Source organism: Suillus plorans (assembly GCF_016647745.1).
Source record: "Suillus plorans strain S12 chromosome Unknown HD556scaffold_57, whole genome shotgun sequence".
Lineage (NCBI taxonomy): Eukaryota > Fungi > Basidiomycota > Agaricomycetes > Boletales > Suillaceae > Suillus > Suillus plorans.
In genome coordinates, this window is record NW_024537441.1 from 113,109 (window position 1) to 317,117 (window position 204,009).

General features: G+C 47.9%; 64 protein-coding genes and 1 non-coding gene across 65 annotated transcripts; 26 read left to right on the forward strand and 39 right to left on the reverse strand.

Annotated features, from left to right (window-relative positions):
- Positions 1-5,723: 5,723 nt before the first annotated feature.
- On the reverse strand, positions 5,724-7,031 carry HD556DRAFT_1446826 (uncharacterized protein; the record flags this gene model as incomplete). The annotated part of the gene is made up of 7 exons (XM_041307159.1): positions 5,724-5,761; positions 5,817-5,940; positions 5,990-6,134; positions 6,179-6,396; positions 6,449-6,581; positions 6,636-6,842; positions 6,892-7,031. 7 exons carry the CDS (start codon positions 7,029-7,031, stop codon positions 5,724-5,726), a joined length of 1,005 nt encoding a protein of 334 aa, XP_041156647.1.
- Positions 7,032-15,114: 8,083 nt separating this feature from the next.
- HD556DRAFT_769376 (kinase-like domain-containing protein) lies at positions 15,115-16,727 on the reverse strand. The gene is made up of 6 exons (XM_041311569.1): positions 16,695-16,727; positions 16,319-16,644; positions 16,233-16,263; positions 16,141-16,178; positions 15,865-16,089; positions 15,115-15,806 (listed from the first exon to the last, which is right to left on the reverse strand). Exons 2-6 carry the CDS (start codon positions 16,541-16,543, stop codon positions 15,588-15,590), a joined length of 738 nt encoding a protein of 245 aa, XP_041156648.1. The 5' UTR covers positions 16,544-16,644; positions 16,695-16,727; the 3' UTR covers positions 15,115-15,587.
- On the reverse strand, positions 16,381-17,616 carry HD556DRAFT_769428 (uncharacterized protein). Its single transcript, XM_041311570.1, has 5 exons — positions 17,270-17,616; positions 17,148-17,221; positions 16,896-17,086; positions 16,567-16,842; positions 16,381-16,513 (listed from the first exon to the last, which is right to left on the reverse strand). The coding sequence occupies exons 1-4, from the start codon at positions 17,304-17,306 to the stop codon at positions 16,581-16,583; spliced, it is 564 nt and encodes a 187-aa protein (XP_041156649.1). The 5' UTR covers positions 17,307-17,616; the 3' UTR covers positions 16,381-16,513; positions 16,567-16,580.
- Positions 17,617-19,176: 1,560 nt separating this feature from the next.
- Positions 19,177-20,444, forward strand: HD556DRAFT_769443 (kinase-like domain-containing protein). The gene is made up of 7 exons (XM_041311571.1): positions 19,177-19,264; positions 19,319-19,367; positions 19,431-19,610; positions 19,673-19,703; positions 19,757-19,794; positions 19,841-20,062; positions 20,117-20,444. The coding sequence occupies exons 2-7, from the start codon at positions 19,353-19,355 to the stop codon at positions 20,342-20,344; spliced, it is 714 nt and encodes a 237-aa protein (XP_041156650.1). The 5' UTR covers positions 19,177-19,264; positions 19,319-19,352; the 3' UTR covers positions 20,345-20,444.
- Positions 20,445-21,750: 1,306 nt separating this feature from the next.
- HD556DRAFT_769537 (uncharacterized protein) lies at positions 21,751-22,577 on the forward strand. Its single transcript, XM_041311572.1, has 4 exons — positions 21,751-21,850; positions 21,910-22,071; positions 22,128-22,329; positions 22,426-22,577. Exons 1-4 carry the CDS (start codon positions 21,796-21,798, stop codon positions 22,508-22,510), a joined length of 504 nt encoding a protein of 167 aa, XP_041156651.1. The 5' UTR covers positions 21,751-21,795; the 3' UTR covers positions 22,511-22,577.
- A 2,594-nt stretch (positions 22,578-25,171) lies between these two features.
- HD556DRAFT_1446830 (uncharacterized protein) lies at positions 25,172-26,456 on the reverse strand (the record flags this gene model as incomplete). Its single annotated transcript, XM_041307160.1, has 5 exons — positions 25,172-25,238; positions 25,508-25,724; positions 25,781-25,948; positions 26,006-26,328; positions 26,398-26,456. The coding sequence occupies 5 exons, from the start codon at positions 26,454-26,456 to the stop codon at positions 25,172-25,174; spliced, it is 834 nt and encodes a 277-aa protein (XP_041156652.1).
- A 1,448-nt stretch (positions 26,457-27,904) lies between these two features.
- HD556DRAFT_1446831 (uncharacterized protein) lies at positions 27,905-28,766 on the forward strand (the record flags this gene model as incomplete). Its single annotated transcript, XM_041307161.1, has 2 exons — positions 27,905-27,992; positions 28,048-28,766. The coding sequence occupies 2 exons, from the start codon at positions 27,905-27,907 to the stop codon at positions 28,764-28,766; spliced, it is 807 nt and encodes a 268-aa protein (XP_041156653.1).
- A 1,467-nt stretch (positions 28,767-30,233) lies between these two features.
- On the forward strand, positions 30,234-31,209 carry HD556DRAFT_769637 (uncharacterized protein). The gene is made up of 5 exons (XM_041311573.1): positions 30,234-30,379; positions 30,464-30,591; positions 30,676-30,753; positions 30,831-30,993; positions 31,061-31,209. The coding sequence occupies exons 2-5, from the start codon at positions 30,473-30,475 to the stop codon at positions 31,097-31,099; spliced, it is 399 nt and encodes a 132-aa protein (XP_041156654.1). The 5' UTR covers positions 30,234-30,379; positions 30,464-30,472; the 3' UTR covers positions 31,100-31,209.
- Positions 31,210-31,826: 617 nt separating this feature from the next.
- Positions 31,827-33,156, reverse strand: HD556DRAFT_1296659 (uncharacterized protein; the record flags this gene model as incomplete). The annotated part of the gene is made up of 1 exon (XM_041299435.1): positions 31,827-33,156. A coding segment is annotated over exon 1 (1,287 nt), but the record flags the coding sequence as incomplete, so codon positions are not given.
- A 1,815-nt stretch (positions 33,157-34,971) lies between these two features.
- HD556DRAFT_769847 (uncharacterized protein) lies at positions 34,972-36,002 on the forward strand. Its single transcript, XM_041311574.1, has 2 exons — positions 34,972-35,093; positions 35,149-36,002. The coding sequence occupies exons 1-2, from the start codon at positions 35,006-35,008 to the stop codon at positions 35,610-35,612; spliced, it is 552 nt and encodes a 183-aa protein (XP_041156656.1). The 5' UTR covers positions 34,972-35,005; the 3' UTR covers positions 35,613-36,002.
- Positions 36,003-36,308: 306 nt separating this feature from the next.
- HD556DRAFT_1446834 (uncharacterized protein) lies at positions 36,309-40,437 on the reverse strand (the record flags this gene model as incomplete). Its single annotated transcript, XM_041307162.1, has 15 exons — positions 36,309-36,637; positions 36,688-37,134; positions 37,189-37,256; positions 37,315-37,724; positions 37,776-37,837; positions 37,891-38,047; positions 38,107-38,294; positions 38,344-38,478; positions 38,526-38,937; positions 38,990-39,016; positions 39,071-39,627; positions 39,680-39,822; positions 39,884-39,998; positions 40,054-40,248; positions 40,314-40,437. 15 exons carry the CDS (start codon positions 40,435-40,437, stop codon positions 36,309-36,311), a joined length of 3,369 nt encoding a protein of 1,122 aa, XP_041156657.1.
- Positions 40,438-41,489: 1,052 nt separating this feature from the next.
- On the reverse strand, positions 41,490-45,379 carry HD556DRAFT_1396559 (uncharacterized protein; the record flags this gene model as incomplete). The annotated part of the gene is made up of 14 exons (XM_041303704.1): positions 45,122-45,379; positions 44,862-45,056; positions 44,692-44,806; positions 44,494-44,636; positions 43,885-44,441; positions 43,804-43,830; positions 43,343-43,754; positions 43,161-43,295; positions 42,924-43,111; positions 42,710-42,866; positions 42,599-42,660; positions 42,151-42,545; positions 42,032-42,099; positions 41,490-41,977 (listed from the first exon to the last, which is right to left on the reverse strand). The coding sequence occupies exons 1-14, from the start codon at positions 45,243-45,245 to the stop codon at positions 41,490-41,492; spliced, it is 3,066 nt and encodes a 1,021-aa protein (XP_041156658.1). The 5' UTR covers positions 45,246-45,379.
- Positions 45,380-47,551: 2,172 nt separating this feature from the next.
- On the reverse strand, positions 47,552-48,839 carry HD556DRAFT_1446836 (uncharacterized protein; the record flags this gene model as incomplete). The annotated part of the gene is made up of 3 exons (XM_041307163.1): positions 47,552-48,328; positions 48,379-48,696; positions 48,768-48,839. The coding sequence occupies 3 exons, from the start codon at positions 48,837-48,839 to the stop codon at positions 47,552-47,554; spliced, it is 1,167 nt and encodes a 388-aa protein (XP_041156659.1).
- Positions 48,840-52,466: 3,627 nt separating this feature from the next.
- Positions 52,467-53,190, reverse strand: HD556DRAFT_1396589 (uncharacterized protein). Its single transcript, XM_041303705.1, has one exon. The coding sequence runs from the start codon at positions 53,148-53,150 to the stop codon at positions 52,704-52,706; it is 447 nt and encodes a 148-aa protein (XP_041156660.1). The 5' UTR covers positions 53,151-53,190; the 3' UTR covers positions 52,467-52,703.
- Positions 53,191-53,314: 124 nt separating this feature from the next.
- On the reverse strand, positions 53,315-54,179 carry HD556DRAFT_1396590 (uncharacterized protein; the record flags this gene model as incomplete). The annotated part of the gene is made up of 3 exons (XM_041303706.1): positions 53,823-54,179; positions 53,587-53,767; positions 53,315-53,533 (listed from the first exon to the last, which is right to left on the reverse strand). Coding segments are annotated over exons 1-2 (476 nt in total), but the record flags the coding sequence as incomplete, so codon positions are not given.
- Positions 54,180-54,572: 393 nt separating this feature from the next.
- Positions 54,573-55,492, reverse strand: HD556DRAFT_770781 (uncharacterized protein). The gene is made up of 6 exons (XM_041311575.1): positions 55,460-55,492; positions 55,342-55,401; positions 55,198-55,289; positions 54,981-55,143; positions 54,732-54,924; positions 54,573-54,679 (listed from the first exon to the last, which is right to left on the reverse strand). Exons 4-5 carry the CDS (start codon positions 55,069-55,071, stop codon positions 54,788-54,790), a joined length of 228 nt encoding a protein of 75 aa, XP_041156662.1. The 5' UTR covers positions 55,072-55,143; positions 55,198-55,289; positions 55,342-55,401; positions 55,460-55,492; the 3' UTR covers positions 54,573-54,679; positions 54,732-54,787.
- Positions 55,493-56,371: 879 nt separating this feature from the next.
- Positions 56,372-56,946, forward strand: HD556DRAFT_1205476 (uncharacterized protein; the record flags this gene model as incomplete). The annotated part of the gene is made up of 2 exons (XM_041296461.1): positions 56,372-56,702; positions 56,756-56,946. Coding segments are annotated over 2 exons (522 nt in total), but the record flags the coding sequence as incomplete, so codon positions are not given.
- An 8,234-nt stretch (positions 56,947-65,180) lies between these two features.
- Positions 65,181-65,477, reverse strand: HD556DRAFT_1243488 (uncharacterized protein; the record flags this gene model as incomplete). The annotated part of the gene is made up of 1 exon (XM_041298382.1): positions 65,181-65,477. A coding segment is annotated over one exon (297 nt), but the record flags the coding sequence as incomplete, so codon positions are not given.
- Positions 65,478-66,986: 1,509 nt separating this feature from the next.
- Positions 66,987-69,878, reverse strand: HD556DRAFT_1396608 (uncharacterized protein). The gene is made up of 9 exons (XM_041303707.1): positions 69,632-69,878; positions 69,373-69,574; positions 69,093-69,321; positions 68,911-69,040; positions 68,731-68,851; positions 68,530-68,579; positions 68,026-68,479; positions 67,772-67,975; positions 66,987-67,719 (listed from the first exon to the last, which is right to left on the reverse strand). Exons 1-9 carry the CDS (start codon positions 69,806-69,808, stop codon positions 67,055-67,057), a joined length of 2,232 nt encoding a protein of 743 aa, XP_041156665.1. The 5' UTR covers positions 69,809-69,878; the 3' UTR covers positions 66,987-67,054.
- A 1,098-nt stretch (positions 69,879-70,976) lies between these two features.
- HD556DRAFT_1446844 (uncharacterized protein) lies at positions 70,977-73,612 on the forward strand (the record flags this gene model as incomplete). Its single annotated transcript, XM_041307164.1, has 7 exons — positions 70,977-71,298; positions 71,360-71,564; positions 71,648-71,987; positions 72,041-72,433; positions 72,483-72,839; positions 72,897-73,214; positions 73,262-73,612. The coding sequence occupies 7 exons, from the start codon at positions 70,977-70,979 to the stop codon at positions 73,610-73,612; spliced, it is 2,286 nt and encodes a 761-aa protein (XP_041156666.1).
- A 517-nt stretch (positions 73,613-74,129) lies between these two features.
- HD556DRAFT_1311209 (uncharacterized protein) lies at positions 74,130-74,810 on the reverse strand (the record flags this gene model as incomplete). The annotated part of the gene is made up of 1 exon (XM_041300516.1): positions 74,130-74,810. The coding sequence occupies one exon, from the start codon at positions 74,808-74,810 to the stop codon at positions 74,130-74,132; it is 681 nt and encodes a 226-aa protein (XP_041156667.1).
- A 102-nt stretch (positions 74,811-74,912) lies between these two features.
- Positions 74,913-75,860, reverse strand: HD556DRAFT_770911 (uncharacterized protein). The gene is made up of 2 exons (XM_041311576.1): positions 75,623-75,860; positions 74,913-75,567 (listed from the first exon to the last, which is right to left on the reverse strand). Exon 2 carries the CDS (start codon positions 75,549-75,551, stop codon positions 75,015-75,017), a length of 537 nt encoding a protein of 178 aa, XP_041156668.1. The 5' UTR covers positions 75,552-75,567; positions 75,623-75,860; the 3' UTR covers positions 74,913-75,014.
- A 762-nt stretch (positions 75,861-76,622) lies between these two features.
- Positions 76,623-77,949, reverse strand: HD556DRAFT_770917 (uncharacterized protein). Its single transcript, XM_041311577.1, has one exon. The coding sequence runs from the start codon at positions 77,781-77,783 to the stop codon at positions 76,746-76,748; it is 1,038 nt and encodes a 345-aa protein (XP_041156669.1). The 5' UTR covers positions 77,784-77,949; the 3' UTR covers positions 76,623-76,745.
- Positions 77,950-79,050: 1,101 nt separating this feature from the next.
- HD556DRAFT_1396615 (uncharacterized protein) lies at positions 79,051-81,560 on the reverse strand. Its single transcript, XM_041303708.1, has 8 exons — positions 81,338-81,560; positions 81,172-81,284; positions 80,997-81,114; positions 80,866-80,940; positions 80,444-80,817; positions 79,868-80,396; positions 79,457-79,814; positions 79,051-79,380 (listed from the first exon to the last, which is right to left on the reverse strand). Exons 1-7 carry the CDS (start codon positions 81,369-81,371, stop codon positions 79,462-79,464), a joined length of 1,596 nt encoding a protein of 531 aa, XP_041156670.1. The 5' UTR covers positions 81,372-81,560; the 3' UTR covers positions 79,051-79,380; positions 79,457-79,461.
- Positions 81,561-82,126: 566 nt separating this feature from the next.
- HD556DRAFT_770988 (protein-tyrosine phosphatase-like protein) lies at positions 82,127-83,962 on the forward strand. The gene is made up of 6 exons (XM_041311578.1): positions 82,127-82,293; positions 82,344-82,597; positions 82,665-82,718; positions 82,774-82,966; positions 83,025-83,404; positions 83,464-83,962. Exons 1-6 carry the CDS (start codon positions 82,229-82,231, stop codon positions 83,763-83,765), a joined length of 1,248 nt encoding a protein of 415 aa, XP_041156671.1. The 5' UTR covers positions 82,127-82,228; the 3' UTR covers positions 83,766-83,962.
- A 417-nt stretch (positions 83,963-84,379) lies between these two features.
- HD556DRAFT_1538151 (uncharacterized protein) lies at positions 84,380-87,903 on the reverse strand (the record flags this gene model as incomplete). The annotated part of the gene is made up of 11 exons (XM_041309682.1): positions 84,380-84,414; positions 84,526-84,723; positions 84,846-85,518; positions 85,563-85,576; positions 86,099-86,171; positions 86,271-86,547; positions 86,636-86,770; positions 86,958-87,218; positions 87,279-87,525; positions 87,579-87,647; positions 87,882-87,903. The coding sequence occupies 11 exons, from the start codon at positions 87,901-87,903 to the stop codon at positions 84,380-84,382; spliced, it is 2,004 nt and encodes a 667-aa protein (XP_041156672.1).
- A 311-nt stretch (positions 87,904-88,214) lies between these two features.
- Positions 88,215-89,153, reverse strand: HD556DRAFT_771164 (uncharacterized protein). The gene is made up of 2 exons (XM_041311579.1): positions 88,447-89,153; positions 88,215-88,369 (listed from the first exon to the last, which is right to left on the reverse strand). The coding sequence occupies exons 1-2, from the start codon at positions 88,788-88,790 to the stop codon at positions 88,258-88,260; spliced, it is 456 nt and encodes a 151-aa protein (XP_041156673.1). The 5' UTR covers positions 88,791-89,153; the 3' UTR covers positions 88,215-88,257.
- A 17-nt stretch (positions 89,154-89,170) lies between these two features.
- Positions 89,171-90,670, reverse strand: HD556DRAFT_1243540 (Metallo-dependent phosphatase-like protein; the record flags this gene model as incomplete). The annotated part of the gene is made up of 8 exons (XM_041298388.1): positions 89,171-89,221; positions 89,321-89,399; positions 89,468-89,657; positions 89,736-89,811; positions 89,873-90,159; positions 90,223-90,313; positions 90,374-90,497; positions 90,651-90,670. The coding sequence occupies 8 exons, from the start codon at positions 90,668-90,670 to the stop codon at positions 89,171-89,173; spliced, it is 918 nt and encodes a 305-aa protein (XP_041156674.1).
- A 122-nt stretch (positions 90,671-90,792) lies between these two features.
- HD556DRAFT_1396675 (uncharacterized protein) lies at positions 90,793-92,972 on the reverse strand. Its single transcript, XM_041303709.1, has 2 exons — positions 92,383-92,972; positions 90,793-92,210 (listed from the first exon to the last, which is right to left on the reverse strand). The coding sequence occupies exons 1-2, from the start codon at positions 92,712-92,714 to the stop codon at positions 91,052-91,054; spliced, it is 1,491 nt and encodes a 496-aa protein (XP_041156675.1). The 5' UTR covers positions 92,715-92,972; the 3' UTR covers positions 90,793-91,051.
- A 2,858-nt stretch (positions 92,973-95,830) lies between these two features.
- HD556DRAFT_1311216 (60S ribosomal protein L10A) lies at positions 95,831-96,740 on the reverse strand (the record flags this gene model as incomplete). The annotated part of the gene is made up of 6 exons (XM_041300517.1): positions 95,831-95,928; positions 95,979-96,143; positions 96,201-96,316; positions 96,368-96,481; positions 96,531-96,686; positions 96,733-96,740. The coding sequence occupies 6 exons, from the start codon at positions 96,738-96,740 to the stop codon at positions 95,831-95,833; spliced, it is 657 nt and encodes a 218-aa protein (XP_041156676.1).
- A 514-nt stretch (positions 96,741-97,254) lies between these two features.
- HD556DRAFT_771348 (histidine phosphatase superfamily) lies at positions 97,255-99,712 on the forward strand. Its single transcript, XM_041311580.1, has 10 exons — positions 97,255-97,509; positions 97,562-97,964; positions 98,015-98,103; positions 98,165-98,183; positions 98,239-98,518; positions 98,567-98,642; positions 98,696-98,701; positions 98,767-98,973; positions 99,024-99,097; positions 99,151-99,712. The coding sequence occupies exons 1-10, from the start codon at positions 97,338-97,340 to the stop codon at positions 99,439-99,441; spliced, it is 1,617 nt and encodes a 538-aa protein (XP_041156677.1). The 5' UTR covers positions 97,255-97,337; the 3' UTR covers positions 99,442-99,712.
- Positions 99,713-100,196: 484 nt separating this feature from the next.
- HD556DRAFT_1396699 (uncharacterized protein) lies at positions 100,197-103,469 on the forward strand. The gene is made up of 5 exons (XM_041303710.1): positions 100,197-100,349; positions 100,409-100,448; positions 100,499-102,074; positions 102,125-102,352; positions 102,404-103,469. Exons 2-5 carry the CDS (start codon positions 100,411-100,413, stop codon positions 103,091-103,093), a joined length of 2,532 nt encoding a protein of 843 aa, XP_041156678.1. The 5' UTR covers positions 100,197-100,349; positions 100,409-100,410; the 3' UTR covers positions 103,094-103,469.
- A 697-nt stretch (positions 103,470-104,166) lies between these two features.
- Positions 104,167-104,688, forward strand: HD556DRAFT_1243494 (uncharacterized protein; the record flags this gene model as incomplete). Its single annotated transcript, XM_041298383.1, has 1 exon — positions 104,167-104,688. A coding segment is annotated over one exon (522 nt), but the record flags the coding sequence as incomplete, so codon positions are not given.
- A 3,396-nt stretch (positions 104,689-108,084) lies between these two features.
- Positions 108,085-108,627, forward strand: HD556DRAFT_1243509 (uncharacterized protein; the record flags this gene model as incomplete). Its single annotated transcript, XM_041298385.1, has 1 exon — positions 108,085-108,627. A coding segment is annotated over one exon (543 nt), but the record flags the coding sequence as incomplete, so codon positions are not given.
- A 1,123-nt stretch (positions 108,628-109,750) lies between these two features.
- On the reverse strand, positions 109,751-110,891 carry HD556DRAFT_771587 (uncharacterized protein). Its single transcript, XM_041311581.1, has 5 exons — positions 110,774-110,891; positions 110,541-110,710; positions 110,397-110,486; positions 109,879-110,341; positions 109,751-109,814 (listed from the first exon to the last, which is right to left on the reverse strand). Exons 3-4 carry the CDS (start codon positions 110,482-110,484, stop codon positions 109,923-109,925), a joined length of 507 nt encoding a protein of 168 aa, XP_041156681.1. The 5' UTR covers positions 110,485-110,486; positions 110,541-110,710; positions 110,774-110,891; the 3' UTR covers positions 109,751-109,814; positions 109,879-109,922.
- Positions 110,892-111,770: 879 nt separating this feature from the next.
- Positions 111,771-113,046, reverse strand: HD556DRAFT_1311223 (uncharacterized protein; the record flags this gene model as incomplete). Its single annotated transcript, XM_041300518.1, has 5 exons — positions 111,771-111,837; positions 111,940-112,014; positions 112,111-112,315; positions 112,368-112,535; positions 112,596-113,046. The coding sequence occupies 5 exons, from the start codon at positions 113,044-113,046 to the stop codon at positions 111,771-111,773; spliced, it is 966 nt and encodes a 321-aa protein (XP_041156682.1).
- Positions 113,047-121,286: 8,240 nt separating this feature from the next.
- Positions 121,287-122,639, forward strand: HD556DRAFT_1446858 (uncharacterized protein; the record flags this gene model as incomplete). The annotated part of the gene is made up of 3 exons (XM_041307165.1): positions 121,287-121,338; positions 121,397-121,775; positions 121,832-122,639. The coding sequence occupies 3 exons, from the start codon at positions 121,287-121,289 to the stop codon at positions 122,637-122,639; spliced, it is 1,239 nt and encodes a 412-aa protein (XP_041156683.1).
- Positions 122,640-124,255: 1,616 nt separating this feature from the next.
- Positions 124,256-126,676, reverse strand: HD556DRAFT_1243549 (amino acid permease-domain-containing protein; the record flags this gene model as incomplete). The annotated part of the gene is made up of 12 exons (XM_041298389.1): positions 124,256-124,516; positions 124,569-124,863; positions 124,925-125,147; positions 125,203-125,464; positions 125,518-125,624; positions 125,678-125,768; positions 125,832-125,862; positions 126,023-126,044; positions 126,102-126,190; positions 126,244-126,326; positions 126,388-126,434; positions 126,502-126,676. 12 exons carry the CDS (start codon positions 126,674-126,676, stop codon positions 124,256-124,258), a joined length of 1,686 nt encoding a protein of 561 aa, XP_041156684.1.
- A 1,023-nt stretch (positions 126,677-127,699) lies between these two features.
- HD556DRAFT_771853 (cytochrome P450) lies at positions 127,700-130,156 on the reverse strand. The gene is made up of 8 exons (XM_041311582.1): positions 129,703-130,156; positions 129,636-129,653; positions 129,458-129,581; positions 129,223-129,405; positions 129,080-129,175; positions 128,859-129,019; positions 128,620-128,801; positions 127,700-128,567 (listed from the first exon to the last, which is right to left on the reverse strand). The coding sequence occupies exons 1-8, from the start codon at positions 130,059-130,061 to the stop codon at positions 128,125-128,127; spliced, it is 1,566 nt and encodes a 521-aa protein (XP_041156685.1). The 5' UTR covers positions 130,062-130,156; the 3' UTR covers positions 127,700-128,124.
- A 1,410-nt stretch (positions 130,157-131,566) lies between these two features.
- On the reverse strand, positions 131,567-133,660 carry HD556DRAFT_1446861 (lysophospholipase; the record flags this gene model as incomplete). The annotated part of the gene is made up of 6 exons (XM_041307166.1): positions 131,567-132,019; positions 132,069-132,110; positions 132,162-132,407; positions 132,461-132,612; positions 132,666-132,799; positions 132,849-133,660. The coding sequence occupies 6 exons, from the start codon at positions 133,658-133,660 to the stop codon at positions 131,567-131,569; spliced, it is 1,839 nt and encodes a 612-aa protein (XP_041156686.1).
- A 2,571-nt stretch (positions 133,661-136,231) lies between these two features.
- On the forward strand, positions 136,232-137,220 carry HD556DRAFT_1396744 (uncharacterized protein). Its single transcript, XM_041303711.1, has 3 exons — positions 136,232-136,509; positions 136,560-136,616; positions 136,665-137,220. Exons 1-3 carry the CDS (start codon positions 136,305-136,307, stop codon positions 136,775-136,777), a joined length of 375 nt encoding a protein of 124 aa, XP_041156687.1. The 5' UTR covers positions 136,232-136,304; the 3' UTR covers positions 136,778-137,220.
- On the forward strand, positions 137,210-140,746 carry HD556DRAFT_772125 (uncharacterized protein). The gene is made up of 14 exons (XM_041311583.1): positions 137,210-137,444; positions 137,502-137,771; positions 137,829-137,975; positions 138,030-138,109; positions 138,171-138,509; positions 138,560-138,857; positions 138,923-138,997; positions 139,048-139,349; positions 139,409-139,481; positions 139,535-139,678; positions 139,734-139,995; positions 140,057-140,152; positions 140,204-140,493; positions 140,554-140,746. The coding sequence occupies exons 1-14, from the start codon at positions 137,307-137,309 to the stop codon at positions 140,608-140,610; spliced, it is 2,571 nt and encodes an 856-aa protein (XP_041156688.1). The 5' UTR covers positions 137,210-137,306; the 3' UTR covers positions 140,611-140,746.
- On the reverse strand, positions 140,471-142,694 carry HD556DRAFT_1538165 (uncharacterized protein). The gene is made up of 4 exons (XM_041309683.1): positions 142,467-142,694; positions 141,933-142,384; positions 141,669-141,879; positions 140,471-141,619 (listed from the first exon to the last, which is right to left on the reverse strand). Exons 1-4 carry the CDS (start codon positions 142,548-142,550, stop codon positions 140,882-140,884), a joined length of 1,485 nt encoding a protein of 494 aa, XP_041156689.1. The 5' UTR covers positions 142,551-142,694; the 3' UTR covers positions 140,471-140,881.
- Positions 142,695-143,155: 461 nt separating this feature from the next.
- HD556DRAFT_1311230 (uncharacterized protein) lies at positions 143,156-145,751 on the forward strand (the record flags this gene model as incomplete). Its single annotated transcript, XM_041300519.1, has 4 exons — positions 143,156-143,242; positions 143,310-143,378; positions 143,433-143,493; positions 144,211-145,751. The coding sequence occupies 4 exons, from the start codon at positions 143,156-143,158 to the stop codon at positions 145,749-145,751; spliced, it is 1,758 nt and encodes a 585-aa protein (XP_041156690.1).
- Positions 145,752-149,328: 3,577 nt separating this feature from the next.
- Positions 149,329-150,738, reverse strand: HD556DRAFT_1538167 (uncharacterized protein; the record flags this gene model as incomplete). The annotated part of the gene is made up of 6 exons (XM_041309684.1): positions 149,329-149,612; positions 149,702-149,831; positions 149,971-150,219; positions 150,410-150,437; positions 150,594-150,682; positions 150,709-150,738. 6 exons carry the CDS (start codon positions 150,736-150,738, stop codon positions 149,329-149,331), a joined length of 810 nt encoding a protein of 269 aa, XP_041156691.1.
- Positions 150,739-151,224: 486 nt separating this feature from the next.
- Positions 151,225-151,616, forward strand: HD556DRAFT_1311232 (uncharacterized protein; the record flags this gene model as incomplete). The annotated part of the gene is made up of 2 exons (XM_041300520.1): positions 151,225-151,488; positions 151,530-151,616. The coding sequence occupies 2 exons, from the start codon at positions 151,225-151,227 to the stop codon at positions 151,614-151,616; spliced, it is 351 nt and encodes a 116-aa protein (XP_041156692.1).
- Positions 151,617-153,706: 2,090 nt separating this feature from the next.
- Positions 153,707-154,548, forward strand: HD556DRAFT_1243483 (uncharacterized protein; the record flags this gene model as incomplete). The annotated part of the gene is made up of 2 exons (XM_041298381.1): positions 153,707-154,024; positions 154,141-154,548. 2 exons carry the CDS (start codon positions 153,707-153,709, stop codon positions 154,546-154,548), a joined length of 726 nt encoding a protein of 241 aa, XP_041156693.1.
- Positions 154,549-154,714: 166 nt separating this feature from the next.
- Positions 154,715-155,299, reverse strand: HD556DRAFT_1311234 (uncharacterized protein; the record flags this gene model as incomplete). The annotated part of the gene is made up of 3 exons (XM_041300521.1): positions 154,715-154,901; positions 154,950-155,113; positions 155,165-155,299. The coding sequence occupies 3 exons, from the start codon at positions 155,297-155,299 to the stop codon at positions 154,715-154,717; spliced, it is 486 nt and encodes a 161-aa protein (XP_041156694.1).
- A 187-nt stretch (positions 155,300-155,486) lies between these two features.
- On the forward strand, positions 155,487-157,320 carry HD556DRAFT_1446869 (uncharacterized protein; the record flags this gene model as incomplete). The annotated part of the gene is made up of 6 exons (XM_041307167.1): positions 155,487-155,651; positions 155,697-155,791; positions 155,839-156,464; positions 156,515-156,899; positions 156,948-157,148; positions 157,194-157,320. 6 exons carry the CDS (start codon positions 155,487-155,489, stop codon positions 157,318-157,320), a joined length of 1,599 nt encoding a protein of 532 aa, XP_041156695.1.
- A 1,262-nt stretch (positions 157,321-158,582) lies between these two features.
- Positions 158,583-160,416, reverse strand: HD556DRAFT_1446870 (uncharacterized protein; the record flags this gene model as incomplete). The annotated part of the gene is made up of 6 exons (XM_041307168.1): positions 158,583-158,709; positions 158,755-158,955; positions 159,004-159,388; positions 159,439-160,064; positions 160,112-160,206; positions 160,252-160,416. 6 exons carry the CDS (start codon positions 160,414-160,416, stop codon positions 158,583-158,585), a joined length of 1,599 nt encoding a protein of 532 aa, XP_041156696.1.
- A 187-nt stretch (positions 160,417-160,603) lies between these two features.
- On the forward strand, positions 160,604-161,188 carry HD556DRAFT_1311237 (uncharacterized protein; the record flags this gene model as incomplete). The annotated part of the gene is made up of 3 exons (XM_041300522.1): positions 160,604-160,738; positions 160,790-160,953; positions 161,002-161,188. The coding sequence occupies 3 exons, from the start codon at positions 160,604-160,606 to the stop codon at positions 161,186-161,188; spliced, it is 486 nt and encodes a 161-aa protein (XP_041156697.1).
- Positions 161,189-161,354: 166 nt separating this feature from the next.
- HD556DRAFT_1243522 (uncharacterized protein) lies at positions 161,355-162,196 on the reverse strand (the record flags this gene model as incomplete). Its single annotated transcript, XM_041298387.1, has 2 exons — positions 161,355-161,762; positions 161,879-162,196. 2 exons carry the CDS (start codon positions 162,194-162,196, stop codon positions 161,355-161,357), a joined length of 726 nt encoding a protein of 241 aa, XP_041156698.1.
- A 2,090-nt stretch (positions 162,197-164,286) lies between these two features.
- HD556DRAFT_1311239 (uncharacterized protein) lies at positions 164,287-164,678 on the reverse strand (the record flags this gene model as incomplete). The annotated part of the gene is made up of 2 exons (XM_041300523.1): positions 164,287-164,373; positions 164,415-164,678. The coding sequence occupies 2 exons, from the start codon at positions 164,676-164,678 to the stop codon at positions 164,287-164,289; spliced, it is 351 nt and encodes a 116-aa protein (XP_041156699.1).
- Positions 164,679-172,587: 7,909 nt separating this feature from the next.
- Positions 172,588-174,105, forward strand: HD556DRAFT_1396789 (uncharacterized protein). The gene is made up of 6 exons (XM_041303712.1): positions 172,588-172,638; positions 172,690-172,922; positions 172,978-173,036; positions 173,087-173,317; positions 173,369-173,542; positions 173,593-174,105. The coding sequence occupies exons 1-6, from the start codon at positions 172,609-172,611 to the stop codon at positions 173,847-173,849; spliced, it is 984 nt and encodes a 327-aa protein (XP_041156700.1). The 5' UTR covers positions 172,588-172,608; the 3' UTR covers positions 173,850-174,105.
- A 3,766-nt stretch (positions 174,106-177,871) lies between these two features.
- Positions 177,872-179,083, forward strand: HD556DRAFT_772595 (uncharacterized protein). Its single transcript, XM_041311584.1, has 4 exons — positions 177,872-178,088; positions 178,141-178,291; positions 178,350-178,528; positions 178,580-179,083. Exons 1-4 carry the CDS (start codon positions 177,927-177,929, stop codon positions 178,805-178,807), a joined length of 720 nt encoding a protein of 239 aa, XP_041156701.1. The 5' UTR covers positions 177,872-177,926; the 3' UTR covers positions 178,808-179,083.
- Positions 179,084-179,122: 39 nt separating this feature from the next.
- On the reverse strand, positions 179,123-181,718 carry HD556DRAFT_1396808 (P-loop containing nucleoside triphosphate hydrolase protein). The gene is made up of 8 exons (XM_041303713.1): positions 181,481-181,718; positions 181,275-181,434; positions 180,569-181,224; positions 180,278-180,520; positions 179,910-180,227; positions 179,813-179,862; positions 179,545-179,757; positions 179,123-179,496 (listed from the first exon to the last, which is right to left on the reverse strand). The coding sequence occupies exons 1-8, from the start codon at positions 181,681-181,683 to the stop codon at positions 179,435-179,437; spliced, it is 1,905 nt and encodes a 634-aa protein (XP_041156702.1). The 5' UTR covers positions 181,684-181,718; the 3' UTR covers positions 179,123-179,434.
- Positions 181,719-181,879: 161 nt separating this feature from the next.
- HD556DRAFT_1243564 (translation initiation factor SUI1) lies at positions 181,880-182,679 on the forward strand (the record flags this gene model as incomplete). Its single annotated transcript, XM_041298390.1, has 5 exons — positions 181,880-181,943; positions 181,999-182,106; positions 182,158-182,279; positions 182,331-182,409; positions 182,462-182,679. 5 exons carry the CDS (start codon positions 181,880-181,882, stop codon positions 182,677-182,679), a joined length of 591 nt encoding a protein of 196 aa, XP_041156703.1.
- Positions 182,680-182,736: 57 nt separating this feature from the next.
- Positions 182,737-184,009, forward strand: HD556DRAFT_1396818 (uncharacterized protein). The gene is made up of 4 exons (XM_041303714.1): positions 182,737-182,989; positions 183,043-183,574; positions 183,629-183,748; positions 183,801-184,009. The coding sequence occupies exons 2-4, from the start codon at positions 183,215-183,217 to the stop codon at positions 183,945-183,947; spliced, it is 627 nt and encodes a 208-aa protein (XP_041156704.1). The 5' UTR covers positions 182,737-182,989; positions 183,043-183,214; the 3' UTR covers positions 183,948-184,009.
- A 1,351-nt stretch (positions 184,010-185,360) lies between these two features.
- HD556DRAFT_1243473 (PLC-like phosphodiesterase) lies at positions 185,361-188,448 on the forward strand (the record flags this gene model as incomplete). Its single annotated transcript, XM_041298380.1, has 10 exons — positions 185,361-185,457; positions 185,514-185,899; positions 185,947-186,121; positions 186,359-186,646; positions 186,693-186,985; positions 187,043-187,205; positions 187,257-187,703; positions 187,753-187,886; positions 187,939-188,317; positions 188,366-188,448. 10 exons carry the CDS (start codon positions 185,361-185,363, stop codon positions 188,446-188,448), a joined length of 2,445 nt encoding a protein of 814 aa, XP_041156705.1.
- A 125-nt stretch (positions 188,449-188,573) lies between these two features.
- Positions 188,574-189,866, reverse strand: HD556DRAFT_1396831 (uncharacterized protein). The gene is made up of 6 exons (XM_041303715.1): positions 189,487-189,866; positions 189,330-189,425; positions 189,198-189,273; positions 188,943-189,147; positions 188,800-188,883; positions 188,574-188,733 (listed from the first exon to the last, which is right to left on the reverse strand). The coding sequence occupies exons 1-6, from the start codon at positions 189,537-189,539 to the stop codon at positions 188,708-188,710; spliced, it is 540 nt and encodes a 179-aa protein (XP_041156706.1). The 5' UTR covers positions 189,540-189,866; the 3' UTR covers positions 188,574-188,707.
- Positions 189,867-192,559: 2,693 nt separating this feature from the next.
- Positions 192,560-193,252, forward strand: HD556DRAFT_1446882 (uncharacterized protein; the record flags this gene model as incomplete). The annotated part of the gene is made up of 2 exons (XM_041307169.1): positions 192,560-192,625; positions 192,680-193,252. 2 exons carry the CDS (start codon positions 192,560-192,562, stop codon positions 193,250-193,252), a joined length of 639 nt encoding a protein of 212 aa, XP_041156707.1.
- On the reverse strand, positions 193,250-195,073 carry HD556DRAFT_773289 (uncharacterized protein). Its single transcript, XM_041311586.1, has 9 exons — positions 194,992-195,073; positions 194,775-194,930; positions 194,619-194,726; positions 194,419-194,559; positions 194,202-194,364; positions 194,097-194,149; positions 193,982-194,050; positions 193,686-193,931; positions 193,250-193,629 (listed from the first exon to the last, which is right to left on the reverse strand). Exons 2-9 carry the CDS (start codon positions 194,823-194,825, stop codon positions 193,471-193,473), a joined length of 990 nt encoding a protein of 329 aa, XP_041156708.1. The 5' UTR covers positions 194,826-194,930; positions 194,992-195,073; the 3' UTR covers positions 193,250-193,470.
- Positions 195,074-195,631: 558 nt separating this feature from the next.
- HD556DRAFT_772765 (uncharacterized protein) lies at positions 195,632-197,324 on the reverse strand. Its single transcript, XM_041311585.1, has 4 exons — positions 196,744-197,324; positions 196,618-196,693; positions 196,411-196,565; positions 195,632-196,355 (listed from the first exon to the last, which is right to left on the reverse strand). Exons 1-4 carry the CDS (start codon positions 197,089-197,091, stop codon positions 195,690-195,692), a joined length of 1,245 nt encoding a protein of 414 aa, XP_041156709.1. The 5' UTR covers positions 197,092-197,324; the 3' UTR covers positions 195,632-195,689.
- A 2,667-nt stretch (positions 197,325-199,991) lies between these two features.
- HD556DRAFT_t93 lies at positions 199,992-200,065 on the reverse strand. Its single transcript has one exon. It is a non-coding gene; the product is annotated as a tRNA-Gln (tRNA).
- A 1,032-nt stretch (positions 200,066-201,097) lies between these two features.
- HD556DRAFT_1243502 (uncharacterized protein) lies at positions 201,098-203,799 on the reverse strand (the record flags this gene model as incomplete). The annotated part of the gene is made up of 2 exons (XM_041298384.1): positions 201,098-202,441; positions 202,513-203,799. Coding segments are annotated over 2 exons (2,631 nt in total), but the record flags the coding sequence as incomplete, so codon positions are not given.
- Positions 203,800-204,009: the final 210 nt, after the last annotated feature.

Consider the following 204,009-nt stretch of genomic DNA (forward strand, 5'->3'; position numbering starts at 1 on the left):
ATTGTTTTCTATCTCCTTGAATCTGAGTTCAAGGGCGGAGGTGGCGCGTATAACGTGAATCTGGGATAATATGGGGGCGGCAACAAATGCGGGTTCTTTGGCGAGTTGTTTCTCTAGTTCAATTGCGTGGGGAAGGGACAACAAGGTTGTTTCGACGATGGCGTCGTCGTCTAGGTCAACGATATTTTTCTTGTATGTGGAGTTTTCGAGGGAGTAGGCGGATGAGGATGATCCAGTAATGGAAGGTGTCAATGGGGGAGTCATGTTACTTGGGATGTTTGTTCTGAGGGGAATGGTTCGTTCAGTTCAACTTGTGTCTCCTTTTATACGTTGTTAAGAGTTCTTTCGAACTCCGCAAATTCTCCTCGGGTATCCATTCGTTGCTTCCGGAAGAGTAGCCTATCCAAGATACGAGATAGCGTCTTCGTTTACCCGTGCCCTTATGGCTAAGAATAGCTTCTATTTCGTATTCTTCTTCGCCATTGATAACGTCAGGTGGAGGTTCGGCGTAGTTCGGTCCGTGTATCTCTGTTTCGCGATAGGAGGATAGTTCAGAAGCATGGAACGTGGGGTGAACTTTCCATTGATCTGGGAGTTTCAGGGTGAACGTGATGGGAGATAAGACTGCGGTGATAACGAATGGACCGTATCGCTTGGGCGCAAGTTTCCTAGATGGTAAAGATGTCAGGAGATTGGTGGCCGTGAGCCATACCTTATCTCCTGTCTTCCATGGTCGGTACTTTCCATGGCGAGATCTTTCTGCCATTCGCTGCATAGCAATGTTATGGCAGGCGAGTGCTTCTTCTCGTATCTTCTGGAGGTTCCTAAGTCTTTCTTCTGCTGCTGGCGTGTCTGATACCGGTAAGATGTGGGGAATTCCCCGTGGTTCGTAGCCCATCATGAGGAAGAATGGGGACGTGTTTCTGGCGTCATTTTTTCGATGGTTGTGGACAAATTCGGCGATAGGAAGGTGGTTGGACCATTCTAACGGGTTACTTCTACAGTAGATCCGTAGGTAGGTTTCGAGTTCTTGGTTGAGACGTTCCGTCTGCCCGTCTGTCTGGGGGTGGTAGGCAGTTGATGCAGCAATCTGATATCCAAGAAGTCGGGCGAGTTCTCGAGAGAATTTTGAAATGAACTGTGGTCCTCTATCAGAGATTACTTTTTCGTGGAGGCCGAATCTCTTGAATACGTTCTTGAGGAATAGTTTAGCCACTCCTTCTGAGGTGATGTTTTTGTTACATGGTGAAATAATTACCCCCTTCGTAAGCCCATGGTCTACCATGATCATAATAGAGTCAAAACCACCTGACACAGGTAGATCGGTGATAAGGTCGACAGATACTTGGGAAAAGGGGCGCGTGGCAACGGAGGGAATCGGGCGTAAAGGTGGGGTAGTAGGATGCGTGTCGGCTTTCATCTGCTGACATAAAGCGCATCCGTCGACGTATTTGCGAATATAGGTTCCCATGGCGGGCCACCAAAAATCCCGCTTCACTAGCTCTTCCGTTTTGAACCGGCCGGGGTGTCCCGCTGTAGGGTGATCATGATGTTTAAATAACACATCATGCCGTTGGGCCACTGGTACGTAAGCTCGGTGTTTATAAAAAAGGACGTTATTGGTGCATGTCCAATCGGAGAGGGCGGATTTCATAGGGGGAAGGCACACGCCGTCCAATGCTTGTAAGGCTTTCTGATATACTGGATCCTCGGCAGAGTTACGTGCAATGCTTTCTGATAGGTCATTATCAATCAGTCGTACGAACATGGTATCAGGGAGGAGAATGCGATTTTCATTATCATCCTTTCCGAGTGAATGGTCTGGTCGTCGCGAGAGTGCGTCAGGGGCAGCTAATTTGGTTCCCGCAACGTGGTGTAATTCCAGCTGAAAGTTGGACAAGATGAGCTGCCAACGCGCTTGCCTTCTTGTTAACTTCTGAGCGGAGCGGAAGTACAAGAGATTCATATGATCCGTGAATACTATCACGGTATGGGGGCTTCCTTCCAGGTAGTGGCGCCATTCAGAGAGTGCTCTGATGACCGCCAATAATTCTCTATCAAAGATTTCGTAGTTTTGTTCTGCGGGGTTGAACGATTGAGACAAGTAACCGCATGGGTGGTACATCCCATTTTCATCAGTCTGCAACAGTACTGCTCCAGTCGCTGCAAGCGATGCGTCGGTAGCGATTGCAAATTGTCGAGTTGGGTCAGGGTTCCGTAGTACTGGTTGCGATAAGAAGGCGTTTTTGAGGCAGTCGAAGGCGTTCTGGCAGTCATCTGTCCACAGGAATGGGTGATCTTTCTTTGTAAGGTCAATAAGAGGTCGAGTGATGTCTGAGTAATGAGCGACGAATGCTCGGTAGAAATTGCAGAACCCCAGGAACGATCGTGTGTCTTTTAGATTTTCCGGGGTTGGCCAATGCTTAATTCCATCTACTTTGGCAGGTTCCATCCCTACTTCTCCGGGTCGGATTATTATTCCAAGATACTCCACTTCCTGAGCGTCAAAAGTGCACTTTTCTGGTTTGACAAACAGCTTTTCTTTTCGGAGGATGTTGAGGATTTCAATGGTTCGTTCCTGATGTTGTTGAAGATTTTTTGAGAAGATTAAAAGATCGTCCATGTATATGACTAACCACCCCTCGTTTATCTGTTGTTGACAGAGGTTTGCCATGAACGCCTGGAATGTTGCGGGGGAGTTTGTCAGTCCGAAGAACATGACCGTTGGTTCGAATAGTCCTTCTTGCGTAGTGAACGCTGCTTTCCATCGATCTTCAGGGTGGATTCTAACGTTGTTGTACCCCGATCTTATGTCGATCTTCGTGAAGTACTTGGCGTCATAAAGTCGTTCGATGAGGGATTTAGGCAAAGGGAGAGGGTATTGGTTTCGTATGGTCCAGTCGTTAAGATACCGATAATCTTGACAGGGACGTAATTCCCCGCTTTTCTTTCCTACGAAAAAGAATCCGCTAGCTTGGGGGGATTTAGACGGAACAATGAAGCCTTTTCTGGTGTTTTCTTCAATAAAAGTTTTGACGGCTTCTCGTTCCTTTCCTGATAATGGATAGACTTTTGACGTCTTGGGTACGAATCCTGGTTTGAGATCAATATGATGATCTACCCCGGGCCTTTCAGGCGGAAGTTTGTTAAGGCTGTCTTTGGCGAAAACATCTTGGTACTGGTGTAAAAAGGGGGGAACGAGTTCTTCGAAAGTTTTCTTCTGTTTTTCTATTTCTCCTGCGACTGCGAATTCTTGGGCTTTATTGCTTGTCTTTCCGAAGTTTTGTTCCTTTTTTGATGTTCCATCTCGAACGAGCGGGGTATCGAAAGTTAGATCTTCGATGATGCGCACAGTTGATCCGTCAGTGGCGTATTCAACGAGTATCTCGTCGTTGGCTAGTTGATAGGCTAGTGGGTCGAGGACTGGAGATCTAAAATTTTCTGACCAAACATCTTCTTTAGTGTCATAGTTGGGGACTTCTTCGTCCATTACTTCTTCTACAGAAGCGGTATAGGGGGAGGTGGTTTCATTAGTTGCCACCTTCACCTGTACTGGCTTCCGTAGTTTAGAGTTTACCCAATCTCGGGACGTTTCCTTCTTGACGGTTTTCTCCTGTTTGAAGAGTGGAGGAAGGGATCTTCTTCGTCGTCTCCTATCGATGTTCTTTTCTATAGCCAACGATCTTTTTGTTGATGGAAGTGACACTGTTTTGGTTTCCCAATCGATCTGGGGTTTCAGTGCAGAGAGCCAAGGGAATCCCAGGAGGATTTTGTCTTGTCTGGCTAGTTTTGCTACATTGAATTTTCCGATCATAGTTCGCTGATCGATTTTGACCGTGAGTACGCAATAGCGGGAAATGAGTCCTCCTAGAGCGTCTGATCCGTCTGCAGTGATGACAGGGAAAGGTCGAGAGAGTTTATGGGTTTTTATCTTATGCCTTTTGCAAAAGGCATCGCTAATAAAGGTTCCGGATGCTCCGGAATCGATGATCATGGATGTTTCGACGGTTTGTACGCGTTTATCGGAAAAAATGGATGCAGGGATTCTTAATTCATTTCTGGTTCCGATAGAACATATTAGTCGTACATGAGTGGGATTTACTGACGTCGAGGCAGTGTCCCTTTCTAAAAATCCATCTCCACGAAGCGGCGTTCTACTTCAGTGAAGTCGCTGTCTTCTTCTTCTTCGACTTCTTTCGCTTTCTCTTTCATCGTTTTCCTTCAGATCAGTGTTTTCCTTTTCGGGGTTTCTTCTTCGTTCTTCTCCTTCTTTCTTCTGAGAGGAGTTTTGGAGGAGGAGGCGCGACTTTCGACTTCGTCGTCGCTGCTACTTTCTTCCTCTTTGTTTCTCCGGATCTGGTCCCTTTCTCTAGGGTGGAAGGAGGTGTCGTTGGCGCGATGTCCTACTTGGTGACATTTGAAGCATCTTCCTTCTTTGAGATGTTTCTTCAACTCTGCGTCTGACAGACGGCTTATGCGATCGACTTCCATATCGTCGCTCCTTCTGGGAATATAATGCTTGTTCCCGAAGTTCTTCTTCTTCTGCTGGTTGGGTCTTTCCTTTCTTTTGATAGCTTTCAACCTTTGAAAAGCGTTATCGAGGTTGATGCAGGTGTTGACTACGGTGTCAAAGTCGTCGAGACTTTCACCGGTACGGTGCATGCTGTCTTGGAGCCCGTAATCTAGACCTTGTCTAAAGAATTCGATAAGGGGGGCTTGTTCGGTCATCCCTGCCCTGTGTGCGAGGAGTTTGTAGTTGGAGATGTAGGTATGGAGGTCTCCTCTCATTTCTAATCCTCGGATTTTCATCATGGCGGTTCCGGCGGGGTCCATGGGTTTAAAGGCTTCGTCGAAGTCCTTTTTGAAGGTGGCCCAAGTTCCATAACCAATTATTTGACCAGAGGTGTCTTTCCTCGTAGGGTCTAGGGCTGCTTCCATGAAGTCTTCTGCCCATATCGCCGTGTTTCCTTTTGTCATATAAGACAATACTAGGATGATCTTCTTTTTGTCCTCGTTGTATACTTGATCGTTGATATCAAGGTACGTGTGACATTTCATCATGAATCTCTTAGATTCTTCTCGGTCTCCATCGAATTCAGGAGGGGAGCCGATCTTGAGTTCTATATCTTTGGCTTTGGTCGTCATGGTGTTCAAAGGAGGGATATTTGGTAAGGCTCCTAGGTTCAAGGCTCCGATCAAGGGAGTTAACGAAGTCATGGTGTCGGTTTCGTTGCAGATGGCAACGGTTCAGTTGATAAGACTTTAATCTTTTGTTATGACTGGGATGAGTCGAGCTATCCTTGTCTGAGTAGACAATCGGTAAGATACCGGATAGACGTGAGTCTGCTCTTGAATGAGAGATCAAAGGTTCTGGCTAAGGCGAGTGTCGCTGACTCCCTTAGAATAGTAGTTCTTAGACAGTAAGGTTGGAGACCTTACTGAAGGACAATGTTCCAGGTAAAACCCAGTAGATTAAAGTAAAGAATACAACCGTAGGTAGCTAGGTTTATATACAAGTGTTCAAGCGGAGCTTGTAAATGTGTTATCAGAATAGAAGCGTGATAAGAGAAAGATAAGGCGGACAGCCCGCTTGGCGAAGATAGCGAAGATAAGAGATAAGCATGGTACGGACGGCCCGTTTCGTAAGTGAGATAAAAGAAATGAGTATAGGGGTTTAAATGTTACTGTAACAGAAGTCACGATAATTAAAATCACCGTCCTCCTCAGTCCAGGTATTTCTGGAGCTGATTCCAAATCGGACCTGGGAGATGTCAATGTGAGCTATGAGTGACAGCAGTGACGATGAACCTGTACACAGCCATAAGCAATGTGTGGAGGTTCCACAGTAGTCATAGCGTGCAAAGTAGTGTTAGATGGACGTGTCCCTTGTGATTGCGCACCATACGCAGTAGAAGGGCCTGTGAATATGTGTCTCATGGTCTAGAAATAATGTGAGAAGCGTGAAAAAGGGAAAGATAGCAATACCCACACGCTCAAGGACGAAGCCATCAAGAAAACCATCCATCATATTGTCCGGGTCATAGTTGACCCCGGGAAGATCACCATTCCAAAGAAAAGCCGGTAAGGTGTCTGCCTCCATGCGAATCTTGCCACCTTGCAGCCGTTCAATTGTACTGAAGTAAAGTTAGCAGCGCATTTACAAATTAATGAACCTTACGTTGTTGGGTCCTCATTGAAACTCTCGATCTCACCGATTGGGCAGAGAAAGCGGGCTAAGACTGGGTGATTCATACCCAAATGTGTGCGTCGACCACTGCCATCATGGAGAGGGGGAACCACAGCTTTGACTGCTGGATTTGGAGCCACATAGTCGCAAATCGGTATTTTCAAACGTGTTGAGTCATCTGAGCGAGTGCCTGAAATGGCAGATTCCATCTAAAACACAGGTTAGAAAGCACTGATGGTGCATATATGCGCATATACTCACCTTTTGGACGATCTTCCTGAGTTCCGAGGCTGTCTTCGGGTCCTTCGAGCCGGCTATGAGAGGCTTCAAGCCCGGTGCGAGCTCCAGTAAGCGCTTGTAGTTCTGTTGGTACCTGTCCCATGTTTTCTGAGAGCTATACAAGGGAAAAATAGTCTATCAGCGTCAGTAACATACTTTTTGGACATACAGTTTTGACAACCGCTTCTCTCGATGAGAAGCGTCATCTTCATCCTCGGATAAGTCACCGGAATTGGCAAGTTTGCACTGCTTCAGTAGCGTGCCGATGTTGATGACCTTGTCGATCTTGCAGAACATGTCGACACATTGGGTGATGCAGCACGCAGCTGCAAGATACTCCTCATGCAGATCTGATTTCGCCTCTTTCTTCTCCGGCCTATCAACAATGAGAAGTAAGGGCTCGAGATGAATAGGTAAGCACTTACTTTTGTTTCTCGTCATCAGACTTTGATGACCGTTGTTTCTTCTTGGTCGAACACTTGTGGGCAGGTTGAGAATCTTCTGAGTCGCTTGAGGAGGAGCTCAATGGTTTTGATGGGCTTGGAGAATGCTTGCGACGTGCCATGGTGGTTGAAGGTACTAAAGGATGATACAGGGTTAAGGGGAAGATCAGTAGGGAATGTCATTTGTGGCAAGTCATGTGATCGTGACTTGGTACAACAGTGATTATATGCGCAACAAGAAATACAACATTAATTCTACATCTACAACTTGAGTGATTCCGGAAAATGCCGACTGACTTTGAAAGTCACGTGACTTTTGAAATGGGAAGTCCGAACTTGTTTTGTACCATTGACTTATGCACTCATATCCTCATCGCCGTCATCACACATCCTCCTCATCCTCCTCATCCTCCTAACTGAACTCTTGGTGGCGCCTCTCCACATCCAGTTGTTGACAAACTATGACTATATACACCATATATGCACACAAACTCTGGTGAGTTTTTTACTTTATTTTTATTTGCACTTCACTTCCTGGTCCAACACGCTTCTAGGAAGCGACTTGGACCAGAGGCTGTCAGGCTGCGAGGACACACCTCTAGGAGGCAACTCTGAGCACTTAAGCCTGACAGCTTCTAACTTTTATTCCTACTACTTACTATGTGTACTGACCCCATCACAGAGCGTCCCATCTTCACCTGCCCTCACATCTTCACCTTACGATGTCAAGCAGCGTAGCCCCACACTCATTCTCACAGCCGGCATTGGTGTCATCGTTGCATTCCCTTTACATGTTGTCCCACATTGTTTTGCCTCCCACATTTATGGGGGAGCATACACGCCGGTCATCGACAAACTCTGCACGACATCAGACATTCTCACCCGCCCTCGCATTCTCACCCAACCTCATGTTCACCCGCCCTCGCATCTTTACTCGAGAACCTGCAGAGCAACGTTCTTAACCGCAATGTCAAGATACCAATACTATCGTCCGTGCTATTGGACCTGCTTTGATCCTTATTTACCCTCACATCACCACGACCATCTTGGCTGAGACGGCTGGTATCATTGACACTGGCACCACCCTCATCCTCCTTGCCAGCAGTACGTATCTCAAGTGCAGTCTCACAACCGCTGTCCTTCTCTCATCGAGGCACACCGCAATGACATTTGGCTCTATTCTGAACGGTCCTGATATGGGAGGACTATAGTGGCACGCCAATGGAGTCATGGAGGCAAGTCTGGCTTTTGGAGTGCGTTTTGGGAGGTATTTTCTTTTCCTGGGTCTGGGCTTAATGCTGGATCGCCCTGTTTGCATGTGACTTAGTGTATGGATTGCAAGATATATTAAATTTGCTTCACCCCGCATCATGCACCTCCAAGTGATTCTCTTACTGATCCACAGTGCAATAGAAATGGATATAATGTCTTGCACGTCTCTGATGACTCCCTCATCCACCTTCTGATGGACGACGACCTCACCTGTCTAGGCTGCGATAAGGCATTTTCGACTCAGAAACATCTGAGTAGTCACGAGGCTCAGTGTCCTAAACTGTGTGCATTGAAGACAAGAGTGAGCAAGCCGCAACGACACCTGAACAAGAAGAGAAGGATTCAAGATGACCAGATACATGACGACACTCAGATAATGACTGATGAACCGACAGATGTTAATATTAGAGATGACATGCCAGTTCACAACATGCAGGTAAGTCTCTGGCACTGTGTATTCAGGTCTTACTGACACGAATCTTCAAGGTTGACGACTACAACGTCGCTGGACCATCTGGTGCATCACCCCATCATTCTCCCCCCTTGCCAGAACCATTCCCTCCCAGCCCTGCTCCTGTTATACGTTCTGGTCGTTCTGGTCGCAGGATACGAATGCCAAATCGCTATGTTGACTACCTTCCGGGCTCTGCGACCCATCTTGAGCACATGCCTCAGGCTAGTGAGCCCATTGAAGAGCCCGAGGTTCTGCAATTCAACAATGATGATGTCCAGCAGCACCCGCCGCTCGTCCCATTCCAGACACCTCCTGATTCAATGGGGCTCTATCGCATCTATCCCACACCTCCCACCTTAATTCCCCAGGGTGGTGCTCTTGACAGCGTCTGTGACGTTCCCACCCTGGATGCTGCAGGCAATGCAGCCGAACAGACCTCGCAAAACTTAACTGGAGTTCCCTTACCACCGCCCAAAATCACGCGCGAAAATCTATATGATGCCTTCAGCAGCCCAACAGCAGGTCTTCTCATGTGTTGGCAGTACTCGGGCTCGACTACCAAGTCAGCTGCAGAAACACACCGTCTCACAACATTCCTTGACGATGACGAGTATAAAAGAGAGGACACACATATATTCAACATTCCACATGAGAAGAAGCTCATCGAAGATTACCTTATGGATACTTCAAATCCATTCCGTGCGGACAACGGCTGGCGGATGTCGTCAGTTAAAATACATCTGCCGAAGGAGAAGACTAAATGGCCCTCCGAAGTAGATGCACCCGAGCTCGAAATTGAGGGAGTGCACCATCGATCATTAACTAACATCATTACATCAGTTTTCGAAGACAGTGTTTCGTCGACCTTCCATATGACCCCCTTTCAGCAAATGTGGGAAACCTCTGATGGACGCAACATAGAAATATTTTCCAAGGCCTATTCGTCCGTTTCAATGCGAGAAGCTTACGCCGAGGTTAATTCACTTCCTCGCACAGCTGATGACAACCTTGAGTGTGTCGTCGCTTCACTAATGATGTGGTCTGATGCAACCCACCTTGCTAGTTTTGGTGACACGTCACTCTGGCCATTCTACCTTTTCTTTGGAAACCAATCGAAGTACACCCATGGCAAGCCGACTGCCTCTGCATGTCACCATGTAGCTTATATTCCGACTGTGCGTCATGTCCCATTAATCTTACTAGTGCGCTAATCAATCACACAGCTTCCAGACGATTTTCAAGATAAGTACAGGAAGGTCTTCAGTGATACCTCAACAGCGGATGTACATACCCATTGCAAGCACGAACTAATGCACGCTATATGGGAGCTTCTTCTTGACGAGGAGTTCATGCGTGCATATGAACACAGTATCGTCATTTGTTGCGGTGATGGAGTCACATGCAGGATCTTTCCGTGTTTTTTCAGCTATTCTGCTGATTATCCAGAGAAGTAGGTTGCTTATTTATTGTTTAACACTACCTCACATTTTCTACCAGGATTCTGCTCGCAAATATCAAGTTCATTGGCCAGTATCCTTGTCCTCGATGTCTTGTTCAGAAGGTCGATGTTCTGAAGATGGGAACAAAGTCAGACATGAAGCAGCGTGAGGCAACTGCACGTGTTGATGATGAAGCTCGCCATCAGAAAATTGAAAAAGCCCGAAAGCTCGTCTTTCGGAAGGGTGCAAGAATCGAAGGCAAGCATGTCAAAGATATTTTAGGTGAACAATCACTTGTTCCGACTCGAGTAAGTGTTTCCCTATCCCACATTGCATACTTAGCTCATATTACCCTCAGAATGCATTTTCAGAGCACCTTTTCCGGTTTCTATTCAACTTTTTCACACTCTTTGTCATGGACTTACTGCACGAGTTTGAACTCGGTGTCTGGAAAGCCATATTTGCCCATCTGATGAGGATCTTATTCACCACAGGAGGATCAGCAATCCAGAGTCTCAACTGGAGGTAAGTTCGAGTCCATACTTCAGCTGTTGACAGTACTAATCTACATCACAGGTACCGGAATGTACCCACGTTTGGAAGAGGAGCAATTCGATGTTTTCACAATAATGCATCAGCAATGAAGCGACTCGCTGCCCGCAACTTTGAAGACCTTCTACAGGTATGTTATCTGAGTCTGTCTTGTGCGGTTCTTAACATTTTCTTAGTGTGCAATACCTGTATTTGAAGGTCTGCTTCAAAAGGACAGTGGTGATGACAATGACGACGACGAAGGCAAATACTTCAACAAGATCATACTGGATCTGTTATTCGATTTGGCAACTTGGCATGCTTATGCAAAGCTCCGCTTGCACACTGACGACACACTATCGTTCTTTGACTCAGCAACTGTTGTGCTAGGCAAAACAGTTCGCAATTTCTCTTGTACAGTGTGCGCTCATTACCATACTACTGAACTCCTCCATGAACATGCAGCTCGTGGCCGACACCAGGCTGCACTCACTGCTAAGCACCCTCACCCTCAGACTGCTCAAGGAAGGTCTACCGGAGCAAAACGAAAGCTACTCAACCTTCAGACATACAAGTATCATGCCCTTGGTGATTATCCGAATACAATTTGGTGCATGGGAACCACAGACAGTTATAGCACCCAACCAGTGTTACAAGTAACATCGGTCACGTGGCCCCCCTATCATTTTCCCTTCATCCTCGCCCTCACCATCTACCGGCTTGTCCTCCTCTACCGGATATCCGTTGACCGGATCCTCGGGACCATTCCCATCCCTCGTCTCCACCCCATCATCCACCTTATCTCTGATAATGCACCAACATGCGCACGTACCTTGGCACTATGACTCGTCCAGACTCGTGCCACCAATGTGGCTTTCCCTTCTCGTCTCTCTTGACTCGCACCTGCCATGCATTGTAACTCTACCATTGGCCCTGTCCAATGTTCATCAGTCTCATTCCGCATTTGACCTCTCATCACTAATCAGGCTGTGTTGCCAACGTACCTATACCCTTTCTGTTTCCCCTTTACCCTTACCTACAGTACGGTAACCCAGCCCTCAACCCTTTCCACTTAGTATAAGTAGTCGGTCATCTTGTATTAGATTCCCTAACTTGAATCTACTCAATCTTCCCTCGAAACTACTTCCTTCAAGAGCCTCTCAGCTCTTGTCTCTAGTATGACTTTCTTAGGTGCTCGTTGCATCTAAGTCTACCTCAATTGATGGTCATCATTATGACAAGACTGTCCTTCCTTTGACTTCAGTGACTTCACAGACAGCCGTCTTAGAAGTCATGTGACACACGCGTCTGTGATATCTGCCAACTCAACGTCGCCAGTCTCACTCGCTACACCGGACCCTTCCGGTTACGTCACGAACGTTAGCGGACGACACCCCTCTTAGGGCTCCGCATAACAGATCTATTTGAGTGTGTAACAACCAGTGAGTATTTTTTTCGTCGAAACAAGTCTAACTAACACATTTGAACTTACCAGGGTGAACTGCAACACCGATGCTCAAAACGACGGTACCCACGGACCCCAAAGACTAAGAAGACAACAACTGCGAGCATTGCATCACAGGAAGCCCTCGAGCGCTTTTGTGAGAAGGTCATTGCTGCTCGTGAGCATTTTGCAAGTGAAAACCCGATCCAGTCACAGTATCGGCGTGAATGTACCTCACCATCTGACCATTACTACATTGCAAAACATTCAAGGGCAAGTCATGATCTCACATCTTGGCTAGGTGAACTAGGAGATGATCCTGCAGCCGAGGTACTAAGTCATTCCTGCTTGATATCACTGCAACTCCCTCATATTTTGTTTAGAATTTTATACCTCGACTCAAGGACCATTTACTCGCCCGTCTTCGTAATATTGCATACGATGGTGATGAACACGACTTCTCCGATGAAGATCGCCGCTCAGTCCTAATTACGGACAACAAGATGTTCAAACACAACATTCTACGCATCAACTATACTACATACGACCTGCGACGTGAGCAAGATACCATCAATCCTCGTACCCGTGCCGATATCATGGTGCTCGCTCATGAATAGGGATGGACGGGGGTAAACCCCAGGGTACCATGAGCCTAACCCACACCCCTACCCCTGGAGGGTCTTACCCCTCAGCCAAGGGTCAGGGGTAACCCAGGGGTATTATAAGGGTACAAAGGTATCACAAGGGGTACAGGGGTATTATCACCATCAAGGCTAGAAGACATAGTAGGCTGACTTTATTTTACTTATATCTTACTCAAATAATAGCTAACTCACAATATAAGATCACAATAAGCCCAATAGCCATTATACTGTAACACTGTTGACAACTTCAAAATTTTATACTTATCAATCACTCCTATGGTAATCAATTTGGGGATATATTATGCCTAGGCCCAGGGGTACTACCAATTGTCCAGGGGTACAGGGGTCCTGAGATCCCTACCCACACCCCTACCCCTTGGTACCCCTACCCCTGACCCTCAGGGGTCACCCATACCCCTGTCCATCCCTACTCATGAAGATGAACGCACGCACCCATATTGGTATGCACGTGTTGTTCAGATTTTCCACGTGAATGTGGAGTATCGCGAGCATTCTGCAGCATTACGAACTCCCCCGACTCGTCTCGATGTCCTGTTTGTTCATTGGTTCCGTCGTGACAGCTCACCTGCAGGCTGGGCTGCAAAATGTTTGCAGCGCCTCGAATTTTTCGATCACAATAGCCTTCCTGATGCATTCGGATTCTTGGACCCTGACTCAGTTATTCGTGGTGTTCATTTAATTCCTGCATTTGATTTTGGTACTACTGACGAGTTACTGGGGCCAACATTTGCACAGCGGAAGGGTGACTCATGTGGGGATGACTCAGACTGGTGCTTTTATTACTTAAACGTGTAGGTGCTTTGAAACTCACAATTGGACTGTTATCTAACTTTACATATGTACAGGTTTGTAGATAGGGACATGTTCATGCGGTTTCGTGGTGGCGGAATAGGCCACAAGGCCACACACGATTGGGACGAATTTCTCCAGCTTGAGGGACACGGACATGACGAAGCTGGAAGCGATGATTCAGACTTGGAAGAAGATATGGAAGACGACTCAGATTTGGAGGTCGATAATATTAGGCTTGAGGAGGGACAAGATGGCAAACGTGACGAGGAGGACAAAGAGGAGGAAGCGGACAATGACAAGGACAAGGACAGAGTAATTGCTGATGATGGTGAGGAGCTTGATGGCGATGTACTTGCAGTGGAAGGTTATGGGGCACTATGATCACAAGTAGCACTGAATGTATTGCATATAATCTACTACAATACATCTTATTATCTAGCGGATGTCTGACAAGTACACTACAGATAGAGTGGTATCTATCTGACAGCGAGTTGGACAGACGGATGTCTGACAAGTACACTACAGATAGGGTGGTATCTGTCTGACAGCGAGTTTGACAGACGGATGTCGTGCTGACACGTCAACAACGCTGGTGTATCTTATAATAGCTCACGCGTATCACACACGTGTGAAAATTTGCCACATATCACGTGGTATCTGATTTCGGCAATTTTGGTGATGATGTACCAAATATAACTCTTTGGTGACCCGGGTAGATTCACAGAATTCCTTTATACTCCTCTCATGCTGTTCTATCGCATAACCCAATGATCAGCACTAGCTCGCTTGAGCCGGCTACCATCACTTCAAATTTTCGACTGCCCACGCTCAGTATGGTATCGGCCCGAGTGACGAGTCGCAGTAATTATATAAACGACTACCACCGCCGACAAGCTGAACTGGAAACAGGCCGTCTGGGTTCATCAGCGGGTTGGATTGTGCTACGGAGTGCTACAGAGCGCTCTGTAGCACTCTGTAGTGAATTACGATTACCTGATGTTGATCTTCTAGGTTCTTTGCCACTCAGTGACGCGTTCAACTTACTGCGGTGCATTCCATATCTCTTCTTCAAGTTTGTCTTTCCTCTAGCGCTCCTCACAGTACCCGGCACCGACCACTTCCTGTGCGATGAATGAACTCTAAAGCATGCGTGTTTGATACTATCATGAACACCGGTCTGCTTACCCTTATGAGACTATATGGTGATTATCGACTAAGGTCAGCGAGGCACTAGATATCGGGTAAACGCGAGAACACGGAAAGGAGCGGGTAGCGCAGTGCTCGGCCGATAGCGACATATGTCGAGTAGGCTGCGCATCCTACAGGTAAGTTAGTTTGTCACATTATTAATATTGTCTCCCCGATACACGGAGAAAATTGCTGATAGGACGTTTAATCGGTTTTGGGCACCGTAAGTCCAAGCATGGGAATGGGTGCTCGTCATTATTGTCCTTGTCTTCCTCAACTGATTCACGTTAGAGCTTACGGTGCGTAATTGTTGAGTATGTGTGCTAACGCTGAACTGCAACAGGACAGTCTGAGCACTACTTTACTCTCGTCAAGGTCCTTCTGATCATCGTTTTCATCTTTCCGGATTCATCTACGACTGGGGCGGAGTAAAAGCTGGACCCGTTTATTGTTTCGGCGGTGTTAACTTACTGGAGGCAGTTGCTGCGGGAGAGTCTGTTCGACCGCATTAAACTATCCCTCGGGTTATCAAGGCTACTTTCCTCCGGATAGTCTTTTTCTAAATTTTGACCATCCCAACAACCGCACTTGGCATTAGCTACTATCAGACTCAGATGACAGCATCTCCACTGACTGTGGTGTTTGAGTGTACTGGGTTGTAGATATGGCTAGGACCGGGACTCAGACTCAAGTCTTTGCTGAAAACAGAACCGAATGTCATTATGAAATTGCTATCAACAACTTGAATATCGCGGCGTTCTAAGTTATAGTCAGGAGCTGGATGTGGGTAGCACTGTATCGTGACGGAATAAATATAACATGTGTTACGACTGCAAGGACACGAGAAAATGTGGTGTTCGAGATCAACTCGTTTGTATCACTAGCAGGAACAGCTAACTCTGTCTCTCGTGCTCTGCCTTTATATAGTACAGAACTTCATCAACCGAAGGCCGCATCCCGATCTGCGTCGACCAACATTGTTCAATATAGCACCAGTGATCATCGGCAATTGCAGGCGATGCAGGTCGTGTTGGCAGAATGCCTTTAGATTTGGCCACAATGACAAGAGGCTCTTTCTCCATATCAAAGTACGGGGGGCGGCCAGATAGCACCTAATAAAATATTTGGAATCATTCATTCGCTGAAGATAAGAGGGGGTTTCGGCGTTACCTGCATCATGATGCAACCAAATGAATAGACGTCACTCGCTTTATTCGGCTTGCTAACACATTCGTCGGGCTTTTCGGTATCAAGTGGTATAATTTCTGGAGCAGCCCAACGAGTTGCGCCTGAGCTGTGAGATGCGAAGAAAGATGTCTCATGATCCGCGAGTAGGCACGACAGACCAAAATCCGCAAGTAGAGCATCCCCGTTCTCATCGATCAGAACATTAGGCTGAAATTTTATGAGCAACGCGGACTGACTGGTGAAAAAATTGTGACATACAGGCATAAGGTCTCCGTGTACAATATCTTTAGAATGCACTGATTTATCGTGCATCGTCAAAATGAGGTCACATAGCAACTAAATTCACTCACGATACTGCAGGCCTAATACGATTTGGAGGAGCTGTATTTCAACTGATCTGAGGGTGCGTTTATAGACATAGATAAGAAATACTCACAAGAAGAAAGAGACGACGCATTTCAGGTGGCGACTGCTCACGCCGCATTGTACCCAAGTATTGATGGAGAGAACCGTTTTTCATCCATGGACACACCAGCGCTGGGATAATTTCATATTTTTCCGTAGTGCCATACAAAGGCACTATGTGCGAATGTTCCAGCTGTCTCCAGACAAAGACTTCCTGACGTAATTTCTGTATAGAAAGTGATGTTAAATGCCACATACATCGACTACACGAGAGCTAACCTTGATCAATTTATTTAGGTCTTCTGGTTTCCTTGACGGCACTCTGAAAGCCTTGACTGCGACTTTTTGTGGGAGTATCTATTAGGATTGAGCCAATCTGTTGGGAGGAAATCAATTAATAAACGAACTTTGGTACCGTTTCGGAGGAAGGAACTTGTTAATTTGCATTTCCAGACGTTGCCGAATCCGCCAAAATTGCGGGGGAAATCATCGATGCGTGAAATATAAGCCGTAAGATCCTCAGGTTCATCGTGGTATTTTTTGAAGTCAACATATCTGGAAATGTCATAGCTCAAAGCACTGTCTGTTGTGAAAAGAAGTATACATACGGTTTTAGGAAAGTTTGCGTCAGTGGTGAACGAAGATCCCCCTCGTGGTGAGGGTCATCATATGCAACCAGGGGTCCAAGGTCCTCGAAACTGGAAAATGATCCAGAAGGCGAGACAATACAGGGCGATTCAGAGTCAGTGCTACTCGTTGTAAGACTTGGGACAATTTTTGATTCATCAGAATCATTGCCCTATTGGTACACAGAATTCGGTCAATGTCTTCTGGGCGCCCATTGATAGCTAAGTACTTACTGAAGTGGCACTCCCGCTGGTGAAGCGTGAGATAGTCTGCGAGCAAATAATGCGCAGTTTCTTCCAGTCAGTTCCTAATCATTCGTCATCAGCATTGATCCATCAGGTAGAACACTACTTACCATTTGATTTTGAATTCTCCGCAACCGGATGTGACATGATGCTGGGGCAGCAACGAAGAGAAGACTGGATAAATCTTTCGAGAATAGGAGGAGTTACAGCAAGTGGAGAGCGAACTCACATTTATTGGACTGGAAGCATCCTTGCAAGTTTCACAGAAGTAAACAACTTGCCATCACATATCAGCATGAGCACTCATTTGCGAGTCTTCTGACCTGCCAGACCCTGCGTTCTTGGCCATGATTTCTCCAAAACATCAGGTGGATGATCACCATATTCACGGCGGCTGAGCCCAGATTAATGAATTCACCGTGGCAGGTAACCGTAGGTTTGAGGTAGGTGACAGACCCTTGTAATATGATCAAAGTGCTTTAACCGCAATCACGTGTTGACGCGAGCACTCACAACGCTGTTGACTCGATAAGAAGGGTGATGGTTTCTCATATAACAAGAACAGCTCAGACGAACCTTTCGGGAGTACAACTCGGTGCTGTGTATCGGCCGACCAGTGCTTCTCCGCGAACAACGGTAGCGTAGTACCTACTGGATGTGAATACTTGTCATGTACGCAGCAAACAGGCTTGAATGCCCTTCTATGCTGTGAAGTCCAAGTCAGTGCTCGCGAATTTAAGTCTGGTAGTTGTGACATACCCTCAGGCTGGCCATACTAGTACACAATAGCCTATCGTTCAAGATATTCGGATGTTCGCGGGACAAGTGCTGGTAGCCGCTGAATTTTACTCTGCAGATTGAGTTTCGTGTACCCTTCGATTATTCCTGCCACTGATCACCGCAGGTTCTAAGAATGGCATTCGAAATCGAATACTCCGATAGAGCGGATAGTAGTACTAGCAAGGCATCATGATTGCTGGCGGCTTCTTTTCAAAGTCCGCACCTCGCGGCGGTGAACGTGTACTTCGGCATTTTCGCAGGTGACCGATGACCGATTAACCCCATGTCAGCCTCGATGTGAGTTGCACAGCTTGTCGATGGTGGTTGGCTCGGGTGAGTCTTTTAATGCCGTCATGAATACTGATCATAGACCTCGAGGCCCGAGCTTTCCGCGCAAGAATTACCACATGAACTTTAGAACAAAGTTTTCCATACATACCAATGCCCGAATCGATTGGCCACCAATTGAGCCAATTTAAAACGTCAGTGGATCACCTAACGCCCACTGCCCTGGGAATTCTACAAGCTGTATGAGGTGTGATAGTATGGATGTACTTGCCATCAAACTGCCTCGTCTATCGCAGCCGGGCTGGCTTTTGGGGATGGTAAAAAGTTTTACAGGCCATACTTAGCATGGTTCGCACAGGTGGGTCTTCGGCTTGATGCATGTCACGATGGTTCGAAGAACTGTGACTTTGTGAACTAGGAAACATAATTAAAACAGCATTCGTATTGCATTTATAGCATGCCGTCGAAGGTATGAATATCGCCTGCATTCAGCGTCTAGCATCCACATCTCGTGCTTACCTCAATAACCAGAGGTCATGTCCAACAAAACGCTGGACCACGCCCCTCAACAGGGCTCTGGCGTATCTGACCTGCTTTCATATTTCGGGCTAGTGGTGAAGTTACCTTTGACGTTCATTCGATGGTCATACCGAGAAATGGCACCCAAAACTCTCCATTCGTTTGCTGAAGGCTTGTGCCCAAATCCGCAAGGCGCCGTTCCGAATCCAATCATCTCAGACTCTTGGACCGTGCTGAGAAAAGGTCATAATATTGATATTCCTGAGTACACACGTTGCTTCTCTCAGTGTTTATTGGCTGAATTCTAGAATAGCTTGATGAATCCATCATCAGATTCTTCCAGGTGGACACCAACCACTCCAGCCAATTCGCAGGGGCATCCTGCGGGAGAGTCTCAGTGCGGCTCTGCCCTCGATCTCACCAGGCAAATTGTTCGGCGCGAAATATACCCAACTCTGTCGGGTACGTACAGTGACGTTTGGCGATCAACGTGGTGCCATGACAAGCAAAAGCGTGATGTGAGTGAATTTTACATATTAGAATCCTCAAAATCCAAATTGAACCTTGTTAAGGTTGCGGTCAAGTCAGTGAAAATTCCATTTTTGAATGAGGATGAGAAAAGTAATAATCGTCAAGTTCGCTCTTTCGTTTGTGTGCAAGAAAACCCGCTTACGCATGACTTAGAAACTAATGGTTAAAGTATCATCTTGGGCGCATTTACTTCACAGGAACGTTTTGCCACTATATGGAATTGCGCACGGTTTTGGGCACTTTCCGTCACTGGTGACGCCTTGGGTGAACGAGGGGTCGTTGAATGACTTTATCGCTGATCATCATTTGTCACTGGGAGGCAAGTTGGATCTCGTAAGACTTTAACCATTTCGGTGGAAGTGTGTGTTTCTTACTCTTGCACTCGCGTGGCCTAGGCCAAACAGGTAGTAGCTGGCCTTGGCTATCGTAAGTTTTCTTGCATTCGTCATTGCAATGATTTTCGTTGATTTCAAATGTAGTACACGCTCATTCTATTGTACACGGAGATATCTCTGGAGTAAGATCACTGTCCCTGGAAGTATGGTTCGCTAATACTTGTCTAGTTCAATATCCTGGTGGACCATGAGGGTAGAGCACAGTTATGCGACTTCGGAGTCATGTCGTTGCTCGCAGAAATCCCATCTTTGGCACAGCCATCTGGAGGTATCCGCTCTGCAGTACGATGGACCGATCCTCAGTTATTCGATGTCCAAAAAGGCGTAATCAATCCATGCATCCCAACGGAGCAGACTGATATCTATTCAATAGGCAGTGTTCTCCTGCAGGTATGATACATCATGCCCTCGTGGCATCACCCGCTTACCATATTGCGACCCTAGTTGCTCACAGGATCAATACCTTACTACGATATCAAGGATAACATCCGTGTCCTTATATTATCTTCGAGAGGCGTAAAACCCAAATGTCCTCCAGAAACGAACGTCACTAGTGCACAGTGGAGTTGTATTCAAAGATGTTGGTCTCCTTGCGGACTTGCCAGTCGTCCAACTATCGAGGAAATAGATGAGTTTCTCGAGTCTGAGCTACGGATGGCAGGTATGCATTAGCGCACTTGAATTCCAGTACGTACATCCACACGTTTCATAACGCACTCCCAGACAGAATATTTCATGCAGACTGTATTTTGCTGTACTGCTAGCTTTTTTCGGTGTTTATCTTACCAGTGGTCGTCCTACGTGCCTGATTGTGACCGCGGAACCTTACATCCCTGTTCCATTTGATCTTTTGGTTGTTGGTTGTGTGCGAATGAAATCGCCTGCGATTGAATGGAATAGCCACGAGATTGATAATAGTCCGTGGGCCCCGCTTATGGTACGAGGATACAACCGTGCAACGATGTTTCATGAATTAATAGATTTTATATTGTCCAGCAGGCATCACGGCTCATAAACGCCGACTCAGGGGGCGCTTGTATGCGAGTAGCCATCCAGAATACGTCACGCACCTACTGCAGCTCAGACGATCACTCCACGTTCAAAGGTAGGGGTTCTGCGCATCGTAGAGGCCATTCAAGTTGCCTTACAAATGAAAAATCAAAATCAATTGACGTCTTTAGCATTGTGTTTCTCCCAGAGAGGGAAGTGAAGGTGTCGACGGAAGGAGTAGGGCTTGTATCATATCAAATCAGCATGACGCGATCCGGACGCAAGCGCAAGCTAACACAACTTTATCGGTTATTTGTAAGTACTACGTACTCTACGGGAAAGCAACATGTAGATCGAGCTGCGGTGAAAATATCAAAGGAAATTGTGGCTGTGACAGGAAGGGAGAGCACAAAGGGGCAGGCATTTAAGCGCGGAGAAGAAGAATCCAAGATCAAACAGTATGTTCAAGATATCGACATATACATAAAAAACATGCCAAGGGTCGTATGCATACCAGGAAACCTTAGGCAGGCCAAGGTTTGTATGCATACACAGAAGCATCGCAGGTATGCATAGCTACTTTTCTATGATACTAGCCAGGGTACCGGGTTGTGTCGAAGCTTAATTGCTGCCAGGGCGCCGTGTGGCGCTTCAGACGCGCATTTTCAGAAGGTGGGCGGGTAGGGGCCAGTCTAGGGAGGGTCTTGCCTGGGCCTCGAGGTGTTCATATACTTTGCATGTACTTATACTACCTAGCGCATGTAGTGTAGTAGCACCTAACGCAAAATACTACCTCTATTGCCTTCGGTAGGATTTCAGTTCCTGTTCCAATGTCTACCCCGAAATTTAAATGCAGACAACCATCCATATTTTCCTTTCTATCCGCCAAGCAGAGGCGTGCCACTGCTCTAACCAAAATTCGTACACTTGTCTTTGTTACAGCTGGTAACACCGGTCCTTCCCCCGTTGAATGGGATATCACAACTGCAGAGCTCTCCAACCTCCTGCAAACGCGTAATTTCGAGGGTCACACGGCGCTATATTGGGCTATTGTGAATCACGCGCCATTTGTTAAATTCATTGACCGATTCAAATTTTCGCCCGAATGCTCTTCCGACCTACGTCTTGCATGCATGCGAACTAGCAACCATGCATTATTCTCAGACCTGAAGTTGCAAAATACCAATGGTAAGTTCCTCTTAATACCCACCCGAGAGCGTTTGCATTGATGTATGACAACTCATCAGCCAAGAACGAGTCTTTAAGACTGTCTCTGGGCTGTCAACCAGATAAGGTTACGGTGGATGATGGGGGAGACAACTACCAGTTCGTTGCTTCCTTCATCATCGAGAAGTTCCAGAAACGCCTGCGCACTACTCAAGAATTAAATTATGAGTTTGTTGCACGTGGTATAGGTTAATGTCTTTCGGGTTGTTCCTTACGCTCATACAATCATGCCCTGCAGGACGTATATGGCGATTCTCCTTTAATGTGGGGCCTAAGGAGAAATGGGTCGCTAGCTGTGGTCTCTCTTTGCCCAGTCTTTCAGCTTATGCACGTTCTTCACTCCGGCTAGAAACTCATACAAAGACAGGGGAACCTGGCCGTGAAACACCCAGAAAGGTACACGAGGATACAAAATCCATGGAAATGCGAGCGGCGAAGGGGTAAGTTTAAATCTGCCTTGACACATTCAAAGTTGAGGTACTGACGAATTTATGATTTGTATGCGACTATTTTTTGTTTCCCTGTTGGCTATGCAGAAAGATGGGCAATGTAGATGGAAAAGTCAAGCCTACCGTCTATTGGGACTCGGAGTTGAGCGATCAGTGGGTAATATACGAGTAAGTCTTTTGCTTCCTCAACCTTATCTTGTAATGGTGATTGCTGCGAGCAACATATATTGCCCCTCTTCTCCTCTGACGATTTCAACTGACTGTGTTGTTGTAGCAATCCCAATGATCTGGCCTGCGATGACACCCTACATGCAACGCTGAAGATCGCACTCGAAAATCCTCCGCCCGTTATGACAGGTTCGCCTTAGCGCATTTGAATTCCAGTACGTACATCTGCACGTTCATAACACACTCACAGACTGAACATTTCATACAGGTTGTGTTTTGCTGTACCGCTAGCTTCATTCGGTATTTTGTGTTGCTCCATGTCTTGTCTTACTGGTTGTCGTCCTACATACTTGATTGTGACCGGAACATTGTATCCCTGTTCTATTTGATCTTTTGGTTCTGTGTGAACGAAATCACCTGCGGTTCAACGGAATACCAGTGAGTGTCACGAGATTTATAATAGCTCGCGGGCCCTGCCTATGGTGCGAGGATAAATGTGCAAAAAAATTTCATGGATTAATACATTTAACATTGTCCAGCAGGCATCACGGCTAGTAAACACCGACTAGGAAAGTGTTTGCATGCGAGCAGCCATCCAAAATACGTCATGCCGCACCTACAGCGGTTAAGACGATGAACCCTGGGCCCGAGGCGAAAACTGAGTGACGAGGGGAGGGGGGATATCATATCAAATCAGCATCACGCCATCCAGACGCAAGCGCAAGAATCAACGCGACTATACTTATTTCCCTTATCTCGTACACTTCTCCACAAGACAGCTCGTAGAGCACCGCGGCTTAACCTTATAACAGTTCCGCGGTATATGGTGAGCTGCTTAGTCAGCGCCAAGTTGCCCAGCTGCTTAGCCAAATATAACTCTTTCACCCAAACCACAGAATTACTTTTTGCTTTTCTCATGCTGTTCTATCGCGTAACCCAATGATGAGCGCCGAACGTTAGTTCGCTTGAGCCGGCTACAGCTGGCATCACGATTTTTGACTGCCCATGCTCAGAAGTACTCCGGGATGGTGTCGGCCCGAGTTGCAGTAATTATATCAACAACTACCACCGCCGACAAGCTGAACTGGAAGCAGGCCGTCTGCTGTGTTGATCTTCTAGGTTCTTTGCCGCTCAATGACGCGTTCAACTTACTGCGGTGCATTCCACATCTCTTCTCAAGTTTGTCTTCCGTGGAGAAGCCTCTAGCGCTCCTCACAGCACCCGGCACCGACCACTCAGTCCTGTGTAATGAATGCACTCTAAAGCACGTGCGTTTGATACTATCATGGACATCAACTTGAACAGTCTGCTTATTCTTATGAGACTGTATGGAATGGCTATCGACTAAGGCCAACGAGGCACTAGATATCGGATAACCGCGAGAACGGGAAGAAAATGGGAAGAAGCGAGTAGCGAAGTACTCAGCCGATGGTGACATATGTCGAATAGGCTACGATCATCCTACAGGTGAGTCAGTTTGTCACATTATTAATATTGTGTCCCCGATACACGGAGAAAATTGCTGATAGGACGTTTAATCGGGTTTGGGCACCGTAAGTCCAAGCCTGGGAATGGACGTTCGTCATCATTGTCCCCGTTTTCTTACTTCAACTGATTCACGTTCGAGCTTACGGTGCGTAATCGTTGAGTATGTGTGCTAACGTTGGACTACAACAGGACAGTCTGAGTACTAGTCTGCTCTCGTTAAGGTTAAGGTCCTTCGATCATAGCTTTCATCTTTGCCAGGCTCATCTACGACTGGGGCGGAGTAAAATGTCATCCTAGACCCGTAAGCAATGCATAGTGTTCGTCAGCAGTACAGGAAGGGGCTGTCGAATTCTCAGAATGGTCAAGCTTTCATCGGTGGCTTTCAAATTTTCAGCCAGACTTTCATCAACGCCTTTTACTCTTTCGGCGGTGTTGAACTGGTGGCGGTTGCCGCGGGAGAGTCCGTTCGACCGCATCAAACTATCCCTCGGGCTATCAGGGCTCCTTTCATCCGGATAGTCCTTTGACCATCCTAACAATTGGACTCAGTAGGAGCGGAATTGACTGCTCATCTCTTCGACCTACTATCAGACTCGGATGTGACAGTATCTACACTGACTGGTGTTCCAGCGTGCTAGGTTTGGCACCACTGCACACGTCGTGAATGCCATCCTCTTGACAGCGGTTCTGGTCAGGCCTCTCGCGTCTTTGTGGATAAGCAGTCGAGGCATTTTTGTGCCTGCGCTCGTGTGAGTCCGTGCTATCGCCTTATGCTCATAGAATGCAACACTGACAATACAGTTTTTGATGTAGCATGGCGTATCATTTGCGACGTTCATCTCATCGAGACAGAAATGGCCTACATTGAAAAATGTATGGTGCAATCAGAGAGGCACGGACGGTGGTACTTCATACCCAAAAAACAATGAGGTAGATATGTGTAGATGCAGATGTCTAAGTACAGGTAGATACAAATCTTAGAAATTCAAGATGGCAAGATTTCGTAACACAAAGAATCTTCGTAACGATCAAAAAATAAGACTTCGATTGCATAGTCACAAAGCAACGCTATTGACCGTGCGAATGTAAAGATTCACTCTGTAGTCCCAAATGCATCATAAATGATGTATCCTGGTCAATCGTCGCCATTCCATGAGCCAATAAGTGCCATAACGAGCTATTTTTCGAGTGTCACCTCTAGCTTTGCATGTAGGATGTTACCGCCGTCTACATCTGTGGGATTGCTACGACAAAACAGTCAGTTGAATTCGTCAAAGGAGAACAGTAGCAATATGTCGCTCGCCACAATCACGATTCCAAGACAAGGATCGAGTTGAGGCAGCAAAGGACTTACACCAACTGATCGCCTAACTTCCAATTGCTCCAAACGGACTTTTCGCCGTCTACATCGCCGATGTATCTGCATAGCCAATGGGGGAGGAAAGGATCGCATAGGAATCATAGATAAATCAGTACCTCAGCTTCGGATGTGTCAAGGCAGATTTAAACTTACCCCATCGGTATGTGTGTTTCGAGTTCACCTTTCCTGCTCGCACCCTCAAACACCCTTTTAGGCGGCGTTTCACGGCCAGATTCCCCTTTCGTTGTACGAGTTTCTAACAGAAGTGAATAACATTCTAGAGAAACTGGAAGACTAGGCGAAGAGAGGCCAAAGCCAACGATCCATTTCCCCTTATTCCCCATTTCAAAGCGGAACGACCATATACGTCCTGCAGCATATGGCATAATTATGAGCGTAAGGAACAGCCTGGAAGATAAGATATACCTCGCGCAACAAAATCATAATTCAACCTTCGTGTAGTGCACAGACGTTTCTGGAACATCCTGATACGGAAGGAAACAACAAACTGGTTGTCGTCCAGTTCTGCCACATTATGCACCTCAATCTCATCTTGTGGACAGCCAAGAAATTGTCTTAAAGACTCGTCTTGGGCTAATCAATACGTCATACATCAATGCAAACGCTCTCGGATGGGCATTAAGGACTCACCATCAGTATTCTGAAAATTCAGTTTGCAGAATAATGCATGGTTGCTAGTTCGCATGCATGCAAGACGTAGGTCGGAAGAACATTTGGACGAAAATTTGGAGATGAATAACTTGAACGTCCAGAATACCTCTTGCCGGTGATTCACAATTGCCCAATATAGCGCCGTGTGACCCTCGATATTGGGTGTTTGCAGAAGGTCGGAGAGCTCTGCAGCTGTGAGATCATGAGCACATGCATCGGCAATCGATTCAATGGAGGAAGGGGAGACATCTGTAGGGGAGACAAGATCACGAATGCGAGATAGAACGGTGGCACGTCTCTCCCTGACTGATAGAAAGGAGAATATGGATGGTTGTCTTCATTTGACTCGGATGTTAGAAATTGTGTCGTACGATGGAGGCGAGCTAGCAATGGACTTGCTATCATCGATGACTTCGGATTTTGTAGCCATGATGGCGGGGTGAGTGATGCGAAAGGGGTCTTTCGTTGAGGTGATACAATAGAATAGGGCGTTGTGCCAAGCATCCTACGCGATCCCATAGGGTAAGCAGACTGTTGGTTGTCCATGATAGTATGCGCGTGCTTCAGAGTATATTCATTGCACAAGACTGAGCGGTTCGTGTCGAGTACTGTGAAGAGCGCTAGAGACCTCCCGACGATAGACAAACTTGAAGGAGAAAGATTAAATGCATCATAGCAAGTTGTCACGGTGCGACAAACGGGATCAACCCAGACGGCTTGCTTCTAGTAGGTAGCAAAAAAATCCCTGAATTTAGGCAAGAGTGAATGCAAGTATTAGTAAGCGCTAGTCTACGCTGTTTCGGTTCAATCACAGTCGGAGTGTGAAAACTCTGTGTCGTTGGAATCCGAATTCAAGACGCCTACTTACTACGACTCGGAAAAATCATCCACTAATTTATCAGAATACTATACTACTTGACGATATCATTCGTCTATATCGAACCCAAAATACGCGAAAGTTACGGCGCTGTCTTACTTCTGTTCTACCAATTTTCTAGGAATCTTGAAACTTGTACATCACCGCATGCCAGCAGTGCACCTGAACTTCTTCGTCTCTCTGTATCTTTGATTGTCAAAGTCGCAGAGACAGCTGACGACTATGTAACAGATTCGATCACAATTAGCCAGTATTGTGCCTTCTCTGAATCACTCCGTCAAGTCTGCGTTGTTGGCACATTCATGACTACCATGGGCACGGGGCACCATGGAACGTATACTGTCACTTGTTACGTTCTGAAACCGTACTCACAAAACACATCCTTGGCAGACTCGTCAAAGTGATTATGAAACATGCCCTTCTCCAACGCTTTTAACGCATGTGCATCTTCGTATCGTAATGATAGAGCACCCCTAACGTGATTTGCGAACTCATCTTTTCTTCTTGCAACTTCAGCTAAACGAAGTTACTCACCTTCGAGTTCGAACCTTACGAGAATGCATGACAGATCCTAACGTTGAACTTTTTCATCGAGTACCGTCTTCAACAAGACCTGGAAGTTCCGCAACTTGAAGTTCGTGCTATGCCTATTCATGACCTCACTCAACTTTATAACGCAGTGCTAGGGATGCCTTACGAACCCATGATGAGGCGCGACAATCCTTCATGCCGCTGCAGTCTACTTGCTGGTTCGCTGTCATGATATCTAATTAGGACCTAGTTGAAGCAATTGTTACAGCAAGAGAAGGAACTCGAAGTTCATACAAACCATTGGACACCTAATCGAAATTATAGCAGAAGAAAGCCTTCTGACTGCTCGGAACCATGATTACCGCCTCAATATTCCGATCTAGGCTCTTATGACACGTCCGTATGTGATTGAAGGTATAAAAACTTCGCGACTCTCTGACATCTGGTAATCATTCCTCTCGATCACAGTCATGCAGCTCTCACTTGTTTTCAAGACGCTCCTTTCCTTTATCGCCATTGCAGCAGCATATCCCACACCATCGGTGATGAAACTTTCTTGTGAGGAATTATACGTTACTCTAGTTGATGGGTGTGCAGCTGATATACAATGCAGCTATGGCTAAGCGTTCGGGGGGGCTTGGCTCTAACCTCGTTGGTTATTTGGACACTAGGTTCCCCAACGACCTTAGTCAACCTAGCGTACCCAGCGGACCTCTCAATAGTGACGTCAACTACGTGAATACTCGGGCCCCCAACGACCTCAGTCAACCTAGCGGACCCAGCGGACCCCTCAATAGTGACGTCAACTACGTGAATACTCGGGCCCCCAACGACCTTAGTCAACCTAGCGGACCCAGCGGACCCCTCAATAGTGACGTCAACTACTTGAACACTCGGGCCCCCGACAATAGTCACTCCAGCAATCCTTCCACCACTCCTTCCACCACTCCTTCCACCATTCCCTCCACCAGTTCTAACGACAAAAGTCACTCCAGCAACTCTGCTAATAGCGACGCTGAATACTTAAACACTCGGGCTCCCGGTGACGATGATAGTCACTCCAGCAATTCTGCCAATGATGACGCTAAGCACTTGAGCGTCCGGGTCCCGGACGATAACACTAGTCATTCTAGCAACTCTGCCAGTGATGACGCCAAGTACTTGAGCGTTCGGAACCCCGACGATACCACTAGTCATGACAGCAATTCTGCCAACGACAACGCTGAGTACTTGAGCGTCCGGGCCCCCGACGTCAGTAACGTCAGCAGTACTTCTAATACTGCTAACTCTTCCAATGGCAATGGCGATCAGAGCGATGGCGATGAAGATTAAATCGTGAATCGCGAGGAGTAAACGTGTATCCAAGAGAGGTACTGTCTGCCTTTTTTTTCTATTACTGTTCCAATAGTGACTCATTCAGGACAAAAGAGGGCTCATGACTCCCGAGGAATGATACAACGTGGTCGACATCACGATCCGTCTGTCCTATATATATATTATATCCACAATACCCGTTTCTGCTCACCTCATTCTACCTCTCGACCTGTTCTAATAGACCTCCCAGTACGATACCATTTCCACTCGGTCTTTCAAACTAAGACTGAGTGAGCATACTTACTACCACGTCTGTATATACCTACCCGACAATACGGGGTCCCCTTTTTTCTGCTTATAGCGGTTGAAATAGTCTAGCCTGTCCAGATGTTAGACGACGTGCATTACTCTTTGCATTGGTTGTATGTTAATATGATGAGCGTCACGCATATGGTAGTTGAGCGGGTACAGCAGCACGTCGAGCTCGCACGGACGTATAGCAATTCGGTACTGATCAATATACTAAGTAGTAGTACAAGGTTACTGAGACAGCGAAAGGACGTATAGCAATTCGGTACTGATCGATATATAGTAGTACATGGTTAGTGAGACAGCGAAAAACAAATACAACATCACCAGCATACCCTGCAAAATAGTCTCTCCTAGATGAAGGAGGATAGTTACAGAAGATTATCGGTATGCAAATTTGATCGGCTGCTAGTGCTTGGGACTTCGTACAACTCACTAAACTTTTGCGTCAGAGTGAGTCCTTCGGGGTCATAGGCCCTATGTCGTCATTTGCATCCTTTCCTTTGTACATATGCGGTTGATGTGGTGCCGTTGGATTTGGATACTTACTCCAAGCGCCATCTGGCAGGATGGCGCAAGTAAGTATAAAAAGAAAACTGCGATGGGAGGTTAGTAAATGAAGATTAGATCAATTGAACTTGCGAGTATTTTTCTAATTGCGGTGATTTAGCCAAGTTTTTCACGAGCCGGGTTACTCATTTCTACTGGTCCTTCCATGGTACTGACAGTGTCGCATCAAGTGCGGCTCTCCGGAGTGAGGACATTGCATGTGATCATTTGGGTGATAGGGAATAGTATAGGAACACACCTAAGTTCTACCAAGTCTACCCTGGAAGACCACAGGTAAGGGGATGAGCATAGTCGTTCTTTCTTCGCTACATGTGACATGTCTTCTGCAAGGTACATCGCTGTATCGATAGACAGCCGCAGACTCTGCGAGGTTCCCAAAAGAACAAGAACTGGATAGCAGGCCCATCGGTTGAAATCTGTGCGCAGTGGTTGGAGGTGCGGAGTGAATATAATGGACCATCAGTTCAGAGGAAGGAAAACGAATGGTACATCAGCGTAAATGTACGTTGATGTGTGCTTGCTTATAGCCGTATTATGACTCTTGTACGGCGCAAAGCAAGATAAGTATTAAGCATCTTTATTTAACACTGTGTGGTGCCGAGAAACTCCGACGGGCTACGTCTCGGCACCCGGCTTTCCGAGTCGTGCATCGAGCACGAGGGCCAAATTGGAAATTTAAGCTCAAGCGGCAGGCTGCGACTCCGAGTGTTCTCATGTTGTTCCTACAATAGCGAAGCAAACTCTACTGTCAGGTAAGTTGCCAGTCTGGGTAGGGCGCGCGTGGTTCTCGTTCTCATTGCCTTACTGGTTATTAATATTGCTGACACGATTAGCAGTGGGTGTCGATGAGTTCCCCGGTGTGCAACGGTATGTTTTGGGATTCAAATGCGAACATTGCCGAGAATTTCCTTCAACGCGAGCATGTCGAATCAAGTCGAGTCTCCACCTTCGCATTGGCATCCAGGTCAGTTCCAACACTCCTCAACATTAATTGCGCTCTTCGCATTACCATTTCAACTATACTGACTAGCTTTATATACACATACAGTTGTTTCTCCTCGAGCTCGACCCTCATCCCAAATATTCTCGTCCATCCTTCACATTCTACGCTACCACACTCAGGCTGGTGTGTTTCCTCCCCCCTTCCGAGATTGTGTCACTCACCCGGAACTACTCCCGTCTACCCATTACCCACATTCGCAGTCACAACATCTTTGGCGGCTGCGAGATGAATCTCATCAGGCCGTGCAGCTTCCCTATCAACAAACTAACTACAAATACCACGACCATGACTGTGGGCTACTATGGCGGGCTGTACCATTCACAGAGCTCTGAAGAGTTGTTCATGTGCGCATCTGGTCTCAAGGTCTGTCCTGCCCCGTTATATTACTGACTTCCTAACGAGAACTCCAAACTCACAAATGCACCACTAGATTATCATCTCACGAAATTCGATACCAAGTCTTCATTAAGACGTTCGTGCTCACACTCCTGACGTCCACGAGTCTTCAGTTTGAATTAGGAACGTGATACCCTACCAACGATCCTAAGCTTAGCATGACCTCGGACACTACTTATACAACTCTAAATATCGTAAATTCCTGCATTTTGAACCAGTTCTCGCAATACAGAACCTCGCACGAGCCTGACAGCCTATTTTCCCGCAGGAACGACTATCCCCACCTTTGCGCATGCCCAAATACGGATCTCGTAGTTCGCACCGGACCACGCAATCACGCCATCGTTGGATGGGTAAGGTAGGCCTTCAATTGCGCGAATTCACTTCCCTTGGACCATTCATTGATCCAACCATCAGCTCAAGCACCTGCTCTCAAATGATGCACTGCGAAACCAAGGTCGATCTCTGCATTCTCGCGCGCCTGGCCAAGGACTCAGATATACTAGATGGATACGCCGTGTTGATGTCAAGGTATACTATGTATTTTGAACAGTTGCTTTCAAAACGACAGTATCCTAGGTTAAACCATGAAAACGATTCGTGGACCGCTGATGATCATCGAGTCATCATTCACTGTGAATTTCTCCTACTGCTAGTACTAGTACACTTCTCCTTTTCGGACAGTCCTGATTTGAACACGGATTTCTCTTTATACCGAAACTGGATCCCCTGAACACCATTACTCTTCGCTCTTTGGTTCCACAAACATGCCAGCGCCGTAATACCTTGCCTCGCCACCGATCTGTGCCTCATTACCAAGGTGTGCCCCGTGTGGCAACGAAAGCTGCAGAATTGCAGAAACCCGTGGAAGATAGAACGAAGCGTTCTCAAACACTCTGCCCCACTGCCTCTTAGCACGAGAAGGCTCTTCATTCTCCTCAGACGATTGATACTTGTGTGCAAAGAACTCTTCCAGACAGTCGCAATCATCACCATCTTCGACAGCGCGGATAAGAACAGGATGGAGGACAACATTGAAATGATTCTCGAGAGCATCGAAAAGTGCTGAGTCGGTTCCCTTGAGGTATTTCTTCTTCACGCTTGCCTTGCGGTAGAGATGAGTGAGCGGGAAAGCGACGACAGTAGTGCCTCCGTCATGCAATTCTCTGATTTCATCAACGACAGCCTGCACCAACTTCTGGTCCAAGTTAGGATAAGTGTTGATGTGGGATGCAATGTGCTGGTGACGAAGAAAAGCCTGTTGCATGGGAGTGTAACTAGGTGGTTTAACCCAATATCGAGATGATTGCTCGACGACTTCGACGTCATACTGGAGCACCAGACGTGTGCCCTTGGTCACGGGCATGACTTTGTGCTCTGTGTCTGTGTAGAATGCGACAACGACTGGCTGGAGCTCTTCGCCGGACTTTCTCGAATGCTTTGTTGGATGCATGTTGACAATTGTCTCAACGCCTTGATGCCTCAACATAAGCTCTCCCCCCTCCCATTCCATGTTAAGTGCGACGAGCACCGTTCCATGGTGAGCATCGCTATGCGTCGAGTCACGATGCCAGTCGAAATGGCCTCCTTCGCCGTATATGGCGAGCTTGTATAACTTGAGGGAAACGTTTCTCCCGACAAACATGCTGGTCTGAAGTTCATCCTCGACTTTGCTCACAAACTGTTCATATTGTGATTTCTTATCCCCCCGTAAACTGAAAGCGAGCTCGTCCGCTTTGAGCTCTGTTCCGTTCCTGTAAGTTGGGTCCAAGACAGTCTCTGCTCCCCTGCCGAACGGCGAAGGGGTGGCGTGCTTTTGTAATACGCCGACGTCAGGGTTCATCCACGTCCCCGCGTCTTCTCCCTTGACGAGCAGCTTAAATGTGGCTGTCCCTGCCCGACTCTTGAAGGATACGAATGGACTGCAGGCAAGATTGTCGAGCGCACGTGTGAGCTTAGTCTCTCTTTGCACTTTATACGCTACATCAGAGCTGGAAAAAGAATCGATATGTTCTCCGATGCGCTTGAGGACGGAGAGCTCATGCTCTGGCTCTGAGTTCGAGGAAACTGATGAGGTGTCCGAGTCCATTTTCGCTGATGTGGTTATCGATGGAAGAGCCTCGGTGGCAAATGGTTTAAATCGCGAGCCCCTATGCCTGATTATTACATAAAATGATCATACCCCCTGTGGCAAGAGAAACTTGTCCGCTGGAACTCAGTACTCAGGTGGACCGGTGGGCGTCGTCTACGCATGATGCGTAGCATCTTAAATGCTTCTTTTATCGTGGCCGGCATGAATTGGACAGGCAGGCCTGGCCCTGATTAACACTGGCTGTTCGCGGGCAAATACTAGAACTGAATCCAAATACTATCGAGTCGACACTTCGAGCCGAGCGCCTACGTTTAGGGGTATACGAACCATTGCAAGAAATCAACTGCCAGTAATAAACAATAATAAATATCAATAAACGTTCAATGTGGCTGTATGTCATGACTGATCCAGTTTAAAGTTTTTGAACCATGTCGCTCAATTCTGCCCTGGATAAATGAAAGAGATCATAGCTGCAGTAGGTGACGACAACTTGAATAGAGCTGAAAAACGCCAGTGCAGTGACTTAGTGGCTACCGTGCAAGATTCGACGGACACCCATTTGCCGATCATATCAGCAGCGAACAACAAGGCAGACGTCGTGTTCGCAATTCGAAAACGCGCTAAATCAGCTCACTGTCGATGAAATCGTCTCCTCAGAATTTGTGTTGCCAACTTGCTAGTTGAGTGTTGGAATGTCTTTGTAGGCCTGGGTTCAGTCGTTGCATAGATGGATGGCTGCTGGTGTGTCCGCTCGCTATTACATTTGTTTTATCATCAATAAACTCTTGTCCAAGTCTGTCATATACAAGACGATGCCTTCAAGTTGCGCGACCCTGCTCAATGTATCATGTATGCAAAAGTACTTGCAGTCAGTCCTCTCAACGGTGCCAGGTGTTTGTAATCTGAAGCTTAGATGTTTGAGTAAACCGTCATGTCTGATAACTGGTCTGGTTGGTTTCTCTTCGTCACACCGGCTTTCATCAACTAAAATGCAGCACACGCTCATTTTGCTATATACAGAGATGTGGCTGGAGTTCAACGGAGCAGAATGATATGAGCCTGCAGTATGCAGCTGCCACAGGTATGACGTGCCATATTGATCAAGGTGTCTCCCGCTTACCTTATTGCAACTCTACACTATCAGGGATATCATTCAAGTTTGTGCCCTGTTGTATTCGGGAGGCATAGAGCCCAGGTGCACTCAAGAATGGTTTGTTGCCAATGTGTATTAGCGTTTTATTCAATGATATCGGTACAGCGTCACTTTCCCGGCTTCGCATTCATCCGCACTGATTGATCTATACTAATACAAGCCTACAAGGTCACCGAGACAATGTTTGCCTCGTATAAAGCACCGCTAACGTTATTTGTGAACGAAGCTACTAATAAGTGCCGCTCACCTTCCAGTTCGAACATTACGAGAGCGTATGACAGATTCTGATATGGGGCCTTTTCATCGAGTACTATCTTCAACAAGAGCGTCTGGAAGTTTCAGAACTTGACTCAGTTCGTACCACGCCTATCTGTGACCTCACCCAACTTTATAACACAGTACCAGAGACGCCTCACGAGCTCATGATGAGGCGTGACAAACCTTCATACCGCTGCAGTCTACTGGTTCGCCGTCATGGTATCCGATCAGGCTATTGTATCGCCCCGTTAGGACCTAGTCGAAGCAACTGTTACAGCAAGAGAAGGAACTTGAAGTTCATACCAGCCGCTGGAGACCGAACCGAAATGATAGCATAGAAGAACTTCTGACTATTCGGAACCACATTATCGTCCCAATACTTGATTTGGGCCCTTACGATACGTCCGTATGTGGTCAAAGGTATAAGAACTTCGCGAGTTTCTGACATCTGATGACCATTCCTCCCGATTACAGTCATGCAGTTCTCATTTGTCTTCAACACACTCCTTTCCTTTATCGCTATTGCAGCAGCATATCCCACACCATCAGGGATGAAACTTTCTTGTGAGGACATATGCATCACTCTTGTTGATGGGCGTGGAATTGATATGCAATACAGCTTTGGCTAAGCGTGAGGGGCTTGGCTCTAACCTTATTGGTGATTTGGACACTAGGTTCCCTAACGATGTTAGTCAACCTAGCGTGCCTAGCGGCCCTCCAAATAGCAACATTGACTACTTGGACACTCGGGCCTCCAACGATGTCAGTCAGCCCAGCATGCCCAGCGGCCCTCCCAATAGCGACATTGACTACTTGAACACTCGGGCCCCCGACAATAGTCACACCAGCAATCCTTCCAACACTTCTTCCAACACTCCTTCCAGCACTTCTAGTAATTCTAACGACACTAGTCACTCCAGTCACTCCAGCAATTCTGCCAGTAGCGACGCTGAGTACTTGAGCGTCCGGGTCCCTGGCGACGACACTAGTCACCCCAGCGACACTTCCAACACTTCTAACCCTGCCAACACTGCCAATGGCAATGGCGATGAGAGCGATGGCGACGAGGATGTTAAAATGTGAATCGTGGGGAGTAACCGGACGAAGAGGGTTGGTGACTCCAGGGCTGAAAGATGATAAAACGTGATCAGCATCACGATCCATCCGTGCTATATATCTATTTTATATCCACAATCATTCTTGATACCCCCGCCCACGTCATTCTACCTCTCAACCTGTTCCAATAAACTTCCAAGTACGATATTGTTTCCCCTCAGTCTTGTGAACCAAGACTGAGGTCAGCATACTAAGTACTTACTGCCACATCCGGTGCATATATTTACCTGACAATACAGGGTCCTCTCTTTTTATGTTTATATCATAGCTGTAGTAGTTTAGAGACGATGTGCATTGCTCTATGTATTGGCTGCATGCCTCTGTTTTTATGATGCCGATATGATGAGCGTCACGAACGTATATGTTGGTTGAGCTTTTGTACAGCGCCTGCCTTGCTTTCCGTAAAAGCAAATGAACATCTGTTCCTTTATCTTCGTATAAAAAGGACCAGATGTCAAATGGCACCGCTGCCTACACAAGAACTCCTAGACGACGTCACTTTCCCAGTTTCATACTCTTCCGCACAAAGAAGGCCAAGAAACATGTTTATTTCATGTGTGCGAAGGACGTATAACACTTTGGTACTGATCGATCTATACTAGTAGTACAAGGTCCCTGAGACAGCAAGAATCAAATACAACAATCTGTCAAATTATGAGCCAATCAAACAGTGACGGACTCAGAGGGAAATTTTCCCGTCAACGCAGCTATGCTATGCACGAGCTGTTCAACCTGTGTCACAAGTGCACTAAGTCGGAGATCCTGTTCTACGAAGCGAGATTCCACCATCGCAGCCAACTTATCGTCTCGTAAGGAAAACGAAGTAGTCTCGTTGACGTTAGCCAAAGGTTCGTCTGATACTCCGATGCCTGTATCTTGAACCCGGTCTTTAATCTTGATCAGCCAGTGTTTGTAAGGGTGGTGATTCGTGACCACGTTGAACACATCGTGAAATGTACAATCACTGCATAGGGCAATGGGGGATTTGCGTTCTGTGATAATTGTTAAGCTTTGTGCCCCGTCAGAGATATGGAAATCTGACCTGCGCAGGTAATGCATACATAAAAAATGCCGTTCATCTTAACGCCGCATTCAGCACAAGAATAGGCATCCTCGTTCGTGGCTGAGGTTCCAGGTATCCTCTCGAATGCTACTCCTGTGTTCCCATTGAGCTTTTCATCACCTTCCCGCAAATCGACACAGGTGGGAAAATCATTTGCTTGAGTGGCTTCTGTCGGATGCGCAAGTTCAGGCTCATCTGATTGCGTTTGAGATTCGTCTTCTCGCACAGTCAATGGTGCTTCTAGTGGTGCTGGAGCGGGCACGTAAGTGGATAAGGAATTCCTGGCACGCCATCGGATTCTGCTGTAGCGACCATCAGGTACCGACATGCGGAAGACAAGCATGTTGTGAGTTGACTTGTGGTCGGATGGATATTTATGATCTGAGACCGGCTGAGATTCGCAATCCGCACACAAATCATAGTCATCTGTGTAAAAACATTAGTTGTCTTGCACGAAAGAAATGTCTCTGTGACCCTCACCGCACTCGCAGTCTATACAAAGGTGAAGGACATCGCCGATAAGGTAATCGCATGCATCGCACTGACAGCTGAAAATCGCAAAGGCAGATGTTTAGAGAATGATAAATAGACAGAAGATGGGCTCACTCGAATATTCGTCTACGTATCTGAAGCTCAGCAAATGAATCCCAGCGCTCGACGTCTGTAGGTGGTTGCTCCTGGGACAAGACATCGAACCTCTCTTTGTCTGTCAACGATATGTAAGGCGGGACACCGTGAGGGCAGTCCCACATATTGATCATGTTCGACAGGACATTCATGCACCGCAAACGGATGTATTCATGCATGGTGCCTTCAGGCTGCTGAACAGGACTGAATGCGACGAGCTTGACAGGCCTTCCTATCCCTTCACTGTCCTCTGCCAGATTGAAAGGACCCAGCTTCAATGCTGATGAATCGATCTCGATCTCCAGCTTGTTGTCATCAAGTCCAAAGTTATGGTTTCCCCAGTATTCGGCGTCATCTGTGGCCAATTCTGGACTGTACCAAAAGTTGTACTATTATGAGATATTAGACCGAATTGATACAAAGTTGCTGTCTACACATACCAAGCCATGCGCATACCATGTGAATCTTGCTTTTGGATCATTACCCTGCTGACGAAACGATTCTGTGATGGTGGAAGGAGATAGCTCATCATGACATACTAGCTTAGAAACGCACCTGCCAGTTGGTCCACGCGCAGAGATACCCCATCCAAGATATTTTCTATCGTTTGAGTTGCAGATTCAAGCTCTCTCTCGACTAGAATCACTGTGGTAGCAAGTTTCATGATCTGTAAATGCCTCCTGATTACGAGGTAAAGCAAAGGCAGCAAGAACTGAACAAGCACAATGACGTGTGTGAGCATTCAGCGCAATCACTGAGTCAATAACCCACATTCTCGATGCGACCAGATCCGAAAAGTTTGATGGAATCTCTGGAGTCGATTTCATACTTGACGATGTTGAGCTTGTCCATCAATGTCGCCTCTTGAGCCTCGCGACGCCGAGCAGTCAATTGCGCGAGATCCAAGTCCGAATCCTCCGATCCAAGCTCTGCAATAGAACGGACGAGCCTTTTGATATCTGGCTGCTGTGTAAATATCCTCGTCAAAAGATGGGCAGAGCGACGCACCATCGATGACATATGAGTTCAAGTATGTGACAATACACCCCCTGTTTTCTGGAAGTACATCTGCTTGTGCATAAACCATGCTGTTCAAGACCTGTTCAATTCGTGCATGATAGTATTGGCTATCCACCCTCCAGCCTTCACTGACGTAAGCACTGGCTCAACCTGACGATGAAACTTCTTACCTGCAGCCCAGTATGCAAGTGCTTGCGGCAGAGTCCAGCCCAAAGGCATTGCAGATGTAAAAGCATTCACTTCCCTTATACTGACCAAGCCATTCGCATCGCCGTCGAAGCCTTCGGATAAACCTGGAATGTAGAAGACGGACAGATATTTCAAGCACCATTTGTCTGCAGGGTCGACATTAGGAAGTTTTTGGTACGAAGGATCGGCTGCTGCAAACTCGCGGTCTTCTCCTTCTGAATCGGACATGACAGAGACAGAGGGAGTTGGAGACGGGACTCGCAGTACCAATGACGAAATATCCGATGGTGCTTCTGGGAGTGGAGCATCGTGACGGAGGCGGGAGAAACGGTTCACGTAATAATCATGGAGTTCCGCAATGAAGTACAATGTCTTGACGCTTGTTGTCCATTTCTCGGTGATGATAAGTATTCGCTTCGATCATCATGCCTGCACAAAGACATACCATCTCTTTCCAGATATATCGGAGGTGCTGATGAAATTGAACGAATTAATGATGCATAAGGTTGAGTTTTTCAATCCTTACTGGATCCTTGACCCGTCGAAATCTGCTGTTAAAGGCCCACATAATGCGCGTTTCGGAATCTTTGATGGCATCTTTGATGTCGGATGTCTGTGCATCAAGCTTGAACATGAAGAGCGCGCGATTCTCATCGAGTAGGTTGCGCAACGGAGTATGCAGTTCATGAAGCAGTGATGCATCAAGGTGGGACTGCTTGCCGACCGATCCGTTCGCAGAAGCGGTCTTTGAAGTAGGCTTGTTGACATCTTTGGTAGGAACATCGGCGCGTGCTTTGTTCTGTGGACGCCCTTCCTGTTGCTCGGCGATTTTCAGTAGCTCCGCCATTTTGTCTTCGCTTTCCAAACATTTCTCTCTTCCACCGCGCATCTGCACTTCTTTCTCGAATCTTGCTTCGCGATCGGTTTGCGTCCGGATCAGCTTGTCTAGTTTATCAATGGCAATATCAACCCTCAACGTTGTTCTGATATTTAAGGCGAGCTGGAGGTCCTGCGTACGCTGGGAAAAGCTGGTGCAAACTCTCAGGAATTCGCTCGCCCAATGGGAGGATCTGAATAATTTCACTAGAAATGTGGTTCTCTATACGAAGCACCCATGAATATGAAGAAAACTAACCCATGAACTTTGACTTGTAGTATTTGTCAATGGCGTTTCCGCAATCTTGGATATCTTGCTTGATACCATCCAGGACACGATCCAATCGCCCCCGAATGTTGCCGTGAGGTCCCACGATGGCAGGATCTCTGGTGTCCTTAAGTCTATCATAGACATAGAATAGAGTCAGTAAGAATCGTTCAAAGCTAGCGTCGGATCACGAACTGGAGGAGCATGGTCATCATGTCAGATGCTTGAGATAACATCAGTCCAACTCTACGATCGTTTTCTCTTCTTGTTAGCTCAAGATTCACGATGGCCTTGAAAGCGAGTATAGCCACTGAAATTCATCCAAACATTACCTGAGGCAGAAACATCGACAAGTGATAACACACCACCGACAAACGGGTGAACCTGTTGCAGAACATCCAGGGCCTCCATCACCTTCTTCGCCTCTCCAAGAAAGTCGCCCATATTCTTCTTTGATATGTCCGCAACCATCGCATCAGATGCAGAGTTGATGGTTGCATTCTGAGTACAGAAATCGTACACCGATCCAACTTCTTGAGCAGTCTGGACGACGCAGTCCTCTGAAGAAGAGCATAGTAATCTAAATAGCACCCTGGCTTACTGGGATGGATTGTGAATGACGAACCTGCCTGATCCCACTTGTCGAGCTTTCTAGCGAAGGTCGAGTTTAAACTCGAGGTGGCATCATCCAATGCCTTCTGCGTCCGTTCAATAGTAATGTCAGATATGAATTTTTCTGTGTGAGCCATGGAGACTGCGCAGCACTCGTGAAGAACTCAAGGGAAGAGACTGAGGTGATAATTCTGTCAGAACGAGCTGATTAACGAGATGGCTTACCAGTCGATCGTGATTTATCCCCATAGGGCTTGCGACTTGTCAGTGACAGTAAAGTTGCCGGGGTGCGGACCGTGCGGTGCTGAACTGCCCGAACGGTTTGAGATAGTTTCGGATGCAGGTTCGGGGTAGTCAAACGAGTTCGAACCCCTGCTGAATCCGGCGGGAACTGAGTACTGTAGTACCCACCTACACTCCTCGTCACTGACGTTATAAGTCATACCAGCCAGTATCACTGAAAAGAGAATTGAGTTCCGCTTATTTCATGGACGCGACATAGTCTTGGTAGACTACGAGATCGATCAGATTCAAACTCACCTGCTGCTGCTGTATGACCTGGCCCGGGTACTATGACTTCAATATATCACAATATCAAAATAAAAGTGAATCCATCCGAAACCTCATATGATCTGTTCAAAGTCTCCCGCCAAATGATCATGTTGAGGACGAGGGCAAGATGCAACACACACGAGGAGAGAGATATACTCTTCCGCACTTGAATGAAAGCCAATTACAGACATGTTTATTTCACATGTACGAAGGACGCGCGTATACATATAACACTTTGGTATAGATCGATCTATACTAGAAATACAACAGTCTGCCAATTTATGAACCAATCAATCAGTGACGGATTCAGAGGGAAGCTCTGCTTTTCCTGTCGATGCAGCCATACTATGCACAAGGTATTCAACCTGTGTGACAAGTGTACTAAGCCGGAGATCCAGTTCTACGAAACGAGATTCCACCATTGCAGCCAGCTTATCGACTCGTAAGGAAAGCGAAGTAGATTCGTCCACGTTGGCCAAAGGTTCGTCTGATGTTTCGATGCTTATATCTTGAACCCGGTCTTTAATCTTGACCAGCCAGTGTTTGTAAGGGTGATGATTCGTGGTCACGTTGAACACATCACGAAATGCACAATCACCGCATAGGGCAATGGCGGAATAGAGTTCTGTGATAATTGTTAAGCTATGTGCCCCGTTAGAGATATGGAAATCTGACCTGCGCAGGTAAGGCATACATAAAAAATGCCCTTGATCTTGACACCGCATTCAGTACAAGTATGTAGATCCCCATTCGCGGTTGAGGGTTTAGGTATTTCCCCCTGAGATACTACTCCCGGGTTCCCGTTCAGCTTCTCATCACCTTCCTGCAAATCAACAGAGGTGGAAGAATCGTCTGCTCGAGTAGCTTCTATCGGATGCGCAAGTTCAGGCTCATCTGATTGCGTCTGAGATTCGTCTTCTCGCACAGCAAATGGTGCTTCTAGTGGTGCTACAGCGGGCACGCAAGTGGATAAGAAATTCCTGGCATACCACCGGATTCTGCTGTAGCGACCATGAGGTATCGACATGCGGAAGACAAGCATGTTGTGTGTCGATTTGTGGTCGGACGGGTATTTGTGATCTGAGACCGGCTGAGATTCGCAATCTGCACACACATCATAGTCATCTATGTAAAAAGATTAGCCCCCTTACACGAAAGGGTTATCTCCGTAATACTCACTGGACTCGCAATCTATACAACGGTGAAGGATATCACTAACAAGGTAATGACATGCGTCGCACTGACACCTGAAATACAAATATTTAAAGAATGATAAAATAGACAGAAGACGGACTCACTGGAACAACTGTCTACGCATCTGAAGTTCAGCGAATGAATCCCAGCGTTCGACATCTGTGGGCGGTAACTCTTGGGACAGAATATCGAGCCTTTCTTTGTCGACCAACGATAAGTAAGGCGGAATATCGTAAGGGTAGCCCCACGTATTGGACAAGTCATTCATGCACCGCAAACGGATATATTCGTCCATGGTAGCTTCAGGCTGCTGAACGGGACTAAATGCGACGAGCTTGACAAGTCTTCCTATCCCCTCATTGTCCTCTTTCAGACTGAAAGGACCGAGCTTCAATGCTGTTGAATCGATCTCAAGCTTACTGACATCAAGCCCAAAATCGTGAGTTTCCCAGTATTCGGTGTCATCTGTGGTTAATTCTGGACTATGCCAAGAGTTGTACTATTATGAGGTATCAGACCGGAAACCAATATAAAGTTGCTGTTTCTACGTACCAAACCATGCGCATACCACGTGAATCTCGCTTTTGGATCATTACCTTGTTGACGAAATGATTCTGTGATGGTGGAAGAGATAGCACACCATGATATAGCTTAGAAACGCACCTGCCAGTTGGTCCACGCGCAGAGACACCCCTTCCAAAATATTTTCTATCGTTTGAGTTGAAGATTCAAGCTCTCTCTCGACTAGAATCACTGTGGCAGCAAGTTTCATGATCTGTAAATGCCTCCTGATTACGAGGTAAAGCAAAGGCAGCAAGAACTGAACAAGCAGTGACTCGTGTAAGCATTCAGTACAACCACCGAGTCAGCAACCCACATTTTCGATGCGACCAGATCCAAAAAGCTTGATAGAATCTTTGGAATCGATTTCGTACTTAACAATCTTGAGCTTATCCGCTAATGTCTCTTCTTGAGCCTCGCGACGCCGAGCAGTCAATTGCGCGAGATCCAAGTCCGAATCCTCCAATCCAAGCTCTGCAATAGAACGGACGAGCCTTTTGATATCTGTCTGCTGTGTAAATGTCCTCGTCAAAAGATGGGCAGAGCGACGCACCATCGATGACATATGAGTTCAAGTATGTGGCAATGCACCTCCTGTTTTCTGGAAGTACATCTGCTTGCGCGTAAACCATGCTGTTCAAGACCTCCTCGATTCGTGCATGATAGTACTGGCTGTCCACTCTCCAACCTCCACCGACATAAGCACTGGCTCGAACTGACGATAAAACTTCTTACCTGCAGCCCAGTATGCAAGTGCTTGCGGCAGAGTCCAACCCAAAGGCATTGCGGACGTAAAAGCATTCACTTCCCTTATACTAACCAAGCCATTCGCATCGCCGTCGAAGCCTTCGGATAAACTTGGAACGTAGAAGACGGACAAATATTTCAAGCACCATTTGTCTGCAGGATCGACAGTAGGAAGTTCTTGGTATGAAGGATCGGCTGCTGGAAGCTCGCGGTCTTCTCCTTCTGAATCGGACATGACGGAGACAGTGGGAGTTGGAGATGGCACTCGCAGCACCAACGATGAAGCCTCTGAATCTGCTTCTGGGGGTGGAGTATTATGACGGAGACGGGAAAAACGGTTCACGTAATAATCATAGAGTTCTGCAATGAAGTATAGTGTCTTGACACTTGTTGTCCATTTCTTGACGATGATAAGTATGCGCTTCGATCACGCCTGCACAAAAACATACCATCTCTTTCCAAATATATCGTAGGTGCTAATGAAATTGACCAAGTCAGTGATGCATAAAGTCGAATTCCTTAATCCTTACCGGATCCTTGATCCGTCGAAATCTACTGTTGAAGGCCCACATAATGCGCGTTTCAGAATCCTTGATAGCATCTTTGATGTCAGATGTCTGTGCATCAAGCTTAAACATGAAGAGCGTGCGATTCTCGTCAAGTAAGTTGCGTAACGGAGCACGTAGTTCATGAAGCAGCGATGCATCAAGGCGGGACTGCTCGCCAACCGATCCGTTCGCAGAAGCGGTCTTTGAAGTAGGCTTGTTGACATCTTTGGTAGGCGCATCAGCATACGCTTTATTCTGTGGACGCCCTTCCCGTGGATCGGCGATTTTCAGTAGCTCTGCTAGTTTATCTTCGCTTTCCAAACATTTCTCTCTTCCACCACGCATTTGCACCTCTTTCTCGAATCTTGCTTCGCGTTCGGTTTGCGTCCGGATCAGCTTGTCTAGCTTATCAATGGCAATATCAACTCTCAACGTAATTCTGATATTTAAGGCGAGCTGGAGGTCCTGCGTACGTTGGGAAAAGCTGCTGCAAACTCTGAGGAATTCGCTTGCCCAATGGGAGGATCTGAAGAATTTCACTGGGAATGTGATTCTCTATATGAAACGCCTAAGGATATGAGGAAAACTAACCCATGAATTTTGACTTGTAGTATTTGTCGATGGCATTTCCGCAATCTTCGATGTCTTGCTTGATGCCATCCAGGACACGATCCAATCGCCCCCGAATGTTGCCATGAGACCCCACTATGGCAGGATCTCTGGTGTCCTTAAGTCTATCATAGAATCGTGTCAGTAAAAATAGCTCAAAGCTAGTGTCGGATCACGAACTGGAGGAGCATGGTCATCATGTCAGATGCTTGAGCTAACATCAGTCCAACTCTACGATCGTTTTCTCTTCTTGTTAGTTCGAGATTCACGACAGCCTTGAAAGCAAGTATAGCCACTGAAATTTATTCAAATATTAGCTGAGGCAGACACATCGACAAGTGATAACATACCACCGACAAACGGGTGAACCTGTTGCAGAACATCCAGGGCCTCCATCACCTTCTTTGCCTCTCCCAGAAAGTCGCCCATATTCTTCTTTGATAGGTCCGCGACCATCGCATCAGATGCAGAGTTGATGGTTGCATTCTGAGTATAGAAATCGTACACCGATCCAACTTCTTGAGCGGTCTGGATGACGCAGTTCTCTGAAAAATAGCATAGTAATCTGAATAATACCCTCGCTTACTGGGATAGATTATGAATGACGAACCTGCCTGATCCCACTTGTCGAGCTTTCTAGCGAAAGTCGAGTTTAAATTTGAGGTGGCATCATCCAATGTCTTCTGCGTTCGTTCAATCGTAATGTCAGATATGACTTGTTCTGTGTGAGTCATGGAGGCTGCGCAGCAGGGAAAGCGCTCGTGAAGAACTCAAGGGAAGAGACTGAGGTGATAATTATGTCAGAACGAGCTGATTTAATGAGATGGCTCACCAGTCCACCTATCCCCATAGGGCTTGCAACTTGTCAATAGCAAGTGACTGCCCGGACCGGTTTGAGATAGGTTCGGGTGCAGATTCGGGTAGTCAAACGAGTTCAAACCCCTGCTGAATCCGGCGGGAACTGAGTCGGATTGTACAATAGTACCCACCCACGCTCCTCGTCACTGACGTCTAGGGCGGTTATAAGTCATAGTATCACTGAAAAGAGAATTGAGTTCCGCTCATTGCATGGACGTGACATAGTCATGGTAGACTACGAGACCGATCAAACTCACCTGCCGCTGTATGACCTGGTATGACTTCAATATATCAAACATTGATTGCAGATATCAAAATAAAACTGAACCCATCCGAAACCTCATATAATATGTTCAAAGTCTCCTGCCAAATGATCATGATGAGAACGAGGGCAAGATACAACGCAAACGAGGAGAGAGATCGAACAAGACCGTGACAAGCACACGACAAGAGTGAAATTGAGAACCAATTGGAGAGTGTGTGTCTATATATTTATATACTGCAATAAACAGCGGAAAATGTTGAGACGCGAGCTGTCCTAGGTAATAGTAGTGTACGGGATAAAGGTATGATGTGAATAGCCGATAAAGTCTGTTTTGAAGTGTTGATGTTTCGATGTACCCTCCACAACTTCAAGTTGTACTACCTCCGTCATCGATCATCCCGCCTCCGACAAGTGCTCGTCATTCAATATTCAATATTCAACCTGCCCCCTACCCTTTGCCGTCTTCTTCCTTCTCCCACTCACTGGACGTCCTCTTCTCCATTACCCTACTATTCTCCCTTCAATGTCTTGAATCTTCCTCATCATTTCTGTCTTCCCTTCTTGAACGCATCGCACTATCCCAAAAATCTAACCATTGCCATCATAATGGTCTGTTTCTCCGTACCTTTGATTTTGCTGGGTTCGAGGCGGCGAGATACTTCGCACAAATGAATACGTCGACGGGTGAATAGAGGAATTGATTGACAACATACTCAAGTGCGTGACCACTGACCAACTCGCTGCCCCCAGCGGCTCTCGCAATAACCCACCTTCTTAAATTATGTAGACTATATCTTCATGAAAAGCATGTTCATAGATAATCTTGACGTGAATTATATCATACATACTGAGACAGCCCGGCTGATATCTGTCACGTCGTTCAACTCGCTACCAACCAATACTAAATAACTGACTTTTCAGTGTCATTTCCAGTGTCGCAGTCTACAGACGGAATTGCTACAGCAACAGGTTTGTCAAAGGAGAAGAGTCGAAGATATGTTGAGTTCTCCTATCACTGCTCAAAACACATCCGGATTGCAACACGGATCAAGTTGAGGAAATGAAAGACTTACTCGTGCATCAACCAATCATCCAACAACCACCGTACCAGGTCTGTGTGACCAGCCTGATGATAGTATGGGAATCATAAATCCATCAATGCCTTTGGCTTCAAATGAATCGAAACATCAGCCATCTGACACCGTGGAGCGTCTCTGGCTTTCGGATCCGAAAAGTGCGGTCCCCCAATTTCCTTTTCATTGCAGCTTTTGGTCAAGCTGGAGAACGAGGCGAAGAACGGCCAGATGCGATTATCCATTTCTACTCGAGCCCATAGAAAAACGCAGCCACCATATACGTCCTTCAGTGTCATGAGATGAGCGTCAGGAGCAAACCGAGAGGGAGGGAAAACGCACCCCGCAACAAACTCAGAGGTTAGTTTTTGTGTGCTGTACAGGCGTCTCTAAAACATCTTGATCCAGAAGGAAACAACACAGGCCATGTACACAGTCTGTACAACTCAGGTATCGAAACACTGATAGCTCGATGTAAGAAGAACCGAGGGCCGAGGGGTCTCAAGGTCGCGTCACGTGTGATTTTCGATCCAGCAAGTAAGTTCAGCGCACGACTTGCGAGATGAATACCATCTACGTCCAGTCCGCACAACAAGTACTAGTATGCAGCTAAATTCAATCTGCATACCACGAATACCGTGCACAGGTTGCAGCATAATCCACGACTGGGTTCACAACGAGCACAAGGGGGCAAAGGTACAATGCGACGGAAAAGAGCAGCAGAACAACGAGTATGAGATAACAATGAAATAGATAATCAGATAGTAGAAAGAAAGAGAGAAATGAACAACGCACACTACACCACCATTCTGATAATACGACATACTCACCCTCAAAACAAGCATCACCTACGGTATGCCACACTCACCCGTCTCCAACTCCCTTCACTACCACTGTCGGAACCCTCCTCGTCAAAATCACTAAACGGATTATGCAAATGCGCACTTCCGCTTCGTAAAGCCGAGATTTCCACCCCATTCGGATCTAATGCCTCGCCAAACACTATGAACTCGTGCTCACTCATCAAGGGAGATAGTGCGCTCGCAGCACCTGAGAGGGATGCAGACGGGGGGAGGTGCACCTCACTAATACGAACAGGCGGGGAGGTTAAGTCAAGTGGAGAGCCGGGGCGGCTATAGCTCCCAAGGCTCAGTATGTCTGTGTTTGGGGAGGAGAAGGTAGTGTGCGATGAAGGTGGGGAGAGCATGACAGGGGGAGTGGGCGGAGCAGGATAACGTTCTGATAGTGACTCCATGATGCTAGTATTTGTGCTCATATCCTCGTGCATCCTCGCATTGATGCCGCTGTTGCTGTTAAAGTTAACATGCTCGCCATCAGCGTCAATGTCCACACGCCTGCCCTGCACATCCACGCTGATGTGCGAGCTTGAGCTCGAGTGCTGCAGAGACGACCTGCTCGATGGTACGTGAGAACGCATGGGAGTGCGCACAACCGGAGAAATTGGGCGGGTAGAGTAGGGAGAATTTGTACGGGGAGTGGAACCGGAGTGGGAGCAGCTGGGCGTGCAGGTGGAAACAGAGGGAGCTTCTGCGAATGGGGAGGAGACATTGGAAATGAAATAGGTGGGTGTGAGCGGAGTGTGCGTGAGTGACGAGAAAGACTGTTTATATTTGATCAAAGGGTAAGATGGAAGATGGAAGACAGACATACCTCATCCATTGTGCTAGATATACTCCCTTCGTCTGTGTCAGGAATTACTCCGACTCTCCGCCTCATACCGGTGCCTGGGGTAGTGCGATGGACCTGGTTCCGCCATTCATCGAGGTCGAACCCTTGTAGTTCGACAGAATCTTCTTCTCCCGCAGGGGTCCTTCTCCTCAGATCAGCACAACTAGGCCCTGGGTCTCCATGCCCAGATCCTCGGGTTGATTGCAAAGGAACAGGATCTCTGCGCCGAGCACGACGGTTGGCGAGGAAGTTCTCTGCCCAACGCTCAATGGCAGGGGCAATGTGGGGTTCAAAGACGAACTGGAGAGTAGATTAGAGGGTTGGAAACGGGTGAAGTCAGAACGGGGAGTTTTTAATAGATATAAAATCACCTCATGGAAAGCAATGACAGCAGCAACACCTGCAATAGCTGCAACAACGCACACCGCTACTGGCGCTGGCATTATGGTTGATTCGATCAGTAACTGACTGCTTCAGTTGAGACTTGGTGCTCTGCTGATATAATTCTAGTTGGATGGATGTGCGGGATGCCTTGGTCGGTAGCGTAGAGGATAAGGAGGGGAAACGAGCTGTCACTCGCCTCGCGGATTTATCCTCACACTCTTGGACTCAGCCTCCCCTGCCAGGCTGCCATCCATAACCCTCTTCTCGGTCACCTTGCTGTTGTACACGTTATGATTGAAAACAGCTGAAAAAAGATACCTGCGACGTAATACTCCTGGGGTTCTTTCATATACCGCATCTTTGTGATTCAGGTCTACGTCAGCGTTCAGCCGCCGGAGATTAGAACTCGTGCAGTACTATCGTAAACAAACAGCACGTCGGTAAAATGATACGCACGTGACGCTGCATCAACTCCGATTTAGCTTGAACTTTGATTCGAAGCGGTACTACTGCAGTGTGTGGCACTACATAGTGGTGTGGTGTGGACTACGTGCAGTGTGAGTATGGCGACTGAACACAGACGTTGCAAACATGTATTCTCACTGCTGGCGTGAACCTTGTGTAGAACTGCACCTACGCTCCTTTTCAGATTAATCATGCCCACCGGCGTACGATCATACTATGCGATATTTTTGGTGAGTTCGAGTCGTCTCTCCGGTTTCAAGTGCGCTTACGTCATTAACAAGGTTGCGCAGTTTTGTTGGTTTGACGTTCCGTCTACGTCGGCTTGATCTATTGCTGTGGTGGACCAAATTTCAAAGCCTCGCTATGGATGCAGAATAAGTTTTAGATTCTAGCTGGTAACTTCCAAACCGTGCGCATAACCCGCTTTGTCGACAGGTCGAGCTGTCTTCCCCCGATAACGTACAAGTGAGTAGTGCTTGATCTATTTCTTTGCAAGGTAATTGATCAATCAATGGTCGTGATACGGGCCATACACTTCAAGTTACTTTTTTTTCGTCGGAAAGATATTTTGATATAACTATCGCTTCCTTCATGGAATATCATTCATATTTTTGAAACACCCTTGGAAGGTGAGCATAAGCATGTCGCCACATACCACCATAAAATTTATAGCACTGCTTATTGCGGGCTGTTCATCTTCCATTGGTTTGCGGCTTCCACTGTCGTCTCCATTCCTCCATTGCTAAAGGGTTCGGGGCAGTAGGATGGCTGCTAGGTGGCGTCATGGCTAGCATCGGCACCTAGTTGCTAACGCTTACAAAAATCTCAGTGACATTAATTACACTGACAGGCTGACTGGTCTTTTCCACATCAGTACCACTGTCGCGATTATGTGCTTTGAGGTCTCACATGCCGTGCTACCAGTCTTTCCTCCAAGCAGCATAAAGTTCAGGTATGCGCAGTCGGTTTTCTTTGACGTATTGTGTCTTTGACCGCCACCCAAGGACCTACAGTCAGTTTGTTGCATTTCGTGCCGCAGCCCACGTCACTCATGCTGTTTTGCCGGCTACGATTTTGACCGCTACTAAATTTCGGCGACCCCATGGAGGTATACATGTCTTCACATTTCGGCACCTCTCCCAAGCGATCACCTTTTATCGGGTTATTTATCCAGCGAGTATGGGTGTCGTCCTAGGCCGCCACCGAGAGCATCCAAGGTATAAATCCAGCGCGATGGTGAGTAGTCCCCTCACTTCACAAAGCATTACACTAAGCCATCCCCCATCCTTTTCCTTTTCATCCCAAAAATCTCATCTTACAAATATCGCAATGTGTCTCACAAAAAAGTGTCTCGAACATTGCACGAGGTGTGGATGGGACAGGCAGACAGGATTTCACCAGACCGAGGTGTGCAATGCACGGCAGCTTTGCAACATCGCGAACAATAGCCACTCGGAGCACAATCTCATTCGACGTTCGCGCAATGATATTGCAGCATACAACAGGACCTGTCTCGACAGAAGTGGCACAGTAGATTTCGTTTGGAGAAATGTGAGATCTTGTAGTCATTGCCTGCGGTGAGGACTGCGTCGATTTCAAATATCGGAACAAGAAGCAGCCTCTTGTTGACAGTTAACATTTTGTACTTTCATTTGATGCGAATTGATTAGGATGTCTGCATGATTTCATTCATCGGGAGAGCTCGATTTGAATCATTCTCTACATGTTCAACTCTTAAATCCAATAAAGCCTTTTTATCTCAACAGTCGTCCGGCACGACAGAGTGGAATAAACTCGTCCTCGATTCAAAGTCCACGCGGATGATGGAATTTTTGAAATAAGCAATATTGACTCTAACGCGATCACGTGAAGATCTCACTGAGTCCGTGGGTTCTTTTAGTACGTCTAAGGCCGCGCCAAGTGCTCCAAGAGTCGGCTCACCTTGCTTGTCTCTTCCACTATCTCAGCAGCTGTCCTCCTGTGCGATGCACATACTATTTGTTCAACTCACTCACCACTTCATCTTCTTTGAAAATTGAGTCAGTGTTGTTTTCAATCTGAACTTTTCAAGCCCGAGGTTCTCTGCATGCTGGCCCATGCTCAGAAGGTGTGTTTCTTCGTCGGTCACAGTCTCTGGTTTTTATCTACACTAATATCTCCTCAGGATCGCGCGACATTCTTTAGCTGGTCTCTCTTGCGTTCACCGATTCTCCAGAGATACAGCTTTGGATGTGCTCCAGTGGGTCGAGCTGGAGAATATGGAACCGCTTTCCATTGCCTTCCGCAAGATATATGGTTCAAGGGTGCGATCGTCGACACTGCTTTCATCATGTTAATGTTAGTTTATACGGCGGCCTATTACGGAATCATCTTGGTGAGTTTTCGAGCGTTACGCATCCCGGTGCAAGTCTGGGACATGGGCTTGGAAGCAAGCATGTGGAGTTCATCCATGCCATGTCTGACTTTTCTTCATGGTCGTTGTCAGTGCCAATCCTTCGAGTCCTTTGCTGCCAAGAATGTCCTCGGGATCTCAAATCGTGTACGTGTTACCTCCTGGGTCTCAACCTCATCTGTCTCCGCCTAGCTTCACCCAAGCCAGATCTTTGGACGAACACCATGTGTTTTCAGGTCTCAGGAGGCATTCACCACGACCGGATGTTCTCGAACTACATGCGACGTTTCCTGAAGTCGCTGGGCTTGAAGGCTCTTTGTGAGCTTCATCTGCAAAGCGTATGGCGGGCCTGTTCGCGAATTGTATATCACGGTCCCTACACCATGTGAAGGCAGCAACCTTCGATTTAGTAGCTCGTCCCTTAACAAAGTCATAATCCACTCTGGCCTCAGTCTATCAGAAATGTTGGGGAAGGCTGTCCGGTCGAACAACTACTGTGCGTTGCGCTTGTACTTTCCCAGATCTTACTGTGCTTGGTAAAACTCGAGGCTGAGCCGTGGACCTGGGTGCCAACCAGGACTAGGAGACACGAAGGACCAAAGCGGAACAAGGTGTCAGGCTGTATTGGAGCTTATACCTTGATCGAACAGCCGGGTCTATGTGCTTAACGTTTAGTGTCCATAGTACTGTACAAAATATTTCAAGTGTCTTGTCAAGCGTTGTCCTAGGTAACCACTTTCTTGAGCAACACGCACTATCTTTGGCTGCATCCTTCTTAAGGGACCTTGAACGTACTATCGAAGGTAGTGTCTGTATGAGTGACCATCTGTTCCGGGTTGGTAAAGGCGAGGATGAATGACAATGAATGCCCAGGAAGACACTCGACTGCAGATAAAAACATAGTATTCGTACAACAACTACCCTAGCACTTCATAATAAATACATGTTACACGCCTATCATGAATCATCGAAGCTGTGATATATCCTACAAGTCGATCAAAAACTACAAGAAGAACAAAAAACTAAAGAACGACCTGACAATGATACCTTGATGACGAATGTATGCTCAGGGACTTCGTTCTGGTTTACGCCCTCCCTTCGATTGACCCTCTGGACCCTCCCCAGGATCACTAATCTCAGGACCTAGTTTCTCGGTGCCACCGTACCGCAGGTTGCTCTCTTTTGCTTGCCCAGTAGGCACGTCATACGGCTTGTCTTTGCTAACATGTTCATAGTACTCGTTGGTCCTGACCCCCGCCTGACTCCACTGCCCTGAAGGTGGCTCGTAAGGACGTTGTACTGCCTCTGATGCGGCGTCGACGCGGTGAATGGTAGGGTCTTGTGGAGCTGTTTCGTCCACGTCTTTGAAGTAACTGTCTGCACTATGGGGCTTAGGTGCGTCTGATGAAGAATACAAAAGACGGGTAGATGTGTGAAGAGAATGATGCAAGGACAAGGGGTAGCGAGAAATCGTTCTGAGGCGCAGATATTGCATTGTTCTGAGCACCGACATGTTGACGATTTCCGTTGTGTTGGCGTTGCGGTCAGTATACTGCGGTCCAGTCTTTTGAATGAATTGACATCACTTATCTTTCACGTGGTAGTCACATGATGTAAAACCGTTTGCTACCGCTGTTGCACTTCATTCTTCTATCGTTTCTGATACAATTGTCCGACGGGGAGACCAAGTTTACCAACTATTCGCAGAGAACACGCCTAGTATTGTTGCAAGTTTCAGGCTGATATTGAATATGACCGATTGACCAGTGACATTATCCGATTCAAAGTGCCAAGCTTGATCGAAAGTTCAAGATACAAAGCGAAGCGCAAAGAAAGTATTCTACAAACAGAACCTGTAGTTAGTGACTGACGCCTCATAGCACCCTCACAGTCCACCTTTATTAAAAAGCAATGAGCCACGTATCAGAAGTAGAAAGAAATAACAGTACCTTGTAACATGTAGTTACTCCCCACACTTGCTCGTCGCCCTTCATCAGTCGTTCTAATTAGACTCGAAAGGATCGTTAGGCATGACAGGGTCGTCAGGATCGTTGGGCGCTGAAACGTCAGGCGCCCTAACGTCCAACTGGTGAGCGGTGTCAAAGTCAAGCCCCTCGCGCTTAGCCAAAGCTGCAAAGCATATCAGTATCATTGTCACCAACTGGATTGACGCATGAATCCTCACAAGTTTGTTTCGTCCCCAAGTCTGGTGAGGGATATGCAGCAGCAATAGCGACAAAGGACATAAGTGTCCCGAAGATAAACGAGAGCTGCATAATTGTAATCGAGAAGGTGACAACTTGTCGATGCGTCAAAGTCGCGAGGGTTTTTATACTTGCGCGGCACCTGACGAAATAATGGGGTAAGCACAGTTTAATTGCGAGAAAAGAATACGGACGTATCGTAAGAACGTCAGGCCATTTTTTCCCGTTTAGTGGAGGCTTGCCTGGTGCAGAAATTACATATGGTAGTAGTAGGTGAGTCCGATTATCGAGCATACGGAAATAAATGAATGTCCATTTACACTGGCAGTGCATGCTAGTATGAGATTGCTGTATGTTCAAAACTCGGCCTCGCTACCGAAACCGGCACTTTTACACCCTAATTAGGTCATACTGTCCTCTCCGAGCATTGAGCAAGCTGTCTCAGATACTTCAAGAGCTGTCCTCAGCTGCAGTTTCTGAGGCGCAGTGAGTGCATTGAAATGTTGACGTTCCATCGTGTTGGCGTTGCGGTCAGCAGGTCCAGTCTTGAATGTGTTCACATCACTTAGCCTTCTTTCACGCGGCAGTCAAATGATGTAAAACTACCTCTGCTGTTTAACGTTGCGATACTATCCGCGGAGAGCACACAGTGTTGTTGCGAGTTTTTGAACATGACCAATGACATCATCCGATTCAATTGGTCGAAAGTTCCGATGAGGAATCTTCTTCCTTAGAACAAGATACGAAGCGAAACGCAAAGAAAGTATTCTACAAACAAAAGCTGTAGTAGTGACTGACGACGTTGTAGCACCCCTCACGGTCCACCTCTATTGTACAGCTGAAAAGCAATAAGTCGCGTATCAGAGAGAGGTGGAAAGAAACAACAGTACCTTTCTTGTAACGCATGGTTACTCCCCACACTTCTCGTCGCCACTCATCGGTCATTTTAATTAGACTCGAAAGGATCGTTAGGCTGGACAGGATCATCAGGATCGTTGGGCGCTGAAATGTGACTAACGTCAGGCGCCCTAACGTTCAACTGGCGAGTGAGGTCAAAGTCGAGCCCCTCGCGCTTAGCCACAGCTGCATAGCATATCAGTATTCCTCTCACTAATTAGATCGACGCATGAGTCACTCACATGTATGTTTCGTCCCAAAGTCTAGCGGGGAATATGCAGCAACAATAGCGGCAAAGAACATAAGCGTCCTGAAAATCAACGAGAGTTGCATGATTGTAATCGAGAAGGTAGCCAATGTGTCGAAGTTGTGAGGGTTTTTATACTTGCGCAGCCCTCGAAGCACCTGACGAAATGATAGGATCAGCACAGTTTAATTGAGGGGAAAAAATACGGTCACATCGTAAGAACTTTAGCAAGTCAGGACATCTGGAGCCATATTCGTGGCCAAGTGTCCCATTCACGTCATAATTTTGCGTACATGTCTAATGGCTGTTTCGAACTTGAAGCTCCTTCTCGTGCTGTAACAACTGCTTCTACTTACTGGATCCTCATGTGACAACTCGACATAATCGGATCTCCTGAAGGCTGACTAGCAAGTAGACTGTAGCGGCATCCGTTACAAAGGACCGTTATGCCCTAACATGGTTTGGTTGAAAGACATCCCTACATAGTATCATGTTAGAACTTCGGGACCATGTCAACGGAGTGATGTGCTAATAGAAGGCATGCTTCCTCATCAATTTCGGCAGCTCTGGCTGAACAATTCAGCTTCTAGGTCGCGATTAGGTGGAAGCAGCCAATCTCGTCATCGAAGGTGTCGGTTTCTGGAACAAATACCGAACAATGGGGCACTTAAAGTAAGCCGGATTATGTTTCATGCAACGCGAAAATACCTGTAACACTTCCAAGATTGAGTCGCACATGCGTCAATGATAGACCTTGAAAGAGGTTATAGTACAGGAGGGCGACGTGGCCACGTGGATGACTCTGGGAAGTGTTTGATGAGCACAATTCTAGCACTAGTAGGTAAACTGACCAAAAAGTGTCCATCCATTCCATGGGTCACTATGCATGCTGAAAACGCAGACATGACTAGGGATTGAGAAGACACAAGGGGTGGGATCTTGAGATGTTACTATCTCTGTGTCCTTGCCAATTGAAGATATTGCACGGTAAGCGGAACAAAGAAGTTGATGCTTGCGTGCGGTAATGTCGCAAGGATGCTTTCGTACCAGGTAGAACCGAAACAAATTAGCGCCATAATCGATTTCATGTGTCTGGTGAGTTTGCAGGGTATACGTCGAGGGCAAATGCCGAAAGGATTAAGGCGCTCGTATGACCAAAAAGGAAATTGGATGTGGCCCCTATTTTCTTTTCTATACTTCGACGTTCTGACTTGCCCCTCTAGTATAGCTATCATGACAACCAATCCTTCAGATGATTTCGATGATCAAAAGTCTGTGGGTGCCGGTGATGCACCTCCCTTGTATGACATGACACCTCCGCCTGAAACATCATCGGCCACTCTCCGATCATTCAGCCTATCATCTTTCTTTTCCTTTTTATTCGCCGCCAGGCAGAAACACACCGCGGTTCTATCGCGCATCCGTGATATCGTTCTCACTCCAGATTTCAACCCATATGCTTCCGCCGCCTCAATCATCAACGTCTGTGCTGCTGATCTTACAACTAAAGGGTTCTCCAAGCTTCTACAAACACCAAATATCGAGGATCACACAGCGCTATATTGGGCAATTGTGAACAACCAGCGAGAAGTTGTGGCTGCCCTTGCTGCATTCATCTCTGAATGTTCGCCTGCATGCTCTTCCGAATTGCGTCTCGCATGCATGGCAACTAGCGACCACGCATCGTTTACACAGCTAAAATTGGCAGATATTGATGGTAAGTGACCCTACATGAGAGTGCATTAACTTATCTACCACGTTTCGCATCAGCCAAGGGTGAGGTTTTGAGACGATCTTTAGGTTGTCCACCGGATGAGATTGAAGTGCATGAGGTCAAGATGAGCAACAGCCGTCAGTTTGTCGTCTCTTTCCGCATCAGGAAGTTTCAGAGACGCTTGCGCATCATGCACAAGTTAAATTATGAATTTGTCGCAGATGGTGTGTGGCGCAGGTTTCTTGTTCTTTTCATCATGCTGATGGCCTGCAGGACGTATATGGTTGCTCTGCTTTGATATGTACACTGTTGAGTGGAAGTGGCGCGTTCTGTATGGCCTTTCTTCGCCTAGCCTTCCAGCTTGCACGAAAGTTTTATTTAAGATAGAAGGGAAACCTGGCCGCAAACCCCTGAAGCTGTTGCCGGGTGATAATTTCATGGAGACAGTTGTGCCACCAGAGTAAGCTTGTAGTTTATTTGCTCTGACTCATTTGAAGGAACTGATGGATTTATCCTATGGGGTATTATTTGTTCCCATGTCGGCTTCGCAGACATGATCACCTTAAAAAATATAGCGGGGTAGCTGGCAAGCCTATTATCTACGGTTGGTGGCCATTGGGCGATTGGGTGATGTACGAGTAAGTCTTTAGCTTCCTTAGCTCGCCCCATGTTATATGATGCAATCGTACTACTAACGAGAGATAATGTGACTCTTCTCCTTTGCCGAATTTAACTAACTGTGTCATGGCAGCAATCCTGTCTATGTGGACCGTGATGGCGCCCTACATGCAACGCTGAGGTTGACGTGCAAAACTGGGTAATTGCTGCGTCCTTACAATATGTAGAACATCGGGAACAAGTGAATGGGCAGTTCTTGTTGAGCTATACGAGCACAAATATGATTTGAAGTTTGTATTCCAATGTATATGGAGTGTTTGAGGGCACAGAAAAGTTACCGCGAGGTGATGCAAGAACCTGAACAATTGAACAATTATGCACGAGCTAGCGCGTAATCAAGGGGACTCGAGGATGCAACCTATTTCTAATTGAGCTGATTGTACCTTCTAGCGTACCTTAGCCACAATGTCAATTCAAACAGAGTCCTACTTGCAAAAGCGATACCAGTACTGTAATAACACACGGAAGGAATAGTAAGTACACGGCGTGGTTGACGTTGTAGCTGTACTCGAAATCATACCATCATATCATCATCATCCTCAACTTTCTTTCGCACTGTCCTTCACCATTACCGACAAAGCGCCCGACACCATCTCCCATCTTCGTCCATACTCTCCCTCGTACGATAACCTCCAGATACAAAGCCGCGGCGCCATCATGTGCAGGAACCGTGGGATAGACATCATCAGGTCTGGCGCCGTCGATGGGCGCAAGGGGCCTACGCATGCAATAGGCGACCTCCCCCCGATGTATAGTTGAAGCAGTTGCGTACTGGGTTGCAGACCCCCTTGATCGTTGTCGAGATCGTTCTTTGGAAGTGTTCTTCCAAGCGCATCGAGCTCCGCATTCACGCAGACCGAGGCCTGGCGCAACTCGCGGCAGCACCTTACAAGGAAGTTTAAGGCATATAGGGATATAGGCGTGTTGCACACCCCTAGGTCAAAGACGGTGAGATATGGGCATGTGCGAGCAAGTGTGATGGTATCTGTATCGGTGAGTGTGATGGTTGAAGTCCTGTGGTTTGGGCAGAGAACAAGGGTTTTGAGTTCTGCAAGGGCGATGGGGTGTGCAAGGAGGGGATGGAAATCAAAGACTGTTGCTAATTCGCAGGAGAAAATGAGGTGCTCTAGCTTTGTACATGTGAGACTGCTGAGGAGTTCGGACCAGGTGCTGGATGGGTTGCACTCTCTTGCGATGATATGGATTGTTTTGAGGTTGGGGCATGCGAGAGAATACATATCAGAATCCATCCGGAGCATTCGGAAGGCGCGCAGGAAAGATGCGATAATTCCCAGATTGTTGCACGAGACATTCAAATGAGTGAGTGCCTGAAACATCTGTGGCGCGTGGAGTGGTACAGAGGGGATGCTTTCAGGACCTAGGCGGAGAGTGAGCCATCGGAGGCGTGGCCATGTAGCAATAACATCGAGCAAGCCACTTGAGATATTGCAATATGGAAACGAAAACTTTGTGAGACCCTCAGGATATGTGCGCAACAACAACTCGATTTCTGACTGAGTTGCGACGGAAATGCCCCTAAGCTCGAGAGCTTTGAGATGAGGGGCAGTAATATGGAGGTCAGGTATGATGGCCTGGCGAAATGATGTTTCTGTGATGTTTTTTTTTTTTTTTTTTTTTTTTAAATCCAATTATTGTCCATTGAGAGGTATACTCTATGTAGGACAGTACTGTCTAGCCAAGGAGCCCTGTGCTCCGTCCCGTTGTCGCATCCCCAAATGCACTGGTGTAAGGCGTAGTGATGGCCAGGTCCGGTCCTGAACCACAGTTCGAACCCGAACCGTTGTAGAAACAACAATACTGAGTGGGGCTATACGAAGATGGCTCCAAACTGATATATTTGTGTTGTGGTCTTTGCACTGCCTAGTTTGCTATACTTGCCTGACAAGTGCGTTCGACCCAGGGGTCTGCGATCTGGGAATAGTCTTGGGGGTAAGTGAGTAATGTGGGGTCAATAGTCCGAGCGCGGGAAACAATGTCCAAAGGTATAATTACGATGTCCGATGCAAAAGCGTCGGGTCCGATGTTTTCGGGGTTTCGGGTTATTGGGTGTCGGAAACTAATAGTAACGCTATAGCGAGCGTCGGAAGAGCGAGCGGTGTGCGCAATAATAACAATGACTGATACGGATAATGAAAGAGCGATGATATTCGCAATATCAACTAAGAACTACGAAATATCGGGTTTGACCACTAAGCGTTGGGGAACTGCTCCCCTCTACTTGGATAATGAATAATGCTCGAGGTCAGTCCAATATATATGTAAGTACATAGAAATGCGGAACCCGTAGGCGAAAGTAGCGGCGGAGTATTTCGGATCCGAAGTACATGTAAATAAACATGAGGCGCTGCGGACTATGGGAAAACATGTAATAGCGCTGGCTACGACGTGAGCAATGTGCAAAATAATGAACTACACACCTAGTGGGGCTAGCAAGACAGGACGGGACACGGATAGGACAAGTGCGCGGGAAAACATCGGGTCCGATGCGGCCTAAACGTCGGGTTGGCGGGTTAGCGTCGGATAACATCGGGAAGTGATTAGCATGTGACGGGTATTTGACGTGTACTGTAAAATAGCTCGATACGAGCCCAGCGCCAGCTTGTGTCCTACACCGTTTCGAACCTGACCGAAGTCCGATTCAAAGTTCGGGCAATAGGGGGAACCGAACCATCGGTCCAGTCCACGGTTCGAGGACTTGCAGAATTCTCGAACCTGGTTCGAACAGGTCTGAACAGGTTCGAACCGATTGTCAAGTAATAAGGGATGGTACAAAAATTTCGATCTCCAGACTTACATGGGCCAGGCGCAGTGCGGAGTGCATATTATGTAACACGGCTGTGCTCATCGTCGATGACAATGACAAGAAAACCAGCAATTTTTGAACACTGTCCTGCTCACCCCAATCGTATACCACCACAACGCCAGCAGCAACTGCGAAACGGCAAGTCAATGTTGGATCCAGACCTCTTGATGGGACAAACCTGTCAAATAGCTGACAAAAATATCCAAATCGATATACAGCCAGTAACTGGGATCATTGGAGGCGAAGGTCATGTTCGAGGGATGGGTGAGCGAGTGCGGAATTGTGGTGTATAACGACAGCATTCGTACTAGATATACTAACGTTCAGTGGGTTAGCAAATGAGACAAAAAGGGTAGAAAGACTCACCACCTCTAGGTCAACCTCACATACTCCCTACATAGTGGACGCGGACCTGACTGGGCACTGACATCAGCACTAAAACATGTCATTTGCAGTGAATAGATGATGCTAAGTAGACCACGCACCTTAATAGACATTTCAAATGAATACTTGCCTGAATTCCTTGACTTGAACAAGCAGATGTTAGGAAGCTCGTGGGGGTTGAAGATTTACTCAATGCTCGTAGCAGTACAAGACCTAGTATAGCAATGCAAAAACAATCGGGCTGATTATTCAGAGCAAGTTTTCAAGGCGCTGTTGAGAGTTGAATGGACATAGCAATAGTGGCCGAGAACGCGAGCCAAATGGCCCTAAACATGCATGAGTTATATGAAACATCGAGTCGAGACAGAAATCAACTTACATACGAGACTATGGGACGGAACGTTTGTACTTAAGATATGTATATGAAGTTTGACATTTTTTGGGTCCGGTTCTCGGTTCAAACCCTTGCTGAACCGGAACCGGACCATTATTGGACCGAACCGATGGTCCGGTCCATGGTTCTGCTTACTGAGAGAACTGAACCGATGGTCCGGTCCACGGTTCTCTGAATTTCCTAGAGAACCGGACCGAACCGGACCTGTCCATCACTAGTAAGGCGTACCCCACCAGTCCGCCGTTCCTGCCGGCCGTTTTAGATGGGCGATGTAAGAGACTAAGGGAAGACTATAAGTAAGATTGCGTGGGTAAGAACTATCGTGAAATATATAACGCGTGCTCGGCCGCTGTCGCGGACCAAACAGAGATCAGTTGGGGTGTTCAGTAAGTGAGTGATAGACATAAGGTAAGGGACATGGAAGTTAAGGTGCGCTTCCTGGTTGGACAAGGAGACGGGTCGTCCAACGTGTCGGTACGTCATGTATCCGCGGTTACTGGCGTAGTCCCCAAGGTGAGACCAGGGATCTCGTGTGGGCGAGCTGAGGTGTAGGGATTAGGTGAGGATTATGTCGTGATAGGGTAGGATGGGGGATATGGTGTGTTGGCATTAGAGTGGTCGTAGAGTGATAACTGGACAAAGTGCGTCAGAGTGGTCATGCTGTGGGCATCGAAATTTCACCTAGCGTGGATTTCAATCTACGGGTCTGATTAACATACCGAACGAGATGAGTGATGGCGTCTGAGTCTGCCAGAACGTGAGAAAGCGAGGTGGATTTCCGCCCTAGGGCACGGGACATGACATGACGTGCTGCGAGGTACTGAGGACATTCAAATAGAAAGTGGTGAACGGTTTCTTCGGTTTGCGGGCAATGAGGGCAGTGGGGGGATTCAGTTTTCGTTAGGCGGAAGAGATGTTGGTTTAGAGGGAGGTGACGGGTGCGCAGTCCTATTAAGAGTCCGGTGAGGCGTTTTGAGTAGGATGATGTGAGTTTGAGAAATGAGCGTTTGATTGCGAGGGGGTCTATGCGTTGGATGTGTTGGAAGCGGGGGGAGGTGGACCATAATGTGGCCCATCTGGCATGGGTACGTTCTCTGTGAGCTTGCTTGATGGCTGAGAGGCTGAGCGGCAGTAGGTTGTTACGAAGATATTTGGGGAGAAGCTCACGGGGGCTGTTGCGATTCCTTCCCTCTGCTGCTACTTTCGCCGCTTTGTCTGCCTCCTCATTCCCGTGTACTCCCTCGTGTCCAGGAACCCAGCGGAGCGTTAGCTTGAAATTCGGATTCGCGCGCTTGATCTTCCTTAGTATTCTCTGAAATTTCGCAGCTAGGTAGGAACCTGGGTTAGTGTAGAAACTCTCACCTGATAGGATGGCCGCCTGGTTGTCAACCGAGATGGAGAGTGGGAAGGTGAGATTCTGTTCAGTCGCAATCAACTTAGCGGCTAAGGTCAGGCCAACCATTTCGGCTTCGAAGACGGTATGATCCTCGTCCGTGCCCAGATAGTAACGGAGGGTACGGGGGGATTTGCCTGCATGAAAGAGTATGGCAGCTGCGCCTATGTGTCCGTCGTGTCCGGAGCCGTCGCTGTATACTTGGATGTTGTCTGGCAGGTCATGGTGTTCGGCGATGGCCTCTTCTCGAGAGGTGGCGATGTGCGTGTCATATAGGTTGGGGGAGGAAGGTGCACGTCGAGCTGGGATAAGGGTTTCGATGTCGGATGAGTTGATCTGGAAGAATCGGGTGAGACGGTGGAGGGAGGATCGGTGGGACGAGACATATCGGCTTGCAGCTGTTCGGAGGGCGGAGTAGAGGGGGTGGGTGTCTGGGTGGGCAGCCATTCTGGTGACCGCTCGGTGACAAGTGTTCTGGAGTAGGAGGGTCATGGGTAGTAGGTTAGCGTGTACTTCGAGCACGTCAGTTGCGGTGCTCCTCATGGCTCCGGTCATGGCAATGGCAGCAATGCGCTGGATGGAGGTTAGTTTCTTGGCCACTCCTAAGGAGCCACGCTGCAGTGTGTCAGTGCCTTCACGGTATGCTGGTGTGAACCAGAGGTCAGCCGCATAGAGCATTTTGGGAACAGCTGTGGCCTGGTAGAGTTGCCTCATGAGACGGAGCGGGATACCTTTGGACATGGTGGACAATCGTCGGAGCTGCAGGACGTAGGCTAGGCCCTTGGCCAGGGCATTGTCAACTTGAGCCTTCCAACGCAGTTCTTGGTCGATGATGACGCCTAGAAAACGGTGAGTAGGGGAGGGACGAATGACCACTCCACGAAGGAGTAATGCCGGACGATCCTTTCTTCTATTCATGGAGAAGTCAATTAGCGCAAACTTGTTGGTCTCGAACTTGGAGTTGTGGTCTTGTGACCAATCAAAGCCTCCGCCCGGCCGTTCTAGCATGTTCTTGAGGATGCGATGAGTATCGTTGAAATCTTTACCTATGGCCACCAGGGCTGTATCATCAACGAAGGCAAGAGTTAGTTCTGAGAGAGATGCGCGTCCTCGTCTGGGTTTCGCGATGTCTACGAGGTCAGCGCTATAAATAATATAAAGAATCATTGAGAGAGGGTCGCCCTGTCCTATACCATTATTAATATCGATCCAATCTGAAGTGAATCCATCGAAGTGCAGCTGAGTCTTGCGATTCGTGAGGACTCGTTCCGTGAAGTTGACGAGTGCTGAAGGCAGACGCCGGGTTCGCATATTGTGCAGCAGCCGTTTGGTGACTGCATTCGGGAAGGCACCCTCGATATCCAGGAAAAGTACCGAAGCGACTTTGTGCGAGCGCCATGCGTTCTTGATGGTATGTTCCAGGAGGTGGAGAGAATCGGTGGTGGAGCGTCCTGGGCGGCCGCCGAAGTGGGTGTTCGGCAAGAGATGATGGTGTTCTAGTAGATAGGTTAGTTGTTCAGCGACGACGGCAGTGAGAAGTTTGCATGTGGTGTTAAGAAGGGCGATAGGGCGATAGGCCTTCGGTACTGTGTAATTCGGCTTGCCGGGCTTTCGAAGTACGACCGTCGTGAAGGTCTTCCAAGGGGCATAGTAAGTATTATAGGTGAAAACGGCATTAAAAAGATGGACTAGATAAGGGGTTAGTACGTCAGAGCATTGTTTGAAAACGATATTGCGGATGCCGTCGGGCCCTGGGGCCTTATATCCGCTAAGCTTCGAGATGGCGCGAGTGATCTGGGCTGATGAGATGGGAGTATGGGGAGCTATTGGGTCTGGATAAATGTAGTCAGTGGGGACAGAGTCAGTGATAGGAGGAGGGGGAAAGAAAGCTTCTGCGATGACGGCACTCTTTTCAGCATTGGTGGTAGCTTCTATCTCGCTGCCGTCTGGTCGTTTGGCGAGAAGGGTGGGTATGCGCGACTTCCCCCCGTCGCTCGGAGTGGAAGAGATGTAGCGGTTAGCGGTCCAGAGATCATTACCCTCGATATCCTCTAGCCATTCCAGCCAATGCTGCTTCTTGGTGGCAGCGATTTTATCGGCATAGCGGTTTTTGAGGGCCTTGTGTTCCCGATGGCATGGGTGATCTGGGAGACCACGCATCTGGTGGGATTTTCGGCTGAGCTTCGCGACCTGCTTGCATAGGTCGGAGAGGGTACGCGTCCACCAGCGTTTGGAGTGTGGACAGGGTTTTGCTAGAGGTACACATGCTTCAGCGGTGGACGTGATGGCTCGCGTGACAAATTTGGCCATTTGCTGAAATTCTTCCTCTGAGGCGAGCGGGAGTGGAGGGGTGGGTGCGAGTGTGGCGCTAAGGACCTCTTTGAATTTCTCCCAGTCGACCTCGCGCCAGTTGGGGCAAGGGACGTCGTCTTTTCGGGTGACTGCTAGTTCAAGCATTAGTATAATAGGGAGGTGGTCCGTTTTGGGGCCTCGTTTCACTGGTTCAGTGTCACATGCGATGACAGCGTCGAGAGTGCCCTCTGTGCCGAGTACATTATCTGGCCGAGTCCAATTGCCAGTGCTGTTGGATTGGAGGGTGGGGATGCCGCAAGGGAGTAGCTGTAGCATACCATAGTCAGCGATCAGGTCAATAAGCGGTTGAGAGAGCGGGTAGTTAAATAAGTGGCGGTTACGAATGTCCTCCCACATGGGGTGATGGCGATTGAAGTCGCCCAGCCAGAGCATGTGGTCATCTGCCGTTGGACGGAGCAGAGCAATGTTCTGACTGAGGAAGGTCTCCATGGCAATTAGGGTATTTTGGTGGGTACAGTCGTTATATATATTTACAATGGTGCATGCACCGAAGTCACCAGTCATTTGTACAATAACCACGTCGGATGACGGGAATGGAATTTGTCGCCACGTGTTCGTGTCGAGCGAAGTGTTGACAAAGGTGATTGCTCGTGAGCGTTCCTGAGGGTGAGTGAGATGGTTAGTAGGATATAGGACATGCCAGCGGTGGCTGGCGCGAGTGTTACGAAGGAAGTTAATATATGGTTCCTGAATTATTAGAAGATCGTGATTAGTGATATCCCGGCTGTTCATCAGCGACTCTTGAGCCGCTAGCGAGGCGTTGAGGTTTTGCTGCCATATCCTAAGACTGCCTGGGGCGGGGTTGGGTTGTTCAGACATTTGGGAGGAGAGAGTTGGGGCTGGCAATGGGGGTCGTGTAGGTGGACAACGAGGGAGTAGGTGACGACACCGGAGTAGAAGGGGGTGTGGGTGACGAGGGGGTTGATGGTGTCGCAGGAGTGGACGTAGTCGAGGGAGTTGAGGGGGGGTGAGAGCTCATTGGGGGGACAGGCGCAGTCACAGTTGGCTGCAGAGGGTCAACGCGTTTGAAGGGGAGAGTGGCTTGCTTGCTGGGTAGTGGCTGGCTTGTGTTGATAGCGGGGGGTGGTGTGTGCGGCTCTGCGGTGCGGGGAGAAGTAGAACGATTGGGCGTCAAGGTTGGTGCCCTTGAGGGACAGATGGTTGGGTTTCAGGTGGAGCTGGTAGGGAAGAAGGGGAGTTTGTTCTCCGGGTATTGTTCGTCCAAGGTCTTGCAACAGCGGATGAATTCCGGACACTTGCGACTCCAGCTGGTGTGGTTTTGGCTCTTGCAGTTTACGCAGCATTCGGTTCGGAACGCGTTGCACTGTGTAGTCCAGTGACGGCCACTGCATGTGCCGCAAACGTCATGAGGAGAGGAACAGTTGCGAGCCATGTGCCCGAATTTCTGGCATTTGGCGCAGCGTAGGGGTTCCTTGTGGTCCTTATTGACAGCATAGCGATGGGCATCAATACATATGCCCTCCTTCAGGATGTTGTTGGCGGTTTCGACGTCCGTGATCTGGAGGAGTGCGAAGGCGGTGCGTTGCTCTCTTGTACGACGTTGTGGGGGCTTGATCCAGCGGATGGATGCTATCGAATTAGGGGGGAGGTGGTTTTCAGCTTCGATGTGACGAGGGAAGTCATCATGTTCTATCTCGTAAGTGATCAGCAGGAATTGAATTACGATGGAATAGGTCCTATCCCGTATGCATGCCGGCGAGTCCAGTTGAGACTTGAGCAGCATTCGGCCCGTAGGGCCTTTGAGCCAGCCCGCTAGTTGTTCATTGTCGAGCTCCACTATCAGACCTCCATTGCGAAGGCGCTGGACCGCGCGGACTGCGCCTGTAGGGGTTCCCTCGCCACGTATTTCAGAGAGGATATCAGAGATGCGCTTAGCAATGGTGGCATTGGTGGCTTCTGCCGGGAAGAGAGAGTGGCCCGGCATTGGGTCAAGCAATATCTGTTTGGCTCGAAGAGATGCTCTGGCTACCGCTTGGTCAATGGACGGGGGGAGATTGGCAGCTGCTACTGAGCTGTAGGTAGGGAAGGCTGGGGGAGTGACTGTTGGCTGCATGATAACTGGTGCATCAGTAAAACCTCGGATTTATTTTCCTTCATTATCCCACTTTTCTTGCCTTGGCGCTGGCGCTAATGCATAAAAATTAATACAAGGAGTGATAACTCGATCTTTCCGAAATTTCTCAAAGGCGCAAAGGAGCGGTCCATTGGTTTTGCCACACAAAGGAGAGAAAATGCATATTAAGAGAGAAAAGAGTATTATAGATTCAAATAGTGTACAAGTAGCTAGATCAAAATGCAATCTCAAAGGCGTGATGGTCAGCGTATTTATTGACGTAGTAGGCGCGGAATGCATCATAGGAATGATAAAATTTGAGCTCTGGAGGCAGGAATTCCGTGCCGTACACGGGAATAAGATGGGCAGCGCGATAAATGGCGTCAATATGAATGATTGCGTACCCAGCAGTATTGTTTGCACCCTCTCCTGGACGAACCATCCACATTCCCGTGTCTTCGTCTGCAGCATCGCCGATTTTGTCGAACCAGCGAACCACAACGCAGGGATAAACTTCGCCCCGGTACTGGAATGAAAAAAATGCGCAAACGTGCGCGACTTCGAGACCTTGCATGCCAGGTAGACTAGAGTCTGTGTTGACAAAGACACAGTCGTTGCGTGAATGCCCACCTCGCCAGGAGGGACAAGAGCGGATGTGTTCAGTGCGCATGCCACCAATACCACTCAAATCGCTCGGCGCATAAAACCGCGATGATGCCGAGTTGAAGACTGCAATTTTGCTGAGATAGAGGGGGCATTCAGAAAGAGGTACATTGGACGGATCGCGGGGGTCATCAGGATGCATCTGTTGAAATAAGAAGCGTCTGAGAAGGTCAGATAGGTGAGGAATATCAAGTTCCTCGGCGAGTTCAGGAATGGTTTGAGCGCGATTTTTGCCCTCTGTACAGTATGTTCAGTATTACGTTGAAAATCAGGAAAAAAGGACACCTACGGCAGGTTTTTGCCAGCGTTACGAACGCTTGTAGAACAGTGGGCCCGTCGTCTATGTCGAGGTCCACATCAATATTGATCAAGGGAGGTGGAGGTGGTGCAGCAGGAGCAGGCACATGCATATCTGCTGCTGCTGCTGCTGCTTGAGCAGGTGCGAGTGCTGCCGCCCCGCCATCTTCATCAACTTGGTCGATCTGCGCAGGAACTGTTATGCAAATTAGTTGAAATATATCTCGTAAGAAATGCGCGACTTACCTAAGGCATTGACTGCTGAGAGACAAGTGCCAGTGAGCATCCCCCGACGCGTGAAGTCGACTCGCAGTGCTGAAAGTTTGTCGAGCCGTTGATTGGTCAGTAATATCTGACCAAGCGCATTGAAACGGCTCGATCGTCGCCAGGGCTCCTTGACCGCTTTGATGTGCTTGTTCTCGGTGATTGACGAGCAGAGACCATTGGGTGCAGCAAAGAGTCGAATGTTTCGAACATAGTGCATGAGCGAGTGTTGACGAGGTAAGGAGAAGTGAAGGACGACACCCGTTGTCCTGAAGATTTCGCGGTAACGGTGAAAACGAGAGAGCGCATCTTCGATTTGAAGTAGAGAGTCTTCGGTGATGATATTGCGACGTACTAGATAACAAAAATCTAGAAGCGCACGAAAGGTGCGAACGACGTCTTGAGGTACATGGCCCTCGATAGCAGGTAAATAGACCTAAAGGATTCAATATTAGGTAGTAACAATACACAAAAATGACGACTCACTTTCATCAAGGCCTTGGAGTCATCTCCTGTCCACTGCTTGAATCCGCGCCCTTGAGGAAATCATCGCAAGCCTGAAAACGAGGCGACAGCAGCAATTCTATGGCAATGATAAAAAAGTAAGCAATCCAAATACAAACCGAGCTCACCTGCGGTCAATATCATCCATAATTTTCTGTGCCTTCCGTTTGTTGTGTGTCTGACGGAGGTACTTCTCGACCCACGTCACGAGGTGATCCTTGAAGGCGCCTTTTATAAGTTGATGGAGGATATCTGGTGATATCATTTGATGGATATCGGCTCGGGGAAAGTCGTTTGTGAATGGCTGTCGAAATAGTATTAGTTTTGTAAATGAAAACAAGAGAAAAACGCTGAATGACTTACCACAAGTTGCGCGACTATTCCGAAGTCTTCCCAAAGATCTCCCGAGGGAGCTTCTTCGACGAGTGCCTCTGTATATTCGCGGCTACGGGGCAGCGCATCTTCGTCGAGATCTTCACGATTTGCAACACACCTTTAGAATAATGTGAGCAACCATGTAAATACATATTAAATGAAAGACATACTTTGGACACCAATTACGGACAATGCACGCTAATAAAACTTGCTCCTCATAATCCGCTATGTAAGGCCCTAGTCCATATATGACATGCCGGTAGTGGCCATCTCCGAAACGCGTTACTTCAGGAGTCGTCATGCCCGGCTTGAGCGGATCGAGAATTTTGGAAAGGGACGAATGGAATAACTGTCGACGAAATCTTCGGAACGAAGGTTCTTCAGCATGTTCCTGCGTAGCTGTATCATAGTTAGTCAGTTATAGAAATAGATTGCAGGATTGAAACATACTTTTCGGCATTGCCAGGAACCCAATGACGGCCACACCATCGCGATGCGCTCTTCGAACATTATTGTGGATGTTCCCAATGGAAGCATAGAGCGGGTAGTACTCGTTGTTACCCGTTCCGACTGAAACTGTCGTTTTGTCGCTGCCAAGGATGACAGGGACAAATGTCGACCCGAGAGTGCTCGGGTCTTTCGCGATTTCGTCCTAGATACATAGAGCCGTTAATATCAGACATTACGAAACAAAAAATGCATTACTTACTGCTTGATCCCACACCCAGTCACCAGACATGAAATCCTTCCATTGGCGCTTGTCGCCCTCAGTTGAATACTCCCTATACGGGCAGTAATCCATCTCGTTAGCATAAGTCGAATTTGCGAGCATATTACGCGCAACTTCACGTGGGTCGCGGAACCAGACTTCGTATTCGCCATCCATCCAGGGCTTGTGCTCGTCTGCAAGTCTCTCGCCATCATAGGCGACCGTAAAGCGTTGCCATGGTACATCCCCAAAGGGCGAACTGTCAATGACGTGGTACAGATCACGGTGATCTGCAAACGGCGGGTTGTCATTGTGCTTTGCGAGGGTAGATGCCCATAGATCTAGTAGCCGGTCAATTTGACCAGCTGGCATTTGATTGTGCTTGTAAAGGAACTCGGCCGTTTCAAATTCTGTGCGGTTTCGAAAAGGCGTCCAGTCATTGGTTGCGAGATTCTCAGGAGATGGAGGTGGAGCGCCAGGGGGGAGGAATACACCATTTACATCACATGGTCTACCTGTAATAGCGCTCATTAAAGATAGAGTATCAGGCAGTAAATTGACGTACCGTTGAGACCTGTGTGATAATTGCGATAAAGATGATCACCACGCCCAAAAAATTCTGTGTCGACGTCTGCATGGGGGGATTGTTGGCGCAGATGTTCGTCCATATCGCCCTGGTAACCATCCACATCGACATCACGCTCATTGTCTTCATTGTGAGATGGGTGTGGGCTTGGTGTTCGGGGAACAGGTTCCAGAGATTCTCGATGGTTGTCTTGAGGCGGTACTGGCATCACAGGATGTGCCGAAATTCGGTGTTTTGTTCGCCCAGCAGAGCTTTTGAACCATCTTGAACATGTTCCACATGGGAGTTGGAGTGCGCTATGGTCCCGTCGGCGTGGTTGGATGCGTGGAATATCAGCAGGCATCACAGAAAGTGAAGACACTTGAGATTGCGTCAATAAGAGTGCGTGGCTGAAATAAATCGATACCTGCATTTTTGTTGAGTTGATTTCCAAGTGACTGAGCTCAGGCCAGCCAAAGAATGTGTCTAGTTGATGTGACCGGCTGGAAGTGTAGACATTTGAAGTAAGTATGGCGCGAAAAGACAGAATAATGCAGGACTTACTTGATGGTTTGGACAACTTTACAGGTGCGCAGACCAGAGAGTCCTGCTAGTAGCGAATTGAATTAGCGATCGAACTTTGTTTGGTTAGTTCTTAAGTACGGAACTTACAAATTGGTTGTCAATTTTCAACTTCAACCATTCTACTGACCACTCATTACATTTCCCTGGCCGTCCCAAGCTTGCCATAGAGCCTGTCAAATCCGCTACTCGTCAGCAATGTCCGACACCGCTCAGAAGTCACGCACTCGCCCACAGAATGCAAACAAGCATCCAGGCTTGCCTGACCTGCCAGCAAAAGGACGTCAGCGACGGACTAAGGCCCAGATAGCAGAGGACAACCGGATTCTTAAGGAATCGCGCGAAGTTCAAGAGCAGGCCGCGCTTGAGGGGCTGCAACGGCTTGCAGCCATGCAGAAAGAAATGGAAAAGGCGGAGGAACTCACCGTCGTGAACAAGCCAAAGCCAGTGAAACCTCGTGCCCGCCCTGTCGTGAAGCGAACAGCGCCTGGTAAGAAGCTCCTGACAACAGGAAACGCTGGTGAGTGCACAAGCATCAAATGAGGCTCACTTACATGGGGCTAACATTGTTGAGGACCTAGATGAAAGTGGTCAAGACAACAGCGGTCATGTTCAAGACGACAGCAGTCATGTTCAAGAGGAAATGAGTGAGAAGTCGAAGACTCAAAAGCGTGGCAAGATCTCACTAAAAGATGCAATCAACAATGCCCGAGATTTGATCGCAATGCCAGGAATCAGAAGCCAGGAACCACGTGTCGAAGACAAGAAAGGAAAGTTATCTGCGAAGTACGTCTTTTCGACTTGATCAAAACCATGTTGATGCTTACCGAATCAACACTATTCTTTGTTAACTTAACCTCAAAATTCAGGTCGACCAACTTAAAGTTTTCATTGGCAGGACGTGTCAATGGCTGGGTATCTGATGTTACACCAGATGAGAGGTCCAAAGCTTCAAGCGCTTCCAAGTCTTGCACCACTGCCTCCCCTTTCTCATTGGCGCATGGGCCACCCAGCACCCAGGTTACATCTGTATCAGGTGTAAATACCAAGTCCAGTCGCCAACCTAAAGTCTCTTCCAATCTTGCTACTACTAACAAACCTGTTCCTGAGGTTCTTGTTGGCGGCTTTGCCGATGACACTTTGGATGATTCCCAGGAACGCCTTGAAACAATCGCCTCGAAAACAAAGGAGAAGAAGTCTTTTATTAAGGTGCGTAGAGCATATGTAGTCTTACTGATTCTAATACAAAGTGAACTATATAGATCACTACCAACATGAGGACCGATGATGCGACAATGGGCTCGAAGGGCCAGTCTGATCTCAATGTGCCAATGGACGTGGAGGCCTCCATGCCATCAGACATAGAGGCAGACTTCGAGGATGATGGCCTAACAGACTTCGAGGACAATGATCCAATGGACGCAGAGGATGACGTGGAGAATGATGTGGAGGTTCTGGAGGACGACTTCAACCCGAACGAAGATGCGAAGATGTCTGAGGACAGTGACGGTGGCAGTGGTTTATCATTCCACCGTCCGAATAACAAGAAGCGCAAGGTCTTGTTTCACTTATTGTCCTCAGATGAGGAACTTGAGGCTCCGCTTACAGCTGGTGTTGGAGCGGTCGTGAAGAAGGCCATGCGGGTAACATCTTCAGTAAGTCTATTTCATTAACGGTTATTGCTACTTATATTTGTTTCAACAGACTTCAGTCGCTGTCTCTGAGGCAGCTGCTACAACAAAGCCACCTGCGAAGAAGGTGAAGACTGAAGAAGTTGCCGATGATGATATGAAACCCGTGCTCGTTCCATTGCCCGGTCACTGGATCGAGAAGCGATATAAGTCACGCTCAACCTACCGGAACAGTGATCTCCCTCCACAATGTCAGGATCAACGGTGGCCCAAACATTTTCTCTCGACCCTTTACCTGTGGGCCGGCAGCCAAAATGATCTCTGGCAGTTTGCAGATACCTCTCTTGTTGAAGCGCTTCAATGCATTTTTGATGTCATTTATCCAGATCTCCAGTACAAGGTGACCGCTCAGGGATCTGTCTTTGGTGTTGTGCGTCTAGCAATTTTTTTTGTAGCACTATTGCCAACTCATTGTGATCTCAATAAGGCTACTCAGCGTCTGGCAGAGTGGCGCAGCAACTTCGGTTCAACAGGACTTGCAATTATGATTGACTTCTTCGCTCGGAACGAAGACACACATCCAAAAGACCTTAGCGAAGCGCTTATGGAGGAGTTTGTGTTCCTCTTCGAGGACTTGGACTACTCAGACAAGATGAAAGCATTCCGGTCTCCTTTCATGATACAGTTATTTGCAACCGCTCATCTTCACAGTATTGTTGGACATGCTCATGTCACCGCCATCAAAACAGATGTATTGGCTGCTGGCAGTGGCATGGCTGGTGTTCTTGCTCTCTGCGCAACTTCAGTAAGTATTCTGACCATACAAGAATCATGACTTATCACATTTGACAGCTCGAACGTGCTGTCAAATGCCTCGGCGCTGGTGCCATTGATATTGATGTGGACATCCTCGATATGCGTCCTGCACAACTGAAGCGCAAGCTGCGCACACCGAAGACCCTCAACAAGTGGACCGGCAACTACAGCACCACCGAGCACGCATTTTCCATCAACAACTGGGGGTCAGTAACCGAAGCTTACTTGGCTAGCGTAAAGAAAAAGGGGGACATTTTTTTGAGGGACATGATTTCAACAGCGCAGAAGTTACTCAAGAAATCGGGCAGTGCTGGCCTCGAGAAGTACCTTCGCCTCAATGGCGATGACGAATCAGAGGACATCGACAGGCGTGCCATGCTTTGGTAACTAGTAATATTGGTTTTTTTTTTTTGCGTTATTCATGAGCTAACATCATTTGATAGACCTCGTTCCCGCCATGCTTGCTGTCCGCTTCCATCATTGCCATTGATTCAAGTTCATACTATCGCGTTTTGCTTATCCCACCACCACTCATAATGCCTTTTGTTGTCTTTAGTCTCGTTTCACGCTCTCTGCACCGCCACCCTTCTTTTCGCTAGCGTTTCGTACTCTTCTTTTCGCTAATGTTTCGTACTTTACTTTGTGTTCCCATTTTCATCACTTTTTTGCACTTTCCACCAGATGATGTGATACCGTTTGCTCTCTATTATTACCACTTTGTTTTGTCGGTTAATGCCTCATAAGTGACTTTCATGAGCTGCAAAGTAGAATTCAGAGGACGAGTGGCATTTTTCTCAATTTTCTCATCGTGTCTTTCGTGTCACCTTAATGGTTCCTCAAACCTGGTAAAACTCGGAAAAATAGAAATAAATTCAAAATCTTTAGCGAAAATAGACCCGAGGTTTTACTGATGTGGGGGTTGGGAGAGCTGAGTCGCGAGGTTGTTGAGACGGTCCTGAGTGAATTCGAGGGACGGTGTGAGGAGCTTGTAGGAGTTATTGCAGTCCTCGATGGATTCGTATAGGGTGTCCACCGCATCCTCGATGCGTTCAGCTGCAGTTTTGAGATCATTCTTTTCTTCCTCTTTTTCCCTTTCTATTGCGTCGTGAAGTTGCTTCGATTGCGCCAACGTTCCTATCAAAGATTCTGCAGTGGTGTGTATGGAAGCCACTTGAGGGGCGATAGCTGCTATGACACTGTTCACGATGTTGGTCGAGAGGGAATTCGTGAGTTGTTCGGCTGCCGCTTTGGCGACTACGTCCGCTATTTCCGAGGCGGCTTGCTGTTTGAGAATGAAGGCTACAGCTCTGATGGCGTTGGTGACGGCAAGTGGGATGGGTTTGGCCATTTGGGTGACTTGGAAAAGGATGCCCACCAGGTGGAGCAGGGAGAGAGGTTCGTCAGCCTGGCGAAGGAGAACATTGGTGAGATACTTCTCAGCCGAGTCCAAACCCGTGACTGCTCCCGGTAACGCCTCAATGTCATCCTGCAACATCTGATTCCTTTGGGCGGTGGGGTTACGATTAGTTGTGTGAGGTAGCGTAGTTGGCTGGTTCTTTTTCTCTGGCGCTTTAGTGGGCGCCATGAGCTGTAGAGTCTGTCTGTTAGTGTTGTTCACGGTTTATATACTTATTTGATTGTTTTTGGAGTTTTCTGGAGTATGTCTAGATAGAAGAGAAAGGTCTAAGAGTTAGTATGGATGCGCAAAGGCGCCGTTTGGCAACCTTGGCGCTGTTGAGCGCGATGTTGAAATTTGAGTTTCAGGGTCCTAGTCGGGGTGCCACTTGGTTCAGGTCCAAGAAGCGATTTCTGTGATGTTAATGGAGAGGGTCTCAAGGGTAGGTAGGAAGAGGCTGAGAGCTGGGATGGAGGTGATGCGCCCATCCCACCATGTAAGTGAGCGCAGGTTGGGAAATATCAGGGTGTCTTTAAGCGCACTTGCAAGGAGGTTTGCATATTCAATCCCATAGTAGTCGTATTGCATAAAGAGGGACTTGACGCGTGCGGCGTAGGGAATCGATGAGTTGAAGTGTTCAGATGTAAGCACCAGGGACGCTGTGCCCGAGGAAACTGATTCCGAGTGAGGCAGGGACTTGATAAGAGGCCGGATGCTGCACAGGTGAGAATAAAGGAGATCTAATGCTATATCATAGAATGCGTGGCATGTGAGTGCGAGACAGAAGACAGAGCGTCGATCGTGATGATAGCAAGATGGTAAGAGATCAGGAAAGGTGGAAGCACTTCTGAAGCGAGCCACTTTCATAGAATTGAAGACAAAATCAAATATAATTTCGAGGATCTCAGTCAGCAGAAGACAGTGGTGCATGTCGAATGCTTGCAGTCTGAAAGGCAAAGTGAGATTCGGAAAAACGATGTAATTACTACTTATGTACTTACCACGTCGCATATGCAGCTGGTTGCAATGGAAATGGTTCCCAATTTACGATCCAATTCGACTATGCGGATATGGTGATGTGAGAGAGGCAACAAACTTCACTTGTGTGTAGATGCCCGTCAAACATCTGGTATAGGGGCTCATAGGCAATGCTTAAGTAAGATATTGGCAAGCTCCAGATGCAAGTCGCTTGTGCAGACAAGTTGATGGACTGGGTGGATCATCTCGTCCTTCTTTTCGATGAGTTGTTGGTGGGTATTTTTAATGCCGTCCATAACTTTCCAGGTCCGAGATTTCCTGCAAAGCTGCATCCAACTGCTCCTGGCGTCGTTTGATGATGGCGCTGATACCATGCCGGTCTGCGAACTCGATGGCAGAGTGGTTGATAGGATAAGATATGCAGGAGTACGAAGTTTTGAGGTCTTCCATAGAGATCCAGTCATCGTCAATGACATGGCATCAATAAATCAGAACAAACATACTGCATAGTCGAAAGAAATAAGTTAATTAGTTACCGGCTTGACAGATGACCAAAAACCCACCATCTACCGTTAACCCGAGCCCGCCACCTGCTCGGCTGGCTATCACGACCGCGGACCTTATCTCGAGCTCGAATGATGAACCTCCAGGTAGATGTTCAGACTCGGATGATGAAGAGAGGAATTAGCTTGATGATGGCCCGGGTGATATCACGGTCCATGTGGTCCATGGATTTAGCTGGCACAAAAAGCAATGAGTTCCATGTGGGTAAGCAAGTGTTGATATATCATCTATATATCTCCTCGATATTCAGACCACCCTGTGCAACCCACGGCTGCTCGTGGAGGTCCATCGAGACCAACTGATCAAGCTGTGACTTCGTCCTCCACACCGGTGGATGACGAGTGGGCAAAATAGTCATAGGCGATGTAAATGAGATTAGCTGTTGAACCGCCTCTGATCTTCAAGGTAGCACACAACGAGTCGTAGGGGCAATGTTGAAATTGTACTGGAGTGGATGACGTAATGTGACAAAATCGAGCACTATTATATACCACCCCCTAACTTCTATATCGTAAGTCCGCTATCATATCAACTACTATACTGCTATGTACTATTTGAAACCAAATTGGGGAGTTTGGTCTGTTAATAACGACCATACATCGCTATTTGGAGTGAAGGAAAAAGGGTGACGTATTCTGCTAGCTCTTCTTTCTTTCTAATCACAAAACCGTCAAAGTACAGGCGTTCTAGGGGACACTTTGACCGTCCCAAAAGCTCCTTGAACTCTTCGTGAGGCCATCGTCCTATATTGCAAACCTCGACCTCCCGTAGATCAGGGAGTGTCACGGCATCGAACAGCTCGAAAAACCTGCGCGGGCTCTCGCTCGTGTTGAAATGCGAGGCCGCGTGTATGCACAAAGATTGAAGTTTGGTGTGCTCCAATCTTTCTGAGGTCTCGATCTCCCCCGTGAATGTTCCCATCATCATCAAGGACGAGAGATTGGGACATAGACGGAGCAAGCAGGGGATCAAGTTTAATTCCCCTACCATGAGCTCAAGACTTGTGAGACTGGCCCATGCAAGAGGTTTGAAGCCAGATAACTCCGGCTTGGTAAGCCACACGTTCGTTAACGTCAGACTGTGCGTGTTGGGAGGCAATTGTGCGACAGAATGCGTGACGGCTCCTGCAGCACCACAATTGTAAATGCTCAGCTCCTGAAGTCCGCCGAAGTCCGCTGCCATCACTGGACAGAAATCAGCACCGGGGAATAACTCGATAGCTAGATTCGATATCTGATTGAGGTATGGTTGGAGCAGGCTTCGTGGCACCGTCCAGTCTTCGTCATGAATCTCGAGTGACAATGACTGACGTCCTCGTGATCGCTTGAGGTAGGACTCATAGCAGACAACTTTCTTCTGCCAGTCACCCTCGACTTCCATTCGCAGCTTGCGCCATAGACTTGGCATGTCCACAGCAACGTCCCGCCATTGTCGACATATTGTGGTCAACAGCATGGGGGCCAGACTAGGATCTGGTGCAAGCGTCCATTCGTCTTCTTCTGGCATGCAGTACAGAAAGATTTGACAGAGGATTTCGGTGGGAAAGCGACAAATAGGCGAATAAAGTGCATTGTGAGAATTGGCTTCTGATGAAGCGGTGTTTGATTGGATTGTTTGCATATTAATGCGAAGGAGGTTGAGATATTGGAGATGGAAATGTAAATGGGAAGTTGGAAGTTCTGTCAACCGTAGCGTCCCTATTTAAATTATAACGCTTTGCCAACGACAAACGCACCTTGCCATTGTAATTGCCCATGGCGGGTCTTCAGCAAAAGACCACCCATTCACATTTAGAGACTTTACATTGTTTCAAAGCGAACCATCGCGAGGGTCATCTCGCTCACCGGTGGTCTCGGCACACCCCAAGACATTTTCTTCTCACGTGGACGATAACCAAAGGCAGAATATGTCGAGTTGTGCGCCCTATTGTAGTATTGAATTTTGAGTTTTGGTTTGATAAGTATGTAAGTACTCACAAAAATCAGGCTTCGACTCTCCTTGGCAACTCAACACAATCCTACCATACGCACTGAAGGGTCGAGTCCCTTTTCGTCGATCGCGTCTCTTCTACATACCTGCACTTCGACAGAGTCACGCTCTTGTTCAAGTTGCAAACAGTATGTCATCCTCATCTTCCTGCTCCGATGTTGAGATGAGCTAGAACACGGACCGAATGTCAAATGTTTCTGAGGCGGCCTGAGCATCGAGTTTACGTTGAACGGTTGATGATGTGCTCCCTTAGAAGAACAAGCATGATGGTGGTGAGCTCATCCGGATCGCTAACGAGCAGAATTTGGAACATAGGTACAGCAAGCAGAGCACTGCGCCTGGGCGATGTATGAGGATCTCGACAATTGTCAGGTTAGCCCATACAGGCTCGCAAGAAGGCAAGAGCTTGAGGTCGAAATAGGACTCTCGAGTTTGGAACTGCGCAGAGTGTGCGGCAGTCGCGGAAAACATTTTTCAGTAATCGGCTTATCGATGATTGGTCCTGAGTGCTGTGAGGTCTTTTAACAAGGGGTCAAATTTGTCAGAAACCACGCGACAATGGATAGAGAACGATGAGATTTCAGTTATGTGAGGTTGAAGGAGGCATTGTAGCTCGATCGCAGTTGAGCTAAAGCAACAGGTGAGTGCCAACAAGAGCAGACATCCTTGTAATCGCTTGAGCCATACGTCCGACTCAATGCGGAAACGAAGTTCCTGCTGTCTTCTGAAGTCGAATGGCGCATCCTTCCTGCACCACAAACTGGGGGTTCTAACAGTAATCTCCATCGTCGACATATTCTGGTCAACAGGATGCCAGCTTCGATGTGGGCGACAAGCACTCGTCTTCCGCGAGACAGTGAACGAAAATATGGGATAAAGCTTCAGCGGTAGCGCGTGTTATCACTGCTAGCTCTTCGTGAGCCTTCCCGGTTCTCTGCGAACGCATGACTGTTAGATTTTGCTTTTTGGATATACAGAGTTCCCATGGATACCATCCAGCAGGCAAATATAAGGAATGTAATCGCAGCCTTGCATGGACCTCTAGCCCTTGTTTTGAGCGAAGAATGCGCGAGTGAGTATGCAATTAGATCGAGTCCACTTAAATTGCAAGCTGAAAGAGGTGAAAATTTTCAGCGCGTTGGAAGAGGGATATACTTGCAAGGCACCTGTGGGACTACATATTATGTTGTACTAAAGCACAAACAGGCACTAAACCAGTGCAAAAGCTCTAAGGTGAACGTCACGTTTAAGATTAGGTAGTTAATAACAGCGAATGTACAAACGGAGGCTGTAACACCACTCACCTAAATCATACAGAAGTACCATCTTCCCACTCCTCCATAGTAACATCTCCACCTGGGGTACTCCGTCCAGTCGCATCCATCATCCCCCCCAGTCTACTCCCATTCAGAGAGCCCAGTACCGGCTCCTTACCCAACCGGACACGGCCATATGTCTCGTCCCACCGCACAGCACTTTTAAAGAAGCGTCGTCCCCGTGGTGGGCCCCTCCCGATGTCAGGGTCAACATTGACGACACGATTTGAGAGGATACTCATGCGCTTCCGTCGGCGATATGAAGATCCGTCAGAGTCGTACCGCTCATCATCCGATTCGTCGGAGCCTCCTGGCTCCTGTAATTTGTACACGAACCGAGAGTGTTCTGCAGAGTGTCAGACTTACTCTATTAAGCTGTGATGACAGGTTGACGCTTACGAGCAAGCCGACGATCTAGATCATCGGTGCCACCGTCTTCATCGGCATCTTCTTCAGCGATATCTAACCCAAGGTGCCGCCCCAGACTTTCCCTTGGTACCTCATGCATCCCGACACTGGGTGCACAAGGTAATTGTGAGAGCTGCTGCAGTGCAGTCGCGCGCACTTTGTCCAAACTTCCATCCCGTACATTCAAGTCATCCATATTGTTCTCCGGTACCTCGAGCCTGTAACGCGGGCCAAACCACTCAAAGTACTCATTCCATGGCAGATTGGGGTCAATGTCATCTTGAATGCCGAGAGCACATGCAGTCTCGTATGTCCAAGTCCGCGCAACGTTCTTCACTGTATATCCTCCGCCTCCAAGAAGGATGAGTGGGACATTGAAGGCGCGCAGATACTGGACGCAGTGAGCATGTCCATTCATAGTCAGATTGAAGCATCCAAGTTTGTCCCCTGCAAGAGAGTCCGCTCCACACTGTAAGATGACTGCACCAGGTCGATAAATTTCCATGATCTTATTTATAATCTGATGCGGTGTTAGCGGAAGTAGATGAATACTTGACAAGTACTCGCCGGTTCAAACACCCTCTTGAAAGCCTCGTCTGTAATTCCGTCCTTCAAGGGGATATTCACCGTGTAGTTCCTCCCCTTTCCTCTTCCTCGATCCTCCTGGGTACCGGTGCCGGGAAAATATTCCCCAAATTTGTGGAATGAGCAGGTCATGACGCGGTCTGTGGTGTAAAATGCTTCCTCTACGCCATCTCCGTGATGACAGTCGATATCGATGTACAGAACGCGGGGGTATGTCCTCAGGAGCTCCAATATACCCAGTACAATGTCATTAATATAACAGAAGCCTGATGCCTCCCGTTTCTTCGCGTGATGGAGACCGCCTGCCCAATTGATAGAGATATCTGCGGCTCCTGAAGATATTCGTTGTGCAGCAGCTGAAAAATGTCAGTGCAGAACGTGCAGGTAAAGTGACATAGTCGTACATATTGAGCCTCCGGCTGATATTGAACAGAACTCGAAGACACCTTCAAATGCAGGGTTGTCTTCGCCCATCAGAACTGTGGAGGTATGTCATGGGTAACAAGTGCGTCAAAGAGGAATCGCTGGTACTCACAACGGGTGCCATGATAAGTTAACTCTTCTGCGGTCTCTGGCGTCACGCGATTTAGAAAATTTATGTACTCGTCCGTATGAAAAGCTGTCATAGCTTCAGGAGTAGCGCGTTTTGGACGCTACGCATGTGCTGTTTTCTTAACAGAAGAATACATGGTTCAGGGGGTAAGGCATACCAGAACGTGCATTTTATCGAGCATTCCATAGGCTGATACAAGATCATGCGTGACGCGCATTCGATGCGGTTTCATGGGGTGACCAAGACCGTACGTATATGAACCGGTGTCGCCTGTGGTATTGGTTCGTTAGGAATAAAAAGTGTGGATTTTACAATGAGCACACCATCATAGTAGTAAGCTACCCGCCTCTTTGACATCTCTTGTGCGTTTAATGGAAGAACAGCTTGTCGTACGGGCGTTAACTTCAAATGTTTGAAGGTGGAATTGTCTGCATTAGGACTTAGAGCGGGGTTCGAAAACCTAACTTGGCGGCGCGCGCCGGCCCGCAGGGGTGTATGGTCGCACAAAAATAGGGTTTACAGAGTACAGTTCAAGCTGTCTCATATTGTTACTCGAAGGCGCAGTTAACAAGGGTCGGCTCGAACTTATATGATTCGTATCTGAACTCCACAGACGGCGCCGCGGCTTCACTGACACACTGCATCATTCCCAAATATGTCCACCAGCGGTGGCTCTACTACTTGAGCCTTTCATCATAGAAGCAAGTCCTCGTGAAGAATGAGAACATCCGCGCCGTTAGTACGTGAGTATCATTCGCTTTTTGCTCGGCTCCGTGGAAAAAGTTGTATCAATTGGCAATGAATGCGCTGAGGGAATTATACCAATGGGTGAGGCAGAAAGAGCCCAAGATATCGCTATCAACCAAGATCCGACTCAACGCAAAAATTGCAGTACGTTTGCTCTAATAATTCCAGTTCTGATGCCAGCTGTATTCAAACTAGTACCCATGAGCGATATACGCGCGGGCGACCAGTGGGTCTGGGAGGAGTAGAGTGCACTTATGCAACATTCACACGGTGCATGCTCCGGGTGCAACGGCAATTTCCGATATGATGACTCTCTCTGGCATCTGCAAAACCCAAAAACGATCAGAACCTGTGATCAACCTTCCACCGGTTCCATACCGGCCCTGGTATAAACGTTGGCATCATATTAGTTGGCCAGCTCCGCCTTTCCCTTCCCTTCTCTCCGTTCCTTCACCTACTCACCAAGCATGACTTGGTCAGATGTACCAATCTCGATAGACCCGATCATTGCTGACAATGTTTATATTGGAAAGTATGCAGCCAGTCGTTCAGTACTATGACCTTATCTGACATAGACCTCAGTCTTTCAGCCGCTCTATCAACCGATGTACGCAAGAGACTTGGAATAACACATATTCTTTCAGTCTGCACCGAGTATTCGTCTACAGACCACAACCACCTCACTATACCCGTGCAAGACTCAGAGTACGAAGATCTCCTTATACATCTACCTCGGGGATGCGGCTTCATTCAAAATGCTTTGGACCAAGGGGGAAAGGTTCTAGTTCATTGTGCCATGGGCGTCTCAAGAAGCCCCACTGTCGTCTGTGCCTACCGTAAGTTTACGTCATTTTGGTCCTTGCTTTCTTTGTGGAGCACTTAGTTTGGCTCTCGCGTGTCAAGTAATGTCCACCCAACGGCTATCTGCTCATGCAGCAATACAATACGTACGAAAACGTAAGATTCGACCGCCCACTTATTTCATTGGACTCATGATCGTTCGGCTACACAGGTCGACCAAAAATTCACCCCAATTATGGATTCATGAAGCAGTTGATTGCTTTCGGCGAGTGCCGTTATAAGCCTTCATGCACAAACAGCGAGTATATCGCCTGGAAGCGCAGGCAAAAACGAGAAGTATCTAAATATCTCGACCTGATTGCCGACACCGTACCCGTGATACGAGATCAATTATACCTTAGTAGGTGCGGAACTCGATTGTGTAGTTGCACCGCATTGCAGTTTACGCTTTTTCATACCCAGTGACTTCCCGGGAGATCCTGATGCTGCCGAATCACTTCTTTTGGACTTGGGCATGACACATGTGCTTTCCATCTCATCTGCACAACTTCCGAAGCCAGATCTTCCTCTGTTTAATCACTGTTTTATTGATATCCCAAATAATGGTCGCGAAGCTTTGTTGCTTGAGCTTCCGACAGCATGTAAATTTATTGGTGACGCCATCACCAACGGAGGCCAAGTGCTCGTTCAGTGCCGCGTCGAGCTCAGAGCTTGTATCGTAGTTTGTGCCTATTGTAAGTGGTTTCTCTCTCTTCCTTTGATATACTTTCTACATGGCTGTCAACCAGTTATGTTCACGCGTCATGTATCACCACGTCAAGCACTCGGACTTCTTGAATCTGGTAAGTCTCAAACTTTGGACACTTATCAAGCATACGTGTTTACGCGTGTATTATTCCAGCGCTTCCATTGTATAATCCCACAGACAACTTCTACCGCCATCTAGACCTTTTTGCAGCGTGCAAATATGTTCCAACGCCCAACAACCCCCTTGTCCAAGCATGGATCTCGGGAGGCACTCAGGCCGGTAAGCCTTCCTCAAAGAAGAAATCTACTACCACGACCCGACACGATACATTATTGCTTGCGACCACGACGATGACACTTGCGAGGGAGGCGAAGGTGTTCGATTTTGCAGCCCTCAGCGAGGTGCTGGCACGGTTTCAGTCGACTTCGACGAGCGTGGGCGCTGCGCGCACATAGCTCGGTTCTAGTATTTGCTGTTTAACATGCTTGTTCATTTGATTATACCATTCCCTTGGTTCATGAACAGTTTATCATATCGGTGTCTATCCCACAATTGAGAATCTAGTGTATGTAAAACCCAGGCCACATACTTACCACTTACCATCTACATGTACCAAGCTGAGTACAAGGCCTTTTACGCCTCCTTCCTCGGCATTCCTTCCATGCCCTCTCTAGCGTACCATCACGCACCCTTCCTGTATAACTCTTCCTCTTCCCCAACCATCCCCTCCGTATCGTCGTGCAAGACCTTTCAGGTCCTTTGCGCGCTTACCTAGCCATCGGTAATGTCATTTGAGCAATTTTAATCTTTCTGGTATCCGTGTGTCACTAGCTGCTAGCTTAGAAACCGATGTCACCGTATGGTTGGTGCTGTTGGTACTGGAAGCATACAAATACTCACCCCACAATAGAAACCACTGTTCAAAACCATACAGCGATTACTTGCGAGTGGCCCCGCATTGGTGTCAGCATCCCTGGTTCCCGGTCCAACCTGCAAATATGGCGACGCTCTCTTGCTAAGTTCGTCCCAAACCTCTATGCAGAATCGGCACTACATCAGACCAGCGGCATCAGTCCTGCGTCACGGCTGTGTCAAGCTCCACGTCTAATATCGCAAGGTATTACAATGATCACCTAGAAAAACACTTGACGAGTGACTCTGCAGGTCAACCTTCTCCGTAACTCCATGCCCATAGCGTTTGGATTAAACGCGCACATGCAACCCTTGAGGCCTGCCACCTGACCAAGGTGAGAACACCACTGTACGCCGGTACCTCTTCCCACTTGGTCTGCCGTGCATCTTGGTCCAAACCCCCCTCCTCGAGCTCAACAAGCACGACCGCGACTGACAATGGTTGTTCGAAGGCAGCTGCAACTCCCCCTCCTGGTTCTCTCAGCCGTAGGCAGATCGATCCTCGTGGCATCAAATACCATCCTCTTCAAGCCACACAAGATTGACCTTTTGGAGGCCGAAGAAGTGCATGAGGGGTGTCCGGCGCTCGGTGCATAGTCGATGTGTTCAACGCTCTTGGGTACGTCTAGTAGGATGCGCTCCAGAGAACTCGACGCTCATCTTGCGCAGGGAGCGCTGGACGGCAGTTCCATGATGTTCGGATACCAGCTGCGGCCGTCTGCATAGAATCACCCAGCCTTCTATCAGGCTACCGCTCAAGAACAAATCGAACGAGTGGACAATTAATGTGTCGAGGCTGAAGGTACGAAATTGAGACTTGACGCGGGTGAGAGGTACTGCAATCCGGATGTCCAATACTTGAAGGCCAACGAGACCTCTGGGACAAGATAAAGCGTTGTTGCTGAACAAGGCAGGTGATACTTCCTGCAGGTGCGTGAATCCATAGAGAGCGAGCTCGCTGACTTGAGGAGACGTCGCATGTGTTTCCACGACTTCTAAACATGGTATCTGCTGAGACCTGATACCACTCTTCTTCCTTAGATGCCAGACGCAGGCAAAGCGTCCCGAGGCTAGGATCCAGGCGGCAACGTATGCATGCAGAAAACTATGAGGACCTTCTCCGCATCTGAATCCTCGAAGGTTAAGTACCAACAGCGAGCGCGAAGAAAACCCTATCATAGCATGTACGACTATGCCTCCGAAAAGACTTGAATTCATGTCTCCCAGAACTTGCACCCGAGATGCATATTGCTCGAAGGCCGACCAATCCGCAGTGATTATATGTTTCTGTGGGAGCTGGAAGTTGACATAAAGAGGTTGAGAGGGCAGGTAGCACGTACCAGCTTCCTATCACCTGTCATAGGTCTCCTGCCACAATGAAAAGCGGTTTAAAATTCTCCAGCTCGACCGATAGCACATCTAAGGCTATGTTTTTGAAGGCACGACAAACACGAGATAGAGCAGCTAGAGAACGTCGCGCCACTCCTTCAAGGATTAGGTTGAGATCAGCCGTGATATCAATCATGTAAACGACCGTCCGTGCCCAAGTCAGAGATGTCAGAGAAAATGTATTTTAGAATATCTGGGATGAGGAAGCAGGCATGGTACTCTTTTGTGCGGTGATACCGAAAAAAAAACTGAAGCAGCGCAATGGCAACAGAGTTCAGATTTACGCGGCTAAAATTTGTGTGGATGTTGCAGACACGCGACGGCGTACGTTAACGAATCAAACATAATATTACGCGAAATTCAATGTCAAAGTTCACTCTAGCAGTAAAATGATTGAATATTGTCATGGCACAAATCAATCAATAACTTGTCTCTATGGAATGTATCAAACGGGATTCAAAGTCTGGTAAATCCCAGTGGAGCACACCAGGCCTGCAGTGCCCGTCCACAAATCGCGTCTGCAAAATGACGCATGCGCTTTCACGGGTAATCTCATCTCGCTATATATATGACCTTCCAAGGATTTCATTTTGGCAACAACTGCACCCCGGTTGCAAGGCTCCAATGAACTGATGCAGAAGTTAGAACTCCTCACTTACCACATCTCTGGAGTCTGGATGACCTATAAAAATCCATTCTACCTCGTCGTCAAGTGAGCTACACCGAGGAAGACTCGGGCCACTCCGAGCGAGTCCGTGAGGTAAACAATGAGGATGTGTGCGTTGCGATAATTTGTCACCAGAATATCGATCGAGCGTATCGAGTTTTGGAAGTCTAGTTCGGTCTTCAAGTTGTCGATGCGGCACGTCTTGCCAGCTCACGCGAGGACACTCTCGTGGCCACTTGTATAATCCTCCGAGTTCTCGATCAAGGGGCCTAGAATCAGTCATCACAACTACTAAAAGAGATGTTATGCACATGGTGACTTTCAACTCAGACAAATAATTTGACGTGTTTGACTTACACTGGGTGACCGATGGTTCTACTGACACCGTCTCTCGCTCTGACGGAGTTCCGCGCCCGACGCAGAACAACTCCTTCGCAAGTTACCAGCGCATCATAAGAAGATGATACCCAACTTCGATTATGCGAGACTTGCCTGAAGGATTCAAAGAATACCTATCAGCGCCCGCATGGCATGGACGCAAGAAGCATATTCCATCAAATCAGTTGTGGCAAATCGTGTGTAGGAGCAACTCCTCGGTATCAATACGAGCGATTGTCGCAAGGGTAAATCAATTATGCAAATGGAACAAAGCATACATGGGGGAATGAATTTGAAGCACAAACCAAAGCTTCCTGCCCTCTCGTGGACCAACGCATAAACGTCCTCCGTCGCGGATATTACCACCACTTCCTTCAGACTGGACCGCATGGCTGATCCCATAGTGTGGCTGTTCTGATATCCGCCGGGAAGGATCTGGCCCTGATTGGCGGCGGGGTATGGGGTGTGATTGGGCTGGGGTGAGAGGGGCGCGTTGCCTGATAGGGCTGGGTAATATCTGCCAGGAGGGGGTAATATCTGCCAAGGGGAGGCTGGGTAATCTCTGCCAGGAGGGGTTTAAGTGTTCATTAAAGCAGAGGAACCGGGAGCACAGTTGTAGTACTGTAGATCTAGGGGCTGGGCGGAATAGCTGTTGTACAGCTGTAGGCGAGCATTGTGAGAGTAGTCTCCATACGTAGTATATGGAGCTTGACCGCCGAGAACTGCAGTATACCGAGCCACAGGCAAGGCTGGAGTTAGAGGAGGGCTAGGGGCTTCACTTGCTGCAGCGATGGAAGACATCCAGATTCCCTTTCCACGGATAGCTTGGATGATCGCATACGAGACGATGGTATCGTAGTAGATGAAAGCTAAAAGAAAGATACTTTAGCAAACGGCAATCATTCATGTACTGGAGACGTACCAAAGAATATAATAAACGCAGCTGCCTCCGCTACAGTTACCTCATAAGAAATCTGGCTAGTTGTGGGATCTAGTAATCAGGTGGAAAGAATCAGTCACAGCTAGCATAGACTCCCAATCATTGTAGATACATCCATCAGGGAAATGGTGGGCCGAGCGTGCAACAGTTTGAGCGGTACCGACCCATACCACCCCACAGGACGATCGGGGAGACAGACAGCTAACAAGAAAATCGCCGCAACGTTTAACGCTCGGGACCGAACGTCGAGCGCAACCATAGAGACAACCGCTCCACAGCACACACAACCCCAGAATGATTCAAGCATATTACATATCTCAAGACCAATTCATCTTCAAAAAGTTTATTGGCACCCACAACCGTGACAGCGGAAGAGACAATACATTGAGGAGTGCCACCCACAAGCCTAAATGCAGCAAAGCTCAAGTTAACATTTTACTATCCAGGGACGAGCGACTCGATGCGAGCACAGATGCGCTTCAAGTTAATGACTATGAGAGCCCTACTAAACTAATGGGTACAAAACACGATTAGGTTCAAGGCCCCATCACGGTACAACCACTCACAAAAGATGATGGCACGGAACCGAAAAAGGACAACCAATTTTTTGCCTACAAAATAGCAGACAAAACTTTGAGATAGGCTGAGGCAGGTGAGAGGATCACGAGACAAAGAGCGCGGGGAGGCGTAAGATGACGAAAGTATTTATGTATGCCTTGACGTTGACATCGCTTGACGTAGGGTTGATTGATCGACAAGCAATTGATTGAGCCCTGGTTTACAAGATCCATGAGGTAAGTCACCGCCTCACCAAAATACACAATGCCGAGACCGCGTCGTGACCACTTACAAGGTTGCGCAACAAAACGTAAATGTTGCGTAAGTGAGATCAAAAAAAAAAAGTGAAAACAACTTAAAGTATAGGCACAGCATCAGCGCGCTGATTGATGATTGTGCGTAAGAGGACTCGAAGCGACATCGTCGGTCGGGGGACTCGGGGTTCACGGTAATAAACGGGAGTCGACGGGATCGCACTACAAAAATACACTTGACAACCATAGACCGCCGGGCACCAAAACTTTCAGTCCTAGAGGATAAAAAAACTAGCATGAACATATAGGTGCTAGCGTGCGGTGGCCCGGTGCGACGCAGTCTGGCCCCTTGGAGACATGATGAAGTGAGCTGAGGTGACATCTCACAACGAGGCCTTTATTTAAAGACACTAAGCACACAAATCAGACGGTTAAGCGCTTACGGTGCAATTATATGGTTATTTGCTCTACTTGAAGTTTGGCGGTCACTATACGTCATGCTTTTGGGCGTCTCTAAACTGGTGAACGAAGATCGACGAGGATCCACAGGGGATTGAGATAAAGCCAGGCACTCTGTTGACCTCCATCTTGCGCCTCCAGCCAACCACGCTACGCCCACACGGTCCTTAGAAGCAACGGACGGTTTAAATGCACCGTTTGATGAGAAAGTCGCGTTTATGGCATGCCCAAGACACGCGGTAGACAGGCAGGCAGTTGTTGCTAAGAGAGAAACCTTCTAATCAGAAAGGTAAAAATTCCCATTCAAAGGAAGTAGTCCGCAGGAGGTCGTTTTGCCGGGATAGAGCGTACATCCTAGTGGCACGACATGATCAGATCACAGCGCTGGATGAAATGCAAGATTTCATCCCCGCATATCGCCTTTTGGGGGAGATCAAACCGCAAGGAACTTACCGAGGGCGCATGTTGAAAAACTTTGTATTCTTGAGCAAGGCGTTCATCTAGCTCGAGAATCGAAGCTACATTACCACACCTGTCATAAAACATGATAGGTTACGAAAGCGGAGACCCATGCAGGGTGCCCATTTGATCATAACTCACCGATAACAGTAATTCGGTGCGCTCCACACCGTCACTATCATGTTGTCAAACATGAGCTTATATCCTTCCATGGCCAATTGATGGGCCCGGGCGATGAGGTCAATAGAATTATGGTGCGCGAAGGTTTTGGTAATGTCAGCGCCGAAAAGAAAGCCAGCGCCCCGCGGAGATAGGCCCCATCCAGTTATATCTGTTTGAAAGAAAGACATATTGTGTGAGCAGACATTGCCATCGAGCATGCCTAAGCAAGACTTAAGGAGATACATACCGTCTGGATCGGACCAAAGGAGGTCACACATTGGACCATCATGGGGGACTTCCTGTTTTCGATCAATAGCGCGTATCTAAAGGCAGAGCTAAGAAACGCGTGCGCGACACGGAGCAATGTAAACATAGTAAACGCACCTGATCAATGGCCTGCAGGTTTGGACTCAGTCCGCCATGGACACAGAAAACTCTGCCGTCCACGATCGCGCCCAACGCGAGATAGTCGAACACCTCACAACACCATCTCCACACGTTGGTACTGCCATATTTTCTCTGACATTCGTCGTAGAACCCATATACCTGTGTGATCTGTCGTGACTCGTGGTTGCCCCGGATTAACGTAATTCGTTCTGGATAGCGGACTTTGAGGGCCAGGAGGAGCAGAAACGTTTCAACACTGTAGAAGCCGCGATCCACGAAATCACCTGTGACAACGGGACATTAAATATTCGACGGCCGATTGAAACGCACCAGGGCGCTGTACTTACCCATGAAAAGGTAGTTCGTCTCCGGGCAAAACCCGCCTACCTTGAATAATTCCATAAGATCAAAGAACTGCCCATGGATATCGCCGCAGATCTTAATCAGAACAGCAGAATAAGTATTAGCCTAGGAGAGGATGGAATCGAATGCGTTCACCGTCACAGGAGAGTCCACGACCTGGACATTTGCTTCTTCTATTAGGATCTCACGGGCCTTGAAGCAAAGCCGTTTGACCTGTTCCTCGGATATGGGTTCACATCGTGTAAGCTGGTCTATTTGCCTGTAAGATCAATGGGCGAGAAGTACGCAGCGGCCGGACGTGTGTCGTGCACATTGGATAACGCAATGCACAGAAGACGGTTTTTGATCGCCAAATACACGTTGTTGCGGTACTTTGAGAACAAGTTGTGACAAAAAAAAGTGAGATTCTCACCTGTCGAGATCGCTGGGCATTGCAACCTATCTGATAGACCGTCGACTCGGATGGGCCTTCGACAACAAGTTGTAGTACGTGTGCACCGTGGGAACAACGTCACATCAAGGCACTGTTATTGCCTCAGTACTGCCACGTCAAATCGGCTCGGAATCCACGATGCAATTCCTATGAACAACATAATGTACAAAGTATGTATATGCAGTTTAGATACGCAGGTATATGGTATGTGTGCAGTGGCGGCGTGGTACCAAGCAGCGTAACAACTGCTCTAGAGATAGCAGAAAATGCACGATAGTAATCCATACACGAAACACAGACGTCGACGGGAGCAGAAAAAAATCCGGTTACGAGACAGCTATAAAATACGAAATTTACAACAGCAAACATGAAACAAGGTGTTATACATAGCCCGTTGAGGGCCGCGCTCGCAGAACGTTATCTGCCTTCCAAGCGCTTTGACCCAGGCCGACATGCGGAGCATGATAAGGATATGAACTCGGCACTTGTGAATGATGTATGTATGACAGTGAGGCGGGCGGTGTTATTGAATGATGCATCTGAGGAATCCTAATGTCCCCACGAAGCACCCTCTCGTCCTGGATCGGCGCTAGAACTGGCGGTGGCGAGTCGTATCTCGGTATGCTTGAATGATGCGACATAAGAGAGTGACTATATGATCCGTGGACGACATTGTTTTGTGTGTTCATATAGCTGCTGGATATGTTTGAATGATCGGAGACAGGATCCAATATCCCAGGACCGTTTTGGTATGATGCAACTTCGTGCGAGTCATCCCGGTAGGCTGAGTAGTTGGGCGTAGATATTTGGGAGTGCGGTGAGACGGAGTGCGGTGATTCCGGAGATGGCGTGCTGACTGCCTGATACTGTGTAGGATAGGAGTGTGGATGCGAGATGTGTGAAATTGAGAGACGAGATGATACAGACGAAAGGTGAGCGGACGACTGCGGAGAGCCATCGTGAACATTTTCCATGGGTGATTGATGAAGAGAGGAAGAATGAATACGCGACATGGATGGCTTCTCGCCGTATGCCTGAGAATAGTCGTATGAGTGATCATGCACAGCATGTCCACTGGAAGTCTGCGAAACACCCGCTGGGACGTAGCCGTAATTAGCTTGCGAGGATTCATCATAGCTTGGCGTGTTGTCACTGTAATGTGACTGGATTGGTGATGAATGCGATGCGACTTGACCGTTGGACATTGACTGAGAATGTTGATTGATCATTGGGAAGGAGTTGTCGGGAGGTGTTGGCGATCTACTTGATACACTTCCAGAATGCAGGCTATCTGAATATGACGGTACAGAAAATGCTTGTACCAAAGGTGGGGGTGAGTCGGGCGCCGGGGGGATTGCGTGCTCGAGTGCCGGTGGAGGAGAGGGAGTATCCGACGAATTGTGGTCAGAGGACATCAATGAGGATGCGGTTCGGCTATTTTTTGTGCCAGAACCGCTAATGCCCACGGCACGGGCGATCGCAGCACGCGTTGCGGAGCTTGAGCTCCGTCGTGAGCCAGGGGAGAGATGAATGCGGTAACTGTAGAAGAAAGAAGAAAACGAAGCTCAGTTGTTGTGCATGAAATGGAGCGAGAAAATGAGTTGAATAGATCGTGGTGATAGAATCAAAATGGTGCACTTGCTGTGTGGCACCGATAGTACGGCAATAATAGACGTAGCGGCCGGCGATAAAGAATAGAAGAAGTACTCACTGTTGCTGTAAGTTGTCTTGCCTAGAACAACGTGTTTCGCATCCAGGAAAGGGACACTTATGATTGCGTTCACCTGTGTGAACGCGGAGGTGTCGGGCAAGGTGGCCACTGGTAGTAAAGCCACGGTCGCACGTCGGACAGACGTGCTTTTTCTTTCCATTAGCCGCCGCAGAAGATTGGGAAGACTGAGAAAGAGAAGAAGGTGCTGTTGGTGACTGTGGGGAGTGACCTGCCGACTGACTAGAATCAGATAGATACTGTGCAGAAGAAGAGTATTGAGTAGAATAGATCTGAGAACTAGCAGAATCATGCTTTGAAGTATGACGGGGCATATGGGCAAAAAAGCAATTTGCAGGGGTGGGGAGGAAACGGAGGATAGGAATGTACGGATTGCGGAGGAACTGGAGAACAGGCTTTTGAGGAGAAGAAGTGTCGAGGCAGTGACGCCCAAGAGGAAAATACGTAAAAAAGTGCGGTCGCACCAAATAAATGTTCTGATATTTGTTATATTGATAGAATCCAATGGGGAGAACCTCAATTTTATTTCAATTGAGGGCTACGTTTAGACTTTGGAATTGACATTTCGTAACATACAGTTGTTGATAATCACTTGCCGTTTCTTCCGGAAGCGTACCAAAAACAGAATATTAATTTCGGAGCGGATGCAGTTTTAGACAAAACTTCCGGGGTTGATCACCGTCGTCCTGCAGATTCATATCTCATTTATTATATGCAAGCTTCTATAAGATATACTAACTTGCACTGGATTGTCCTCGATGCTTGCATGCCTGACCATCGTCTTCCTTTTGATCAGTCTATACTAAGGTTGAGTTCTGCCAGATCAACCGTGGAATAGACGCCTGGACTGACATTTCTTCCTCGCCCACGTGAGATAGTATGTTTGTTGAAATCCCGCACACTCTCCCCCCAAACTTCGTATCTTTACGCACAAAAAAACCGCTTCACGCAATTCAATTTCTGTCCCCAGGCACCGTTATGAAAATGCTCTTTTCGGGACCGTCCAGACCATCCATTTACGGTTTCGATCGCGATCAACCAATGTTCGCAACAACTTAGTAAGCCCTTCTCGTCATTCAACACACGGTAATCGGCTGAACACTGCGCCCTCTCTGAATGAACCAAAAGTCGCTCGGGTTGCCAGCTTACCATGGATACTAAATTACATCCTTCTGACCACTAGTGCATCCTACCACTCCACAAAAATGTCATGCAAAGTTACAAGTTCATAACAACTTGTCATAACAGGTCGCCGTTGACTTCGCTGATCTCTAAAACATTAGTGTTCCGTCTGCTTCCGTTCAACGAGTTGCAGCCAAGGAAGGCATCTTTGACATAATTAAATAGCAAAAGCAGTTAGTCGTCGATAGGTTGAGTGATCGTCACTGAAAATTCTCTCACACTTGAGGTTCATCTCTGTCCAACGCCACAAGACTGCCTTTCTCTGATAACAGGCGCCGAACTCTACTATACCATGGTTGAATACACAACACATACTGCCAGTGACAAAGAAGCTAGCTCAATTGATCATATGCTCGGCCCATCAGTCACCATGTCGGTCGACGACGTCCCGTGCACTCCCGTGCAGCTTCCGGATGGATCACGCATGTCAGAAGTCAGAAGACCACTCCAACGTCACTTACCAGATCCGCGACCGTTAAGCATAAGATGAGAGCAACCCTGAAGGAGTTAACTCTGTTAAGGTCCACCGTGCCTCGCGCTTGTGTAGTATGTCTCACTCACTCAAACTGTCGTACGACGGAAATCATTCCGTTTTAGCGGTTCGGGGACCATTGCGGACGCGCCAATTACTACCGGGCCTGTCCTCAATCACGTCGCAGCCTCGGAATCTGGAACAACCGTTATGTACATGATCTATACCCACGCAGAGACAAATTATGATGGATGGCATGTCAGGGGGTCATGCGAAGTGGGTGCATCGCCTTGCGGTGCACTAAACAAAGATAAAATGAAAAGGATAGTTGACTGAACTCCTTGATGCGGGATTGGCACATTGAACGAAGGAATGATAGACGGCGTTCAAGGGACCGATCCAGGGGCTTACGAGACCATCTCCGACCATTGTAGAGCGGAGCCGTTGCGGGACCTGGTCAACGAACGACACAAAAAAAGTCTCTCATAACAGAACGTGACATGCATACCTCATATGATAAAAATTCCTTATAAGTGATCAAACGCTTGCCTAAAAGTAACCTGGTGTCAGAAACTTGACTTATCATCCAGAAAAAAAAATCGCAGTTCCGTACATGCCGAAACCCGCAAAAAGCCTATGACGGTTACTTTCTTGACAGCGTCTGTCTCCGGCAGCAGACAGTCAATATGACCATCATAGTAGTAAGCCGTGGCTTGAGAAAAGTCTTGATGGAGAGCTCCGTCAGAGACGAAGTCTTGGAACACATTAACTGTTTGGCTTCAGTGACTTTCTGATGCTGATGCTGATGGATGAGTGCTTCCTTGGCAGCGCTTGGTCAAAGGTGGGATAATAACAGATTCTACAGCAGTAAATCACCGCAGTACGAGTTGGACTCACCGAAACCAATAACACTGAGCCAGCTGTCCTCTGCGGACCAACATATTAATTTTAGTGTCGCCGTAGTTCCTTATCTGATTGAGACAGGATGGCTTCGAAAAGACCGCCTTAGCGCAACTAACCTTCTGACAGATAAGAACTTTGCTTCTGGCAGTTCACCGCGAAAACGTACAAGAAAAAAATTCCCTTCGTACTCCATATATGGTGATTATCATTCAAACTTTCGTTGACGTCGCGCAACGATAGGATAAGGTTTCGAGTGAAATACCCATTTGGGATAAAAGTCAGGCATTCCCCGAGGCGCTAAAACTCGTTGAATATTCTTCCACAGAAGCTCAATTTAATTATAAATGGAGCCAGTACGTTGGGAAGGGCGGGAAGGCGCGCGATCCCAGAAGGCTATGCTCTTGATCTTCAGGGCAATAGAGTCGCTTGGCCATCATGATGGCCCGGACAATGTAATGTAAAGTTGGCAGTGGCTGAAAAATCTATTGCCGGGTTCTCGAGTGGCGTAATCATTTCTCTCGAGACTTCGAATAGCGAAAAAATCGCATGACGGCAAGCACAGCCAGTCGCAATCCACTATGAATGCCTTCAACCGTGACGTTAGCAGAAGCCGCGATACTGCCCTCGCAACCACAACGTTCGCCATCATAACTAGCTCATGATAATAGCACCAGGTACATATAAATCCTACAAAAGCCATGAGGATAAAATGAAGCAAGAATCAGGAAGAAAGCTCAAGATCATGGCATCGTATCAGCTCCCAATCGGCTTCCCCACCTTCAAAGCCGTTGGTAAAAGCGTGCGGGGCTTCTTGTTTTGCATTACGATGCCAGATTGGCTCTCACCCAAATCTAACCCTATACACCCTACAGCTTAGAATAGACGAATGGGCTTGCCCATCGTACTCTTGATATGCAGAGACGAAACATTTTGCCAGTTCTTCTTGAGAAGCGAAACGAGGAAGTTGATGCCTACGACAGCGTGAGAGGCAGTTATCGTAGCATGACAGTAAAATTCATACTCATCATGACGTTCGCAAGAACTTGGTCATCAGTCATCTGGACATGTCCGACGGCAACACCCAAGCAAAGAACCTTCTTCAGCTGGAACTTAATCGTCGATCGGACTTCGTTGAGCTTGTTCGCTAGATCCTCAGCATGAGAGATAGGAGTAGGGAACTTTCCGGCTAGTCGATGGAGTTTAAGGCGTGAGATATCCCCGGACAAACACTAATTGATTTCACCTTTAGAGAGACCGGGTCCAAGAAGACGAGGTATCTGCTTGATCAAGGCTTCAGAGGCCAAGAATGCGTCATACTTCTTGGCAAGTTTCTTCACAAGCTTCTTATTCTTGTTCAGTCTAGCGAAATTAGATCAGAAATGATATCAGGACAGACTTGGCATTACTCACTTTTTCAAGTCGTCAACCGACTTGTACTCGAGTTCAATTTGCTTGGCGCGATCAATGTCAGCAGCATCAGCAAGAATGCAGATGGACATGCGCGGGCGAGGGACATTAGGCAGCCTGAGATATTGTCAATGACGACGCGTCATACTTGAGGGGCGGTACACACTTGACGGTACCAGAGAAACGCTTGTCCTTTTGAGTGTCGTAGTTCTTGAGACCAATTTGAAGTTCGATAGTTTCCACAAAGTTGCGTCTTTTCTCGCCGTTGGCTTCAGCCAGAAGGTCCTTGACGGAGCCCCGCACGCTTGCCACTGATAGCTTACTATGTGATAGTTAGAGACGATGGAATCAAGAATTGGAAAACTTACGAGCTCATGCTTGTTTTTTTGAGGGGGTGGGTCTTGAGGATGATATGAAACAATAAGGTTCAAGTGGCGGAATACATATACAGTGTGACATGCTTACGTGATTACGCGTGAAGTGTGACGACTGGAAACCTGGTCGGCTGCATCTAGTACGTCTCGCGAGCGCGAAGTCTCGGATCACTATTTGTGATGCTATTATCAATACCCCATGTACGTGAACTATAGCTTGCAAAACAGTATCTGCGGCTATGCAAATCTTGTGAGCTTCAGGCAAAAACCAGACCGAAAGATCGCTAATTCATTTCACATTTTCAGGCACATCAATCTACTTGTTGTACGACACTGTTGAGAACTAATAAGTCTGTGCACAGACGGCATCCGAACAGACCTCCAATGGACCAGTAATTTACGGGAGGACAGAGGAGGACAGCAGTCGAGTTGACAACGCCATTTGGAATTGATCAGGCCTGGACACCGCAACTCAGGCCACTCAACAATTTAATCATGTCTAATATATTCGGCGTTCTGTTCGGTATCGCACTTTCATTACTTCACGGACATTTGCTATAAAATATGAAACTCGACTGACCTCTCTAACTTATCGAGCCATGCTTGCCATCGTTCTGCTGCTTGCTCTGCCATTCTGCGCCGCAGAGTCAGCATCCAGTTACGCCGGATCAACCGTCGCGGATTCTTATCCTCCCCCCGGTGCCACCAACACTGCTGTTGACACTTACTTCCCGGATGCATCTCGAGTCGGTTATGCAGGTCCAACGCCTAGTCAGTGATAATCGATAATGTGATTCCTGTGTTCTAATAATAATAAAATCAGCTGGTGCTGAACCTGCGGCCATCGTCACTGCAGTCCCGTTCTCTAAGGTGGAAGACGTGTTTCCCTTGTCGAGGCCTAATTCGGCAGACGGCGCGGACATCACTTTTAATGTGATGCGTCAATGGGGCAACTTTGCGCCCATGTACTCCGTGGAGTCATTTGGTCTTCCTGATGCATCCCCCGTCATCCCAGAAGGGTGTGGCATCAATGCAGTGCATCTCTTGATGCGCCACGGCGCCCGTTATCCAGCTTCCGACGAGCCCGGACCTTCTCAGTTCGCTTCTAAAATTCATGCTGCTGCATCGAAAAAAGGTTTCAGTGCCACTGGTGATTTGGAATTCTTGGCAACCTGGACATATAAGCTGGGTGTAAATAACTTGACCCCTTTCGGCCGTGAATCGCTGTACGTTCGCTCTCCTTGACGATACTTCTACTGACGCTCCTCTCCATCAGCTTTAGCAACGGGGTTGCCTTCCGCTACAGATATGGCAAGTTGCTTAATGCCTTCACCGACCTCCCGGTATTTCGTACTACTTCACAAGGTTTGCCTGCATCCAACGTTTGTTTCACAATGCCCTCTGATGGTTTGCTTATGTCCTATAGATCGCATGTTGGATTCTGCGTGAGAAATTCATTCATATTTCTGCGTGCGCTGTGCCTAATAATGCTATCCGTAGCCTGAACTTTGCTGCAGGCTTTTTTGAGCTCAGAACCTACGAGACCGACTATCACCAGGAGATCATCATCGAGGGGATCAACTTCAACAACACCCTCGCTCCTTTTCAAGTGTGCCCCAATGCCAATTCGGATGATATTGGTAGCTTCGGTGACACTAAGGCTAGTAAATGGGCGGATATTTATCTCCAAGATGCTCGAAAGCGCTTGCAACCAATGATCCAAGGACTTAATTTGACTATTGATCTATTGATTGACATGCAGGAACTATGCGCCTTTGAGGTAGTCTCATCCTTCACGCGGACTTTCTGGATTTCTGACATTTTGCAGACCGTGGCCCTCGGATATTCCAAGTTTTGCGACCTTTTCACTGAGGAAGAATGGGAAGGATACGAGTATTACGTCGGTATGTTCCCTCAAATGATCCTTGCTGGGCTCGGCACTGAACTCTATCTTCAGATCTCGGTGAGCACATTGAGTGGTAAACTTGCAGCCTGAGTGACTAACTTATGACTTGATTGTAAACGAAGATTTCTGGTACAGCTGTGGACCAGGCAATCCAACAGCAGCAGCGCAGGGCCTTGGCTACGTTCAGGAACTAGTGTCGCGTCTCACTCACACTCCCATCAATGTCTGGAACAGCAGCACCAACAGCACTCTTGACTCGAGCAACATCACATTCCCTCTTAATCAACCCATATACGTGGATTTTACCCACGACGTAGTCCTTGCAAGTGGTATGTTGCCACTTCCTTTCCAATACAAGACTACTGACGGAAGGGCTCAGTCGTCACTGCTCTGAACTTTACTAGTCTAGCTGCAACCGGTCCTTTGCCAGCCGACCATATACCCCCTCACCGAGTACGCAGTCTCATAGACCACCGCTTGTCTGTATTTCTGACCAGCCACATCAGTCTTACATTTCTAGCCAGATTGCACCTTTTTCCGGCCAGCTCGTGGCTCAGGTGCTAAGTTGCCCAGCTTCAGAGGAACCAACTCATATCCGGTTCCTCCTGAACGACGGTGTGGTGCCACTGACGGGCATTCATGGTTGCACGGAAGATTCAAACGGACTCTGCGCGCTGCCCAGCTTCATCAGCGGGATGCATGAACGAATTGGACAGATCGACTTTGCGCATGATTGCTTCGCCAATTATACCATGCCTGATCCCGACAGCATCATGGATGGAAGATGTCCTAGTTAAAAGGATGGTGGAGTGTGGTCGTATAAACCCACAAGTTGCCACCTTTTGGAGTGTGTTAATGATGTCGGAAAGAGGTAGACGACGCGCATTTCGTACTTGACGAGCAGGTTTCGTTGTTACATACAAGACCGCATTTATATATAGAGGGCACTGATCAGGATGATGTATACGCTGCCAATACGTGCAGTACGGAGGTTCATATGGCAATATATTTGCATATTTATTAATTATTATTTGCGCGCTACGCGTTTTCTCAATCGAGAGCTTGCGCGTTTTTTATTTGAGTTCCCGTGTGTGCGCACTGCGCGTGTTCACAGATTGACAGTTTTGTCCGTACACTGGTCCTCCAAGTTGGTTGCAACCTGATGACCTTCCGAGTCTGTTGCTGCTGTGCATTCATGTTCGAAATCTGGGTCAACTGGTTACTAGGTCTTTCGCAAATCTATAAAGTAAGAGAGAGAGGGTATTTACTCGTTGTACGACACGATGTTGAGAACTCACTTGAATGCACAGACCCGAACAGACTCTCCGGGAGGACGCAGCATGCCGGTGACCCGGAGGCTGCGGCCAAGAGATCACTAACGTTTCATGTTTACATTTTCAAATACGTCAATTTACTCTCGGCGACGACACGTCCAAGACAAATCCAAGACACAGACGGGAACCGAACAAACCCGGAGGATGCGGCATGCCGGTCGGAGGCTGCCGGAAATACGAATTCCCAGACTTTCTGGACAATCGGACATATCGAGCGCCTTCGGTGTCGACTACTAGTCACAACAACTTCACAGGGCGCTGACAAGCAATATGCTCTCTGTCCGTTCCTTCTAACCACCAACGTTAAATATTCAATCACTTATCTCTTTATTTCGTTTTTTTCTTCCTTTGTTGTATACCTAGTCATTGTGGTGCGTGTCTTCTTTTCATTCTACAGCTGTTCTGACCGAGTCACATCTCCATTCCAAAGATATGACAGAACCTTGGGCTTCCCAGGGCGGGACGCCGCTGTAAGCCATGTTTCTCCTTGTGGTAAAGCAAAGTACTAAGAAAAATAAAGATATGATACCCCTGAATCTGATCTAGCATCTCTTTCACCTCGGACTGCACTGCTATCGCCTCCCTATGAGAACGCCGAGCTAACCAGACCACGCCGTATCAATGGCGTCCCCAACAACAAATTCCGTCACGAGCGCGAGCGCGTTCACGCAGCCGCGAGCGCTCGTGACCTCTTACGACTCTTAGTAAACGAGGAGTACGAGGCGAAGCAGACTCGCAAAGTGCTCTATACAGCATTGGACAGGTTGGACGCCGAAAGTCGTCGTGCTGAAGAAGCAGAAACCCAACTAACAGAGGCTTTGGAACGGACGCGGTCTATCAACGAGGCTCGCGTTGCTGCCCAGCAAGAGGCAGCTCGGTCGCAGGAGGAACTGAGGCTCTACAAGCTACAACTCGATAACGCGCAGAGAGAAATTCTTAGAGCCCAAGATATATTGGGAGTCATTGAAGCCCAGAGGGATGACGCGGAGGCTGCCGCCGCTGACGCGCGCTCAAAGGCTCGAAAATTGAATGAAGAGCGCTTGATTGAGCTCGCAAGGGAGGAGGGTCGCAGGCTCGGGTATGAAGAAGGCATACGGCGCGGTCGTAACATGGGTTACCGAGAAGGGCGCGTCGTTATTGATGACGGTCGGTCTCCAATGCGAGAAGCCGCTGCCGCTACCCTCTCCGACTCACGGGAAGAAGCAGAGGTAGCTCCTGTAGTTTTACCTCCTCAGCCTGCACCAGCCATACCCATGCCAGAAAGTCGAACCGCACCAGAAGTCCTTCGTGTTTCAACACCTGTATCAAGTTCGCTTGATGGCCGTCGTGACTCTCGTTCTCGTCGTGATTCCGAATCTGATTCGGCCAGTCGAATGAGCATGCGCGCTCCTGAACCCATAGTAATGCCTGTCATGGTTGAACACCCGCGGATTAGGACAGACCCCTCCGTTGCCAGTCAATCTTCTCGTTCGCATTCACAACCCCAACCTTGGCCCATGTCAGATCGTTCTTCAGCTCGGTCACCCTCAATAAACCCAATCTCAGTGCTAAACTCTGCATCTAGTGTTCAGCACTCAGAGTTCCAAGTCCCACCGGACGGCTACATACCAACCCTGGACAAGGACCAGCGCATTCTTCTTCCTCCCCCGCACGAACTTATCCGCAATATATCTTCACCGACACCGTCACAACCTGTCGCTGGCCCGTCCTCAGATTCTGTCAGAACGTTCGACTATCCTCGCCGTGCCTCTCCGGAGTCACAAACGTCAACGAAGATGTCTATGTCTCAATCCTCCACCATGTCAGCGCTCGAGATTATCGGCCTGCCTAATATGACGAGCCGCGACAAACGTCGAGAGCGCAACGGTCTGAGTATCATTCATGAAGATGCAAGCATCGCAGCCGATCATGAAACCGTGACTGGATCTGATGCAGGATACCATCACCATCACAGCGAAAGACGCAACGAAAGAGACACAGACAGTGACGCTACCAGGCACTCGCGGAGAGACCCATCAAAGCAGAGGCTTGCCGACGAGCTTAGATGGTCTAACCCAGCCGAGCCTGAGGAATGGCGTCGATATGGCGCAGAAAAGGTTTGCTTTTATACTACATGGAACGCGGTTTGAGTTGACGAGGGACACAGACTCGCACGCAAAGTTCTAATGGTCCCCCCCGTCCTCGCCCGACGAACGTGACAATGCCCAACCCACTTTCTCCTTTAAATTCGGATGACGCTAACACGCCTCTGCCTCGGCATCAGCGACATTCCAGGACAATATCCACTCCTAGTCAACGAGGATCGAATAGATATGACCACCGAAGAGTCGTATCATCAGACAGCTCTGTCCCTGAAATAACCATCGAGCCCCCGGTAAGTGTCATTACTCTACCCTAGATAAACGCTAAAGCTAAGCCTTGACAGTCCCGCCCTCCCTCTGACGCTCCATCCAGACATGCGTCCATATCTGGACTACTCAGTCCCGATCACGCCAATCACCCGCTCCCTGTGCCTGTGCCTGTTTCGCAACGCACCCCACTTGTTCCTACAGTTCCTAACACTCCCGTTTCAGCGCCTGTCTCGTTGGTAGGGTCCATGTATGACATAGGACAGCTGCCAACCGGTGCACCGCATCCAGGGGGTCCTGTCATTCCGTATATGAATGAGAGAGAAGCACCCTCGCAACGTAGTTCGCTTTACACAGCCGCCCAGGCTGAAGGCAGGCGGTCGCAGACCCCCCAATCTTACGTGGCCTCCCCAGTCCCCACTGGTATTTCCTACCCCGCACCGCCTATTTCCAGGCAACCGACGCCAAACGGCTCCGTACAGCGTGGAGGCAGTTCCTCGACGCATGAACGCCGGCCGAGTCTAAGCCAGATGGCGGGAATAACGCCTGGCGCACACCCGCGGTCTCTACAACCAAGCGGCGGCGAGACTTCGCGTTCGTCCCACAGACAACGGTCAAACGCATCAAATAGCTCGCACCAGTCATTTTCGCATTATGACCCAGGCGTGTACAATGACCCTGCATATTTGGCGAGTAGCGAGTCATTGGTTTCTCGGACGGACGTGAATACGGCTGCGAATGCGGGTGGGCCGAGGAGGACCTCGTAGATGGCCATTACGTTCCCTCCATTTTGACATGGGAATACTCGAACGACTTGGATGATTTTGTGTCGCTCGGACTATCTTTCTTGTTGAATCTTGAGCATGATATCTATTGTATCGCGAATCACTAACACCGAGTAATCAATTAACTAGTAGGTCTGCATATCCGCCGCTGTTGTCTTCACCATTGCATTTCAATATGAATCAATTATATCATCATCAGGACGTCCGAGGATCGTGTCCCTGAATTAACAAACTGCTTGTCATCATTTACCTCTACTTTTCCAAAGAAACGTACCTTTGAATCTATCCGATATCGAGCTCGACCGACTCAAGTCAGGACTCCTGCCACTGCGCCAGGACCCTTGGCGCTTCCGAGGACCTGCGTCAGACCACCACATCCTATACCGTATTTCGACAGTCCACCACTTACTTTATGCCCTTCGCAGCCTTTGCTTCCAGTTTACGGAATGGTTCGTATATCCCTAAACGTAGGCGCTCGGCTAGCTGGCGCTAAGTAGACTCAATAGCGGATTCAGTTCCAGTTGTCCGCGAGCAGCTCTCGACATTCATAACGCAGCTCAGGGCCAGGCCTGCCTGGCCGATTCACGCCAGCCACGATAAAAGAAACATTTACAGATTGGTACGCATCATACGTAGACGACAGCCATCGGTCCAGTCCCTGAGGCCTGAGTTCCAGCGGACAACAAAAGTTCGTGCTTCTCTTGCCACACGGGGATATGTAATACTCAGGTATAGGGGCGTGCGATTTAAACCACTCTCTTCCATCGATAACCGTCTCCCATCTCCCATCGATAACCACATCAGTGAAAATGGACTCGGACGCCTCATCAGTTTCCTCGAACTCAGAGCCAGAGCATGAGCTCTCCGTCTTTGAGCGCATCGGGGAACATCTCGATTCTTTTTCCCACTCTGATGTAGCATATAAAGTGCAAAGAGAGACCAAGCTCACACGTGCGCTCGACAGTCTTGCCTGCAGTCCGTTCGTGTCCTTCAAGAGCCCGGTAGGGACAGCCACATTTAAGCTGCTCGTCAAGGGAGAAGACGCGGGGACATGGATGAACCCTGACGTCGGCGTGTTACAAAAGCACGCCACTCCTTCGCCTTTCGGCAGGGGAGCAGAGACCGTCTTGGATCCAACTTACAGGAATGGAACAGAGCTCAAAGCGGACGAGCTCGCTTTCAGTTTGCAGGGGGATCAGGGATCACAATATGAGCTGTTTGTGAGCAAAGTCGAGGATGAAATCCAGACGAGCATGTTCGTCGGGAGAAACGTTTTCCTCAAGTTATACAAGCTTGCCATATACGGTGAAGGAGGCCATTTCGACTGGCATCGTGACTCGACGCATAGCGATGCTCATCATGGAACGGTGCTTGTCGCACTCAACACGGAATGGGAGGGAGGAGAGCTTATGATGAGGCATCAAGGCGTCGAGACAATTGTCAACATGCATCCAACAAAGCATCTGAGAAAGTCCGTCGAAGAGCTCCGGCCAAATGTGGTCGCATTCTACACAGATACAGAGCACAAAGTCATGCCCGTGACCAAGGGCACACGTCTAGTGCTCCAGTATGACGTCGAAGTCGTCGAGCAATCGTCTCGATATCGGATTAAACCACCTAGTTACACTCCCATGCAACAAGCTTTTCTTCGTCACCAGCACATTGAATCCCACATCAACACTTATCCCAACTTGGACCAGAAGTTGGTGCAGGCTGTCGTTGATGAAATCAGAGAATTGCACAACGGAGGCGTTACTGTCGTCGCTTTCCCGCTCACTCATCTCTACCGCAAGGCAAGCGTGAAGAAGAAATACCTCAAGGGAACCGACTCGGCGCTTTTTGATGTCCTCGGGAATCATTTCAACGTCGTCCTCCATCCTGTTCTTATCCGCGCCAACGAAGATGGCGATCATCTCGACTGTGTAGAGCGGTTCTTTGCACACAAGTATCAACCGTCTGAGGAGAATGAAAAAGAGCCTTCTTCGAGTCGTGCTAAGAGACAGGGGGGCAGAGTTTTCAAGAACGCTTCGTTCTATCTTCCACGGGTCTGTGCAATTCTGCAGCTTTCGTTGCCAAACGGGGCACATTTTGGTAATGATGCACAGATCAGTGGGGAGGCAAGGTATTACGGCGCTGGCATGTTTGTAGAACCAAAGCGCGAAGAGTAATGGTGTTCAGGGGATCTAGTTTCGGTATAAAGAGAAATCCGCGTTTAAATCAGGACTGTTCGAAAAGAAGAAGTGTACCAGTACTAGCAGTAGGAGGAATTCACAGTGAATTATGACTCGATGATCATCAACGAAACAAGGCGGCAGACCGAGAATCATTTGACCTGTGACACTGTCATTTTGAAAGCAACTATTCAAAATACATAGTATATGTTGACATCAACACGGCATATTCATCTAGTATATCTGGATCCTTGGCCAGGCGCGTGCGAATGCAGGGATCAACCTTGGTTGCGCAAGATAAGTATTTGTGTAAGTACGTCCTTCGATGCGCGACATTACACTGACAGGAGTCGCCAATCGGATCGACGTAATCAAAAGTGAGGATAACCCTCCTGAAATGAAGTATGGTAACTCATTCTTCCAGCGCAGTGTATCATTTGAGAGCAAGTGCTTGAGCTGATGGTTGTATCAATTAATGATCCAAGGGAAGTGAATTCGCGTAATTGAAGGCCTACCTTACTCATCCAATGATGGACACTTTCTGGCGTGATTGAGTGGTCCGGTGCTAACTACGAGATCTGCATTGGGGCATGCGCAAAGGTGACGATAGCCGTTCCTACAGGAAAATGGACTGTCAGGCTCGTACAAGGTTTTGTATTGCAAGAACTGGTTCAAAATGCAGGTATTCATGAGATCTAGAGTTGTGTAAGTAGTGTCCGAGGTCATGCTAAGCTTAGGATCGTCGACGTTCGTTAGTACAGTCGGGGATCGTTGGTAGGGCATCATCACGTTCCATAGTTCAAACCGAAGACTCATGGACGCCAGGAGTATGAGCACGAACGTCTTAGATGAAGACTTGGTACCGAATTTCGTGAGATGATAATCTAGCGGTGCATTTGTGAGTGTGGAGTTCTCGTTAGGAAATCAGTAATATTACGGGACAGGACAGACCTTGAGACCAGATGCGCACATGAACAAGCCTTCAGGGCTCTGTGAATGGTACAGCCCGCCATAGTCCACAGTCATGGTCGGGGTATGTGCAGTTTGTTTGTTTATAGGGAAGTTGCACGGCTTGATGAGATGTGGTATGTGAAGGATGGATGAGGATCGAGAAACAACTGCATGTATATAAGTATAAAGCTAGTCAGTATATAAGCACCATAGTTGAAATGGCAATGCGAAAGGCGCAGTGTCGGGGAGTGTTGGAACTGGCCTGGGTGCCAATGCGAACGCGGAGAGTCAACTTGAATATTGATGTTGGAATACCGACTTCTACCTCTTTCCCTCAGTCTAACTTCATCGTCTAGATTCGACACGCTCGCATTGAATTCTCGGCAATGTCCGCATCTGAATCCAAAAACATATAGTTGGACACACCGGGGAATTCACCGACACTGCTAATCGCATCAGCAATGACCAACAAGGCAATGAGAACGAGAACTACGCGGGCCCTACCCAAGAGCGAGCGCACGACTGAATTTAATTCGTAAGCAGCCTCCCAGCGGCTCCACTTGCTTGCGTCCCTCCCCGAGCTAACGCTCGGACCAGCTCAACACAATTAGGTCGAGCCTCCGACTCTTCCTGAGCCAGACGAAGCTGGACTACTAGCTATAGTGAATAGGCTTGCATCTGTTGACCCGAGGCATCATGTCGTGGACTTGGCGTGCTTATAACGTATCTTTGAGCACTGACCATGACACTGACAAGTCTTCCACACGGTGTTTTATACCGTGCCTGTCCTTTCTTTCTGTCCGCGAAATCATCTGCCTTCCACTGATAAGAAATTGCTCATCATTTGCTCATCATAATTTCATACTGATTGTGCTTGTAATGATTGATATAGGTGTGCAAAGACCTTCGCTCCTCGACATTCCACACGGCCATATGGCACGATACATATGAAATGCAAAACTTCCTCGTCCCCTCTGACCACTCGACTCTCAGTCTCGCGAGCTCTTAGAATCTAGCCTCGTAGTCGGCGGAAAGTGGAACAAGCGAGCCCTCACAATAATTTCCAAGCCCATTTGGTTTGAGCTCGAGTGGTCGGCCTTGCAAGGAGATCATTGAGAAGCGATACTGGCTTATGGCTTGTCATCCCGCACATTAGCAGCCCCAACAACCTTGGCGCTCCCGAGGACCTGCGCCTGACCACTCATACTACACCGTATTTCAACAGTCCACTACTTATTTTATGCCCTACACATCCTTTGCTTTCGGTCTACTTCGTATGCCCTAAACGTGGGCGCTCGGCTAGCTGGCTCTACGTAGACTCAATACTGGATTCAGTTCCAGCAAATATTTACCCATGAGTAGCTCTCGATATTCATAAAGCGGCTCGGGGCCAGGCCCGGGTCTGTCCAATTCACGTCGGCCACGATAAAAGAAGCATTTACAAATGTACCGTACGTAGATGACAGCCACCGGTCTAGTCCAGCGGACAACAAAAGTTCGTGCTTCTCTTGCCACCTGGGGGGTATGATCATTTTATGTAATAATCAGGCATAGGTACGTGCGATTTAACCACTCTTTTTCATCAATAAACACTGATCAGCGAAAATGGACTCGGACGCCTCATCAGTTTCCTCAAACTCAGAGCCAGAGCATGAGCTCTCCATCTTCGAGAGCATCGGGGTACATCTTGATTCTTTTTCCAACTCTGCTGTAGCATATGAAGTGGAAAGAGAGACCAAGCTCACACGTGCGCTCGATAACCTTGCCTGCAGTCCGTTCGTGTCCTTCAAGAGCCCGGTAGGGACAGCCGCATTTAAGCTGCTCGTCAAGGGAGAAGACGCGGGGACGTGGATGAACCCTGACGTCAGCGTATTACAAAAGCACGCCACCCCTTCGCCGTTCGGCAGGGGAGCAGAGACTGTCTTGGACCCAACTTACAGGAACGGAACAGAGCTCAAAACAGACGAGCTCGCTTTCAGCTTGCAGGGGGATAAGGGATCACAATATAAACAGTTTGTGAGCAAAGTCGAGGATGAACTTCAGACCAGCATGTTCGTCGGAAGAAACGTTTCCCTCAAGTTATACAAGCTCGCCATATACGGCGAAGGAGGCTATTTCGACTGGCATCGTGACTCGACGCATAGCGATGCTCACCATGGAACGGTGCTCGTCGCACTCAACACGGAATGGGAGGGGGGAGAGCTTATGTTGAGGCATCAAGGCGTCGAGACAATTGTCAACATGCATCCAACAAAGCATCTGAGAAAGTCCGTCGAAGAGCTCCGGCCAGTTGTGGTCGCATTCTACACAGACACAGAGCACAAAGTCATGCCCGTGACCAAGGGCACACGTCTAGTGCTCCAGTATGACGTCGAAGTCGTCGAGCAACCGCCTCAAGATGGGATTACACCACCTAGTTATACTCCCATGGAACAGGCCTTTCTTCGTCACCTGCACATTGAATCCCACATCAACACTTATCCCAACTTGGACCAGAAGTTGGTGCAGGCTGTCGTTGATGAAATCAGAGAATTGCACAACGGAGGCACTATTGTCATCGCTTTCCCGCTCACTCATCTCTACCGCAAGGCAAGCGTGAAGAAGAAATACCTCAAGGGAACCGACTCAGCACTTTTCGATGCCCTTGAGAATCATTTCAACGTCGTCCTCCATCCTGTTCTTATTCGCGCTGTCGAAGATGGCAATAATTTCGATTGTCTGGAGCGGTTCTATGCACACAAGTATCAATCGTCTGAGGAGAATGAAGAAGAGCCTTCTCGTGCTAAGAGGCAGTGGAGCAGAGTGATCAGGAATGCTATGTTCTATCTTCCACGGGTCTCTGCAATTCTGCAGCTTTCGTTGCCAAACGGGGCGCACCTTGGTAATGAGGCACAGATCGGTGGCGAGGCAAGGTATTACGGCGCTGGCATGTTCGTGGAACCAAAGAGCGAAGAGTAATGATGTTCAGGGGATTCAGTTTCGGTATAAAGAGAAATTTGCGTTCAAATTAGGACTGTTCGAAAAGGAGAAGTGTACTAGTACTAACAGTAGGAGAAATTCACAGTGAATTAAGACTCGATGATCATCAGCGGGACAAAGTGGCAGTCCATGAATCATTTTCATGGTTTGACCTAGGATACTGTCATTTTGAAAGCAACTGTTCAAAATACATAGTATACCTTGACATCAACACGGTGTATTCATCTAGTGAATCTGAGCCTTGGCCAGGCGCGCGCGAATGCAGAGATCGACCTTGGTTTCGCAAGATACATATTTGTGTAAGTACGTCCTTGGAAGCGCTTGGGCTACCTAGCGGAACCTGGATGGGCGAGGATATGGGGTTATATTGTAGGCTCGTGACCAGCCTGGCGTACACTAGCACGGTTCTCACCATCTCAAATTGACACATAGTCAGACTGGTTACGAGTCTAACTGGGAGGAGGTCTATTAGAATAGGTTGAGAGGTAGAGTGATGTGAGCAGAAACGGGTATTGTGGATATAAAATAGATATATAAAACAGATGAACCGTGATGCCGACCACGTTGTATCATCCCTCGGGAGTCACGAACCCTCTTTTGTCCTAGAGGCAAAAAAACAATGAGTCACCATTGGGATAGCGATAGAAATGAAAAGGCAGACAGTACCTCTCTTAGATACATGGTTACTCCTCGCGATTCACGATCTAATCCTAGTCGCCATCGCTCTGATCGCCGTTGCTATTAGAAGTGTTTGAAGGGTTGCTGGTGTTGCTAACGTCGGGGGCCCGAACGCTCAAATAGTCAGCGTCACTACTGGCAGAATTGCTGGAGTGACTAGTATTGTCGTCGGGAGCCCGAACGCTCAAGTACTCAGTGTCACTATTAGCAGTGTTGCTGGAGTGACTGGTGTGATTGGGGTCGTTAGAATCACCAGAAGTGGTGGAAGGACCGGTGGAAGGAGTGTTGGAAGGAATGCTGGAGCGACTATCATCGGGGGCCCGAGTGTTCAAGTAGTCAACGTCGCTATTGGGAGGGCCGCCTGGCACGCTAGGTTGACTAACATCGTTGGGGGACCTAGCGTCCAAATAACCAACGAGGTTAGAGCCAAACCCCCCACGCTTAGCTAAAGCTGTATCGCATATCAATGCCACACCCATCAACTAGAGTTCGGTATAAGTCCTTACAAGAAAGTTCCATCCCCGATGGTGTGGGATATGCTGCCGCAATAACAATAAAGGAAAGGAGTGTCTTGAAGACAAGTGAGGGCTGCATGACTGTAATTGAGAGGGATGGTCATTAGATGTCAGAGAGTTGCGAAGTTTTTATACCTTCGACCACATACAGACGTATCGTAAGAGCCCAGGTTAAAATATTGCGACGATAATCATGGTTCCGAGTAGTCAGAAGTTCTTCTATGTTATAATTTCGGCTCGGCCTCCAGTGACTGGTATGAACTTCAAGTTCCTTCTCTTGCTGTAATGATTGTTTCGACTAGGTTCTGACGGGAAAACACAACAGCCTCAACGAACCAGCGAGTAGACTCAAAATAGTTACAGCTCACCATAGGCATCCCTAGTGAAGTTGGGTGAGGTCACGAATAGGGATGGTACGAACCTCAAGCTCCGGAACTTCCAGGTGCTCTCGTTGAAGATGGTACTGGATGAAAAAGTCCAACATTAAGATCTGTCATACACTCTCGTAATGTTCGAACTCGAAGGTGAGTGGCATTTATTAGTAGCTTCGTTTATCTGAAGTTGCAAGAAGAAAAAATAAGTTCACAAATCACGTTAGGGTGCTTCATACGATGCAAAGATACCCATAATGCGATACATGCGATATCAAATACAGATGCGTCAAAAGCGTTGAGGAAAATCCGGACGTTGGAGAAGGCCATGCTTCTTGATCATGTTTATGGCTCTGCCAGTCTTCAACAACGTAGATAGTATGCATAGGGGCGAGATATACTGGCTTATCGGGGTCGAATCTGCTACATAGTCGTTAGCTGTCGTCTCTGCGACTTTGACAATCAAGATACAGAGGCACGAAGAAGTTCAGGTGCTGGCATGCGGTGATGTACAACTTTCAAGATTACCAAAAAATTGGTAAAACCGAAGTAAGGCAGCGCCGTAACTTTCGAGCATTTTGGGTTCGATGGCATAGAACGGTTGAGATGAATGATATCGGCGTCAAGAGTACTCGTTACTCTGATAAATTAGTGTTGGTCATTTCACACTCCGCCCTCGGCCGGACTCGGCCGTTACAGACTGATTAGCTGGCGGCCATCCAGAACGACGAATCAATTCTCAGAATCTCCGGCGCCCTGTGTTGGCCAGAGACAGCCTTGAAGGCCTCGAAACACTACTTTAAATGTCGAGATCGAAGACACTGAGGTTCATTCGGAGTATTAGAAAACCATCTCCAATACTTTCCAATTTATGCGCTCGCAAAAGCGACGGTATTGACCGTGCAAATGGCATAAAGATTCGCTCTGCAGTCCCAAATGCATCATGAATGATGTATTATCTACCATTTTGTGAGCCGATAAATGTTATAACAAGCTACTCTTTGAGTGTGATCTCCAGCTTTGCATGTAGTGTGCTATCACAGTCTACATCTGTGGGATTGCTATGACAAAACGGTCAGTTGAATCCGTCAAAGGAGAAGATATGTCGCTCGCTGCATCACTGTTGCAAGACAAGGACCGAGTTGAGGAAGCAAAAAACTTACTTGTACGTCACCCACTGATCGTCCAACTCCCAAGTCATGCTGACAAAACGCTGGCCGTCTACATTGCCGATGTATCTACATAGCGAATAGAGGAACACCGAATAGTCGCATGGGAATCATAAATGTATCAGTACCTCAGATTCGAATGTGTCAAGGCAGATTTGAACTTACTCCTCCGACACGAGTGTGTTCGTGGATTCTATTCCTACCCCCTTGAACACCCTTTTAGGCGGTGTTTCACGGCCAGGTTCCCCATTTCCTGTTTCTAACAGAAGTGAAGGACGTGGAGAAGCTGGAAGACTAGGGGAAGAGAGACCATAGCCAGCAATCCATCTCCCCTTACTCCCCATGTAAAAGCGGAACCACCATATACGTCCTGCAGGGGATGGCTGAGTGTAAGGAACAAATCAAAAAATGTGAATCTATACCTCGCGCAACAAAATCATAATTTAATTCTCGTGTAGCGTGTAGACGTTTCTGGAACATCCTGATACGGAAGGAAGCAACGAACTGGTGGTCGTCCAGTTCTACCCCATGATGTACTTCAATCTCATCTGGTGGACAACCCAGAAATCGTCTTAAAGACTCGTCCTTGGCTGATGAGTGCATTATACATTAATACAAACATTCTTGATTGGGCATTGCAAAGGACTTACAATTAGTGTTTTGAAAATTTAGCTGCAAGAATGATGCTTGGTCGCTGGTTTGCATGCACGCAAGACGTAGGTCGGAAGAGCATTTGGATGAAATTTTGGAAATGAATCCAATAAACGCCGAGAATACTTCTCGTCGGTGATTCACAATTGCCCAATACAGCGCCGTGTGACCCTCGATATTGGGTGTTTGCAGAAGGTCGGAGAGCTCTGCAACTGTAAGATCATGAATATATGCATTGACAATCGGTTCAATAGAGGAAGGGGTGACATATGTAGCAGAGACAAGATCACGAATGCGAGATAGAGCGGTGGCACGTCTCTGCCTGACTGATAAAAAGGAGAATACGGATGGTTGTCTGCATTTGACTTGGATGTTATGAATTGTGTTGTACGAGGGAGGTGAGCCAGCAATGGACTTGCTATCATCGATGGCTTCGGATTTCGTAGCCATCATGGCGGGGTGAGTGATGCGAAGGGGGTCTTTCGTTGAGGTAATACAATAGAATAGGGGCGTCGTGCCAAGCATCCCACGGGACTCCATAGGGTAAGCACAGACTGTTGGTTGTCCATGATAGTATCAAATGCGCGTGCTTTAGAGTACATCCATTGCACAGTATACGTACTGTGTGTATTGAGAGTATAGCGAGACGGTCACGCGCAGCTAGACACAAAGGTACGAATATCTCAGTATTCGAGTTGAAACTCAGATTAACAAATCGTTGTACCTAGACACAAAGGTACGAATCTAATATAACGTTAGACCTCGAGTCGAATGTTACGAAAATACTAACTTACATCTCAGTATTCGAGTTGAAACTGAGATGTTTGGATGCGGGTACCTGGGCTTATAAGGTGAGTCTCCCAGGTACAGTAATTTATGCTAAGCTAAACTAAAAGATGGACAACGCACGAGTTGGCCACGACACGTCGACCTCATTCTCCGTTTGGATGCGCTCGCACTTGGTGTCCTCTCCCTTGGCTCTACGCTTCGGCCGGTTGCTGCCTCTCCCTCTCGGCTCTCATCCTTTCGGCCTTGTCTCCTTCGGATTCGTCGGATCCCAACACTCCCCCTCGAGCGCTATCCAAACGCATCATCCCTCTCAGTCGTTGGAGTCTGGGTCGCGGTAGAGCCTTGGTGAATGCGTCGGCCACGTTGTCTTCGGTGGGGCAATAGAACAGCTTGAAGATGCCGTTCTTGACGTGTCCACGGACGAAGTGATATCGTAAGTCGATATGCTTTGTTCTCGATTGGAATTTGCTGTTGGAGGCTAACGCAATGGCTGCTTGATTGTCGCAGTATATGGAGGTTGGGAGGCTTGGCAGGCCATACTGTAAGAATGATACATTAAATACCTACAATTGTAGATGAAATGTGATACAATAATTACTGAAGTCCATAGATACCTATCATTGTAGGGCTGATATATCAATGGAGGATCCTGTCAGGACACTCCCATAATAATCTCACACCCCTAATTTTCGCATTTTTGACCACCTACTATGGGAATTTCCCCACAACACTTAAAAATAGATTACTTCTCCACATTTTCGCATTTTTAGCCACCCCACTACACCTAAAACATCACCCATTTTAGGAATCTCCACAATATCAATTATTCCCACACCCTCCCCACCTCACTGCAGCTTCACCACCACACCACAATAGGTCCCCTCTTGTATCTAAGTAGTAGTTTGGTATATATATGTACAATATAATGTAATAGACCGCTTTTTTTGCTTATTTGTGTGCCTGCTCCTCCTCTAGAGGCCATTTAACATATGTTAGAGTAAAGAACACTTTCGCACTTTTGCCCCTTTGGTGGGAAAGTGTTCTATTATATTCAAAACATGTTTATGAGCATATATGAGTATATTCCCATCTTTATTTGACCCCCTGAAGCGCCCTACATCAATAGATATAGCACATATGCAAGAAAACACAGAATATGTTCCTATTTAATTATTTCTAGGTGGACAGACTTGGAAAAATGATTCCCAGTATCTATTCAACAATATGAACAATGTATCAGGAGCCCAGGACCATGGGATAATTCCCTGTTGCATGGTGTGCCCCCCCTCTCCTGGTGGTTTACCCCCTGTAAAAAATTTTCCTGCAGGACCGGACCTTAATTGAGGTGAGGGGTCTATTTCTATGTATATTTGGAGTAGATCTATCATATAGCTGGCCCAGAACACACATAGGATCCTGCTACAAGAACAAAAACATAGAAAATCTCACTTTTGACACTTTTGATGTTTTTTAGTATCTTACTCTTGCATAAATAACCATCCCTGCTCACATATTATCAGTAGTACATTCACACATATGTTCTATGCCAAGGATCAGCCCTACATAGGGCGCAAATTTGATATCTGATGTACAGGAGGTATTTCTACTGATAAGGAGCCCATACTTTCAAAACATCGAAATTTAATAATCAGACACTTGGAGTAGATTTAAAGTACATTCACTATCATATACCTAAATTTACAAAACAATCCAACAAGAATTGAGTGCTGAGGAAGTGAAATAGATAAGAAATTGAGTGTGGGAAAGTTCAAAGACTCAAAACATCGAAAATGGTCAGTTGGGCAGCAGTAGGACTTTAATGCTGGGTCAACTCAAATATACATCACATTCCTTCCATCACCCTCTAACCTCAGGGCAGTATGTAGCATAGGTTCATTTAGTAGTCTATCATATATCCTACATATTTTCAATGAAATATTTGCCCTGTACCATATATAAATGTGACTTTGTGTCAAAAGATGTCAATTGTCACTTTTCACACATATGTCATTTTACTTGTCATTCAGTCAGTCCTTCACTGATCTTTCTAAAACTTCAAGTCCATCATTAGGGACATATATAAGAGGTATCCCAGGTATCTGATCACTTATCACAGGCTGGATTACTCTGTAGGTTTCCTATCTGAATGTACTACTGATAATATGTGAGCAGGGATGGTTATTTATGCAAGAGTAAGATACTAAAAAACATCAAAAGTGTCAAAAGTGAGATTTTCTATGTTTTTGTTCTTGTAGCAGGATCCTATGTGTGTTCTGGGCCAGCTATATGATAGATCTACTCCAAATATACATAGAAATAGACCCCTCACCTCAATTAAGGTCCGGTCCTGCAGGAAAATTTTTTACAGGGGGTAAACCACCAGGAGAGGGGGGGCACACCATGCAACAGGGAATTATCCCATGGTCCTGGGCTCCTGATACATTGTTCATATTGTTGAATAGATACTGGGAATCATTTTTCCAAGTCTGTCCACCTAGAAATAATTAAATAGGAACATATTCTGTGTTTTCTTGCATATGTGCTATATCTATTGATGTAGGGCGCTTCAGGGGGTCAAATAAAGATGGGAATATACTCATATATGCTCATAAACATGTTTTGAATATAATAGAACACTTTCCCACCAAAGGGGCAAAAGTGCGAAAGTGTTCTTTACTCTAACATATGTTAAATGGCCTCTAGAGGAGGAGCAGGCACACAAATAAGCAAAAAAAGCGGTCTATTACATTATATTGTACATATATATACCAAACTACTACTTAGATACAAGAGGGGACCTATTGTGGTGTGGTGGTGAAGCTGCAGTGAGGTGGGGAGGGTGTGGGAATAATTGATATTGTGGAGATTCCTAAAATGGGTGATGTTTTAGGTGTAGTGGGGTGGCTAAAAATGCGAAAATGTGGAGAAGCAATCTATTTTTAAGTGTTGTGGGGAAATTCCCACAGTAGGTGGTCAAAAATGCGAAAATTAGGGGTGTGAGATTATTATGGGAGTGTCCTGACAGGATCCTCCATTGATATATCAGCCCTACAATGATAGGTATCTATGGACTTCAGTAATTATTGTATCACATTTCATCTACAATTGTAAGAAGTGATACATCAAACCTACAGGTACAGGTGGGCTTGGGGCTTCGTAGAGTTCGCCGATGAGGAGCTGTAGGAAGAGGAGCTCGCGCGCCACACTGGTAAGCGCGATATATTCAGCCTCTGCCGTCGATAACGCTATTAACGGCTGCTTCCTTGCACTCCAGGCTATGGGTGCACCGTTGAACATGACGACGTATCCCGACATCGAGTGTCTATGAGGCTGCGACGCCCAATCGGCGTCGACGAACGCCTCTAGGCCGGCGTCTGTAGCTCCCAAGGTAAGTTCCATGCCGTCCGTTGCCTTTAAATAACGGAGAGCTCGTTTTGCAGCTTCCCAATGGGCTCTGCCGGGGTTCCTCATGAACTGCGACAATGTTGCGACCGTGAACGCAATGTCCAGTCGCGTACTGGTGGCAGCATACATCAAGGACCCAATGGCCCTTTGGTAAGGTATGTCACGCATATCCTGGATTTCGGCGTGGGTCGCGGGGCCTTGCTCTACTGACAGGGTTGTTGTAGCCTCCATTAGGGTCTGTACGCTCTTGGCGTCGCCCAAACGAAAACATTCGACGATGGTCGCAACATATGCCTTCTGAGACAGCGTGATGGTACGTGCCACTCTATCCCTTGTTACCTTCAGACCTAACAACCACTTTAGCTCTCCCAGGTCCGATATCTCGAAATGCTTCTGGAGTTCGGACTTGAATCGCTGGATGTGGGCTACGTGGTTCGCTGTTACGGCCATGTCGTCCACGGACACTGTGATGACTGTATGCTCGTTGGAGGTACGTTTATAGTAAACGGCTTGATCGACTTTGGACCGGCTGAATCCCATCGCTAGGAACACGCCCGATAGTTCCTCGGCCCACTCGAATCCTGCCTGTTTCAGGCCAGGCAAACTCCTCCTCAATCTCAGCACCTTTCCACGCTGGTCCTCCTTCAAGTAGCCGGGCGGGGCACGCATATATATTTCCTCCTGGATGCTGGCATATAGGTAAGCGCTTTTGATATCAACCTGGTGTATCTCCCAGTTTCGCTGAGCTGCCATTGCTAGGACCATCCGGATCGTTATCATGCTGGCGGTGGGGGCGAAGGTGTCGAAGTAGTCGACGCCGAGCTTCTGCCTCTGCCCGTTAGCCACGAGTCGGGCCCACAACTTCAGCTTCTCGCCGTCCGGTCCGCGTTTGGTGGCCAGGACGTAATGGCACGGTATGACGTTGGCGCCTTGAGGTGGGTCCACTACCTCCCACGTACCTAGCTTCTCCAACTGACTTATCTCATAGTCCACTGCCTCTTGCCATTCAGCGGCATCAGGACCGTTTAGGGCCTGTTGGAGTGTGGGTTCCGGCTCTGCGGCAGCCAAGGCAAGGTGAAGATAATTTTCTTCATCCATTAGGTCTACCTCTGACGCCTCTAACAGATTCTCCATCGTTAGGGCAGCCGTCTGACCCTCATTTAGGGCCGCATAGTATCCGAGGGGTGGTCTTGCCCTCGTCGGCCTCGTTGGAGGAGTAGATGGCTGAGGTTGCTCAGGAGTAGATGGCTGAGGTTGCTGGGCGGTAGATGGTTGAGGTTGCTGAGGAGTAGATGGCTGAGGTTGCTGTGGCATGGTGATGGGCTGGACGCTATTAGGTGAGTTATTATTACTGTTGCCGCTATTATGTTCGTTAACAGCAGTAGACTCCCCCTCGTTCGGCATACCATCGGCTGCCAGGATCGGTGTGAAGGTGACATTCCTTTCCACCGTGACTCGACGCCTGCCGGGCCAATATACCCAGTATCCCTTACTCTCAGCGTCTACCCCCACGAAGACTGCCTCCTCTGCTCTCGCCTCTAGCTTGCCAGCCTCCAGGGCATGGACGAAAACCGTCGCCCCAAACTCGTGGGCTCGCGACAAGTCTGGTTTGGACTTGCGCACCATCTCGTAGGGCGTGCTACCTGGGATGGCCCTCGAAGGTAAGCGGTTCTTGAGCCATGTCGCATAACTAACGGCCTCGGCCCACAGATACTTTGGCATGTCTTTGCCCAGGAGCATCGCTCTCGCATGCTCGACCAGGGTGCGATTGAGTCGTTCGGCGACACCATTCTGTTGCGGTGAGTCGTGCACTGTTAGTTGACGTTCGATGCCTTGCTGACACAAGTATTGCTCGAACTCAGTGCTCAGATACTCCCCTCCTCTGTCCGAACGGACTTTGCGCACGCGCACACCTGGCGACTGCCGGGTCACCCATGCCTCGTAGGACTTGAACACTGTAAGTGCGTCACTCTTTTGTTTGAGGAATTCCAGTCGTGTTTGGCGGCTGAAGTCGTCCGTAAAACTGACATAATATTTGCAGCCACCCAAACTCGTCGTCTGGGCCAGTCCCCAGAGGTCCGTATGGACTAGATCCCCATAGGTGAGTGCGCGCGTTTTCGTCTCTTTGGGAAAGGATTGCTGCGCTGACTTAGCTTTCACGCAGGTATCGCAGAATTCGGCTTTAGATTCCGGGTCTAGGTCCACGCCCACTATCATCCCCTTCTTCACAGCGTCCGCCAATGCGTTTTGGCCAACGTGGCCCAGCCTACGATGTAGCTGGCCAAAGGTAAGCTTTTCTTTTGCTACGTTTGTGTGGTGACCCTGACGCGCTTTCGTCATCACGCTGTATAGTCCCTCGACCTGTGGGATTTCGGCTATGACCTTTCGTTTAGGGCTGTGCGACAAAATTTTGCACATCTTCCCTTCAAATAGCACGGCCAGGCCAGCGGACGCGATTCGGTTCGTTGATATCAATGTGAATGCCATTGTGGGGGCGTATAGCGTGTCTCTCAACGTGACGCTGGTGCGTTTCGCACCCAAAGGTAAGTCGATCTTCATGTCTCCTCGTCCAGTAGCATTAACGATGGATCTGTTTGCCGTGTAGACCTTCTGGGGGCTTATTACGACAAAATTGTCGAACTTGGACCTGTCTGGACAGAAGTGGGACGTTGCGCCGGAGTCAACAATAGCTCCCCGGCGCTCGACAGGTACGTGCATGCTTTCTGCGACGGTCGCGAGGTCTGACGTCACGAAGGCGTAGTTATCTTGCCCTTCAGACTCCTTCGCGACATTGGCACCTTGTTTTTGGGTACGTCCTCCTTGCCTTTGCTTCTGCTTCGGTCCCTGACCTTCCTTTCCTCCCCCTTTCCTCCAGCACTCGCTCTTATAGTGACCCTTACGGTCACAGTTTTGGCAGAGTGCGTCGGGGTTGTAGTGAGGGGCTGCGCCATCCGAGGGTTTTGACCTTCGGTCGTTTCCTCGGACTGAGAGGGCAGAGTTTCCTGCTCTCTTGGACGGGCGTCTATCAGTGAGCAAACGATGCTCGTATTCCTCGCTGATGACATTGACGAGTTCATAGGTACTTATGGGTTTCTGTGTGACTTTTGCCGCAGCGTTAATCGACGACAGGATGGGACGATAGGATTCGGGGAGGGATCCTAGGATTATGGCGTAGAAGTCCTTCTCGTCGATGGAGGCTCCCATTCCCGCGAGCGATTCGCGGAGCCGCAGCATCTCGCTGAAATGTGCTCGTACGTCCCCGTTCTCTTCGCATCGGGTTTCCTGCAGGCGACGACGAAGATCGATCTGGACTAACTCTGTTTTCCCCTCGTGAATCAGACACACCTCGGTCCAGACGTCCGACGCAGTCTCCAGCTTTTGCACGCGCAACAGGAGTCTGTCCGTTATGGTGCTAAACACCTGCTGCTTTACTAAGGAGTTGCGCTGATAATATTCGTCTAGCTTCTTATCGAGATCGTCGATCTCTGTCTGAGTGGGTATGGTACCGTCTTTCTTCGTCACGGCGCCGGTCTTCGCATCGACCAGGAATTCTATAGGTTTCTTTGCCCGGCCGTCCACATAACGCATCAAGCCTCTTGCTCCGATCGCCGTCAACGTACGTTCTTTGTATGTGATCCAGTTTGTGCCATCTTCGGCTAACTTGGGTACGTTGAATAGGGACGAACTGGTAGCGGGGAGCGTTGTGTCCATAGCCGGGGCAGGGCTCATAACCTATTGAGAGTATAGCGAGACGGTCACGCGCAGCTAGACACAAAGGTACGAATCTAATATAATGTTAGACCTCGAGTCGAATGTTACGAAAATACTAACTTACATCTCAGTATTTGAGTTGAAACTGAGATGTTTGGATGTGGGTACCTGGGCTTATAAGGTGAGTCTCCCAGGTACAGTAATTTATGCTAAGCTAAACTAAAAGATGGACAACGCACGAGTTGGCCACAACACGTCGACCTCATTCTCCGTTTGGATGCGCTCGCACTTGGTGTCCTCTCCCTTGGCTCTACGCTTCGGCCGGTTGCTGCCTCTCCCTCTCGGCTCTCATCCTTTCGGCCTTGTCTCCTTCGGATTCGTCGGATCCCAACAGTGTGGTCTGAGGTACAGTTTTTAGGAACGGGCTTCGTTTCATCTTCCATGGGCCTCCGCTTCCGGTATAAATGGTGCATGTTGATAATGAGTCAGAATATCGGTTGAGTCAGTATTTTGGCATAGTACCAGGCGTGTTGAGTCGTGAATTTCAGACTAATTCGGACGACAAATGTGACGAGCGGCGCGGGAGAGAGACATGTCAGCCTAGCGAGGAATCACTATGCTGAATTCAAAAATAATATTTGTAATTCATAATTACATACATCATTATGTCCAACTACATGCAACTTCAAGTTGCGTCGTTCTATCACAACGTCGACAGTCCCAGTGTTTTGGTTCATTGACCTGTGGGACGCCTCATTGCCGGTCTTCTGCCAGAGGAAGTATTGATGGTGAATGGTGACTTGAAGCGAGCGAGGGAGGACCAAGATCCTGATGATGGTCAGCACGAAATTTCAACACACGCGTTGTGCGCTCACAGTTCTCACATCATTTTTAGAGCAGATACCAACTCACCGGACAAAAATTCCCAAGCGACCTTCATCTTCCGTTGGAATTAGCAGAGCTGTTGAAAAAGATACCCAAAGTAAACTTGCAGATCCTCGTTCAAACGCTTTATGTCCAGCACTGCCTGACGCCCACGAAGATCCTATCAACTCTTTGCTTGACTTAACTTCGTTATGCTCTCAGGATGACATATCGGCTCGGTTTGACTCGATTTCAAGCGCTTTATTATCCCAATATTATCTTTCAGTCATTCATGGCAGCTCTCAAACGGACTATGAAATCCTTGAACTAGAATTTTACCTCCAGAAGTCAGGCTGTCACGAGGACCCATTCACTCATGGAAGTGCAGAGCAAGAGCGCAGCGGGCAGTGGTGAGAATTGACTCTTGAGTTTTCGTATAAGAAATAGTCCAAATTAGCTCTCACAGGTATTTTCATCGTGCACCGAAACGCTCAAACTCATCGCAAGCCAATCTTGTTGCAACTGTAGCAGGAGGTTATCGGGGTGGTACACGTAAAGGCCTTGATTTGACATTTGGTGGCCCGGCGTGCACGCAAACGTCTTCTAGCGCGGAACCTCGCACCACATCGGGAATATTGCGAGGTGGTGCTCTTCTGCGCACCATACGCCGATCTCACGACCAAAAGGTCATCTCAGGGCCCTCACTCCTCGTCGATGAGATTCTGCGCGTATGCAGTGCTTCGAACATCAGTGAGCTTGTGTCTGTTAAATGGCAAGGGGACATTGCTGCCCTTTCAGCCCCGAGCCAACCGAGGAGCGTTTACATGTACTTGCGCAAGCGACCTGCATCGAGCCAAGCGACCTCGCCCGTGTTCCGTTCTCCACGCATTGGACTCGATCTTTCTAACCCGGAAACCAAAGCCAGCCCCACACATCCACGAGTTGTCTTCGTCGGCAAACTGTATCGGTACCTCACTTATCCAGAACTCCTCGTTGCCAACGGGCGCCCTCAAACGTTCGTAGGACTATATGTGGCCCTTGTCGAAGGAAATAAGTATGAGCCTGGATCACTCAAGTTCCGCAACGAATTGAGTAAGCTGACGGGAATCAAGGACACAACTGTTGCCAAGTATTCGTCAGACTATCAGCTAGGATTCGAGAAAGGGAAGTTGGCGAACTTTGTCGGGGCTATTGGAAAAGGTGCCTCAGCGTCGGCGTCTGCATATCTTAAGATGATGGGAACGCTCGCAAAGGTGCTCTACGAGGCCCCGTGAAATGACAGTATGTATTCAAGTATGTGTAAGTTTCGCCTCGAGTCCTGCTCTAGTGCTACAGCTCAAAATTTTATTTCTGGATAGTACGAGTATGTCAAGCGATATTTGAATGGGCTCCGGTCACATTCAAAACAACATGCTCATCTGGGAAGAAATATCAGCATCGATAATGAGGAATGTGACGACATCTACCTTCGGAAATAACGTTCAAAACAATCCCGACAAGGCAAATGATACGGCAGCTTTCTTTCCACAGACATGCTCGCGCATGTTATTGCCGGTTCCTGGCCACGCCGTCCAGTAGCATCCCAGTTCTTCCAGACTCGCTCTTTTCCTCGCCTCGCCTCGCATTTGGTGACCTGAGTCTTAACAGGCCCAGCCATGCGCTTGCATGGGCAAACATAGACGTATTGGGCCTCTATGATTTCGCACATGGCAAGGATAGTGGCGTGTTTGGGTGAGCACTGAAGAATAAGTTCTTTCAACTATGTTTGTGGTGGCGTGGTGATCGTGTTGTACTTATACCTCGAACTGGCGTGCATGCCAAAAGACCCACTGGCCTGCAATGGAGGTGTGCGTAGGAGTCATCGCAGAAAATGTGCATTGACCGATGGACCGTCCACACTGGCACGGCACATTGTGCTTATTCATCAGTGGCTCGCTGCTGGATTGTACTTGCAATGTAAACCATTCCCATCTCGATGAGACTAAAGGACAATGGCCATGGCCTCCTGGGCCCACGACTCGTATGCATTTCCAATTGAGTTTACAATGTGAATATGTGTAGTTTGTTATGCCATCGTCACCCATATATACACCTGTCCCCTTCTTCACTAGTGCTGCTATACGCAGTCATCAGTACGAGATCGACCAGTCAAATTAAAATCTCCTTACATCAACAGTATGCACAGCCAGACAAACAAAACGAAGGACCGGGCCCCTCCGTTCCATTTGCTTTACACAATCATGTCATCGTCGCCCATATATACACATGTCCCCTTCTTCACGAGTGCTGCTATACACGGTATCTGTGAAGCGGTCATCAGTACGAGGTCAACCAGTCAAATTAAAATCTCCTTACATCAACAGTATGCACAGCCAGGCAACCAAACTGAAGGACCGGACCCCTCCGTTCCAGTTGCCTTGCACATCGCCTTCCACTCCTCGACATGCTCGACCGAGCCCTTTTGTTGAGCTCTCTGGACGTTCTTCTGCCATGAGCATACCTCGTCGACGTATCTAGCCCTTGAGGACACGATCCTGCAGTTGGTACAGAAGGTGAGCGACCATGAGCTTCTACACATTTTACTTGCGAAGACGGGGTAAAACGATGGTATGAGATGGGATGGAGAAGCTCGTCACGAACGTTCGCCTTTATACCCCTATGTTGTGGAAGCCTGCCTGGTGGACCATACCAATGGCGCTTTTCAGGCCATTTGCCACAAGGTGCCCACAGCGGATGTTTTGCCATGGCCTGCGGATGGCTTCGCTTTGTAAAGGAAGGCTTTGGCGCCTCCAACATACTAAAAACAATCGATCACGCCAACGACTGACGTTTTTTGGAGACAAGTAGTAATGATGTTCCGGAGGCTTGAAGCCTAGCCTCTATTGGGTAGTCAATAAATATGTGTAGCTGCGTGAGATAGCCGAGTTCGCCACCCAGGGGTTATCGCGACAGCAGCCTCCTCTTCATCTTTGCCTTCATGATCTCGGATCATTGCACCTTCTCCAGGTTTCCAAACAGCATCAGTTTGTAAGTCTACCTCAAGCAACGGCACGAAATGCTGCCGGATTCCAAGTCCGTATCGCTCATAGATGGCGTAGCCGAGGTATAGGACAACGTAAAGGGCAACACCGATGTATGTGGCGACGACGTTCTGGCATGAATGCGGTGAGATGAAGGCCGTATCAACAAAAAGTGGCGCATACCTCGGCTTGTAATGGCTGTTCTTTGACCGCCGAATATCCTTCTGCAATGAACATCAGTAAGGCTAGTACAACAACTCCAGCAGGCAACAACGGGAATAAAGGCTGGGTATAAGGCAAATCCAACAACGAGCGCCCCTGAGCTCGATATGCCGCACGAAAACGCAAAGAAATGAGACCTATCGAGCACCACACAAGCAAGGCTGATATTCCTGTGAGATTGAGCAGCCAAGTGAACACGAGCCCCTCCCCCCAAATTGTCGTAAGGAACGTCACGAATGATACTGCAAGCGCCATGCTACATCAAAAATATTGTCAGCGTTGCATTCTACGGCCATAAAGCGGTAGTGCAGACTCACACAAGCGCAGGCACAGGAACGCCTCGGCCATCTACCCAGCCAAAGATGCGAGGGGCTTGACCAGATCTGGCCAATGAGAGAAGCATGCGTGAACTTGCGTAGAAACACGAATTTGTGGCGGATAAAACTGCGGTCAAGAGCACAGCATTCACGACGTGTTCAGCAGCACCAAACCCAGCACGCTGGAACACCACAGTCAGTGGAGAGGCTGTCACATCCGACTCTGATGGCAAATTGAAGAAATGAGCGGTGGATTCCGTTCCAGATTCATTACTCACCGTCTGCTGCACGGAGTAAGGTAGGGTCTTGCCAGTTAATGCAAAGTCCGATGGTTAGGATGGTCAAGATGTAGAAAAGGACTATTCGGATGAAAGTAGCCTTGATAGCCCGAGGGACAGTTTTATGAGGTCGAACGGACTCTCCCGCGGCAACTGCCACCAGTTCAACACCGCCGAAAGAGTAAAAGGCGTAAACGAAAGTCTGAGCGAAATTTTGAAAGCCACCGATGAAAGCTTGGCCGTTCTGAAAATTCGACAAACCCTTCAAGAGGATATCAGTAGCCATACTGCTGACGAACGCCGTGCATTGCTTACGGGTCCAGGATGTCCTTTTATTCCACCCCAGTCGTAGATGAGCCCGACAAAGATGAAAACTATGATCATAAGGACCTTGACGAGAGCAAACCAGTACTCAGACTCTCCTGTTGCAGTTCAGCGTTAGGACACATAGCATACATGCTCAATAACCACGCACCGTAAGCTCGAACATGGATCAGTTGAAGTAAGAAAACAGGGACAATAATGACGAGGGCCCATTCCCAGGCTTGGACTTGCGGCGCCCAAAACTGATTAAACGGCCCATCAGCAATTTTCTTGGTGTATCGTAATAAAGTAATAGACCAACTTACCTGTAGGATAATCGCAGCAGCAGTCAGCTCGCTGGCTGACAACCACGACGAATGAGTAAGTCAATCACCTCTTCAAAACAATGAAACAGGACAGAAGTGATACTCACGTATTGAAAGACTCCTGAACAAAAATGGATGCATAACGTCAGAATGATCAATGAACCTGCAATTTATCTTGGAAGCAGAAGTACCACTGGAACCAGTAATTCCACCCTGTTCGCAGAAATTTTCCAGTCAGCACGAGGAGACATCAAGGTGGAAGTACAATACCCAACGTAAAACCTAGGGCGGGAGAGACGAATCTACTACCAAAGACGGAGAAAGCGCCTGATACGGGGAACATGGCAGACATTTCGCCCCTTCAATTTGTTTCATTCAGTTCGAATATGATGATGTGATGTTGAAAACATACAAAGCGATCACGACGCTGTACACAAACATCCCAACAACAACATACGAGAGCAGAGCACTTCCTGGCCCGGCCAAAGCGATAGCCTTGGGAAAAGAGTCAAAGTAGCAACAAAAGGACGCGCTCGCATGAGGACAAAGCACTCACAGATCCAGCGCTCAAGAAAATACCCGTCCCAATGGTCCCTCCGATTGCTACGTATATTCCGGAAAGACTTTCAGTACATGACATCATTGACCATCGCTTCGAATGAACACTCACCGATCATCATCAGGTGCCTGCTTTGCATTGCCCTCTTTGTTTCATTCTCAGCAGGCGCATTGCTGGACCCAACAATGAACCTCTTCCAACCACTGCTAGGCAAGGCCTTAGATGCAACTTCATCATCCACTGGAGCCTCCTCTGGAAGTTTTGCATCTTTTTCAATGTCGCTCATCGCGAAACGTCTCAGAGCTGTTGACTTGGTTCTAGTAAGTACTAGTCGACGAATTTCAGGCCAATGGAGTGGAACTATTAGACACTACCTGGATTGATATTTGAACGCCGATAAAGAGTCTTGTGCCGTTTTGGTGGTCTTGCGTGTCGTGATGAAAATGAACAGATTCCAGAATCTCAAGTAGCACTCCAGAATCAGACTAGTGTCGCATATATAAAGCGCTCGACGATAGAGCAGTGTAAGGATGGATCATGGCGCTACCGAACAGCCCCGCGGCATACGGGACGGCGTCCGATATCTGTTCCATTACGGCTGATTGCAAAATTAAGCGATCAGCTGTAGTGATTCATTGAGATTTCTGTCAAACTCCCAACTACGCTCATCACATATAGCTACTCGACATATGTCACTGCATCAGCCGAGCACTCTGCTACCGCTCCTTTCTATTTTCGCATCTACCCGATATCTAGCGTCTCGTCACTTGACCTAAATACAGTTGATAGTCGTAGTGTGTTTTGAACAGACTTTGCGAACCATTATTCTCTATTGCGCCGTCGCCTTTGAGCCTTACACACCACCGTGACGTCAGGTTAGTATCCCGAGAGCACAGAAAACACAGCTTCAGATACCTATTGCAACGTGTAATAAAGTCACCTTTTAATTATTCATCGATTTACAAGTTTACACGCTGGGCTTGGCCTTGGAACATAAGCCGTTTGATGCAGCATAAGGAATCTTCAAGGATTAATTATGATGTTGCTCGATGTTGGATACGGGAGTGGAACGACCATTAACGCGCTCCTCTCCGAGGCAGTCGGTTCTAAGTGGACGATATAGTGGCAGAATGCGCTGGAATGGTAGTTTCAAGACCACTTTCCTAATATTCGGCCAGGACTTCGGGCACTAAACCTGGACAATGAAGTTAACTCAAGTGGTCAAAGTATGATATATTCATCACCACCTACTACTGATGCTAAAGCGGCGAATGCTCCACGAGGCCACGAAGTTGAGTGCATCGGAGTCTGGGGTCACCATTCCACAAACAAAATCAGATAGGACATCACTCCACACTAGTATCAGATGCCAAAACTAGAGACACAAAGTGGGTATTGATCTACATACATGGGGCCAGCCGAATACCATAGTAATACGATTGCATAGCATCGTGAAAACCAAGAGTGTATCCACACTACTACAACGAAAGCAGGTTCGACGAGGGTTTCGCAGGGTAGCCAGCCCACGTTGAGGAATATTAGCCGATTATAAGAGCTCTATTGACTAATGTAGGAATAGGAAAAGAATGGGGAGAAATTATGAGGCGTGTACGCTCGTGGTGGGTCGTAGTGATGGTAGATGAATCGCCGGAGAGCTCACTGAGCTCGTGGGACGAATGTCAGTTTGCATTCCATCGAAGCAGGAAAGATAACCTGCAAAAAAAGGCACTTGAGTCAAGTCCTCGGACAGTGATCACAAAGATAGTTAATTACAAAGGAGTCCTTGATTTCCATACTTCGCTCGTTGGTCTCAGGAGGAGCCACAACATCAAAGTTCCTCGCCACAGTAGCCACCGCGATCCTCAACATCATCTGCGCCAAATTCTGGCCTCCGCAGACACGCGAGCCTGTACCGAATGGCATGAGGAATTGTGCCATCTTGAAAAGATGTTCAGCGTTCCCAGGTCTTTCGAGCCAGCGCTCAGGAAGGAAGGTCTTCGGAGAAGGGAAGATAGATGCATCGCGGTGCATAGACCAGCCTTGGGTGGCAACGATGGTACCAGGAGGAAGTGCGTAACCCATAAGATCAAAAGCTTCATTAATGGCGCCATTTTTGGATGTAGAAGATGGAACGACACGTTCGAGAATACTTGGTACGGCGCTGTACAACCGAAGACCTATGACATGTGTAATGAGGAAGATGTAAATTAAAGCGAAGCGCAGCCTGACCTTCTTTCACGAAAGCGTTCAGGTAAGGAAGCTTCTGCAAGAGAGTGATATCAGGAATAGCATGCGGATCAGGCATCGCTTGGTCCAGTTCGGCCTGAAGCTTCATCATGATATCTTGCCTGCGGCTAAGCTCCCAAAAGAAGTAGGACAACGAGTTTGATGTAGTATCAGACCCTGCGATCCTAGGGGTATCAATTTAGCTCGCGCTATAGGCAGTCAAATGAGAGATAAATGCATACATATGTCCCATCATTTCTGAAATGATATCGTGGTCGGGCATGGCCTGTTCAGAGGAATACTTGTGCTGGAGAAGGCGTCGTAACATCGGAATCTTCTCAGATTCACCAAGTTTTCCTGCATTTAACTCTGCTCGCATCTCGTATACGCGTGCACCAACGAACTTGAGAAGAGACGAGAATCAGCTTTATTGACCGCATTGAAGGCACAGAGAGGGAACAACCTCGCCCATAATCTTATCAGAATCGCACATCTGGCGCCACCGGTTGTTGGGGATACGGCAGATCATATCCCACACCCAAGGGGGTACTACGCTTCTCTGCAACCCCTGTCAGTCTAATTTTGATGCAAGGTCGATCGCCTTACGATAATGCCTCGCTTTGGGAAATCCGCGATCGCAGTGGCCATAGAATCCTCCACACCCGCAATCCATTTACTGAGAGCACCCTGTCGGTAGCCATGGGAAGACGCAATAATAACGTCAACCATATAATGGCGGAACAATGCAAGACAATCCAAAGAATGTTTGCCTCCGATATGTTCTAGAACCTGGAATGGGCGCATTAAAAGGGAAACGTCATGCTCATTTCGAGGGGCATACCGAAATAAGCTCGAGCGTATAATCATGCGCCTCGGGCTGAAAAAGAGCGAGATTGACCGGGGCATAGTGAGGAGCATAGCCCTTTCGGCGTGTGACATGTCCCGCATGGTCCAATGTTGTCATACTAGTCAGAAAATCAGCATATATGCGCGTTCAGCGGATTGCACTGTACACTCACGCATGATCATTCTCATTGCTAAATGGACTCGTAAGCTAAAATCGCGTCAAATACAAGACAAACGCACGTTAAAAGACTCTTGTAGAAGGTGCTCTTGTCAAATTTGTAGACTGAGTAGACGCTTCTCATGGATGTCAGATCTTTGAAGATGACCTTGTTTGGACCGATCCGAACGACAGGGCCATATTTCTCGAAAAGGCGGTGATTGGTCTTGCATTGTTGGAGGCGCAAAACGTGTGTTGTAATCCAAAAGTTAGAGACGGCGGCAAACCAAGGACCGGGTATCGAGCTGAGCGGGGAAAGAAAGAGGTCGTATATAGCGCGAGAAACAAGGTAAACCAGAGAAAGAGAAAGAGCGGCGAGAGCGATGTTGTGGGTTATCCAAGAAACTGAGATGGGAAACGCAGCTGTAGCGGTGAAGTCCATGGTGGGTGTAGCAAATGGGAAATCCAACAAAGACAACAAAAAAGAGGCCTGCGTCGTCGGCGGACACAAGTGATAGAGGGTGAACGAAGAGAGAGGACGCCTATGAGGAATTCAGAATGTAGCTGGTATATATACCGTCCATAAAGTGTGACTAAAACATATCCAAATCGCGGTCACAATTGGTCAATGGAATGTCGCCGATGGCGGTTGGACGTCAATTCCTCCATCCCAAAATGGACTCGCAAGTAATCTACTTCCGGGATACCATATTCCTCTTCTGGCCCCCTCGCCTCCGTGACACTCGCTTTGGCTACGAGACGGAATTTTCATTAGTAACAGTCGCTCTGGGAACAAATTGAAGATGATAATACGTGCCAGTACATACAGCCAAGACCAACGATACGGAAGACCTCATAACTCGACGAGAAACGAGGACTGTGGAAGGACCTGACGATTACAGTAAATGGCAACTTCTCTAGCAAGTGATAGAATCGCCTTGAAGAGTAGGCTGCTATGCATCATGTTCCGGGCTATCATAGCAGGCGCCACTACAATGATTTGAACAGATCAAATGATCAGGTTGGCAGAACAGAAAGCTAGTATCCGTCATCAACAGGATGACATCACGTATCAAGGGCAACAGTAGAACGCAGACGACACCGTATCGGACCAGTAAACCAGACCACGCCGTTAAACGTCAGCGATTCGTTTGCCATGAGGACTGATTCCGAGGACAACTGGTTTTAATTCTGGGATTCATCTAAGTCAATCTATCCATCCGGGGAAATTTGCATCGTCCTTAGTACAGGAAGCATCGCTTGTGCCATATAACGAGAGGTTGGAAGAGAAAGCAGCACGAGGATGAGCGGGGTGAGGCCGATACGCAACGCTCAGTACCAACTTTGCCATCTATCGACGGCTCGCGGAGTTTCTAAACAACACGTGGTTGCCTTTTCCGTCTGGAGCTTGGCGAAGGCCGCAACCCCGGATCATATTCGCTCAAGAGAGTGCAAGCAGTTCAACTTATAATGACAACTGAGGACAGGAGGCCTTTCAGTGGATTGGAGGATCACAAATTCGTCTGCATGGATGTAAGGTTCTACCCATTCTTGCCTAACAATGACAGCTCGGCTTCGTGCTCCTGTCAGCATCGACACCGCAGGTCTAGTTAGTAGCCGCACGTTTGAAATTCTTGCCAGTGGTCATCGTATCTGACGCTTGTGACGTGGATCCGCCATCGCTGAATCAAAAATGATCAGTAGGGCCCGACACCACCGTATCCCCCAAACCAGCAAAAGCAAACGTCATGCCAATAATCGCGTCCATTTCGTTAACAGCCAACAGTAACCAAAAGCATTCATTGTCAATAAATCAGTCCTGACAATGAAAACTCAGACTGTGTCCGCCTGCACAAATTGATTTCACATCATCAGCATGACACAATAGCCGAAGTCACCTCGAACGCGCTAAGCTGTCTGAATGCCGCCCTATACGATGACACCGCTCTAGGATGCAGCAGTTGTGAGCGCGTCTCCATTCCAGCAGTACCTGTCCATGCAGGTAGAGCAAATGCCACTTCTTGCCACTCCTGCTCGCTCCCTTGCACGGTCGACGACAGCGCATGCGAGACACGACGGCCAATACGGATCTTTCGTTGCTCCGTTTTCTGGATACCCCTGGGTCGTGATAACAAAGGTCTGGCTAAGCATTGCCTGGATCTCCGATGACAAATAGGAAGTTTGAGACGTCGAGGTGTTGGTGACGGGAACTTCGCCATAGGGTGGACCACCATTAGCAAGGTATATGAGAAGCGGGGTGCTTGTGTTCAAACTGGTCGTGTTGCATCCAAAAAACGTCGGGCGCGTAGTCAGGTTTTGTGCGGTGTATTCTTCCATAGAGGTGGGAACAGGGGGGAATGAGTAAGCAGAGGGATAAAGTGAAGTACGATTTTGTGTAGCCTGGCAAGGATTCAGATGCGAAAGTTATTTGATAATCGCATATGCTCACAATCAAAGAACTGCCATCCGCGAAGTCGTTAATATCATCGGTCTGAATTGAAGATCAACTGAAGATCGCCATGTTTTTAGGAAGACTACTTACTGCATCAATAGCGAAAATGACATCGACGCCACGTGCCTTCACCAGGAGGGGTTGCAGCGGGATAACTTCACCATCTTCACCACCGTCCACCATATTCAGGTTTGTTTGTGTTGAATCAATAAAAGTGTCCGGCGCTACACCATAGAATGGATTTGGCCAAGAAGCAACGTCGTATTCAACCTGGGGTTCAGGCATAAGATCCGCCATAAGAGCTAAAATGGACCCAAACTCCGAATTGAGGGTATTCTGCCAGCTAGTTCAGACACGCATGAACGATAAGAGAACACAACGGAACTCACAGTGAAATTGGCCTCATTAAATAGCTCAGAAGACGACCCAGCAATAAACGCAGATTGATCATAGTTGGTGACACAGATACTGTTATTTGTCGTTCCCAAATATTTGGTTGGCACGAATGCAGAAAGCTGCGGGTCAAAAGAACCCGTTTCAACTATTCAGATACGTTCAGGGCCCAGGAACACAAAACTGTGACCTTTTACTCACAGACATTGAACTCAATTATGGGATTAGTTAAGGGGATGTAGTCTTCAGCAATTATCTCCGATGAGTTCTGACCCGGAGCTTGAAGGTCTGCGGTCACAATTGGGAATGGTATTAAATAGGACGCGAATGAGGTCCTTTAACCAAGATCAGCCAACGAACTCGCCAGATTGGGAGCGAACTCACGTGTTTGCAACAGCAGACCATAATATACCAGCACCATGGGTGTACGACTCGTTAAAGATATTAGACGAGAAGGTACCATTGGCAAAATGTCTGGCTAGCATGCGCCCCCAATAGTCCGCAAATGTCACCACATAACCAGCGTCGTACTTTCCGAGCAACTCATCTGCAAGGTTCGTATAATATTGCGTATCTGTGACGGAGTTCGTGCTTGGCGTTATAATATCATAGTCAGCGTTCCATCCTCCCCACGAACTGTTGGACACTGTTGGACTAGCGGGCCCAAACATGAGTTCTTGCATGGTAGGGAAATTGGCTTGAGCAAGGGATGTGATGAACCACGATGAGCCTGACAATCCTGACAGATAGGTTGCTGCCTGGAGCAACCCGCCTGTTCCAGCAGCATCGGAAGATGAATTCCGCGCATCCAGTGCGTTCAACACTCCTGCACCAAAGATTGCAGCCCTGTACCCTCCTCCACTCGTTGCAATGCCTAGAGTTGGGATCTCGGAACTAGCGCCCGAAAGAATTCCTGAGACGTAATCAGGGAGAAAAGGATTGGTAGATAAGACATTTGATAGGTAAGTTTTCCAGGCTTGCGGAAGGACATTGGCCTTGCGATTTTGAATGTAGGAGGCTTCAGATGAACTGAGGGTCTGATTCCCAGGAGCACCAGCCATCCGCACCAGGTTAAAGCCTGCAGGACATCGCCCAGCAATAGGTGTGTACGCCTGAGATGCCACGGTCTGAGCCATGGCGAATGTGTTTAGCCATAATAAGAGGGCAAGCAAGATAGCAAAGCGATTTCGCAGCATGGTCGGATACGCGACTAGGGAATGCTAATTTTCGTCGTTTGAGCCAGATTCGATACCTCGAGTAAAGAGTTGCATACGAGGCCCTTTAAATTATCAGGACGCAGAATACACGTTTCGGTGAACCTCCGGACTATTGCTGCGTATTACGCGTGAGACTAGCAGCTCCGAATTAAACACTCGGAGCGTCTTGAGCTCGTGAGGCTCCCTGTAGTTCAGGACCCGAACTAATGGCGAACCAGCACGGTCTCACCAGTTCGCCTTCGCCGTGCTCAACGCCACCGATGTTCTGAAGGAGCACTTGTACGATGTTGAATGGTTCGAACAAAGCCCTTCATTCCAGGGTAGTCGATCTCTTAGACTTGCTGTGAACCTCTCTAAAATCAAAGAAACAGGGCCCTCTCTGTAATTGTCGCACGCCGCCTCGTCCAGCAGATAAGTTACTGATGCATAATTACAAGCTTCTGGACAAAAATATAACTTACCTGAGAGGCAGCCAAAACTAGTACTAGTACTCAACGTTCGAACCTAGAAATAAATGCGTATTACATCCGCTTCCCAACAAGAGAAGTAATTGGATATGACACCGAACACGTTCGTTTTACTTCAACGAGCGCCTGTTTGCCATAAAGTTGGTTAAGAAACGAAACAGTGGTGGGAAGAAAGCGAGGCCTCCCATGTGAATGCATGAGCGTTTATTTAAGACGGTAGTTGAACGTGCGATGATGATCACGCGGTATTAGCAGTTGAAAGCAGTATGCGCACTGCGTGTGAGCTCCATAAGGCTCCATAGCTTGTCGGAGTATCAAAATGTTTGAATTTGATTTGAGGGTGAGGTAATAACAAAGATGGCAATCCACCCGGGCCCGAGCCCATGCCCTCATCATAATAAGTACACGGACATTATCGACAGACAGAAACATGGTTACAACAATGCCAAGACTGTCGGGCGTCAGGCTTTCTGTACAGTTGATTGTTGGAAAACACAAATTTAAATGTACGGACTATAACGACTTGTGTAACTTCCATGCGTGAACTAAAGTACGACAATGCCTAGGGATAACTTTGACAGGTCTACATGTGTTGTGTTGATTAAATGCGAGTGATAGAGAAGGCTAGGAGCTCACTCATCTCGGCAATTCCGCCAGTGTTATACCGATCAGATCAAGCTCGACACGTTCTCTGTCGAGAGGAAGGGCTCATTCATCCGGAATTTCCATAACAACAGATTCGATTATCCTGAGGGGTCTATGGTATGTGTCCTGGAAATTACATGCAGGCTCGAGATTCGCTGGTGCATCTTGGGCTATGGATGCGACAGATGTCACAGGGTGGATTCATACGCTCTGTAGCTTATCTGGCAACAAAATGTGCCTGTTGGGGATCAGCACCATTTTCGACGCCTGACCCACCCGGTTATTCAGAGCTCATGAGTCACTTTCACAGTGGTCGGCCTTCGGGAGAAGAGGGTCACGCCTTCGAGCGCTTTTGGACGATCTCAGCCTTATCCCAGGACACTAATTACGCATCTTCATCGACTCACCAAAGTATTCACATTCACACTATTCTTGACCTTCCCCAGAATCCGAAGAATTCTATCATGGGGTCGGCCCTGGATAAAGCATGCGCCAGAATTTTAAGTGATCCTCATGAACAACTTATCGAGCTTCCACCAGCGATTGCCTCGCTAGATTTGCTGACTTCTGTAAAATAAACTGGTTTCGAATCCCTCGATTGGTTGTCTTCGCTCATTGAAAATAGCTGTCACTGGTGGATAAGTTTGAGCGAAGCAGGATACGAGAAGTAGTTGGGAACAGTGAGTTCTGCGTCGTTTGAATAACTGCCCACACCCAGCGCAAAAGCAGCGCCGATGTGTTATTTCAGGCGCCAACAAACATTCGGTGGCTGACATTAACTTGGAGGAGGCACCTTGTTGATTGAAGAGCGCGTCACGGACCCAGATCAAGCATACCACCATGGTCTTAGTCCTCACGAGCAAGGCTCAGCAAGCAGACGTCTCGTCATTGTATGATGTTGCAGTATTCCGGAAGAGCAACGGAACCCCAAGCAGGGCCACCAGAAATACAGGGAGTTGTACTTGCAGAGCAGGTCGGTGAAGCAGGCTTTAGAGACCACAAGAGATGACCTAAACATAACAAAGGAGTAGACCAGAAGTTATCGGAACAACGACAAACCCAACGCGATCAACCAGATCAAATTTTGCGCGACGACAGAAACAGAGGGACTCCAGTTGGCCTTCATCACAGCAACCTGAATGACGAATTAGCGTGATATTCGAAAAGTGTCCGATAAGGCAGAAGACAGTCAAACACAATTCGAAGTTTGAACCGAATCAGATCAACGTAAACAAGACACTTTGTTCATGCATGCATGTACTAATCATGATGATGCCATCGTCATCATCCGCTGATCGACTCGGACGCATGTACAAAGTGTCCTAAGTCTAAATATTGTAAATCGTGATGCATGATGATTAGTACATGCATGCATGTTAAAGTGTCCGAGTCTGTTTACGTCTAATTTTGTCGGTAAGCTGCGTCGGACTTGTAAAATGTCTCAACGTCGTTACTCACGACGTCGATAAGCTCGTCGTCCTCAACAATCACTTCCTTTGCAAATAAAAATCATGCGTCAGTCTGTTGCTCCGAGTCGCATTTCACATGCTGCATCCCTAGCATCGCAGGCCAATAATGCAACAGCAACATCACGCTTACTGGAGAAAAAGAAAGAGTTTGAGGCCGTTGCTGCCCTTGAACGCGCTAGTGCGCTGTTCCTTAAGCGCATCGAGGGTCTTGCAGATGATTGCGAAGTTATGGCTGATGCTGGCCAAGGTTTCTTCTTCTCATCCTGATCCTTTTCCATCATTAATATTCTCGAACAGTACATGGTCAGGTGCTCGAACAATGGCCTCTCATGTTCCAGAGTTTGAGTTTGTTCTGTGAGTAAAGTTACGACCACACTAGCTTGTGATCTGATTATTCTGCAGTGAACAGCCGGGAACAGCACTTGTCAGACCCCGGTGACGCCACCGTATCACTTACCGGAGAACGGCTTGTTCGTGTTCCGCTTGACGAGCTCCAAGCTGATGCGTCGAAGTAAACTCAACTGCGTATTACTGCGTCTACTTCGATATACATATCCTTGATGCCATGTCGCATCTCTACCCTGCCCTTTCCCAGAATCATCGGGCCCCGCCCATCTACATCTGCGACGACCACAATGCAGTCGATAACGACCCTCCATTCTGCCAATGGATTCTGCTCTTCATTTGCAGTACAGATGAAACCTTTACGCCACGAGGGCACGTGTCAGCAAGGGTGGATACAACATGGCGGTTTCAAGCATGGTAACAGCGTATTAGACTTTCATGGGCACCTTGAACCTGTGAAGCGGACGTTACACTTACAGAACAGACATCATATACGTTGTTTCCTGTACTAGTACTCGTAGCATTACTATCAATTCAAAGTATGCGGCGTTTGGACTTCCACGGAGGAATACTCGTGTATCATACGTGTCAAAATGAATGTTTGCACCGGTGGCAGTACTTACTGCTGTCTGCGTTGCGGCAGACTCGTTCTTTCCGTGATCACTTCCACTCGACTATTCCGTATAACTTGAGGGTTTTATGGACTATCTTCGCAGCTTCGGCTCTGCTGCAGTTTCGACTCTTGTCCAGAAATCGGGGCTAAATCTACCGTTCTCGCTAGGTGCCAAAGTTTACTCCTGCGAGACTTTCTGGACCTTGTACGACGCTACCAAACGGGTAGGTTCGCAATTATCACCACGGTCCGAGTTGTGTCCAGGCTAATCTACAAGGCAGGAAGATGGTAGTCTGGTCTCGGTTTTCGAGTATGATCTAACCCACCCTCTGAACAAGTCCACCATACCCCTCGCCCGCAACTCCCTCCGCAAGCTACGCACCATACGACATCCAGACGTACTTAGATACATCGATGTCGTAGAATCCGACTCAGCCATTTGCATCATGACCGAAAGGGTTCGCCCTCTACACCTCGCGCTATCCCAATCATCCTCTAATGTTCCACGTGAGCGAGAGGACTGGCTGATTTGGGGGCTACACCGAATTTCAGTCAGAATTGTTCTTCTCGTCTGCGTTCAGGCCTTAATTACTGACCTTCTGAGCCAGGTTGCTCTTGCTTTTCTCAACGATTCCGCTTCCTCGACCCACGGAAACGCTCGTCCAAATGCTATATTTATCACTCCTTCAGGAGAGTGGAAGTTGGGAGGCTTCGAGGTGTTGAGCAATCCAAAAGACGATCTTTCTGTCATATATGTGAGTCTTTTTCTTAAGTGTCTCGTGCGTCTCCCCATAAACATTCCTTTACAGACCATGGGCGGCCTCATGCCAGACGCAATGGCATGCGCGCCCCCGGAAGTCAAGAAAGAGGGTTGGTCTGCCCTCAAAGAGTGAGTTTTCAGTTTCCGACACTCACAATATCATGCAGCCACCTTTCTAATGAATGGACAGCGTACCAGTATCAGCTGCGGACGGATACGCTCTCGGTCTACTTTTACACGCTGTCTTCAATCCCACTCACCCACCACTACCAACTGCTCAGCCTCCTCATCCACCACCTCAAGTTTCTTCCAGGGGTGCCATACCCCTGTCCGTCTTTCCCTCCTTCAAAAAACTCCTTAACCCGAATGCAAAATCACGGATGTCGCCCAAAAACCTACTAGACATTGGTATGGCAGAGTCGGGCGGAGAAGGACATGGATTTTTCGTACATAACCGGCTTGTCAAGGTCTGCGCTGGACTGGACGGATTCACCCTCAGTAGTGAATCTGATAAGGCATCTTTACTACGGTATGTGTTACTTTTCAGACGCCCACCATTTACTCAGTGGCTTGGACTAGCACGCTAAAGGAATCCGCATCTTCATTTCCCCCCGAATTCGTCTCTTATCGTATTCTCCCATGCCTTGCCTCTGCGCTTGAGTTCGGTGGTGCCTCTGCAGCAACCATCGTCCCTCTCGTCCTCCAATTCGGAAAGAACGTTGCACCCGATGACTATGGCTCAGTAGTCGTGGCACCCCTCGTCAAACTTTTTGCGAGTGCTGACCGTGGCACACGCATTGCGCTTCTCGATAGTCTCCCCGAGTTTGTCGAGAAACTGGATAAGAAAACAGTTGTTGATAAAATTTGGCCAAACCTGGTATGAATAATGTTCATGTTTCATCTATTCTTACACGGCAATTCATTTCATCTTCATCCGCGCAGCAAACTGGCTTTACTGACACTGTTGCTGTCATTCGAGAAGCTACTGTCCGCGCTATCGTTCTACTTTCCCCCAAGGTATGTTGACTTTAAGGTGTGACCAATGTCGCTAATGATGATTTCTCAAGTTATCCGACCGTATACTCAACAACGACCTCCTCCGCCATCTCGCCCGCCTCCAATCGGACCCAGAAGCTTCCATCCGGACCAATACATGTATTCTTATCGGCCGGCTGGGTCCTTCGCTAGGATATAATACCAAACGAAAAGTTCTCGTTCCTGCATTTAGCATGTCGCTGAGGGATTCGTTCGTCCATGCTCGCGTGGCAGGCGTTATGGCATTTATGGCAACCGCGGAGTGCTTCGAGATTGAGGACGTGGCCAGTAAAGTTGTTCCAGCTATCCTAGGCGCTACGCTGGATAAAGAAAAGTGAGTCTACAGCTCTCGTTCTACTACTTTGATGTATGTTGATGGCTGAATATGTACAGACTGGTTCGTGATCAGGCATTCAAAGCTGTCGAGCTTTTTGTCAAGCGTTTAGAAGCCCACGCTTCGACTATGGTACGTCTGTAGTACACAACCCAGTTTGTATTACTCATACCCCTTTTTCACAGCCAGAGACAGCATCCACAGAAGATGGCGGGGACGATCTACCCGCGAGGCTTCCAGGTGCATACACACAGGCTGGACTTGTAAACTCAGCGACGGGCGCTGCAGCCGCTCTCACAGGGTGGGCTGTATCGTCCCTTGGCAAAAAGGCACGTTTGATTTGTTTTTCTTGATATCGATGGCTTACAAAAATCTATCGCTCAGCTTGCCCCTGCTGACATGCAAACCACGATCTCAAGTACCATCGAAGGATCAACACTAACACCAACCATCAATGGTAGCGCCAATCATTTGCCTGTGACACCTGTTTCTCCCTCCGCAAATCCAGTAAGAAGCAAAGGTCTACAACTGGGCGGGAATAAAGCCCCAACTTCTACGCTCGCTGACGAGGTTGCCAACGAGGCAGGGCAGGGTCGTTCATGGAATGACGATTTGATCGACATTAATGCCGATGAAGGAGATTGGAGTACGTCCTTTGACCTTTCGAGATATCACTGGATCCAAACTGAGGTCATTTTTATTTGTAGGCGCATTCGAGAGTGCTCCACCTGCTGTAGAATCAAAACTAGCAAGTACGACCGATGGTCTAGGATTCGGTATATCGCTGCGGCCCAGTTCTCCAAGTATGTATTGCTTCCTTCTCCATAATGTCCCTGCTGATTTATCTGATACAGTTCCAGACGAATGGGGTGCAATGGCATCATCGTCTCGACCTACAAGTCGCTCGTCTACATCACGTCCCTCCCAGATCTCACGCACGCTCTCACCACAACCCCGCAGGTCCATCGTGCCTTCCCCTCTCGCACCAGCGTTCTCACCCGCTTCAAGCACTCGATCAACACCCATATCATCCCCTCGACCTCTCCCAAATACTGCTGACAACACACCGCCGACTAGTATGGCTGGGATGTCGAAGGAGGAGAAGGCGGCTGAGATGGCCAGGAGGAAGGAGGAGAGACGGTTGGTGAGTGTTTTGTCACTTTGTTTGGAGATGTTGCGGCTTATACTTATTGACTTTTTGCAGCGGATTGAGAAGCTGAAGGAACAGAAAAAGAACGCTGCTGCTGCCGGAAAGGTTTGAGTATGATAACGTTGTGAACACTCGTGCTTATGCGATGATGCACGGAGTGACTGGGAGACTTTATTTGACCACGACATGATCATCATTTTATAGTGTGAACCACCTGCATCTGGGATACGGCATATGTCCGGCGAGTTCCTTCATCATGCGCATTGTCGCCGAGCTAGGATCCAGTATTTAATGCTAAGGGCGCACAGTATATCCTTCAGAACATTAAATACTCAATTAGTACTACCACTCTACTGCACATCTATAAGTTGTCTGATGATCTCTACGCCAAATCTACTACAGCGAGTACATTCCTTCCTGCTTGACCCCGCTTCCTGTAACAGATTCTACCCAAATAACCGTTGAATGCCAATTTGACATTCCACGTCATTCTCAAATACGAGGGGAACGACTCTGTCGCTTCAACCTCTTTGATATCGACCCCTGGCCCAACAATGCCCGAACAGGGCTTATCCATACCGCTAGCGTCGATCGTAAACCCATAGAACTCTGTTCCATCCCTTTCGTTATGAAGTACGCAGATACCACGTGCATGCCCGTCAAAAGACGTGGTAAACTTCATGGTGTTAGCATAGCCTGGAACAGAGAAAAGCTGGTCGGTGGAGAGAGATATATTCCCCAGTTTCTGCCCTGGCAGAGGAGGGGATAAAGTTACTCGGTGAGCAAAGTACTTCGTCAAATTGAGTCTCATGCAATGGGTGAGGAATTTGATTTGGGTTTGTCCTGTGACAGCGCTGGTCATAGAGTCGCATAAGAGCGAGACTCGTTCGATATCGAGATAGCAATGTCCTTCGTGAGTGAGTTCAAGAGTAGGTGGGGATGCGCTGGTAATTCCCGCCGACGGGAGAGCGAATGCCTGGATGATCGCACGGCAGTTTCCTCCTTCGTCGAGCTGGCTGACCATAGTGAGAGGGGTAAACATTGCGAGAATGTGGGTTTCGGTAGCTATGAGACGCTTTAGGTATGTCTCCTGCGCGCAAGTGACGTCGAATTTGGGGTCCTATATTTCATGATGAGACGCGTACGACGTCCAAATACTTGATACGTACGATGATAGAGCTTGGTAGCGGAAAGCGGTACAGGACGCGGGTGTGAGTATCCACCGCCAAATTCAAAGTCCCAGTCAAATGATCGCTCATGCACAGCAAGCGCTTCCCAGCAGATAGCTGCGACATTCCCATGCCGATCACATCGCCAGGAATCACCATGGAGAATTCCAATAAAGGACCGTCAGAAGAGAAACGAATGGAGAGTAGTTTACTATCAAAAAGTCGTTCAGTGTATGAATGCGATAGTCGGGAGCAACTACTAACTGTGAGAACGACACGCTGCTGCGAGCGCTTTCCATGACGATGGCGTGCATGATACATCCTCCGTCCGCTGCCTCAGAAGTCGCGCTTTTGAACGATAGTATCTGAGCGCCATCAGCGTGATATATGATGTGGCGCAGTCCGCGCTCCAGATCGTAGCACAGGATGTCAGGGCCGCTAATGTGCGGGATGACAAGCCACAAGCCAGCCACCACTTCCCAATGGTCTCCTTGCAAGGCAGACCACTCAGGCTCAAACCAAGTCGCCTTGGAAGTTATCGTTAAAGCTTGCTTGTTCCACTTGACGCCGACTTGAGTGCTTTTGACAAGGGTGGTCTCTAAGAAATCGCGAGACTGAGAGTCGAGTGGTCCGAGGGGACGAGGAAGTTTTGCATGTTTATATGCATCGTGCCATATGGCCGTGTGGAATGTCAAGTCGCGAAGGTCTTTGCACGCCTACATCAATCATTACAAACACATTCAGTATGAATCAATATGAAGGGATATGATCCGCAAACGATGAGCAGTAGTTTCTCACCAGTCGAAGGCAGATGATTTCGCGGACGGAAAGAAAGGACAGGACACGGTACAAAACATCGTGTGGAAGACTGGTTAGCGTCATGGTCGGTGCTCAAAGATACGTTATAAGCGCGCCAAGTCCACGGCATGATGCATCAGGTCAACAGATGGAAGCGAACAAGTGCCTATTCGCTAGTGGTATTGGCTTTCGTCAATGTTTGCATTGCGTTGTGAGCACCAAATTCGAAATTCAAGCTCAAGCGGCAAGCTGCGATCCGACTCGATCATGATCTGGAATAGTCTGCTCGATACAACTATAACAGTTCTTCAACAACCCGCATTCAAGAATGATCTTAGTTTGATTGTGTGTATTATGCGGCCCATCAGTCGCGTTTGCGTCCACAGCTTGATCAGTCGAACTGACTCAGTGCTCGACCTCAAGCACAATCCATAAGTCGACTTCCCATGCCCGTGACTACTACGACAAATCTTTGAGCTGTTCCTTCGACCGTTTCCTTCCGTTTCCCGGAGTTCCCTGGCGCCCACCCTTAATGCTTAGCGCCTGAAGCCAATACAGCAGTAAATATTGCCATGAGGCTTGCGGTCAATTGCTGTGTATGTATGGCATGAGGCCCACCCTTTCTTCAACTTCTTGTCGCACTCAGGCTCTGCTTTGCACAGATTGATCATCAAACTCGACTATTCACCATGAGCGACCAGAATCAATTGGGGGACTCACGGTCGGGTCCTCCACACATCAAGACACCCAACGAACCAAACGCTACGGAACGCCCGGTATGTGGCTGATTATCATCAAGTTGCACTCGAAACGCTGACTCTTGTCAACGTATTCCTTGTCTAGGGCCGATCCCGTGGCAAAATAAGTCAGTTTCTGGGGAAGGTCACGAATGGTGCGATAAAAAAGGTTTCAGTGAGTCGTAATCTAGAGTGAGTGCACTGGGATAATGCTGATATCGTACGCAAGCGCTCGAACTTGAAGGATTCACGCAGCCGCGACCCTGTTCTCCCGAACGTCGATCGTGAAGGTGTCTCATCAATTACAAATATTGAGGTAGGTTAGCTTTCAGTTTATGCACTCTCCGTGAGTTTTGTTGTTTACCAGGTTCAGGATGGGGCCCCTGGTGCAAAACAAGGCGCCGATCCCCAATCGGCACTTCGAGAGGCCAACGAAGCTGTCAAAGGCATGAATCTACTTTCAGGACCTGTGACATCTGGACTTTCCGCCGCGCAAAATGCATCAGCAGATCTCGAGGATGCATGTGAATTCGGGGACACATATCTTCGGCCTCTCAAGATATTCGACAGCGTTATTGAGAAGCTTGCGGATGTATGGGCTCAGTTCTCTCGGTTGGAACCGAACTGATCCCTCTGCATAGGTGCACCCTTACGCAAATATGGCACTGGGCCTACTGTCTTCTGCATCCAAAGTACGTATTGTTTCACTCCGAGTCTTATATCATGCTCAGCCGTCATCCATGCAGATAGTTCTCGCTTAAACTGATCGAGACCAAGGGATACTCCGGCTTTTGGAGAAGTTAGGTCAAGTGTACGATTTCATGATGCAAGACGAGACTCTTGGCGGAATTCGGTCGATGCAGGGGATCGTTGGACGAATAGTTAAGCAGACTCTTGAGTGCTCCCAGTTCATCAAGGATTACTCTGCGACAAAAAACTTCTGTGAGGAATCCAAAAATTATTATGCTTTAATCACTCGCTCATTATCTATCTCTTATGCGATCGAGAGACGCAGATAGGCACCTTCAAAATGAGCACGCAGTATAAGGAGCTTGTGTCATCAACGATCACGCATGTAGACTTGCACATCGAGCACATCGAAGAAGTGGTCAAGAAATACCTACAATATGCCATGCTATCACACAGGTGGGAAGGGAGGGAGCCGCTGCTGCAGGATATCCAGGGCAAGTGTGTGTACGACTCGGAGTTGGATCCAGTTGGCGGCATGACGAAGCTGCGGTCGTTCTGCAAAACTGCTCGTGATGCGGGGTATAACTGGGCATGGAGCGATACATGCTGCATCGACAAGAGCAGTAATGTCGAAGTCCAAGAATCGGTTAACTCCATGTTCGTATGGTATCATCATTCCGCGCTCACGATCGTCTACCTGTCTGATGTTCCGCCTTCGTCAAAGTCTGGCGGACTGGCAAAGAGCGCTTGGAACACGCGCGGATGGACGTTTCAGGAGTTCGTCGCTCCCAAAGTTATTCTCTTTTATCAGAACAATTGGACTCTTTATCGTAATGATCATACTCCCAACCACAAGGATTCCATCGCAATCATGCAGGAGATAAAGGACGCGACGGGTATAGACCGACCAGCCGTTGTGGCCTTCCGTCCCAGTATGCATAACGCGCGAGAAAAACTTCATTGGGCGTCAACCCGCGTTACCACTCGTCAGGAAGACATCGCATACTCGTTGTTTGGCGTCCTTGACGTCCGCCTGCGTGTAGATTATGGTGAGAAGCAGGACAAGGCTCTCGGGCGGCTCCTGCAGGAGATCGTGGCTCGGTCGGGCGATATCAGTAGCCTTGATTGGGTCGGAACACCATCAGAGTTCAACAGCTGTCTACCAGCCTCCATCACTTCATACGAAGCTCCACCATGCCAGCTACCACCCCTACCCGAGGAAGAAATTCAGCCATCGGTTTCTTCGCTGCGAAAGACGGCGGCTGCTGATTTCGCTTCGGACCTTTATACCCTGCTTCGGAACACGAGCGCCCCTCGCTTCGCAGCACAGAGACTGCATCTACCTTGTCTTGCATTCAATGTCACGGAAGTCAGACGCCGGATGGGTAGTCTAACCCCGGAAAGTCATCTCACGTATGAAGTGAAGACAGACGGACTTCACGATTTACTTATCACCACCGCAGAGACCCTGGTTCAGTTCTGGCCGGCAAGGCCCACTGAGCGAAAATTTGTCGTTATCCGTCCCTGGGATCGGTCTCTCCTGGAGCTACCTGGATTTTCAACACCATCTAACTATAAAAACAATGCGGAGAGTGAGGAGGATTATGGAACGCCACCTTCTCCATCAGACGACTGGTCTGGTGGTTCTCCTGTAAAACAGGGGATGCCTGACCTAATACAATCACGAGCATTGCGGTTGCTTGTTCGCCTTGGACAGCCTTTTGGCGCATTTTTGCTGGCGCAGCAGCGCAGTGGAGAATACAAGAGGATCGCGACGGATTATGATATCATTGGACAAATCCAGGACGTGGTTTCTGTTGGAGACTTGATGGACATCAGGACCATAGAAATATTGTAGTCGTATGTTTTCGTTTTGGACCTTTGAACGTTTCGCATCTGTACTTTAGAGATGATACCACACACGCATGTTAGATGTGATTTCCGCACACAGGTAGTACTAGCAGCTCGAGCAAAGCTCGGGTATAAATTATGCCGTCGCTTACCTATCATTTCGTGCAACCCTAGGCTGTTCGTCCTCAAAAAATCCTCAGAGGGTGGGACCACGACAAGTTAACAGTGATCCGCAAATTGGTATCATTACATCTTTCGATGCTCTATGACCCTTTCATTCTTCGCGGTCCAAAAATCGTGCATTGGCAACATAAATTACCGACATAATGAATATCAGACCAGGACAGAGTGTATACCTATCATCCCAAAGTTCCTCTCTACTCATATCGACCCAAGCGCAATTGTATGCATATGCGATAGTATTGCATTCGAATTTATGGCCATTTGAGCAATGACGTGTTAAAAAGGCGACAGGCGACAGATTTTTGAGACCATGGAGCAATGACAGGGCAACGAATAATCTGCACAGAGATGCGGTCGAGCGGAACCGATGGAGAGAAGTGTGTTGAAGGCGCCTCCGAAAGTGGAGTGAAGGAACTGAAGAAGATTGCGCCAGCAGCGGGGAAGTGTTTGGATATTGCAGGTTCATTCATGGCCTCGGGTTGCACCCAGCACACATGGGTTTATGTAAATGCTGAGAGAACTGAATCGATCGTTGGTTCATTGGGTACAATACAATATGTGTTATGGTAACAAGAAGAGTACGATGAGAATGACGGGTGTAAGAATATGGAGACTTGACTCGGAAGGGAGGAAGGAATTGCAAAATCTGGAGGAATTATACGAGCACCTGGCACGGTGAGAGGTGTTTTTATCGAGGAGTCCAATTTGAATTTCGATCGGACAACTAGCGATAGGAGATTCTTTGCGGTAATTGTCGCTGGCACATTTGGGCGGGTGTAGAAGTCCCCGACTCCACAAATTTAGTGGAAGAGGGTTCTTGATTGCAACAAACGGCCATTTCTCTGCAAACGCATGCCTGCGAACTTATTTCCTGTTTTACATCCGTGCGAATCGATTAGCTCAGCTGGAACTGCACAGTTTCTTCGTTCAGTTTGCCTCATTTTGATCCGGTCATCTCATCTCTTTTCGCCTCTCTACTCAGCCCGACCTCAACATCTGGTAGATGATGGGAGATGATATCGTCAAAGAAATCAAAGAACCTTTTCTGATAACCCTCGTCGTGTAGCTTGGCATGTAGTTCAGAAGGATTGGCTGCGCCCATCTAACCACAGGAGGTAGTGACCATGCGAAGAGCCACGTTCAGTATAATGCTCATCACACACTGACATCTTATATATCTTTGCCAAGTGTTCGATCCGCTCAGCGCGCAGCTTGGGCCTGATTCACATCCAGTAAACATGGCAGTAGTTTTAGAAAGGAAGGATGATTCCCACACATGGCCCGGGGCATTTGGCAGTAGGACGCTAAGTGGCGAAAAAGACAGCGAGTTTGGGCACTTGAGCTGGCGCAAGCAGCTTATAGAAAGAACGGAGGGTAATGAGCCTGACGTGGGGCTTGAGATGGAAGAATTTTTGGGGAAGAAGAATGGACAGTGAATGCAAATGTGTTCTCATGATTTTATACGTGGGAATAAATTACCAAAACAATTGGAAGAAATCAACGAATTAACAAATGACCTCGAATGTGTCACAGCCCGTCTTGTAAAGATCAGTATAAGGGGCTTCAACTTTGGCCAGACAGCTGCAAGCCAAGGATTGATGGGATAAATGATAAATATTTATTGGAGTGATGACAACTGGCCATATTTAAAATCAGGGAGTCGGGGAATTGGTGCGCACGCACCGTTACCGATTGATAAGTTAAAGAAACACAAAGTACTAGGTCGCGCTAAACTTAATACCAGTCGTCGTGGGAATATGAAGAAATGGTGCATGGCCCACCCGTGACCCCATACTACTACATACCTCGTCTCTGCTGTTGTGAGTTGCTAGTATTGCCAACAACACCTTTACCATGTCACATACCTCTCCCGCTGAGATCCTCCCTTTACAGTACGACCTGCTGTTCTTACCTCTACAAACTCTTTCCTGCCATAGGGATGCAAAGGTTCTTCCGGTATTGAACGATGAGTTTGTCATCCCGCACACAAGTCTCCATTTTCTGACCTTCGTAATCTTGACTTGATGATCGTTTTGAAGTTTTCTGCTACATTGTCCCTACCTCTAGACTGCTCCATAAGTACAAACTGTAACCGGGAGGCACTCAAACATCGTTCTTTGCCATGATGTAAGTGTTCACCCGTAATCTCCATCATAGCCTTATGTTTTTTGCCATTCAGCACCGCATATCACCTTACCACCTGCCACCACTCCCACCGTTCAAAGCCTGTACACCCTATCTAAGGCTATTGTCCTGGCGCCTGTTCGTGCAACGCAGCATATCGTCCTTTCCTCACACAGGATCAGTTGGTTTGCGCGGCTGGTTCTTTTCGCTCTGTCAGTATGTTTTCTCAGTGAAAGCCTGTAGCTGGTGCTGTCGGCAACGACGGTGACCCGACAAATCTGTCTTCGTCCTTCATAAACCGTGGAGAGCACGGGAGTAGCCGTGTTATCGTTTATGAAGCAATCGTCACTTACTGATCGCAAAATATAATGACTTCGCTCCTGACTCAATTCTTTTTATCGAATTCAGGTCGCCTCATGTCTGAAATAGTATCTTATTCTGTATGATGGTATGCAAGCTAATCATAAACTTCAGACATCCTTTGTTAGATTTGCAAGCGCGTTTCTCCATTGACTGCATGTGTGTCTCTCCATGTGAGCCTCTAGTGAGCTGAATACATTTGTGTATCATGACCTCGCAAGCTTATGTATCGGAGATATTGGCTTCTGCCACTACCGGTGCGCCATCACAATTTACACTGGAACCACTGACATAGTATACTCTGGTTGGTGGCAAATTTATGCGGGCGCTCTATCTATCGACTTGGAGTGTTTATATGGTGGGTTCGTCTGCCGCATCCCTGCAAATGTAAATTGGGTGAATAAATCATCATCATAGTCGGACTGATGTTCGCAGAACCGTACCAAAATGACTCGTAGAGTGTGCCTAGCACATGAGGCCTTCAAGAAAAAATCATGTCACGGTGCCGCGTAAGCTGGGATCTGTTTCATCATGCAAGCACATGCAGATCGTTTGGCTCAGGCGCCATATACTATTCGTGTATAAAAGCGAACCAGAAAACACTATCAAGTTTCACCTATGAAGTTCACTTCGCTCACCGCTGTAATAACCACTGCTGTATCTATGCCAGCTGGCATGATTAGCGCATCCAACCCCGCGAACCTGCCCTGCGACCGACCTGGTAAGCACATCTACATGCAAATCTTAAACCATATGCTTATGGCCATCCACCAATAAAGTGGGGTGCTCGATGGGCATCAAATATTCCAACAATGGCAAGGATTCCGGGTATACCTGCAGAACTGACGGCTTCATGAACAACACCTTGCTATACTTGTGCCAAAATTGCTGTCACTTTATCAACAATAGGAAAGGCGTCATCTGTTCATGAGCTCCTGACTTTCCTTGACGGCACCAGTGTCCGGGTGAGCCTGTCTTTTCTCGTTGTCTTCCAAGTCTGAGTCGCACGAGGTACGCGACTCCTTAGCTCTACGAACATGTCCTGAATTTGATCCCAAGGCAGCGCAAGCATCGGAACGTGGGATCTGATAATGCTGGGCATTAGTAGGCTCCTCGTTCTCGGGGGTGAGGTTACCCTCATTCAGTTGTATCGTACATCCCCTGGCCAGTCCAGTTGATATGACATCAATACGGCTGCTTACTCCGTGATCATGATCATGGACATCACGATGACAGATTAGGCATAAGATTTCATCCAGGGTAAGTATTCTTCTGAAGCAAACGCTTTACTCCGAACATCCAGTTTGGCACTCCAAGCTACATTGATGCAGTAGTAGCACGCTCGTATCACGACAACTAGTACACAGCCGGAAGTCTTGTCGACCGCAAACAGATGCTCGTTTATTTGATCATCATAGGCCTAATATACATAGTGTCACCCTATGCTAATAATCAATATCAAAAGATCGCTGGCGGTAAATAATGAACTTAGTGCATAGTATGTCGCACCCCATACTGGCCAAAAAATACTAGCCCGTCAGTGCGGACTCAACATTCACCCTCGTGTACTGTACTGTCCATTCCAGTATGCCATAAACATCCACCACAATACTCTTCTGGACTTCAATCAGTGGTAAAAACATACAGCTCGAGCCCCAGACGATCATAAATAAGAATTGGTAGTAGTACGAATCGGGTGTGATGCCTTTTGGTGTAGTGTTTTGATTGTCGAAAGCTACTAGGTATGAGTAGAAGCACGCGGCTTCCGAAGCAGGAACGTCGTTTGAGATCGTCGGCGAGTATTTGACCTGGTGAATGTGTTCAGCTGATAAAGCATAAAGCATAAAATGACGACGCACACGATACCAAAAACAATATTGCATAGCTGCTCAGCGTGTCAGCTAGGAGTCAAGGATGACAACTAAATCAGAAATTTGCTAGAATGAAAAACTGATTGAAGTTAGTTTTGGAGGTGGACTATTTTTGATGCCCGCTTACTATGATGACCACTAAAATGGCGAAAAACCTACATGAAATAAGTCTTCGAGTCACACAGAATAGACCATCAGATGTAGACATGACGTCACTGGTGTTGATGCTATGTATATGATAGGAGGCAGATGAGGGTTCTAAGGGCAACGAGGTGAACCTTCACGTAGAGGTGGACCAACTGACATCCTACCTGTTCATGCCGTTAACTTGCGATGTTTTCGGAGATACATCAACCATCGGTCCATCCAACCCCCATGGTTGGCCGCGAGACCGAAGGACCTGCAGGTATGTGTTGAGGTACGTACGAAGACGCGTTGTCCAAAGATATTCCACATGGGAAAGTATAGACTATTCAAACTACAGTTCAGTAGTTAGATCGTCGAATCCTGAGCCCCAGTGAAAACTGACTATGACGGGAGGAGTCGTCACATGCTTAGAAATGATTTTCCTTTTTAGTTACATGTTGGTATATGCTCATTTATCATAATCCGACTCATTGCATACGTTGTGCTCGTAACGTTGCGTTGCGAAGCGCTAACTTCGTATATTTCCTTAGTCTTTGCTTTGCTTTGCTTCTCCATCGCACTTCGCCAAGCGTGTAGGTTCGTTACGTTGGAGTCTTTGCACTCATAGCCATATTCCAATCTATAGAAAACATGCCTACAAACGAGTCCGCTGAAAATGTCAGTCTCTGTGTGTGCTCGAGATACAACTTCGGGAGGCCACATAGCGTGTCGACAGCAACTTGGCGCCGACATCTACAAGAGGCTCCAGAAGATGAGAGAGAGAGTATTCATCTGCGCAGAGCGCTACCAGAACACATGTCCCTTCTTCCAGCTGACCAAAATCTTCCACTAGACTCCGAGCCTGCAGCACACCGTGTCCCTGATCCTCCTGGTGCTCTGTCTACCAGTAGTGCTCGTCGTACTGCTGCATTGCGGGAACTTGCTAAGCGCGCACGAGTTGATGAGAGTAACAATCATGCTGTCGGACGTCGCAAATGTGCTCGGAATTCTGAGCCATCCACCTCCAACGTTAACAAAAACAATAACACAGACAACGATTTTGAGATGGATGACAATCTGGTACGTTTCTTTGCCTTGTTATGATCTAAATTTTTCAATAGTCATATTACAGTACTATGATGATCAAAACCACCCTCCGGAGCCAGATGCACCTGAGCATAGACCTCCCCCAGTGCCGGATGAACTGAATATGCCTCAAGAACTGGATATGCACCAGCACCACCCTCCGGAACCAGATGCACTCGAGTATAGACCTCCCCCAGTACCGGACGAGCCAGACATCCCCCATCATCTCCCTCCAGAACCAGACTTGCACGAGCACCACCCTCCACAAGAAAATGCGCATCTGCCGCAGTATGAGTTAGAATTTGAGCGAAGAGAACGGCCGCACATTGATGTGGAGGCCCTTGCACGTAGCGCAGTGCTGCCGAAGGTTAAGGAGACAATGGAATTTGTCCTTGCCCTCAAGCAAGCATCCTTGGAGGACCAAAGTGCTAAAATGAGCGATGAAGCGCTCCAACGTCTCCGTAATCCACCTCGTGGCCCCATCGACGTCAATAGTCCTGCCATCCGACACAGTATTTCGACATACCTCGCACTTGAACATGCCTCGCAAGATGCGTATAACCGTATTCGCAGGTCATTGATGCAGAACTTTTCTGGCATTGATGGTGTTGACGACATCTTGAGCTTCCATGCTGTCGAAAAGCTCGTTGCTGCTCACACAGGTGTTGAACCCATAATACATGATATGTGCTCCCAGTCGTGCATGGCATATACTGGACCTTACGCTACGCTCGAACACTGCACTGTGTGTGGTACTTCTCGATGGGATCAAGCCAAGCTTGCAGCCAGCAATGGCCGAAGAAAGGTTGCTGCGCAAAATTTTTCAACCATACCATTAGCCCCCCAATTGCAGGCTCTTTACCGTAATCCAGACAGCGCATGCGACATGCGTTATCTTCACGAGCGCACACAGGAAGTGCTGACAGAGCTTCGGGCAACAGGTACTATTCCTGTCATCGATGACATCGTGATGGGATGGGACTATCTTACTGCAGTGATCGACGGGGATATCAAGGAAGGAGACATTGCTCTCATGGTCTCATTGGATGGTGCGCAACTCTACGAGTCTAAGGAGTCAGACTGCTGGATTTATATGTGGGTTGTTTTAAACCTCTCCCCCAACAAACGATACCGCAAAGTACATGTCCGTCCAGGTGGCTTTATACCTGGACCAAACAAGCCAAAGAATGTCGATTCTTTCCTCTTTGTTGGAATGCACCACCTTGCAGCCATCCAAAACGAAGGCCTTACCGTGTGGGATGCATCCCGTGATGCAACATTTATATCGGACATTCACCTCATATTCACGACGGCTGATGGGCCTGGACTTGTGTATTGGGACGGAATGGTGGGGAACAGTGGGAAGAATGGGTGTCGGATCTATTGTGGAGTACAGGGCCGAAGAAAAACTCGCGGGACTCGTTACTACCCAGCACTCTTGAAGCCAACTGATCATTCAGTCATCGGGAGCAACCATCCAGATATTGATGTGTTCAAAATTCCGCTCGGAGGATCTGATGACTACGAAACTAACTTAAAACGCCTCATTACTTCTCCAAATCAACGTCAGTTCGACCTCAGGAAAACGGAGACAGGTATAACAAAGCCCCCTCTAATCCTTGGCCTAAGTCCTTCACGCAGTCTTGGAGTCCCATTCTGCATGACGACGGACATCATGCACCTCGCAGCAAATCTTAGCGATCTCTTACTGAGTCTCTGGCGCGGAACTTTAGACTGCGGACCATCAGACAATGTCGAAACTTGGGACTGGGCTGTCTTTAGAGACGAGGGTACCTGGACTATACATGGAGCAGCAGTTGAGAACGCCGGACCCTACCTTCCCACTTCATTTGATCGCAAGCCTCGTAATATTTCTGAGAAGCTTAACACTGGCTATAAAACATGGGAATTTCAACTGTACATGTTTGGCCTCGCACCTGCACTACTCTACGACATTCTACCCCGGAAATACTGGTCTAACTACTGCCAACTCGTCCGTGGATTCCAGCTGATGTGTCAATATCGCATCACAGCCCAGGAACTTGTCCATGCCCAAGCACTTTTATGCTGCTGGGAGCGGGACTTTGAACTCTTGTATTATCGTCGCCGAGAAGATCGCATCCACTTCATTCGTCCATGTGTCCATCAAACCAACCACCTCGTCTCAGAAACAGTGCGGAAAGGCCCATCAATATGCTATGCACAGTGGACTATGGAACGAACGATTGGAAATTTGGGTCAAGAAATTCGTCAGCCCTCGAATCCTTTCGCAAACCTCTCACAAGAAGGAGTTCGACGCTGCCGCATTAATACCCTTCTCTCCATAATGCCTGAGCTCGACAATTCACACCAAGGCCTTCCGAATGGTTCCGTTGATTTAGGAGATGGGTATGTGCTTCTTCGCAAACGAGAACGATATGCGAAACTCCCAGACGGTGCAGATGCACAAGCAATCGCCAATTTTCTTGGTGCTCGTCGCATGCTTCCTCGCATCAAGAAATGGGCCCGACTTTTGTTACCCAATAAGCAGGTTGCTCGCTCAGCTTGGAGAGAGACCACCAAAGCGCGTGAGCAAGTGCGAATGTCACGCAATGTGAAGGTTTGTTTGTTTTATTAAAACATCTTCTACATGCTAACTCGTTATAGTTTAAAGTTGCTGGACAGTTTCAATTCGGTGAAGTGCAATATTTTACCAGGCTCGCAGTCGAAGTGGATGATGCCAATGAAGATAGTGACGATGAAGACAACTGGCATTTTTTGGACATCGCTGTGATCCAAATGTATTCACTCCCTGACGAAGCTCTCCTGCAACTTTCTTCCCAGACGGTCGCTTCCTGTACCCACTCTGAGCAAGTCTTGGCTATTGATGTCAAGGATATTGTCAGCGTGATCGCCATGGTTCCACACAAACCAACACTTCCATCGGGGCTTACAGAGGAGCGTTTTTTTATGATTGAAAAGCCGGGCTTAGATGTATCTGATCTTGGAGTTCGCTACAGTGCATATCATGATGAGGACGACGAGGACAATGCTGATGATGCCAGAATCGAGTAGACATTATTTCTAAAGCTCGTAGTTACAGTTATTATAGTTCAATGATTTTTTCTATTGCTACATATGAGGAATGCGAGAGTTCGAGTGGATCTGAGTGCACAACAGCAAGACAACATGAGAGCAATCTGACAGCAAGAGGACAGAGGACGCGAGAACAAAAGACGAATTAGAAATAGTGGGGCATCCCAAAAATTTGAAGGATGTCATCTGCTTCTCTTCTGGCGACTGCGGCAGCAACATCCGAGTTTGTAAGTTGGCGGACCCAGTAGCACCAAGGCTTGTCAGTACGATTAGGATTGGCTGGATTGTTGCAGCGCAGTGAGAGTAGACGACATGGAGACACTGTACAAGCACTATAAATGAACAAGTTAGATTACAATACAGACAAATATTGTACTTACATTGCCGGAAGAAGTTCAGGAAGGTCCTCCTCGACCTTAATTGTCAGATCTTCCTCAGGCTCGGTTTTGATGTTCTCCTCCTCAGACTTAACCACTGGCATCATGTCTTCATCCGGCTTCGATCCCTCATTGCGACGAAGGTCTTTGAAGCGAAAAACAACTCTCTATACAATTATATATGTGGGATCAGCAAATAAGCACAAAAAAACACGCACCTTTCGTCCAGGAGATTCCATGTCTAAAGACAAGACATAAGTAGCCCACGACGCGTCTAAACCATCGATCTCGACAACAACAACATCCCCGAGCATCGTGACGTTGGATGAGCTAATGATAGTTGGGGAAGACATCGATGTGTGGTAAGTCGTGAAATGAAAGGTACCGTGTCGAGACCGAGACAAGTTTCTCAATTCGGTATTTTCCATCGGAGACAGAATATTGAATACAGACGACTCAATGAGTCTTGCTTGTAGTTTATATCGAGCCAGTCTGTCCTATCACTAACTTTATAATTCTTACAGTTCTAGTATGTTCAGTATGGCTGGCGAGGGAGGCTCTAGCCTCTGGAACAACAGTGCATTTTCAGGGTCTTATACGCCTTCTCCTGGACCCTCCTTGGCAAATATGACGTCACCCGAGGCAGATTCATTCTCACCACCCCCAGCGCAAGTCCCACAGCCTCAATTCAGCTTGTTTCAGCAGGTGAGTCACTTGCTACTGTTTCTATTAACTTACTGTATGTTTTAGGGTGCATATATGCACGAAAACCAAGCCTTGCGAGAGCGTTGTGGAATCTTGGAAGCACAGGTCACCAAACTCTCCATTGAACGTGATACTATACAGTAAGATTTTGTATGTACTTCATGTGCATTCTCTAATGTAATGATAGGGCAATGTTTCACCAGCTCGCCTCTTCTGTGCGCCTTGATGAAGCTGTGGAGTCTCTCGGCTCCAAAGGCACACACCTATCACTGGCAGCACCCTGCACCAGTAACACCAAACGTCCGACTCGTGAGACACATCCCAAGGTCAAATTTTGGAACCAGGACGCATTCTTGGATTGGGCAGAACGAGCTAGCGCGCAAGGGCTTCATCGCGGGAAAATTCCTTACCTTGAAGGTGAAAACGGAGAACTGGTCCCTGAAGCAACAGTCAAAGCTATTCGCAAGACCCTGCGTGGAGGATGGTCAGAACTTGTAAATCGCCAGCTTGCTCCGAAGTCGTGGGGCAAGTTGTCGTCGACGGGAAACCAATTCATTCATTCACTCATGGAAAAATCGTACCCACTGTTTACTCTCGCTAACAACGGATGGAAACTAGATTATCTGTGCAAGTCGTCTTACTCCGCATGGCGAAGGAACCACCTTGATGACAACGGCAACTGGAAATCAAGGAAGGATGGCAATGACGACAGTGATGACGACAGCGACGATGGAGACTCCTCGGACGCAAAAGGTAAGAAGCGCAAGAAAGTGAAGCGCTCAAAGTCCGAGGTCCCAGAAAAGAAACTCAAATGTAGGTTCTCACTTGAGTTGCTTTACCCTACTAACAATACCATACTGTAGTTACTCCGGATGTGTCGATTCCCCCTTCTTTGCCTCCAACTCCTTCGATACCACCAGCAGTACTTCCTTCCCCAGTGCTATCACCATCTCTGGATCTTTTGGACTCGGAGAGTGCAAGCATTCCCACTACCGACGGCGACACTGCAGAGCCTTCTCATACCATCATCGAAGAGTCTCTGGAGAGTGCGAGTGTCACTCCTACTATTGTTATTGCAGAGCCTTCCCATCCCATCGAAGAGTCCGAATCTCCCACTACTCTTCCAAGCCCTATCACCGTGTCATCTCATCCTGCCGGCGATCCGCTTGAGGAAAAGGAAAATATACCACCACCACAGCCACCTACCGCTACACCTGCACCAATCAAAATCACTGTATCCAATCCCATGTTGGTTGTACGTTGCTTTTATTTGTTGGCGTTACTTACTTTCTTTAGCTCGTTGCTCGCGCTGGCTGCCGCTGGCGTGAAAATTCCTCTGCTGCCTTCCGATTCTGTACCTATGCAAGCACCTATTGTTCCAACCGAAAAAGTGTCTGTCCCATCCGACGGAGCCAACTCCAACCTCCAGAAAGGCAAAGCAGCCAAGGCAGGAAGCAAGAGCTCGAAAATGCGCCCGAGCCCTACTAAGAATGGACGGTACGTGTTTTTTTCTCAGACTTTCCCTTTACTAATGGGTTGCAGTAATCTATGCGCTCTTCGTTGGCTGAAGCAAATCAAAATTGGCGGGACGACGGAGGAATTTTGTGCTTATTATGGGGATCTGACACTAGAGCAACGAAAGGCAAGTGATATAATCTCTTGTATTTGAGTTGATTCATTCACACTGGCCGGTAGGGATACGACGAGGAAGCAGCTGCACTCGTAAGTCCTTGATTCTCTCGATGGACCTTCTAAATCGTCGTCTACTAGGTCGCTACCGATACATGGACCAAAGCTGTCTCCGAAGGACGACTTTATTAGATTCAGCACCATCCGATCCTGCACCATCCGACATACGCATTTCCTACAACGTTTTCGAGTGTTTTCGAGCCGTTTCGAGCCGCTGTCTGCACGCGTCGTGTTTTCCAAGCCGCTATCTGTGTTTTGAGCTTTTTTGTACCACCTTTTGTACCCCCCATTGCTACAGTGCCTAATATTATTCGAGCATATTTGCGCACATTTTCAACTGTCTGGCAAGGGATGCGAGTATATGCATTCAAATGCGCAAATATGTTTTACATTGAAAAAAGCACCTATGTGCATGAGGAAACCCGCCCCCGCATATATTGAAATATGCGGATTCGCTCACTACGTGTCTTATAATGTTCTCATATGTTTTTCTATCGAGCTGCTGACAAAATCACTTATCGTCACACCACGACTCCTCCCGTCATAGTCAGTTTTCACTGGGTATCATAGCCTATATGCTGTGAAGTTGTACGTCTCCGAGTCTTACCCTGATACACGCATTGCCTTTTCCCTGAATTGCGTAGGTAATGAGCGCTCAGGCCCAGTGAAAACTGACTATGACGGGAGGAGTCGTGGTGTGACGATAAGTGATTTTGTCAGCAGCTCGATAGAAAAACATATGAGAACATTATAAGACACGTAGTGAGCGAATCCGCATATTTCAATATATGCGGGGGCGGGTTTCCTCATGCACATAGGTGCTTTTTTCAATGTAAAACATATTTGCGCATTTGAATGCATATACTCGCATCCCTTGCCAGACAGTTGAAAATGTGCGCAAATATGCTCGAATAATATTAGGCACTGTAGCAATGGGGGGTACAAAAGGTGGTACAAAAAAGCTCAAAACACAGATAGCGGCTTGGAAAACACGACGCGTGCAGACAGCGGCTCGAAACGGCTCGAAAACACTCGAAAACGTTGTAGGAAATGCGTATGTCGGATGGTGCAGGATCGGATGGTGCTGAATCTAATAAAGTCGTCCTTCGGAGACAGCTTTGGTCCATGTATCGGTAGCGACCTAGTAGACGACGATTTAGAAGGTCCATCGAGAGAATCAAGGACTTACGAGTGCAGCTGCTTCCTCGTCGTATCCCTACCGGCCAGTGTGAATGAATCAACTCAAATACAAGAGATTATATCACTTGCCTTTCGTTGCTCTAGTGTCAGATCCCCATAATAAGCACAAAATTCCTCCGTCGTCCCGCCAATTTTGATTTGCTTCAGCCAACGAAGAGCGCATAGATTACTGCAACCCATTAGTAAAGGGAAAGTCTGAGAAAAAAACACGTACCGTCCATTCTTAGTAGGGCTCGGGCGCATTTTCGAGCTCTTGCTTCCTGCCTTGGCTGCTTTGCCTTTCTGGAGGTTGGAGTTGGCTCCGTCGGATGGGACAGACACTTTTTCGGTTGGAACAATAGGTGCTTGCATAGGTACAGAATCGGAAGGCAGCAGAGGAATTTTCACGCCAGCGGCAGCCAGCGCGAGCAACGAGCTAAAGAAAGTAAGTAACGCCAACAAATAAAAGCAACGTACAACCAACATGGGATTGGATACAGTGATTTTGATTGGTGCAGGTGTAGCGGTAGGTGGCTGTGGTGGTGGTATATTTTCCTTTTCCTCAAGCGGATCGCCGGCAGGATGAGATGACACGGTGATAGGGCTTGGAAGAGTAGTGGGAGATTCGGACTCTTCGATGGGATGGGAAGGCTCTGCAATAACAATAGTAGGAGTGACACTCGCACTCTCCAGAGACTCTTCGATGATGGTATGAGAAGGCTCTGCAGTGTCGCCGTCGGTAGTGGGAATGCTTGCACTCTCCGAGTCCAAAAGATCCAGAGATGGTGATAGCACTGGGGAAGGAAGTACTGCTGGTGGTATCGAAGGAGTTGGAGGCAAAGAAGGGGGAATCGACACATCCGGAGTAACTACAGTATGGTATTGTTAGTAGGGTAAAGCAACTCAAGTGAGAACCTACATTTGAGTTTCTTTTCTGGGACCTCGGACTTTGAGCGCTTCACTTTCTTGCGCTTCTTACCTTTTGCGTCCGAGGAGTCTCCATCGTCGCTGTCGTCATCACTGTCGTCATTGCCATCCTTCCTTGATTTCCAGTTGCCGTTGTCATCAAGGTGGTTCCTTCGCCATGCGGAGTAAGACGACTTGCACAGATAATCTAGTTTCCATCCGTTGTTAGCGAGAGTAAACAGTGGGTACGATTTTTCCATGAGTGAATGAATGAATTGGTTTCCCGTCGACGACAACTTGCCCCACGACTTCGGAGCAAGCTGGCGATTTACAAGTTCTGACCATCCTCCACGCAGGGTCTTGCGAATAGCTTTGACTGTTGCTTCAGGGACCAGTTCTCCGTTTTCACCTTCAAGGTAAGGAATTTTCCCGCGATGAAGCCCTTGCGCGCTAGCTCGTTCTGCCCAATCCAAGAATGCGTCCTGGTTCCAAAATTTGACCTTGGGATGTGTCTCACGAGTCGGACGTTTGGTGTTACTGGTGCAGGGTGCTGCCAGTGATAGGTGTGTGCCTTTGGAGCCGAGAGACTCCACAGCTTCATCAAGGCGCACAGAAGAGGCGAGCTGGTGAAACATTGCCCTATCATTACATTAGAGAATGCACATGAAGTACATACAAAATCTTACTGTATAGTATCACGTTCAATGGAGAGTTTGGTGACCTGTGCTTCCAAGATTCCACAACGCTCTCGCAAGGCTTGGTTTTCGTGCATATATGCACCCTAAAACATACAGTAAGTTAATAGAAACAGTAGCAAGTGACTCACCTGCTGAAACAAGCTGAATTGAGGCTGTGGGACTTGCGCTGGGGGTGGTGAGAATGAATCTGCCTCGGGTGACGTCATATTTGCCAAGGAGGGTCCAGGAGAAGGCGTATAAGACCCTGAAAATGCACTGTTGTTCCAGAGGCTAGAGCCTCCCTCGCCAGCCATACTGAACATACTAGAACTGTAAGAATTATAAAGTTAGTGATAGGACAGACTGGCTCGATATAAACTACAAGCAAGACTCATTGAGTCGTCTGTATTCAATATTCTGTCTCCGATGGAAAATACCGAATTGAGAAACTTGTCTCGGTCTCGACACGGTACCTTTCATTTCACGACTTACCACACATCGATGTCTTCCCCAACTATCATTAGCTCATCCAACGTCACGATGCTCGGGGATGTTGTTGTTGTCGAGATCGATGGTTTAGACGCGTCGTGGGCTACTTATGTCTTGTCTTTAGACATGGAATCTCCTGGACGAAAGGTGCGTGTTTTTTTGTGCTTATTTGCTGATCCCACATATATAATTGTATAGAGAGTTGTTTTTCGCTTCAAAGACCTTCGTCGCAATGAGGGATCGAAGCCGGATGAAGACATGATGCCAGTGGTTAAGTCTGAGGAGGAGAACATCAAAACCGAGCCTGAGGAAGATCTGACAATTAAGGTCGAGGAGGACCTTCCTGAACTTCTTCCGGCAATGTAAGTACAATATTTGTCTGTATTGTAATCTAACTTGTTCATTTATAGTGCTTGTACAGTGTCTCCATGTCGTCTACTCTCACTGCGCTGCAACAATCCAGCCAATCCTAATCGTACTGACAAGCCTTGGTGCTACTGGGTCCGCCAACTTACAAACTCGGATGTTGCTGCCGCAGTCGCCAGAAGAGAAGCAGATGACATCCTTCAAATTTTTGGGATGCCCCACTATTTCTAATTCGTCTTTTGTTCTCGCGTCCTCTGTCCTCTTGCTGTCAGATTGCTCTCATGTTGTCTTGCTGTTGTGCACTCAGATCCACTCGAACTCTCGCATTCCTCATATGTAGCAATAGAAAAAATCATTGAACTATAATAACTGTAACTACGAGCTTTAGAAATAATGTCTACTCGATTCTGGCATCATCAGCATTGTCCTCGTCGTCCTCATCATGATATGCACTGTAGCGAACTCCAAGATCAGATACATCTAAGCCCGGCTTTTCAATCATAAAAAAACGCTCCTCTGTAAGCCCCGATGGAAGTGTTGGTTTGTGTGGAACCATGGCGATCACGCTGACAATATCCTTGACATCAATAGCCAAGACTTGCTCAGAGTGGGTACAGGAAGCGACCGTCTGGGAAGAAAGTTGCAGGAGAGCTTCGTCAGGGAGTGAATACATTTGGATCACAGCGATGTCCAAAAAATGCCAGTTGTCTTCATCGTCACTATCTTCATTGGCATCATCCACTTCGACTGCGAGCCTGGTAAAATATTGCACTTCACCGAATTGAAACTGTCCAGCAACTTTAAACTATAACGAGTTAGCATGTAGAAGATGTTTTAATAAAACAAACAAACCTTCACATTGCGTGACATTCGCACTTGCTCACGCGCTTTGGTGGTCTCTCTCCAAGCTGAGCGAGCAACCTGCTTATTGGGTAACAAAAGTCGGGCCCATTTCTTGATGCGAGGAAGCATGCGACGAGCACCAAGAAAATTGGCGATTGCTTGTGCATCTGCACCGTCTGGGAGTTTCGCATATCGTTCTCGTTTGCGAAGAAGCACATACCCATCTCCTAAATCAACGGAACCATTCGGAAGGCCTTGGTGTGAATTGTCGAGCTCAGGCATTATGGAGAGAAGGGTATTAATGCGGCAGCGTCGAACTCCTTCTTGTGAGAGGTTTGCGAAAGGATTCGAGGGCTGACGAATTTCTTGACCCAAATTTCCAATCGTTCGTTCCATAGTCCACTGTGCATAGCATATTGATGGGCCTTTCCGCACTGTTTCTGAGACGAGGTGGTTGGTTTGATGGACACATGGACGAATGAAGTGGATGCGATCTTCTCGGCGACGATAATACAAGAGTTCAAAGTCCCGCTCCCAGCAGCATAAAAGTGCTTGGGCATGGACAAGTTCCTGGGCTGTGATGCGATATTGACACATCAGCTGGAATCCACGGACGAGTTGGCAGTAGTTAGACCAGTATTTCCGGGGTAGAATGTCGTAGAGTAGTGCAGGTGCGAGGCCAAACATGTACAGTTGAAATTCCCATGTTTTATAGCCAGTGTTAAGCTTCTCAGAAATATTACGAGGCTTGCGATCAAATGAAGTGGGAAGGTAGGGTCCGGCGTTCTCAACTGCTGCTCCATGTATAGTCCAGGTACCCTCGTCTCTAAAGACAGCCCAGTCCCAAGTTTCGACATTGTCTGATGGTCCGCAGTCTAAAGTTCCGCGCCAGAGACTCAGTAAGAGATCGCTAAGATTTGCTGCGAGGTGCATGATGTCCGTCGTCATGCAGAATGGGACTCCAAGACTGCGTGAAGGACTTAGGCCAAGGATTAGAGGGGGCTTTGTTATACCTGTCTCCGTTTTCCTGAGGTCGAACTGACGTTGATTTGGAGAAGTAATGAGGCGTTTTAAGTTAGTTTCGTAGTCATCAGATCCTCCGAGCGGAATTTTGAACACATCAATATCTGGATGGTTGCTCCCGATGACTGAATGATCAGTTGGCTTCAAGAGTGCTGGGTAGTAACGAGTCCCGCGAGTTTTTCTTCGGCCCTGTACTCCACAATAGATCCGACACCCATTCTTCCCACTGTTCCCCACCATTCCGTCCCAATACACAAGTCCAGGCCCATCAGCCGTCGTGAATATGAGGTGAATGTCCGATATAAATGTTGCATCACGGGATGCATCCCACACGGTAAGGCCTTCGTTTTGGATGGCTGCAAGGTGGTGCATTCCAACAAAGAGGAAAGAATCGACATTCTTTGGCTTGTTTGGTCCAGGTATAAAGCCACCTGGACGGACATGTACTTTGCGGTATCGTTTGTTGGGGGAGAGGTTTAAAACAACCCACATATAAATCCAGCAGTCTGACTCCTTAGACTCGTAGAGTTGCGCACCATCCAATGAGACCATGAGAGCAATGTCTCCTTCCTTGATATCCCCGTCGATCACTGCAGTAAGATAGTCCCATCCCATCACGATGTCATCGATGACAGGAATAGTACCTGTTGCCCGAAGCTCTGTCAGCACTTCCTGTGTGCGCTCGTGAAGATAACGCATGTCGCATGCGCTGTCTGGATTACGGTAAAGAGCCTGCAATTGGGGGGCTAATGGTATGGTTGAAAAATTTTGCGCAGCAACCTTTCTTCGGCCATTGCTGGCTGCAAGCTTGGCTTGATCCCATCGAGAAGTACCACACACAGTGCAGTGTTCGAGCGTAGCGTAAGGTCCAGTATATGCCATGCACGACTGGGAGCACATATCATGTATTATGGGTTCAACACCTGTGTGAGCAGCAACGAGCTTTTCGACAGCATGGAAGCTCAAGATGTCGTCAACACCATCAATGCCAGAAAAGTTCTGCATCAATGACCTGCGAATACGGTTATACGCATCTTGCGAGGCATGTTCAAGTGCGAGGTATGTCGAAATACTGTGTCGGATGGCAGGACTATTGACGTCGATGGGGCCACGAGGTGGATTACGGAGACGTTGGAGCGCTTCATCGCTCATTTTAGCACTTTGGTCCTCCAAGGATGCTTGCTTGAGGGCAAGGACAAATTCCATTGTCTCCTTAACCTTCGGCAGCACTGCGCTACGTGCAAGGGCCTCCACATCAATGTGCGGCCGTTCTCTTCGCTCAAATTCTAACTCATACTGCGGCAGATGCGCATTTTCTTGTGGAGGGTGGTGCTCGTGCAAGTCTGGTTCTGGAGGGAGATGATGGGGGATGTCTGGCTCGTCCGGTACTGGGGGAGGTCTATACTCGAGTGCATCTGGTTCCGGAGGGTGGTGCTGGTGCATATCCAGTTCTTGAGGCATATTCAGTTCATCCGGCACTGGGGGAGGTCTATGCTCAGGTGCATCTGGCTCCGGAGGGTGGTTTTGATCATCATAGTACTGTAATATGACTATTGAAAAATTTAGATCATAACAAGGCAAAGAAACGTACCAGATTGTCATCCATCTCAAAATCGTTGTCTGTGTTATTGTTTTTGTTAACGTTGGAGGTGGATGGCTCAGAATTCCGAGCACATTTGCGACGTCCGACAGCATGATTGTTACTCTCATCAACTCGTGCGCGCTTAGCAAGTTCCCGCAATGCAGCAGTACGACGAGCACTACTGGTAGACAGAGCACCAGGAGGATCAGGGACACGGTGTGCTGCAGGCTCGGAGTCTAGTGGAAGATTTTGGTCAGCTGGAAGAAGGGACATGTGTTCTGGTAGCGCTCTGCGCAGATGAATACTCTCTCTCTCATCTTCTGGAGCCTCTTGTAGATGTCGGCGCCAAGTTGCTGTCGACACGCTATGTGGCCTCCCGAAGTTGTATCTCGAGCACACACAGAGACTGACATTTTCAGCGGACTCGTTTGTAGGCATGTTTTCTATAGATTGGAATATGGCTATGAGTGCAAAGACTCCAACGTAACGAACCTACACGCTTGGCGAAGTGCGATGGAGAAGCAAAGCAAAGCAAAGACTAAGGAAATATACGAAGTTAGCGCTTCGCAACGCAACGTTACGAGCACAACGTATGCAATGAGTCGGATTATGATAAATGAGCATATACCAACATGTAACTAAAAAGGAAAATCATTTCTAAGCATGTGACGACTCCTCCCGTCATAGTCAGTTTTCACTGGGTATGATAGGCTGTATCATGTCAATGTGGCAAACGTCAGGCGAATACAAAGTGACATACACTAATAACATAATAATATGATATGAAGCCTGGTGGAATGGAGAGAAACCAGCAGTGTTTGTACCGGCAGCGTCTCTTGTGATGAAGAGTGAATGGACAAGAATAGATGTCACGCACTACGCCGCAACAGATAAAATTTCCCAGTGAAAAGTCCTTCGAGTGTGGCAAATTGTACCCAATTATCATTGACATGTGCCAAGTTGGCCCTTAACAGGTATCACATAGTATCGTAAGGCTGAAAACGTTTTTCAACAATTACTGTCACATATTCTTTCGGAGCATGTGACTTATGTAACGCTACTCCGAACTGTTAGACATGATCGTGGCTGGCATGTTATTTGATGTTATGTTATCTATCGGCAGATCAGCTGAATCGACTCAACTCTGACGCTGTTTAATGTTCTTGACTTTAAGCACTGGTTCATGAGTCGATTACCCTGCTACAAATCTTTAAGACGACGTTGCCTCGACTTCCTTGCGGTTTCCGGAGTTCTCTGGCGCACACCCAATACTTGGCGCCTGAAGTCAATACAGCAGTAAATATTACCTCGAGGCTTGTAGTCAAGGGTCCTGCATTTAAATGAGATGGAGCCCCTTCTTTCTTTCTCCGCTTCTTGTCGCACTCCACCTCGCTCAGACTAATTATCAACCCCAGAGTTTATTCACCATGAACGACGCCAATCAATTGGGGGACTCAAAGTCAGTTCCTCCTCCGGATATCGAGACACTAAACGAAACAAACGCTGCTGAGCGCCCGGTAGGTGGCTGATGTTCATGAAGTCGAAATGCTGACTCTTGTCGACACGTCCTTTGTCTAGGGCCGACCCCGTGGCAAAATCTGCCGGTTTCTGGGGAAGGTTACAAATGGCGTAATAAAAAAGATTTCTGTGAGTCGAATTCAATGCTGAGCGTACTGGGATAAGGCTGATATTGTACACAAGCGCTCGAGCTTGAAAGATTCACGCAGCCGTGACCCTGTTACCCCAGTTGTCGATCGTAAAGATGTCTCATCGATTCCGAATATCGAGGTAGGTCGCCTTTTAGTTTATGCACTTTGCATAAATTCTGTTGGTGCAGGTTCAGGATGTTTCCCCTGGTGCGAAACAAGGCACTGATCCCCAATTGGCACTCCGAGACGTCAACGAAGCTGCCAAAGGCATGAATCTACTATCGGGACCTGCGGCATCTGGAATCTCTGCTGCACAAAATGCACCAGCAGATGCATGTACATTCGAGGACACATATCTTCGACCTCTCAAGATATTCGATGCTGTTATAGGGAAGCTCGCGAATGTATGATTTCTCTCTTCCTCATCAGAACTAGACTAATACCGTTCTACAGGTACATCCGTATGCAAAGATGGCATTGGGTGTGCTATCTTGCGCATCAAAAGTACGTTCTTCTTCGCTCTTATTTATATTCCCTGCTCAGTCGTTCGGCACGCAGATAATTCTCGCTCAAGCGAATCGCGACGACGCGATACTCAGCCTCTACATGAAGTTAGGTCAAGTGTATGGCTTCATGACGCAAGACGACACGCTTCATCAAATTTCGTCCATGAGCACTATCTTGGGGCAGGTCTCTCAACAGACCCTTGAATGTGCCCATTTCATCATGGATTATTCAGAGAAGAAAAACTTTTGTGAGTCTCTATAACAAGTTATTTCACTTTGCAGATTTTCAATCTTATTAGGGAGGAGACTCGGAAAGAACGTCATCTCGGAAACAGACGATACGATACAACGGTATAACAACGTGTTGGATGCGCTCATGCAAAACTTCCGGGACCAAGTTGCTCGCGACGTAGCAATCTACACCCACCGCACAAGTAAGGATTCGGACATGCTTCTGGCTCGACACCCATTCATACTTCTACAGGCGAAATACTGGACCTCAGTGGTATGGCTTATGCGGAGGCCGCAGGACTAGATACTAGGAAGCGATGCCTGCCAGGGACGCGCATGGACATTCTCTCTGACATCATGGGATGGATCAACGATAGTAGAGATGATGTTCCATGCGTGCTATGGCTATCCGGCCCTGCTGGAACGGGTAAATCAGCCATCGCTCACACGATCGCTAGCTCGTTCATCGGGGTGGGTGGACTCGGTTCTTGTTATTGCTTCGACCGAAACACGGACGATCGCCATAAAAAAGTTTTCTCCACTATCGCGCGCGACCTGGCTGACCGTCATCCCGAGATGAGACGAGCGTTAGCGGATGCAGTCCAGAACGCAAATGCGCTCAAGACTACAGCGGATGTCGTACAGCAGTGGCAGAAGCTTCTCATCGAACCGTTAGGGAAGCTTTCTGAGTCACCCGTGGGGCCTGTCGTGATCATTATAGATGCACTGGACGAAAGTGGCAAGGCAGCGGAGACACGCAGTGACCTTCTACGTATTCTTGCCGGTAAACTTCGAGATCCAACCATCACCCACATCACGAAACTCCCTAAAAACTTCCGGATCATCGTTACTTCTCGCCCGCTCCATGATATAGAAGCAGCGCTTGCAGGCGCTCAGCATATTCGACGGATGTCCATGGACGACATTTCATCAGCCACCACAGAGCGTGACATCCACGCCTACATATCGAACGAGCTGGAAGAGTCTTCGGATTTTGGGGACACACAGTTTGCGGCGCTTGCTAAAAAAGCTGATGGCCTGTTTGAGTGGGCGCGTCTTGCTTGTAAATCCATCAAAGCACCCCCTCCTGGCTTATCTCCGTTCGAGTCCTTCGATGCTGTGGTATCCCGCAATCCCGCTGAGCGGGAAAATTTGTTGTATGATATGTACGAGTTCATTTTGACGGAGATCATGCGAATAGATAAATCTCCACATTCCACGTCTCGGCACAAACAGCTAACAAGATTTCGTTCCGTGATGGGACAAGTCCTTGGCGCATCTGAACCTCTTCCTCTGGAGTCCCTGAACGCCATGCGTCACCATTTTCCAGACAAAAGCGAGCGCTACGAAGTGCAAGTCATGGTCAAACATATGGGATCCCTCCTCAGCGGCACCACAAACTCATCTACCCCAATCCGGCCCCTTCATGTCTCTTTCCGCGACTTTCTGACAGACCAATCACACAGTGGAGAATTTTTCATCGACGTGTCAAAAGTACAACGCGACCTTGCTTTCGCATCGCTTCGAGTGATGGAACACGGACTTTCCTTCAATATCTGCGATCTAAAATCATCGTATCTCCCCAATTCCGAAGATCCCGGGCTGCTAGACCGAGTTGAAAAATGCATCCCTCCACATCTATCCTATGCCTGTCGATTTTGGCCTGTCCATGTACAAACAACTCGCTTCGATCCAGACCTCGCCAAAGAAATAAAATCACTTTTCGAGCATGAGCGACTGTTCTTCTGGCTCGAGGTACTCAGCCTTATCAATGCGCTGAGCGGCGCAGTCACCACTCTCCCGCTTATTGCCAAGTGGTTGAAGGTGAGTACATTATTATTGAGTGTTATATAACATGCTCGCTCACACACAATCACAATTGCAGGGTCACACTGGATATGAAGATGCCTCGTCCGCTGCAGTGGACGTGCAGAGATTTATCCAAGTCTTCGGATGCCTCATTTTGCGCAGCACACCGCATCTCTATGTGTCAGCATTGCCGTTCTCGCCCTTGAACTCACCGCTATTCAGAATGTTTTCTGCACGGTTTCCCAACTCTCTTCATCTGGCATCCGGACGTGATATCAACTGGACGGTTGTTCAGACCGTGATCACCGGACACACAGATACGGTTAACTCAGTCTCGTTCTCACCAGATGGGACTCGCATTGCAACCGGATCAGTGGATTGCACTGTGCGACTGTGGGATGCAGCGACTGGGCAACCAGTAGGCGAGCCCTTGCTGGGGCACACCAAGTCAGTTTATTCAGTTTCATTCTCGCCAGATGGGACACGCATCGTGTCTGGCTCGGCCGATAACACTATCCGGTTGTGGGACGTAAAAACATGGCAGTCCGTTGGTCAACCCTTATTAGGGCACACTTCTTCAGTTTCATCGGTCTCATTCTCGCCGAACGGGACTCGCATCATTTCCGGTTCAGACGATAAGACGGTCCGGCTATGGGATACAGCAACGCGGCAGCCAATTGGTGAACCCTTACGGGGGCACACTAGTGGGGTTTACTCAGTGTCGTTCTCGCCGGATGAGACTCGCATCGTTTCTAGTTCAAACGATAAGACTGTCCAGCTGTGGGAAGCGGCAACAGGGCAACCAGTTGGGCAGCCCTTGACAGGGCACACTTCTTCAGTCTTATCAGTCTCGTTCTCTCCGGATGGAACTCGCGTCGCAACTAGTTCTGCAGATAAGACTGTCCGACTATGGGATGCAGCGACAGGGAAACCCATATGTGAGCCCTTGGAGGGACACACTGATTGGGTGAGGTCAGTTTCGTTCTCGCCGGATGGAAGTCGCATTGTTACAGGTTCGGATGATGAAACCGTCCGGCTGTGGGATGCAACAACAGGGCAGCCGGTCGGTGAGCCCTTGGTGGGACACACCAGTTATGTCTACTCAGTCTTATTCTCTCCGGATGGAAGTTGCATTGCGACTGGTTCTGCTGATAATACTGTCCGACTGTGGGATGTATCTACAGAGCAGCCAGTTGATGAGCCCTTCCGAGGCCACGCCAATTCGATTACCTCAGTCTCGCTATCGCCGGATGGGACCCGCTTCGCAACTGGTTCCAAGGGTGGCACTGTGCGGCTGTTGGATGCAGCAACAGGGCAGCCAGTCGGTGAGCCCTTGCTGGGGCACACTGCAGAAGTTCACTCGGTCTCGTTCTCTCTGGATGGGACTCGCATCGCAACTGGCTCTGCAGATAAGACTGTCCGGTTGTGGGATGCAGGGACGGGTCAGTTAATAGGTGAACCTTGTCGCGGGCACACTTCTTCGGTTTCATCGGTCTCATTCTCGCCGGATGGAACTCGCGTCGTTTCTTGTTCGAGGGATAAGACGGTCCGGCTGTGGGATGCAGGAACGGGGCGGCCAATCGGTGAACCCTTGGAGGGACATACTTCTTCCGTCAACTCAGTCTCGTTCTCGCCGGACGGGACTCGTATCGTTTCTGGCTCGGATGATAAGACAGTTCGGCTGTGGGATGCAGTGATGGGGCAGCCAATTGGTGAGCCCTTAAAGGGGCACGTTGAGGAGGTCAACTCAGTCGCTTTCTCGTGGGATGGAACTCGCATTGTCTCTGGTTCGGACGATGAAAAAATCCGGTTGTGGGACGCAGGAACGGGGTTGCCCATTGGCGAGCCCTTGGAGGGACACACTGATTGGGTCAAATCAGTCTCGTTCTCGCCTGATGGGACTCGCATTGTTTCTGGTTCGCTCGATATGACTGTCAGGCTGTGGGATGTAGCGACAGGGCAGCCAATCGGACAGCCCTTGCGCGGGCATACTGAAGAGGTCAACTCAGTCTCTTTCTCATGGGATGGGACTCGCATCATTTCTTGTTCACATGATGGTACTGTCCGTGTCTGGTATGCAGCAATCAGGAAGTCATTGCAGGACCACGCCGAAGCAGACCGTTCACCATCCTCCCCACACGGCAGTTGTATCTCACATCCAACAGTGGTTATCCCCACACCCAACACTGTGAACAACAACTTTATTTCCTTCTCATCCAACTCGACACATACTCTGTGCGACACTGCTGAGCTACTCGCAGGCGCCTCTGACGACGACCACACTTATTTGCTGGGAGCTGATGGATGGGTGTTAGGACCAAATCGTCGGCTCTTATTCTGGGTACCACCCACTTCCCGAGAACCATTTTATAATTCTTGGACTGCATTAGTGATTGGGAAAAGATGTGTTGAGCTTGATTTGAGTCGCATGGCACATGGGACACGCTGGCAGCACTACTGTAAGGAGTGAGTATCCATTGTTTTACGTTCTTCGCAGTTAATCAATTCGGTCATTGTAGCTCTTGATTACGATCAACCCGTCCCAGCAAATTGACTTGCGGAGATGCCAGATACTATAGAGTGCAATAATCGAGTGTGTAGCTAATCCATCGTCTATTGGTCTATTGCATGTATACGTAGTGTTGTATTTGAAATCGCAGTGCGAACGACGTGTTTTAAAGATGACTGGGTAAGAGATTCTTCAGAACAGAAGAAGATTGTACGAAGTATAATTCTCATGCTCTCTTTGACGTATATAATAACAACAAGAGCACCGTAAGAATGTACTTACATGCAAGAATATTGAGACGCAAGGCATGGAACCGGCGAAACTTAAAAAATAAATGGAAATGTACGAGTGCCTGGGAAGCACGAAGCAGAAAACAATAACGAGGGCCAGGCGACTTTTCGGAATCATGAAGGAGGACTGAGATGTGCTAGTTGCGGGAAACTGCTGGGCCTTAGCATCCAATCCAAGTTTCTATTGGGCAACCAGGAGACTCTTTGTAGCCATTGGCTCATTTGGGCGTTGACATATTGGTCCAAGGTGCAGGTCGATTCTTGCAAACTGGAAGCAAGTAAAGTCGTTGGTGTCAAATTTGTGTCGCAGAGAGTAGGTCTGAGTGGTCCTAACAAAATGTGGAAGGAACGAGTCGAACGAAAATAATTTTGTCGAAGCGGGCTCGCTTGTTCGCATTCAGTGGATGGGGACCAGGGTCAACAAAACCAGTTCATATTACAAAAATTAGTAAACGTACTGGACATAAACAAGCAACGAATTGAGAAGTGCCTGCCTGTGGTAAAGGTCTGCTAGTGAACGTGTCTGAAGGGCGCTTCTGAGATGTACGACGCATTGACCCCAAGTGAAAATCGATGAACTGATAGGAATATGGTGACAGAATCGAAGTTCCAGTTACTACACCACTCGTCCGCCACATGCCTAGTCTCGTCTGCAAGGACCCCTTACTTCATAAGCTCATCTCGTACCCTGCACCTGGCTGCCACCATGTCATCCTGAAGGTCCGCCGGTTTTAAAGGAAATGGTAAGCCATCCTCCGGTCGCGTTTTGAACCATCGCGTTCCACTTCCGTGCATAAGGGACGCTATCGCCTCCGAGTCGTCGTCATTTACGTCTGCATTAGCAGTAGAAACCACCTCCTTGAGCGCTAAGAGCGGATCTTGATAGTGGCCTTTCTGAACAACCGAGAACTTCGTTTTGTTGATGATGCTGTCTGTTAATGAAATCGGGCTTGGCATGTGCGGCATCGGCATGTAAAAGGTAGCAATTCCTCCAAGAAATTGAGTAAGATACCTAGCAGCCATTGCGCTCCGTCCATGGCTATATAGCGCTCGCACTGGACGTCCGATGCGGAGCAAAAACGAATGTAGCTCGGCATCGGGCAAGTTAGAGACGGTGGATGATGTGGCTGTGCAGGGCGTGTTTCATAATGAGCCCGATTTGTCCAACTGACGTGTTATACAGTACTACTCTGCTTCTTCCAACCCGTCATGTCCCTTGTAACCCGCTGGTTCTCAAAGGTAAGCTCATCAGCCCTTTTCTGTGGTTTTGCGCTAAATTTTCTCTACTAGGGTGGGTCAGAGAACTACGAGGAAGTTCTCTCTGCACTTGCAGCAGATGTTGCACGACGACAGACACGTCTGGCAGAGATCCGACTCCGTGAGCGGCGGACGACACTCCACTTCACGCTTGGAACGCTCTCTCTATGGATTTCATTTGTATACTTGTGGTATACGCGTATACTTCCAACAGCGTGGCATGACTCACTGCTAGCGAAAGTGGCAGTCCTAGTGGGACCTGTAATGTACGTGCTATCATGCGCTTAAATCTATTCCCACCACATTCATGTGTCACCCTAGAATATTATTTACACGGAGGATGATGCAGATATGGTATTCTTGGAAAGGCGGACGCGAAGGTGAGTTTTTCAGAAACAAATTCTTTCACCATTCGACGAGAGTGCGGCAGAAAAAACCCTCAGAGTTGTCACTCAAAAGCAGCGAGCCAAAGTTGAAGAAATTAAGAAAAAGACCAATTATGACTCAACACGGAGCCTGCTTGAGAAATACGCTGATCCCGGCACCCCGATACGCCGCCCGCAGCCTCTTTCACAGCTCCATACACCACTGTCCGCAACATCATTGGCACACCTACAAACACCTGTCGTCCAACAAAGGAATGTACCTCTACAGCTTTCGCGTACGTGATTACGCGTCTGCGGATAGTTTGACACTCTGAGACATCTTGCAGCAACGCCACAGCCAATTCAGCCGACTCGTAAGCGATGGTATGACAAACTCGCCGATGCCATTCTAGGCGATGAAGAATCATCAATGAACGTGGCTGCCTCACGCTACGCATTGATTTGCCAGAAGTGCTTCTCACACAACGGGCTCGTTAAGGAGAGCGTCTGGGAGGACACCCGTGAGATCGCTCAGAACCTGCTCACTTCGACATACTGATGCGTCTGTCAGAATACGTATGCCCGAAGTGTGGCTTCCTTAATCCTTCCGCTAGAACAAAGAAATTGAGACTTCAACGCACGCCATCGCCACCTGTCAATGTGGATATGGACCCAATCGCATCTCCGCAACGTACTCCTATGGAGGGCGTGGAATCAACCGCGCCGTTTGTCGACATGGCGCCTGAGAAGAAAGAGCGAGTCCAGTCGCGAGAAATAGTTGGCCGTACACGGGGTGATGTAATGCAAACAGAGCACTCTGCATCGTAACCTGTTCATTTCAAGGATCTAACAAGCCTTGAGGACTTTTTGCTTGGTTTTTAGCTATAGCATTATCACAGTAGGTAGCCACAGTTGACCTCGTTTTGGTCCATCACACTCCTTTCGAATTCGTTTAATGTAGCATCGGTTAGTTAGTAGTTTGACTTGCAAGTTGCAACGAGAATTGGATTCGTCTGTTATATTACTGTTGTACCGTCGAAGCAACTGTTTTCTCCTAATGGTCCTTGTCACTGATGGATCGCCGTGAAAACTTCAGCATAACATTTGATGTCTTATGATTGGCTACTGAGGCCACACCACATAAAGTCACCGTTCAATGCCGCCACCGAGAAGAGACGTTGGAAAAAAGATACTGACCCTGCAAGTAATGAAGAGTAAACATGCAGCGAGTCATGGTCTTACAAGTGGTGGACTCATAGTTTCCAGGATGATACTTTCGCTTTATGGAAAGACAGGTTTGCATATCTATACCTAAAGAACACTCCGACGAACAGAACTGACTTTGCTGTAAGTTCACCTCGAAATATCGTCTTCATTTTGATAACCGCTCACAGCTATTGCCAAGCACAGTAAGGGGATTAGTCGTATCGTAGGCTCCTTCTACAATCGCATTGCTAGTCGTCTCATTGGCATCAACTGTCCATGGCCTGAAGAACCCATGTCCACAACGCAAATCGCATAGACCACATGCCACGCGGCTTCATATAACCCAGGGTTCCCACCTGTCTCATTGGCGTGGCAGCTAGCATATTCCCTAACAAGATGATGGCGGGACCGCACCGAAGGTATCCGGCGGTCCGGACTGGAAAGTTCCTGCCCAGATTGTTATTTCTGCTACTCCTTGTATTGACGTTGACGTTGAAAGGCTCGCCTTTGGAATGAGACGAGACGAGAGTTGGTCTGATACACCGTAGAGGTTTGCGTTGTCAAAGAAAGGCCCGATGTTCTTCGTTCCAGTAGCTGTGACACATACGAACATCGTTGCCGAGGTTGTGTTTGATACCACGCTGTAATTGGACGAAAGGGCCAAGGGTCACGATATCGTGGTGGGCAAGTACTAAAAGTTCTGCGACAGATGAGGGCAAAAGATCAGTTTGCCTGGCTTACGAGGATGTACTGCACCTCAAACGGAACCAGAACCAAAACTATGTCAGATTTAACCAGTTCAGCTCAATACTTGCCCAGGAACACGATAGAATCAATGGCAAGCGCAGTCAAGTTTTGGGAAGGATTTGACTCGATAACAAGGAGAGACGCCCCGCCCCGATGCCAATGTTTGAATTGTCTTGGACACTACGTACAACATGTCAGTTCCCATCTATGTTCGGCGTTACAGGTCACCCACTGATGATTCCCGAGCTTCCAGCGCCTCCGCCTCTCACAACTCAGAAGATCCCAGGGTCCTGGAGCATTGATGGTTCTTGTACTTCCATCAGTAGTCACGATCTATCAAGCACCCATCATGAGATTTGAGAGGACCACGATGATAATTAAAAGTATATCTGTCACCTCGACTTCAAGAACACGACCAGCCCTATGCCAAGGCCACTTGAGTGATTTAGGTTCTTATACAAAGAAAATTACACACGCCAGGCCTATATGCGAGTATCAACCTCGGGATGATGTTATCATGCGAAGCGAAGCCGAGCTACTTACATTCCATGTCTACCGGTTAATCCCCGCACGATGCTACCTGCGAGCCCATAGATGCACACTGCTGCATAGTTGTTCGCCCGCACTGAGGGTCAATATTCAATGCTGGCACGGACGCTGCAGCAGATCCTCGTTCAAGATAAATCGAAGAGGTTCATACGGGGTTTGCAGAGCGGTTATTCCATTTGTGGAGAATAACAATGGCAACAAAACTAGACAGACTGCTTGCTCCACAGGGTGGAGGATGCAGTCGTTCAGCAGGCCTTGCGTAAGGGGACAGATCCTGGCTTGCGCTGCGCGTCTTTCAATCAAACAACACAGCACTGATCAGCGCCATTATCAACACGGTACACATTGATGAACCTCACGTGATGCGCCCAGACGTCCGACAAAGTTTGTAAAATGAGATGCCAAGTCAACGATGCATGATAAAATTTCCACGAGCTGATGGAAACGAGGGGAATGCACTCAGGTCCAGAGACGAAACTAGAGCGTGCAATGTCAGGTTTCTTGACGATGACAGGAGTATGAGGCAGCGTTGGGCCTCGACTCAGTGCTGACCTGTGCTGGCTAGTAGGTGCCGGGAGGTGCTGAGCATCAGTATCATTAAACATAGGTGCATCGGAAGTTAGGCACCTAAGGCCTCGCGTGACACCATGCAACAGAATATATGACGCGCATTTTGGATGCTTACCGGTAACCAGTCAATGTTTAATTAAACTTTCAAATCAGTAGATCCACAACATCGTCTATCTGCCCATAATGCTTGGGCCTCGTAAAATATTTAAACTTCAGGTTTAAACCATAGTACTACAAACGCCACCCACCGCTATTGGCATGAGGGAATCTTCGCGATTGAAGGAGCGGAATATCTAGTAGCATTCATGAGAGACCCAGACGCATGAGTAAATTGGTTTCGTATTGCTAATGCAAGAAACGTACTTTTGCTGGTCACCGGCTAGTAAAGAGAGAGTACCAGTTGCTGAAAGCTTCAAGCTCAACGTTCAATTTCGAGCTCCGATCCGCCTCGACGACTTTGAAGTTTTCGACAACTGCTGCCAAATAGCACGGGTCAATCTGTATACACAGCAGCATCGACGACATCTGTGCACTGGCCAACTCGAATGGGAGAAAATGAGCGCTCCAGGCTTCTCTCTCCGCACAACAGACTTGTAGCCCAATGGCAAGTTTTGTTTGAATCTCGGCCTCCGAATCCCTATGATATACTTGTCTTGATCCTACTAACTACCAGTGCCACAGTGGGTCATATTGCATATTGAAGTGTGTCGCGCGGTGGCTGTCTGGATAATGAGTGGATGCACCCCAAAGGTAACGATGGAGTGTGTCAAGGAGTGTAAGCGCCGTACGGTAGAGGCGACTGTTGGGGTCGGTAGGCGTGCCTGGGAGTAGAACAACTTTAATGCGCAGTGCCGATTGTGCAGAAGCTGAATCTGAAGTTGTGGTGATGCTGGAAGGGATGAACCGGAAAGTAAGATGCGACACCGTAGGATGATAGTAGGGCAGGCTCTCCTTCGGGTACAAGTGGTATAAGGACCAGCGTGGACGGAAGGCCCGCAAATTCACCAGTTTCAAAGGCGTAAAGCGTACAGTGCTGCTCTAGTCCTGAGTCTCTACCCGGCCCACGCGGTAGCAGCTTGCAGTGAACATTGCGTACAGGGTGGTATCCCTCAAGACATAGAGAAGACGTTGGGATGGTGGTATCGGAGTCTGAGATGATCTCTGAGCGCAAGATTTGTACTCTAGGCGATGAATCAATTGCGAAACAGCCGCCTCGAACTGTTGGAGTAAATCAGATCAACCAAACTAGAACCAGATAGCCTGTAGACTGCGCACCAATTCAAGCGGGACATCTGTAAGACAGCTAACCAACGACTGGAATCTGAAGTGCAAAGGATTGGAATTTGAATTGCACAGCGACGGTATGTCGTGATGAAGCCGGTGGACATCACTGACACCTGATGAATTTGAAGGATTGAATCTCGGTCGCTGAACTGAGGGTACCGTAGCCATATGTATAGGAGAGGAGAAAGATGGATCAAGTTGCAAAAGTGCAAATAAGGACTCCGTTATTTTCCTGATGTAATAGTTTTGGGTGACCCACCGGAGTACAACATGATTGTTGTACATACTAAACCACAGACCCTATGGGCCATCGATGCATAAGTACTCAGTTGCTAAGAATTTTCATGCCTGTCACACCTTTGGTGGCATCAGCGATTCTTTCATTCACAAACTCCGGGTCCAGTTGTTCGGACTGATGATGGAATTCAGTATATTATCGAGCCAGAGGAAGAAAACTAAGGATAATTCCGGCCTATTTTTCAGACTGCACCGCGGTCACGTGGTGTGGCTGCCTCCTCGATACGCTATTACTCCTGATCTCAACGTTAGATGTACAAACTCAACTGCACTGTCTTGGGCGATGATCCTCGCCTTGTATTTGAGATCAAGACTGCACCGACAGAGAGTGTCAGCGCCCTCCGAAAGGTTATCAAGGACGTGATGAAACCACAATTTGAACATGTTGCCGCTGACGGTCTGACGCTATGGCAGGTAAGTGATCTGATGCCTACGATTGGGTGTTGAAAATCTGATATTTTGGAAGGTCGACTTGCCTGTAAACAAGACGATCGAGCAAAACCTTACCAGTTTTACACTTGACACAAAGAAATGCCTATTACCTGTGGCTGAAATGCTCGACAATGCTCAGCGTAAGCATGTGCATGTGCATATCATCATCCGGCCCACACCTACCGGTGAGTTGTCTTTTGATATTGCCACCTTTTCCTCCTTACTGATTGCAGTCTGACTTAGTGTCTTCTGGACCGCTCCACCTCAAACTCAACTACATTCTCTCAGGTGATAATCTTCGCCGTGTATTTGAAATCAAGATTGCACCGACAGAGAGTGTCAGCGCCCTCCAAAAGCTTATCAAGGACGCGCAGAAGCCACAATTTGACTGTGTTGCTGCTGACGCTTTCGAGCTATGGCAGGTGAGTGATCGATGCCAGAGGTCTAATGCTGACGATCTGATCATTTGGAAGGTCAAGGTTAATTTGAACGACCTACACTTACTCGACGCAATCAAAGACCAAGGTGTGGAGTTGAAGCCGTTAACCAAATTGTTCGAAGTGTTCACGGATGGAGTAGAGCGCGGATGTGTTCATGTCGTCGTACTACATCCTACTGTTGGAGAAAACCCTATCGTTGCACAACGAATCGCTTATCTCAGGAGGGACACACGTCTCCAAAATTACCCAACCTACATCTAACTATATACAAGCGCATACCGCTCGGCGGCTCGTCTTGGACAACTGCGTAGTATAGTTCGTTTATAATAACAACTAATGTGTATTTTATTTGAAGACATGTTTGCGCATATAGAGATGCGCCATTCGCTCGCTCGATCATCATTTCTTGTCTCATTCACTGGATGCTCTCGCTTGAACGGTTGTTGCTATATGCTCCCGCTTGCTTGTACGCTCTCGCTCATTTACTTGGTACTCTCGGTTAGCTCACTGCCATATCTCTTACTGCCGTCTTTGTGGCAAGTCCCAGAGTCAATACTATACTTATTGGTACGGGTGTTCATACCATTCGACTGCAGACATCAAACAATCTAGTCGTTGCTAAACGTTTAAACATTGACTACTACATTAAACGTGAGTTCTCTTCGTAAGCCTAAGGCCTGACAGGGATGATCATCAATAAGACATCTAAAAGCGAAAACGTGGTCTTGGACATGACAAACACATAGATGCAAGATCCAGCTAGTTGTGCAACAATCGAATGAAAAAAGGCGTGTCTACAATGGCGAGATATGTGTGTGGCCCATGTAAGGGGCGCAGTGTACGGTGTATACATATACTTAGATGTACACATGAAACATGACTGGGTCGCTACGTCTTCCCTTTAGTGGTGGTCTTGCTGATGAGCTTGGCCTTTTCCAATTGGGCCTCGCCTACATGATAATTAGCACACGATTAGACGAGAGGGTTTGAAATCGTACTGTGCTTCACAAGGTTCTTCTTGTAGTCGACGATAGTAATATCCTCCTTCGTTAAATTGCGAATTGTCTTATCAGCGACTTCCCAAAGCTCCTCAGCGACTTGACTAATCAAACGGAAGTCGTGTGACACGATCACCACGCCACCTTCAAAGTCCTTGATTGCACGCGCGAGCGCATCGATGGAATCCATATCCAAATGGTTCGTAGGCTCATCTGTCTCATCGCTGATCAGTGAATTGTCAGAAAACGAGCGAAAAAAAGAACAAACCAAGGAGTAGGATATGAGGATGTTCCATTGCGAGCTGCGCGAATACCACTCTGAACGTCTGTGAGTCAGACATCGCCATTCATATTAGACTGCTTACCGGTTTCTCAACCCGTCCGACAAATTGCTGATGACGCTCGTTTGGTGCGCACCGCTCAGGCCGAAACGGCCGAGCTGCTGCCTCCACGCCATAAAGTCCTTCTCGGGGTATTTTTGAGAGAAGAGCGTTTGGAAGTACTCGATCGGACTTTTGTTGTATGGTAGCTGGTCCGCGCTGTGTTGGCTGTACTTGGCAAGTTTGAGCGCAGCATGCTTGGAAACAGTGCCTTGAGAGGGTTGTAGGACACCAGTGATGAGGTTGAGAAGTGTCGATTTTCCAGCACCGTTTGCACCGAGGATGGCTACACGAGAATCCATACTACATACGAGTGAGCGGGACAAGACTTGAGATATGAAGAAAAGACGCACTCTATACCGAATGACAATTTTTTGTACAAATAATCTTCAGGCTTGCCCGAGTATGAGAAGGCGACTTCGTCGAATGCAATGATGGGAGGAGGGAGTTTTCGAATATCCTCGAAGTGGAAGTGCAGTGGCCGAGGTGTCTCGATTTTTTCAATGAGTCCTGCTGCCTCCATCTTGTCGATGATTTTTTGTTTCGACTTGGCCTGCTTGACGAGGTTGGCATATGTACCAGCGGAAGCGATGAATCTGACAGCGTTCAGTTAATGAGGAACTACGAGGAATAAATAGGCGCACTTTTTGATGTGGGCTATTTCTTCTTGCTGCTTGTGGTATGCCTTCATCTGATTCACCTCGTTCTCCTGTTTAGTGCGCACGTAGGTGGTGTAGTTACCGGTGTAGTAGACGAGCTTCTTCTTCATCGTCAAATCCATGACGTTAGTACAGACCGAGTCCATGAAGTCTTGCGAATGCGAGGTGATAACGAGAATATGGTTGTATGTTGATAAATATGCTTCAAGCCAAACGACAGCGCCGAGATCCAAATGATTCGTCGGCTCATCAAGGAGGAGTAGATGTGGCTTAACAAAGAGTGCACGCGCAAGGGCAACGCGCATACGCCAACCACCACTCATATCTTTTGTAGGACGGGCCATCATAGCCTGGCTGAAGCCGAGACCATGGAGGATACTGCCAGCCTTGGTCTCAAATGTATTTGGATCCATCTCCTCGAGTTCCTCGTACGCGGCTTCCAGTGCAGCATCATCAACATCATCTGCGATGCTGAGATCTTCGATGCGCTTTTCGAGTTTAGCGACCTTCTCGCGAGCGGAAGCCACGATAAATTCAACGGCATTGACATCGGACGGCTCTGCCTCGCCACGGACGAGGTAGATGTCAATGTGTGGTGGAATTTCGATGTCGCGCTCTGCGATGGATTGGAGGAAGGTAGACTGAGGGAATGCGTAAGATGGTAAGATACAGAGGGAATATGAAACTATACTTTTCCAGACCCATTCTCACCCAATAGACCATAGCGCTGTCCGTAGTTGAGGGAAATTTCTGCACCCTCGATGAGCAGACGACCATGGAATGATAACGTATAGGAATCGATTTTAATATCTCTGCCTTTCGCATCTGACACAAGGACTCCCGCTGCACTCCTATAGCCGGATCAGAATACTTCATTATAATGGACATGATACACACCTATCGGTGGCGATCTGGAGCTTGGCCATAGATGTCAGATCATCCGTGCTGTTGGCGGCAGAAATACTGGTGAGTGGGGTATGGGACATGCTGCCTGGTACAGAGTCATTGGGTGTAGACGTCGAAGTTGTGCCATTTTGCTTTGCAGATTGCTTTGCGGCCTTTTCTGCGAGCCTCTTCTGCTTTGACGCTGAGGGAGGCATCGTGAATGATGTGCACGATGCAAAATCAATTTCTCGCAAAGATCAAGTTCGGAGTTCAAAGATTTATGATCTAAGATTTGATAAATGATTATTTGAATTATTACATAATAAAACGCATCCCGGAGTCCTTGCCCCGAGTCGACCCCTTGATATGACGAATGATGGGCCTAGTATAAGTCACGTATCTACCGATATCATGTCTTCCTCAGACCAACAAGAGCCTCAGGCTGTCCGTCCGTTAGAGATCTTGTATTGCCAAAGTAAACACGATTTTCCTTTTTTGACCCGTATTACTGATGTACGTTAATTTCTCAGTCTGTACATTTCCTCCCGAATACTGTGAATTTGGCTCTAGCTTGACGAGATGCAAGGAATGGCTCCAAGGGGCACACTCTCAGCTTTTTGATAAATACTACTCAGATGGTAAGCATTGTATCTCAGAACTAGTTTTTGCTAATCGCGATGATCTTGAAGAGGCTCTCCAGTCAAAGATTGGTACCCTCAGTTTGGAGGCGCAGGCAAAACTCGAGAAGGACACTGCAAAAAAGGAAGCAAAGGCTGAGGCAAAGGCGGATGCTGCGCTTAAGAAAAAGATGGTACGTCCTCGAGTTACCTGGATCACGGATTCATCACTCAAGTCCATCCAGGCGTCGCAAGTGTCAATTAAACGCATCGAACGTAACAAGCGGAAACACGTCACAGCTATCCATGGCCTTGAGGCATTTGGTATGTTTACCGCTTTGTGGGCAATCCATCAAATGAAACAAATTACATGTAGACATTGAGTTGAAAAAAGCTGCTAAATTCCTTGCTCAGAAGTTTGCTACTGGGGCATCCGTCACCAAGAACGCCCAGGGACAGGATGAGATCGTAGTGCAAGGAGATGTATCAGACGACGTCATGGAGCTTATTGAAAGCGGAGCTGGTCCATTGAAGGGTGTGCCTGCGGACAATGTCGTGATCGTTGAAGAGAAAAAGAAGAAAGCTGGTGAATAATTGTATCGGTTGAAGTCCTGTATTGCAGTAGTGATTGATGTATCCATTCCAACTCTAGATCGTATGCTTTGTCTTAACGCGATTGTGATTTTATCGAGGGTGTAAGTATCATAGTAACCACTGTGGGAATTCACAGAAGACGAGGCAGTCTCTCCGAAGAGTACTGCCTCGTGCTAAAGCTTTATCCTTCTCATGTCACATCCCTTGCTCAAAAGTTAAAGCTATAGCAGGCGCTATCTTCAAAGCGGACACTTATGAAAGAACTCGCATCAAAGAGTTCACCGACAAAATGCCGCACAAAAGATCATTCGTAAGGCAACTTCCACAAAGATACACTTATTTTGGTTTACACGCAATCTGCAGCAATCGCTTTGACTACGTACCTTTCATGGTTTTGGCTCGAGCCACCCATATGTGTTTCTCTCTCTCTTTGACATACGATAGTATAAATCCAAGGTCAGTTTTACATGTCTTGTCATCACCAAGTACTCATCCCGATAATCTCTCTTTTCCTGCATACGCATAACTTTCTACGATGGCGTACATAAACCCTCTTCATCCCCCTGTTCCCAGCAGCGTTCACTCATCATACACTGCCCTTGCTGGTGCATGCTCCGCGTATCAACCTCCCTTCGCTCAAGCTCTGCCGCCCACCCACCGACGCCTGCCTCAGGCGCCATCATCGAAGGTGCCAACATCTCGTCGTTCCCCTGCTTGTCCTGCTGTCACGTTTGACCTTTATGGGGCTCCCTCGCATGGTCTTGGCGTTCCAATGTGTGAGCTGCTGGCTCGTTCGGGAGGTGCACTGGAACGTATGCTCGTCGGTGCGAATGATGGCGTCGGTGCTCAAATGAGCGGATCTTTTGGCTTTCGCAGAGTCAATCTCAAGATCTTGGTAAATCAACCCATATTATGCATTAATTCCATTGCCTAATCTCCTTCACTTTAGTGGCCGGGATATGAGCATCTTGATCGCACTTACCCCCTTGACATTCATACTCCAGCTGGTCCTCTTACCCGCGGGCCACTCGCCGTCCAAGTTGCACGTGCATTCGCGCGCTTCATCGAGGTTTGTCTTTTCTACAGTTTCGGTCGTGTTCACACTCACAGCATTTCCACAGGAACTGCAAAGTTACTCCCCTGCACAGCACGGCGCCAGTTGGCGCTTCGGAAATGGTGGGATTGGTTTTAATCGCCTCATGCTTTCGGCGCTTTGGAACGTCCACGATGATGTATGGTTGGCTGAGGTCATCGTCGACTTTCGTTAAGCGGAGTCGTGGATTTGACTCGTTGGTCATCACCGCATTGTAGCCCTAGATATTTCGTCTCTTACTTTTACCTCACTCATACTCATACACATGTAGCCCTAGATATTTCGTCTCTTACTTTTACTTCATCATGGATTGTCTCCTTATGATACCCCACACGTAACTTTACTCACAACTGACTTGTACATATTCAACCACGGGACCTGAACTAACCAATTATAACTTGTATAGATTTGTATAGATTACTTTTGTACCTTCCTCGTGTTTCCTGTGCACCTACTTCGCGAAATGGAACGAGGCGCACTTCGGTTCACACAGCAAAGTCTATCGGCCAAAGTGCGCTTAGCTTGCAAGATTTTTGGGTTTCGCTTCCGAAGCTTCGAAGCGTTTCAAATGGACTTGATCAATTGAGGGCTTAGAATGTTTCGTAAGGTCTGCATACCAACCAAAAATAACATTTTCTGATGCATACAGCCAATGTACTGGCCGGAACATGCAAATGTAAAGTTGTGTAAGATATCCCCATAATCTTGTCTTCGTCCGTGTGTATGGGGCATGAAATAACGTTGAATTCTGAATGTTGGACGCGTTGAATGATGGAAGTCGATAACCGAAAGGGCCATCAGGCTAGTCACTAGCGCACAGTTCCAAACAAGGAGCAACTTGTAAGCGTCGGGTAATCAATAATCGATTAATCACTGGCAGTAGATATCGTAACTTGCCTGAACACGAACTTTTAGAATTGTCAATGAGCCCTACGCATCAATAGGCAGTACACAGCACCTTCGGCTCCGACCGCCAAGTAATTTTCATTACAGCTCTGCTAGATATATCACACATGCACAACGAACGTGGGTGCCAAATTCTCGTCAAATACCTCCCTGACCTTAGACGACCATGGGCGATCACAATAGATCCAAACCTGCTATAGAAAAACAGATACCAACTTCGAGACACATTCTGCAACGTGCCAAAGGCTTGTTGACAAGTACTGGTATACCCACGCTAGCTGCGCAGGAAGCACTCCAAATTACTGCACCGGACCCGTCTCCAGACAGGGGAATGGCCTTACACGCGAACTTGGATGATGGGAACGGGAGGCTAAGAGATTCTATGATAAGTTTTCTCAAGGCGAAAACGGCTCCGATGGTCAAGTCTATTCGATCGAGGAGTCAAGATGCTCGCCGTAATAGGAAGGATGATCATTCTGATTCATGTCCTCCTCCAATAAGCATGACGACTACGCCTAGCGCAGTCTCTTCATCGGAAGAGCAACCGACGGCGACGACGCTTGTTGTGCCCAATTTACCAGGTACAACAATCTCTGACATCGCACCACCCACACGACGCATTGCTGAAAAGTCATCCATGGCCGACGGAACTGTTCCTCTACTGCTAAGAGAAGGAGTAAAGATGACAAAAATCTCTCCTGGAAAGCAGAGAAGTTATATATTTAAACTCGATCCTGATCAAGGTCAGATCATATGGCAATCCAAGAAACTGCGGATCAGTACGTACTTTGACCAACGCTATCCTCTGGGCTGTTGACATACTGAATTATTACAGTTCCGATCGAGAATATCAAGGAGCTTCGCTTCTCATCCGACGCCCGTTATTATCGCCAACAATTCCAACTCGCGCAGGATTACGAAGACAGATGGATTACCATCATCTACATTCTCAATGGCGCCTATAAAACTCTCCATTTGATCTCCTCGACTAAGGATGTATTCTGCATGTGGCACATCACACTGAGGAAGCTTTATGAAATACGCCAAGAACTTATGACAGGCCTTGGGAATGAAGAGATTAGACATGCGATCTGGGAGAAGCAGTACTGGACGGCATCGGATGAGTCGAGCGACCAGAAGCTGCGCTTTGATGAGGTGGAGAAGCTCTGCAGACGCCTAAATGTCAACACTTCGACAGAGGAACTAAAGCGACTATTCGAGGTGGAGAAAACTCATTTTTCTCATACAAAAAGCTCACAACTGCGTAGCAAGCAGACACGAAGTGCCAGGGTTTTCTTAACTTTTCTGACTTCCAGCGCTTCGTCAAACTGCTCAAGGCACGCCCAGATATCACCCTGTTGTATCGGAAACTATGCTACAGCAATGACGGGAAATTTGATTTTAGCGTCTTTGAGTATTTCTTGCGTGATACTCAGAAGGCATGTTCTTCGTTTTGATTCAGCCTTGCGAAACTGAATATCATTTAGTCTACGCTGTCCCGCCCTGGACTCTTAGAACTGTTCATGCATTACGCCCAGAAATCGGATGGTTCACCGGACGTCAGCCCGCCACACTCTCCATCCTCGCTTGAAGGACCCGCATCTCCGCCCGCAAGATTGCTTTCACCTCCATTGTCTACTTCTCCCCCGTCCGATACTGTGTTATCACAATCCCTCACAGCTCCCATCGAAGTGTCGCTGGACTACATAAGTCACAAACTTTCTGCATCTTCTCAGTCACCTAGACCGGTCATGTCACTTGATGGGTTTACCTCGTTTCTTTTGTCTTCGGACAATTCAGCTTTCATAGAGCGACAAGGCAAAGTATGTCATGACATGACGCGCCCACTTTCGGAGTATCTTATATCTTCCTCGCACAACACATATCTTATCGGTCACCAACTCGTTGGTTCTAGTACAATCGAGGGCTACATCCGGGCTCTTCTTCACAGCTGTCGTAGCGTCGAGAGTAAGTGCAATATTTTCTGAGGTTTCTTTGACTCATTTCACTACAGTTGACGTCTACGATGGCGACAGTGAGCCGATGATATTTCATGGAAAGACATTTACTTCTAAAGTTCCGGTGAGAGAAGTGTGCGAAGCCATCGCAAAGTACGCTTTCGTCACGTCTCCATACCCCGTCATCATATCTGCCGAAATCCACTGTTCGGTGCTGCAACAGGAGATGATGGTGGAGGTCATGCGCGATGTATTCCAAGATGTGCTTGTCAGTGCACCTGTGGAAGGACGCCCGACGTTAGAAGTTCTTCCAAGTCCGGAGCACTTGAAAGGGAAGGTCCTGTTGAAGGTGAATTATGTTTTTCATATGGGTGGAGTCTCGTGTTTACAGTATTGCAACCTCTAGGCAAAGAACCTCTATGTCTCAGAAAACGAATCTATTCGTACGAAAGAAGTCAGCATCGACACGGAGTCCTCTTCTACCGAAACATCCACAGACTCAGATGTCGTTCAAGACACCAGGGACGAACGGCTAAACCTAAGGGTCCTTGAAAGGGATGCTATCAACGGTGAGATACGCACAGCGAGTTTACTTTTTTCGTGGCTCATGGATGCGATAGAGGTAAAGGACGAATTGAAGAGGGCCCGCAGTCTATTCGATCGTGTTCGAAGTGGACATTCCCGCAATTTGTCTGGCATAGCTGCTCTTGCTGTGCCGACTGTGACCTCTATGGCGACCTCTGAGCCCCCTGCTCGACCGGAATTACGTGACGTCAGCAAAGTTAAGATGTCGTTCGCTGTTGCGAGCCTCCTTGTATACACTGTGGGTGTGAAGTGCCGAGGTATTAACAAGAAAGAGCACTACGCACCGGAACACATGTTTTCTCTCTCTGAGAAAACAGCCAACAAGATGGTGAAGCACGGAATGGTGGATCTTATCAAGCACAATAGGACGCATCTGGTTCGAATATATCCAAAAGGCTTGAGGGTGAACTCGTCTAACTACTTACCTCATCGCTATTGGACTGCTGGCGCGCAGCTCGTGGCTATCAACTGGCAGACATTTGGTATATTTCTAAGACTGACTATTGTCAATTGATACTGATTTGCGTCTAGATCTAGGTTACATGATCAACCATGCCATGTTCCAGCGCAACGGACGAGCGGGCTACGTCTTGAAGCCCTTGGCCCTCCGTATGCATGACAAGGACTTGCTATCTCGGCATACTCAACATTCGCTTGACATAGTAGTATGTATTTTCCTCGTTGTACTTGATGCGATCAACTCTTATGCTTTCATAGGTCATCTCTGCTCAACAGCTACCCCGTCCGAAAGACTCTCTCGGGCACGAGATCATGGATAAGTCTACGGTAGACCCATATGTCGAAGTTTCCATCCACGTTCCCGACTGGCCTCATGCTTCGTATCACTCATCCTCTTCTTCTACAACCACTTCACCCTCTTCAACTGGTTCCACTGGTCGACTGCTGTCCAGACGCACCAATTCAGTCAAGAATAACGGCTTCAATCCTGTTTGGCAGGAAGTACTGAGCCTTCCTTTCGATTGTGTCGGTGACATGTTTGATTTGATCTTTGTGCGCTTCGCGGTGCGCAGGGATGGCGACAACGATGAAGAGCCGATTGCTGTGTATTGTGTCAGCCTTGGAAGTTTGGCGATGGGTTAGTGTTTTCAGGACTGTGGCGCGACTCTATTAACGTCATCTGCAGGCTACCGGCATCTCCCCCTGCACGATACGCAACTTTCCCAGTATCTATTTTCTACTCTTTTTGTAATGTGTGCTATCAACTAACATCACATCTAACTTCATTGTGCAACGACACCTTTATGTTTTCGTTCACAAGTGGAATATATCACGCAGCAGGAATAGGCACCTTAGATCATTAATTGTGTGGTAGCCAAGATATATAAATAAATTGCGTGCACAATCCAATGGACATCATTCAATTCAGAGATAAGGACTTGAGATGACGAAACAGCATGGCAGTAGATGAAGGATATAAACGTCGGGTTGATATAGATGCATGAAATCTATAATTATTCGATTTCTTCTACTTCGGTGGGGGAGTTGGTGGACCTGGAATGGAAGACGACGAAAGGTTAATAAAACTAATTGCGTATTACGTGGGACACATTGACGTACCGAAAAGACCAGGACGTGCAGCTGGCGTCACAGGCCTGGGGGAAACAGGTGCAGGCATCGGTGCTGGTATGTGTGCAGGATTTGCTGGAACATGGAGATCATTCTAATTATGACGTGTTAATCAGAAGGAACATAACACATACGCCTCCATTGGGCCCATGCAGGCAGATTTGGCTTTGGAGGTTCGATCGCAGGAACGGGAGCTGGAGCAGGAAGACTCTTGGGAGCTGGCTTTTCTCGTCTTTGTGGTTTGTGGACGACTCTCCAGGCTGGACGGGCGGGGCCGCTTAAGCCTTCTTCTGGAGGTGGGGAAGCTGCGGGAGGTGGAGGTGGAGGCGGGTCTTGAGGCTACGATTACATCAGAGCTTGGTGATGCCTCAAGATCCTATAGTACTCACTGGTGGCCTCCAGTCAGGCGAATATTCACCTCCTGCGCCATGTTTGGATTTAACGGCCATAAGCTCGGCAATTTCGCTGTTCGCGTTGGCAGTCAGCTACGCACATTGGCCGGATAAAGGGTGGATGCGTACAATTGAAGCTGCCTGCGCTCATCCCTAAGCTTTCCTACCTCTGCTAGCAAGATGCGAACCTCGCTCGCAAGGGCTTTACTAAAATCGTTGAGGTATCTGGTGTGGCCCATCCATGAGTCCTCTAGCGTCCTTCCCGCGGAAAAACTAGTGATCTCACTTGGGAGGAGCGCCGTTATTATAGGAATTTGGGCCGCCTTTGTTGGAGGACATTATGCTTTTGAAAGTCTGCGGTGATGGGTTGGAATGGGGACTGGGATTATGGCTTTCTGACAAAGGTTCCGGTGCGTGGACTCGGACTTGGAGGCAAGAAGCTTGGTACACACGAGGCAATTATAGTTACCGCCTGAACAAGTAACTGGCCTGCACGCCAAGTCGCATGTGTTTACCAGACACTAGCCTACAACTAGTACTGTACTATTCGGCAGTATGGCGACTGATTCAGAGTTCGCCACTCACCACGACGACTGCAAGCCTATTGTTCCGAACTACCCTCAAAATTCAAGAACCTTTGACGTGAGGAGATTTCTAAATATTACTCGTAAGCGGTATGTAATACTATACATGCATATCTAAATTTAGATTGGACAGGAAAAAAAAGGATCGATGAGTTGCTTATGCCAGTACATGCTAGGGAGCAGGCTCATTGATATTTGCTGAACTAGGTGCGCAGGTATGGTTATGGCCGTAGTAGACTCCGAGGAGAGAACCACGTTCCTGACAAACTGGTCCCAGAATCGCATCAACATAAACAACTCATTATGTACCACTGAGTGGTATCATTCATTTTGCGATTCGTCTGAGCCAGGACAATTTGCAAAACAGAGAGGACTCGGGACGAGATAGACGTACTTTTGATGCACGCGACAACATACTCAGCGGCATTTGTGCGTGTGGATACATCTATACGACAAGTATCAGTTCGGTTTTGAGCGAGAAGAAGGGCTCGTACATTCCCGATATCAAGTATCAGATATCGTACTACGTCGAATATATGTGGCCTAGATATTGTCAGACAGAGCGTTGTAAATAGGATGAATTTTACGAGCCACGTACCGAACTGCAAAATTCTAGAGGATGATCTGACCTGGAGTCTATCACATCAGGATGAGATAGGCGAGTCCCTTCACCAGTCGTGAGTACTCGAATGCGTGGATCAGAGTGAGTGTGAGAAATAGCCGGCGAAGAAGTGAATCCGCCAGTTCCCATGTATTGCATCCCACGTCGTTTGAATGCCCTTGACCGCAACTCGAAGCCTTGAGGCAATTTAGTTGTATTAGCATATTGGAATGTCAACATTACCGGTTCTAATCAAAAATGAGGGGGAAAGGCAATCAAGAAGACTGACGACCAGTCAAGTATCAGTCCCGTCAATCAAATGCAAATTCGACTATCGAAGATATTTAGGATTGCGATGGGCCAGCTTGCGAGGGACCAGTTCGTGACAGACCAGCCTGTGGTGTTGCGATGAATTCACGTGCAAATGTGAGAGGAAAAGCTGACTTGATAAGATCCCACTTCTTGAAGTCCAATCCCTCGATTTATCTGATTGTCTGCATCGTGAAAATAACGGAGGGCTTCGACGACAGAATAATGGGCTGATGCGATTCTTGAAATGATGTGTAAGTACAGAAGTACAGAAGCAAAGAGAAACTGACAACACGACAGTTCTACAAAGGGAGTATATAGTCTCGCGAATGACCTCTCCGTCTAATTTAGGTGCTTATCGTTCGTCGTCGAGCTTTGGCTCGGGTGTATGATCAGCAGGTTGAGGGGTTGGATCTGGAGGAGGACGTTTGTGTAGTTGTATTCATGTGTGTCTCGTCTTTTTGTGGGGGTGGAGCAGGGCGTTTGGAGGGAGCTAGGATGGGCACAGGTTCTCCGCACTGCAAAATAATAATTAGAATGGTACAGTAGAAGTGTGGCATTGGGATGGGGCCTCATGCATGGAAGAGTCTACGGGGATGTTATAAGGAGACGTTTCCCAGACCCGACTGGGTAGAGCTTCCATGTACGAAAGAGTAGACTCGATGGAGGCCAATATTGTAACGAGACGTCGCACAGGTCCAATGGCTTGGAGAATGAGTAATCTTCGACACTACCACCTGGAAAGCAACAACTAACCGGTGTGGTAATTCCATGGGTGGCTGAGGGGAGTATACTGCAGGTAGATAGACGGGTGGGGATCCATTAGCTCGAGGATCATGTTAATTGTAGCGAATTTGATACTGTACTGGACCAACTTCCATGGCCGGTGGGATGTGTTCGTGCCAGGCCTGAAAAAGGAACGATACAGGTGGCAGGTGAAATGAATTGACACGATCGTGACTGGCATTGTCGGCGGCGCGTCACATGTGCCTATGACATTGAAAAACTCCTGACTCAATGCAAACTCAATGCCTTACCTACGTGGCTGACAACCTCCGCCAGCGACAACTTGAAGTCGTTTCTTGACACTATCCCTACACTCCGCTCAGAAACGGCCATGCTCCAAGAATGCTCAGCAGTGGCCAATGTTGGAAAATTGATTATGCAAATGTTCGCTAATTGCCCTCTGAGCAATCATCCTTTCTGCAATCACTGCGACCCGCTGGCTATCATCAACCTGGTGTACCTTTCCAAGGAGATGGCATTTCATTATCAGAGCTGTATGTCTTTTCAGTATAAAACATTCTCCGACTATAGTCTCGAACTAACCCAGCACTAACACGAACAAGTATAAAATCAACGCAGTTGAGTTGAAAGGCCTCAGACTAACTTACGCCTCCTGTTGCAGTGAGTAGCTTTCTTGCGGTACACTGTGCATTTCATTGAACCAACGTATAACAGCTCTTCTAAGACTTTGTCATAGCAACTTTGCGTGCGTTGTACACTCAAACTTTCCGCTGGTGTGTGGTTTCCTAGCGTGGGCGCATCACAGGTTGATGCATAGTTATACCAGATACCATGAAGCTCGTGCAAATCGTTTACCTCACAATCCTTGCCACTTCCAGTGCCGCTGCCGCTGCCACTGGGGTGAAGATAGCATCAGATCCTCAGATAACCTGCTACGGCCCATGTGCTCTTCTTGAATCATCTTTGGACTGCGGGCAATATCCAGGGACACAGCCTTTCGCTACGTGGACTGGCTACTGGCTGTGCTGTTAGAGCGCAATAAGTTAGTCGAACCTGAGGTCAACCCAGGCATTTTTGCTCTCAATACAAGTAAAATGTGTCATGTACCATTTTCCAAAATGATTGAGTATCTGGCACAGATGAAGTCCTCCGGTGAACCTCAAACGGAGACGCACTTGACTCATGTCCCTGACAAGCTCCGACAACTTGAGTGCGTTGCTTGACCACTATCCCGATAGTCACCTTTCGAGGATGCTGTTACCTGCAAGCCTTCAGACGACTCCCTACTCAATGAAAAGGAAAGATCCGCCCGCGGTGCCTCTTACCCAACGTGTGACCTTGAAGACTCAAAAATCTTCACCGCTCGCCGCGTACGCGTCCAGGAGCTCGGTTCCCGCAGCCTGCAAGATGACGCCTCCACGAATACCCAGCCTGTTGCAGGACCCGCCAGTTGGTGCAGCTCTTTCTCTTGTCTGCGAAGGAGCTGGTTTGGTTCCTCCTCATCTCGCAGCGGATCAAACTCGCGCAAGGGATCAGATAAAGACGCCGAGGCAGCCCAATCTTTGCTCGGTCGCAGGCTTGGTGTAGGCTATACCCCTACAGGAGAACGTCCGATGTGGAGCGTGAGGGCTAAGAGCGCCGTATCTGGGAACACGGTGTACCATGACGCAGTCTCTCGTATGGGTACTTTTGTTTCCCTTCCTTCAAGAGCAATCACGCCTGCGAGTCAGAGGGGAAGCTCAGTACCTGCAATGGACTTTGCACCTCCTATACCGAGTGGAGCGCCCCCAACATATGATGATTTGCTATGAGCACAATATCTGAAACTCAGTAATCAATAACTTATGTGCAAGTCAAGATCTACATATGAGGGAATCAAGGTTCACAATCAGCTATAGACTCGGAGGAGGACAAAAAGTGAGCTAAAGGATGCTGATGCTTATCGATAAACTACCGCTTCAAGCCAATGTGGATATCATGACAAGATGAGCGATAAAACTGAAATACCCATGGTCATTCACCAATGCTTCTAGCAGCAGCAACAGGACAGTCCGCCTCCATGTTCGCCGGTGTCTACCTGAACTGCTACTGGTTGCTGTTGCTGTTGCATATTGGGATCCTGTGAAGGAGGGTCTTCATCACGTATCAAGGAGTCGTCACTCCCAGGAGCACCCGCTGCAGCATTGCGCTGTAGATTTGAGTGAGACACCCAAGAAACAGTCATGACAAAATAACCGAGCGCACCTGTCGACCTTGGGCAAAAGGAACGTCGACAGCAGGTGGCGTTGCATGATGGAGTGGTAGGGTAAATAGGCGTCGCAGGTGAGTTTTGAAGGTGGCGGCGGCGGCGACTGGTGGTGAGGTGGCGGGTGGTGCAGGTGCAGGTACAGGAACTGACTGAGGCCTCCTCGTCATAGCGAGCCTCAGTCTTTTGAGGCGCCCAAGGCGCCCAGCTCGCTGCTGAAGTCTTGGCTGGGAAATCTGAGAATACTGTAATGAACTATGTGAGAGAGAACAGAAAGATACGCTCTTGCACACACTTGATGCATTCCATGGAAGAAATTGGGTTCTACATCATAGCCATCGTGATCTTGCCTGGGGGTCTCTGCCTGCATCATAGTCAGTGTCGAAAGAGGTAAGGAACAAGGTGCATACACCAAGAATACGGTCGTTGTGCGCAGCGAGCGTGCTGCATTTCTCCTTGAACTCTGAGTGACATGCGGATGAGCACGGTAGTGAGTGACATGGCGGAAGACTTGCCGTTCGACCAATCGAGACAGCTGGCCTTCGCAATGTTGTCGATGGCGTCCATCATGTATTTGTGTGCTTCGAGAGCTTCGTCGAATTTACCTGCTGAAAGGAATGCCTGGCACCGTTTCTGGTGTGTAGTTAGCAAGGATGACTCGAGATCCCAGCCAAAGAGCTGGACAAAGCACTACGTTATGAAAAGCATTATGTATGCATCATCTTGACACACCACAGTCAAGTCCTCGTACATCTGAGGCATGAATTTTGATGAGAAAGCGCCTGAGTTGGCGGCGGCGGCGAAGTGATCAGCGGCTTCGTCGTGACGCGCGCCATCAAAAGCTTTGATTCCGAGCTGAACACTTAGATACGTCTATTGTGCGAGTTGAAAAGATCAGGATTCATGATCGAGTTTGGCAACATGATACTCACTTCCACGACACGACGCGCGAGAGGATCGACATCCGGACAAGCGGCAGCCAGGTCTTTGATGAGCAGCATTGCTTCCTCGTGTTGATCTGCATTGAAGAGTACAATGGCCTAGAATACCAGATGAAGTAGATAGCATGGGAGACGTATCAAATGTACCTTGATCAAGAGAAGAAATTGGTTGGTTTCTGAATTTTGGTTCGTGAACATCGATGCGACGTCAAATGCTACCCTTGCTTCTCGGACGTGACCTTTGGCGCAGAGGGCGATGCCTTTCGAGATAAAGCCAATCAATGATGGTTTAATGTTGATTGACTATGTCACGGATGAATGTTAGCCTTCTGTAAGATGACAATGATGGATGGGTCCATCTCACCTTGATTGCATCCTCAAGGGCGTTGTCCAAGTTGTGCTTCCGGGTTGCAACGAACGAACGATTGGCATATGAAGTAAAGTCATTGGCGTTGACGTGGATCTCTTGGGTGAGGAGCTCTTCAGCGATAGACAAGTCCCCAATCAGACAAGCATCGCGGGCTGTTGTGATATCAAGGATCTGTATGAAGGATGCTCGAATTGCGTTATGAGAGTCAGAAATGGAAACTCGCCTATCTATTTGGTGTCATGGGCGCGCCCCTGTAAGCGTCACCCCATCTAACTAATCGGTTCTACAGCTCTTCGTCCAACCGGTTGACTAAGACATGTTCAACACAAGCCACCCGACCATCAACTTTGCAACCGATCGGACCATACACGCCCCCGAGGAGCCACCTGGTGATCCTCGTCGGCATATTTGTACAGTTTTTCTTCCAGGGCATCATCGAAGTTGGGCAATACTGCTAGGTATTACAAGACAATCCGTGCCTGTATGGGTGATACTAAATCGTTGGAGGATGATAGTGCTACCACTGAAGATGGTCATCCCGCCGCCAATAATTACGCAGGTTTTGAAGGGCTTTTGATCATCGACTGACACGAGAGTTTGTAAGGGCGATCAACACACAACCTCAGTTAAACACCCGCATCGAGGGCTTTGACTGGTAAAACAATAATGCGCAACACCAAGTATGAGATTGATCAGGCATAGGGCTCTGGGTCTAGTGATGAGGCTCGGGTTGACTCCGTGACCCAGCGCCGGACTCGTGTGCGCAAGTCGATCCTCTTCTGTCGTTTTTCAAGGTGAAAGACTGCGTCGTCGGTAAGAGCAGCTCCGCGTAAGCTGGAAGACAATTTGCGTTTGCGAGGGCCCGGTGGTGGAGGCTTATCTCTTGCTTGATTACTGTGTAGATCAGACTTCGGCGTGCCATCGTGCGCAGAGCGTGCTTGCGACCGTGTGATACGTTTGCTCCCTCGAGAAAGATTCTCTATGTCCTTGTCATCGCGGTCCCTCTTCCTCTTACCCATCTTTTCTACCTCCCAATCCTTCGCATCTTTCTTCGCATCCTCGAAAAGGGCCCACGTATTACACAAAAGTGTAAGTCGTTCTTCAAGTTCCTTCCGAAACTCACTCGTCTGTTGCGAACAATACTCGCGGGCGATCTGATTGATGTGATCCCTTGTGCACTTGGGGCCTGCGTTTATAACGGCAAAGGGAGGTGCAATATGACACTCAAGCAATGGGAGGCCTTGGTAAGGATAAGAGTGATCTTCCCAAACTCCACCACCAATTTCGCATGAGATGCGTGGGCATCCTGCGCCAGGCAATAGTATGAACGTGTATGGTGTTTTATTGTTGAGATTCCACTACGGAAAAGTGAATATTGTTGCAGGCATGCGATACCACAGAACAAGTGCCTACCTCTAACCAGAAATGTTTCGTGCCTTTACTAGATTGGGAGTTTGCCCTTGATGCAACAGCGTCTTTCACGTAGTCATAGACTTTCCTTAGTGTTCCTGTATCCGGCAGGAGAAACCAGCGACCAGCATCAAATATACCATGCAAGTGGGGTGACACTGCAGATTAACATCAGCGTCAACAGCGCCGCACGCAAGAAATGTGTCATACGATAGAACATATTTCGTCTGCTGTCCACATGGAATGATCTCAAATCTAAACCAAGACAATATTCATAGAGTGTCAACTGACGAAATTATTAACATTGAACATTTCATAGGTAATGAAATTACCCACAAGATCGGACTTGCTCGCACGTTGAACGGCATGGGCTACAGTCACCAGGTAGGCTGCTGAAGACGTTACGAGACAGTGACGGGCGCCATAGTTGCGGTCATATAACTTCTCGAGTGCCTTGCGAGTTTTTGAAGAGAGGCCTGCAGAAGCTGAGCGATGTGTGGGGGTGGTGAAGATGATAGACGCGGACTCCCGGGTAGACACACGAGTGGGGGTATATTCGTCGTGGCTACTTTCTTGGAGACCTGTGATTGGAGTTGAGCGATCATTAATCTCATATGTAGAGGAATTGGCATAGGATGATTCTGGGTCCCGACCACTGGCTAAAGAGTATGTGCCGATAGACATCAGGCTTAGTTTGATTGAGCATGTATGCACGTGGGAACTTTTACATTGGGGCTGAAGCTTGAAGCCCCATCTGCAAAACCACTGAAATGAACGCTTAACTTACGCGCGTTACGGACACTTACGAACGCTTACGACTTCACTAGCGAACTCATGCGATTGGTGGAGATCTATTTTACTGTTATTATTTTATTTCGTCGTTATAAACTTACAAAAGATGGACAACCGAATATTTTGATCAATGATAATATTTTGCATCTCGTTCGATTTCAAAGATAAGATAGATAAAACAGACGTGTTGGACCGCAAGCTGAAACTATGACAAAAATGTAACTAGTGCAAGTCTGAGCGCAATGCATGATATATCTCTTTGTCCAAGAAATTGTTCAGGTAAAAGCGCTCGTATATCTCCATACTCGTCGCTGCACTCGCTGTACGGTTAGCGCCTTCGCCATACACAGGAATAAGCTCTACCGCTTGCGTGACATCTGTGAGAGGAATGACTGCACCCAATCTCTGCTGGCCTGTGAGCCCTGCACGATATTTTCGGGCTACCGTATACATACTGACGGCAGGCTGATTGCCTGGATGATTTATATGGTCAAAACAGAAATAGGTTTCAACTTTCAAAACTTTTTTCTCTTCTCGGGCTGGTACATATGTTAGAAGGATCTCCAAGGATTAATATGAGCTCGGAATGAAAGAAAACGGCGGTTGGGATCTGGAGATAATGTCGAAATACTGAATTTTCCACCCCTCCAACAAACATCAACAATGTCGACCTCTAGAGAGTCTGGGACCATCTTCAATCAATTTCTACACCTTAAAAACACTGGAACCACCATTTTCAGTATCAGCTTTGGGCAAAACCTGAGTGTAGTCAGATATATGGAGTAGGAGGGGGGAGGAGGACCTTCTGTATCTCAAGAACCTGATTTTTCCTGACAAATCGGGCTCTACCATCTTGTTCAGGGACATTAAGAGTACTCCGGAAAAATACTTCTAGAGTACAAGCAAGTCATGGGAAGCCTAGAAAAATCGATCTTTGAGGGGGATACCATAAAAACTCGCATATGTTGATCAGGATGGGCTCAAACCACTCTGGGACCATTTCCAATCGATTTATATGAATGGAAAACAGTAGGAACATTCTTTTATATACCGGTATTTACATAATATCAATATATATGAGTTTGGGGGGGAGGGGGACCTTGCATATCTCAACAGCCTGATTTTTCCTGACAAAACTAGCTTTACCATCGTCTTCAGACGCATCAATAACCCCCAGGAAACATACTTTTGCAGTCCTGGCAAGACATGGGAAGCCTAGAAAAATCGATCTTTGAGGGGGGGTATCAGGCAAACTCGCACATCACATTCCATATTGGTTCAGAACACTATGAAACCATCTCCAATCTATTAATATGACTCTTAAACACTGGGAACATCCTTTTCACATCGTTATTGACATGAAATCATGCCTCTTGGTGAAGTAGGTGGGGGGAGGGGGTAGCATGACTCTCAAACCTGATTTTTTTGGATTAAATAAGCACTGCCATCTCATTCAGATTGGTCAATAACCTCTATATCATGTTCAACATGAAGCCAGACAAGTCGCATGAAGGCTGAAAAAATCAATCATTGAGTGAGGCAGCATGACAGGGGCGACACAGCTTACATAAGCAAAAGCGGTCGACTTGGACACACTTACACCAAGACTCTGCAAGATTAAGCATTTCTGTTGCTGCTCAATATATATGGATCAATTCCCTTCATAATGAGCCTAAGATCGAGCCATGCGAGTCATATAAAGGCTGAAGCAATAGACCTTGTGTTGAGGGCCTCAGCATTACAGACACTCATAACTTTGGAATGTGATTTTTTTGAATGAAAAAGGTGTTACCATCGTATTCAGAGGGCTCAATACCCTCAATTGAAATGTCTATTTGAAGCCAAGCAAGTCATATGAAGGTTGAACAAATCAATCATTGGTCAAGGTAGGTCTGCTTACATAAGCAGAAAAAATGCGGAGGCAGCACAATGAGGTGGTTATTTTTCATGGACAAACTCATGTTTCCAGTGCATTAAGCAGGTTCTATCATATTCAAAACAATTTCTGCTTCAAGTCTGGCCAATCACATGAACACACAAAATATGAAACTTGAACAGATGCAGCCAGCCAACTGAACTGAACTGACCAACATGACTTTTGTGACTCAGACAAAAAGCTGAAATCATGGCAGGACAACACTTAATAGCTTGCCATGTGGAAATGAGAAACAGGTGAACTCATTGTGAAGGACTAGGTTCAAATCCTCGTCCTGTCATGTTTTCAGTGTTCAAACTGGTTCGTCTTGACTCACCAGTATGAGTTCACCTGTTTCCACTTCCATATGACAAGCTCTGAAGTTTTTGTCTTCGACGATAAGTAAGACAGCAAGGAAATCGCTACATGTTTGGATGAGAGGTGAGGAAGGTGAAGGTGGTAATCAATCTTGGGACGAGGCAGATGGCACTGCTTATATAAGTTTCCATTGATTTGGCTGTCATGGAGGATGGTAGGAGATGAAACCAGCTCCAGCAGGTGTTGCAATACTTGATTAATGCGAGTCGTGACACAGCTGTGAGCTGGCTTCGTCTCCTACCATCCTCCATGCCAGACACAGCCAACTCAATGGCAAATTGGTTGGCCTGTCTTGCCGCCTTAGAAAAATATTTGACGATAGACAGATATCAAAACCACCAAGAAGGTAAGTACCACACTTTAGATTACCACCTTCATCCTTGATGTCATTGAGTAGAAAAACAAGTTTCTCTCTCCATTCAGCCTCAGAAAGGAACAACACATCTTCATTTATATGAGAAAAACAAAAATAGGGTTGAAATATCGACAGCTGAAATCATGGCAGGACAAGGATTTGAATCTAGTCCTTCCCAACTCCAGGGGGGGACATCTTAACCACTAGACCGTCCAGTCATTACAGTTAGAGACAAAGATGTGAGGAAGGCGAAGGTGGTGATTTTGCGACTGGTGCATGTCTAGAATAGATGTCAGAACAGGTAACACAGACTCTGCTTCATCTTGAATCACCAGGATGGGTTCACCTGTTTTCCAGTTCCATACATCAAGCTCTGAAGTGTTGTCTTCGATTATAAACAAGATAACGAGGAACTCGCTACATGCTTTAGAGGAGAGGCAGGAAGCTCTGGACTCTATGAAAGTTCTCTCGCCCAATTTGCCGTTTGTTTGACTGTGTCTGGCATAGAGAATGGTCGCCATGCAACGGTCCCACCCATCCCAACCTCATATCTTCATCAATCAGGTCGGAAAAGCAGGAAGCTCTGGACTCTGAGACAGTTCTCTTGCCAAATTTGCAATTGAGTTGGCTGTGTCTGTCATGGAGGATGGTAAAAGATGAAACCAGCTCCAGCAGATGTTGCAATACTTGATTAATGCGAGTCGTGATGCAGCCGTGAGCTGGCTTCATCTCCTACCACCCTCCATGCCAGACACAGCCAACTCAATGGCATATTGAGCAAGAGAAATTTCATAGAGTCCAGAGCTTCCTGCCTCTCTGACCAGATGGAGGGAGTCAGTTACAATTAAAGCTGAAATCATGGCAGGACAAGGTTTTAAACCTAGTTCTTTCCACCTGTGGGGGTGACATCTTAACCACTAGACCGTCCAGTCATTACAGTTAGAGACAAAGATGTGAGGAAGGCGAAGGTGGTGATTTTGCGACTGGTGCATGTCTAGAATAGATGTCAGAACAGGTAACACAGAATCTGCTTCATCTTGAATCACCAGGATGGGTTCACCTGTTTTCTACATGCTTGGATTCTGAGCTACTATGGAAATACCATGCTATAGCTAAAGGCACGAGCTATGTTCTCCAGCTACATGGCCCTATACAAAGAGATAGTCTAGTAGTTAAGATGTCCATCGGGAGTTGGGAAGGACTAGGTTCAAATTCATTGCATCTATATAATATAACATCATGTATATATTCTAATCCACATCCATTTCATCATCTGTCGCCACATGTGCTGATTCACCCATTGGGAATGGCCTGGACTTGCGAGGACGTGGGGGTGGGGGTACCCTTTTGTTTCTCTTTTCCATAGTCATCTTTTTGTGAATCTCCCGACGCTTTTGCCTCTCTGTCTTCCTTCTCAAATTCCCATCGGTGTCAAATGGTTGCGAGTCCATCAGATCAGCCGCAAATATGCGCTTTCCTTTGATCACCTTCATAGTCCGACGCGCTCTTGGAGCTCTCCTCTGACTCTCGCCCCCTCTTCCAATGCGGTCGATCCTGTAAAATGCAGGATTTGTTATGAATACTATGGCATCCTTCTTTTGGATCCACACCCTCGCACCACTCGCAGGTAGACAGTGAAGTTCAGAAAATACATCACGTAAACCTTGCTTTAGCGACTCCTGCTGATCCCCATCTAATGTCTTCATTGTCCTATGGAATTCTGCGATGTATCCATCTCCTTCCCACAGTAGACACCACTGAGCATTGCTCTTATGGGGAGCATCAGGGTCAGGAAAAAATAATGAGCATCTGTCCACAAAGGCTCTTGACTTGGGACCCAAGCGACCTGGAGTTACGCCTGTATGGTCATGTAAACCAGCATTGCAGGCTTCAAAAGCGACGGAAGCGAGTGTATCGTCGATGCTTGTTATTGTCCAGCACTTCATGGCATCATAAAGCGAGTTAGGGTAGGGTATGATGCCTTTCATGACTTCTTGCGTCAGCATGAGCCACATATGCCTTGTGAACATTACGACCAAACGTCCAACAGTGAGTAGAATGTTGGACATCCTGGACGTCCATGACCATTCTCTCATGATCGTCCCAGGTGAGTGTAAGATGGCTGTCTTGAGGCTAGTCCAGGTTGGCGTCCGACCAAGAGGATAATCTTTTGATTCTGACTCATTGCTTCGCCATGCATCCATCCTTCCCACTGCTCTGTCCCTTTGCGCCTTTGCGGTTACGCCCATAAGTCCCAAAACATTAACATCATCGATTTGCTGCACCTCCTCCAAGCATGTGTCGCTGTTTATATCAAAATCCTGCAAGAAAAACATTCCTGCTGTCTCGAGTACATTCCTGTATTCAAGGAGGGTGAGGGATTCACGGACATGGGAGTCATAGATGATAGGGGTTGATGTAGTCGAGCGAAGCATGTGGTTTAGCAGACCAGTCAGGATGCCAAGATTTGGAGGGTTCTTTTTTACAATGCTTATTTGGGTCCTTTGAATCTCCCGTACACGTCGCCTGATAAGCTCGAACCAGATTGTGGATGGGATCCATAGTATTGGATCTGATTGCAGATATTGAATAGCCTGCATTGAAATTATACAGGGTAATTGAGCTTGCATGAAAATCATGAATGAATGGAGTATGAATAACCGACCTTGCTTTCTATATTGTCCAACATGATCCTTGCTGCGTGACCACTGACCCTATACTCATCTCTAACACCGTATGTCTTCCCTTTGCAATGATCGACCACCTTCATGATGTCAAAGCATTCAGCCATGTATGAAGGAGATAGCTTGTATGCATCGCTGTCGGAAGCAAAGTTCGCCTGGTTGTTGTTCGTGCGGATCGACTCGTAGTATAGATTATAGGTGCTCCTGAATGCTATGTGCGTCTGCTGCGACCTTTCCTGTTGCATTTCTGCCTGCAGCGCGCCATATCTGGACAGCATGTTATGGTGATGTATCTCGCCTCGCTTGTAGCCTCCTGCACCAAACGATGCCTCCAACGCATCTAATCTCCACACCCCGACGACAGGAACATCTGGAGAGCGAGGCGTGAATGAGATGCCCACATCGACCAGAAGCTCCCCATGCCTCCGGTCCATCATATATGACCAGTCAAGGTCGGACAGATTTCGACGCAGGGCCTCCTCTGGTCCTGAGAAACGGCCTCTCTGTCCATCCTTTGTCAGGAGCTTGATTCCCTTTCCCTCCAGAATAAAGAACAACGATCCATACATACTAAGCTCTCCCCCTCCATCACGTATGCGAGCTTCCATACGGTTCTGAACATCTCTGAAGTCATCATCAGAGAGGGGTATCGTCTTTGGAGGTCCCCATCCGCCTTTGCGTCCATCTCTACCTCTCGCCTTATATCTTGCCTCCTCCAAAGTGTGCTTGAGGTAAGGCGCCCAGCTGACGTCGGTGCAGTCTCCTACGGATGGCAGCAGCACTCTATCCCAAAAGATATCCAAGACCTCTTTTGGCATCAGGGTGATTCTACGACCATTCATCGGATGTTGATGTATCATCCTTGGGAATGCAACATAAAGATTGAGTGTCGAGGAAGCGGAGGATATGCGCCCAATAGAGGCGTGAGGGATGGCAGACATGGGAAATCTTTTGGACAGCCATTCCATTCTTCCACCAGGACTGTTGGCATCCTCTTCTGACTGCGGTATTATAATGTCGACATATGTGTGATTGTGCTTGAATATGCCAGGCTTTGTTTGAAATGGCGGAGTGATGTAGATCCCCACAGAACCCTTGCATCGGAACACCTTTGTCGTCCAAATTATACTGTCTATGTCCACCGAGGTCTCTATCTCATCCTCTGAAAATGTGATTGAATCTCTTTCCAGGTCGACGTATAATGCAGGGCCATCACCATATCTATGACTTGTGTGGCCACGGACAAAGGCATTGTGTCCGAACCTACATTCTTCATGCAGAGGGGGGTCGTATTGCGCTGAATCGATGAGTTCGGAAGCAGAGAGGATTAGTTAGGGTTAGGTTAGTTAGGGTTAGTTAGGGTTAGTTAGGGTTAGTTAGGGTTAGTTAGGTTAGGGTTAGGGTTAGTTAGGGTTAGTTAGGGTTAGTTAGGGTTAGTTAGGGTTAGTTAGGGTTAGTTAGGGTTAGTTAGGGTTAGT

Bases quoted from the DNA above. Each gene is read 5' to 3' on its own strand.
- HD556DRAFT_1396744 (XM_041303711.1), top strand. From the start codon at position 136,305: ATGCGTCAGTCTGTTGCTCCGAGTCGCATTTCACATGCTGCATCCCTA. The intron at 136,510-136,559 runs GTTTCTTCTTCT...ATTCTCGAACAG, and splicing joins TATGGCTGATGCTGGCCAAG to TACATGGTCAGGTGCTCGAA. The intron at 136,617-136,664 runs GTGAGTAAAGTT...ATTATTCTGCAG, and splicing joins CCAGAGTTTGAGTTTGTTCT to TGAACAGCCGGGAACAGCAC.
- HD556DRAFT_769847 (XM_041311574.1), top strand. From the start codon at position 35,006: ATGCAGTTCTCATTTGTCTTCAACACACTCCTTTCCTTTATCGCTATT. The intron at 35,094-35,148 runs GTGAGGACATAT...TATGCAATACAG, and splicing joins ATCAGGGATGAAACTTTCTT to CTTTGGCTAAGCGTGAGGGG.
- HD556DRAFT_773289 (XM_041311586.1), bottom strand. From the start codon at position 194,825: ATGTTCACGAACCAAAATTCAGAAACCAACCAATTTCTTCTCTTGATC. The intron at 194,051-194,096 runs GTATGCACCTTG...ACTATGATGCAG, and splicing joins ACAACGACCGTATTCTTGGT to GCAGAGACCCCCAGGCAAGA. The intron at 193,630-193,685 runs GTGCGCTCGGTT...TCAAATCTACAG, and splicing joins CTTTTGCCCAAGGTCGACAG to CGCAATGCTGCAGCGGGTGC.
- HD556DRAFT_769428 (XM_041311570.1), bottom strand. From the start codon at position 17,306: ATGTCACATCCGGTTGCGGAGAATTCAAAATCAAATG. The intron at 17,222-17,269 runs GTAAGTAGTGTT...ACGAATGATTAG, and splicing joins GGAGAATTCAAAATCAAATG to GAACTGACTGGAAGAAACTG. The intron at 17,087-17,147 runs GTAAGTACTTAG...GTGTACCAATAG, and splicing joins CCAGCGGGAGTGCCACTTCA to GGCAATGATTCTGATGAATC.
- HD556DRAFT_769376 (XM_041311569.1), bottom strand. From the start codon at position 16,543: ATGTGGCATTTAACATCACTTTCTATACAGAAATTACGTCAGGAAGTC. The intron at 16,264-16,318 runs GTGAGTATTTCT...GTTGAAATACAG, and splicing joins TGCGTCGTCTCTTTCTTCTT to CTCCTCCAAATCGTATTAGG. The intron at 15,807-15,864 runs GTAACGCCGAAA...ATATTTTATTAG, and splicing joins TTGGTTGCATCATGATGCAG to GTGCTATCTGGCCGCCCCCC.
- HD556DRAFT_1396808 (XM_041303713.1), bottom strand. From the start codon at position 181,683: ATGCCTCCCTCAGCGTCAAAGCAGAAGAGGCTCGCAGAAAAGGCCGCA. The intron at 181,435-181,480 runs GTGTGTATCATG...ATCCGGCTATAG, and splicing joins CTCCAGATCGCCACCGATAG to GAGTGCAGCGGGAGTCCTTG. The intron at 179,497-179,544 runs GTACGATTTCAA...ATTATCATGTAG, and splicing joins GAAGAACCTTGTGAAGCACA to GCGAGGCCCAATTGGAAAAG.
- HD556DRAFT_1396615 (XM_041303708.1), bottom strand. From the start codon at position 81,371: ATGTCAAAGAGGCGGGTAGCTTACTACTATGATG. The intron at 81,115-81,171 runs GTATGCCTTACC...GCACATGCGTAG, and splicing joins TCGATAAAATGCACGTTCTG to CGTCCAAAACGCGCTACTCC. The intron at 80,397-80,443 runs GCGAGTACTTGT...ACACCGCATCAG, and splicing joins TCAAGAGGGTGTTTGAACCG to ATTATAAATAAGATCATGGA.
- HD556DRAFT_769637 (XM_041311573.1), top strand. From the start codon at position 30,473: ATGAGTTCCCCGGTGTGCAACGGTATGTTTTGGGATTCAAATGCGAAC. The intron at 30,592-30,675 runs GTCAGTTCCAAC...ATACACATACAG, and splicing joins ACCTTCGCATTGGCATCCAG to TTGTTTCTCCTCGAGCTCGA. The intron at 30,994-31,060 runs GTCTGTCCTGCC...ATGCACCACTAG, and splicing joins TGTGCGCATCTGGTCTCAAG to ATTATCATCTCACGAAATTC.
- HD556DRAFT_772595 (XM_041311584.1), top strand. From the start codon at position 177,927: ATGTACAAACTCAACTGCACTGTCTTGGGCGATGATCCTCGCCTTGTA. The intron at 178,292-178,349 runs GTGAGTTGTCTT...AGTCTGACTTAG, and splicing joins CATCCGGCCCACACCTACCG to TGTCTTCTGGACCGCTCCAC. The intron at 178,529-178,579 runs GTGAGTGATCGA...ATCATTTGGAAG, and splicing joins ACGCTTTCGAGCTATGGCAG to GTCAAGGTTAATTTGAACGA.
- HD556DRAFT_769443 (XM_041311571.1), top strand. The intron at 19,704-19,756 runs GTAAGTTTTCTT...TTTCAAATGTAG, and splicing joins AGTAGCTGGCCTTGGCTATC to TACACGCTCATTCTATTGTA. The intron at 19,795-19,840 runs GTAAGATCACTG...ATACTTGTCTAG, and splicing joins TACACGGAGATATCTCTGGA to TTCAATATCCTGGTGGACCA.
- HD556DRAFT_1396789 (XM_041303712.1), top strand. From the start codon at position 172,609: ATGTCCCTTGTAACCCGCTGGTTCTCAAAG. The intron at 172,639-172,689 runs GTAAGCTCATCA...TTTCTCTACTAG, and splicing joins TAACCCGCTGGTTCTCAAAG to GGTGGGTCAGAGAACTACGA. The intron at 173,318-173,368 runs GTACGTGATTAC...GACATCTTGCAG, and splicing joins TGTACCTCTACAGCTTTCGC to CAACGCCACAGCCAATTCAG.
- HD556DRAFT_771348 (XM_041311580.1), top strand. From the start codon at position 97,338: ATGCTTGCCATCGTTCTGCTGCTTGCTCTGCCATTCTGCGCCGCAGAG. The intron at 97,510-97,561 runs GTCAGTGATAAT...TAATAAAATCAG, and splicing joins TTATGCAGGTCCAACGCCTA to CTGGTGCTGAACCTGCGGCC. The intron at 97,965-98,014 runs GTACGTTCGCTC...CCTCTCCATCAG, and splicing joins CCTTTCGGCCGTGAATCGCT to CTTTAGCAACGGGGTTGCCT.
- HD556DRAFT_770781 (XM_041311575.1), bottom strand. From the start codon at position 55,071: ATGCAACTCTCGTTGATTTTCAGGACGCTTATGTTCTTTGCCGCTATT. The intron at 54,925-54,980 runs GTGAGTGACTCA...TATGCTATGCAG, and splicing joins CTTTGGGACGAAACATACAT to CTGTGGCTAAGCGCGAGGGG.
- HD556DRAFT_771587 (XM_041311581.1), bottom strand. From the start codon at position 110,484: ATGCAGCCCTCACTTGTCTTCAAGACACTCCTTTCCTTTATTGTTATT. The intron at 110,342-110,396 runs GTAAGGACTTAT...TATGCGATACAG, and splicing joins ATCGGGGATGGAACTTTCTT to CTTTAGCTAAGCGTGGGGGG.
- HD556DRAFT_1396675 (XM_041303709.1), bottom strand. From the start codon at position 92,714: ATGCCCCGTCATACTTCAAAGCATGATTCTGCTAGTTCTCAGATCTAT. The intron at 92,211-92,382 runs GTGAGTACTTCT...TTTCTTCTACAG, and splicing joins CAAGACAACTTACAGCAACA to TTACCGCATTCATCTCTCCC.
- HD556DRAFT_769537 (XM_041311572.1), top strand. From the start codon at position 21,796: ATGCGAACTAGCAACCATGCATTATTCTCAGACCTGAAGTTGCAAAAT. The intron at 22,072-22,127 runs GTATAGGTTAAT...CATGCCCTGCAG, and splicing joins TTATGAGTTTGTTGCACGTG to GACGTATATGGCGATTCTCC. The intron at 22,330-22,425 runs GTAAGTTTAAAT...TTGGCTATGCAG, and splicing joins GAAATGCGAGCGGCGAAGGG to AAAGATGGGCAATGTAGATG.
- HD556DRAFT_772125 (XM_041311583.1), top strand. From the start codon at position 137,307: ATGGACTATCTTCGCAGCTTCGGCTCTGCTGCAGTTTCGACTCTTGTC. The intron at 138,858-138,922 runs GTATGAATAATG...TCATCCGCGCAG, and splicing joins ATAAAATTTGGCCAAACCTG to CAAACTGGCTTTACTGACAC. The intron at 139,482-139,534 runs GTACGTCTGTAG...CCTTTTTCACAG, and splicing joins AAGCCCACGCTTCGACTATG to CCAGAGACAGCATCCACAGA.
- HD556DRAFT_1396699 (XM_041303710.1), top strand. From the start codon at position 100,411: ATGACAGAACCTTGGGCTTCCCAGGGCGGGACGCCGCT. The intron at 102,075-102,124 runs GTTTGCTTTTAT...CGAGGGACACAG, and splicing joins GTCGATATGGCGCAGAAAAG to ACTCGCACGCAAAGTTCTAA. The intron at 102,353-102,403 runs GTAAGTGTCATT...AAGCCTTGACAG, and splicing joins AAATAACCATCGAGCCCCCG to TCCCGCCCTCCCTCTGACGC.
- HD556DRAFT_770988 (XM_041311578.1), top strand. From the start codon at position 82,229: ATGACTTGGTCAGATGTACCAATCTCGATAGACCCGATCATTGCTGAC. The intron at 82,294-82,343 runs GTATGCAGCCAG...CATAGACCTCAG, and splicing joins GACAATGTTTATATTGGAAA to TCTTTCAGCCGCTCTATCAA. The intron at 82,719-82,773 runs GTAAGATTCGAC...TCGGCTACACAG, and splicing joins AATACAATACGTACGAAAAC to GTCGACCAAAAATTCACCCC.
- HD556DRAFT_1396818 (XM_041303714.1), top strand. From the start codon at position 183,215: ATGGCGTACATAAACCCTCTTCATCCCCCTGTTCCCAGCAGCGTTCAC. The intron at 183,575-183,628 runs GTAAATCAACCC...CCTTCACTTTAG, and splicing joins GAGTCAATCTCAAGATCTTG to TGGCCGGGATATGAGCATCT. The intron at 183,749-183,800 runs GTTTGTCTTTTC...GCATTTCCACAG, and splicing joins CATTCGCGCGCTTCATCGAG to GAACTGCAAAGTTACTCCCC.
- HD556DRAFT_1396831 (XM_041303715.1), bottom strand. From the start codon at position 189,539: ATGTCCTCCAACAAAGGCGGCCCAAATTCCTATAATAACGGCGCTCCT. The intron at 188,884-188,942 runs GTATGTGTTATG...TCCATGTTCCAG, and splicing joins TGCATGGGCCCAATGGAGGC to CAAATCCTGCACACATACCA. The intron at 188,734-188,799 runs GTACGTCAATGT...CTTCCATTCCAG, and splicing joins TGCACGTCCTGGTCTTTTCG to GTCCACCAACTCCCCCACCG.
- HD556DRAFT_772765 (XM_041311585.1), bottom strand. From the start codon at position 197,091: ATGTCTATCGGCACATACTCTTTAGCCAGTGGTCGGGACCCAGAATCA. The intron at 196,694-196,743 runs GTGGGTAATTTC...TAATTTCGTCAG, and splicing joins GTGCGAGCAAGTCCGATCTT to TTGACACTCTATGAATATTG. The intron at 196,356-196,410 runs GTAGGCACTTGT...ACTTTTCCGTAG, and splicing joins CGAAACATTTCTGGTTAGAG to TGGAATCTCAACAATAAAAC.
- HD556DRAFT_1396589 (XM_041303705.1), bottom strand. From the start codon at position 53,150: ATGTCGGTGCTCAGAACAATGCAATATCTGCGCCTCAGAACGATTTCT.
- HD556DRAFT_770917 (XM_041311577.1), bottom strand. From the start codon at position 77,783: ATGCAAACAATCCAATCAAACACCGCTTCATCAGAAGCCAATTCTCAC.
- HD556DRAFT_771853 (XM_041311582.1), bottom strand. From the start codon at position 130,061: ATGGACTTCACCGCTACAGCTGCGTTTCCCATCTCAGTTTCTTGGATA. The intron at 129,406-129,457 runs GTATGCCCCTCG...CGCCCATTCCAG, and splicing joins ATACGCTCGAGCTTATTTCG to GTTCTAGAACATATCGGAGG. The intron at 128,802-128,858 runs GTATGCATTTAT...TGATACCCCTAG, and splicing joins TCAGAAATGATGGGACATAT to GATCGCAGGGTCTGATACTA.
- HD556DRAFT_770911 (XM_041311576.1), bottom strand. From the start codon at position 75,551: ATGCACCACTGTCTTCTGCTGACTGAGATCCTCGAAATTATATTTGAT.
- HD556DRAFT_771164 (XM_041311579.1), bottom strand. From the start codon at position 88,790: ATGTCACCTCAGCTCACTTCATCATGTCTCCAAGGGGCCAGACTGCGT. The intron at 88,370-88,446 runs GTAAGTGGTCAC...CTTGTAAACCAG, and splicing joins ACGTTTTGTTGCGCAACCTT to GGCTCAATCAATTGCTTGTC.
- HD556DRAFT_1538165 (XM_041309683.1), bottom strand. From the start codon at position 142,550: ATGACGCTAACCAGTCTTCCACACGATGTTTTGTACCGTGTCCTGTCC. The intron at 142,385-142,466 runs GTGAGAAACTAC...TGATTGATGTAG, and splicing joins AAATCATCTGCCTTCGACTG to GCGTGCAAAGACCTTCGCGA. The intron at 141,880-141,932 runs GTTAGTAGTTGC...ACTTTTTGATAG, and splicing joins AGCAGCGTGTCGTTCTCACA to TAAACTACTCTCCATTCGTT.
- HD556DRAFT_1396608 (XM_041303707.1), bottom strand. From the start codon at position 69,808: ATGGATGGCGAATACGAAGTCTGGTTCCGCGACCCACGTGAAGTTGCG. The intron at 69,322-69,372 runs GTATGTTTCAAT...ACTATGATACAG, and splicing joins GTTCCTGGCAATGCCGAAAA to CTACGCAGGAACATGCTGAA. The intron at 68,480-68,529 runs GTGAGTCGTCAT...TGAATCCTTTAG, and splicing joins ACTCCAAGGCCTTGATGAAA to GTCTATTTACCTGCTATCGA.